Source organism: Haemorhous mexicanus, chromosome 6 (assembly GCF_027477595.1).
Source record: "Haemorhous mexicanus isolate bHaeMex1 chromosome 6, bHaeMex1.pri, whole genome shotgun sequence".
Lineage (NCBI taxonomy): Eukaryota > Metazoa > Chordata > Aves > Passeriformes > Fringillidae > Haemorhous > Haemorhous mexicanus.
In genome coordinates this window covers 6413662-6702019 of record NC_082346.1, presented here as the reverse complement: position 1 = coordinate 6702019, position 288358 = coordinate 6413662, and the positions used below count along the sequence as shown (strand labels likewise).

General features: G+C 40.1%; 4 protein-coding genes across 6 annotated transcripts; 1 reads left to right on the top strand and 3 right to left on the bottom strand.

Annotated features, from left to right (window-relative positions):
• Positions 1–45760: 45760 nt before the first annotated feature.
• BBOX1 (gamma-butyrobetaine hydroxylase 1) lies at positions 45761–64910 on the bottom strand (the record flags this gene model as incomplete). Its single annotated transcript, XM_059848394.1, has 7 exons — positions 45761–47915; positions 49688–49854; positions 50486–50682; positions 51571–51676; positions 55072–55270; positions 62810–62924; positions 64590–64910. Coding segments are annotated over 7 exons (1266 nt in total), but the record flags the coding sequence as incomplete, so codon positions are not given.
• An 18062-nt stretch (positions 64911–82972) lies between these two features.
• FIBIN (fin bud initiation factor homolog) lies at positions 82973–87846 on the bottom strand. The gene has a single exon (XM_059848392.1). It carries the CDS (start codon positions 87704–87706, stop codon positions 87083–87085), a length of 624 nt encoding a protein of 207 aa, XP_059704375.1. The 5' UTR covers positions 87707–87846; the 3' UTR covers positions 82973–87082.
• A 52241-nt stretch (positions 87847–140087) lies between these two features.
• Positions 140088–154711, top strand: SLC5A12 (solute carrier family 5 member 12). Its single transcript, XM_059848126.1, has 15 exons — positions 140088–140444; positions 142396–142461; positions 143501–143552; positions 144820–144887; positions 145868–146022; positions 147239–147379; positions 148756–148885; positions 149221–149309; positions 150215–150327; positions 151387–151454; positions 151805–151891; positions 152494–152672; positions 152888–152991; positions 153239–153360; positions 154553–154711. Exons 1-15 carry the CDS (start codon positions 140088–140090, stop codon positions 154709–154711), a joined length of 1890 nt encoding a protein of 629 aa, XP_059704109.1.
• A 2845-nt stretch (positions 154712–157556) lies between these two features.
• Positions 157557–278414, bottom strand: ANO3 (anoctamin 3). Of its 3 annotated transcripts, none has more exons than XM_059848391.1 (27): positions 278147–278414; positions 240288–240500; positions 239330–239401; positions 231916–232052; positions 220326–220478; positions 218547–218647; positions 214776–214820; positions 209372–209503; positions 207968–208074; positions 206506–206561; positions 202973–203094; positions 201684–201818; positions 197422–197518; positions 196219–196279; positions 178185–178267; positions 177152–177292; positions 176632–176796; positions 175582–175618; positions 173449–173560; positions 172212–172269; positions 170602–170699; positions 168985–169130; positions 168726–168878; positions 167934–168081; positions 166661–166741; positions 165727–165832; positions 157557–164953 (listed from the first exon to the last, which is right to left on the bottom strand). In XM_059848391.1, exons 1-27 carry the CDS (start codon positions 278322–278324, stop codon positions 164771–164773), a joined length of 3120 nt encoding a protein of 1039 aa, XP_059704374.1. In that variant the 5' UTR covers positions 278325–278414; the 3' UTR covers positions 157557–164770. The 3 variants fall into 3 exon arrangements, with proteins under 3 accessions (XP_059704374.1, XP_059704372.1, XP_059704373.1); XM_059848389.1 differs by lacking the exon at positions 278147–278414 and adding an exon at positions 257670–257794; XM_059848390.1 differs by lacking the exons at positions 214776–214820; positions 278147–278414 and adding an exon at positions 257670–257794.
• Positions 278415–288358: the final 9944 nt, after the last annotated feature.

The following is a 288358-nucleotide window of genomic DNA, read 5'->3' as shown; positions in this document are numbered from 1 at the left end:
CTCTCCGTCTCCCGGAGGCCAACAAGCGGCTTCTTCGCGCAAAGAGCCTTGTGCTGGTCGAGGTTCTCTCCGGAGAGCGGCTTCTGCTGAAAGGCGCCCGGGACCGGGGCCTACCTTCAGGGAGCTTTGGATGCCGGTCTCCTTCGTCTCCTTTCGCCTTCAGCTTAGCTTTTTTTCTGAAAAGCTTTTCTCCTGAAAACCATTTTTACTGAAAAGTTTTGCAGTATTTGTCTCAGGGAGAAACGGTGCCAGCACAGCAAGCCTCCCTCCGGGTTTTCCGAGCATTTAATCGAGTTCTTACCAGCTCGGAGAAGAAAAGAAATCGCAAAAAAGTCCACAGAGTGCTGCATACGCTTTAGAAGGATGCACAGGAAAGTGGTCAAAGAAACTCTTTTCCTAGCGATGTTAACGTCAGTTTAAACTGCTGGCGAGTGAATAGATCTTGACCTCTCTCAGTTTGAGAGGTGTGCACAGAATCCCGGTGCTGTGTGTCTTTGCTCTTGGCGTCTCAGCATCTGCCGAGCTCTCCGTCTCCCGGAGGCCAACAAGCGGCTTCTTCGCGCAAAGAGCATGGTGCCGGTCGAAGTTCTCTCCGGAGAGCGGCTTCTGCCGAAAGGCGCTCGGAACCGGCGCCTGCCTTCGGGGAGCTTCGGATGCCGGTCTCCTTCGTCTCCTTTCGCCTACAGCTTAGCTTTTTTTCTGAAAAGCTTTTCTCCTGAAAACCATTTTGTCTGAAAAGTTTTGCAGTATTTGTCTCAGGGAGAAACGGTGTCAGCACAGCAAGCCTCCCTCCGGGTTATCCGAGCATTTAATCGAGTTCTTACCAGCTCGGAGAAGAAAAGAAATCGCAAAAAAGTCCACAGAGTGCTGCATAAGCTTTTGAAGGATGCACAGGAAAGTGGTCAAAGAAACTCTTTCACTAGCGATGTTAACGTCAGTTTAAACTGCTGGCGAGTGAATAGATCTTGACCTCTCTCAATTTGAGAGGTGTGCACAGAATCCCGGTGCTGTGTGTCTTTGCTCTTGGCGTCCCAGCATCTGCCGGGGCTCTCCGTCTCCTGGAGGCCCACAAGCGGCTTCTTCGCGCAAAGAGCCTGGTGCCGGTCGAGGTTCTCTCCGGAGAGCGGCTTCTGCCGAAAGGCGCTCGGAACCGGCGCCTGCCTTCGGGGAGCTTCGGATGCCGGTCTCCTTCGTCTCCTTTCGCCTACAGCTTAGCTTTTTTTCTGAAAAGCTTTTCTCCTGAAAACCATTTTTACTGAAAAGTTTTGCAGTATTTGTCTCAGGGAGAAACGGTGTCAGCACAGCAAGCCTCCCTCCGGGTTATCCGAGCATTTAATCGAGTTCTTACCAGCTCGGAGAAGAAAAGAAATCGCAAAAAAGTCCACAGAGTGCTGCATAAGCTTTAGAAGGATGCACAGGAAACTGGTCAAAGAAACTCTTTCCCTAGCGATGTTAACGTCAGTTTAAACTGCTGGCGAGTGAATAGATCTTGACCTCTCTCAGTTTGAGAGGTGTGCACAGAATCCCGGTGCTGTGTGTCTTTGCTCTTGGCGTCCCAGCATCTGCCGGGGCTCTCCGTCTCCCGGAGGCCAACAAGCGGCTTCTTCGCGCAAAGAGCCTGGTGCCGGTCGAGGTGCCCTCCGGAGAGTGGCTTCTGCCGAAAGGCGCTCGGAACCGGCGCCTGCCTTCGGGGAGCTTCGGATGCCGGTCTCCTTCGTCTCCTTTCGCCTACAGCTTAGCTTTTTTTCTGAAAAGCTTTTCTCCTGAAAACCATTTTGTCTGAAAAGTTTTGCAGTATTTGTCTCAGGGAGAAACGGTGTCAGCACAGCAAGCCTCCCTCCGGGTTATCCGAGCATTTAATCGAGTTCTTACCAGCTCGGAGAAGAAAAGAAATCGCAAAAAAGTCCACAGAGTGCTGCATAAGCTTTTGAAGGATGCACAGGAAAGTGGTCAAAGAAACTCTTTCACTAGCGATGTTAACGTCAGTTTAAACTGCTGGCGAGTGAATAGATCTTGACCTCTCTCAATTTGAGAGGTGTGCACAGAATCCCGGTGCTGTGTGTCTTTGCTCTTGGCGTCTCAGCATCTGCCGAGCACTCCGTCTCCCGGAGGCCAACAAGCGGCTTCTTCGCGCAAAGAGCCTGATGCCGGTCGAGGTTCTCTCCGGAGAGCGGCTTCTGCCGAAAGGCGCTCGGAACCGGCGCCTACCTTCGGGGAGCTTCGGATGCTGGTCCCTTTCGTCTCCTTTCGCCTACAGCTTAGCTTTTTTTCTGAGAAGCTTTTTTCCTGAAAACCTTTTTTACTGGAAAGGTTTTTACTGAATAGCTTTTTAGTATTGTCTAAAGGAGAAACTGTGTCAGCACAGCAAAGACTCCCTCGAGGTTTTCCATGCAGTTCATAAAGTTCTTACCATCTCGGAGGAGAAAAGAAATCGTCAAATTGTCCACGGAGTGCTGCATAAGCTTTAGAGGGACGCACAGGAAAGTGCTCGAAGAAACTCTTTCCCTAGCGATCTTTCTGTATGTTTAAACTGCTGCAGAGTGAATCGTTCTTGACCTCTCTCAATTTGAGAGCTACCCACTGAATGCCGGTGCTGTGCGGCTTTGCTCTTCGAGTCTCAGCATCTGCCGAGCTCTCCGTCTCCCGGAGGCCAACAAGCGGCTTCTTCGCGCAAAGAGCCTGGTGCAGGTCGCGGTTCTCTCCGGAGAGCGGCTTCTGCCGAAAGGCGCCCGGGACCGGCGCCTACCTTCGGGGAGCTTCGGATGCCGGTCTCCTTCGTCTCCTTTCGCCTACAGCTTAGCTTTTTTTCTGAAAAGCTTTTCTCCTGAAAACCATTTTTACTGAAAAGTTTTGCAGTATTTGTCTCAGGGAGAAACTGTGTCAGCACAGCAAGCCTCCCTCCGGGTTTTCCGAGCATTTAATCGAGTTCTTACCAGCTCGGAGAAAAGAAATCGCAAAAAAGTCCACAGAGTGCTGCATAAGCTTTTGAAGGATGCACAGGAAAGTGGTCAAAGAAACTCTTTCACTAGCGATGTTAACGTCAGTTTAAACTGCTGGCGAGTGAATAGATCTTGACCTCTCTCAGTTTGAGAGGTGTGCACAGAATCCCGGTGCTGTGTGTCTTTGCTCTTGGGCATCCCAGCATCTGCCGGGACATTCCGTCTCCTGGAGGCCCACAAGCGGCTTCTTCGCGCAAAGAGCCTGGTGCCGGTCGAGGTTCTCTCCGGAGAGCGGCTTCTGCCGAAAGGCGCTCGGAACCGGCGCCTGCCTTCGGGGAGCTTCGGATGCCGGTCTCCTTCGTCTCCTTTCGCCTACAGCTTAGCTTTTTTTCTGAAAAGCTTTTTTCCTGAAAACCTTTTTTATTGGAAAGGTTTTTACTGAAGAGCTTTTTAATATTGTCTAAAGGATAAACTGTGTCAGCACAGCAAGCCTCCCTCCTGGTTTTCCGAGCATTTAATCGAGTTCTTACCAGCTCGGAGAAGAAAAGAAATCGCAAAAAAGTCCACGGAGTGCTGCATACGCTTTAGAAGGATGCACAGGAAACTGGTCAAAGAAACTCTTTCCCTAGCGATGTTAACGTCAGTTTAAACTGCTGGCGAGTGAATAGATCTTGACCTCTCTTAGTTTGAGAGGTGTGCACAGAATCCCGGTGCTGTGTGTCTTTGCTCTTGGCGTCCCAGCATCTGCCGGGGCTCTCCGTCTCCTGGAGGCCCACAAGCGGCTTCTTCGCGCAAAGAGCCTGGTGCCGGTCGAGGTGAGCTCCGGAGAGCGGAGACGGCCGAAAGGCGCTCGGAACCGGCGCCTGCCTTCGGGGAGCTTCGGATGCCGGTCTCCTTCGTCTCCTTTCGCCTACAGCTTAGCTTTTTTTCTGAAAAGCTTTTCTCCTGAAAACCTTTTGTACTGAAAAGTTTTGCAGTATTTGTCTCAGGGAGAAACGGTGTCAGCACAGCAAGCCTCCCTCCGGGTTTTCCGAGCATTTAATCGAGTTCTTACCAGCTCGGAGAAGAAAAGAAATCGCAAAAAAGTCCACAGAGTGCTGCATAAGCTTTTGAAGGATGCACAGGAAAGTGGTCAAAGAAACTCTTTCACTAGCGATGTTAACGTCAGTTTAAACTGCTGGCGAGTGAATAGATCTTGACCTCTCTCAGTTTGAGAGGTGTGCACAGAATCCCGGTGCTGTGTGTCTTTGCTCTTGGCGTCCCAGCATCTGCCGGGGCTCTCCGTCTCCCGGAGGCCAACAAGCGGCTTCTTCGCGCAAAGAGCCTGGTGCCGGTCGAGGTTCTCTCCGGAGAGCGGCTTCTGCCGAAAGGCGCTCGGAACCGGCGCCTGCCTTCGGGGAGCTTCGGATGCCGGTCTCCTTCGTCTCCTTTCGCCTACAGCTTAGCTTTTTTTCTGAGAAGCTTTTTTCCTGAAAACCTTTTTTACTGGAAAGGTTTTTACTGAATAGCTTTTTAGTATTGTCTAAAGGAGAAACTGTGTCAGCACAGCAAAGACTCCCTCGAGGTTTTCCATGCAGTTCATAAAGTTCTTACCATCTCGGAGGAGAAAAGAAATCGTCAAATTGTCCACGGAGTGCTGCATAAGCTTTAGAGGGACGCACAGGAAAGTGCTCGAAGAAACTCTTTCCCTAGCGATGCTTATGTATGTTTAAACTGCTGCAGAGTGAATCGTTCTTGACCTCTCTCAATTTGAGAGCTACCCACTGAATGCCGGTGCTGTGCGGCTTTGCTCTTCGAGTCTCAGCATCTGCCGAGCTCTCCGTCTCCCGGAGGCCAACAAGCGGCTTCTTCGCGCAAAGAGCCTGGTGCCGGTCGAGGTGAGCTCCGGAGAGCGGCTTCTGCCGAAAGGCGCCCGGGACCGGCGCCTACCTTCAGGGAGCTTCGGATGCCGGTCTCCTTCGTCTCCTTTCGCCTACAGCTTAGCTTTTTTTCTGAAAAGCTTTTCTCCTGAAAACCATTTTTACTGAAAAGTTTTGCAGTATTTGTCTCAGGGAGAAACGGTGTCAGCACAGCAAGCCTCCCTCCGGGTTATCCGAGCATTTAATCGAGTTCTTACCAGCTCGGAGAAGAAAAGAAATCGCAAAAAAGTCCACAGAGTGCTGCATCCGCTTTAGAAGGATGCACAGGAAAGTGGTCAAAGAAACTCTTTCACTAGCGATGTTACCGTCAGTTTAAACTGCTGGCGAGTGAATAGATCTTGACCTCTCTCAATTTGAGAGGTGTGCACAGAATCCCGGTGCTGTGTGTCTTTGCTCTTGGCGTCTCAGCATCTGCCGAGCTCTCCGTCTCCCGGAGGCCAACAAGCGGCTTCTTCGCGCAAAGAGCCTGTTGCCGGTCGAGGTTCTCTCCGGAGAGCGGCTTCTGCCGAAAGGCGCTCGGAACCGGCGCCTGCCTTCGGGGAGCTTCGGATGCCGGTCTCCTTCGTCTCCTTTCGCCTACAGCTTAGCTTTTTTTCTGAAAAGCTTTTTTCCTGAAAACCTTTTTTACTGGAAAGGCTTTTACTGAATAGCTTTTTAGTATTGTCTAAAGGAGAAACTGTGTCAGCACAGCAAAGACTCCCTCGAGGTTTTCCATGCAGTTCATAGAGTTCTTACCATCTCGGAGGAGAAAAGAAATCGTCAAATTGTCCACGGAGTGCTGCATAAGCTTTAGAGGGACGCACAGGAAAGTGGTCGAAGAAACTCTTTCCCTAGCGATCTTTATGTATGTTTAAACTGCTGCAGAGTGAATCGTTCTTGACCTCTCTCAATTTGAGAGCTACCCACTGAATGCCGGTGCTGTGCGGCTTTGCTCTTCGAGTCTCAGCATCTGCCGAGCTCTCCGTCTCCCGGAGGCCAACAAGCGGCTTCTTCGCGCAAAGAGCCTGGTGCCGGTCGAGGTGAGCTCCGGAGAGCGGCTTCTGCCGAAAGGCGCCCGGGACCGGCGCCTACCTTCGGAGAGCTTCGGATGCCGGTCTCCTTCGTCTCCTTTCGCCTACAGCTTAGCTTTTTTTCTGAAAAGCTTTTCTCCTGAAAACCATTTTTACTGAAAAGTTTTGCAGTATTTGTCTCAGGGAGAAACGGTGTCAGCACAGCAAGCCTCCCTCCGGGTTATCCGAGCATTTAATCGAGTTCTTACCAGCTCGGAGAAGAAAAGAAATCGCAAAAAAGTCCACAGAGTGCTGCATAAGCTTTAGAAGGATGCACAGGAAACTGGTCAAAGAAACTCTTTCCCTAGCGATGTTAACGTCAGTTTAAACTGCTGGCGAGTGAATAGATCTTGACCTCTCTCAATTTGAGAGGTGTGCACAGAATCCCGGTGCTGTGTGTCTTTGCTCTTGGCGTCTCAGCATCTGCCGAGCACTCCGTCTCCCGGAGGCCAACAAGCGGCTTCTTCGCGCAAAGAGCCTGATGCCGGTCGAGGTTCTCTCCGGAGAGCGGCTTCTGCCGAAAGGCGCTCGGAACCGGCGCCTACCTTCGGGGAGCTTCGGATGCTGGTCCCTTTCGTCTCCTTTCGCCTACAGCTTAGCTTTTTTTCTGAAAAGCTTTTTTCCTGAAAACCTTTTTTACTGGAAAGGTTTTTACTGAATAGCTTTTTAGTATTGTCTAAAGGAGAAACTGTGTCAGCACAGCAAAGACTCCCTCGAGGTTTTCCATGCAGTTCATAGAGTTCTTACCATCTCGGAGGAGAAAAGAAATCGTCAAATTGTCCACGGAGTGCTGCATAAGCTTTAGAGGGACGCACAGGAAAGTGGTCGAAGAAACTCTTTCCCTAGCGATCTTTATGTATGTTTAAACTGCTGCAGAGTGAATCGTTCTTGACCTCTCTCAATTTGAGAGCTACCCACTGAATGCCGGTGCTGTGCGGCTTTGCTCTTCGAGTCTCAGCATCTGCCGAGCTCTCCGTCTCCCGGAGGCCAACAAGCGGCTTCTTCGCGCAAAGAGCCTGGTGCCGGTCGAGGTGAGCTCCGGAGAGCGGCTTCTGCCGAAAGGCGCCCGGGACCGGCGCCTACCTTCGGAGAGCTTCGGATGCCGGTCTCCTTCGTCTCCTTTCGCCTACAGCTTAGCTTTTTTTCTGAAAAGCTTTTCTCCTGAAAACCATTTTTACTGAAAAGTTTTGCAGTATTTGTCTCAGGGAGAAACGGTGTCAGCACAGCAAGCCTCCCTCCGGGTTATCCGAGCATTTAATCGAGTTCTTACCAGCTCGGAGAAGAAAAGAAATCGCAAAAAAGTCCACAGAGTGCTGCATAAGCTTTAGAAGGATGCACAGGAAACTGGTCAAAGAAACTCTTTCCCTAGCGATGTTAACGTCAGTTTAAACTGCTGGCGAGTGAATAGATCTTGACCTCTCTCAATTTGAGAGGTGTGCACAGAATCCCGGTGCTGTGTGTCTTTGCTCTTGGCGTCTCAGCATCTGCCGAGCACTCCGTCTCCCGGAGGCCAACAAGCGGCTTCTTCGCGCAAAGAGCCTGATGCCGGTCGAGGTTCTCTCCGGAGAGCGGCTTCTGCCGAAAGGCGCTCGGAACCGGCGCCTACCTTCGGGGAGCTTCGGATGCTGGTCCCTTTCGTCTCCTTTCGCCTACAGCTTAGCTTTTTTTCTGAAAAGCTTTTTTCCTGAAAACCTTTTTTACTGGAAAGGTTTTTACTGAATAGCTTTTTAGTATTGTCTAAAGGAGAAACTGTGTCAGCACAGCAAAGACTCCCTCCAGGTTTTCCATGCAGTTCATAGAGTTCTTACCATCTCGGAGGAGAAAAGAAATCGTCAAATTGTCCACGGAGTGCTGCATAAGCTTTAGAGGGACGCACAGGAAAGTGCTCGAAGAAACTCTTTCCCTAGCGATCTTTCTGTATGTTTAAACTGCTGCAGAGTGAATCGTTCTTGACCTCTCTCAATTTGAGAGCTACCCACTGAATGCCGATGCTGTGCGGCTTTGCTCTTCGCGACTCAGCATCTGCCGAGCTCTCCGTCTCCCGGAGGCCAACAAGCGGCTTCTTCGCGCAAAGAGCCTTGTGCTGGTCGAGGTTCTCTCCGGAGAGCGGCTTCTGCCGAAAGGCGCCCGGGACCGGCGCCTACCTTCAGGGAGCTTTGGATGCCGGTCTCCTTCGTCTCCTTTCGCCTACAGCTTAGCTTTTTTTCTGAAAAGCTTTTCTCCTGAAAACCATTTTTACTGAAAAGTTTTGCAGTATTTGTCTCAGGGAGAAACGGTGCCAGCACAGCAAGCCTCCCTCCGGGTTTTCCGAGCATTTAATCGAGTTCTTACCAGCTCGGAGAAGAAAAGAAATCGCAAAAAAGTCCACAGAGTGCTGCATAAGCTTTTGAAGGATGCACAGGAAAGTGGTCAAAGAAACTCTTTCACTAGCGATGTTAACGTCAGTTTAAACTGCTGGCGAGTGAATAGATCTTGACCTCTCTCAGTTTGAGAGGTGTGCACAGAATCCCGGTGCTGTGTGTCTTTGCTCTTGGCGTCCCAGCATCTGCCGGGGCTCTCCGTCTCCCGGAGGCCAACAAGCGGCTTCTTCGCGCAAAGAGCCTGGTGCCGGTCGAGGTTCTCTCCGGAGAGCGGCTTCTGCCGAAAGGCGCTCGGAACCGGCGCCTGCCTTCGGGGAGCTTCGGATGCCGGTCTCCTTCGTCTCCTTTCGCCTACAGCTTAGCTTTTTTTCTGAAAAGCTTTTTTCCTGAAAACCTTTTTTACTGGAAAGGTTTTTACTGAATAGCTTTTTAGTATTGTCTAAAGGAGAAACTGTGTCAGCACAGCAAAGACTCCCTCGAGGTTTTCCATGCAGTTCATAGAGTTCTTACCATCTCGGAGGAGAAAAGAAATCGTCAAATTGTCCACGGAGTGCTGCATAAGCTTTAGAGGGACGCACAGGAAAGTGCTCGAAGAAACTCTTTCCCTAGCGATCTTTCTGTATGTTTAAACTGCTGCAGAGTGAATCGTTCTTGACCTCTCTCAATTTGAGAGCTACCCACTGAATGCCGATGCTGTGCGGCTTTGCTCTTCGAGACTCAGCATCTGCCGAGCTCTCCGTCTCCCGGAGGCCAACAAGCGGCTTCTTCGCGCAAAGAGCCTTGTGCTGGTCGAGGTTCTCTCCGGAGAGCGGCTTCTGCTGAAAGGCGCCCGGGACCGGCGCCTACCTTCAGGGAGCTTTGGATGCCGGTCTCCTTCGTCTCCTTTCGCCTTCAGCTTAGCTTTTTTTCTGAAAAGCTTTTCTCCTGAAAACCATTTTTACTGAAAAGTTTTGCAGTATTTGTCTCAGGGAGAAACGGTGCCAGCACAGCAAGCCTCCCTCCGGGTTTTCCGAGCATTTAATCGAGTTCTTACCAGCTCGGAGAAGAAAAGAAATCGCAAAAAAGTCCACAGAGTGCTGCATACGCTTTAGAAGGATGCACAGGAAAGTGGTCAAAGAAACTCTTTTCCTAGCGATGTTAACGTCAGTTTAAACTGCTGGCGAGTGAATAGATCTTGACCTCTCTCAGTTTGAGAGGTGTGCACAGAATCCCGGTGCTGTGTGTCTTTGCTCTTGGCGTCTCAGCATCTGCCGAGCTCTCCGTCTCCCGGAGGCCAACAAGCGGCTTCTTCGCGCAAAGAGCCTGGTGCCGGTCGAAGTTCTCTCCGGAGAGCGGCTTCTGCCGAAAGGCGCTCGGAACCGGCGCCTGCCTTCGGGGAGCTTCGGATGCCGGTCTCCTTCGTCTCCTTTCGCCTACAGCTTAGCTTTTTTTCTGAAAAGCTTTTCTCCTGAAAACCATTTTGTCTGAAAAGTTTTGCAGTATTTGTCTCAGGGAGAAACGGTGTCAGCACAGCAAGCCTCCCTCCGGGTTATCCCAGCATTTAATCGAGTTCTTACCAGCTCGGAGAAGAAAAGAAATCGCAAAAAAGTCCACAGAGTGCTGCATAAGCTTTTGAAGGATGCACAGGAAAGTGGTCAAAGAAACTCTTTCACTAGCGATGTTAACGTCAGTTTAAACTGCTGGCGAGTGAATAGATCTTGACCTCTCTCAATTTGAGAGGTGTGCACAGAATCCCGGTGCTGTGTGTCTTTGCTCTTGGCGTCCCAGCATCTGCCGGGGCTCTCCGTCTCCTGGAGGCCCACAAGCGGCTTCTTCGCGCAAAGAGCCTGGTGCCGGTCGAGGTTCTCTCCGGAGAGCGGCTTCTGCCGAAAGGCGCTCGGAACCGGCGCCTGCCTTCGGGGAGCTTCGGATGCCGGTCTCCTTCGTCTCCTTTCGCCTACAGCTTAGCTTTTTTTCTGAAAAGCTTTTCTCCTGAAAACCATTTTTACTGAAAAGTTTTGCAGTATTTGTCTCAGGGAGAAACGGTGTCAGCACAGCAAGCCTCCCTCCGGGTTATCCGAGCATTTAATCGAGTTCTTACCAGCTCGGAGAAGAAAAGAAATCGCAAAAAAGTCCACAGAGTGCTGCATAAGCTTTAGAAGGATGCACAGGAAACTGGTCAAAGAAACTCTTTCCCTAGCGATGTTAACGTCAGTTTAAACTGCTGGCGAGTGAATAGATCTTGACCTCTCTCAGTTTGAGAGGTGTGCACAGAATCCCGGTGCTGTGTGTCTTTGCTCTTGGCGTCCCAGCATCTGCCGGGGCTCTCCGTCTCCCGGAGGCCAACAAGCGGCTTCTTCGCGCAAAGAGCCTGGTGCCGGTCGTGGTGCCCTCCGGAGAGTGGCTTCTGCCGAAAGGCGCTCGGAACCGGCGCCTGCCTTCGGGGAGCTTCGGATGCCGGTCTCCTTCGTCTCCTTTCGCCTACAGCTTAGCTTTTTTTCTGAAAAGCTTTTCTCCTGAAAACCATTTTGTCTGAAAAGTTTTGCAGTATTTGTCTCAGGGAGAAACGGTGTCAGCACAGCAAGCCTCCCTCCGGGTTATCCGAGCATTTAATCGAGTTCTTACCAGCTCGGAGAAGAAAAGAAATCGCAAAAAAGTCCACAGAGTGCTGCATAAGCTTTTGAAGGATGCACAGGAAAGTGGTCAAAGAAACTCTTTCACTAGCGATGTTAACGTCAGTTTAAACTGCTGGCGAGTGAATAGATCTTGACCTCTCTCAATTTGAGAGGTGTGCACAGAATCCCGGTGCTGTGTGTCTTTGCTCTTGGCGTCTCAGCATCTGCCGAGCACTCCGTCTCCCGGAGGCCAACAAGCGGCTTCTTCGCGCAAAGAGCCTGATGCCGGTCGAGGTTCTCTCCGGAGAGCGGCTTCTGCCGAAAGGCGCTCGGAACCGGCGCCTACCTTCGGGGAGCTTCGGATGCTGGTCCCTTTCGTCTCCTTTCGCCTACAGCTTAGCTTTTTTTCTGAAAAGCTTTTTTCCTGAAAACCTTTTTTACTGGAAAGGTTTTTACTGAATAGCTTTTTAGTATTGTCTAAAGGAGAAACTGTGTCAGCACAGCAAAGACTCCCTCGAGGTTTTCCATGCAGTTCATAAAGTTCTTACCATCTCGGAGGAGAAAAGAAATCGTCAAATTGTCCACGGAGTGCTGCATAAGCTTTAGAGGGACGCACAGGAAAGTGCTCGAAGAAACTCTTTCCCTAGCGATCTTTCTGTATGTTTAAACTGCTGCAGAGTGAATCGTTCTTGACCTCTCTCAATTTGAGAGCTACCCACTGAATGCCGGTGCTGTGCGGCTTTGCTCTTCGAGTCTCAGCATCTGCCGAGCTCTCCGTCTCCCGGAGGCCAACAAGCGGCTTCTTCGCGCAAAGAGCCTGGTGCAGGTCGCGGTTCTCTCCGGAGAGCGGCTTCTGCCGAAAGGCGCCCGGGACCGGCGCCTACCTTCGGGGAGCTTCGGATGCCGGTCTCCTTCGTCTCCTTTCGCCTACAGCTTAGCTTTTTTTCTGAAAAGCTTTTCTCCTGAAAACCATTTTTACTGAAAAGTTTTGCAGTATTTGTCTCAGGGAGAAACTGTGTCAGCACAGCAAGCCTCCCTCCGGGTTTTCCGAGCATTTAATCGAGTTCTTACCAGCTCGGAGAAGAAAAGAAATCGCAAAAAAGTCCACAGAGTGCTGCATAAGCTTTTGAAGGATGCACAGGAAAGTGGTCAAAGAAACTCTTTCACTAGCGATGTTAACGTCAGTTTAAACTGCTGGCGAGTGAATAGATCTTGACCTCTCTCAGTTTGAGAGGTGTGCACAGAATCCCGGTGCTGTGTGTCTTTGCTCTTGGGCATCCCAGCATCTGCCGGGACATTCCGTCTCCTGGAGGCCCACAAGCGGCTTCTTCGCGCAAAGAGCCTGGTGCCGGTCGAGGTTCTCTCCGGAGAGCGGCTTCTGCCGAAAGGCGCTCGGAACCGGCGCCTGCCTTCGGGGAGCTTCGGATGCCGGTCTCCTTCGTCTCCTTTCGCCTACAGCTTAGCTTTTTTTCTGAAAAGCTTTTTTCCTGAAAACCTTTTTTATTGGAAAGGTTTTTACTGAAGAGCTTTTTAATATTGTCTAAAGGATAAACTGTGTCAGCACAGCAAGCCTCCCTCCTGGTTTTCCGAGCATTTAATCGAGTTCTTACCAGCTCGGAGAAGAAAAGAAATCGCAAAAAAGTCCACGGAGTGCTGCATACGCTTTAGAAGGATGCACAGGAAACTGGTCAAAGAAACTCTTTCCCTAGCGATGTTAACGTCAGTTTAAACTGCTGGCGAGTGAATAGATCTTGACCTCTCTTAGTTTGAGAGGTGTGCACAGAATCCCGGTGCTGTGTGTCTTTGCTCTTGGCGTCCCAGCATCTGCCGGGGCTCTCCGTCTCCTGGAGGCCCACAAGCGGCTTCTTCGCGCAAAGAGCCTGGTGCCGGTCGAGGTTCTCTCCGGAGAGCGGAGACGGCCGAAAGGCGCTCGGAACCGGCGCCTGCCTTCGGGGAGCTTCGGATGCCGGTCTCCTTCGTCTCCTTTCGCCTACAGCTTAGCTTTTTTTCTGAAAAGCTTTTCTCCTGAAAACCTTTTGTACTGAAAAGTTTTGCAGTATTTGTCTCAGGGAGAAACGGTGTCAGCACAGCAAGCCTCCCTCCGGGTTTTCCGAGCATTTAATCGAGTTCTTACCAGCTCGGAGAAGAAAAGAAATCGCAAAAAAGTCCACAGAGTGCTGCATAAGCTTTTGAAGGATGCACAGGAAAGTGGTCAAAGAAACTCTTTCACTAGCGATGTTAACGTCAGTTTAAACTGCTGGCGAGTGAATAGATCTTGACCTCTCTCAGTTTGAGAGGTGTGCACAGAATCCCGGTGCTGTGTGTCTTTGCTCTTGGCGTCCCAGCATCTGCCGGGGCTCTCCGTCTCCCGGAGGCCAACAAGCGGCTTCTTCGCGCAAAGAGCCTGGTGCCGGTCGAGGTTCTCTCCGGAGAGCGGCTTCTGCCGAAAGGCGCTCGGAACCGGCGCCTGCCTTCGGGGAGCTTCGGATGCCGGTCTCCTTCGTCTCCTTTCGCCTACAGCTTAGCTTTTTTTCTGAGAAGCTTTTTTCCTGAAAACCTTTTTTACTGGAAAGGTTTTTACTGAATAGCTTTTTAGTATTGTCTAAAGGAGAAACTGTGTCAGCACAGCAAAGACTCCCTCCAGGTTTTCCATGCAGTTCATAGAGTTCTTACCATCTCGGAGGAGAAAAGAAATCGTCAAAAAAGTCCACGGAGTGCTGCATAAGCTTTAGAGGGACGCACAGGAAAGTGCTCGAAGAAACTCTTTCCCTAGCGATGTTTATGTATGTTTAAACTGCTGCAGAGTGAATCGTTCTTGACCTCTCTCAATTTGAGAGCTACCCACTGAATGCCGATGCTGTGCGGCTTTGCTCTTCGAGTCTCAGCATCTGCCGAGCTCTCCGTCTCCCGGAGGCCAAAAAGCGGCTTCTTCGCGCAAAGAGCCTTGTGCTGGTCGAGGTTCTCTCCGGAGAGCGGCTTCTGCCGAAAGGCGCCCGGGACCGGCGCCTACCTTCAGGGAGCTTCGGATGCCAGTCCCTTTCGTCTCCTTTCGCCTACACCTTAGCTTTTTTTCTGAAAAGCTTTTCTCCTGAAAACCTTTTGTACTGAAAAGTTTTGCAGTATTTGTCTCAGGGAGAAACGGTGTCAGAACAGCAAGCCTCCCTCCTGGTTTTCCGAGCATTTAATCGAGTTCTTACCAGCTCGGAGAAGAAAAGAAATCGCAAAAAAGTCCACAGAGTGCTGCATAAGCTTTTGAAGGATGCACAGGAAAGTGGTCAAAGAAACTCTTTCACTAGCGATGTTAACGTCAGTTTAAACTGCTGGCGAGTGAATAGATCTTGACCTCTCTCAGTTTGAGAGGTGTGCACAGAATCCCGGTGCTGTGTGTCTTTGCTCTTGGCGTCCCAGCATCTGCCGGGGCTCTCCGTCTCCCGGAGGCCAACAAGCGGCTTCTTCGCGCAAAGAGCCTGGTGCCGGTCGAGGTGAGCTCCCGAGGGCGGCTTCTGCCGAAAGGCGCTCGGAACCGGCGCCTGCCTTCGGGGAGCTTCGGATGCCGGTCTCCTTCGTCTCCTTTCGCCTACAGCTTAGCTTTTTTTCTGAAAAGCTTTTTTCCTGAAAACCTTTTTTACTGGAAAGGCTTTTACTGAATAGCTATTTAGTATTGTCTAAAGGAGAAACTGTGTCAGCACAGCAAAGACTCCCTCGAGGTTTTCCATGCAGTTCATAGAGTTCTTACCATCTCGGAGGAGAAAAGAAATCGTCAAATTGTCCACGGAGTGCTGCATAAGCTTTAGAGGGACGCACAGGAAAGTGCTCGAAGAAACTCTTTCCCTAGCGATGCTTATGTATGTTTAAACTGCTGCAGAGTGAATCGTTCTTGACCTCTCTCAATTTGAGAGCTACCCACTGAATGCCGGTGCTGTGCGGCTTTGCTCTTCGAGTCTCAGCATCTGCCGAGCTCTCCGTCTCCCGGAGGCCAACAAGCGGCTTCTTCGCGCAAAGAGCCTGGTGCCGGTCGAGGTGAGCTCCGGAGAGCGGCTTCTGCCGAAAGGCGCCCGGGACCGGCGCCTACCTTCAGGGAGCTTCGGATGCCGGTCTCCTTCGTCTCCTTTCGCCTACAGCTTAGCTTTTTTTCTGAAAAGCTTTTCTCCTGAAAACCATTTTTACTGAAAAGTTTTGCAGTATTTGTCTCAGGGAGAAACGGTGTCAGCACAGCAAGCCTCCCTCCGGGTTATCCGAGCATTTAATCGAGTTCTTACCAGCTCGGAGAAGAAAAGAAATCGCAAAAAAGTCCACAGAGTGCTGCATCCGCTTTAGAAGGATGCACAGGAAAGTGGTCAAAGAAACTCTTTCACTAGCGATGTTACCGTCAGTTTAAACTGCTGGCGAGTGAATAGATCTTGACCTCTCTCAGTTTGAGAGGTGTGCACAGAATCCCGGTGCTGTGTGTCTTTGCTCTTGGCGTCTCAGCATCTGCCGAGCTCTCCGTCTCCCGGAGGCCAACAAGCGGCTTCTTCGCGCAAAGAGCCTGTTGCCGGTCGAGGTTCTCTCCGGAGAGCGGCTTCTGCCGAAAGGCGCTCGGAACCGGCGCCTGCCTTCGGGGAGCTTCGGATGCCGGTCTCCTTCGTCTCCTTTCGCCTACAGCTTAGCTTTTTTTCTGAAAAGCTTTTTTCCTGAAAACCTTTTTTACTGGAAAGGCTTTTACTGAATAGCTTTTTAGTATTGTCTAAAGGAGAAACTGTGTCAGCACAGCAAAGACTCCCTCGAGGTTTTCCATGCAGTTCATAGAGTTCTTACCATCTCGGAGGAGAAAAGAAATCGTCAAATTGTCCACGGAGTGCTGCATAAGCTTTAGAGGGACGCACAGGAAAGTGGTCGAAGAAACTCTTTCCCTAGCGATCTTTATGTATGTTTAAACTGCTGCAGAGTGAATCGTTCTTGACCTCTCTCAATTTGAGAGCTACCCACTGAATGCCGGTGCTGTGCGGCTTTGCTCTTCGAGTCTCAGCATCTGCCGAGCTCTCCGTCTCCCGGAGGCCAACAAGCGGCTTCTTCGCGCAAAGAGCCTGGTGCCGGTCGAGGTGAGCTCCGGAGAGCGGCTTCTGCCGAAAGGCGCCCGGGACCGGCGCCTACCTTCGGAGAGCTTCGGATGCCGGTCTCCTTCGTCTCCTTTCGCCTACAGCTTAGCTTTTTTTCTGAAAAGCTTTTCTCCTGAAAACCATTTTTACTGAAAAGTTTTGCAGTATTTGTCTCAGGGAGAAACGGTGTCAGCACAGCAAGCCTCCCTCCGGGTTATCCGAGCATTTAATCGAGTTCTTACCAGCTCGGAGAAGAAAAGAAATCGCAAAAAAGTCCACAGAGTGCTGCATAAGCTTTAGAAGGATGCACAGGAAAGTGGTCAAAGAAACTCTTTCCCTAGCGATGTTAACGTCAGTTTAAACTGCTGGCGAGTGAATAGATCTTGACCTCTCTCAATTTGAGAGGTGTGCACAGAATCCCGGTGCTGTGTGTCTTTGCTCTTGGCGTCTCAGCATCTGCCGAGCACTCCGTCTCCCGGAGGCCAACAAGCGGCTTCTTCGCGCAAAGAGCCTGATGCCGGTCGAGGTTCTCTCCGGAGAGCGGCTTCTGCCGAAAGGCGCTCGGAACCGGCGCCTACCTTCGGGGAGCTTCGGATGCTGGTCCCTTTCGTCTCCTTTCGCCTACACCTTAGCTTTTTTTCTGAAAAGCTTTTTTCCTGAAAACCTTTTTTACTGGAAAGGTTTTTACTGAATAGCTTTTTAGTATTGTCTAAAGGAGAAAGTGTGTCAGCACAGCAAAGACTCCCTCCAGGTTTTCCATGCAGTTCATAGAGTTCTTACCATCTCGGAGGAGAAAAGAAATCGTCAAATTGTCCACGGAGTGCTGCATAAGCTTTAGAGGGACGCACAGGAAAGTGCTCGAAGAAACTCTTTCCCTAGCGATCTTTCTGTATGTTTAAACTGCTGCAGAGTGAATCGTTCTTGACCTCTCTCAATTTGAGAGCTACCCACTGAATGCCGATGCTGTGCGGCTTTGCTCTTCGCGACTCAGCATCTGCCGAGCTCTCCGTCTCCCGGAGGCCAACAAGCGGCTTCTTCGCGCAAAGAGCCTTGTGCTGGTCGAGGTTCTCTCCGGAGAGCGGCTTCTGCCGAAAGGCGCCCGGGACCGGCGCCTACCTTCAGGGAGCTTTGGATGCCGGTCTCCTTCGTCTCCTTTCGCCTACAGCTTAGCTTTTTTTCTGAAAAGCTTTTCTCCTGAAAACCATTTTTACTGAAAAGTTTTGCAGTATTTGTCTCAGGGAGAAACGGTGCCAGCACAGCAAGCCTCCCTCCGGGTTTTCCGAGCATTTAATCGAGTTCTTACCAGCTCGGAGAAGAAAAGAAATCGCAAAAAAGTCCACAGAGTGCTGCATAAGCTTTTGAAGGATGCACAGGAAAGTGGTCAAAGAAACTCTTTCACTAGCGATGTTAACGTCAGTTTAAACTGCTGGCGAGTGAATAGATCTTGACCTCTCTCAGTTTGAGAGGTGTGCACAGAATCCCGGTGCTGTGTGTCTTTGCTCTTGGCGTCCCAGCATCTGCCGGGGCTCTCCGTCTCCCGGAGGCCAACAAGCGGCTTCTTCGCGCAAAGAGCCTGGTGCCGGTCGAGGTTCTCTCCGGAGAGCGGCTTCTGCCGAAAGGCGCTCGGAACCGGCGCCTGCCTTCGGGGAGCTTCGGATGCCGGTCTCCTTCGTCTCCTTTCGCCTACAGCTTAGCTTTTTTTCTGAAAAGCTTTTTTCCTGAAAACCTTTTTTACTGGAAAGGTTTTTACTGAATAGCTTTTTAGTATTGTCTAAAGGAGAAACTGTGTCAGCACAGCAAAGACTCCCTCCAGGTTTTCCATGCAGTTCATAGAGTTCTTACCATCTCGGAGGAGAAAAGAAATCGTCAAATTGTCCACGGAGTGCTGCATAAGCTTTAGAGGGACGCACAGGAAAGTGGTCGATGAAACTCTTTCCCTAGCGATGTTTATGTATGTTTAAACTGCTGCAGAGTGAATCGTTCTTGACCTCTCTCAATTTGAGAGCTACCCACTGAATGCCGGTGCTGTGCGGCTTTGCTCTTCGAGTCTCAGCATCTGCCGAGCTCTCCGTCTCCCGGAGGCCAACAAGCGGCTTCTTCGCGCAAAGAGCCTGGTGCCGGTCGAGGTGAGCTCCCGAGGGCGGCTTCTGCCGAACGGCGCCCGGGACCGGCGCCTACCTTCGGAGAGCTTCGGATGCCAGTCCCTTTCGTCTCCTTTCGCCTACACCTTAGCTTTTTTTCTGAAAAGCTTTTTTCCTGAAAACCTTTTTTACTGGAAAGGTTTTTACTGAATAGCTTTTTAGTATTGTCTATAGGAGAAACTGTGTCAGCACAGCAAAGACTCCCTCCAGGTTTTCCATGCAGTTCATAGAGTTCTTACCATCTCAGAGGAGAAAAGAAATCGTCAAATTGTCCACGGAGTGCTGCATAAGCTTTAGAGGGACGCACAGGAAAGTGCTCGAAGAAACTCTTTCCCTAGCGATGCTTATGTATGCTTAAACTGCTGCAGAGTGAATCGTTCTTGACCTCTCTCAATTTGAGAGCTACCCACTGAATGCCGGTGCTGTGCGGCTTTGCTCTTCGAGTCTCAGCATCTGCCGAGCTCTCCGTCTCCCGGAGGCCAACAAGCGGCTTCTTCGCGCAAAGAGCCTTGTGCTGGTCGAGGTTCTCTCTGGAGAGCGGCTTCTTCCGAAAGGCGCCCGGGACCGGCGCCTACCTTCAGGGAGCTTCGGATGCCGGTCTCCTTCGTCTCCTTTCGCCTACAGCTTAGCTTTTTTTCTGAAAAGCTTTTTTCCTAAAAACCTTTTGTACTGAAAAGTTTTGCAGTATTTGTCTCAAGGAGAAACGGTGTCAGAACAGCAAGCCTCCCTCCTGGTTTTCCGAGCATTTAATCGAGTTCTTACCAGCTCGGAGAAGAAAAGAAATCGCAAAAAAGTCCACAGAGTGCTGCATAAGCTTTTGAAGGATGCACAGGAAAGTGGTCAAAGAAACTCTTTCACTAGCGATGTTAACGTCAGTTTAAACTGCTGGCGAGTGAATAGATCTTGACCTCTCTCAGTTTGAGAGGTGTGCACAGAATCCCGGTGCTGTGTGTCTTTGCTCTTGGCGTCCCAGCATCTGCCGGGGCTCTCCGTCTCCCGGAGGCCAACAAGCGGCTTCTTCGCGCAAAGAGCCTGGTGCCGGTCGAGGTTCTCTCCGGAGAGCGGCTTCTGCCGAAAGGCGCTCGGAACCGGCGCCTACCTTCGGGGAGCTTCGGATGCCGGTCTCCTTCGTCTCCTTTCGCCTACAGCTTAGCTTTTTTTCTGAAAAGCTTTTCTCCTGAAAACCATTTTTACTGAAAAGTTTTGCAGTATTTGTCTCAGGGAGAAACGGTGCCAGCACAGCAAGCCTCCCTCCGGGTTATCCGAGCATTTAATCGAGTTCTTACCAGCTCGGAGAAGAAAAGAAATCGCAAAAAAGTCCACAGAGTGCTGCATCCGCTTTAGAAGGATGCACAGGAAACTGGTCAAAGAAACTCTTTCCCTAGCGATGTTAACGTCAGTTTAAACTGCTGCAGAGTGAATAGATCTTGACCTCTCTCAATTTGAGAGGTGTGCACAGAATCCCGGTGCTGTGTGTCTTTGCTCTTGGCGTCCCAGCATCTGCCGGAGTTTTTCGTCTCCCGGAGGCCCACAAGCGGCTTCTTCGCGCAAATACCCTGATGCCGGTCGAGGTGCGCTCCCGAGGGCGGCTTCTTCCGAAAGGCGCTCGGAACCGGCGCCTACCTTCGGGGAGCTTCGGATGCTATTCCCTTTCGTCTCCTTTCGCCTACAGCTTAGCTTTTTTTCTGAAAAGCTTTTCTCCTGAAAACCATTTTTACTGAAAAGTTTTGCAGTATTTGTCTCAAGGAGAAACGGTGTCAGAACAGCAAGCCTCCCTCCTGGTTTTCCGAGCATTTAATCGAGTTCTTACCAGCTCGGAGAAGAAAAGAAATCAAAAAAAAGTCCACAGAGTGCTGCATAAACTTTTGAAGGATGCACAGGAAAGTGGTCAAAGAAACTCTTTCACTAGCGATGTTAACGTCAGTTTAAACTGCTGGCGAGTGAATAGATCTTGACCTCTCAGTTTGAGAGGTGTGCACAGAATCCCGGTGCTGTGTGTCTTTGCTCTTGGCGTCCCAGCATCTGCCGGGGCTCTCCGTCTCCTGGAGGCCCACAAGCGGCTTCTTCGCGGAAAGAGCCTGGTGCCGGTCGAGGTTCTCTCCGGAGAGCGGCGTCTGCCGAAAGGCGCTCGGAACCGGCGCCTGCCTTCGGGGAGCTTCGGATGCCGGTCTCCTTCGTCTTTTTTCGCCTACAGCTTAGCTTTTTTTCTGAGAAGCTTTTTTCCTGAAAACCTTTTTTACTGGAAAGGTTTTTACTGAATAGCTTTTTAGTATTGTCTAAAGGAGAAACTGTGTCAGCACAGCAAAGACTCCCTCCAGGTTTTCCATGCAGTTCATAGAGTTCTTACCATCTCGGAGGAGAAAAGAAATCGTCAAATTGTCCACGGAGTGCTGCATAAGCTTTAGAGGGACGCACAGGAAAGTGGTCGATGAAACTCTTTCCCTAGCGATGTTTATGTATGTTTAAACTGCTGCAGAGTGAATCGTTCTTGACCTCTCTCAATTTGAGAGCTACCCACTGAATGCCGGTGCTGTGCGGCTTTGCTCTTCGAGTCTCAGCATCTGCCGAGCTCTCCGTCTCCCGGAGGCCAACAAGCGGCTTCTTCGCGCAAAGAGCCTGGTGCCAGTCGAGGTGAGCTCCCGAGGGCGGCTTCTGCCGAAAGGCGCTCGGGACCGGCGCCTACCTTCGGAGAGCTTCGGATGCCAGTCCCTTTCGTCTCCTTTCGCCTACACCTTAGCTTTTTTTCTGAAAAGCTTTTTTCCTGAAAACCTTTTTTACTGGAAAGGTTTTTACTGAATAGCTTTTTAGTATTGTCTATAGGAGAAACTGTGTCAGCACAGCAAAGACTCCCTCCAGGTTTTCCATGCAGTTCATAGAGTTCTTACCATCTCAGAGGAGAAAAGAAATCGTCAAATTGTCCACGGAGTGCTGCATAAGCTTTAGAGGGACGCACAGGAAAGTGCTCGAAGAAACTCTTTCCCTAGCGATGCTTATGTATGTTTAAACTGCTGCAGAGTGAATCGTTCTTGACCTCTCTCAATTTGAGAGCTACCCACTGAATGCCGGTGCTGTGCGGCTTTGCTCTTCGAGTCTCAGCATCTGCCGAGCTCTCCGTCTCCCGGAGGCCAACAAGCGGCTTCTTCGCGCAAAGAGCCTGGTGCAGGTCGCGGTTCTCTCCGGAGAGCGGCTTCTGCCGAAAGGCGCCCGGGACCGGCGCCTACCTTCGGGGAGCTTCGGATGCCGGTCTCCTTCGTCTCCTTTCGCCTACAGCTTAGCTTTTTTTCTGAAAAGCTTTTCTCCTGAAAACCATTTTTACTGAAAAGTTTTGCAGTATTTGTCTCAGGGAGAAACTGTGTCAGCACAGCAAGCCTCCCTCCGGGTTTTCCGAGCATTTAATCGAGTTCTTACCAGCTCGGAGAAGAAAAGAAATCGCAAAAAAGTCCACAGAGTGCTGCATAAGCTTTTGAAGGATGCACAGGAAAGTGGTCAAAGAAACTCTTTCACTAGCGATGTTAACGTCAGTTTAAACTGCTGACGAGTGAATAGATCTTGACCTCTCTCAGTTTGAGAGGTGTGCACAGAATCCCGGTGCTGTGTGTCTTTGCTCTTGGCGTCCCAGCATCTGCCGGGGCTCTCCGTCTCCCAGAGGCCAACAAGCGGCTTCTTCGCGCAAAGAGCCTGGTGCTGGTCGAGGTGCTGTCCTGATCACGGCTTCTGCCGAAAGACGCCCGTGCCCGGCGCCTACCTTCGGGGAGCTTCGGATGCTGGTCCCTTTCGTCTCCTTTCGCCTGCAGCTTAGCTTTTTATCTGAAAAGTTTTTTTCCTGAAAACCTTTTTTACTGGACAGGTTTTTACTGAATAGCTTTTTAGTATTGTCTAAAGGAGAAACTGTGTCAGCACAGCAAAGACTCCCTCGAGGTTTTCCATGCAGTTCATAGATTTCTTACCATCTCGGAGGAGAAAAGAAATCGTCAAATTGTCCACGGAGTGCTGCATAAGCTTTATAGGGACGCACAGGAAAGAGGTCGATGAAACTCTTTCCCTAGCGATGCTTATGTATGTTTAAACTGCTGGCGAGTGAATAGATCTTGACCTCTCTCAATTTGAGAGCTACCCACTGAATGCTGATGCTGTGCGGCTTTGCTCTTCGAGTCTCAGCATCTGCCGAGCTCTCCGTCTCCCGGAGGCCAACAAGCGGCTTCTTCGCGCAAAGAGCCTTGTGCTGGTCGAGGTTCTCTCCGGAGAGCGGCTTCTGCCGAAAGGCGCCCGGGACCGCCGCCGACCTTCGGTGAGATGCTGATGCCTGTCTTCTGCGTCTCCTTTCACCGACTGCTTACCTATTTTTCTGAATAGTTTTTTACTCTATAGCTTTTATGCTGAAAAGCCTTTTTACTGAAAAACAGTTTACTGAATAGCTTTTTAGTATTTGTCTCAAGGTTGAAATTGTGTTAGCACAGTAAGCATCCCTCGACGTCTTCCGTGCAGTTCATCGAGTTCTTACCAGCTCAGACAAGAAAAGAAATCGTCAATTTGTCCACGGAGTGCTCATATGCTTTAGAAGGATGCACAGGAAAGTGGTCGAAGAAACTCTTTCCCTAGCGATGTTTATGTATGTTTAAACTGCTGGCGAGAGAATCGTTCTTGTCCTCTCTCAGTTTGAGAGCTGCACACTGAATGCCGGTGCTGTGTGTCTTTGCTCTTGGCGTCCCAGCATCTGCCGAGCTCTCCGTCTCCCGGAGCCTAACTAGGGGCTTCTTCGCTGAAAAAGCATTGTGCTGGTCAAGGTGCCCACCGGGAGCGCGTCTTCTGCTGAAGTGCGCTAGGGTGCGGAGCCTACCCTTGGGGAGGTTCGGATGCCCGTCTTCTGCCCGTCTCCTTTTGCCTACATCTTAGCTTTTTTTCTGAAAAGATTTTTTACTGAAAACCTTTTTTACTGAAAAGTTTTGTAGTATTTGTCTCAAGGAGAAACTGTGTCAGCACAGCAAGCCTCCCTCCAGGTTTTCCGAGCATTTAATCGAGTTCTTACCAGCTAGGACCAAAAAAGAAATCGTCAAATTGTCCACGGAGTGCTGAAAACATTTAATATTTCTCTGAAGGAGAAACTGTGGTAGTGCAGGAAGCATCCCTTCAGGTTTTCCATGCAATTCATCGAGTTCTTACCAGCTCAGACAAGAAAAGAAATCGCAAAAAAGTCCACAGAGTGCTGCATAAGGTTTAGAAGGATGCACAGGAAAGTGTTCGAAGAAACTCTTTCCCTAGCTATGTTAATGTAAGTTTAATCTGCTGGCGAGAGAATCGTTCTTGTCCTCTCAGTTTGAGAGCTGCGCACTGAATCCCGGTGCTGTGCGGCTTTTCTCTTGGCGTATCAGCGTCTGCCGAGCTCCCCGTCTCCCGGAGGCCAACAAGCGGCTTCTTCACGCAAAGAGCGTTTGGCCGGTCGAGGGGCGCTCCGGAGCGCGGCTTCTGCCGAAATGCGCCCGGGACCGTCATCTGTGTCTTCTTTTCCCTACATCTTAACGAAACGCTTTTCCACGATATCTCTTCAGAAGAAGGTGTGCCAGTGCAGCAAACTGCCCTGATTATGGCCTCATATTTTGACTTTCCTGTAGAGTCTAGAGGTACTTCTCTTTCGTAGTTAAGCTGCTAGTTGTTTTTTAATCACCACGCTCCCTGTCCTCTCCTACCCTGTGCGAATAGACACAGGCACATTACCTTGTAGTTAATAATTCCAGGCAATAGAAGAATCCAAGAAGAATACGCCTTGACTTTGAGAAGAATAGAAAAAATTTAATCTTTCTTTGAGGCCTAATATCACACATTTTTGTGTGTGGGCGGAGGTGTATCTGTGTGTGTTAATGGGAAGTGTACTCACCCACAAACTATTGGCAATATTTAATAACCAACATATCGTAAGGGTGGATGCATATAATTTCCTGCTCTTTATTGATCTTTCTTTTCAAAGGGAAGGGAAGGGAGGAAGGGAAGGGAAGGGAAGGGAGGGAGGGAGGGAGGGAGGAAGTGGCGGTAGGAAGTAAGTGGCGGAAGGAAAGAAGGAAGGGAGGAAGGAAGTGGCAGAAGGAAGGAAGGAAGTGGCGGAAGGAAGTGGCAGAAGGAAGTGGCGGAAGGAAGTGGCAGAAGGAAGGAAGTGGCGGAAGGAAGTGGCGGAAGGAAGTGGCGGAAGGAAGTGGCGGAAGGAAGTGGCAGAAGGAAGGAAGTGTCGGAAGGAAGTGGCGGAAGGAAGTTGCGGAAGGAAGTGGCGGAATGAAGTGGCGGAAGGAAGGAAGGATTGAAGGAAGGAAGGAAGTGGCAGAAGGAAGGAAGTGGTGGAAGGAAGTGGCGGAAGTGACGGAAGTGGCGGAAGTGGCGGAAGTGGCGGAAGGAAGGAAGGAAGGAAGGAAGTGGCGGAAGGAAGTGGCGGAAGGAAGGAAGTGGCGGAAGGAAGTGGCGGAAGGAAGGAAGGAAGGAAGGAAGGAAGGAAGGAAGGAAGGAAGGAAGGAAGGAAGGAAGGAAGGAAGGAAGGAAGGAAGGAAGGAAGGAAGGAAGGAAGGAAGTGGCGGAAGGAAGGAAGGAAGGAAGTGGCGGAAGGAAGTGGCGGAAGGAAGGAAGGAAGGAAGGAAGGAAGGAAGGAAGGAAGGAAGGAAGGAAGGAAGGAAGGAAGGAAGGAAGGAAGGAAGGAAGGAAGGAAGGAAGGAAGGAAGGAAGGAAGGAAGGAAGGAAGGAAGGAAGGAAGGAAATTCCCAAATGTCAGAAACCTTAAAAATTATAAAATATTTGTGTGGATGATATTTAAGTGCCAAGACTGTTCCTACATATAATAATGCTATTAGGAACTTCTATGCAAGACCAAAACAGTTAAAATAGATGGCAGTTTCTCAGAATCAAAAGTCTGTTTTTTCTGTCTTCAGCTAGTTACTGCTACTGCACAGAATGAATATTACCATAGAATAATAAAATGGTTTTGGATTGGAAGTGGCCTTAAAGTTCACCTAAATTCACCCCCCATGACATTGGCAGGCACACCTTCCACTAGACCCCCTTAAGCTCAAAGACCCATTCAAGCTGGTCTTGAACACTTCCAGGAATGGGTCACCCACAGTGTCTCCCAACCCTCCTGGCAAGGAATTTCTTCCCAATACTCAAAGGAAACATATACTCTTCAGGTTTTAAAGCCATCAACACTTTTCCTGTTGCTCCATGCCCTTGTGTAGCTCATCTGCCTCCTTCTGGTAGGCTGCTTTCAGATACTGGAGGACTGCTCTAACATTTGCTCAGAGTCTGCTCTTCTCCAGGCTAAGATGCCTGGAGCACTCTGGCTTGATGACAGACTCCCTGAGCTACACTGCAGGCTCAGACCATTCTTCTTCTTGGAATTGTTGAAGGATGCACAACCACTGCTGATTGTGCTTCATTGTGGTACAGGTAATAAATAGTTCATTTTTTAAATAAAGACACACTTGAAATGACAAGAGCCAAATTTTAAAGCAAAATTAATTGGAGAAAGATTCCTAAACTTGTGTCCTGTTACCCCAACCCATCTATTGATTGTAAATGACCTTCCTTGCTGATGTTATGATGCATGAACCAAAGCCAAGTGATATATACTACTTAAGACAGATGTTCTACCTGCTTACTAGAATATGTTCTTACAGTTTTAAAACAATCTCCTGAACATTAAGAACAAGAGATTACATCATGACGTAATGAAGTGCTTTGGTTGAAAGTAAAATGCATTTGAAGGAAATGGGTTTGGGGGCGAGCACAGCAAGATCTCAGAAATAGAGTGCCAGCTTAGTTCTCTGCTTCAGAGATAAGTGAAGCAATTCAGGAACGTCCTTCCGTGAAAATAGTTTACAGATCTTTCTGCACAACGGTTAACAACCAGCTACAGAAATGTGTGCAAATAAAATACTAATCGCTACAAGGTTGTCATCCATGAGTGGTAGGGAAACTCAGACTCATAGCAGTGGTTTTGCTGTTGTGCCTCTTAGAATAGACAGAAAAGAATGAGGAAAACTCATTTTTCCATCGGGTTTGTTTCAGTATTGGTTCAAAGACTATTTTCCTGCCCTCAGGAGACAGCACAAACTGTCAACAACTGAAATGCTTCAGAAATGGAAATTATCTGAATCACAAATATTTCTTTTCAAATAAAATGTAAAACATAAGTCATAACTGTAAAACAGAGCTATTTAAAGATGAAGGTATTATACATACTAAAATAGTCCCAGAGATAGCTATTGTGTCCTAAGTTTTTTTAAAAGTTTAGAGTTCCTGGTAAAAAACTTACATGCAGCTGAGGTAGCTACATGATATTTTCTTTCCAGCTTAATTATACTCCTCACTCTCACCACCTCTACCAATTGATTTCCATAAGTCCTTAGAAAACACTAATTTAACTTTTTTAGTTCTATGAAAAAAATGACAGTGACAAGAGTTATTTGCACTCCCTGTTTTCTGAAAAGCCTAACCATAAAGCCTTAAGAACTTTATCATGAGTTTTATTTCATATCAAACTAAATTTTAAGCGAGTGGCAGAGAGAATGGGAGCCTCAAGCAAAACAATTTAGGCTTCTAATTCTTGTATTGTCCTACTTACCTATGACAAGAACTGCAAAGAGGATAGATTAGAGTTAGCAGCTGTTTGACATTTGCACATACTCTTCCGCTAAAGAAGAGGTCAAGGATGGTTTTCTGGCCCTTCCTCTACAAGCTGCAGCTTCCTTCAAGGCACTTTCACCTGCTGTGGCATGGAGCCCTCCACCAGCTGCACTGTAGGTATGTGTTCTTCCATGGTTCTCTAGGGACTGCTGGGAGACAACCTGCTTCACTAGGATGTCCTCCAGAGACTGCAGGGGATTCTCTGCTCTGTCAACTGGAGCACCTCCTCCTCCTTCTTGTCTCACTTTAGCATCATGGAGCTGCTTCCCATACTCTTTTTTCCCCTCACTTGCCACTGCTTATTCATGTGTTTTGTGCTTTTGACAATATATTCTCACAGAGGCTGATGGGCTCAGTTGCAAAAATGTGTCTTGCTAGAAAATTACATGCTATACAAAGCCATGATTTTGTAGAAAAGAATAGTGGAAGTACAAATATACTGCTAAAGAACCAGAAAATTGACAAGGCTTCATTGTAATACATCCCCTCATTTTGCCTTCTTTCTCCTTAAGGTCTGGAAAGAATACTGGGCAGGAGACAGTGTTATTTCAAGGAAAAGACTTTTTTAGGATTCTAGGGTGCATGTTCAACTTTCTTGAGAAAACTGAGAAAAGGCACTTTGTCTTTTGTGGTAAATATCATTAGGCAGAAGTGACAAATTCTTACCAACAAGAGCAGGTCAAAATCTGGTGAGATCAAGCAATACACCTTGAGTGGCCAGGACAGAACCACAGAGTCATAGAATCAGTTGAATTGGAAGGGGCCCATCAGGAGCATCAAGTCCAACTTCTGGCCCTGCATGGGACCTTCCTTGAGAATCACACCATATGCCTGAGAGCAATGTCCCAAAGGTTCTTGAACTCAAGATAGGCGTGATGCTGTGACCACCCCTGGAGAGACTCTTCCAGTGCCCAGCAATCCTCTAGTTAAAAAACTTTTTCCTGATACCCGACCTAACCCTCCCCTGACTCAGCTGCATGCCATTTCCTCGAGGTCTGTCCTTGTAAACCTCATTTGAGAACTTTCTAATATCTTCAAGTCTTTTTTCATTGTGGCACCCAAAACTGCTCCCAAGCACTCAAGGTGAGGCCACCTCATGGCAGAGCAGAGCAGAGCAGAGCAGAGCAGAGCAGAGCAGAGCAGAGCAGAGAAGAGCAGGACAATGCCCTCCCTTGCCCAGCTGGTGATGCTGTGCCTGATGCACCCCAGGACAGGCTTGGCCCTCCTGGCTGCTAGGGCACTGCTGATGCACATTCAGCTTGCCAGTGGTCAGGAGCCTGGGTTCCTTTCTGCAGTGCTTCTCTCCAGACTCTGGCTTCCTAGTATACACACACACACACACACACACACACACACACACCAGAATTGCCCTGTCCCAGGTGCTGAATCCAGCACATGCCCTTGTACAACTCCATATGGTTGGGATTGCCTGTGGGAATTGTTGAAAACAGAGGATTTTGAGAAAGCTGCAAAAGGCAGGCCTCAGAGACAGCAGAACTGTGGTTGGAGCTAAGCAGTAGTCATAAGGTTTGTCAGCAGAAAAATGATAGAAGAAGTAGAGAAGTAAGGACAAATAGGACAATGGCCTGTGTATTACCCCTTGTCTAGAATAACTCCCTAAGCTACAGCAAAGTATATCTAGCCAGATGTTAGGAAGTTCTAAGCCTAATAATGGAGCTCTGTGCATTGTATCTTAAGGCTTATAAGCAGGTCTTTTATTCAAAATAAGCAAGCATTCTTTTAACCAAAGGTATGTGTGTTTATAGTGATTGGATAGAACTACTGTCACTGTCCTAGGTTGACTATATGATGCTTTTATCCCCAATCGTCTCATTCCGTTTATGCTGAATAGTAAGTTTTGCCCCTTTAAGACTTGCTTCAAAGATTGAGGGGGGGAGAGGAGGCGCGCAGTTTGTTTTCAGACACTGAACTCACTCCTACACATTCCTGCTTCTGGACTGCGTGGTTCTGCTGATGAACAGACGGCGGGACCGGGCTCTCTTTTTTTTTTCTTGCTTTTTAGTTAGTTTAGCTAGCTGAGGCAAAGAAATTCCCTGGACTGTGCTTTTTTTTCCCTTTTTCCCCTTTCTCTGGACCTGTTCACACCTGCTCTGGACTGAACAACCATAAGAGCACCAGCAGCTCGCATCGGTGGGCCAAGCTGGGCCTGGGCCACAGCATTTCCAGCGCCAGAGAGACTGATAAGAGACTGAGTGAGCTGAACTGGAATCTGGGGAGGGGACTTTCTGGGTTTGTCATCTCCTTTGGAGCAGCAAGGGGTTTTATTGTTTAATATTGTTTTCTTGTTTAATAAGCAGTTTTTTTCCACTTTTCTCCAAGGAAGTATTTTCTCCTAGACAGGTTAGGGGAGGGGTAGAATCCGATGGGGGTTCTCTCCCAAATTTGCCCTGAACCAGGACAGTCACTATGCTTTTGTTTTGTGGGATTGGTAAAAAACTTTTCAAGTAAGTTGTAACATTAAGTTCTTTGTCTGCTGCTGGGGACGTGAGCTGCTGGCATCTTCCCATTGTTATAACCATGTCATGAGACTGATGCTGGAAAATACAAGAGCTTGAGACGCCTTCCCCAGCAGTCCCGCCCCTTTCGTGATTTGTGCATAGACTCCCGGCCAGCCATAATTGCCCATCTCTCTTATTTGTCAAGATCTCTCTGCAGGGTCTCTCTGCCCTCAAGGGAGTTAGTTCACAGCTCCTCCCAATTCAGTGTCTTTGGCAAACTTGCTTAATATTCCTTCAAGTGCTATGTCCAGGTTGTTCAAAAGATGTTGAAGAGAACTGGCCCAAGGATGATACTGTCTTAGCCACTGAAATTAGCGCTTCATGCTTCTTCTTGCTCCTTAGTGCAGAAATCACAACAAATGTCTTCTTTGTTTCTTTTCTATCCATGCAGATATCTTTGCTTATGCTCATGCCTTTTACCCCAAGAGCAAGTGACACGACATTTACAAACACAGCAACAGCCCACTTTTCCTGCTGTTACTACACTTAACAATTTTGCAATCTGTCAATCAGTGACCTTTGCAACAAAAGTCAGACCTTCAGCATTTCTCATAAAAAGAGTAGAATGTCCTCAGAAGAAGAGAAAACTTTGCTGCATACTCTGTAAGCCTGCAGAATATATGACAATGAGTTAGCATCACAATCATTTAAGCACAGACCCTATACTTGAGCAGGGAAAAAATTAAAAGAAGAGCTATTTTATGCAGCAACATATCTGAGAAACAAAACAACTAGGATCTTCCAAACTGGTCCCTGCAGTAGAAATCTACTTGTAAGAATACGGAAGATAAAAGATGTGGTTTGGAAAGGTTATATCCTTGCTAAGCTAAATTGGATCTCATCCTGTAGATGAAAGATCAAGGAGTTCAAAGTGGAGCTAGAGAGACATATCCAGATATTGAGATGTTGCAAAGCATTTTTCAAGATAATTAGGCATTCTTGTGGACTGGGCAGTTAGGCTAAATCTGCCACACCCATTCAGTTTCGGGGACTGAATTGTGGAGTGCTAAACCATATCTGCTGCTGTCTAAAGTAAAAGAGATCCATCCAAATTGTATGGTTAGTGTGAACACTCACTCTCTATTGTAAAACACTTAATAAGCTATAAACCAGTCTTAGGAACAAAATGAAATAAAACTGTTATACCATCTTGGAATGGGAAAATATGTTCAAAATATTTTTTCTTTATGTTTTCTTCTTTCTTACGGGGTTTTTTTTTTTTAATCCCACAATATGTGATTCCTGAATTCAACCACTCTGGAATGTTTTCAACAGATGAACCCAGCATAGTATTTTTATTACAGGCTCTTGCTCCTTACAATTTTGGAATATACTCCACAGTCATTTTATCTCAGTCAGTTTTTTATCTCTTTTCCCAGAGACAACTTTTAAAGGACTACTTAACCCCTAAAAATCATAATTTCTCTGGTTTCTCAAAGCTTTTGGGGAGAGTTGTTTTGTTTTTGTTTTGTTTCAGTTTTTTTTATTGCATCATCCCTAACGTCTTCAGACCTACTAGAAGTGGAAGTTATAAATCAATCTTATCTTAAAGAGATTGTGTCATGGTTTGACCCTGGCACAATTCCAGTGCCTCCGTGAAAATACTTTCTCCTTGGTGTCTGCTGTGAGATATGATCAGAAATAGAGCAAAGCGGGCTCCAGCTTAGGAATAAAAGCAAAAAAAAAAAAAAACAACCAAACTTTATTAACCTACAAATATATATGAAGAGAAACACACACAGAACTCGGAATGAAAACCTTCCAAAAACATTCCTCCTTCCCCCCCACCAAATTTCCAATACATCTACTCCTCATATCATCAACTCTCAGTCTATCACCACCCTTTAGATAATCAATTCTCAGTTTCTCAAGGAGAGAGGAGTCCCTCTTGTATCATGGGCTTCCCCTGGAATCACAGTTGGAACCTCTTGAGTTTCCATGTCACACGTGGCACCGCCCAGTGATCATCTGCCATTGTGACATCTTCCTTCCATGCCCAGTGCTCTCACCACTGCACATCGGCCAGAGCTGCTTCTAGGGTTCCTCTTTTAAGTATACTTTGTCCAGTTCTAAAAAAAGCACAGTCTCTCTTTTTCGGGACACCTGTCCCCGCCAAATTCACCCCCTGGGGCTGAGGGGTCTCGAGAACAGAGATCTTCTTCTTCCCTGAAGATGGAGGGCACCACCACCGCCCTCCTCACCTGCCGTCTCTGTTCATGCCACTCCTTCACATAACATCACTGCACTCTCTTGGTTCCAAGCCTTTGCCTTTCCCCTAAATGCAGTCTCTGTGTCACAGGAAAAATGGTTCTCCCCATGGCTATGCAAGAAAGGCCAGCCAAAGGCCACTCTATCACCTCCTCTCACCTAAGATTCTCTACAACTTCTCTCGTGGCTTATTTCCTCTTACCTCAGCTCTATCTCTCTTCTCATTCAACTTCAGGAGGATTAGCATTTCTAAAGTTTCTATCATCCAAACAAGGGTTAAAAAATCTCAGGCTCTGCCTTGCCTGGCACCTTCTCCCTGCACCACCCCCCCCCCCCCCCCAAGCCTTCTCTTTCTCAGCTGGCCGTGTTGTCAAATTTCAAGGTGGCACAGGCACCGACACCAGCTCTCTGTCTCTCCGGGGGAAGGGGGGGTGGGTCACTGCTCGATGTCTCTCAGGGTTCTTCCACCCTTCCATCCTGCAGGGGCCTTCACTTCTCTTCTCTGTCCAAGGCCCGGCTTACCTCACCCAGCCACATGGCTTCCCCTCCCCCACCCAGCCCGGAGCCAGGCAGGGGAGGTCTGACCTCTTTCACGGATGGAACGCAAGAGAGCTTCCCCCTGGGAGTTCTCAGCTTTTAACCCCCCTGTGTTCTCAGAGGTGTACCCGTATCCTCAGTGGCCACACCAGGTGCCAATATCCAAATCAGAGCACCCATTGGCTTGACCACAGCATCCCAAAAACTCACTTCCTCTCAAACCAGGACAGATTGTTAAAGCTAATGAACTGCCAGTCTCCATATTTGTATGGTTCTAAATCCTTTGAATTTCAAGGTTGCCTTCCTGAATGCTCAGTTTAATTAGAAAACACTGTGTTTCTAAAGGAGACCCAGTTCAATTGCTTCTGCAAATTCACCTTCATTTTATAGGATTGTACTTCAAGAAATCTTGTTTCATTCAAACATGAAAAGTATAGATTTGACATCATATGTGACCCTTTCATCTGCCTGAACTGTATTTCATTGTGTGAGTTCCTCAGTTGCTTCAAAGAAGGACAGATTTTTTTCGATTTGCATAGCATGTTATCTGGAGATCTCCTGCCTGCTTTCTTCACTTGCTTTAATGGGAAGGCAAGGGAAATACATTTGGAATGTTATCTTTGATAGTCTACTTTTACCTACCAGTATGCTTCTATGGACTAGAACCAATTTCAGCTTGAAAGAACGTATTGTTATGATCCACTCATACCAACGGGGCTGGTGATAGTTCCTTAACTCGGAGTGCAAAAGACAACACGGAAAGGGGATTGAAGTATCAATCAAAACAAATGCACCACAGCGTCATGCTAGGTGTCGCTGCTTTTCCAAGCTTTGGCCAACTCTCAATTATTTGGGATGCTGGACGGTCAAACAACTCAATGTAACATCTTTTATTTTAAGTCAGGTTCTTACTGACATAGATACTATTAAACTACTATGATGGCATACATAGAACTATAGATTTCTTTTAGCACATGAGCACGAGTGTAAGGAATTTGAAGGAATGTGTTGTTTGAACCTTTTTGACCATTCTGCAGCCATTCACATGAAACTCAAATGACAACAAGATAACATGAAGAAATTGACTGGGAACGAGTGGGGTTTGCATGAATTGTTTGAGGAATGAGAAAGAACTGGATGGTTGAATGATCTCGTAAATGGAGCTTTGTTGTTACTAGTAGTCAATATTTCATTGCTTTGTGTTATTCCATGCATCATGAAACTGGGTGAGCCTCTTGGTAGAAAATACGGTGGAAAGGGTCTGGCTGGTGCAAGAAGAAGAAGGGGGAATTGTGGCAATGTATCTCAACCACTTAGACTACAGGTGCACCAGCCACCCAGCTTGAAACTGTTCTTATCAGAATTTTCTCAGGGCCCTCTGGAATTCATCAAGCTTACTAAGACATAAGCCGTGCTAAAACAAGAGAGAAGAAGCTGAGAAATCAAATTCCAAGACCACAAGAACTCAATAACGGAGGCCAGCAAAGCGCCTGGACTGTAAGCAAACACATCTTCTGAGAGGTGCATGCAGAATGCATGGACGAGACAAAGGCATCAATAAGAAATGCGTGACTAGCGTGTGCAGAGAGTTAGAATGTGTAAGTGCATCATGTAAACAAATAAATGGCTTCTGCTTAATCCTCTTGGTCCATTGCCCAGGAGTCCTGAATTTCCCACAAGTGATACTTACTAAAAGGGCTCCAATTTTAATGATAGAGTTACTGTCTATACCATGATTAATGGGAATAGTTCCTTAAAATCCTTCCCTTGCTGACATCAGTCAGTTTCCTCTTTTCCTGGTTGTACTGGTGGCTATACATTAGTTATGAATATAAGAGAATGAGTTTTAGGGATACGTTGCAAGGAAATAAATTGGTAGCCCCGCTTCCATTTCCATTGTCTAAGAAGAACTCCAATTATTTTTGGCCCTTTCATAGACCTCTGACTAGATTAGCATTTGTCTTTGATTGACCCCATAAATTTTAGGCTACTAGGCTTGACCAATGAATGGAAAGGGGAAAGTCACAGAGCTTCGGTGGTTCCCTTGTCAGCAGCTTCTCAGTAGCAGGGAGATTTCTGTCCTCGAGTTTGTTACTTCAGCTAGCAGATTATGCTCCCTTCAAAAGAAGGTGAGAAGGTTGCTTCCCTAAATGGTCAAATAATTCTTCCAGCTGTTTGTGACGCTTTTGTATTACTAGAGTTTGTTACAGAAAGTTGGATTAAACTGCATGCATCCGCTCTTGGGGGAAAGAGAGTATTTAGCCAATAGCATGTAGGCTTTTATCAACCTGAGATTGTCTTAACGGACCGGAGGCTTAAAACACAGTTATTCCTGCTAGCTCCAATTCCACTTTTAGGCTCGACAAACCGAGTGGTAAACCTGCATCAGTAGGGAGGGACATTTAATCGGACTTTCTCCTTTTTAGAGAGACGCTAATGAAAAAGATTCACAAAAATCAGAGCAGGCTATAAAAGATTGTTTTACAATTCATGAAAAGTGGCCCATCCCATCCTTTTAGTATTGCTAGTTGTGGTTGGACTTAAATGAAATGTGTCAACTCTGTGTTCCTGGGTATCCCATCAGTAATAGGTACTTCAGCTGCTGTACTTCTCTCCTAAAGCTAAGAACAGAATCCAAATAATTGTGATTCCATGGTCACAATTCACCCTGTGATGCTGACAGGTGAAAAAGGTGTGGAAGGTGCCCCGGTAATTTAACTTGAATGGCCTATCTAAATCAGCCGCCACAGATTTCCTGAAGGCTCAAACAGGTCAGTTGCCCATATTTTTCTTGGGATTCTTTTAATCTTTCCCCATTAGTTCAGCCTGTGCTCTCAAATCCTTTGCTGACATTTAAAGTATCTCAATAGCCTAGAAATGTGTTGTCTTTATTTATCACATCATTATTCCCTTCAAAAGGCTGCTTGCCTCAAGTCTCATTTTTGCTGATTTTCTGCTAGTTCATTGTCAGATGGCAGCAGGTGTTTTGTAAGAGCAAGTACACAATCCTATAGCTTGGTTTTCTTTTTATTTGGCCTGTCTAGAAAACGGAATGACTGAACATCGATAGGATTTTCTTTCCCTGTTATGTTTCACTGGAAGGGCAGATACAAATCATCTACCTAAACTCTTGGCACAGAGGAAACTAGTGGATTGCCGTTGCAAATGGGTAGATCCTTACAAAAGGAAGGCCTTGCAAAACCATGGCTGAGGCCCATTACTTTGGCTAAGTAGAAAAGGACTATGGGAAAGTGAGGCAGCTGAATTATAGGTAGATCAACAAGTTCTAGAACCATCGCGTGTTCACAGCGTGGTGTATGGTGGTTGGTTGAGTTATGTTTTTTGTGGCTTAAAGCTATGCAACTGATAAAGGCCTGACTGCTTCAAAAGCCTGGCTTTTGCAATAAAGAGGCTCTCCTTTGCACCTGCCTGGGTGTGGGAGCTCAGCACATCACTCCTGATGTCCAGAGCTACCGAGAGAACCCTTGGGGGGCTCGGGAGTCCTGGAATGTTGCCAAAAGCACTTGGTGGCTTGATTTTGATCCATCTAGAGATGTGCCACCGATGTATGAGGAAATGGAACCTGCGAGAACCACTCGGGTGTAAATGGTGAAGGGAAGATATTATTATAGGGTGAATCACAAATTTTGGGGTTTCGGTACAGGGGGGTGGTAGAGACAAGATGGAGGAATCAGGGTGTGCCACCAGGCTTTTCCTTCTTCTTCCTGTCTTCCATCTTCTGGGGTGGTGTTGGCACTTGTGGATTGGTCTGGGATGGGGGTGTACTTAGTGACGAAGATGATAGGTATTGGGGACAAAAATGTAAATATGATATACGTAGTTTTTGTTATAAAAGATGCGGCCACCTTAGGGGTGGGCAGAGTGCCTTTGGCTGCCGTGCTGGTCAGATCCTTCAGGCAGGGAAAAGGACTTTTTAGATAAGAGATAATAAACAAAACTGAAGACCGAAAAAACCTAGCGTCCAGTCTCATCCTTTGAAGCCCAGCGTGCAAGAACCATCCTAAGCGTATCTGGGGGCAGAGACAGACAGCTGACCCCAGACCTGGGGACTCTGTGTCACTACGGACCAGTTTGCCAAGGAGATGATGAGTAGGAATGTTGCAGAGCTGCTGTGTGCATATTAAAGGAATGGCAGAGAGTGAAGTGGTGGACATTTCTGGGGTTTAGTACAATGCTGCTGCATTGGTGCCAGTTTAGTCAGTTTTCCATCAGTGGCATTTCTGTCTAGAAGTACACTGCCCAGAGTCTTTCTAGCACTTGATGCCATTTCCTTACTTACTTCGTTTTAATACCTTCCTTCAGTTTAAAGGATGATACAATCCTTACATTTTGAAGATCCCTGTTAGGAAACACTATGCCAGAGGAATCATCGCTCCCTTTTCTTTTGCCTCCTTTGTAATTTTTATAGACTCATTTCAAATTTCTGCTAATGTCAATAACCATACTGAGACAACTTAGCAGGGTTGATGCTCCCAGCTGCTTTCCTCTTTCATACTGCTTCATACCATATATGACTTAATGGCCTCATTTTGTCATCAGCATTTTGCTGTGGTTTGCTATAAACCTGCATGCACTGCCAACTCACAACTTGTGTGTTGGCATTTCAAGGGCTTTGATGGGTTCTTTTCTGAGATTGCCATGCACTGGACTTTCACATTCACAAAGACTTCACCTACCATCGGTCGAATTTCCATATTTAATACTCTTTCCTGGAATGTAGGCAATATAGCAGCAAGTACCAAATTCCTTGCAAGCCCTGTCTTCCCAAAGGACCATTTAAAAAGATTGCTTTTCCCCTCTGACTAACCTGCCAGTATTTCAATGGAGAATTTGGTACCTTAAATGAACCTCTTAGAAGGGATCTCATCACAGGCGATATCTCAGGCTTTCTTAAAATACTGGCTCCTTTGGATCCCAATTCCATTCAGAGGGCATTTAAGATTTTTTTCACTGAAGCCATTCAACAGTGCCTCTTCTCTTATAAAATGTGATGTGCGTGACAAAGACGGATCCCCATGAATGGTTATACAGATATCAAAGTTCATCGTAAGAATGGTGGCTCCCTCCTGCAGTTCCATTTGTAACTGAGTTGATATTCCAAAGCTAAATACTCCAGGCCTCTGAACACCAAAGGAAGTCTTTGTCTTTTGCAAGAATTACCCCTAGGAGGACTTGTATTAATTTTGATTTCTACGGTGTTAGTCCTGTTGCAGAAAAAGTGTAGGTTGTACTCTCTTCTTTTGTACTCTCTTCTTGTGCTCTCATTCCCCCCTCTCTGCTTTGCATGCCCTAGTTGATCTACTGGTGTGACTCATTTGGCATCATCTCACAGTGCAAATTCTGCATTGTTTCATGTACTTACAAATGCTAGTTGCCAGGGAGCTTGTATAACCATTCAAGGGGTAAAGAATTGTAGGGCTGGGCAACTTCAGGTGGGGAAACTGTAAGTGGTTATGTCATGTCATATTAAAGTGACAGAGCAAATCAGTTGATACAGGACTTTCAGCTGGACACTTCTGAGAATAGCAGCATGTATGCAATGACAAGGCGATCTTCCAAGCTGTATTCCTGGAAAAGAAAAGGGACACCCTCAATGGTTAAGATGTTTGGCCTGAGAAAACAGCAAGAAATGTACCACAAAATACTTGAGCCAGTTGGCCATGGTGCCTACTTGGTCTGGGTGGCGTCCTGAGCAATGTAGAATTTCAGAAGCTAGCTGGACACTGTGGACCACAGGTCCCCGAACACCAATGCCAGCCCTTTTAACTGAATAAAAAACTCACTCAGCCGGGTTCCTGATTGCAGATTGCAGAAGCCACTGTGCACTGTCGAACTAGCCCAAGTTGCAAGTGGCGCTAGCTTGGGTCTGGGAGGCATCCTGTGCAATGCGGAATTTCAGGAGCTAGCCAGCCAATCCGGGCCAAAGCCACCAAACACAAACACCGGCCCTTTTCCCTGGCAAACAAAACTAACCTGCCCAGGTTTCTGATGGCAGATTGCAGAAGCCAGTTGGCACTGTCAGACCAGCTGAAGCTGGCACTTGTACCCCCTTGGGTCTGCGAGGCATCCTGCGCAATGCGGAATTTTAGGAGCCAGCTGGCCACTCCGGGCCACAGATCCCCGAAGAAACATGCAAGCCCTTTTCCCTGGAAAAAAACCTCACCTGTCCGGGTTCCTGATGGAAGATTGCAGGAGCCAGTTGGCACTGTCAAACCAGCCCGAGTTGCAATTGGTGCCTGCTTGGGTCTGTGAGGCATCCTGCACAATGTGGAATTTCAGGAGCCAGCCGGCCACTCAGCACCACAGGCCCTCAAAAAAAAACTCCAGTTCTTTTTCCATTGCAAACAAAACTCACCTACCTGGATGTCAGACTGCCGATCACCAGAGGCACTATCAAACAAGCACAAGTTGGCCCTGTTGCCACCTTAGGTCTCCGAGGCATCCTGGGCAATGCAGAATTTCAGGAGCCTAACGGCCACTCTGGGCCACTGGCCCCCGAACAATAATGCCGCCCCTTTTCCCTCTGAAACAAAAATCCCCAGCCCGTGTTCTTTATGGCAGATTGCAGGAGCCATTTGTAATAGTCAAACCAGCTCAACTTGGCACTGGTGCCACCTTGGGACTAGGAGGCATCCTGCTCAATGGAGAATTTTAGGAGCCAGCCAGCCATTCTGGGCCACAGGGCCCCAAAAAGAAACGCCGGCCCTTTTCCCTGGCAAACAAAACTCACCTGCCCAGGTTCCTGATGAAAGATTGCAGGAGCCAGTTGGCGCTGTCAAACAAGCCCAAGTTGCAAGTGTTGCCAGCTTGGGTCTGGGAGGCATCCTGCCCAATGCGGAATTTCAGGAGACAGCCACCCACTCTGGGTCACAGGCCTCAAATATAACGCTCGGCCCTTTTCCCTGGGAAACAAAACTCACCCACCCGGGTTCCTGATGGCAGATTGCAGGAGCTACTTGTCACTGTCAAACCAGCCCAAGTTGGTACTAGTGCCAGCTTGGGTCTGGTAGGTGTCCTGCACAATTAGGAATTTTAGGAGCCAGCTGGTCACTTCGGGCCACAGGCCACAGCCCCCCAACAAAAACGCTGGCCCTCTTCCTTGGGAAACAAAACTAGGCATTGGTGTTCGGGAGCCTGTGGCCCAGAGTGGCCATCTGCGTGGGGTAATTTCTCATCGCTCAGGATTCCTCCCAGACCCCACCTTGCACCCGTGCCTTCTCACAATGGTGTGGCATTGCCAAGTGGGTCCTGCACTCTGCCATCAGGAACCTGTGCTGCTGAGTTTTGTTTTCCTCTGAAAAGTTCCAGTGTTCATGTTCAGGGGCCCTTGGCCCAGACTGGCCAGGTGGCTCCTGAAATGCCGCATTGCCCAGGATGCCTCGCAGACCCAAGCTGGCACTAGTGCCAACACTGGCTGGTTTTGCAGTGTCTTCTGGCTCCTGCAATCTGCCATCAGGAACCTGGGTGGGTGAGTTTTGTTTGCCAGGGAAAAGGGCCGGAGTTGGTGTTCAGGGGCCTGTGGCCCAGAGTGGCCAGCTGGCTCCTGAAATTCTGCATTGCGGAGGATGCCTCCCAGACCTAAGCTGGCACCAGTGCCGACTTTGGCTTTTCTGATAGTCCCAAGTGGCTCCTGCTATCTGCCATCTGGAACATGGGCTTGTGAGTTTTTTTTCCCTAGGGAAAGAGTCGGCCTTGGTGTTCAGGGGCCTGTGGCCCAGTGTGGCTGGCAGCCTGCTGAAATTCTGCTTTGGCAAGGATGCCTCCCATAGCCAAGCAGGCACCAGGGCCAACTTTGGCTTCTCGGACTGTGCTAAGTGGCTCCTGCAATCTGCCATTAGGAACCTGGGCGGGTGAGTTTTGTTTGCCAGGGAAAAGGGCCAGTGTTTGTGTTCTGGTGCCTATGGCCTGGAGTGTCTGGCTGGCTCTTGAAATTCTGCATTGCGCAGAATGCCTCCCAGACCCAAGCTAGCACCAGGGTCTACTTTGGCTTCTCGGACTGTGCTAAGTTGCTCCTGCAATCTGCCATCAGGAATCTGGGCTTGGGATTTTTGCTTGCAATGGAAAAGGGTGGTATTTGTGTTCAGGTGCCTGTGGCCTAGAGTGACCGGCTGGCTCCTGAAATTCCACACTGCCCAGGATATTTCTCAGACCCCAGCTGGCATACAAGGACACGGTGGTTGGTTTTGCAGTGCCAAGTGGCTCCTGCAATCTGCCATCAGGATCCTGGATGCATGAGTTTTGTTTGCAAAGGCAAAGGGCCGGCGTTGGTGTTCAGGGGCCTGTGGCCCGGAGTGGCCGGCTGGCTCCTGAATGTCCACATTGTGCAGGATTCCTCCAAGGCCCAAGCTGGCAAACCTGGGAACTCAGGTTGGTTTGGCAGTGCCAAGTGGCTCCTGCAATCTGTCATCAGGAACCTGGGCTGGTGACTATTGTTTCCCAGGGAAAAGCTCAGGCATTGGTGTTCAGGGGCCTGTGGTCTGTAGTGGCTGGCTGGCTCCTAAAATTCTGCATTGTGCAGGATGCTCCCAGACCCAAGCTTGCATGACTTGCAACTCAGGTTAGTTTGACATTGTCAAGTGGCTCCTGCAATCTGCCATCAGGAATCTGGGCTGGGGAGTTTTGCTAGTCATGGAAAAGGGCCAGCATTTGTGTTCAGGTGCCTGTGGCCTAGAGTGACTGGCTAGCTCCTGAAATTCTGCATTGTGCAGGATTCCTCCTGTTGGGGAAGATGAAACAGGAAAGCCTTACAAATATGATTGCCTGGCAAAAGATTTTGAGAATATAGAAACTATAAGCGAGATTGAAATGAAAGCAAGCTTTGAGATCCCTTAGTTACTGAACAACAGGAAAACAATGGTGTGGCTGGCTGAAGGTAATCCCCTTTTGATGATACAAGACCCTCTGCAAGCAGGCAGGTCCAAGGGTCCAAGCAGACCCTGCCAACTTGGCAGAAGGGGTCCGAAGAATAGTTTTTAGGGTTTAAAATGTAGCACAGTATGGTAATGTAGTGATTCTTATAGGCTGCATGTAAATGTTATAGGATTTGTGTGCTGTACTAGAGTGGTTAGTAAGAATCAGAATATTCAACACAGAAGATGATTTATTGTATTGTAATGGGAACTTCGCTCTCTTGCTTTTACTCTTGCGCTCTTGCTTTTACTCTTGCGCTCTTGCTTTTACTCTTGCGCTCTTATTCTTACTCTTGGTCTCTTACTCTTACTTACTTTTCTATGCTCTCAGCTCTTGCCTTTTACATTATTACCCTCTCATCCTGTCTCTTCTCTCGGGCCTGCTCCAAGCTGCAGCTGGCAGCTCCCAGCAGGGCCCTGTACCCACGCCTTTTGCAATAAACCGCAAGTTCCACGACCTGGCTTCAGAGATCTCTCATCTCTGTCCATCCTGACCGTGCTATCCCCGTCTCGCCTACACCTCCAAGGCCCAAGATGGCAAACCCGGTGTGATAAATAGGTATGATTCGTGCTGACAAAATTGAAATAGTAATCAACATTGATACAGTAATTAATATTTGGGAATAATAAAATAGTTTAAAATGTAAGGACAAGAGAGAGAAAGGGAGAGGAGGGGTTCCAACCCCCCCCTTTCCTGCAGATGTTTAGGCAGGAAGGAGCAAGAGATAACACTTACTAAAAATTACCAATGTAGTATATGATAGAGATAATTCATGCTTTGTAAACTGTATAAAAATTATAAAGATCCAACCATGCATCTGACCCCCATGGCCAGAAGCAGGGCTTTCCTTTCAAAAGACTTCCCAGACTTGCCCAGATAAAATCATGACTATTAACAAATGAATGAGTCCTTCCTGGGCGATCATCAGACCGTCTCATAGGAATGTCCAGAACATTCACTGAACAGCACCTGAAAGAGATTACATCGAGGAATTGTGACGTCCTGGCTACAATTGAAAAGAGGACTATCTTGAGGAGCCCAGACAGCCATCCAAACCTATGGACTGACTTTTTGTACAGGACTGAATCTGTATAGTTCCCATTATACATATGTAGGAACTTACAGAAATCTTAGGTCATTTCTGCTCCAGACAGAATAAACTGTATGTAAGCTGGCTACCTGAAACAGTTGGTGTGAAACTCTGGGGAGACGCTGACACTACGTCAGTTCGACCCAAGTTCACTCAGCGTCAAAGTCCGGGGTTGATGCTGTCTTGGCTGTGGTGGTTTTAAAATACTCTATTTTTTGGTTGTCGAGCTAATAAATTTATAAAATTCTTTTTAGAAATTTGGCTGCTGATTTGATCATTTACAACACCAAGAAAGAAGGAAAAAACTGGTTACGTTTCAAGGATATGTTAATCATATGAGATTTATTGCTTTGATGCTTGGAACATGGTACTATGTTAGTTTTGGCCTACATCATACTAGCTTGGCTCACATTTTATTAGCTTAATGCGCAAGTGTCAACAAAAGGTGAATCAAAGGACAATGATGAAGAAGAGGGGCCTTCATCCAGATGACCACCGAAGAGGGGCGCGACCACCCAAAAGAGTTGCTGAGCATGCGCAGTTAAAGGTGGTGATAGGGTGGAGATAGAGGTGTGATGAATCGAAAATGGGAGGAGATGGCTCCGACAGATAAGATAAAAGGGGGAATTTTCGTTTGACACATTTGTACGTGAAGTCCTGAAGGGTCCAGGGACCTTCAGACTTCGTACCCCGCAGTAAAATATTTTGCTTATGCGCTATTATTGGAACCAAATTATTCCTTATTTTAACCAAATTGTATCCAATTTTATATATCCTAAGTTACTCAACTAAAATTGCTGCTACTTTAAATTTTGTTTGGCTTTTCCTTGATGGGATAATTTGGGCAAACATAACACTGGAATCTTGGGCTGGTTTGGCAGCGCCAAGTGGCTCCTGCAATCTGCCATCAGGAACTTGGGTGCATGAATATTGTTTTCCAGGGAAAAGCGCTGGCATTGCTGTTCAGGGGCCTGTAGCCCAGAGTAGTGGGCTGGCTCCTGATATCCCGCTTTGTGCAGGATTCCTCCAAGGCCCAAGATGGCAAACCTGGAAACTCAGGTTTATTTGGCAGTGCCAAGCGGCTCCTTCAATCTGCCATCAGAAACCCAGGTGGGTGAGTTTTGTTTGCCAGAAAAAAAGCCAGCGTTAATGTTCAGGGGCCTGTGCCCTGGAGTGGCTGGCGGGTTTCTGAAATTCTGCATTGTGCTGGAGGCCTCCCAGACCCAAGCTGGAAAACCTGGGAAGTGGGGTTGGTTTGGCTGTGCCTCGTGGATCCTGCAGTCTGCCATCAGGAACCTGGGTGGGTGAGTTTTGCTTGCCAGGGAAGAAGACCGGTGTTAGTCTTCAGGGGCCTGTGGCCTGAAATTGCGGTCTGGCTCCTGAAATCTTGCTTGGTGCAGGATTCCTCCAAGGCCCAAGCTGGCAAACCTGGCAACTCGGGCTGGCTTGGTAGTGCCAAGAGGCTCCTGCAGTCAGCAATCAGGAACCCGAGCAGGTGAGTTTTGTTTGCCAGGGCAAAGGACTGGCGTCGGTGTTCAGGGACCTGTGGCCTGGAGTGGCCGGCTGGCTCCTAAAATTCTGCATTGTGCAGGATGCCTCCCAGACCCAAACTAGCAACAGTACTAACTCACCCTGGTTTGGCAGTGCTAAAATGCTCCTGCAGTCTGCCATCAGGAATTTGGCATGCTGACTTTTGTTTGCCAGAAAATAGGGCTGGCAGTTGTGTTCAGGGTGCTAGTGCCCGGAGTGGCCGGCTGGCTACTGAAATTCCACATTGCGCAGGATGCCTCCCAGACCGATGCTGGCACTAGTGCCAACTTAGGCTGCTTTAGGCAGTGCCAGGTGGCTCCTGCAATCTGCTATCAGGAACCTGGATTGGTGAGTTTTGTTTGGCAGAAAAAAAGGCAGCGTTGTTGTTCAGGGGCCTGTGGCCCAGAGTGTCTGGCTGGCTCCTGATATTCCACATTACGCAGGATGTTTCCCAGACCCCAGCTGGCACACTAGGCAACTTGGGCTTCTTTGGCAGTGCCCAGTGACTCCAGCAATCTGCCATCAGGGACCTGGGCGGGTGAGTTTTGTTTCCCAGGGAAAAGGGCCAGTGTTAGCATTCAGGCGGCCTGCGGCCCAGAGTGGACAGCTGGCTGCTGAAATTCCGCAGCAGGCAGGATGCTTCCCAAACCCAAGCTGGTGCCAGTCCCAACTGCGGCTTGTCTGACCGTGCCAAGTGGCTCCTGCAAGCTGCCATCAGGAACCTGGACGCATGAGTTTTGTTTGCAAGGGGAAAGGGCCGGCGTTGGTGTTCAGGGGCCTGTGGTCTGGAGTGGCCAGCTGGCTCCTGAATTTCCACATTGCGCAGGATGCCTCCCAGACCTAAGCAGACCCCACTTGCAACTCAGGTTGCTTTGACAGTGCCAAGTGGCTCCTGCGATCTGCGATAAGGAACCTGGGCTGGTGAGTTTTCTTTCCAGTTTTGCTGGATCTATTACAGTTTTTCTCGCCAGCAGGCACCTGGAAATTTCTCTGGACTCTGGTTTACCGTTCAAATTTAGTTGGCCCATGCTGCAGGTGGCTCAACATCAGCTGCGTTGAGCCTGTGCTGAAGTGCTCCACAGAAATGTGAATTTACAGATCTGCCGAAATTGTACTTACTTTCAGTAAACTTTTAAAAATATCTGGAAATCTGCTATATAAAAGAAGATTTTAAAACTTATACATGAAAACAGTGCCTTGGGTTTGGTTGAAATATCCATTGCTACAAAATGTAGTAGGAAGAGAAGAAAGCTAGGATGAAAGAGAGAAAGCATTTTCAAATAGTAAAATGGGTATGTAATTTTTTCTGTTTCTTCACCTGTGCTGGTTGTAGCCAGCTGCTGACCACAGCCTGCTTAGCTGATGTATCATGAACAGCATGATACAAAGCTAACACAGACAGCATTAGAACTTCTGGATTACAACAGCTGAGTGAAATCCTGTCCTGTACCACCCTCTTGATACAGCCTAAAAGCTTCTTCAGTGTTGTCTTGCTAACACTTATTGCCAGCTGATTCTTTTCTTGCTGCTATAAGATGGCAAAGACCTTTTAGTCTGTGAAGGCTGAGGTACCCATGCTAGGTGACCACCATGTATCTGTGCTGCAGCTACCTCAGAAGCCAGAACTATCTTCACCCTTTACAATGTCATCTGCTGTGTCCTTTTGGAAAAGAAGGGGATAAAAAACCCAACATTTGGGCTTCCACTATTGATACCTAACGAGTCATCAGGAGATCTAATTTGCAGATAGTTACAGAAATACTCTCTTTTTCCAGTGTGACTAAACTATTAGGCAAAGGAATTCAGAATTAAAATCTCTGCTATAGACAGTAGCTGTATTCTAGAAGTTGAGAAGAGGGTTTTCAGGCACAAGCATAAGTTTTGATTTGCATTCAGTTTGTATGGGTAGTCTGACCCTTTTCCAGTTTAACTGGATATTGTGTTTATGGAGGCATTACAGGAATTATTTTTTTTTCTTGTGCAGGACTTCATGTTTCCACTGATGACCAGTCTTTACCATTATTTGTACTCCATTCTGCTTAAAGAGATGGGTTTAGTTATATTTAAACTGTATGTTATGTATACAGGACAAATGTAAATGGATTCAGGTCTAATAATATTTGCGAATATTTGTAACTAACAATAATGACTTCATATCCTTGTGCAAGATGTTATGTATGAGATTAGATACAAGTCCAAACCAGCAATCAGTTCCATAAAAGCTTTTAATAAAAAGAAATTTTAATTAAAATGTGCAGAAAAGTAAAGAATACAAGTGGAAAATAATCTCTTCCCTATTAACGACTAGTATAAATCAAAAGATGTCTTAACTGTTATAAATTGCAACATTCTCTCCAGTTTTATATGAAAAATATCACAGTTAATGCAGAGCATTATGAATGTAGGTATTAATCTTTCCTCAGCTTTTCCTTCTTGCAAAGACAAAAAAAAAAAAATTTCCTCATGTTTCCAGATTTATTACAGAAGGCACTGAGACATTTAATTACCCCTAAACCCCAATTTTGTTAGACTATTTAATGAGGTCATAACTTTGTCAATAACATTACACTATTTAATAAAGAGGACTACATTCAAACTGCCCTACGACAAATAGGCCTAATTGAGTTTTGTCTGATTATTCAGCTGATATCTGTTGTTAAATGATGAGCAGGAGCTATGGAAGTGTTTGCAAACTGATTTTAGGTCATAGAATCATAGAGTGGACTGAGAAGGGACCTTAAAGACCATCCAGTTCCAGTCCCCCTCAATCAGGTCCACTAAATCAGGTTGCTCAAAGCTCCACCTAACCTGGCTTATTTTAATTCCATGGTTATTTAATTCTGTAGTTGTAGTTCTGTGTTACCCTTCCAAGAAGAGACTGGGATTTATTTGACTTGGAAGGGACAGTTTGAAAACACAGAGGTAAACAGAAGGATTTGAGGGTGGAAGAGTGGCTATTTTGTCCAGCTCGCAGCATGGTGAGGAGCATCCTGTTAACTCTGCAGCTATAAGAACAGTGAAAAATAAACTCAGTGGACATGTTGTTGAGTATGAAAACAAGTACTTTAAAATTCTTTCTTTTTTCATTTGGCATCTGAATGTAGGGAAAGAACTCCACTACTTTGGCTGCAGTCATTTCTAGATAATGTGATTTTTATTCAGAATCCAGAGTAGAGGAAAACATCCTAAAGACCTGTTGGAGGTGGGTGTAACAAAAATGGATTTGGGTTCAGTTGCCACATTTCTGTCACATGCAAAGTCAATAGCCACTTCTGCTTTGTAGTTTCTAGCCACCAAGCATCATCAGGAATCCTCCTTTTGACTTTACTCAAAAATCTGCTGTACAGACCTTAGGTCCTTACATGGCCTCTACATTAGGATTTTTGATAGGATTTTTGATCCTTTCTGTGACCTCTACACTGAGAGTGATTTATTCTTCCTATTGCAGAGGAACATTAATATGATGCATTCTTTGGTAGGTTTATGATTTCTGAGCTTATGGACTTGGGCATGTAAAGAAAATTATTTGTGGCTGTGATAATCAAAACATGTACAGTGGGATATAGAAAATACAGCCTCTGTTCAATGACATCATGTATTACAGCAGAGTCCTACCTAGAAAGGTGTGTTTTTAAAAATAACATCATGGCAGTGGTTTTTTTTTTTTTTTTGATAGTACGAAAGTAAAATAAAGAAAGGTGTTGTTCATAACAAAATTTACTTAATGATACTTTTTTCCTTTTATCTTTCAAGCCTTCTTGGGAGGGCAGGTAGATATGTAGAGGCAAAGGAAGGCATTGTGATCTGCAGTGAAGTGATAATCTTTCAAGCCACTTTGCATACTGCTTTTATAAAAGCACAGAAACTTACAGACATAGCAATGTATTTCCTAGATTCAAAGATCAGGGCACAGATAAATCTTAAATTGTTATGAACAAAATGTTTCTTAGCTTATAGAAACCAAAAATATATTTATGACAGACTCATAGAATGGTTTGGGTTGAAAAGGACCTTAAAGACCATCTCATTCCAGCCCCTCTGCAAAACTTACCCTCTGTCAGTTCAAAGCCTCTACCTTAGTTCTATGACAAGCCCTTGTCAAACTCATGTAGTTTCTGAAAAGAAGACTCATTTTTTTTAATATTGCTGTTGTGTTTGAGGTTAGAGAATCTATGTTTGCTCATTCTAATTAGAAGGAAGCTCAATCCCTCTTCAGGACCCTTTTCCTAAGGAGCTGGAGCCTTGACATGACTACATCCCAGTCTGCATAGGCACCTTCCAGGTGACGTGTCACTTCTGAACAGGATGGGTAGCCTTGGCGACCATGGAGCACACGCCAGTTATCAAATGTCAGTATGTCTCCTATAAAGAGATTGCACAAAGGTCAGTAGTTGGAATGTTAGAGTTGATTCCTTCAAAAATACACAGAGGTCATATCAAGAGTTAGTGAGCAATAATTTTAAGTAGCCCAGCTGGAGATACACAGCAACAACACAGTAATTTTCTCAATTTTAACTTTCTCAAAAAGAGAGGGCAGTTCCTTTTTGAAACCTCTTTCATCTCTTGTATAATGAGGAGTTAAAAAGCAGGCTGGTAGAGGAGTCCATACAGAGAAAATCAAGCCTTGAGGAGAATGCAAATCCATAGAGGTGAAATAAATAAAATGTATGAAAACCACTAGGATACATTTTATTTGACCAGTCGAGTACTAGTTGTACTATACACATATTTACAATCCCTGTTAAGAGAATTTCATGAGAACAAAGTCAAAACACTGAAAGTTGCATAATTAATGCTAGAATACCAATTTAATTTTTCTCCCTTGTGTGTCACCATTATGCTAAATCTTGAATTAAATAAACTCACAGTCTTTCTTATCTTCTCCTCATTCCCCCTACCACCAATTGCGTTAATCAACAAAATGGATGCCACTAATGTAATGTAAGGTGCTTTGTTTTTCCATTAATATGATTTTACATTACACATTATTTTATTGTGTGTTTCCAATGGAGAGAGATTAACTTCCTCACAGACATTTCAGACACAAGGACCATAGTATATGAGTATCTTAGGTTAACTAAATGACACTTTTATCCCCAATTGTCTTGTTTTCTTTATACCTGAATAATAAGTTTTGCACCTTTAAGACTTGTTCCAGAGAGTGAAAAAGAGAAAAAAGAAGCGCACACTTTGTTTTCAGACACTGCACTCACTCCTCCACATTCCTGCTCCTGGACTGTGTTGTCTGTGGATAGACAGCAGGACAGAGCTCTCCTTTACTTTTAGTTAGTTTAACTAGCTGAGGCAAAGAAGTTCCCTAGACTGTAGATTTTTTTTCCTTTCCTTTTTCTTAGACCTGTTTTAACCCGCTCTAGACTGAACACACAGAGAAGCACTGGCAGCTCTGCCTAGGCCGCGGCATTTCCAGCACCAGAGAGACTGATAAAAGACTGAGTGAGCTGAACTGAAACCTGGGGAGGGGACTTTCTGAGTTTGTCATCTCTTTTAGAACAGCAAAGAATTTTATTGTTTAATACTGTTTAAGTTTTATTGTTTAATAAACAGTTTTTTTCCACTTTTCTCCAAAGAAGTATTTTCTCCCAGACCGGTTGGGGGGAGGGGCCGATTAAATCTGCTTTCCTAGAAAAGCCCCTAAGGGAGTTCTCTCCCAAATTTGCCCTGAACTAGGACAAATACAAGGAGGCAGTCAGATACAAAGATGAATGTACTTTTGTAATATCTCTTGAGAGATTCATATATTTATTTTAATGCTGAGGAATGAAAGAACAGAGACTAAGGCCACACATGATATCCCACATAGGATTGCCAATCTATGGTGCTATTGATACACCAGTTTCCAATATGCTATGTAGCATAAAATGCTGTTTTGTATTTAGTTTAGAGATACATTTGACTAATCTATAGGTAGACTATTCCCCCTGCCACTTTTTTCTTCTTTATAGTGTAACAATGGCAAGAGAAATCTATGAGATGAATGCAAGAAAGCAGTACGAAATAAAATAGATGATTGAAAGAGTTTAAGTTCCTCTCAGTACTAGTGCTAGCAGTGTTCAAGTATTTTGACTATCAAGAAAAACGTGGAAAATTGTTGTGAGGAGAAGCAACTTACTGACCTGGTTTCATCTTGAAAGTAAACTTGTGTTCTGTGCTGTTCAATAAATCATTAAATTCCTTTAGAGCTGCATAAAATGGCCTCACTTTTTCAGCTGGTACATCAAACACCGTGTCTCTTGTTGCATTATTATAATTGATGCGAATTGCTTGGCCTCTGGAATCCGTGCTATAAAACAAAGAAAGGGGAATAAAAGGAAATTAAAAAAGAAAAAGGAATGTATTCTGTTGTTACTAAAACAGTTCAAGATGATTAAACAATAACTGAATTCTCCTACTGGAATATCCGCATGTTTCTATACTAAAATTCAGATTGATATGGGATTGGATTTTGCTTACACTCTTTAATTGTAAACTTTTTTAAATAAATAATAAACTTTTTTTTAAATAAGAAAAGAATATGAACATTTGCATTTCATCTTCTGATAGTATATAATTCTTAATCTAAATGTTTCAAATCATGACTCCTCTTGGCAAGATATGTACATGTACATTGGCTGGCATTTGGCTGTTTGCTAACCCATGCCTTTGCCTAGGAGTTGCTCTAATTACCACCACTTCTTGTTTGTGTGTGGAAAAACCTAGTAAGTAGCACAATGCACAGAACAAATCATGCATTTCCCCCCAAAAAAAAGACTAAAGTAAACCAACCAAGCAAAAATCTCCACCCAAACCTAGAACTACAGACCAAGTTAAACCAGTGTTTTCCCACAAGGTGGCAGGAGCTGACCTTCTCCTACCAACACAACATCCACCAGATGACAGGGATTTTCTTTTTCGGTGTTGTTGAAACTACTCACTCTATAATCCTTTGTTTACAGTGCACAGCAAAATCACAGTAATCCACCCCAACATCAGCATAGTCTACTGCAGTAGAGGACAGGATCTGATATGCCTCAGGATTTTGTTTCTTCAGCTTGTTGGATACATGAAATCCATCTACAACTTCACTTTCACCTCCTGCAGCTGTTTGTTTTATACAATGAAGAAACTGAACCTGGAATGAATTAACAGCTCTTTAAAAAAATAATTGGCTTGCATATTTAACAGCTTATTAGTATCAGTTCTCTCACATCTGTGGTTCTTTTATTCTGGTTGTTTGGTTTTTTTCCCAGTGACAGACTGAGCTCTCATTTACTGCAGCTTCACAACACTCTGCCACCAGTATCACAAAGGCAGAAAATTAAAATAGCGTGTTCATAAATCCATCCCATTGGGATATCTTCTAATGCTTGCAACCTGTGAGTCAGTGGCAAAAAGGTCTTGCTTCTCTCCTTTGAGTCCCTCCTTCTCTTCCTACTACTTTCCAGTTCTCTGGAATGATGTGAGTTATGTGGATTATACTTTGATATGACAGGAACCAGGTGAAATAATCTTTTCCCTGGTTTTTCATTTTTACAGAAGGGCCCTGATTTTTTGTCTGTTGTGAAAGGGCAAACAAGTATTTATCTTGTACCAATTCACAAAAAACAGAATATACCATCTTAATTTCTTTCTCTGTTCCCCTCCTGAGCTGAAGAAATGAATCCTAAAATGTCCCAACCTGACTATGGCATTTAGACACCTAACTTTCGTGAAATAATGAGAACAGTACTCACAGCATATAAAGGACCTGAAAGTTTTCTCATATGGCAATATTTTCAATACTTTGTGAATTTATTTTAAAAATTATGGGATATGTGGGAGACATGCTTAATTTATATCATACTGTATAAACTGCATGCCATGTGTATATAGATCAGCATATGCAGATTAATATATCAATATTTTTACATTGTTCTTTTAAGACAAAATTCAGAGCCACTGATCACTAACCATACTTCACACTACAGGAACATTTCCCTTTCCCCTTTTGTGGAGTGAAAAGTCAGTAGATTCAACTTACCCCGGGTGGATGCTGCAGAACAGGGTAATCAGTGTGAAAGCAGAGTCTCTCAGTTGTGTATGCTACATTGTTAGCATCTGCTTTGTCTTGCACTTGCCAAGTCGGTCTTTATAATGAAAGGGAAAAGAGAAAACATGTAAGAACATCCAGCATGCCAGACAGTACACACTGAAACTGTGAAATCACAGTACAACAGTCACTTCATCTTTGGACATGAAAATATTGTAACATTATAAGGAAATAAGGATTTAGCAGTGTCCTTCCACCCCAACAGAGGCTTATTTCACCAGTCCTAGATAAAACTTCAGTGTCTCAAGGGACATCTGGCATCAGGGCAGTACCTAGAAGAAGGATGGCTTTCCAGTGATGGCAAAGGCCAGCTGAAGACACTAACCAAGAGGCTTCTGCCAGCAGAAATCATCCTAGTAATGATGCTTCAGAAATAAGTGAGTAGAAGCTGGCCCATTTCTTTTTATCAACCTTTCACTTTCCCTCTGCCACATGGAGCACATTATCAGTGAAATTCAGAACTTGTAGAGGCCATGTAATTTTCCCCAGAAGTTATTTTTAAGGCTCCATAAAATTAGAAAATATAGAGTATTCTTTACAGGGGGATCTTCCCTGTAAGCTGAAAATTTGCTTCTGGAGAAAAATGTCTTGATGAAAGACTTTGAAACTTCTTCCCTTTGTATGACATCTTTTTGAGAACTTGCTCTGTTTACTTTATTACATAGTTTCTCTCTTGGAATTTGGCACAATTCAGTAAAAAGTTTTCTGATGACTGCAATGAAAAAAGTAAGTCACAGCTATATGGCAATGACATGAATGCCTCATGTTGCTGCACACACAAAATGGGTTTTGAGTGACACACCATGCAGGAGAATCTGAGACCCAGGACCACAGGTTTTGTATACACAAAGTTCACATAATTGAAGACAATCCTCAGCAGATGCATGTTATAGATCCAGATGTTTGTCTGGAAAAGTGTAATTTACCATACAGAGATGATAAAATTGCATGCACATAAATGACCAAAAAGAAATTGTGAAACTCATTTTCCCTTGTGGAATACTATAGACAAAATATGTTCCACATGGTGTATGCCTAGTTTTGCTTCTTAATAACAGTTTAAAAAGAAAATAGGCTAAAGAATATGGAGATAAAATTATTTATATATAGTATATAAATACTTTTGTTCTAGGAGTGGCATTTAGTATAGAAATTATGCAAAATGCTAAAATTAGATTTCTGCAATTTCCAGAGGGAAAACCCTCTTGAGTATCTGCAAATGTGTTTAACTGCCTAGGAGAAATAGTTTTTATTATTTGGTATGGCACATATTCATCAGTACATTACTTAAGCAACAGCACATACTCATCATCACATAACCTCAGTACTCAAGTATAACAATTTCAACCACACTTCAGCTGTCTGACAGCCAAAAAATAGCCCCTTTTTATAATTCCTGTAATTAGTGCTGAAGGCAGCTCGATTTGCTCCATCTTATTTTATAGGCTGCAGTGTCACTTGATGGTTCTAAAACAATTTAACACATTTTAATTGTCTTTTTTATATGAAATATATAAAATTGCTGGAGTGATAACACTTTATAGACGCATCAGAAACTTTTGTAAAAGCAGTCATTGCTTTTGTATTGTCAGGATTTGCAAGGGAAGCTTTCCTTCCACACAGTGAGCTTTGGTCAAAGCCCAAGCTACTGACTTGAAGTCAAAGAGGTGAATGGGGAGCACAGCATTGAATATGGGAAAAAATCAACCTCACTTTGTCCAAGTCTCAACTGAACTGAAGCATCAACTTGGCCATGTTGGGGGTACAGGTAGTAAGGGTACGTCAGAGGACTCCGGGACCTTAAGGAGATCAAAGTGGGTTGGAATGGTTTGTGGTTTAATAATTAGGATCAGATTTCAAAGCCCATTGTTCAGACTGTTTGATAGAAGGAGGAAGATTGGCACCAAGCAGGTGTAGCAAAGTTTTTGCATTAGATAGCAACATGTGTTCAGTCTTCATCAGTAGAAAACCAGGCTGTCCTTCATCTCCTTAGTCCTGCCAAAGTGCAGCACTAGGAACTGAAGCCATATTTGAATCATTTGGTCTTACACTTCATTAAAAGTCTATGTCTTATACATATGAGATTTGGGACACGTGTCCTTCTCTTGCTGCTGAAGACCTCCAGGTGACACTGATGGATTGGCTGTTTCCATGGCAGTGCTGGAGCCCTGAAGGAAGGCCTTCACACCACAGCAAGCACTGGAAAAGGCTTCAGAAAAGGAGGAGGAACACAAGGTCTAGGGTGTGAGAAGTTGGAGAAATGAATTGCAGTATGACTGGAGACTTCATTAATGCAGTTGGGTCTCCATAATGGAAAGAAAAAGGTTAATTTAAAAATGGGGAAACTCTTAATGTTGTTATATGGCTGATACAGAGAATGTTTCCTCTTTTTACAGTAATGACATTTTAGGGAGGTCACACCAAGCAGACATCTAGACAAGAAGAAAGGCTTTTCCTTTCATGTGTTAGAATTGTATTCATTGGTGTTACATTTCAGTTTAAAATTCAGAGTTCTGTTGAGGTAATGTTTAATTTGGCAAGTTTGCCAACTCCAAGTTTATCCTTTTATTTATCATATTTTGTAGGCCATGTATTTGGCTCCCAGTAAAACACCAGGGAAATAATAACCCAGAGTTATTATTTTACTACAGTTGTAAAAGCCACCTCAGAACTGGATGACAGTAAGAACTGAACTTCTGTTTCAGAGATGAAAATTATGGTAAGTACCAGCTACAAACATTTCTTCTTAGTTAGATGGAGGTCACTGATTCAACTTAGCAAGACATGAGTTGCCACCATGGTTTGTCTGCTCGTTTAGTAGGTGCTTGCAGAGGTAGAACTTCAATTTGCCAGTTCTTGGCATCAAAAGGATAATTTACAAGTGCCTGCTTGTGCTCCTTCAAGATGAACTCTGCTTGTTGGGATTGGCTATGGCTTTCCAGAGCATACTCTGCTGAAAGCAGGAAAATGGGTACTCAGCCCATCGTCTTGGTGATGTGGGCTACGATACCATCACCTAAGTCTTACCTATAGCCATGATTCAAAATCAGACTAAGGAAAAGTTTCAGAACAGATAACTTCCTCTGTTCAGAATGGGACAGGATTAGGGATTTCTGGTTTTGTTTCATGGCATAGATAAGTAAGTCTACCTTACTGTTACCCTATATTCAACAACATTTGTTTTCAGGCACTCTTCCTTCTCTCAGCAGTTAATGTTATTTCTGCTCTTCTCTACATACCCTACCTGTAACAGCAAAGCAATTCTCTTTTACAGTATATGAACTTGATGCCAAATTTTCTAATATATAGAGAAAAAAACATACACCTTACTTTAACATATAAATCCTCAAAAGAGATATAACAAGCTTAGACGAAGAACATTAGAGGTGATTACAACACTGGGAAAACAAAGATTTTATAAAACAAACTCACCCATAAAATGTGAGACGCAGGAACCCAATCCTGCGGCCAAGTCTAATCAATTCTCCCTGCCTTGTAGCAGCTCCTGTCAGTAGAACAATTCCTACCTTCTTTAGCGTGCACAACCACCTGTATGCACTTTCATCATTGTACATGATCTCTTCAAAAGGTGTTTTGGGAAGCTGAAGGTCTGAGCCCCAGTACTTATGTTCTGAAAGGGAAGAAATAAAGAAACAAGTTTTTAGCTCTTTTAGCATCAAAGCTCTTCAGTTTACTGGCTTGTATGCACAAACATACACACATGTTCAAAGATAGGGCACAGTAATGGGTAAAAAGGACAAAAGTGCTAATTCTTACTTTTTTTTTTGTTTTGCATAAAGTTAGCATTGATTCTAGTTTTTTGCAAAACTTGAAACATTACTGGTTTAAGTCAAGCATTCTCTTAAATATTGAATCAGGGCTTTTATTCTTACAGTAAAGACATATTTGTTTTTCCTTGCTATTATATATTTAATCTGAAGCTGCTATTCTTAGAAGAGTGTACTATGAAGCATGAAAAGATTTTATCTAGTATAATTGTTTTGTTTAAATCACAATTACCTTACTTGGTGTTTTAGCTAGTATTCAGATAACTTGCCCAACCATCAGTCACAGAGATCACACATTAGAAATGAGACCACATAAACATTTGTAAAATTATGCAGGCATAATTTTATAGGTGGCATCACTTATAAAACACCTGCATCTGTATTTATTCCCACATCTCTTCGATGGACTGGACAAATAAAACCTACAAATTCCAAGGAGCTTTCAGAATTAAAATCTCAATTCTGTAAAGGGCAATTTTACCTGGTGACTGAAGGACATACTATAGTTCAAACAACTGTGAAGGCCGGGTTTGGGCTTCTTTTTTACCTCTTTCTAGATATAGGTAGGAAGCACAAAATACAATGTGCTCTTAAAAAAAAGTTGAACTTAGACACTACAGAGGTAAATATTTTTCAACAACTAGTGCTCTTCTTTCATCTGGCTAAGGCTACTTAGAGATGGTCCAAGAATCAGCACACACATGCCCATATATGAGCTATTCGCAAAGATGATCTTTTATGGTCTACGCATGTTTGAAAGAAGTAGCAGTATGATTCAACAAGCTGTTGAATTTTGTAACATGTTCACAAAATAAAAAAGTGCAAATCTTGAGGAGACATATAATTTCACATCATTAAATTCCTTTTTGATACCACTCCATGGTCAGTTACTCACTGCTCCACTGTGTTTAGCTTAATATACATCTTTTCACATGTTTGAAAGATGGTGAAAAAATAAAATATGAATGTTTTCCCTTTACTCTATTATAAGTTAAGAAATTAAATAGACTTATGTATAAGTCTATTTGTCTTATGTATAAGTCTTATGTTGTATAAGTATGCTAAGAATGCCCTTTGAAAGACAGAGCAGGTGAATAATCATGTGAAAACTAACAGAAGATTTTAAGTTTAATCTTTTCCATCCTAGTTTTCTTACTGAATTGCTAATAAATATTTTCCTAATTTTCCAGAAACAAAAAGTAGAATTTCAAGGATTATATCAACAGATTTTTCTTCACTTTGGGAAATAAATACATGCACCTAGAATTGAACTGCAGTTCCAGGAGTCCCAGGCTTCCAAGGGCACATGGACTGTAGTGTGCTCTTGTTCAAGCTCCCAATTGCTCTTGCTAGAAGTTTCACCTGATATGGGATGACCCGTTTGCAGCAGGGCATGGCCTGTGGTGTTGGGTCTTGTGATGGGTTTGGCTTTTGTTACAGACCTGGGCTTTGTCACAGCACTGCAGAACAGCACATGCTCAGCACAGCAGGCTGGGACTGTCTTGGATTTTGGCATGACAAATCTGTCAACTCCTGTAGCTGCCCTGTGGAACTACCACCCTCCATCCTCCACCCAAGCAGACCTGCAGCACTGGCTACTGTCCTCTGGCCTCACATCAAAACAGCTGTGGAGCCAAAGGGAGGCGAAAGCTAAATTCAAATGTTTCTCATATCACTTGACTTGAAGAGAAATATTTTTTCTGGGAATTTAGCCTTTGCCAGACTCTGAAATGTATTTGGGAAAAATACCATAACAGTGTCTGCTGACTGAAGAGATATTTAACTTCTACGGTACTGCTACAAGGTGGAAATTGCAAAGTGTCAAGGAAACTGAACTCTACACTGATACTCCCAAAACAGTTTACTAAAACTGAAGAGTTTTTTTTCCTTTAATGTTTCACCACTTGCATTTTAAAAGCACCAACAAACAAAAATAGTTGCCAAACACCAACAAAACAAAAATCTAGAGATTAAATACGATTCAGTCCTGCTGAGCAAGGCCATAAACACTTTTCCTCAAAGTTTCACTTTTCTCATATAAATTCCTTTCCAGTGACAAGTATAGCCAGCATCCTTAATGGTTTAGGTTTGTCTCTCTTTTTTAAGGTGCAAGCTGATACACAAATGCATATAAATCCTCCCTCAAATTTCAGAGAAGACAGGCTCCAAGTTTCCAGCCCTTCAGTGCCATGCTGATGCAGTCAAGAGCTTGGCCTTTGAGTTACTGCAGGAGCAGCCTTTTCTCCTTCACATCTGCCAGTGTACTCCGTAATGACACCATGGTAAATACACCAGAAGTTGAAACCTTGCATATAGCTCCAAGTGGTAATATAAATGTCACGACACCATTCAATACTAAATATCCCAAAGAAAATGATTAATTTTAGCACAGAATTTCCTGCAGACTTTTTAATTTTTATGCTTTACATATTAGTAATTGTGGGGTTTTTTCAGAGAGCTCTTAGAGTTTAATTTAAATACACTAGTGACAATTTTGACCCTTCTAGTAGCTGCAATAGTTCTGAGGTCTAATTTCTAACACTTATGTCTGATATAAACATGAACTGCTTTTAAACAATTCATATTTATATGAAAAACAGTGAAGGAATTCTCCTGACTGGTCAAAGAGAGCATCACAGCCTGGTGAGCACAACAGCAATAGGTGAGAGACAAGTCATAGGTCTGTGCTAAAAGAAGCAGCATTTATACCTCGGCTCCAGATGAAAATGTTCTATGTTGTCCAATATTTACAATTTGACAGATTGCTAGGTCCACAATCAATTGGAAAAGGGACAGAACAGCAAAACTCAGAGAATGGAAAAAAAGATCTTGTGGTATGCAGATAGTTACATTCTTACATTTAAAAGTGTTTTTTAAAAAGATTGCCTGAAAGTCTTAGAAAACTGTATGCTCCCCATGGCATGTTATTCTTCCACATACCAAACAACAGGAACTTTGGAACTTTCTACCCATCTTTATGCACAAAATCTCTTCAGCCTGAAAATCTATCAAGGAGCTGCACTGCACTGCACAGGGACTGTACTCTTTGGCAGTATTTCCTGGGGGTAACTGATCCCACTCAAGAGCTTCATTGTTTTATCGTGTCATCATAGAACGATTTCTTCCCACTGCTAAGGCAGTAAATACAGTTTCCATTGTACTATAGTAGAAGTATTAGAACATATGCTCTAAAAGCTGAAGGGGTAGGAAAAATAGGAATGAGTCATTATTGTCTGGACAGCCTTAGGTCTCACTTGCACAGCACAGCTGCAGTTGCCAAATTAAAAACCTTTATGTTTGCAAATCTCAGAATCAGCTAGGTTGGGAAAGACCTTTGTGATCATCAAATCCACCCCATGACCGAGCACCACCTTGTCAACTAAACCATGGCACTGAGTACCACATCCAGCCCTTCTTAAACATCTCCAGCACGGTGACTCCACCACGTCCCTGGACCCCCCCTCCCAATGCCCTATAACCCTTTCTGGGAAGAAATTCTTCCTGATGTCCAACCTGAACCTTCCTGGTGCATCTTTAGTCTGTGTCCTCTTGTTCTGTCACTGGTTGTCTGGGAGCAGAGCCCCACCCTTATCGGGCTACAAGCTCCTTCCAGGGAGCTGTGGAGAGTGATGAGGTCACCCTGAGCCCCCTTTCCTCCAGGCTACACAGCTGAGCTGCTCTTCAGAGGACTTATGTTCCAAGCCCTTCACCAGCCTTGCTGCCCTTCTCCGGACATGCTCCAACATCTCAATGTCCTTCCTAAAGTGAGGGCCCAGAACTGGTCACAGCACTCAAGGTGCTGCCCAGCCAGTGTTGAGCACAGGGGAACCATGATCTCCCTGCTCCTGCTGGCCACGCTATTCCTGATCCAGGCCAGGAGCCATTGGCCTTCTCGGTCACCTGGCTACACTGCTGGCTCACAGTCAGTCTGCCACCAGTCAGCACCCCCAGGTCCCTTTCTGCCTGGCTGCTGTCCTGTCCCTCTGTCCCCAGCCTGTAGTGCTGTAGGGGTTGTGGTTTTGATGAACCTCTCCTTGCTGGATTCAGCCCATCTATCCAACCTGTCCAGGTCCCTGTGCAAATGTAACTGAACAACTCATACGGGATAAAAACAAGCCTTACAGAATTACTTTGTATCTTTATGGATAATTTATATTATGACTACTAAAATCCCAGATCTACGTGCTTTTCAAAATGGAAAGTATTAAACTCTTTTGAAAGAATTAACGCCTCTTTCAATAATTTCAGAACAATAATTTGGGGGGGGGGGGAAGGAAAAACAAAAATCCCATTTCTTGATCATAACAGGTTAGTCCTAACTACATTAGAGTTTGCATAAAATGAGAAGATGCCCTTTGTTCAGTACCTGCAGATGGTGTGCATGCATCAACACTTGGAATTATCCAGCATTTACTACACAACTTGGGACAATACTGGTCAAATCTTCTCGAGTAATATAAGAAAATCTAGACACCAATGGAGTAAATTACTTAATCTAAAATTATTTTGCCTACAGCATCTATCTTAATGTTTGTTGAAAGCCAAGTGTTTTTTTGCTGTATTGTGAGTTATGTATATGGCAGCCTAACTCATCATTAAGCCATTATTAGTTATTACTGCAGGATAAATTCAAATGACCAGACTTCTAAAGTAAAACACTACTTTTAACTTCATCCTCCTAAAATTATTATCTCTCAGGACCTAGCAGGGAAACTGAAAACAGCATTGATGCTGTTTGCATCCTGATTCAAACTTTTACAGAGCTGGATATAAACATTCAGTACCATATTATCACGTTTTAAAGAATTATCATCATTTGAAACCTTTAAACTGCTGTTTAAACCTTAACCCAATCTAAGGTTAAAAATATTAGGTACCACTACAGACTAGCTCTGCAGAATCTCCTCTTTCACCCAACAGGAAAAAATTATTGTGATGTTATCTAATTTCCACCCCCACCCCCCCAAACCCCCCAGCCCCATCCTATTGTTGGAATGCCAGCACGTTGGAAAATGAGCCTCCACAAACACAATGGAACTAGATACTGGATACTGGCTTACTCAGTGTCTCTCACAAGCACCCTTTACTCCCCCCAGCATCTGAATTACAGACATGGTAAATTATTCCTGTGACATCTGCTGCTTAGAACTCCAGTAAACAGAAAGAAAAAAGAGCATCTTTGAGACACCACAGCTGTAGAAGTAGAATATGGCTCTTTGGCTGTTCTTTTGGGAGTATATTGTAAGCTGGGCTGAAATGAGCCTTGACATACACAAATAGCAGATTTTGATTTTGCACATTGCATGGATAGGATCTGGCAATGCTTTAAAAGAGAAATCTTGACATACTGCCATAGAGCTATTTATAGTCGCTTCATCATGTACTGAAAATCTGACCTACTCTTCTTTTTGGGCTTGACACAATGTCTGACATCTGCGTTTTTTGAATCAGAAGCCATGATGGAAAAACATTTTTTAAAAAAGCAGCACTAAAAGCAAATAACCACTTGCAAAAGAAAAAAAAAAAACCAGCCACAGCTGCGAATGTCAGCAGTGAAGGTTAACCTTTAGCTACAGCAATCTGGCAAGCTTCTATTTCTCTTTGTTGAATCAGCATGCAGGGCTGGCATTTCATAGCATTGTCTGTAACATTATACTGCTGGGCTATGGTTAGCTACTCAAGGGCATGCAATTTGCAGTGTGCACTCACCACAAGGAAGTGTGTTCTAAACTTACCAAAATACACAACGAAAAACAGATCCTAAACGGCCAGCAAGCAAACTCACAGCCTTTTTTGCAACTGAAACCTGGGAAAAACTGCAAGAAGGTGTCAATCATAATGAGCCAGGGAGCTCATTATTATCATTGTCTCAGAGCATGAGGAAGAGATGAATGGCACCACTAAAAGAAAAAAAGCCAGTTAATTGGTGTAATGTTTATACACAATTTCTTCAGACTGACCATGTGAAACAGAATTTGAAAAAGCATTGCCCAAAGAATGAAACAGATCTTTGGTGTATATTTTTACCTGGATGGCTCCAATGGAGAAGGGCAGTGGCAAAGCAGAGAACTGGCTTCTAAAACATGCACTGTATTTAGATGCCAAAGGTAAGCACTGTGCAAATGCATGCATGTGAAGGCAAATCACAGCCAGTTAAGACTTCATAATAGGTGAGAAAGGTAGCACTACATCTGAAGTATTGAAATCTCAGTAATTAATACCTTTGCCAATGAACACAACCTGAGAGCTAGATTATTTTGCCTGGGTATTAATTAAGGCAATTTACGTTGATCCCTTTGAAGTCTACAAAACATCCTGCTAGCTTTCATAGCATATTCATTTTCACAAATAAAAGTTCTTGCCATCTGAAAAATCAAGTCTAGTTTCCCTGAATGAGGTCTGTATCTTCACCATATTCACTCTAGAAGCGTGCCAAACTCTTCAAAATAGTAAACATGACTGTTTATTTTTGCCAAAAGTAAAGTAGATAGAAAATTTTATATTACCAGGGGAAAAGAGATCCATTCTGAACTACAAAGAGTGTATTACAGCATCCACTGAAATGAATGGAGATATTTCTTATCTTTTAAACCAGTAATGTCCTATTTTAACAGATACTGTCTTAACACTGAACACAGATGCACAGCTTTCTGCAAGAGCAGATCTCACAGGAACACTGTCAAGAGCAATTGCAGGCATCCTGCAAGCTTTCACACCTCCATGCTCAGTCTGAAATGCTGTCAAAGTAATGATGAAATGCATCATGCCAAACCTCGTGGGTTTATAATTATCCACTCTAAAGGGTAAGTGATTTGTACAGGGTAAATATTACAAAGACAGTTGTACAAAATACTTTCTTATCAAAAGACAGTCTACTACTAAAATATGCATGGGAAGCAAAGCAAACACAACCTGAACTTCAGCACTACACACTGCTAGGCTACAGTTACTTTTTAACAAGAAGGCCATGAAAAAGGGGAAAAAATATTTCAATTGCAACTCCCTTGCAATTCCAAATAATCTTTCTTTTTAGAAAAATTTAAATAGTTTAAACAGCACTCATACACTTCCATAGTCACAGACCACTGGTGGTCCATGGCTCATTTATGAGACCAACTAACATTTTCTGGAAAGAGAAGGCTTTTAGGAAAGTAAGTGCTGCCCAATTAGTTGTATTTCTCTCAGGTATAGAAGGTGGAAGAGGGAAATGATAACCACGGGTCCCTGTCACACATGCACAGCCTGGCACTGGGCGTCAAGGGCTGTTGCTACGGCTTCAGCTGGGTAGACCAAGTCCTCACACAGGCACCTCCAGCCAGCACAGTCAATGTCAAACCACTTGCATTTGTCACAAGCATGGCAGAGATGGATTTAATTCCTACCTGGCAAAAATAAATCTGCTCGCATTACAGCTCTGGCTTCTTCAGAGAAGCATCTTTTTTTCAACCACTCAGCTTCATATTCACTTGTGTGCTCATCAGGCCATGTAATAGAGATCTTTCAACACAAAGGAAAAGGTGAGTTTAAAAAAAATGTTTGAAAAACATCATCTAGAACAACAAAATCCCTTAGAAACGGCAGAAATTGTAATACTTAGATCAATACTATCAGAGTTAAACTTTCCCTGAAACATGATAGCAAACAAGTAATGAAAACCCAACTGAAACACCATTCAATTCTGACACTTTTTATAAATGTTCATTTTCATTTCAACCCATGACCTAATTTGCTGGTTTGTGTGGACTGCTTCCACTGTGGGAGCTGCACTTAACAGAAAGAAGGGAATTGTAAAAACTGGCACGTATCACTGGGGAGAGCACTTCACCCCAGCTCAGAAGAGTGAAAATTTCTTGCAAAACTCTGACAGGTTGTGAGAAAAGAAAAAGAACAAGACAGACAAGGACCTTTTGCTAGGAGAGAAATCCAGCACCTACTTTTGAAGTCAGCCCTCTATCAAATGAATTTTTAAAAAAGTGTTTAAAAATTTTAAAAAGTCCGGAAAAAAACATGGATAGAAAGCATATGGCTTTGCTTGTCATGAACTGAAAGAGCTCAATCCAGCACAGACCCTCAGCTGAATTTTTAAGGTGGATGAATAGGTATCAATTCCCAATTCACATGACTCTGCTCATTCACATGATGGTAAAACACTATTAGTATCATTTTAGTATTAGTGCTGTGCTTTTATCAGTTTCTGAATATAAGTGGAAGCAGACAATTCCTAATTTGCCTGATCAAATAATGAATTTACATTGCATTAATTTTGTCCACAATCAACTTGGGAGCCCAGAATTCCTCACCAGAGACCCTTATCCTGTGGCTGAGGTACTCACACATGAGTCAGCTTCTGCACACTGCCTCTGCAGCAAGGCTGCCCCATCTGACCCAGGGCTGACTGCTACATATTCAATATGTTTAAAACATCTTTAAGTATAAAACCAAGGAAATTAGTTTGCCAAAGGAGCCACGTACTGCTTTTAATAAAACATTTTTAAAAATCTAAATAATTTAATAGGATTTTATATATCAGGAAAGATTGACATTCATGAGGAGGGCAGCTCCTATCCTCTCTTGCTTGAAAACCTTTCATTTTGCAGGAAGAAATGTTAATGTAGATAAGTAGACAGGGATACAGACATTAGTCCAATTCTGATAATTGGATTTAATTTGGTTTGAGTGTTCACTCAAGATAAAGGTTATTTTGCAATGAAAGTTTGCTAATAAAGCTGATAATTTTGTTATAGATTAAAGTCATCATTGTCTTGCCATTCGTTTTTCATATTTTCAAGCCATTTACTTAAAAAATAAAGAGAGGAAAAAGTGCAAGTATGATTAAATGTGCAAGAAATGTCTGTATTTTCAACAACTAGTGATGAAGAAGAATATGGCAGAATTTCGAAAAGCATTATTATATTATAAAAGCTGAAGCTTGGGTTTATGCAGTCTCTGCCTAACATCCATACAGTGAAGTTTCACATGAAGGTGGAACAATACGAATTCCGCAAACTGCGATTCTTCCTGAAAGCTTTGCAAATACCTGGTAAGGTTTGCAAAAAAGCAAACTGTCATTACGACTGCGACTTGGAATTGTCTCGAATTTAGATTAATAAGCATCGTTAGACAACTTTCACGAGAGGGTGAACGATGGTTTGCTTCAAATACCTTTTTGCTATCTGCTAGAGCAACCTGCTTCACCACGATGTCGACATCCAGATCCTCGAGGAGCAGCCTGCGCGCCCCGGCGGAGGGCAGGAAGCAGAGTGGGCACTGGCAGCTGTCCCGCAGCCACACGCAGGGGTAGCTGCTCTCGCTCCCGTCCTCCCACTGCACGCACACGAAGTGGCCCTCGCCCGCAGCCCGCACCTTCCGCACGGCCGGGCTCATGCTGAGCCAGCTCCGCCGCTCTCCGGGACACCGGGACTCGGGACACCGAGTCTGCGCTCCGCAGGGCCGCGGGGCCGCCTCCTCCGCCTTCTGGGCTCTGAAATCAAAACGTCACAGGGAGACGTCAGAGGGAACTCCGTCATGGAGCTCCTGAAACCATTTGCCGTTTGTTTTTCAGATTTTCAAGCCATTTACTTAAAGAATAAAGAGAGGAAAAAGTGTAAGCCATTAAATGTGCGAGAAATGTCTGTATTTTCAACAACTGGTGATGAAGAAGCATATGGCAGAGTTTTAAAAAGCATTATTATATTATATATTGGGTTGTACCTTTTTGCGTTCTATAGCAAAAACATCAGAGGGAACTCCATCACAGAGCTTCTAAAACACCACCAAGAGCAGCTTATTTACTGAAGAAGCAAGTACAGCACAAGGACAGTCCTACAATGATTCTCCCTTCCAACTACCTAGACTTCAGGAATATTCATTATATTGTGAGAAACACCAATCACTTGGTTTTTTAAAATTTTAAAAGTTAAATAACAATAAAATGGTTATAAAAATAGCAATATAATTAGAGTAATAAAATTTGGACAATTTGGATTAGGACAATATGAGACAATAAAAACAAAGAGTCACAGACAGTCTGGGTACCTTTTCTGGGCAAAATAAGCCCAAAAAGGACACACGTTAACAGAGGAGTAACCCTTAAAAGCAATAACCTGTTGCATATTCATACACCTCATACATGATGCATAAATTCCATTCAAACACACGATTCTGTCTGGTCATCGCCAACTTCTTTCTCTTAATCCTGACGGCGCCTTCAGGACTGAGCGAGGCAAGAAGTTAGTTTCTTCTGATAATGGAGCAATAAATTATTTTTCTCTGAAAGATTTAGGTGTCCTTTGGCTGCTATCTCGCTGCGAGTCCTCTCTTGAAAAAAGATCTATGCTATCTTACATAGCATAGTTTCTATTTTAACACGATGTTATAACCTAAAACTATATTTAACACCCTACTTAAGAAAATTAATACAGCATAACTTTCTAACATAACACATATAATATTCGTTTTAATATTTGAAAAGCCAATCATAAAATACACATTTTTCACAATATGTTGCTGACAGAGGATATACTCAGACACATCTATTAAAAAATCCCTTCAATTTGATCTGTCATCTTGGCTGTCTTTTGTTGCTACGCCCTCTGACTAGAGATGATGCAACAGCCCTGAAACCTGCTGTCCCTGTGGCTGGGGTAAGGGCAAACCTGGCCCCAGCAGGTGAGTCTGTGGGCCCCAGCCTCCCCCACCTGGCACACAGCCAGAGTACATTTTAAGGACAAACGCTGGGTCTGGCTTTCTTGTGGATACCTTCTTCTTCCCCAGCCTTGTTTACTTCTCCCCAGCCCTGAGGTAACTGGACAATACTGTCACTGTTATCTCATGCTCCCTTAGGCAGCTGAACTCCCAGTCCAAAGTTCCAGTCCGGAGGCAAATTCAGGAAGGGGTGGGCTTGGGTGGTCACAGTTTCATTGTGCAGTTTTGCCACAAAGGGCAACAATTCCTTCATAACAAGGTTTGAGCCCTTAGCCATAATGTTTCGGTCTCTCATAGAAAGACACCTCAAAACCAATTCCACAAACCAAAAGCCAGAGCTACAACTAACCATGTCCAAAACCTAAAGTATGAAAGTACATACACCATAACCCCTGCTGTGTATACTATGGAAGAGAAAACATACAATCCACCCCCCTGCAAGGAAAAGCTTTGTAAATGTGACTTTAGCAACAGAGTTCTGTGAGAGTTCCTCCCTCCTTTCACAGACAGAACACTTTCTATGGATATACTCTTTTATTTAAAGCCAGCTCCACACTCTACTGCAGAACAATGGTGCACAGATCCTAGAATTAGAAAAGTTCTGGTCTAATGTTTTTTCTTATTCATAAAAATTCAGGGAATGCTCCCTGAATCAATAAGTCATTACATACATAATTTATTGACTTTATCAATGTCAAATATTGCATATTTATTAAGTATCTTCTCTTTTTGTTCTTAAGCTCACTGGGCAACATATTGATGCTACCAGGATCAAAGTCTTGCCAGCTGTCTGTGCACAAAAAAATGTCTTGGGCTTCAGTATTTTGACTCACAAAGGCCTACTGGAGTTATCAGATGATTTTTCAATATTTTTCCTTTGCTGCAGTTTAGAACTAGGCTACAAAGGACCCTTGGGTCACCATTTGTTTTTATTTCACTTGATTGACTATAGCAAAGCAGAATACTGTGTTTTTTCCTTTCTTGTGTTTATGGATAGCAATCCCATTAGAACCCAGTAATTACTAATCCTCACCAGCAATGCAGACAGCTAGTTTTGTGCATAGAGACTTAAACACCTTTTATCCAAAACTGCTTATATCCAGATTGAATAGATTTTCTTTTATACAAATGTGTATATATATATATATGTGCATATTTGTATTTTTATTGCAAGACTGGCTGCAGTGTCCTTCTGAGATATTTTGGCCAAAGTTCTATTATGTATGGCTGAAAAGTTGTGTTATGCTTTAGGGTTAAAAAAAAAAAAGATTATTTCAACATGCCATAAACTTTTGCTACATCATTTCTGGATAATTCTCTGTTCAAGGTTAGCAGTTTACCTGATGGCAATGAGTCCCCTTGCTTGACCCCTGGACAATGCTGGATTGTCCAGCACAAGGTACCCACATCCACATGAACTGAGGCACCTGAGCAACAGAAATGGTTGGATCAAATTATTCCACTTATCTTTCAATGTATAAGGAATTCTTGAACAAAGCACTCTACCCAAAACCAACTACCCAGTTCCTTTGGGATAAGATGCTTTTCTCTGTGTACTAAATCTAGTAAGCACTCCTGCAGCTATCTGCTTAAAAAAAGACCATGATAACCAGAATTTGCTTTAGATGTTTAAGGCCACCAGGAAGCTCCTCCAACTTACTAAATGGGGGAAGCAGGAAAAATCCAAAGGTCTGGACATACATATTAAATCCCTAAGTATTTAATTTCAATGTTTCTCCATAATGGATTTCATACATTCATTACATTTATCTATCCAGTAGTCCACACACTGGTTTTGTGCACAAATTTCTCATCTTATGTAAGTGGATTGCCAAATAATTTTAGTATTATCTAACACATGCTTAGTGTTTAACCTAAGCAAAGGCTCTTCTTTAACTTTAGCAAGGCAGTTTTAACTACCTGGATTTTGTATACAGATATTCTATAAGTATTTTTCTTTGACATGTCAAAACAAGGGACTGGAAAGTATATTAAACCTTTACTTTCTGAATGTCTCAAAGGGAAGATTCATCACTGAAGGCCTATGTGAAGCTTGCCACATTTAAAGGGCTTCTAGACATTTCCTATTTTACCATTCAATTAAGAGAGCTAAACTTGCTTCTAAGAGACTCCACATACATTAGTGGTAATAGAAAATCACCTTTTTTTATGGCAGGACACTGAGGTGTGTTTATTGCCTTGCTATCACAAATGTCACCTAACTGGTATTTGTTCATCTGGTCATAGGTAACTTGGTCATGCAAAATGCATGTGGAGGAAGGGTTGCACATGTCCCACTTGCAGGAGGCCACTAAGATAAGATGGGAGAAAGCAAGTTTGTCACCTACATGTTTTATGGAAAAAACCTTTCCTTAGGAATTTTCCTCCTGAGAAGCAAGAGGCCTCAAGAACAAAATGCAAACAATTCTCATCTACTACTGTGGAATGCAACAGGTGGATCTGTGATTGGGTTCATCTGGTTGTTTCTAATTAATAGCCAATCGCAATCCAGCTGTCCAGACTGTCTCAGTCAGAGACAAGCCTTTGTTATTCATTCCTTTTCTATTCTTAGAAGCCTTCTGATGAAATCCTTTCTTCTGTTCTTTTAGTATATTTTTAATATAATATATAACATAAAATAATAAACCAAGCCTTCTGAACATGGAGTCAACTTTCTCATCTCTTTCCTCATCCTGGGACCCCTGCAAACAATGTCACACAAGTCTAGTTTTTCTTGCCTACACTTAGCACCAAACCAGAAGCTTCTCCTTTCAGGAGGATTTTTTTCTGGTTTGTATAAGTGGAATGGTAAGAGTACTCTGGGTTAAGTTCTGCACAGAGGCCACCCAGCATGTCTTCACTGGTCTATTTCAATAAAGCATTTCACAACAACTAAATTTGTCACTACTTGTACTACAGCACTCAAGTTTCCTAGGTGGGACCTGTGTGCCAGGTAATGGTCAGGAACACAGTCCTCTCTTTCTCAGCTGCACCATGCAAGATACAACATCTAGTATCTCTGACTGCCCCAGCCTAATGGCAGTGAGGACACAAATGAATCAGGTATAGAAGCCCTAACAACATCAGTAGCGCAGTAGTGGAAAATAGGAAATCAGATGTTTAGTACTGGGAGTGGCACCTACTGTCTATGCAGAAACAATGCCTATAAATGGCTTCTTAAAGGATGGTTTGGTTCCTGTTTCCAAGCAATAATAACTCCTCCCCTTAGGGTACTTCAGCAAAATCCGCAATGTGAGTTAGGGCCAAGAGAACATTTTCCATCCAGGGACTGCAGGATGATCTACAATAAACCCCTTTGATTTCAGAAAGCAAAAGATTGTGGTTCATGCTGTGCTCCATGTGCACTACCTTGTCTTGTGAGTTTATATAAACAAGCTAAATAGATTATTAGAAGTGGCAAATGATACTATTTAAGTATTAAATAGCACATCCTTTGAGCTCCAACAAACACGAATGGTGGCTCTACAGAACTGCATGGCCAGATTATCTGCTTGCCAGCCAAGGAGGAGCATGTATCATTATAGGACGGGAGTGTTGCACTTACATCAATGATGGGTTTAAAGTCCAACAGTCAGGAATCACCTCAACAGATAGAGCAGTAGAAGAGTGGCATAAAGAGGAAAATTCTTCTTGGTGAGATTGGCTTACTTCATGGTTACCAAGTTGGAGACTGTTATAAAATGCGTTTATGGCAGTCCTTGCAATCTGTGTGTATACCTGCCTGTATTATGATTCAATGTTATAACTGTTGTAACACGTTGTGCTGGAAAATGAAGCATTGAGACTTGCCTAAAAGAGACATAGTCTCAAGAAAAGGGGGGACTTGACAGCTTGACAGACAATAGGCATTTTCAGTTCCCCTTGAAGTCGTTCAATAGAGCTTAAAGACTAACTAACAGAATAGATGCAAGAAAGTAAAAGTAGACACAAAGGATGCTAAACACAGCTGGAACTAATAGATAAGCAGATAATGAGGAACATAGTGGCTTTTGTGGCAAAGCCATATAACAAGAAGCAACAGGGTATGCCCTAAGAGAAGTTCAAGGCGAGGTCACCTGCAACACTGGGGACACCCAGTGAGTATGACCACCAGAGACCCCTTAGACAACCCTGTAAGACCACAAAAGGACTCCCAGTAAGAGGCAGATGCATGCAAATTAGTTCTAGGAAAAGTGGTGTTTGTGTGTTAGCTGGGAAGTTCATTGTAACAAAGATGTATGATCGTGATGGAATAAATAACTTCTTGTAAAGTTTCATGACACACCTAATTAGGGAGCTATCCTCTGAGTGTGTTAAGCATGCTGAGAATAAAGAATGCCTGCTTTCTAATGCTTCAAATTGTGTTAGAAAGTTTGTTTTCTGGCTGAAATCACCCTTGCCTAAATACAACACGTCTTGTGCCTTTGGTTGCAAGGCTAGACTACATCACTTTGTATTCCGGTGTTGCAGCAAATGTCACAGCACAGTCCAGATGGCCATGATACACAAAGTATCACCATACAGTATCAGAAGGCTTTATCCACCCATACAGAGTAACACCATACCATATCAGAAAGCTTTAGGCATCCCCCAAACACAGGAGTGGCTGTGCCCCACCTCTGCCGTGGCAGTCGGGATCGAGGTTCGGCCATTGGCCGGGGTCCCGGACCGCCAGGAACAGATGATAAACGTGGACCCATGCCGAAGGATTCGGGGTAAAGGAAAAGGAAGGACTCTTTGCTGACGAGGTCTCTGGTGTCGAGATGACCCCAAGGTACTAAAAAGTCTCTTTTTCCCAGCCCTGACACCAAAAAAGAAGTCGGGATTCCTCGGCTCTCGTTCTCAAGGTTGTCTATTTTCTCTTATCTATAACATTCTTTCTCTGACCTGCTGAGGTATGTCCAGCAGTTTGGGTTGTGGCACGCTGACTGCCCTCAGGGTGGTGTTATCTTTTTAAACTAAAACTACGTGTACTTTATTTTCAATAATTTTCCAATACTTATCACCTATGTTAGTCTGTCTCTACTCTAAACCAATCCAAAATGCCACCATCACAGCAGAAGATGGAGGAAAAGAAGAAGAAGAAAGACAGGACATGCGCAGATTCCTCCATCTTGCCTCTTGAACCCCCATTCTAAAAACCCCAAAATTCTACTTTTTCACCCTGTGACAAATTCACTGTCATTCTATACAAACCCTTGTGGCTTGTAACTCCTTGGGCAAAGTTGGTAATTGTTTCCATGGGCTAAAATCAAAGGCAGAGGTGTTTTTGACTCCGTGACAAAGTCTCTGAGCCTCCTGCCAGGGTCTCGAGTCCCCCAGGACAGCCAGAAGATTGTCCTGGGTTCCAACACTTTGCTTGCTTCTTCGAGTTGCTTTGTTTCTTTCCCGCGCAGGAGCAGTGCTGGGGCAGCACCACGTGGGATTGGCAGTGCCGCGCGGGTGTTATAACATGGGCATTATTCTTTCTTACGGTGAGAGCAGCACCAAAGTGAGGCAGGTGACACAATACCTCATGGGCAGTGGCAGCACCAAGTGGACAGAACCGCATGGACAGAGCCATGTGGACAGAGCCACGCAGACAGAGCCACACGGAGAGAGCCGTGCGGGTGGCAGCAGTGGCAGCACAGGTGATCTTCCCCACAGCAGAAGTGGGGCAGCTGATGCCACACGGTGTTCTTGCTGTAGTATATGATATAGATAATTCATGCTTTGAAAACTGTATAAAAATTATAAAGATCCAACCATGCATCTGACCCCCATGGCCAGAAGCAGGGCTTTTCCTTTCAAAAGATTTCCCGGATGCCCAGATAAAATAATGACTATTAACAAATGAATGAGTCCTTCCTGGGCAATCATCGACCATCTCCCAGGAATGTCCAGAATATTCACAGAACACCTGAAAGAGATTACTGGCTACAACTGAAAAGAAGACTCTTTCGAGGAGCCCAGACAGCCATCCAAAACAATGGACTGACTTTTGTACGGGACTGAATCTGTATAGTTCCCATTATACATATGTAGGAACTTACAGAAATCTTAGGTCATTTCTGCTCCAGACAGAATAAACTGTATATAAGCTGGCTACCTGAAACAGTTGGTGTGAAACTCTGGGGAGACGCTGACACTACGTCAGTTCGACCCAAGTTCACTCAGCGTCAAAGTCCGGGGTTGATGCTGTCTTGGCTGTGGTGGTTTTATAATATTCTATTTTTGGTTGTCGATCTAATAAATTTATAAAATTTTTTTTATAAATTTGGCTGCTGATCTGATCATTTACAACAAATTGGTGACGGCCCGACGTGATCTGATATTGGGGTCCAGGAACCCCTTTTCCTGCCCGGGGGGTGCCCCGCTGGTTTTTAGCAGCCTGGACGGGAATCGGATTTCGGAACCAATCAGATCCACAAAAAACCGCAGACCAGAGGATGATGATTTGAGCCGTGTACTAACAGAGCCACAGCCAAGGGAGATAAGGGCCCATTCTCGACTCGGAAAGTTCTAGAGAGATCTCCGAGATCTGAGGTTTTTTTCATCCGTAAAAATCAACGTGCATGAAGAATTCCATGCAGGAAAAGGACTGTAAGTATTGCGTGGCTGGGTGGAGCGTGATTGGACGCATGTGTGAGACGTGACATTGTCACGGAGCGGGTGCGGACCCCATGATTGCGGTTCCGGTATCCCGCGAGGGAAGCGGCCAGTCAAGGGGAAAGCGAGAGTTTCCGGTCCAAAACACACGAGACCTGGGGCTCGGGAAGAGTCTAGGGGGAAAACCGGTCATGTTTGGGATTGGAAGGGGAAAAGTGAGCCTGGAAAGGTCCAGGAACTTGTACGCCTTCTGAAACTGGAGGAAGCAGGTAAGAAAGACTACCTACAAGTCGACAGGGTGGTCAACTGTCCGACTTGGTTAGGCTGGTGACTTTTCGCGAGCCGGAAAACCCGACATTGGAAAAAGGATTGGGACTCAAGACGAAAAGTCCCGGGAAAACAACAGAAGGAAAGGAAATTCGTAACCTTCTTTGAGAAAATGGGGTTGGGAAAAAGCAAGGGACAAAAGAAAACCCAGGAGAAAATCCCTCAGGTCCCTGGGAGAGTGTTACCAGAAATACCCCGAGACAGTCCTCTGGGGTGGATGCTGGAACACTGGGATGAGAATCCACGAAGGTGGGGGAAATCCAAGGAAAAGATGATTCATTTTAGTATGGAGAAATGGGGAGGGAGAGAGATCGGACAGTACGTGGTTTGGCCGATATTCAGCACGTTTGAAAGTTGGATCTGTGAGTCTTTGTTTGACCACGTGAACGACTGTAGTCCATGGGATCCTGAGGAAATTGAGTATGCAGACATGTGGAGGTATGCTCGCCCAAGTCTGTACCCAGTGAGAGCCTGCCAGCGTGCAGCGAAAGCAGGGAGGGAGTGGGAACCATTGGAAAATCTTCCTCCACCTTACCTTTTGGCTCCACAGCAGCCAGGTCCTGCGCTGGCACAAGCGGCGCCAGGGATGCCTCCCGAGGTGGGGGTGCCGCAAGTTCAGGTGATTGCATCACCACCGCCACCAGAACAAGTGGCGGCATCCGCTCCCCCACATGGCCACGTGGTTGCAGAGCAGCCACAGCCACAAGTATCCCCGAAGGTCAAGGAGAAGGGGGCGGGTGTCCCCAGGGATGACTCTCCCCCGGCACGCCGAACTAGGAGAAGAACAAGGAGGCTGACCGTGGGGGAAAGTGGGGATGAGGAGGAAAAACTTGGTATCCATCCCTTACGGGAAGTACCAATGGCTCCGGGGGTGATTGGATATGTCCACACCCCGATTGATACCAGTGATGTAGGGGCGTTCAAAAAGGAGATGGGAAAGCTGGTGGATGACCCGCTCGGAGTAGCGGAGAGGTTGGATGAATTTTTGGGAACAAGCATTTACACTTATGAGGATCTCCAAGCAATCCTCAGGTCGTTATTTAATAATGAGGAGAGAGACATGATCTGGTCAGCTGCGATCAGGGACTGGGAAAAACAGGGGGTCCAGGGAGGAGCGGTGGCCGAACCAAAAGCTGTCTTGGGAAGCCCAGACGGAAGAGGGGAGGCAGAGGATGATAAATCTGAGAAATATGGTGATTCAAGGTATCAGGGAGGCGGTACCAAAGGGGCAGAACATGAGCAAAGTGCTCAAGGAATGCCAAGGGAAGGATGAAACACCTACGGAGTGGTTGGAGAGACTCCGAAAGGGTTTGAGGATGTATTCAGGGACGGACCCTGATTCCCCGGTGGGGATGGTGTTGTTGAAAACTCAGTTTGTGGTGAAATCTTGGGAAGATATTCGAAAGAAGGTGGAGAAAATAGATGGCTGGCAGGAACAGGGATTGCAGGAATTGTTGCGTGAAGCTCAAAAAGTTTACGTGCGCCGGGTTGAGGAAAGGCAGAAAATACAAGCTAACGTCCTGGTGGCAGTGATGAGGGAGGCTCAGAAACAGGAATGGGGAAAGGATGCGGCAAAAAAGGCGTCGACAAAGAGAACAGGTCCGTCTCAGGCTCAGGACAAAGGTTCAGGGGAGCAAAAGCGGGAGTTTGAATGCTATTACTGCAAACAAAAGGGGCACATTAAACGAAATTGCCCAAACAGAGCCAAGGATCAGGCAACGATTCAGGAAGATTAGAGATGTCAGGGGCTTTTTAATTTGGGTCCCAGAACATCTAGGGAGCCCTTGATAAAATTAAAAGTGGGACCCTACAAAGAAGAACTACAGTTTATCGTGAATTCAGGAGCAGAGTGGACGACAGTGTTACAAATACCGAAGGGATGCTCTTTGAGCAATGATTCCATGGTGGTGACAGGAGCAAAAGGGGATCCTTTTCCTTTTGAGGTCCTGATCATAAAAAACGTTGAAATAAGCACGGGAAACAGAAGGCACATTGGTAATATTTTATTAGCCAAAGGCGCAGACTTTAACTTGTTGGGGTGGGACATGATGGTTGCTCTAGGGGTTGGGCTATCAGTGGAGCAAGCTCAGCTCAAAGTGAGGCTTTACAGCCTCACTGCCCCTGATGAGGAGAAAATAGACCCGAGGGGGTTGTATGTCCCGGCAGAAGCTGGGAGGTTGGACATAGAACCGATTTGGGTGGAAATTGAAAGACCAGAAGACCCTCTACGGGTCAAACAATATCCCCTCTCCATGGAGGGGAGGAGGGGCATGAAACCAGTGATTGACGAATTAATAAAGGAAGGAACACTAGAACCTTGCATGTTACGACATAATACCCCAATTTTGGCAGTGAGAAAACCGGAAGGCAGCTTTAGGCTGGTGCAAGATTTACGGGTTGTTAATCAAAGAACTAAGACTCTGTTTCCCACTGTGTCGAATCCTTACACTTTGTTAAACAATCTCTCCCCTGAAGATACGTGGTACGGCATGATTGATTTAAAGGATGCTTTCTGGACGTGCCCTCTGGATGAGGGCAGTTGCGATTATTTCGCATTTCAATGGGAAGATCCAGAGACGAATAGGAAGCAGCAGCTCAGGTGGACTTCATTGCCTCAGTGCTTTGTGGATTCTCCAAATTTATTTGGGCAGGCACTTGAGCAGGTTTTGAGTGAGTTTGTACCCACAGAAGGAACAAAGCTTCTACAATACGTAGATGACTTGTTGGTTGCAGGAAAAGGGGAGGAGGAGGTAAGGACAAACACAATTGGGCTTTTGAATTTTTTGGGAGAAAAGGTATTGAAAGTTTCAAAATCGAAATTGCAGTTCATAGAACCAGAGGTCAGATATCTGGGACATTGGTTAACAAAGGGGAAAAAGAAATTGGATCCAGAGAGGGTGGCAGGGATTATTGCCTTACCAGCCCTGCAGACAAAAAGGGAGGTCCGGCAGCTTTTGGGGTTGTTGGGGTATTGTCGGCAGTGAATTGAAAGTTATAGTGACAAGGCGAAGTTTCTCTATGAGAAACTCACCACAGATAGGATCAAATGGACGCAAAAGGACGAAGAAGAGTTTAAGGGAGTCAAGGAGGCGCTCATGGCAGCACCAGTGTTGAGCCTCCCTGATGTCAGGAAACCTTTTCAGTTGTTTGTGGATGCTAGCAACCACACAGCACATGGGGTGCTGACGCAAGACTGGGCAGGGATCAGGAAGCCTGTGGGATACTTGTGCGGCTTTTGGACCCGGTCAGCAGGGGCTGGCCCACGTGTTTGCAGGCAATTGTGGCTGTGGCTTTGCTAGTGGAAGAAGTGAAGAAGGTAACCTTTGTGGCACCTCTGGTAGTATTTGCTTCGCACAACGTACGGGGCATACTACAACAGAAAGCGGACAAGTGGCTCACAGATGCAAGGTTGCTGAAGTATGAGGCCATTTAGATTCATTCACAGGATTTGGAATTAAGAACAACTGTGCAGAACCCTGCACAGTTTCTGTTTGGAGAGGCGGCAGAGAAATTCATGACTGCGTGGAAACAGTTGAGCTACAAACCAAGATCAGGGAGGATTTAGAAGAAGAATTAGATGAAGGGGAAAAGTGGTTTGTAGACGGGTCAAACAGAGTGACTGAAGGGAAAAGAAAATCAGGATACGTGGTTGTGGATGGGATGACAGGGAAAGTGATAGAGGCAGGTCCCTTGAATGCAAGCTGGTCTGCACAAGCATGTGAATTGTATGCGGTTTTGAGGGCATTGAAAAGACTGAAAGGGAGAAAGGGAACAATTTTCACTGATTCAAGGTATGCCTTCTGGGTGGTTCATAAATTTGGAAAGATTTGGGAAGAGAGGGGGCTGATCAATAGGAGGGGAAAAGAACTAATGCATGGGGAATTGATTCGGCAAATTCCAGAAGCACTGAGAGGGCCAGAAGAAATTGCGGTGGTCCATGTGAAAGGGCGTCAGACAGGAATTCAGTTTCAAACCAGAGGGAACAATTTGGTGGATCAGGAGGCTAAAACTGCGGCACTTATGGTGGTAAGTACCCCAGAGCTTGAAAGGGAAGAAACCCCTGAGGAGTCCCCCCAGCTCTCCCCAAAGGAAATTGAATGCTATGAAAAGATCGGAGGTGAATTAAAAGAAGATAAGTGGAGTTTACCTGATGGGAGGGAATTAGTTTCCAGAGGATTTACTAGAAGAATTTTGCAAAGGTGGCACCAGAAAACACATTGGGGGGCACTGACAGAGCAATTTCTAAAATTTTTCGGGTGCAAGGGAATTTATGAATTGGCAAGACAGGAGGTACAAAGGTATTTGATTTGTCAAAAGATAAACAAATCAAGAGCCAGGAAGGCTGCCCTGGGGAGTCGCCCCATTGCGTACCTTTGAAAGAATTCTAGTTGATTTTACTGAATTGCCAAGAGTGGGAAGGTTCAAACTTATATTGGTGATTGTGGATACATTGACTCATTGGGTAGAAGCCTTCCCCAGCTCTCGAGCAATGGCCCGGACGGTGTCCAGAAAATTGTTGGAAGAGACTGTACCCCGATATGGGGTAGTGAATTACATTGATTCGGATCAGGGAACACATTTTACATCAAAGGTTATTAAGCAACTGGCTGATGCTTTGGGCATTCGATGGGAGTACCACACTCTGTGGCACCCCCAGAGTTCAGGACAAGTGGAAAGAATGAATCAAACTTTGAAGGCACAGTTATCAAAATTGATTTTGGAGACAAAGATGTCCTGGTTGAAGTGTCTGCCCTTGGCTTTGCTTAATATCCGAACCATGCCTCATTCAGAGACGGGGCTCTCACTGTTCGAAATGCTGTATGGAATGCCATACAAGCATGGAATGCCGGTGGGACACCCCAGATTTGAGGATGTTCAGATTCAACCATACTTGGTTGCGATCAACAGAAACTTACAGGAATTTCGAAAACAGGGAATAGTGACACAGAGTGCTCCTTTGGGGTTCACTATTCACAAAATTCAACCTGGGGACAAGGTGTTTGTAATAGTGTGGAAAGAGGCACCGCTCTCTCCTCACTGGGAAGGTCCTTTTCTTGTGATCCTGACAACAGACACGGCCACTCGGACAGTGGAGAAGGGCTGGACACATGCATCTAGGGTGAAGAAAGCCGAACAGCAGGAGGAAGCACCTGACTGGAGGGTCACTTCTTCCCCTGGTGAGTTGAAAATCTGACTCCAACGTCCCCATAAATGACCAACAACGAGCGGATAAGTTGTATACTGTCAGATTGTGTATGCTATCCATTTGTACACTTTAAGTGTGAATATTTTCAAGGGGTTTTTGTGATTCATTGCAGAAGGGGACAGAGGCCGAAAGGACTGTGCACCCAGTGTTTGGAGGAAGAACTCGAGTTGACTGACCGTATCCTGACCTTAGCCACAAGTCTGGGTATCATTGAATTAGATTCTCAGGAGTGGTTTCGTATTTTTCAAAACAGGGTGCATGGGAAGCTTAGGTCCCGAGCAGAAATTCTGGATGTGTAGTGCCGGAAATCCATCAGGGTCACTTGCAGTTCTGATGCAATCAGGGTATCTCGGTGGGGCGCCTTTAAGAGGAGGTATTAGGTCCGAGGGCGTCTTCCCTGAAGAGTACTCCTGCTGCTGCGAAGATGATCTTCCTTGCTGCTGGTGGCACCCCAGGGGGCCGAGGCAAAGGCAGAGGAGTACACCTAGTGGGAATCCTGATTGGCCTGAGCCTAGTCATGTGTGGGACGCAGAGTCTGAGCACTGAGATCCCCAGGAACAATGGAAGCTCCATGGATGAGTGTGGAAAATGCACTCAGGTGGTCCCAGTCGCCGGGGATGGGGGATTCTCGACATACCAAGCCCCAGGGGAATGCCTGAACGGAACTAGCAGGTACTGTTGGAAAAATGGCACTCAGGTGAAATTGTGTAAATTGGAAATCGGGACTTGGTGTATCAATCCCAAGGCAGGGTTAAGGAACAGGCAGTCAAACGATCACGGGTTCCAGAGGAAAAAACGCGATACAGAACAGATGTCAATCCCCATTTGTGACCAGCGTAACTGAACTATGAGGGTCGGGGGAAAGACAGAATCAATCTTCATTGCATATCACCAGGTGAACCCTTTGTGCTATGATAGTGCAAGGTTGGGGATATGCACAAAGAATGGGAAAATGTATTGGGTAACAAGGAATATGAAATTTGATAATAAAAATACTGGGAAAAAGGACCCACTCATATTGGATCTGGCACGAGCAAATGATGACAGGGTGTGCCTGCAATATGATAGGGTGGTTTGTTTTGCAAACAACAAAGATGATGAGGATCCTGAAGGGAAAATGAAAGAAATAATTCAAGAAATGAAAAGAAGGGAGTCAGAATTGAGGAAACAGAGGATCGAGCAGGAGAGGTTAAAAACACTGAGTGAACAGTATGAGGCATTGGAAAAACAATATGCTGATGGGAAATTACCTTCCCCAGACAGGAACTTATTCATTGATTTGATTCAAGAAATAGCAACAGAATTGGGTTTATTGAACTATTGGATTTGTGGGGGGCTGAAATCTGTGGAGAAATGGCCCTGGAAAGGGGTGTTTGGCTCCTGAGCAACTTCTGAAATGGGATAACCTGAGGGTCTCAAAATTGGTACAGAGGCCTGAGGGGTGGGTTTTGGACCAAAGAGTGATTAGCTGGATTTGTGTCGCTTGGGAAGGGAGAGAATACACTGAGATGGTAGGATACACTCCCTGTATGTCTACTCTGACGGTGAACTCTGATTCTAAAAGCATGGTATGGCTCCCTGCCCCTCCTTTGGGGTATTGGAGCCTGAAAAATGATACAAATTGTGAGTGGGACGAGAGAATAGGGTTATGCTGGGTCCAAAGTTCAGGAGCCAACCCTTTCCAATCCTTGGAAAGTGTGAGAGGATTCTGGGGAGACACAGGGAAAATAAACATTAAATGGAAAGTGTAGTATATGATATAGATAATTCATGCTTTGGAAATTGTATAAAAATTATAAAGATCTAACCATGCATCTGACCCCCATGGCCAGAAGCAGGGCTTTTCATTTCCAAAAGATTTCCCGGATGCCCAGATAAAATCATGACCATTAACGAGTGAATGAGTCTTTCCTGGGTGATCATCGACCATTTCCCAAGAATGTCCAGAACATTCACCGAACAACACCTGGGAGAGATTACATTGGAAAACGGCGACGTCCTGGCTACAGCTGAAAGGAAGAAAATTTCGAGGAGCCCAGACAGCCATCCAAACCTATGGACTGACTTTTGTACGGGACTGAATCTGTATAGTTCCCGTTATACATATGTAGGAACTTACAGAAATCTTAGGTCATTTCTGCTCCTATATATAAGCTGGCTACCTGAAACAGTTGGTGTGAAACTCTGGGGAGACGCTGACCCAAGTTCATTCAGCGTCGGAGTCCGGGGTTGATGCTGTCTTGGCTGTGGCGGTTTTATAATATCCTATTTTTGGTTGTTGATCCAATAAATTTATAAAATTTTTTTTTTATAAATTTGGCTGCCGATCTGATAATTTACAACATTGCCAAGGCTGCAAACCGCTGTGCTGCGCCGCATAGGTGCCGGCGGGGCGGGAATCGGTGACTCGAAGAGGTGGCAGTGGCAAAGAGTAAAAACCAGAGAAAAACAGCGGCTTTTATGGACCGGGGGGAGGCGGGGGGGGGGGGGGGTGGAATCCCGGGAGGAGCCCGTCTAATGAATCAATGGATGGATAGGAGGGGTCTGGAGGACAAACTTAAACATAACATGGAGCAGGAAATTCACATACCAATGGCAGAAAGGAAAATCATAACTGACTGCAAAATTTCTGGATAAAGGGGTGTAACAAACTATGACAGACAGGCTACAGGGGCAGGATTTTTGAGGATAGACAGGGAAAAGTCTGGAATCATCATAACTGCTATGGGGAGACAGGTGGTAAACAACTTTAGGCAGAGACTAAACATATTATCTTCAGATCTCCACTGCTATAGGCATGGAGAGACTAAATATCTTCAAACCTCCATTGCCACACCATACCTCTTCAGAAAGCTGCAGACATCTGCCCATCTTGTTTTTTAATCCAGCCTTTTATACTCTTCATGCACTGCACCAGTGTGCCCTCTGTTCTCTGTGTGGCTGGTCAGCACCCTGGGCACTCCATGTCTCATTGCTGTCAGTGCTGCTCACCTGTCCTGCACAGCTGCACCCATCAGGGATGAGGCTCAGCCACAGTCCCACTCCCAGTCACCACAAACTGTGTGCCCACATCTGCCAGCGTCTGCAGAAAAACAGACTGTCTGATACTGTTACCTCACAAACCAACAGCAAATATGCCCCGTAAAGCCACCGAGAGCCCCGTGTACCCCCCTTCCTTCATGGCTGCACAGCTGTGCACTGGATACATCGCCTGAAAACCACTTCAGGCTCCTGGGAAGGAAAGGGAGTGGTGGTGGTGTGTGGAAAGAAAAAAAGAACCTGGGCTTTTAAATACCAGATGTAATCTGCATCTGGTGGATTAGATGAAGAATGGCCTCTTGTTCATTCACTCTTTTTTTCTGTGGTTACTGTTCTGAAATTAGTGAGTATGTGAGATATTATCTGAAGTCACAAATTTAATAGCATCCTAATTTATGATGCTATGATCCAGTTATGAATTATGAATTAGCTTGCATTTTGTTGTATTTCTGTTTGAATCCTTAGTAAAAAGCGCACTACTTTAAAACAAATCTCAGATAAATTACACTAAATTAGAAAAAAAATATATTAATTAAGAAAGGACAAAGCCTGCTACTAAGAAAAATTAACTGCTCTTCATTAACCAAAAAGCTGTCCACACAGAAAGTATAAAGGAAATAATTCTTAATCATTATCCCCAAAAAGGCATAACAAGGTCTTAGATAAATCCATCTGAGAAACTAAAACTATAGGTCCACTGAATTGATTTTCATGGATTAAAATTAAAAATCATAGTCATAGTATCTTTGAGAAGAGATAACAAGTAGACAGAAAAAAACCATCTTGCAGTTTGGAGTATGTCCAAATTTTTAGTGTAAATAATAGTAAATTTCTATTATAACACTAAAACTACTCTATGTTTTTCCTGTCACAGGGAAAAATTTTCAGAGTGGAAAAATGTATTGAAAATATGATGCAACTAATATATCTTTTTATGTCATCATGCTCTTCACAATATTTACATTATCCACTTCACTGGATAATGAATCTCTTCCCTAAGCCTACCTTCCCCAATGACTTTCCTCCCTGACCCTCCAAGAGACTTCAGACACGAACAATGACTACTAAACAGCTTCTAAGCACCTACAAGGAGTGCACACAGTCAAAGGAACATTGTCATCTGAGAAAACACGATACTTCTTGGCATTGTCTTTTCTTATGAAAGAATGTTAATGGCATGCTGGAGACTGCCAGCAGTACCTCCCCAAGGTAAGGCAGTTTTCAAGGAGGAATGGCTCTGTCCAAGCCACATCATTAAAAATGTAATGGTTATGGAGACCATATGTTTTCCTTGTTACAGACACAGTCATTAAATTCTGCCTTTTCCAGTGATAAATTGATCTTGTAGGCAGGATGACAACTCAATGAAGAAAATAAAACAGGCAGTTTTAGTCTTTTTTTTTTCACATATGTTCTAATAACAACTTGTTAAAGAAGCATGTTGCATAGTCAGTTTTTTTTGCCAGTTTCACATATTATAGGAATGAAACGCAGACTCACAAATGGAACAATGTTTTGCTAATGGCTCACAAAAAAAATCTAGGAAATAAAAAACCAATTCCCCCAATGAACTGCAAGTAAAAATACATTTTAAAAGACAGAAAAATTACAGATTTTGAATCCACAGGCTTACTTCAGGAATAGTGGCTGTTAAATGCACTTCACTCACAACACTTCAGTGTTAGCTGAAAATTTCTTTAATAGTCACAAAATTGATATTCAAGAAGCATAAGGAAGAAGTAAAGCTGGTAAAGCAACATGAAGACCATCTAAACAAACAGCCACACCAACAGTAATAGACACATCCAACAGAATTTCTCCACAAAATACACGTTTCCTAGACAAGATTATAACCAGAGCTCTGTAGCTCACAAGGTTGTTTCTAGCGATTAAGCCAGGTATATTTCTTGATTATGAGGTTTACGTCATGCCAATCTACATCTGAGTACATGACAACCTATAGGAGCAACAATTTAGCTTCAGACAATTCTCACCCCCCAGGCTGGCACACATAAGGTTTTTTAAAGGCTCACCAAGGTATAGAAAGCTTTCCTTGACTTCTCTTTGTGATGATGGTCCTGGGTAAGTCAATCTGTGAAACTGAACACTGCAGTTTTGAAATCCAGTTTGCACACTCCCCTCTGAATCCCTACCCATTCACTTGGCACAAGGCAAGCACACTTTTCTTTCTCGAGCTTTTGTTAATGGTTTTGTGCATGCTCTGAGCTTCTTCTGTTCTGTGTGTATCAGTGGATGTGAGAATGTCCACATCAGAGCACTGCCTTCAAAACTGAGCTACCTGGAGAGAAGTGCAGGTGAGTCCCTTAGTGCCTTGCTCTGACTCTGATCATAGAATGCTTTGGGTTGGAAGGGACCTTAAAGATCGTCTCATTCCAGTCCATCTGCCACGGGCAGAGATGCCCTCCACCAGACCAGGCTGCTCAGAGCTCCATCTAGCCTGGCCTTGAAAACTTCCAAGGATGGAGCATCCACACCTTCTCTGGGCAGCCTGTTCCCCTTCATGAAAAACTTAAGTATTAAGTGAGCTCTCTATGACTGTTCCAGCTGCAGCACTTTTTTTTTTTCCAGAAAACAGTATTTTGCTCTTCAGCACCATCAACTCTTTAATAAATTCAGAAAAAATACATGTTTTGAAAATCATCAGAAAACTACAAAAAAGCCCCACTGTCAGCTCAATTTTAGCTCAAACTTCTGCATTCTGAAAAAGAAAAAAGAAGGTAGTATCAATATAATATTTTAACACACAAGAAGAACATAATGGGGATTACTGCTGCTACAATCATCCTTTTAAAGCTCTCTGCTTAAAATTACCAAATTTTCAATGATAAAAGGGCCTTTACTATTTAAAATAGGCTGTATAAAGATCCAGATCCAGGGGATTTTCATACCTCCTAAACAAATAAGTTTTATCAGATAAAAAGCAAAAGGAAGACATTTATAAGATTGCAAAGACTATTGCAATACAGTTTTCATAATTTTTAAAGAAAAAAATTGAATTTAAAACTTTAAACTGATGAATATCACTAAGCACTCAGTTCTTGCAGGCAGCTCTATAAAAACCATTTAATGTATCAGCTCTGACTCAAAAAAATTATATATTTAACATATACATTTGCTTAGGCCAGCCAAAATTATATAAATCAAACACTAGTAGATTTAAATTTCCTAAAAGATTTTTGTATTGGCTTCATCAAATCCACATAAGATTGACCATTTGTATTAAATGTGTGAACTTATACATAGACCAGACTCAGATATCTTCATTTTCTCCTAAAAATGACCATTTAAAGCCTTCCAAAATCAATGCCACTGAAACAAAATCAGAATTCTGCCATATTTAAAATAGAAAAATGTTTATATTTTACTGAAACACAAAAAATGTCAAAAATTCATATATGGTATGAAACATTAGTGTGGACTGTAAAGTACCACAGTCTTGTTTCATTAGATGATAATTTACAGGGCATTGAGAGGAATAAGTTATACTGTAAATACCCATAGATCTCCTGCTTTGAAATTAAGCATTCTGCAAACATTTACTCTTTTGGTATGCTGCATACATTGGAAGAGTTTCAGCTTGACCAAATATTTGCTACTGCAAACAGAATAGTCAAGCTGATTAAAGGATATTCAAGAAGCTGTGTTTTATTGTACTACTGCTTCTTATTAGGATTTGAATACTGCTCTCATATGCCTAAAAAATAGCACTGTCATGCCATTTTTGTTTATTTACTGATGTTATAACAAACAGTTTGATGTTATAACAAACACTGATGTTTATTTACTTCAGGTTATAAAAAATGACTCAAAGTGGGTAAAACACAGACTTAAACTTCCTTTAAGAAGCCTCTGGCCACAAATGGAACTGCATGACATCTTTGGGGAAGACAGGTCTCAGCCACTTCTAGAGCTTGGTCCAGCCCAGAAATGCTATTGTTTTCCTAAGATAATGAGTGACTTGGCTCACTCTTCTGTTGTGCCATCCGTCTCTAGTGGCAAGGAAAGTATCACAAATAAATAAATTTTTAAGAGCTAGAACTTGTCCTATAGTTTCTAACTTGAGAACAGAAAAATAACACTGAGTGGTTCCACCAGAGTCAACCAATAAAATGTTTCCTTTTTTTTTTTTCCCCCAGCAAATCTTTCAAAGATACTGAGGACTTAAAAATGTAAAATGACATGTAAAGTATCTTGCCAGTAGGCTACATTTCACAGCCTTCAGCAAAATAAGCTGTCTGGTTCTGTAAGCACCTACTTTCATGAGACATTCCTGGTGTCTTCAGCACTCTAGTCCAAGCTGACTTATGTTGACCCACTGCACTGCTGAGTGATTTACTCACTGAATGCTTTTGCAGACTGAATAACTAAATGGGAGCAGAGTTAACAGGAAGAGACCTCAGAAGTACATCAGCTTCTCTTCCATGGGTGCTTAAAAAGGCATATTAAAAACTCAGAGAAGTCTGCCCCACAAGCCCTTTTGTATTGTTGCTTTTAATGAAACTTGATTACCTCATGAGTCTGTCAATTTTAATTTGTTTTTACTAAAAAGCAAGCTATTTCACTTGGCAGGGGCTACAAACTTTCAATGTTTTGCTGAAAAGACAGATTTCAACAGAATGTTTTAAAATCAAGAGCAAAAAAATGTACTTTAACATTGTTTTCAAATATTTATTACAAGAACCTATAAACTCTTTTCATCCCAACAGGTATGCCGCCTGCAGTATCTGTAACCTAACAGCCACATTACCCAAATTGTCAGTTGAACAGCAACGAGTCTAAAAACCCCGCCCTCCTTCCCACCAGGCACTTTTGCAATTGTCTAGGACCACAAAGTTATATTAATAACTTAGCTAGCAAAAGTACAAAGGCACCAACAAGAAAAGTCAGTGTGCTTGCACAGACAAAACCTTTTTGTCTGCTTTAGAAAGACGCTCCTGGCTCTCAAATCTGGGATCCAAAACTGTAATCAGTGCTAGGGCTCATTCTTTTTGCTATAAAAATCTTTACCAGCATTCTCAGGATATGACATAAGCCTTTTTGGCTGCTTCTTAGGGTTACGATAGCTAAGAGTCACAGATAAGTAAGCCTGGAAGTACAAATTCTGCCAGAATAGTTCCCATCTTTCCAAACAGAAATGAAAATCACAGCTTTATGTAGTGGAACAACATTTAAGGAGTATATAATACATACCATTATAAAAGAAGTTAATAGAGGGCCAGAGGTGTCACCCTGAAGTACTAACAACAAAAGCAATCTAAGTATTTGCTACACAGGAGTCTGTAAGGAGCTGGCCAGCACCTTACTTCAGCTACACTTAGGGCAGGTGAACAACAGCAGAACAGGTGATACAAAAAACAAACAGGGAATCAGACAAGAGAAAGCTTACTTCACTTTGCAACCAAAGATGAATGATATAACAGAGGGTAGCTTTTTTGAGTATGGGATATTAACTTAAACATACCTCAAACCTCCTGGTTTATACAATTGTGCTATTTGTTTAGCAGGTAAAATAAATAAGGGTTTTTTTTTCCATGAAGAAGAATGTATTTTTGCTTGAGTTACTATCCCTGGAAGCGTTCAAAAACGAGCAAATGTGGCACTTCTCAATATGGTTTAGTGGACGTGGTGGACTTGACGATCTCGGAGGTCTTTCCCGAGCTTCATAACTCTAGGGTTTGTCCGAGGAGGTGCTTCTTCCAGGCGGGCGCCAGGGCCGTGCCTTGCGGGGGCCGGGCGATCAGGCTGGCGGTGTCCCCAGCAGCCGGCGGGCTCAGGCGCGGAGATAGTCGTTCTTGAGGCGGCTGAGGCGGGCGCCGTGGCTGCGCACCGTCAGCGCCAGCAGGTCGTACTTGTCGCGCAGCCCGCTGGAGACGTGGCGGGTCTCGCGGAGCAAGGCGCGGGCGTGCAGCAGCAGCCCCAGGAAGCTGTCGCCCAGGCGGGACTCCTCCCGGCCGCCCTGCTCCTGGCCCTGTCGGAATTTGCCCTCCAGCTCGCTGAGCGAGCGGTCCGAGCTGGAGTAGGCGTCGCTGATCTGGGCGGACTCGCGGCGCAGGTAGGCGCCGTAGCTCTCCTCCCCGTCCAGGTCGTAGGAGATGCTCCTGCCGATGCCCTCCAGCACCCGGCCCGCGTCCTCCACCTGCCGGCCCAGCACCGTCAGCTCCTCGCGCAGGCTGAGCCCGCCGCCCGCCGCCGCCGCGCCGCATCGCCGCTGCTCGCTCACCCGGAAGAGCAGCTGACACCGCTCGGGGTCGTCGTTCTCCTCGTAGTCCCCATCGGGGACGAAGTAGTGGTGCAGGCTCCCGTTGGACATCTCGGGGTACAGCGGCCCCTCGAAGTACCCGCGGCAGAGGCTGCAGAGCCCCAGCAGCCACGCCAGGCGCAGAGGGAGCGGCATGCTGCGGCTGGCGCGCAGCCTAGGGCCGCCCGTGCCGCATGGGGCTCCCCGCTCCGCGGCTGCCGGCCTCGGCTGCAATGCGGGCCGCCCGCGCCGAGCACTGCAGCGCGGCTGGAGGGCTGGCGGCGCTCTGGGGCCGGCCCCGCCGCGCCGCCCTTAAGAGCCGTGGCCCCGCCGAGGGGGAAGCGGCCCCGCGCCGCGGCAGGCAGGGCCGGGCTGGGCCGGGCCGGGCCGCCCCCGCCCCGGGCAGCGGCCGCAGGGCCCGCGAGCACCGCCCCGGGGACTGTCACACGGACAGGGAGGGAGCGAGACACGTACACCGCTCTCCTCTCAATAGAAAACCCCCCAAACCTGAGCTACTCAGCTCCGCTCTTCCCGTTAGAAATGACTGCTTTGCTAACAGCCTGATCTGTGCAGCGCCTCAAACACACGGCTTGGGACAGAAGAACTTCTCCAAGTTGCTCAGGCCACATAGTTGGTCATTGATAAAAAAAACTTGGATGGGAAAAAGATGCAGGATCAAGTATAAACTGTAAAAAATAAACCTTGATAGGGTAAGATGGGGAAATGAAACACAAAATTTGCTCTTAAACAAGATGTCTGATGTGTCCAAGGAAAACCCCATTACAGTGCATCCTATGGGGCTGACTTCGTAAGAAGTGTTTATTGTTGTGAACAAGTTTAAAAGCTAATACTGCTAGAGTCGTTAAGGTCAATTTGAAATTGTAACAAGTAGTGTTATTTAAATTGTGGTTCCTTAAGTTACCCCTTTCCCTCTTACCCTGTATTTGTATCCCTTTTCTATTGTGAACAAGTTCACAAGTTAATACTGTTAGAGTTGTTAATCTGAAACTGTAACCAGTTGTGTTATTTAAATTGTTGTTAAATCTTTAAGTTACCCCTTTTAGTCTTACCCTGTATTTGTATCCTTTTTCCATCATACTCTGTATTTGTACCCCTTTCCGTCTTGCCCCGGAGTTGTATCCTTTTCCGTGGGGAACCACTTCCCATGCTCCCAGAAGGACTCGCACCCAGGCTGAATTTTAATGAGAGGCTGATGGTACTGTATCAACCCTCTCAAAAACAACAAAGCAACACATAAACTGACTTTAACCGAGCAGAATCACACGAGATCACCCACCAGTGACCAGAGCTGGATTCCGTTCTGTCACCATAATTTCAACGGCACTCAGCTTAGATGACACTCTTAGACTACGAGCTACCAGGGTCTCCCTAAGGACTCTCGGGAGGACGGAAGTCCCAGCTCTGCCGAGAGACAAAGCTGCACTCCTCCTCCTCAGCGTCGTCCTGTGGGAGCAGCGGCGGTGTGCGCAAACCCTCAGGTTCCCCACCCAGAGCTGTTTTTAATAAAGGCCTTCTAAAGGAGCTGGTCTCCTGGCCCTGTTTACTACATTTATTTTTCATGAAACAGTATTTTGGGTGAATCTAGTAGCAGAATTGTGGCACAGCTGAACCGTGCACGTAACTTTTAGAAATCTGTCTTTACCATTTTTGAGTTGTTAAATCAAGGTAGGATCACAAAAAGAAAAGGTCTGTAAAATTACCAACTCCTTTTACATAATTTTTCCTTTTTCATGGAAAAAATCACCACCTAGCAAAGATTATACCAAATCCTGCAGTCAGGATTGTGGGAGATTTGCATGCAACAATATTTATGTTGCCTCTATAAAGTAAGTAAGTACTTCAACTATCATCTTGACACTTTCTGCATTTGTAAATAACTGTGGTGCTTACAGTTAATTTAGGTGGGGAAAAAAAGCCAGACCAGCTTTTTTTCACTATTATTCTGGGTATTGTAGATTAAAGGTTTATGGGGCTTAGGGGCCTTTGGGTCTACAATTTCTTATGCTGCCATTATTTTAGACATCTATAATTCAAATGCAGTCTTGAACCCCTTCCCTCACACCAGCTTCTTCTGTAATCACAAGCTATCCTGTCTCTCGGCACATGTGAAGCAAATAACTGCTGTAGAGACCAGCTCCTCATCTCAATTTCAAGTGTACTGAGCTCCACATGCTGCTCCCTTCTTTGGTGACTGTTCCTTGAGGAAAGGCACCTATTCCCATGTGTCTGGTAGGTTCCTGGGAGCTCAGGGATGGACTTAACAACAAGGCCAGGCACTGGGATGTAAGACGCATAGTTACTGAGAGCAAGATGTCACTTCCGTGCAGCCTTTAATACTCCATGGTAACCTGTGATACCAGTGTGCCTGGGTATTGACTTCAAAGCCTACTGCAGAAATTCACATAAGCTCAGATGGTCATGAGACTAACCAAGAGACAAAAGGAAAAAATAAACCAACCAGTCAGACAACCAACAAAAAACTAACCAGAGACAGCAAGAGCAATAACTGAAGCCTTCACTTATTGAATTGATTGAAGGTAGTCTCTGCAAGTTCTGGAGTCCTCAGAGATCACAAACAAGATCACAGACAAGTATTTTCAGTGTCTAGGCAACTGGTGAGAATCCCAGCTAGACAAGCTATTGTAACAGAAGCACTCCACTCATTTGGAAACATTTTATTTTTTTAATTAAGCTTACAAAACAGCCTAATCCAACTTATTTATTATGAGTAAGTGCTTCAGCTTTCTATAAAATGTTTAAAGCTTATTCAACTGAGGCTGTTTGGTATTTGTCCTTGGTCTCTGTTAGCCAACAGGGGCTCCTTGAAACTATTCTATTCCCAGGGTGCTCTTGTTTCACCTAATGTTTTGTTTGGATTCCTGTTCTTTGCCGATCATAGCATACTGTCTCCAACCATTTCCACTCAGGCTGGTGACAACTGATTTGGCTGGTACTTGGGTTCTAGTGGACTCCCCTTTTGATGTCTCCTCATGGAAGTATTACACTACAAATCACCCAGCTTTGTCAGTATGGTTATGCTTTCAACAGTGCCACAGAGAGTAAAAAACCCCTAGCCTTAGTGAATATGTTGTCTCTTTGTACATTTAGAGACTAAGAGTATAATGCTGCTCCCTACTACAGCTGCTGCCTGCCGCTGCTGTTTTCAATCGGGCACACATTATCCAGGTTTAATTTAAATTTTATATCCAAATAGTCTCACCCCAATGGAAAGCAGACTAAGGAAGTCTGCAATTTAGGATCTGCAGTCTTAGTGACTCAGTGGGCATAGGTTTGGTAAAAACTGGAACTTGATGAAAGGTACACAACAGCCTGATACAAGGCAATACCTATTACAGGTCAGGACTACAAAGCAACAGAATTCTAAGTTTTGAATGAAAAGCATCAAATGGTGGAAAGGATGAAGGTTCACAGTGACAGAACAAGACTGTGAATGAGTAGCTACTATTCATTCTAAAACCACACCTAAAAGACAAAAGTCTCAAGACTGCAATGAGATAATCTATTATGAATACCCTAAACTGTCCATGAAACCATGAAATGGTACAAATGAAAATCAGGGTATTTTTTTTTTCTGGAAGACATGCTCTGAAAGTAACAATTACCTTTCTCTATGAAGACTTGAGTTGAAGGGTCTGAAATCTTGATCACAGTTAACAGCAACAGGCACACCACAGCAAAGGCTGAAGGAAAAACATAAAAATCAGTCAGTGTAGAACTTTGTAAAGTAGTTTCTGGCAATAGCTGGAAGTTCAGAGGACAATAAAACTGAAGGAAGACAGAAGGGAATTGATGAGGAATACCAGAAACCCGGGGTGCAGAGAACCAGGGAAATGAGCAAGCCGCTTTCCTGCTGAATGTTTCATTTTCTGCTGGGAATCCATAGGAATTGCTGCATGACATCAGATATCTGGGGAGCTTTTGGGATGCATCCAAGAAACAGATCTTCCTTGTGGCACGCTCCCATGAAGGCCCTCATTTAAATCCTGGCATTGTCAAAAGATTGCTTGATTTCAGTATTTTATCCTCCATGCCTGCTCAAGCATTTAACAATTCCTTGTGTATAAATGAGGAAAAAGTACAGGAAGCAAAAAATAAAGCAGCATACTGGTACTGTTGTCTTACAAATACTTGGCATTATATACTCTGCTGTGGTAAAGCCACTGTTTTACCACTGAACAACATTTTAAGCAAAGTTGAGAGTAACATAAAAAACTGTAGAATTTTCTCTGCTTAACCTGCTTATGCAGCACCAAAATCAGCCTGCAGCCCAGAAATTGCCTATAAACTGATGGCAAATGCACAGCTCAACACTGGACTTCAGGTGATTTCAGTAGTATACATTTTCTTTTGCAAGCTATGCTTCATCTTTGGTTTTGGCTCACATGTAGTTGCTATTTCTGTTGTAGATCATGGTAAACTTTGCAACATCAGAATATTTCAGATGTAAATGGCTGTTTATTCAGAGAACAGAAATATGTTATATGGTCCTAAAGGCCCCACAGGCTTCAGAGTAGAAATGTTTTCTGACTACTGGCTTCTGTTTTCCTGCTATGAACAGTACTACGCCTTTACTTAAAGAAACCTTGTTTTAAGACTAAAAAGTATGTGTATGTAATTTCTAATTGTAGGGTGCAGTACTAAATGCTCAAATGGCATCAAGTGAGGGGGAGGCATGAAACAGTCCATGAAGGAGTAATGCCAGGAGTTTTTGTAGGAAAATTGCCATAAGAACATACCAGAAATTCTGTAAAGTGAAAAAAGGTTTGGGAAATAAAGCTTTTATAATGCATTTAGTATTCATTCAGTATAACTTTGCAATACAGCGGAAATTCAGAATCAGTATGCTGAAGCACAAAGCTTACTGGGTATTCCAGGACCAGAAGAATGTCTGAGGTTTCACTGAAATTTGAATTTGAAAACATTTTAAATCTCTCAAAAAGGCATATTTAATTCAGAATTGGAACAGATGACCAATAGATATCTCAAAAACAAAATTGTAGAGAAAACAACTTTAAGGTTAGCTTATTTAAACTAACTGATTATGATAACCCTTTTCTCCTTCACAAACTTCAGGCTGAAACCACATCTGTATCTGGGCACAAAATCCTCTGAGTCCATTAGCACTGGCCTGTCTTGGATAAGCATTACAGAAAACCAAATTAAAAAAACACAAGTAGCTATAGAAAGATTGGTATGAGGCTGAATGTGAATACAACTAATGGAAAAGATCTGTCAGGCTGTTTGTCTCAGAAGAGTCTGCAATTAATATTGAACCTACTTCAGTTTTAGCCAACACCAAAATGACCTTGGCCTTGGCAAAAGAATATGGAAAAAGATTTTACCCCAGCCCATGTCTGCAGTGGGTGCTGGTTTACTTTATGGAAATATAATTTCCTTAAAGCAGAAAACTGAGGCTATGCTCAGTTTGCTTTTATAAGGTGAAGTGATGCATCTGGATGCTTCCTAAGAAGGGAAAAGGTTAAAAGAGAGTTGAAGCAGGATAAATATGTACTGGTATTTTAACAGTGCAGTTTCTGCCTGTTGATGAAAAACCCTGAAACCCAAAAGGGATATTGCTAGCATCTCTTCAGCAAGGTTCCTGGAGTGGAAATAATAACATTTCCTCATTGGAAATGAAAACACTTAAAAACATCATTGCTGGCTAGCACATGGAGAAATTTTCCAATTACTGAAAATGTGGTTTGTTACAGAGACAGCATATCGTGCTTTTAACATGATGATTTGATTTTCAATCATTTCTGTGTTATTTTTAATGTACTCTGTAAGCATGAAAATGCTGCATGTGGAAACACATACTTTGCAGTAGTTACAGGAACATAGTTCACTAATTATTCATAAAAAATGCTTTCTCCTTCAATCAAACCTGTTAGGATAAAATAAGATTTTAAAACCCCCAAAGTTTCTTTTTCCTTCTCTACTTGTCTCACAAAGTAGAGAAAGCTTACAATCTGACATGTCCTTCTCAGGCAGAGGTAGCAAAGAATTTAAATAAAAGCCTTGGAAGAAATCTAGAAGAGTCTGGTGAGGAAATGCTGATGTCATCTCCAATGGGATTAATCCATTTATACAGTTTCTCAGGTTTTGTAGACCTGTGATCTAATGTATTCATTTGAGGAAGGATCTTGAGAACATAAATTTTCTGAAAGCTGGATTTCACCAGGTCTGTTCTTAAGGTCAATTCCCCAACAATTTAAACACACTACAGAATTTCTAGTCTTACCACCTTTGTAAGGATAGTATTTTCTGATTTATACATAATCTTATATATTAAGATGAGGCATGAATTCCTGAATAAAAGCTAGATCCTGACATGTCTATACTGGTTATTCATCAAAATTTCCTCTCCTCACTAATCTTTTAAAATCTTTGCTCGTGAATTGAAAGGGGGAGCCTACCTGTTTAGGTTAACCAAATGCATGTAGTTTTATTAAACATGTCTCCACAGAGGATTGCCTTTCTGCCATAGGTAAAACTCAAATATATGTAATAGTATCCTCTGTGCAGATAAAAGTAAGAAGAGATGGAAAATGAAAAAAAAATCATATGATTTAACTAGTTTAATCTCCTCTCAGCCATATATTTCCAATTGTAGCGTAAAAAGAATAACCCCCACCTCACGCTTCTATAGAAAAATTCACTTGTATTCACAGATCTATTTTTTAGGCGTTGAAAAATGTCCTTTTTGTATCCTAACACATTCACTCAGATTTTTATTTAGTTGTTTTTAACTGTGTATTAAAATTAAAACTAGTCAGACATTGTATGTGAACAGCATAAACCCAGACATATGGTTTCAATTCAAATATACCAAAATCCCTGCGTTAAAAAAAAAAAAAAAACAACACCAAAAAAAAAGAACATTCCCTTTAACAAACATTTTTATAAAATTCTACTTGAAAAAGCAAGTGAAGGAATTATTTACAGTCAGCTGTATATTTATTTTTGTGCAGCCATGGTTGACAATTCCACAGGTTTTTAATGACTTAGTGCACACAGAGCGCTCATTCAGCAGCCTGAACTGTGTGTTATTCTCTGAAACAGTGTGTTATTCTCCCATGCTTGAGGCTGGAGCAGAATGTCAATATGGAATTTATACCTCCTACTACAATTTATGACTTTTATTTGTAATGGCATGGCTTAGGAATTGGCATTCAATGTTATTTCTTTGTGGCTTTGCAGATCCTTCAATGGGTGCTGGTGAAATTAGCCTCTGCAGCTCGACCTGGAGCCCCAGCATGGTTGTTTGCCCTGACTCTGAACCACAGCGTATGGGATGCCTCTCAAAGCTGCAGGAATGTGACCTGCTTGCTTCCACATTTATGGTCAAGAAGCAAAGACCTATGGTTGGCTTTAAAGTTTCGAGGCTAGTTTAGGCTTAAGAAATATTACAGCTCCTCCAGCTTGGTTGCCTTGGATGAGAAAGCCCCACTGGGTGTCACTCACAGCCTCTGAACGTCATGTTTGGTCTCACATATAAGTTTGTTCAGGTTCTTTAAACCCACTGTGGTTTATGCTCCCAGAGATTGTGCCAGCTGTGCAAGCTTTCCCTAGGCAGTGTCTTTTCTGGATGCTGAAAAGTCTGAGGCAGCAGTGCTGTAGTACCTTGACAAATTTGGAAGGGTTTCCCACAAGGTTAGATAGGTGATCCCTGAATGTCAATATGCAAAAGGGTCTCCCAAACCCACAGAAGCACACAGGAAAGTAGATTCCCTTAGTAACAGAATGCTTCTGTTTCACAGTAAGCAGCTTTGGAGGATTTAAACAATTCCCTATTCAGAGCCCTAAGAAGGTTCAGCAAAATCAAAGCGATGCTGTGACAACTGTTTGAAATTAAAATTGAGAGGGTATATTCAAAAAGAAGAAGTATCTGGAAGGAAGGACAGGACAGCCCATCATCTCCACAAGAGTAGCCCAGAGTAAACCTCTGTGGTTAAATGCTGTCTATCACACTGTAGTTTGGGTTGGAAGGGACCTTGAAAGGTCATTTAGCCCAGCCTCCTTGCATGGAATGCAAAACTTCTCCACATTGCAGCAGTTTGTGGAGAACTGTTGCCTGTGGCATGGATTCACATTGGAGAAGTTTGTGGATGACTGTTTCCTGTGGGAGACAACACCATAAAGCATTTTCTACTGTCCACAGGTCAGCGCAGAGGTAAAGTGCTGGCCATTTCTTTTGTTCAGCAATATCCAAAACCAGCTGTAAAGCTTTCAGATCTGCAACCTGACTTGATCCACCTTGTTCCTCAAAAGCTTCTGGCACTTGCTGTGTAGGCCTCCATATAGAAGTTTTCTACTTCTAATGTATTCCTACAGAATGCACGCAACCACCTGAAGAGAGCACATTGCTATTTGTATTCTGGCAGCTGATTATGTGGTGGGGCCTACCCAGCAAATGTCACCTTTTCTTCTTCCTCTGATGACAACAGTCCAAAATTTTCACCTTCAGGTCAGTTTGTGATGAATTCCAAGATCCCTGGGCAATTGGAGTTTCCAATTCAAACTTGCTGTGTGGCAGCACAACTCACTTACTCCAGGTAGCATCAGTGGCACGATGTGTGGAAGGGACTTTCTTGGATTTTTTCCTGTACACTTGGGTTTGATTATTTTGTTTTGTTGGCTTGCTTTGGAGTTGTTTTTTTTCCAGGAAATTACTACTTACTCTGTCTTGTTTAAACTTTAGTTTAAACCATTGTATATTTCCTCAAATGATTCTTTCTTACATTTCTTACATCCAATCAATGTTTTGAATTACTGTGCCACAGCTTTAGGCTCATGTGACCAGATGTGGAGGATCAGGCATAAGCATGTAAGAACATTTTTTCTCAAACATTCTGACTGACAGTTCTGACTGGAAAGTTGTGATTGGATAAGAGGTCCCTTCCAGAGTAGGGGCAGCACAGTGTTGATCTAATTTCTTTTCTGCCTTCAGGCTTATGCTCATTGCGTCTGCATCAACTCTCCCCATGCCAACTGAGTTCCTAGAGGGCTTGAGATGGCTGGTGTGGGCCAAATGGCATGAACAATCCAGTTTGCATGAGAAGCATGTCGCAGGTTAACTATAAAAGGAAGTAGATCAGTCCCTCTCTGTTTTTCCTCCCTTTCTCTTTGTCTCACTATTCCAGATATGGACCACCCATGCAGCAGGACCAACACAGGATCTAAGACCTAGTGATCTTTTTTCTTCTCTTTCTCTCTCTTCTGCATTTATTTATCTCCTGTCTTGCTTTGTCTTGGAAAAGTGTGGCTATCATATTATACCCATTATTTTATTCAGAAGTTTGTTTGTGGGAGTTAGAATCTTGTTGAAATGTGTTGTAAAAATTAAGGGCTTGTGAGCCAAGGCTTTTAAGACCAAGTAGTGGGCTATCGGTCAGAGTTAAAACAATTCTACAGTAAAGCAGAAGATTCCCTGAAACATGGACTGGTGTGTTTATTCAACCAGACAAGAATTTATAATGAACACCATGCTCCCTATCAAGCAGGTCGTGACACCAGGAAATAAAGCTGTAGTGCTCTAGCTGCATAATAAAATTCCCTATAGACATACAAGGTTGTGGTAACACTAGTATTTCACTAGAATTTCCTTCCTTTTTTTTTTTTTTTTTTTTTTTTTTTTCAGTTATTGTCATACCTCTATTTGACCAGCTCTAGTAGACACTGGCAGTTTCACTGTGCCAGTGCTGCTGGGATATGAAGCAGGGATAAATGGAAGAGGTAAAGAGTGGACTACTTGCCATACTTTTCAGATCAGGGAAAAAAAACCCTCTAGGCAAAGGGTTTAAATCCTCAACTACAAAGGACAGAGCTTCAGTAAACATTTAGCATAAACCAAATGAACAAAAAGTATCAAAAAGGTTGAGGTCATATCATTCTCCTAAAAGCACCGAGGAATGCTCATGTTCAGTTTTCCCAGCCTGTCTCTCACTGGTGGCAGCTTCCACAAGCCAGGGATTGCAGAGCATTTCTGCTTCTAAGGTCAGCTGTTTCAGGGACATAAAATCAATTTTGCCCCAAGATTTGGTATGCAGTGTTTGGAATGCTGAGGATAGTGTGAGTCTGCCAAATATCATAAGGCTCAGAGAGCCTTCAAATATATAAACCCCCTAACTCTTATTTATTCTTAAGCTTAACAAATTCTAGCAATTTTGGTGTGTGCAGATCCCTTGATCTTATCCAGGCCACCAAAGAGCATCCCCGTGTCCTACAGGGCTTTGGCTCTCTGGGCAGGGCAGTGCAGGTCAGCATCACAGCCACTAATATTCACAAAAGAGGTATGTAGCTGTGAGTCTCAGTGCAAAAAAAATGGCATTATGTGGTCTAGCTGGGAAGACAGGAGTCAAAAAAACCTTCTACTTCAGCAGCTTGCACCTGAATACCTTTCATCTTTATACAGAACAACTCAAAATTGGCTCCAGACAAACACCCTGACACAAAACTTCTCATCTCAGTGATATTTTGTGCTTTGACAGTGCAGACATACAAAAAATTATGTATTTTTATCAGCAAGATAACCCTACTAGTGCTGCTTTGTGCTCACTGCCATATTTTACAGGAAATGTTTAGTCTGTTTGTGTCTGTTTATGGAAAGAACAGGAATTTGCACAGAAAGAGCAAAAAGAACAGCAAACTAGGAAAAGGCTTTCTTTGTCAGCATTACGATATCAATAGCGCTTGCCATTTCACTCAGCAATAAATAACAACCCATTTGTTTCTTAAAAACAAAAGGCAGCAAGAACACACCCTTAGCCAAAACCATCCCAGGCAGAAAGGCCAAATTTCCTTAAGTGCAAGACTATATTAATTCTACATCTAAACAGTCCTCAGCATTTGCAGAAAGCAACAGATCTTTTTCAGAGCATTACTTTTATATAAATGACAGTCACTATACCACAAAAGTTAGGGCAGGTAAAATTTTCTCATGATTTTTACCATCAAAATGCCCAAGCACTGGCAAAACAATTTGATTTAACTTTGCCACAAGCATGGGATGTACTGAATAGTAGCTCACAATGTCAGCAGACTCCTTCTTTGTCAGAAATATTAGGTACAAACCCACAACGGTTGAAACCTAATGACATTTGGCAAACAGATGTAACACACATATCAGGCTTTGGGACTTATAAATATGTCCATGTTTCTATTGATACCTTTTCAGGATTCATAGTAGCAACAGCACACAAGGGTGAGAAATCAAGAGATGCCACCCGACATTGGCTCCATGCTTTCAACACGATGGGTGTCCTTCAACAGATAAAAACAGACGATGGGCCCACATATATATCTCTTAAAACACAAGAATTCTTCCATGCTTGGGGTATCAAATACGTCACAGGTATTGCCCATTCCCCAACAGGGCAAGCAATAGTCCAAAGGACACATTTCACATGAAGAAACATGCTACAAAAACAAAAGAAGGGGAATCTGATAGGCATGCTCCCTCAAGAGCAGCCGGACAAAGCAACCTATGTTTTAAATTTTTAAATCTCTCCAATAAAGATGACTTAATGGCACATAAAAGGCTTCTGGGTCAGACTGATGGAGAAGGAGTTCACCCAGAAGTTACATACAAGGATATCGTAGTAATCAGTGGAAAGGTACAGTTCCACTGTGAGCTTGGGGAAGAGGCTATGGGTGTGCTTCTGTACCTTCAGGACCATACTGGCTTCCAGCAAGATACATCAAACCCAGTCAAGGACGACAACAGTGAACCTCTTTGTTTTTCTACTGCTGCGCTGCCATCAAATGGCAGAAGGGACAATCTGCTGGGCCCACATCATTTACCCTCCGCTGTTTCAGCCTCTGACCTGGTGGGATCCAGAGCCTCTCATCAGCACCAATGGAACAGAATGGGCAGGAGGAACTTTGCTTCCTCCCCTGGGTCAGGATATTGTAGATACATAGAGTATTAACACTACTTTTGTTACTGATTTACCGCCTATCTGCTTAACATGGAATCAGACAAATGCCTCTTGACCTTTACCTTGGGCTAACTTTTCAGTGCGATTGCATTTAATATATGCACACTCAGACAATACAAGAAAATTGACTCCTACTACATTGCCAGCCATTCTGTCTGCCTCCAGCTAACCTGTGGATGCCCTCCACCTTATTTCCCCAAATGTCATTTTACACCCATCTCCAATATAAGGCATTTAGAATGGACATCACGTACAGGACGGTGGCCAGAACAGCAGTTCTTATAGTATGGGAGGGTAATTGATTGGGGACCATACGGTATCTTGAAAGAAAGTGGGACCAATACAACCATTTCCCCATCCCAAAAGAAAAACCATAGTATTGTTTGGCATGGTGGTGGGATGGTGAGATCAGTAATTCAATATCATTGAGGTAATAATCAGTCCCGTGTGCACAAGCAGTTGTGGAAAATGTTGTTACCTGCTTTTGGCAATAGGATATACCAAGTAAAATTAGATAAGAATGCTACAATTGCTACTTCAACACTGCAGGAGGAACAATTACTAATGACTTGTACTGCACACCTGTATGTTTTTGCTTTAGCTAATGATTTCTTGATAGAATATAGAAATGGTTTGGTTTTTTTTATCTGCTGATTCTTTTGTTTTCAACTCATGCATAATCTATGGAGATATGTGTAACTATTCTGTCCTTCTTCCATTTAAAAAAAGATCTGAAATTTGGGTACCTGTAAATCTGACTAGGTCTTGGAAAGGACAGGATGGTCTCTCGCAATTGGCTCGACTAGTCCAAGAGGAAATCCAAATGAGTTTGCAAATTTCTGGGTTGGTTAATCTTCGCTGTTGTTTCTGCTGCAATAATATTAACCACAGCCTCTGTGGCTTGTCACTGCCTTAACTCATTCCCTTCAAACTGCTCATACTGTGGGACAAATTAACTAATATCACAAACAGTTATAAAGACAAGTAAACATTGATAAAGAAATAACGGCCAGATCAGACGCCTTGGAAAGTGCTCTTATATGGGTAGGCAAGAGAGCTGAGGCATCTATCCCTGCACTGTGATTTGGAACATATCCATAATTCCTTATGTGTCACTCCCCTTCCATGGATTGACACGGAACACAATTGGGAGACAGTTAAAAACCACCTCCAAGGGGCCTTTGATAAGGCCTTACAACAGAATATACAGTCACTTCACACTCAATTAAAAGATCAACTCAGAACTTTACAAACTCTGCAGGAACAAAAAGTGTTGACGAATCTGAAAAATGATCTCTCTTGGCTAAATCCAAAAAATCGGTTTTCTGGGATAAATTTGAGTTTTGATTTTCAATGGACTGAGTTGTCTAGCAATAATATTCTTTTTAATCTTCTGTCTTGTCCTTTTTAACATAGTCAGAGCTGTTAAAAGCATGCAAAACCAAGTAATGGTTACCTTAGCTTTAACTATGACTCTTTTAAAAAGAAAAAGGGGAGGTGAAAGGAAAACAGCAAAGCCTGGCACTGCAGAAAATTCCTGGGAAGCACAAGAAAAAAGTAGATTACACCCTATCTGCTGAGAAAGGGATCCTCTTTCTTTGAAGCCTGAAAACCTTGAGGAAAGTAACAAACTGTCAAGCCAATGGAGTCGTTACAGGCCTGCAGCCAGTTGTGTGTGAAGGACTGAATAAAGATTCTCACACTGTGTGTAAGTGTTGTCTTAACTCTGCAATAAACTGGTTCATTTTGCTCTCAGCTTGTGAGTCTCGTTTTCATACGCTGCAACCTATAAATGTTCTTTCCAACCTAAGCCATTCTGTGATGTAACTGGAATTCAAGTGAAGAATAACATTGCACTTTACTAGATTCAGAATTTAAACACAAATGTAACACAGGAACAGAATCAGACAAAAATATAGAAAAGAAATTGGACCTGAAATGCTTCACTGGAGTGCCTCATCTTCAACATGTTTTCACTGAACCCAAGACAGGGATTTGTGGCTCCCCAGAAGAGCAGTTTCCCAATGCTATGGCAATTATTCCCAGGTGAGGTCCAGACACTACAAACAAACTTGACTCATTAGCAGCAGGTTTAAGAACGACTACTCCACTGAGTATCTGAAAGAGCCACTTTGCTAAAAAAGAGAGTTGAATTTAGTTTGATTTCACTCAAGGTAGACTTAGAGGAAAATATAATTTCCTGGAAGCTTGAAACCTGGCTTCTCAGGGACCTTCAGAAGGGAATTTTGGATCCCTGAGAATAGTCCTTGGCTGCTGTGGTGGCTGATGTGTGTAATCTTTTCCATTACCTGACTGGATGCCTGTTTTTGCAGAATAAAGCTGTCAAAGAATGACACCTCAAAATGCTTTATGAAGAATTTCACAGGAAATAATATTTTATTAAATCCTCAATCATAGTAAGAAACTGTCTAAATTTACTAATAGATCACCCTTCAAAGGTAAACTGGTTTTTACTCAGTTCCCAGAATTAATGGAACATTCTAATCTCTAGTTTAGGTCTACTGTGATATTCCGTAAAATACCTGGAACATTCTGATTATGAATTTCTGATATTTCCAATTTCTGATAGGGCCATTTTTCCTTTGTTAATTTTCTTAATGCAACCAGTGGAGGATAAAAAAAGAGCGTCCTTTATCTTAAAACATGTAAAAACTGAAGTGTCACCTTAAACTAATGAGTACAGCAGCCAGATCAATTCACTTAACTATCAAGTATTTTTGCATCTCTACAATAAGACTGCTACACTGTATTTCATTCTTTGATTAATGCTGTTCTAATAACATTTGGAACACTACAAATCTTAGAACCACAGGATAGTTTGGTGTGGAAGGGACCATATAGATCATCTAGTTCCAACTGCCCTGCCATGGGCAAGACACCTTCCACTAGACCAGAGCCCCATTCAACCTGGCCTTGAACACTTCCAGGGATGTGGCAGCCACAGCTTCTCTGGGCAACTCGTTCCAGTGGGTCACCATGCTCACAGTAAAAAGTTTCCTACTAATATCTAACAAGTTAGAGAAAATGTAATACAGAGATGTGGATTACAAAGATATCTTTTGGTGCCAGTAATGACTATTTGATAATCCCAATTATGTTACAGTAGTGTTTTTAGTTGCCATCAAAGCAATCTACAGAGCAAGGGTAAAATTAAATAAAAAACGTTACAAAAATTGCAGTCAGCATTGGTGAGGGAGGATAAAAATGGAGGATAGAGCAGGGTGGAAAGTTACAGACATAGTTATAACAATATTTAAAATTCCAGGGAGAAATTGCTGTTACTACTCCCAGGATGGAATGTGGTCAGCAGGCCCACACACAGTACATGCTGAGGGGTTTAAATGGAGGGTGGAGTGAAGTGGAAACACCAAGGTCAGGCTCTGCCAAAATTCTTGCAGAAGGGGATATTAGGTGATAGCTGGTACCTGATTAGCCACATAGCACCTGTCAAATAAGGGAGGAAAAAGATTTCTTGCCGTTGAACCAGCAGCCATGGTGAGATCACAGACACCCATCCCCATTCCCAAAGGTTACCTCAGATGCAATGCAGATGTTCCCCACCTCCAAGGCACGACCACTCTGCATGGAACATGATATACAACCAGTAACTCAAGCTGTATCGAAGCACAAAAATTAGTATCAAAGTAAGTTTAAAATGTGGAGAAGACAGGGAAGTGTAGCCATGATATTTTCTGAAAAATCCTTTCCTTAGGATTTTTTCTCCTGAGAAGCTGAGAGGCCTCAGGAACAAAATGTAAACAATAATTATCTGCTGCTGTGGAATGCAACAGGTGGATCTGTGATTGGTCTCATGTGGTTGTTTCTAATTAATGGCCAATCACAGTCCAGCTGTCTGGACTGTCTCGGTCAGACACAAGTCTTTGTTATCATTCTTTTCTTTTCTTAGCTAGCCTTCTGATGAAATCCTTTCTTCTATTCTTTTAGTATAGTTTTATTATAATACATATCATAATAAATCAAGCCTTCTGAAACATGGAGTCAACATTCTCACCTCTTCCGTTGTCGGGTAAGAACTGCAGTCTGTGCGCAGATCACTTAGCTCAGGCTAGGTTTTTTAGTGATTAGAGCTTGTTAGTATATTGCTTTGAATAGATTTTTTTTCAGCTAGATACTATCACCTTCAATCTTCAAATCTTAACCTTAACAGTTTTCTGTTACATTAATAAGGAGCGTTCCATAAATTGTTACGTGTAAGTCCTTCAAGGGGGCAACCAGTTGCCAACAGTAGATAACATACTTGACTGTGGAGACCTGGGAGGGGGTGTCTCTTATCCCGAATCTTCCCTCAGGCACCACAAACCAATTAAAGGTGTGGAGGCTTGGGAGAAGGTCCTTCTGTCTCCGTGTGACCCTGAACTGCCCTCCAACCCACCAAACTTTTTAGTGAAGGGCCCCCAAAACTGGACTCTAACAGACTTGGTTGTGCACTAGAGTCTCAGCTGACCCAAGGCACTGACAGACTAATCAAACACAAACGGTTTGAGAAAAATCTCCTCTTTCACATGACAAGATCTTATAATTTACATGACACAGTTCATGCAAATGTTATAGTAACTTCCCAGAAAACAAAATAATAGCCAAGATTTAAATAATGAATTGGAACAAAAAAGATTGCTAAGAAGAGCTCATCCTTTAGAAATAGCCAAAATATGTAGCTCACATATTACTGTTTTCTTCAAAGGTAGGCATAATGATTCAGTTTTGAGCTAGGTCTTTATTGACTGACTTAGCCAGACTGATATATGTCTTTAATACTTTAAAGTACATCGATGATTTTCTGATATAAACTAAAGAACCCCTTATTTTCTTGTGGTTTATTAATTGTCTATGAAGACAAAGTATACATCACTGATGTGCATCATCCACTCCCCCTCTCTTGTAAGATGATGCAGTTCAGTTATTGCAAAATCTATTTATGTGACACCTAATAAGTTAGGTGACTAAAAACTTAAAACTGTGTGAAGAAAGGCATGTTAAAACTGTTTCCTTTTACCGTGCATTTTAGTTCAGTATGAAAAGGGGAGAAAGAACACTCTCTGGACAATTTAATTGTCCAGAAAGCAGATTAAATTCTCATTAATTCCTCCTCCTGATATTTTAAGCTAAGTTAAACATTTCAACTGACCTAAATCCTGAAATTCAAACCAAATGAACTTATCAAGAGTGAATTTTTAATGATTGTGACAAGCCCTTTGCATGCACTAAACAGAGCTGGGAAAATGCAAGATCTAAACTAACTTACAAGGATGGCAGATTTCCACTACAAATAACATTTTCTTAATGACTGATGTCAATCTTGCTTTATGATTCTAACAGAGTCAAATTGCTCAAACCCCCCATATTGTGATTTGTAATTTGTTATTGTAAGAAAATACTTATTAATGATTTTAAGGGAAAAGTCTTACCTCTAAAGTAATCAGCAAGCATTATATAATCCAAGACAAGTCCTCTCCTTCCAGAAATACTTAAGTGTTGCTAAGGTGGAACACCGGGTGCTTCTACTGTAATAAAATACAAATATCCACCTTCAAGAAGATAGCTTATTGAGTTCTTACAGAGCTGTTCTTGGAACCAACATCATTTAACATTTTCATTAGTGATTTTGCCACAGAGAGCCAGAGGATATTAACTAAATATGATGGTGCCCTAAACGAAGAAGACATAATTAATATAAGGAGGATAAAGAAGAATTTACAGCTTGCAAATAGAATCAGGATAAAATTGGCAAAAATATGTGCTCTGGAACTAAGAGCATGAATTTCTGTCTTGAGCTTGGAACTTACAAATTAAAGGCAGAAAAGGAGAAAAATCTTGGGATATTAACTGATCACAGGATAACTAAATGTGGAAGAATCTGAAAAGAGTCCATTCTATTTCAACCAAGATATTTGGGACAGAAGTAAATAAGTATGTGTGATTGTATTAGTTGGACTAATGTACTTTGCAGTGTGTTAGCAGAAATTTTATGTTAGAGCAAGATAATTTCAAATTAAAAAAAAAAGCCACCATAAAACCAGAAATATGTGTCTTATGACACAGACTGGAAGACATTGCATTAAGGCTACTAAAATAAAGCCTGAGAAGCAATATAGTTATTTTCTATAAATACACTATGAGGTCATAGGAACATATGAGAACTGTTAAAGCTAAATGGCTATATATGTGCACATACATACAGCAAATAGACATAAACTGGAGGGAAAGAGGGAAATGAGCCATCAAAGAAAAAGAGTTCTTGAATATCCTCCCAGTAAGTCACTGCAGGCCAAGGACTGATAGAACTCAGAAATTAGGTTTGAGCAAATTGTGGAAGTAATTATGTGCAGTGGCTGACCCTCAGAACACTGTGCTGCTCTCTGTGAGCAAAAGGGCTCACACATGGACACCCAGGACAGGTGTTTGCTGAGCTCATTTTGATGAGTAGAGAAAAACCCAGGAACTAACCAGAACAATTCAACAACTCTGGAAGACTCATGGTGGGTGCTCATCAGAGAAGCAGATGTCCCAGGGCACATGGAAAAACCAGTGCCGAGCAGGGGATGAATGGCAGTGGTTAAAATTGCAGAATGCTGTGATACTGCTGGGCAGATTAGTGCCACACAGACTGGCACACACAGTGGGGCAGGAGGAGACTGGAAAGGGAGGTGAGTTACAGCTGGCTGGAAAACCAATCAGAAAAGGGTATATGCCAATTGTGCCCTTGTTATTTTCCAGCGGCTTGACTTGGAGACCTGGACTTAATCTTGAAAATTCATGCACTTAAAAACCAACTCTAAGATTTCTTGCACTGAGCACTTCAAAATATTGTGTAAGTTAGGTTCTCAGACCTCAACAGGCTTCAGTCTTCAACTGAAAACAGTCAGCATCTTCTATAATAAACCTTCACATAAATGTTTCATTTTCAGTTGAACAAACATTTCATTTAAAGATGCTACACTAAAGACTAAAGATGCACACTATTTTAGGCATTTCCCTAGTAAAACACCATCTGTATTCCTTAAGTGTACTTTGTTTCTTGGCCAACTTCTTAAGAAAACCTCAGCCTCAGTATACATTATCACAACTGAAGTATCTATACCACATATGTACAATGTCTAATTTAACTGATGCCAGTTCTTACTTTCAGTATCAGTGCAGGGAGATAAGTCACTTCTTTTCAGAAAAATCCTATTGTAGGTGGGGTTTTTTGGTTTTTAAATATAGAGAAATACTGAAGGAATCTGTTTCTCTGCTGCCTTCTGAAAGACCACGACATGCCATACATACCTACTTCCATATTTTTTTCCCCTTGCATATTCATTGTCCAGTCAAAACAGGCATTACTGTAGTTCTTTCCAAACTTTAGGTCAAAATTTATTTGGTACACCCATTATGGTGGTTAGTAAAACCTCTCAATAAAAATGTCATGTAGACAAGTAAAAAGTTATATTTCTATTTGTGGAGGGCAGCTTAGCTGGAAAATGGCCAAAAAGAAAACACCTGCTCTGTGGGGGGAAAAGTGCAGGATGCAGAGGTTCAGGGACATCACACCATAACCAATATGATCCAGTGAAGCCAAATTTATTAACCCCAAAAAGACTATATTTATAATAATTCTCTACTGTCCGCACGTCTCTAGCTAATACATGATTGGTTAACCCTAGCTGTTCACCCATTTAAGATAGGATGCTGATTGGATCATCTAATTTTTCATACGTCTGGCTGTAGTTTTCTGTCCCACCCATGAACTGTCTTTTTTCTTACTTTCCCAAGCTCACTGACAAACTTGCTGAGTCTAGATGACTCTTCTTCTTGTATCTTTTTCAAGGATATACCGACCCCATTTTCTGAATATGTCCATTATTGTTTGTGAACATGCCCATTGTCCATTATCCCAAGCAGGCTGGATTGTGCATCGGCTGAATATGGCTGTTGTCCTGCAAAAACTCCTCAATCTGAAAAAAATCCTTGACACTGCTCCACTGTATTTTACAGTGAAAGAAGTAATTTTTCAGAGAGCATGTTGTTTTTTTGAAAGGTGGATGCACACCTGTGAAAGGCTTTGTGTTTGCAGTGCAGTTGAAGTGGAGTCCAAGGCACATCCAGAGCCACAGATTTGGTGTGCTCAGTGACATCTGCCAGCACTGGGGGAAAGCTTTTGAAAGGCCTGAAGAGTGTGATTACAAAGCTATTACAGAAGATGTTTTATGTATTTAGAAGATGCTGCAGCTGAGCAGTTGGCTGTGAATCCCTTGCTGTGTGCCAGGTCGCAGAGGAGAAAGGGCTTGCAAGGGCAGCTTGTGGGGCTCAGCTGGGGAGGGCACACAATGGCTGTCAAAATAATTGAACTGACACACAAAAAGTGTTGCCTGGGAAAGAAGGAAGTGACAAGGGAAGCTTCGAGAAGAGGAGATGCAGCAGTGAGCACCATCACCACTGGTGGCAAGAGGTGAGACACTGAAGGAACGTCTGAGTGTCACACACGTATTCTTTGTCGTCCCTACATGCTGAGGGCAGGGGGAGATGGCTTAACCTAGAAGGAGACACACAGATGGGACCTGGGAAAGTTGTAAACTTCCTAAATAGCTATCTTGTAATGCAGCTGAAGCTGGCACAACTCCCATCTACAGCAGTTGCACACTGGCAGCTGACCAAGCCGTTTAAGCCTCACTGTCCATAAAAAGTTCTCTGAGAATATTCAAACACAAGCCAGCTTCTGACTGCCCAGGTAAGTGTTTTTCTGGGTGAACACAGACCATGGAAAGACCTTGAAGGAGTTTTGAAAAGATTTAGTAGTGCTCACTCTGTTGTCCACGTCGTCACCTGAGCAGTTTTTTCCTTGGCAATATCTTTAGACCTTTGAAATCTGTACTCTGCTTGGGACTGAGCATGTAGGTCCAAAAAGCACTTGTGCCCTGACTATCTGTAGTGGCCAGACTGTCCACAATCACCACAGTCAACAAAAGGGATACAGCTAGGGAAGTTAAATCCAAATCTCAGAAATATAGTGATAATATATTATGAATTTATACGTAATATTGCATTATATGGTATTATATATTACATAAACCCATCTCAATACCAGTTTCCCAATTTCTCATGCCTTCCAAAAATAACAGTAGCTCTAGACAGAGTTCCTTATCTTTCCCAAGAATTACTGAACAATCCTGCATTGCTCCTTTTTCTAATCTGACTTTTTCTCCTCAGGAAAAAAAACCCTGTCCTTGGTTAAAATTATCAAATAAATTACATTGCTTTGATTTGGCCTTGTGTGCCAATAACTAGGAATTTGGATTCTCTTTTGATAAAGTTTATTTGCAGCAATGAAAATGTAGGACTGCAACAATTAACCCTTGGCTGCAAGTTACTTTCTGTAATAAAATGTGGACTGATTTTGCCTCTCTGGTAGGCTTACTTAATTGGTTGTTTAAATAACTATGTAACTATAACTAAAATTGTATGTAAGCTTTACCAATGAATCCAACTGGCTGAATTTCTTTGGCTGTTCTGCTTGAACATCTAGTTAACACAGCTGGTTAGAAACTTCTCTATGTGTACTTGTTCAGATGTGGTTTTAGCTAATTTCTAGTTTGCATGACTTTAGTTGAAGCAAGGTATTCTATGGTGTCTAGACCTTCTTGCCCACATGACTCCAGTATGAATGGTTTTGACTAGCACTATCCCAGCCTGTGTAATATATACATCTGTAGTGTATTTTCTCTGCATGCAGGCCAAGTTCCTGTGCAGATGGATCTCTGCCAAAGAATTTTTCCAGTCCTTTTTTGATCACTCAAGCTATGATTCTAATACCAGTTCACTTCTTACTACAAACTGACAGGAACCAATCACAAATTTGTTAAAAACTATCCACTGAAACTAAAACAAAATCATCTTTCTTTTTATTGTTCTGGTTTTATGCTTTTGTTTGTATTTTAAATTTGCAATGAAATGTAATTTGTCAAGCTATTTCTCAGTGCTAGAAGAAGAAATATTTTCCATTTCTTAGCTTCCTTTTGATTTCTTGCAATCAAGAAAAATTTAATTGAAAGGTGGCTGTTGAAACAATTTAATTGAACCTGAATATATGGAATGTGAGATGGCTATTTGTTTCAGGCAATTCTGCACAGAGAGTTTAAATGTATTGCCCAAAACAAACAGATTTAAAAGATTCTTTAAAAATTGATTTTAAAATAAAATACGAATGATAATGCAAGTCTAAACTCTAATGTCATCTCACCTTTTGCCCATTTTGGAGAAAAAGTATTAAACTGATTGACTTTTTGAAAAGCAACAGAACTATTACTACTGGATTTGCTTTAGCCTGAGATTTTGTGTGCCTTGATTTCACATTGGGCCCACTTAAACAGTGTGGAGACAATGTTTGATGACCAAAATACACAAAGAATTTTATCCAAAATATGGTTGAAAAGGGCATCAAATTACTTCAGCCTTAGGGCTTGGCCTTAACATGTTTTTTAGAAGTTCATTCAGAGGGACATATTGCATTTAATTGGCTGAGTTGTGACCCTTGGAAACAGGATTTAAGTCCTGTTGGCGCCTACCTTTTTAGGATCCTCCTGTAACTCCCGTAGTACCGGAATCAGTAACTCACATTGAAGCTCATTTTCATGGGCTGCAACACTTGCTGTTAATAGAACAATAGAGCCACTTACAACTTGATGTTTCACCCACAAAAAAAGGAGAAAGGCAACTTACATGATGCTGAAATCATGTTCCACTTCCAGGGTAGTGGCTACTTGAATCATTAGACAAAGAGAGAAAGGCCATGTGTGCCTGAAGATAGGTATTTACTGTGACTCCCTTCCCCATCCCCAGAGCCAAGCACTGCATTCCAATCCTAATGTGCCCTGCTGCATTTTATCAACCCTTTTGCCAAATCTCTGAAGCTCCTCTGCGGTTTCTTGAGTGGATCAGGATGCTGTGAGATTTCTGCTGTCTTTTGACAGGTTCAGGAGCTCTGAGCCCTATTAACCCTTTTTTGCTCACCGTGTCCTACCATCCTTTCAGCCTCTGTGAAGGACCAGACACAAACATGCCTTGTCTGAAACGTTCTGTTAGGACAGGAAAGGTGTGATTGGAAAAGAGGGTCCAAGGGAGGGGGGGGCAGACCTGCTTGAATCAACATCCTGCTCCACCTTGGGACTCCTGCTCAGTTCACCTGTCCCTCTACTTGCTTCCTGGAGAAAGGTTCAAAGGGACTGTCTGCACACAGGCAAACAAAACAGCAGGAAAAACCTAGTTTTCATCAGAGGTATGCAGCAAGGCAACTGTAAAAGGAAGTGGATCAGGCCCCCTTGTGCTCTTTTTCTTCCCTTTCTCTTTGACTCTTACCCCAGCTCTGGACCATCCATGTGGTCAGTACCAATGCAGTATCTAAGTACTGCTGATATTCTTTGTTCTCCTCTCTCTTCTGTCTTTATTTCTGTCCTTCCTTGCTTTGCCTGTGGAAAGAACAGCTATCATATTCTACCCCAGACTCCATCCTGAAGTTTGTTGCTAGAGTGAGGAGCTTGTGGAAGTGTGTTGGGTTTGTTCTAGTACCTTTGAAAAGTATTGTTGTGGCTTAAGCCAGCACCTTTGAGAAGTGCTGTAGTGTGGCCTCTTAGCCAGCAACTTTGAATTGTGGGATTTGAGAGCTTACTGAAGTGTACTGTAAAAAGTAAGGACCACTGCTTTTAAGGAGTGTTAAAATTTAAGGGCTTGTTAACCAATGTCTTATCTGTCTAGAGTAGTGTTCTGGCTGCTGAATCTAAGGCAGCTATATAATAGAAGCATCAGAGTTCTTTGACACATAATATCTGTTCAGCAAGAGGCGGACCTAGAACGAACATGCCCCATTTGAGTGGGTTGTGACAGCCTCCAAAGCAGCCCTTCTACAGCATTTGAGACTTCATTAGGCTCTCAAACAGCTATTTCCTATTTCATGATCTTCCTGACATTAGTATCAGCAGCATAGAGTGGTGCTGGAACAGGCTTTTCCAGGAAAACAGGATTAGTTTCATTAGCCATCCTCATTCGAGATTCAGGGTGGCATGTGGAAAATCCATGTTACTAAGAAGGCTACCATGCTGCCATGGTTTAAAGAACTTGTTCCTTATGGGTATTTCTTTTCCAACCTATTGTACTGCTGGTGCAGTATTCCAGCCTTACAAAGCCTAGGTACCAATCACCTCCTCCTCAAATCTGCTTTTCAAGACACACATTCTGCTCTTGGGATTCAGAAAGAGAGATCTGCATCTTGATGTCTCAGAATGCTATGTATTTATATATAGGTACATGTACACATACAAAGTTATACATATATATGCATATATATATATAATGCAAAACATAATTCTGCAGCCAACCCTAAATGAAAGATATTCTGATAGCTCACAATTACTTTATTAAAACCCATAAATTATATAATTTGTATTTATAGTCACAAACATATTGCTTCAGAGCAGAATTACAAGCCATATTTTTCATGATATGACACATGAAGGATGAGCCATATGTCTGCAAAACAAGGCATGTAAGTTGCTATGTAGAGGCAGAATCTTTGATTTTAAATATAACTCACAGGAACTCTTGTGTACTTAGTCATTCCTAGCCTTTCCTACTTGGAAGCAAAACACACTGGGGTCAGATTCAGTCATAACTCAAGATAACATAACTCAGATTCGTTCACTGTGGTTACATTAGTGTGGGCACTTTTTGAAATCTCAAGACAAAAGCTTGTAGTACAGATTATTTCAAGTGATAAACCCCACCGTACTGCTGTGTGCCATGCAGGAACAGAGCTCTGCCTCTGCTGCAGCCACCCACCCTCCAGCAACTTCTCCCTTCATGCAATTTCCCCATTCAGGTGAAAGTTTATCCCTCTTGGCAAACCATAAAACCTTCCTCCTCTGGGGCAGTGAAGGTAGTTTGAAACCAGAGGATCCTTTCTTTCCTTTGTTTCAATGATAATATATTCCTTTGGCACAAGAGGAAGGCGGTCTCCCTGTGGCCCCACAGCTTGTCCCACTGGCTGCACTCAGAGACAGAAGGAGATTTCTTCCCTCTTGGTGCAGCACCAGCTAAACACAAGGCTGCACTATTAGCAAATTTCTCTTTTCCACAGATCCTCTTTTACTGTTAAGTCCTCCCTGGTGTATTACCAAGGTACCATTCTGGACTTAGCAGTTTTTTGATAGAAAAGATAAAAATTGCATTTACAACAAACAACAGATATTCATATAAACACAGACTTCCAGATATCTTTGGATGTCACAGAAAATGGAATTCCTTCCTTTCTTGACCTGCCTCCAAACTTGAAAACAGTTTCCAGAAATAAGGAAATTTTTGGTTACTCTACAAACTTGTAAGATACAACCACCAAAGTAAAATGAACAAAGACTCTACTTCAGAAAATGTGAGATCATATTTTTGTGTGTGGCCCAGAGAGCCTTGAATTTGTTTTAGGCTTTAGAAAGGATTTATCACTCATGCCAATGGAACAGCCTCAGAGCCTGGATGCACAGAAATCTCAATGCCCATTGCAAATGTACTTTCTGTTAAAATTAGTTTCACTTGGGAATTCTTGTTCTCAAACAAGTTAATTGTACACAAACTGTGAAAACTTGCAGCTCAAGATAAAACTGAGTCTCAAGCACCAAAGTGGTTAAATTGCACTGAGTGTGCCAGTGATCCAATCAGCCAGAAGCAAAGGAATGAGGTTTTAATCATGGTCTCAATCTGTTGTCCTTCAGTGCCAGAAGAGGCAGGAGCATCTGTAAGAAAACAGTGACCACCTCAGAGCTGTCACACAAGTGAGGTCAGCCCTGGCCTCGGGGACAAGACTGTCCCCTCTTCAGCTCTTTCCAAGGGAGGGGAGAACCACGCCTCCTCAACAGCCCACCTCCTCAAATCTGCCCCTCCTTTCTCTCAAGATAGAAGGAGACCAAATCGAGAACCACTGGGGTACTTCTGTTGTATTCCATACAATAATGTAGGGGGGATGCCACCTGATGTTAGAAAAAGTTGTATCATATTAAGCCTTATTGCAAGCTACTAGCTATCCATCAGGATGGTACAGCTTCACAGCAGATCAAAGCATACTAGTGGCTTTGTAATTTAAGCCTCAGATTTATAATAGCCTTATCACAGGCTGAAATCCCAAGAGTGTCAACTCTTCCTCCTGGAAAGAGATTAGTATTTTGCAGGTGGTTTTCATGCTCATTTCAAACAGGATATAGCTTTAAAAATAAAAGGTGTCTTTATATGTGTCATTCTTAAGTACTTTCTTTAAAAGGGAAGGAGACTGGTTTTATTTTCACCTTCTACTTGCTTTTAAAGCTGAGATGAAAAAATAATTGGGAAACCTAAAGCAATCCCCCAAATTCCATATGCATGTACATGTTTATACACATATATGTGCATGCATGATATTGTATTAACACTCCTTAAGAATAAGTTATTGTTCCTTATATTGAGTAGAATAGGCAAGACTTCAATACAATACTTCCAGGCTTCAAAACAACACTTGAAGGCTTCAATACTGTTGCAAAGTAGACAGCAATTAATTTGAGAACAACTCCCCAAGAGTACAGAAGGCCTTGCAGATACTGCATGAACCATGAACCTGCAATCCTGTGCAGGAGTCAAAGTGGACATTCAGACTCTGCATGTTTCTCCCTGAATACCAGTTACACTCTCCATGTTCCTTTCCCCATTAATGGATCCCCTGCCAAGGTCCCAGCCACAGCTGTTGGATATGTGAAAGCAGAAAGTCTGAGTTTAGTTTGTAGGGGCTTATCCATCTGGCAGGCAGCCTCACCATAATGGTAAATCGTCTCACATTTGGCCAGCAACCTCGGGGGCAAGATGCCAAAGCACAGAGAATATTTCCCCAGCAGCAGATAAGCTGATGACTATTCATAGTCCTTCCACTGCCAGCTCTTCAGTTGTTTCATGTCTTATGTGAAGAGCTCCCACAGCTGCCTTGCCCTCCTATTAGCTAGGGGGCTGACTGACACTCCATTATGTTGCAGAAGAATTTATTACAGTTTCCTGCCACAGAAGCTTTTGTCACTGAAAAGTGGACTGTGCTTAAGTGTCCTCCTTTCTTTTTATCTTCAAATTTCAAGGCAAAGTTGTACTGCCTGGTCAGTGCTACAAATCCCCTTTTTTTTTAATCTACCTTTTTTCATACTCATCTTGCACAAACAGCACTTTGAACACTGTTGTTGAATTGTTGCTCAAATAAAGGAGTTAGGGAACAGAGTTCTAGTTCCCCACAAACATACAAAACATTACTGCAACATGTAAGTGAAGGAATTTCCAGTCTCTCATTTCTTCTTACATATAAACTTCACTTCTTTAAGTTGCAAGTCAGAATTTAAAGGGCTGAAACTAAAATCAAATCACTGTTTTCCCTTGACACTGAAATGATATGTTATCTGTAATACATTGAACATGTCACGACATGAAATTTTACACCGCTACAGTGCTGCCATACATTATTCATTAAGGGCTGAAGTTTCTAATAACATGAGTATCTGCACTGCTATTATCTTTTCTAATGACACTAATTGTCTGAAGGCAGTAGGGCAACTTAACTGGGTAAAATTTCATATATCTTTGCAGTTTAAAGGCCTAATTAATTATACAAATTTCTAAGTCCATAAATACAAAGAATTCGAACTTCCATTGACTTTTTACAGCAATCGCAGAGCATGATCAAGATCTGCTGGTGTTACTTGACTAGATTCATCCCATCTCCCCTGTGCTGAGAGATCCCTGAGTACATCTCTGATGAAGGTCTCTGTGACCTTGTACAGGATGGGACACACAGATGCTGGAAGAGTTTGTATTCTACAAGAATGAAACTCCGTGGGTCAAACTGAACCTCTCATCAAATACCAACAACTTCCCACCACCCTCTGTCCAAATTGCTATGACTGCGTGGGTTAAAGTTGCTCTCTATAGGGTTTGGGTAAGTTTGTTGTACACAAATATATCCTAAAGAGTAAAGATGGTGATAGTAATAAATTTCCCATTGCCTAATATACTCTTTGGGGATCAAAACATAATAAAAACACATAAAAATATTCCAAATCATTTAAAATATTAATATTGACTTTCTATAAAAACATTCTGTCTCTCAGTCTTGGTTATTAACCGTTTTTGTGACTTTGTGCATTGTTTCATAAAAGGTTATGTCCCAAACTATCTCTCACTTGTCAGGAAACTCCTATTAATTAAAATAGGAAAGCAGTGAAAATTTCACAGAAAATAGCTATCTCACTACTTATGCAGGACTGCTTTAGATTACATTAGATTACAAGTTGCAAATAATTGATAAACTGTACCAGCATCACTAAATCAGTTCACCAAGACTAATCAAACAAAAATCTCATACATAAGCATGTACAGTTGATAAGTGTAATTCCTGGAATAGATTCAGAAAAAAATTATTAATGTGTCAGGTATCTACAAATAGCTCCATTCAACAGCAGAGAAGAGTGTTTCTTGCTCTGGAACCTGATTCCAGGTTCCAGAGCAAGAAACAAAAAAGTTCTGGTTTCAGTTAAAAATATAGAGACTTCATTACATTCCACTACCTCAGTACATTTATAATTATTTTAGCAATTATAGATAGCATTCCCAGAATAATTCAAATTTCCATAAAAATTTGCATTCAAGGATTTTGAGCATGACAGACCTCAACAACAGTTACCACAGTGTAGTCAGTTTCACATGTTGTTTACTAATCTTTTGATTTATGATTGCTATTGCAGGGGTCAGCCAGACCATACGAGTGATATCCAAGAGCAGACCAAAAAAAGTCTTCTGCCCAGAAGGCCATGCTACCAGCAGATCTGTCCAAAAAAGACAACAGAGGCAGGAGATCAGCCACCATCCTAAGAGGGAAAAGCAATTTGTTCAAAGCTCAGAGCACACTATGGATCTTCTCCCTCTGCCTTGAGCTATAGGATTACATTTTCTGTGGTGACAGAATGAACTCTGACAGCCTAAATCTGAATAACCCTGGCCCCAAGAATCACTTACGTAATTGAGAACAATTGAGAGTACAGCATCATGGCATTTTTTTGGGGTTTTTTCATGAGCTATTTTGTGGTTAAGAAAAATTTTTGCCCTGCTCCAGCAGTAAAGAGCACACATGAGTTGCTGCAATGACATCTTGTCTAGGCAGCTCAGATGCTTTGGGAAAACACCTGTGATGCAAGTACAATGTTGTGCTTGTGAGCTTTGCCAAAGTAAACCTTTAATCCATGTGAACACTGCACTGCTCAGTCCTTTCTTCCTTCCCATCTTTTATTACCAGATGCCTTTTCTGCAAATTATACAATAAAAAAAAAAACCAAAAAAAACCCCCAAAAAACACACAAAAAAAACCATCCTGTTATTCTTTTGCTGGTTAGCATAAATGGAAACAGCTTGAGCACCGGCTGGTGGCAATGAGCCAGGACTGTGATATTCTGCAACTGGAAACACTCACTTCTGATGTTCTGAACTTTAATAACTCTCATTACTGCTGTGTGGTGGCAGCTTCCTGGGCAACTGCTGGGCTTTACAGAGAACATTCCTCCTCTTGTCTGAGGCTGTCATGGGAAAAATGTGCTTTTAAGTGAAGGCTTCAAAAGAAGACAAAGAACTGTCTTTTCCCCATCATGGAAGACTCTTAAGGATGGTAAACTAAAACTAATAAAAATAGAGCATGCTCTGTTTTCAGGGACTACAGCATCACTCTGTATAACACTGATATGAGGAGGTGATGATGCCAAATTTGCCAACCCTTTGGAACTAATCTGCTATAAAACTCTCCTGCATGCCAAACAAACACATCCAAAGCTAACTTCTACAGACCCAAAAAAATGGAACTCAAGAGCTGTCTTGCATATTTATATTATACTTAAGGTAATGACAAAACCTAGAAATGTACAGAAGTTCTTGAGGTCAGAATCCAGTCATATTAAGCTGGCAGGAAAATAATAAGTTTAAATTTACATATTAGTAAAGGAGCAGTTGGCACATGTAGGGAGCCGAGCAAGAAGGGAGATGTAATCTGTGGTAATTTTTAACAGACTGAAACAAAGAAGGAAAAAATTATCAGTGAGGAGGCAAATAAAAGTATCAGTATCAGATATTTTTAAGAAGAAATGTGAATGTGAGAGTAAGCATGAAGAAGTGGAGAGTAATAGAGGTTTTCAGTTAGTCTTCAAAAAATCCTGGTTTGCTTTTTCTGTTGCCTTTATCCAAGTAAAAGGGGGCTGGGAGCAAATTGATACATGACATTTCCTCTCTCATTACCAATACTTTTTGTTATAAGGATAGTTTCATGTAAAGCTCAAGACTGGAAACTTTCATCCTAAAAGAAATTTGGTTCCAGCTTCAAGATTCTCAGGTTTTTTTGCAAATAATAAAACATTAATATAAATTTACTTGGCACCTTTTATTTGTGAAGAGTGCTCTACCAAATAAAAAAAGGGACAATGTAAAGGCTTCTGAAATAAATAAATAAATGAATAAACACTTTTTCATTTGTTTGTAAAGGGGATCGATAAGATTCTGTCGTGGTTGTACCCATCGCATCTTAGGTTGCATTTTAGTGATGATGTATGTCTAGAGGTTTTTGCTCTGTCCACCTCAGTCTGCTCATCTGTTGCACTGTATTACTTGCTAATGTAGACACAGCAAATTTTATATAAACCTCAGACTTTTAGAAAAAAACCCAACATAAAGATCTGAAAAATGATCAAATTATCCCAACCAAGTTTTAGACTAAACTGGAGTCTGCAACTTTTTTATCAAACAGTGAATGTCTCAAAAGATGTGCTGCTATTTGCATTCTGATTACCATAGGACATAATTCAAAGCTCATTGAATCATTAAAGGAATTCATTAATTCATTCACTGGTCTGCCGTGTCCTTCCTTCAGCTCATAATTATTTTTATGCTTGGGTAGGAAGGACCCAACCAACCAACCAACCCTTTTTTTTTTTTTTTTTGTTTAGGAGAAAATAATCTATTTTTTATGTTTGTGAACAAATGAGCATCTACTCTGACACCATTAGGTATCTTTCAAATGATACAAGAATTCACCAAAAAAGCAAGTTTTTGTTCCACATACACCCACAGCTGTAAAGCTCTGATCACCCTCAATGCCTGATACAAGCTGGAAAACACTTATCATGGTACATGTGATGAAGTCCTACATTTGTCATTCCATTAAAAATACCTTTTGTATGTACATGACCTCATGAAAAAGTAATAGAAGATAATTTACCAAAGGAAAATGAAATAGATTTTTATTTATTTTACTTATTATTCACAAACTTTGCATCACTACATCAAAAACCTCAGCCTGTAAAGCCATTTCAGTATGAAGGAACAAGTGGAGTTTTGTGCCTGAGGAATGGTTGTAATTATGAACAAGGACCAATCTTCAAATTTATAAGCTAATTTACATGTGCTATTATCCTTCTGTTATGCAATTGTATTTTTTCTAATGACACAAACAGCCTCAGTCTTGGCAAAACATGATCCCAGATCTTTGCATGAATAGTCCAAGACATTACCCTTGCTTTCAGTATAGTTGGTGCTGAAAATTTTACCACCACTGAAAAATTTCTTTATTTATTACATTAAAAATAACTTTAAAAAAAAAGCTATTTCAAGATAACACAAGACGTTTAGCCAGCATGCCTTTCTTCCTGCCATGGAAGATCCTGCAGGTTTGTGTTAAAGCCACAGTCACTGATGTGCTTCAAAGGCTACCAACATTAATTTGGCAGCAACAGCCAGCCATCATACCAAAGCTGACTACAAATCCTTACATTTCTGCTGCAGTGTTTAAAGAAATATTTCTGAAGGGTGAAAAAGAGAAATTTTAAATTGGAGCCACATATCCACAGCTATTGCCAAATAACTTTCAGGCAGGCCCTCCCCTGGGGGCACAGAACGTTTATCATTACCCTTGCAAAAAAAGCCTGAGCATGCAAAATGCCAACAAAAACCTAAACAAAGGAAGAATGAAAACTTAGCATGAAATGCAGTAGGTTTAAGTTGTGGAAATGTAAATAAATTTTTTTTTATTATGATGATGATAAAATGTATGTTTAAGAGGCTGCTCTTACAAATAATAACAATGAGCAAATTAAGCACCAAGCATAAGTGCCAAAGAAAGAAAACATTGATATTCAACAGAGGCAAATGGTTCAGGAGGAAAAGAACTCTGCTCAAAAGAAGATGAGATGTAATGGCTTCAATTGCATATGGGCAAACAAAGTCTTTCTGCCTAACTTTTCAGGTATACCCTTCTGTGAAAACTTTAAACACATCACAAAGACAGATGCAGGTTTAGTTTCACAAAGGAGAGCACTCCCTCTGACACTGAGATGCCCCCATGCTGCTAGAAATGTTTTCCTTGCTCCTCCTTCATGCTGTGGATGTAAAAATTAGCAGTCAGGTCAATGTTGTCTTAAGTGGGGAACAATCCCTTTTGGTGAGGGATAGTCAGGAGAAAATGGGTCAAAAATATGTATGACTCCATGGTGCTCAAGTACAGTAATTGCATGAAGAATATATGGGGCCCAAGTGAAACACTGGTTAAAATGGTATTAAAAATAGACATGGGCATGTGTTAAAACAGTTAGCTGAATTTGCAATTATACATAGCATTTGGAGGAAGTTTAGCAAAATTCCAAAAGAAACACTGCTGTCTTTAATTAAAAAAAAACACCAAAAGCTAATATTTCAAATAAGTTCTAGAAACAGCCTGGAGAGGTTAATTAAAAATATCTCCTCCTGATGTCCTATTCAAGACATTTCCATATATAGAGTTTTTCTTATAAATTGTTAAAATCGCCTACAGCAACATACCACTGTCTACCACAACTCGGGTTTTTTAGTAATTGTACATATATACACACATATTTAACACCAGAGTCTGGAGGTGAGATCAGAAGTGCAGTAGTTTATATCCACCACTCCAGCACTGTGTGGCTGACAACCTGAAAGAACAGGAAGCTGTCCAGAGGGACCTGGACAAGCTTCAGAAATGGTGCCATGAGAATCTTAACAAATGCATCAAAAAAAATCAAAAGCCAGTACATATCCAAAGCTGAGGATCTGAGCCATTTTCACCCCACTATGAGGACAGATAGAGATATTTTGCAGATATTGGCTTGTACAAATGAACAATATCTAAACCAGAGACTAAGCTGCTTGTATCAAATTTAAATGATCGCGTCCTTCATTGCTGTACAGACAAGAAAGAGTGTGAATAAAAAAAGCCTCAGAAAGAAGATGTAGTATATAAGGGAAAAATGCCAAAGTTCAGATTAAAAATATAGTAGGCAATCCTCTTGCAAACCCCACCTGAGGAAGCATTTGTGGCTACAAAACCATGTTTCTTTTGAACAACATATGTGTGGAAGGAGCTAATGGTTCCACTTTGGGACTGCATTTTCAGAGAAACACAAGGTGACTGTCCTGGTTTAGGGCAAATTTGGGAGAGAATCCCCAAAAGGGGGGCCTCTCCAGAAAGCAAACCCACACGGCCCCTCCCCCCAACCAGTTCGGGAAGAATTCCTCAGAGAGGAAAGAACCTGTTTATTTAACAGGCACTGCAACCCCAGCACACAAAATGAACAATACCAGATGACACCATTCTTTCACCGCTCTGAAAAAGATGACAAATTCAGAAAGTCTCTCCTGGGGTGGTCACTCTGTTATCAGTCCCTCCAGCACTGGGGCAGCTGCTGCAGGCCACAGGGTGCAAACTCTCGGTGTTTCCCAGGTCCCTATCGGGAGCAGGTTAGAGTAGATACAAACAGGAAAGGAGAAACATTCCAGGAAGGAATTTGGACTGTTTAGCTAAATTAACTAAGGAGAAGAGGCAAAAAGCAAGAGCAAGCAGAAGGAAAGCAGAAGCAGAGCAGAAGCAAGAGCAGAGCGGAAAGCAGGGCAAAAAGCAAAAGCAGCACTATGTACTGTCCCGTCTGTATGTCCTGCCGACTGTGGGGAGTGGCTGATAAGAGGCCCAAAACAAAACTTTCCCTCTTCAGAGCCAGTCTTGAAGGCACAGAACATAATATCCAGCATATACAGCACACACGAATGGGGATACAAGCATCCTAACATCACCCTAGGACAGTGACAAAGCTCAGACTCATGCTCTGACCTCACTTCACACTGAGAACTTTTTGATATAAAGCATGGGGATAGCTGCCCCCTCTGGTCCTCTCTCAAAAGTATTTATAAACAAGGGATGCAGCAGCTCCTTCTAGATCATGGCTGCTACTGCTGTGCTTTTAGTGCCTGCACAGTCCCAATCTGCTAACTTCATATTAATTTAAAAAGACCTGGCAGCCATCAAGATTTGAATCATACCAGTCCATAATAAATAAAAACTTGGGAGGTTTCAGAAAAAAAACCCCAGACAACAAAAACAACCAACCAAAAAGAACCAAACCAAAACCAACAAAAAAAACTCCACCCTGAAATTTCATATTCTTTCAAGCGGATTTTTCTTTTTCCCCCAGACTGGAGCTATTTTTAAATCCTATTTCCTTAGTGTTCTTTCCAAAGCAGAGCACACTCTCTTCATACCTACAAGTTAAAGTTGCTTTCTCTTTATTTGCAGAGGCCACTAAACCATTCCTATGTCCTTGTGCTTCAAAAATTTCAGCTTGCAGAAGAAATTATTATATCTTGGTTATATCAAGTAATGTTCACTTTGGTTCACAGACAGCAATTTCCTTGCCAAGTTTTACATTATTAATCCCTTGGTAAGCAGAAGGGAAAAATATCTGGTTCTAAAATCCTCATAAAGGGAAGAAGGGAAATCTACCCTTGTGTGAGCAGGGAGGGGAGAATAAAAATCTAGCCTGCAGAATTTTAACCATATTTATGAACAGTGCTGTTAAAAGTAAAAGAATAAGAAAGGTTGAAATAAATTTCAGCTCCTAATAAATACAATTAATTAAAATATTTACAACAGGATGGATGTTTTTATTTTAACTGCTAGGTCATTTTTAATAAGAAAACACTAAGGTAACTCCAGACTCATGTCTCTTAAAACATTAATCTTTTCCAGATATGATAGGTGTTACCTTTCCCCTACATATTGTAAAATTTATTAACTAAACTTCTCTGGCTGAAGCAGCATAAAGCTGAAGTAGATATATGTGGAAACAATTTGCCTTAGGTGAAGACATTCCAATACAGGCGTGGAAAAATGCTTTAATATGCACCCTTGCACTTTATGACAGGAGGTAACTCTTGCCATGTCAGCCCCCTCACTGCTGATCTCTGCATGCAGCATCCTCACAGGCAAAAGGACACTTTCTGCCTGGATTACTCAAAATGAGATTACTGAGTAGAGCTTATATATAATATTTTACCTTCTTTATATGTTGCTTAAATCCCTCTAAAAATGTTTTTAAGAGTAACCCACAGGGCAAACATGTTCTCAAACAGTGACTTTATGAGCATTTTTATGTAGAAATTAGCAAACAGCTAACACTTCAATAAAATGATGTTTCATTGTTGCTTACTGCCATCAGAATACAAGTAATCCATGCTGGTGGGGGGAATTGCTGCAGTAGCAAACTGCACCCACCATCCCAGCGTGCTGCTGAGTGTAAGTACAGCAAAGCACAGCCCAAGGCAAAACCTGTTCCACTTGGCACCAACCAGCAGGGCAGGCTGGATGCTTGAGCTGCACGCAAGCCAAGACAAACCACCTATTCAGCTGCCTGGCTAGTTAGCTCCAGTGGGCTGTGAAAATTCAGGTTTACATACTGGAATACAGCACTCCAGTGTATTTCAAGAAGAGTTCATTTTTCCTGGCATTTACTTTTCTTCCATGTTATTTCACTCCCTCAAGAAATCTCTCAAATATCCTTTGGTGAGAGCAATCTGCCTACCAAAGCATCAGCAAGAAAACATCTTGGCATGAAATGATATGCCAGAATGTTTTGGACAATCCCTTCAGGGTTATCTTGCATGATACTTCACAAAAACAGTTAGACCAGCTATATTGAAAAAATGTCCAGATGCACAAGATTGCATTTCACACATGTTCCAATTGTTATGATGCCCCTCCAAGCCCCCTGTGTAAATACACTACCTTATCTCTTTGAAAAATCAGTAAACTGTTTTAACATGTTGAGTTCTTTGAAAGAAAACATCATCAAATTTTTAATAGAAAAGTAAAATAAGCTCAGACAGTACTCAGGTAGCCAAATCCCTAAGACTGAACCATAATTTGAAACCATATTCCACATTCTCTGCACACACACAATTTTCATTGTCACAACAGACTGCTAAAGCATACATTTAAATAAAAGATTAATTTTCCAGGTTTCAAAACTCTCTGCAAACCACTAAAGAGACATAGGCATATGGCAGCATCCCTGGGGGGTAGACAATTAAACCTTTACATTGAGGAGAAAGCTATGAAAATTCAAAATATCAGGGAGGTGTGGTGTAAGTTGAGAAGGTCCTCAAGTGCTCTGAATTCCACATCTTAACTCCTAATCATAAACAAAATGTAATAAAGTACTATGAGGATATTAGCCACATGTTCCCCTTCAGGCAGTCCTTCCACTGAGTATGTCTTTTCCTTCATTCAAATAGTCTGAGCAGAATATGTCCTGAGTGAATATGTGAGCAAATTTTAAGGTTTTATCAGATTCTTATAAGAGAAAAGCTCCTTCATAAGCCTGAAGCATATAGTGAACAAAAAAATAAGGTGCAACAATGAGAGAAATAAAAGCATAAAAGGGGGAAAATATAAGATAGTTGTTATACAGTTACCTTGAGCTGATGATAGTTTTTTATTAAAGTAGCTTTACTAAGATACATGAATCAAGCCTATTTAACCTTGTTATGGGTAGTAAGTTTTGCATAATACAATATTTTGTGTTTGGATACTCGTGTATCTTCTGCTATCTTTTACATATTGCTATCTTTGCTATCTATTGCAATCTGCTATCTTTTACATGTTAATCATTGAGATGATTCATTCCAAAATACCTTTTTTCTTCCCCTGACAGGATCTAAAGCAGAGATATTCTTGTAGATTTTGTTTTATACCACATTTACATGGAATTATCTTTATGTATGAACTCAAATGAAATAGTCTAACATAGTTCATTCACATTTGCAGAGCAAATTTGTAGGTTTGTTACAGAAAAGAAGCCAACAGCAACCCCATACACAGTGCTACACAGCAAAGGTGAAAGGTTCTCATGTCTGGTGTGCTTCAGAAATCACTGGATTTCTACATGAAAAAAAAAAATTCAAAACAGAACCAAAAAACCCCTTCTCCAGCTCTGACACAGCACTTGCACCACCTGACAACCATTTAACTTTCCTGGAGTTGGAATAGGCTTCACTTTGCTCACAGTGCATGCCATGGCACAAGATTAGGAAATAAAGCTCTTTGCTTCCACTGGGAGTCTCCCAATAACCAGGACAGTCATTGTTTAGTTTGCCTCACACGCGATGGTTCCTTAGTGAGAAGAAAACATAGAAAAGAAGATAATGCTGTATGGAGTGACAGAGACTGGAAAGGTTAACTGGAAAGACATTTTGGGATCATGTGAGGGGGGTAGGGGGCAGGTCAGGTGCTGCCACCACTGTGCCTGTGATTGGCAGCACTGCCAGGCAGGGACAGAGGCTCCAGAGCTGGGGGCAATGCTCCACTCTGCCCTAACCCAGCTCCCCAGTGGCCAAACGACCTCAAGTCCCACGTGGGGGAAAGGCCCAGGAAGGCCAACCGGTATTCAAGGCCCAACACGACGCAAAGAATTTGTCTTGACCCTACCTTCATCTTGGAGTTTCTATCTGAGTACCACTATATGCATGCGTTTCTGTATCTTTTCTGTCTTCCCCTCTTGTGGGAAGCACATATCACAACATAAGTCAAAGAGAAGACAGCATCAGAAAGCTTCAACCCATGAAAATGACACCTTACCTCTTCAGAAGGGTTCAGGCACCTGCCCATATAGACAAAAACCACACCTCTTCAGAAGGCTTCTAGCATCTGTCAATGCAGAGTAACATCATGTCACTTCAGAAGGCTACAAGCATCTGCTCATCTTTGTCCCTCAGCCCAGCCTTTTATGCCCTCCCATTTATGCCCTGCACCTGTGTGCCCTCTGCTCCCTGTGTGATTGCTAAGCACCCCTGGGCACTCCATGGCCCCTTACCTTCCATAGCATTCACCTGTCCTGCACAGCTGGAGCCACTGAGGATCAGCCACAGCTCCACTCCCAGCCACCACAAACTGTGTGCCTACACCTTCTTTCTCTTTCTTCTAATTCCCTCTTCTTGGAACTCTTTGAGTAAAATAAACTGAGTGAGTTTGATATTTGCTAAGTCAAATAGGCCAAGTTAATGCTCTGAGAAGTGTTTTATGTTGACTGGATGTTGTACTAAATCTTTCACTAAAGCTTCCTGACTTTCTAAAGTTTGCCAGTGAAGTTGTTTTGACCTCTTGAGAATATCTGGCTGGTATTTCTCCCATGTGTCCTACTCAGAGTTACAAGAACTATTGTAACCCCTTTCAAAAGTCTCCTTGAGGAAGTTGTTTGAGGCCTTACAATGGATATTATTATTTGTTCATTTCAGCACCATCCATTTAACAGCAAACTCACCCTTTTCTTTCCAGTCTCTATCTTCCACGTGCTAAGCCCTACCCTGGCAAATCCAAAAATTAGCTGCTTAGGGTACAAAATTTGAAGTCATATAAAATCTAACTTTCTCAGTTAGGAGTTTAAAAATGCCTATCTGATTAAGTTGCGGTCTTAAAACAGTTGTTAATATACCAAAAAAGAAAACCCAAACAAAACAAAGCAAAACTAAGCCAAGCAAAGCAAAACAAAACCCAACAACAACAGAAACCCCAAACAAATTCCAAAACTATTAAATACAAATACATGAACAGGTCTGTGCTGAGAGAGGAGAGATGCATCTTATACATAATATGTACATCCATATTTTTCAAACATGAAAACTCACAGGATGGGTCTGAAAGAAGAGTTCTGCAGGGGATGCAGAGATCCATGGGGGATGCAGAGATCCACCCCCAGCCTGTGGCAGAGGTGCCCACACCAGAGCAGGTGGATACTGGAGGAGGCTTTGATCCAGTGGGAGACCCAGTAGAGAAGGGGCCCTGCTGCCAGGCTGGAGCAGCCTCTCCTTGGAGGAATGCACCCCATGGAGCAGTGATCCACACCACAGCAGTTTTGGGAGGGCTGTGTGCCCGTGTGGGGAATTTCTATCACAGCAGTTTTGGGAGGACTGCTGCTGGTGAGATTGAAACCATGTCAGTGCGGTTTGTGGAGAACTGTTTCTCCTGGGAGAGACCCCATGGTCTCACAGGAAAACAACTTCTCTCTCTGAGCCAAGCAGAAGAAAACCTTGGGTGATGAACTGAACCCCTGTCTCACCCCTTGTCTCCCTGTGCTGTTGGTGGGAAGGAGAGAAAGGTTGGGGAAAATTGTTTTGAAGGGCTTATTTTACTTCTCATTATCCCACTATGATTTTGTAAGTAATAAATTCACTTTGTACCTCTAAGAGGAGCCTGTTTTGCCCCTGGATTGTTTTCTTTGGGTCCTTATCTCAAGTCATGGACCCTTTGTTCAATTTTCCCTCCTCTGCCCTGCTGTAGCAGGGGCGGGTGAGCAAGCAGCTTCTGCGGTGCCTGGTGTTCGGCCAGTGTCAAACCATGACAGCTTCTAATCTGCAATACTAATTTCGATTTAATCTGAGCTGCGAAGACCCAGATGACATTTCCAATCCCTTTTGAGAGAACAGAGCAGTTTGCTTCATCTTCTCCTCTAAAAGAAAACAGAGGCTTCTCCCAGGCTTTGTTAATGTGACAGCCGTAAAGAGGGGCTGTTCAACCACCTTTTGAACAAAGAAGAATTGAAGTTTACTACTAAAAAGAAATTTACATCTGTACATAAGGAAAATAAAATAATCAAATAATCTCTTTAGTCATCCTTGCCTATGAAGTCTGATCTTCAACCCTTATTTAAGCCCTTGTAACAAGCAGAAACACAAATCTCTCCCCACAAAAAGACATCAATAAATCTCCATCAATCTAATTGGGATTTGTTTATCTACTACAGCAGGAGAATCAAACCCCCAGTGTGCAGAAGGAAACTCCAGCTCCTATCTATGAGACTCAGGCAGATTGAAAATAGTAACACAAGTAGCTAGAGTACTGAAAAAGTCATCTGCTTCTAAACCTAAGGAAAATACTCATTCCTACATCAACACACACACTCAAAGGTTCCATGTAATTGAAAAACCAGGTTATGTGATCCCCACACTAAGATCACTCAGCTCTGCGTCAGTATTTTTTCCTGTTTCTTTTGATTTTTTGTTTTCCAGATGAGGAGGGGGGTGATGGGAGTTAAAAAAAAAAAAAACAAAAACTCATTCTCATTCTGAAGTCGCCTCTAACTAAGTTAACATTAACTTCATTTTTGTAAGTCCCCACTGCTCCTGATTTACTGTTTTTCTTTCTACCTGATTTATTTTCCAGATGGAGAACTGTAGAAGGCAGACAATTTTTCAGCACGGTGTCTTATTTCCTGCTGCGTTATTTTGTCTGTCCAAGGAGCTCTAAGAGAAGAGAACAGAAAAATGGATTTATGTTGTTGTACCTGATAAAGACACATATAGCCACACATAAACATTTTTTTCAAAAGCTTTCACTGAAGATTTCACAGGCAACTACATTAATAACAGGCATTGCCTATAGCAAAGTATAACAAACTACCTCTACTTTCTCCTTCTGTCCTCCACTCCTCCACTCCCTCACTCCCAATTTTGCAACCTGCCTGGCAGGGCATCTTACACACACATACACACACTTCACACCTTTATTTATTTATGATGACTCCGACAACACCATGTAATACCAATTTTAAAGCAGCAGCAATAATATAAAATAAGCTCAGTGAAAGGTATAGAAAATAGTTTAATAAAGTGTAGGTCATATCCATTCATTTTTTAGCAAAACTACTCTAAAACTTAGTAACCTTCAAAAATTAAAAAACAAAACCACATAGATCAAGACCCAGAAACATCTAAACTCCTTAAGCACCTGGTCAGCCTATTTTTCACCATACCGTACCTTGTATTTATTGTACCTCTTGGATACCTGCTCTTATCTTGCTCCACCTTCTTTTTTCCTTACAAATGGCTTCACACAGAGTATTTATATGGACAAAAATTCACACTCTCACATGGAAATACTTTAGCCCAGAGAAGTTGTGGGTTCCCTGTCCCTGGAAGTGTCCAAGGCCAGGCTGGCTGGGGCTGTGAGAAACCTCCTGTAATGGGAGGTGTCCCTGCCCACAGCAGGCGATCTTTGAGGTCCCTTCCAATCCAAACCATTGTATGATTCTCAGATTGCACTTGAATGTGACTGTACAATTATAGCCAGGAGCGAAGCCTTTCTTCTGTGAGAAATAGCACTCCTCTTTCGCAGAGCATTTACAACTTTTACAAAGGCAAAGAAAAGAGCGGGGACAAGCAGGATGGAAGGAGCAGGGGAATAAAGACTATGTTGTAAGATGCAGAACCTTCTTCATTTGCCCCAAGGACTTCCATCAGGGTTTGATTTTCTTCACTAATACAAGATTTAGTACCAGGAGTTTTCATCCACTAAAAAATTAGACATACAACATTAGTCTATGAAAAATACCAAGAATTAATATATAGCAGATGTGCTATATTGAGCATGAGAAAAGTATGCATTTGTGTGAATGTATTTCAGTATAATCTTCTTCAAAGCATGGTGATACCACTGTCAACTTGCTCTTGTGGGTAATGCCATGGGCTTTTTGGCTATTCACTTGGCAAAAAGTGACATAAATTCTCAATTTTTAAGTTACTTATATAGAGAAGACCATGTAATTAATTAAAATACCATTGTTTATGAATCAAAACAAGGTAATCAGGACTGAGTAGAATTACACACCAGTCCACGCAATTACAAAGCAATTGTTTCCCAAATGTTCCCTACTGACGTACTCAGGATTTCAATTAAAACAGAATTTGAACTACAGCTGTGAGGAATTTATGAGATTGGGTGACATTTCATGTAAAGAGGTTTATGAGATTAGACAGCAGTATCTAATTTTTGAGTTATCTTGAGGAAAACATGTTCCCTGTTTTTTTCAAACTGTGATGCTATAGAAAATTAATATATGCAGGTTTTTATTTCCTCTGAACATTATCTAAGGTTGTCTTTGGAAATAATTTTTCTTTTATTTCACATCATTACATGGTAAATCTAGACAGCTGATTCCCTGGAAGGAAAACAATCTATTGGCATATTCTGATTTCTGTCCAACAGAGTGCATGAAGTGGTGGGAGCACCACCTGCCCTCTTCCAGGAAACTTTATACAGAACAGCAACAAGCACATCAAATCTTTCACTAAGCATCAAAGGCATGTTTTACTTTACATTATCTTAGGATTTACTTTAATATTTAAATATTAATTACTATTATGTATTTAATTATAATAATTATTATTAATTTAATATTAGGACAGCTTTGTTCCTGGAAAAAATCCAAGCCCCATCTTTTTCAGCTTTCGTTGTGCAGAACTGTCCTACTGAGATAGTTGCCATACCTGTTATAAGCAAGATTAGGGAGTTAAAAACATAGAGGGCAAGAATTCTATTGGACTTCTGGCATGGAAATAAGTATAATTATACTAAGTCTTATATAATACAAATATAGTATAATTTAATATATTATTATATATAATGTCAAAAGTTAATATAGAATAATATATAATACGTAATACCATATAAATAAAAATATAACATAAAAATAAATTTATAATATCCACCCAGAATTATACTATGTGTCAAGTAGTTTGTGAACCTTTAAAAAATAACAAAGAGGTATTTTCTTAACGCTGATTCATTCTCCTTAACAATCTTGGAAGTTGCTAAATTTGCCATTCAACTTATGCCTACCTTGAATTATTCCAAAAAATAGAGGAACCAATATCAAAGCTTGATGTGGTTTTGAGTTCAGTATTCTCTATTTAACTATTATTTTCACACCTTCTAAACCCACACAAAGCCCAGAAATAATATTCACTTGATCACAAACTAAATTGTGTTGGTCTGGGAATTTTATCCCAGTTATAAAGGTGTTTACTCAATAAACTATGTACAGTCCTTATGTTCTTTTTTCTAAATTAGTCAACTCCTAAAAAAGTAAAGTGTAAGAGTGCTACTCTTCCTGTGATTTTAATTACTACTCATTTGTAAGCAAGATGTTTAATCACTTTGCCTATGCCTTCATCAATATAAAAACAGATCAAACCCTGTACTACAAGTTTCACTCATAGTTCCAAAGAGAAAAAACTGCCTCCTTTCAAACCACTTGTTTTCAAAACAGTATTAGTCCAAGCCCTATATACAGTTGTGTTCCAAATTCTTTATTACTATTTCCAGTTTATTTCTATCTCATTTCTTCTCCAGACTTGTCAGTTCTCAGCTGTTTCTGTGCCATGGAGTTGTGCCTAGTCATCATGTCTTAGGAAGAAAAATTATAAAGAACTATGCATATTGCAAAACGAATTCACAAATATTTAATGTACATGTCAGTAGTCAGAAGTAGTCCAGTTGAGGGGTCCTTTGTGTTACCATAATTAAATTACCAGGTTAGATAACAAAGTGTCCTACAACTTGCCCTAGTTATAAATAAAAGATTACAGCCTGTAAAGAGCATTTAGGTCAGAACTACAAACATCTGTCAAATTATACTGGTGGAGATTAGGAAAGGCAACTCGAGTATTTCTGCATTTGTGAGGGGGATCCCAAAGGGTTTCCCCCTGCAGCAACCTTCGGCTACCTCTTAAAAATCTGATTAGCCATGTCATTTCCAACAGCTCCAGTTCAGCATCTGATCTTTTTTATTTTTCTTTCCTACGGAAAAAGAAAATGAGAACTTGAATGACTAACCCAGAGCTGTGCAGCCAGCTGGCAGGAGCTAGGCATCCCATAAGAGGTCCCACTTCCAAGTCTTCACCCACAGACAAAACCTGCTCAAAAATTACATCTAAAAAAAGGCTGCTGCCTTTCAGTTTTCCATTCTCTCCTCTAACCAGAAAGCAAAAGTTAATGTTCCACAGATGTTACAGGGCAAAACAACACCAAAGATAAAACAAATATGCTAATTTAAAAACATCCAACAAAAAGCCAAAGCAGAAAATCCCCTAGGCAGAAACACCCCAGATTTAATGCAAATGGGGGAAACCCCACACAGTAGTAAAAATATTATCCAAAAATTCAGCAAGCTACTACTCTGCACTGGGTGCATTACATACAAGAAGGAAAAGTGAGAAGATCAGCTGCAAAAGCCAAAAGCTGAAAAACAAATCCTTTCATTTTCATGTCAAAAATTCTTTCACTCTGATACTGATTATCAACAGCAAGCGATTTAGCCTGAATTTCTCAGTTGCCCTCTCATAGATTTAAAAGGAATCTAAAGCAGAAGCAAAATAATTGATCTGTTCTCAAGCCTGCAGGGGACAGGCAAGATTTGTTTCACTTCTGAGTTTTTATTTGACCAAGGCAGCATTGAATAAACATGAAAGAGAGAGATGGCCTGTTTACATGTACATTTACATATAAAATAAAAGAAATAAAATAAAATAAAATATTAAATAAAATAAAATCTTTTCATCTTAGAGAGATGTGTTTAAAGAGCTTCATGTGTCCTGTGAGGACAAAATCCTCATCTCTCCTCAACAATATATATTACATCAAAAGTGCAGTTTTCCACCGTAGGCTTTCACCTACAGCAAAAATCTTGGTTTAGAATTTATTGCTGAATGGATGCTCATTTGCAATATCCCTAATTTTGATGTGTTAATTACTGCCATTCCTAGATAGCATTTTACTATCATAATATTTTTCTTTTACATGCATCATTTCAGGGATCAGCTTTCCAAAACAGTTCAACATGTGTACTCAAAGTCAATATTCCAAATGGATGAATGACTCACACTGCATAAAAAGAACACTAAATTCCCTGCAGCTTAAACAGAGAACCACCCCTAAGTATTATGTTATACAAGCAAAAAAGTGAAATCCCAGACAAAAACCAACAGGACTAACAGAAGCTCTTCCACTTGATTCTTTCAAGCCAAATATATTGCGCAGTTGCAAGCAAAATCCTATTTATTCACTTATTTTGATGGATTATTTTAACTATGGTTAGCTCTTTATTTTTTATTAATTTTATTTATTTTAAGCTAGGGGAAAGAAAATAAGAGATCATAATTGAGGGAATTTAATGATAACAAGCAATATAACAAACAGTTCAAGAGAAGCTATTCTCTGCAGAAAAATGCATAAAAACTTTTTGCTGTGTAATAATGTTGTACCCTAATCTATACAAAGATAAGGATGTAAGTACATAAGGAAACTGAAATTATGTATGCAAAACAGGATAAAGAGATCCTTTTGAAGCTAAGAATGAAAAGTGAATGTGACAAAATAAGCCAATAGTGATTAAAGATAATTAATCTCCAAGTCCTACTAAAGAAGGTGTCCCTTTAATTTGGATTTTCTGTGATGTGGGAAAATGTACTTTTTATAACACAAGTACACTGGAGTGTGTAAACCATCTTTTCTGGGGGAAGATGTCACTCCTCTTTAGTGTTAAACATCTTCATTCCTCAGGGAGTGCCTGAGTTTCTCCTTTATGTTTAGCAGGGTATCACAGCAGCAAGGGGCCATTTGTGATCCTCAGCTCTGCTGTAACCAGGGATGCTCATTAAAGCTGTTCATGAACAGCACAGACCTTCTGCACGGACCCTCAGCCACAATCCTGTGAAGTACATATTATCTGTCTGTCCCTAGGATTGCTGCCTGACTGTTCCCAAATACTTCTGCAGGGTTAAGGTGGAATGTCTATAACTTATTAACAACTGAAGACCAAATCAGATGACTTTGGTTTCTGAAGCTTTTAACAGCACAGAAACAGTGAAGCGCACTTTACTTTTTCATTCTCCTAAAGTATGTTCTGCTTCTTTATTCTTAAATCACCTGCAGCGAGATCTCAACCCCTTCTTTCCTTCCCAGTTGCTACTACTTTCTCCCCAAAGTGCTTTTCAATTCATGTATAAAGTGCCTTACTTTTGCTGTGCCTTGTCCTCATTTTAAAACAAAGCAGAACTGTAATGCTGCTATTTTGTTCAGTCCTTGACTGCCTTCTTTTGCTGAGGTACACTGGAATGCACAGCTAGTCCTTCTGTCAGTCCACAAGTTTTACAACCTCTTGGCTTGTACAGCAACTAAAAAGACAAACCAAATTTAACAGCCTTAGTCTACAAAGCTGTAAGCCAAACAGAAAATAAGTCATGTTTTCTCAGAAATAAGTTATGTTTATTCATTAGTTATTAGTAAAGAGTAGTATTCTACTCTTCCCTGTAAGGATCTCAGATGGCCACTGCGGTGAGTTTCCCCAGTGCAGACTAGCCCTGCTTTCCCTCAGGCAGCCTCCTTCCCTCCTCTCTGCCATGCTCAGCCTCATGCATACTCCCTCTCACAGAGTCTTCCATTGGCAAAGTCAACAAAAAAAACAGAGATGACCAAAGGACATCAAGAGCACAGCAGCCTTCCCAGCCTGCTCTGTTTCATCAGCAGATCTGCACCAGCTCTTTCCACACCTTCACCCCGCTCTGGTCTGTTATGAGCTCTGTCACTTGGGCTATCCAGCTTGTGATCCAACTGCAAGAGCCAAACACTGATTTTGGGTGATATTTGGATAGAAACATCTTTCCACATCATACCTGTGCCATTTCTGGAAAATTATTCATTTGGTTGTTTCTGTTTTCCACTTAGACACTGTGGCAAATACTCCCTGAAAGGTGGGACTGGGAAATGTCCCATCCTGTTTTGGAGCACTCCCCAGACACTGTGTCAGAATGTGATGTGTCTTATCCTTGCTCAGCACTAATGTCTGCACACTGGTGCAAGTTTATAGGCTTCAGAGGAAGATACTCCCTGGGCAGATGAGCAGTAAACTACTTTCCTACATCCAACTTTCCTTCCTACTGCTGGGAAGAGGCAGCTGGAAAGATGTGAGGATGGCTCAGGGCCTTGGGAAACTGTAGTCACAGAGAGACCCCCCACCACTGTCACTGTCATATTTTCTGGAAAAATCCCCTTGCCCAGGATTCTTCTCCTGGGAAGCTGAGAAGCCTCAGAGAAAAAGGAAAACAATATTATCTCATTTGCTTCTCCTGTGTTTTGCTGCTTTGGAATGTGTTTGGATATTGTTTACCAACAGGTTATTGTTTCATATGAATTGTTTTAACTTAATGACCAGTCAGTGCCAAGCTGTGTCAGGGCTCTGGAAAGAGTCACAAGTTTTCATTATTATCTTTTGAGCCTTCTGTAACTATCCTTTCTGTATTCTTTAGTATAGTTTAATATAGGCTAATATAATATCATATCATATCATAAAGTAATAAAATAGCCTTCTAAGAACATGGAGTCATATGCATCATTCCTTCATCTGTCTGGGGAACCCCACAAACACAAGACACCACTGAAGTAGTGGAGGAGTAAATGATAACTGACATATGATTTTAAGCTGGTTTGGTTTTTTTCCTTGATAATATGACTTTTGAAAAATCCAGTGTTTCAGATTGTTTCTTCCCATGCAACTTTCTAGCTGTCTTTGTAGAAGAAAATCCAATTCTCAGTGTAAACCATGCATTTTTCTCCTGAAAAATGCTCACAAAGGGAACAGTCGTGTTTGCAAGCAGCTCCACAAACTTAGCATCCTACAATGAAAATAGAGGGAAGCAGAACTAGATGGGTCCTGACCACTGGCCACAGAGGCCACCGGGTGTCCTGATGTGACCTGGCACTGCCAGGGAAGAACAATCTGTGTCCCCAGAGAATGATCTATTTTGAAACTCTAAGCAATACCTCCAGTTCCTCATACTACTGGACTATTACCATCTTTTTAGAGATAAATGAGCAAACTTTCTGAGGAAAGAGTAATCATTAAAGAAGAGCCTATTAAGAAAAACCAAAGTCCACTCTCAAGGAAAGATAATAAACCCTAAGTTTAACAGGATTTCTGGAAGACACAGTTTTCAGTGAATTTCTTTTGCTCCAGAAATTTACTTTTTCTCAATAAACTAGTTATCACTTCTTTTTTGCATATCCAATCAAATGTGACTTGAATTCTCCAGTGCCTATTTGTATGAATTTTTCACAGCTTGATATTGAAAAATACTGAAAAGGAATAAGAAAATAATTTAGTCGTGTAGTAGGATAAAGCAAAATAGTTGGTTTTTTTTAGCAAAATATATTATTCACATAATTTATTCTATTATCTGTATTTTTAGAAGGAAAAAAATCCTTCAGTACTGCACAGGTATTTATTTACCTGACAGTTGCACTTCAAATGATTTCTATTGGAAAGCAATATACTAAACAGAGAAACTTTCTGGCCTAGATGTTAGAAATCCTTTCCTTACAGAAATACATGTAATGTTTATTTTTTTGTAATAATATTTAGAGGCTGTTTATGGATACTATGCAAAGTATACAACCTGTGAGGAGATCCTAATTTTTTAAGTTAAGTCTATTTTACATGTATAGATCTAAGCATTTAGAGTAGCACCAACAAATGGATATCAACTAAGGGGTATCAAATTTACATGTGACTTGATATTATGTTACAGAATGACACAGTGGACACATCTCAGACTCAAGTACTGGACTTCAACATCAAAATAAGTGCAGAAGATGAAAAAATTTTAAGTAATTTAGGAATTCAAAACTCATTTTTCTTCTTCTCAGTACTAGTGACCAGTCAGTCTTGGATCAGGGGTCAGGTTCTGGAACTGTTACACATGACAAGTCTAGCAGATTAACTCAGCTGAAGCCAGAAAAAACATTCAAGATCTGATCACGGAGCATCAGACTACATGATTCTAGTCTGGCCTTAGACAGGGATGACTTCTATCCTCGCAAACTGAAAGCTCTCATAGCAAGGAAAAAAAGAAGAAAAAAGGACAACAAGAGTGGACAACGTAGCTGTGGTGGTGAGAGCATTAGGCAGAGGTATCTTCAGCTTCCTCCTAGGGAAGTGCTTGTAAATATGAACAGTGTGCACATAGAGCATCACTTTTCTGCATTTTAGGATAAGGCAGGTGCATCTCACAAGTGCTACAAGAGAGGCTCAACTCTCAAGCCAACAGAATGCTGAATAAAGGTTTGTCTTTTCCCTGATCGCAAACTGAAAGATGTAATGTTATACATTGATTATCCATTCACCCAGCTGTGTCTCCTGTCCCCCCCAAAAGGCTTATGCTCCCCACAGTCAGGGGCAAAAAGGGACAGCAGCTCATGGAAAAGAGCATTCCTTGCAAGTTTTCCTGCCTGACTGCATTAGTCACACCCTTAATTTTGCTATCCTGGAGTGGTTTTTTCACATGTTGAAATGAGGCCTTACATAGAACCTCAGATGCATAGAGCCCAGAGTGGAAAAGTGAAACACTCAGCTTGGAATTTCTTGTCAGATTCTTGGTCAGATATTGAAAGAGGTATTGAACCTTCAAAAAATGAAGGTTCTTCCTTGGGTTACCCTGGCTAAAAATTAGTTTCACAAGAGTTTGCATAAATTCAAAATAATCTTATTATTTCAGGGAAATAAAAATACCAATTATTTCCACATTAAGAATAACAACATGACAGAATAACAAGTGTTTCCACACTAATTAATTTTTTTTTCCTCCAGAAATTGTATATCTAAGTTATACTGTTTTTTTCTGTGTGAGATTTAGCCAAAATGGTTATTCTGAACAACCCCATGACATGATGCTGGAAATGTGTCAAGACAACTATGGCATGATAAATACACAAATTTACATTTCTAGCTTGATTTTCAGTTTTGTTATTCCACTAGTTTTTTCCTACTTTGTGTAAAACACTATCATTCAAAAAATCTCCACTTTTCTCCTGGAAAAAAACATTTGCAATTTAAAAAAAAATTCTGCAGGCTTGTATTTATGCCAAGAGGAATTTTTACACTACACTTATTTTCCTAGAATGGCTATAACAGGGATCTTAAACTTACAGTTTCTTTGGTAACAGGACTAGGAGAGAAACCTTGACTCAGATGATTATTTTTTCATTTGCTTTATATTTTCATTTTTTATCCCAGGCTTTAGAAACAGTTTCCCCAGTGCAGAACTCAATGTTGAGTTCTCTGCCCTCTCAACATTGTAAGACTGATGAACATGCATTCAGGTAATGCATGTTCAGCAGCTCAAATTTAAGAAGAAATACCCTCAAGTTTGAAGGTTTTGCAACTTTTCGTGAATTCACTTGATGTCCCTGTGATCAGGCTAGATCAATCTATGATTTTCCTGGTCGGCCCTACAAGCTGCATACAAACACTATTAAATTAGCCTCCTGCCAGATTGGGTTGATGGTTGTTCTCAGAAACTCCATGTTGTAATGACATAGCTCTTACTATTGCTAGAGACATTTATTAATAAGACCTGTGGGTATTAAATAAAGCATGCAGAAAATATTCATATCCATATCCACACTTATAAGGAGAGAAGAACAAAAAGGGGGGGGGGAAATACAAAAAAACCCCACCCTCTCAAAAACAGGGGAATGCTTGGCTGCTTTTTTGAGAGTGCAACACTCTAAGGCATTTGGTGTGTACAAAAGAGAAATATTAACCAGTGATGGTTGCATACTGGCAAACACAGTTGTGTGAAAACTCTCAGTTTGTCACCTGTACTGACTCTGATCCACACCATGGAACATGGTTCACTGCTGTCTCCTCTAGCCCCTCCATCTCATCACCCATGAGTCACAGGTTACATAGTGGTGTGCCATGGCAATTGCTACATCTATACTCTGGCTTTCACACATTTGGGGTCATAGGTTCCAAACCTGCACTTCGTATTTTTAACTTACGTGGACTAAAAGTATTTTCTCTGCATGCAGCAGTACCTTTAAAGAAGTACCTTTGGTTTGGGTTTTTTGTTTGTCTTTTTCAGCTCACATTTGGCAATAAAAGGGGAATTTCAACTCCCCCCTTCACACCCAGTCTCACCAAAATCAACTATAAAATTGCACAATCTCTACTGCCCACATGAGCAGAAGAAGTCCTTCTCCTGAGGAACGGATGGGAACAGGCAAGACTTTGGTCTGGACACACACTTAGTTGCTACTGACACAGCAAAACCGCCTCTATTTACCAACGACTTCAGAGATGTGGGGATCCATCCCTCACCAAGACAATGCTGAAGAAAACGACTTCTGCTATTTAAAGCTCTCCCAAGGTTACGTAATTTCTTTTTAAAATTTTCCTCACAATACACTCTCCACCCTTCCTTCAGGGTTGTCATTACACACACTACCTCTCTGTACAAGTTAATCCTTCAGGATGACAAGTACTTTCCTACCTCTTTGGAAAATGTATTGTCATGGCATTTATGAGGATAAAATGAATGTTCAATTATTTAAAACAAAAACACAAAAGGAAAACCTAATAATTGAATTTAAAAAATTATGCCAAAGACATAGTTAAGATAAATTTTGCAGTTCAGTCTGGTTTTCTATGATTCTGTAGTCCTGTAAGTCCAACAAAATTTTATATGGATAAATAAAAGAAGTAATTTCTCACATGAACCCACAGAAGCTATATTGTCTTTGGTAGAAGTCACTTAAAAATTAGATTCTAACAGAAACTCACCCTCAGACAGTGCAGCACAAACCACACATCTGGAGGTCTACTGGGTTTCCAAACACACCAAGGCTCAACTACAGCAGGTGGGGGAGGAGCACCATAATTAGTTTTAACCATTAAACACTTTAGTTTCTTATGGCCACTTTAAGTTCCAGAGATTCTACCCAGGAGCACATTTAGCATCTCAAAGGACAGCTGCAAAGCCTATTGCTGGCATTCAAGATCAGTTTTTAACCATATGAGGAAACTGTTTCTCTGAAAATGAACTCAGAGAGATGACAGCTTTGTACAGTGAGCTTCCCTTCCTTTTTCTCCTCTTTATTTTTTTCTCTATTGCTCATTTCATTATCAAAAAATGCTGAGACATTAGAAAAGAGTTGGATCATGTCAATGTGCCTAGGCTAACGTTTAACCTTAAACTTACACATTACAGATAAAAAGGGATTGTAGCACAGATTTCACAGCTAACTCCCTCATTTCAGCTTGCCTGGCAGAAGCACCCACAGTACTTGGGTCTAAGTGTATTCTTCCTTAATTCATCCTTAGCTACCTTTTTTTTTGTTAACTCCTTAGAACAGAACGGGATTAGAAAAAGTGTTCTGGCTGAACACTCTTCCAGTTTATTTTTTGTCATTGCTGATAAGATTCAGCTTTTCAGTCAACAGAGTCAATCTGGTCATAGCAGCAGATAGAGTAAACCAGAATCTTCCTTCAGAGAATTATACAACTCGTGCAATGCCAAACTTTGTAGCTCCAGAAGTCAAAAAATTTGTGACTTGGGACTATATTGTTTTTGCAGCACTATTTTTAGTCTCTGCCAGCATTGGAGTCTTTTTTGCAGTTAAAGAGAGGAAAAAGAAAACTTCAAAGGAATTTTTGGTGGGTGGTAGGCAGATGACATGTGGACCCATAGCTTTTTCTCTTACATCAAGCTTCATGTCAGCAGTGACAGTCTTGGGGACACCCTCCGAAGTGTATCGTTATGGGGCATCCTTTGTGCTCTTCTTTCTTTCATATACACTTGTCATAATTTTTACTTCTGAACTTTTTCTACCTGTTTTTTATAGATCTGGCATCACAAGCACTTATGAGGTAAGTAAAAATCATAAAATAAAGGCACTATTCTAGCATAACTAATTGTATATTTTTTAGAGAAAAATCTTTGACAAAAAGCTTTCTGCAGTGTTTCACAGAACAAATATATTGATATACTAATTATTTTTAGAAATAATTTACATTATATAAACTACTTATTTATATTGCATAAGCTGAAATCCCAATCTAAGGGTCAGAGCTCCTTTTATGCACGTATAGCACAGACAGGATATGGGTTTACACACACCACCAAATTAAGTTACAGCTGGAAAATATTTAAGCATATCCAAATGCTTCTGGTCTTTGAGTATTCTGCTCTGGTTTAGAGAGACAGACTTTAGGAACAACATTCAATACTATCCAATTCAAACTTAGTCCAGATATGGTAATTTTGGCCAAGTTACTATATCTAAGTGGCTGTGGTGGGAAGAAGGGAAAGAAGGCGGAAGGCTTGTTCAAAAAAATTAAAAAAAGAAAAAAAAAAAAAAAAAAGGGCTGAAGAATGAATTCAAGCATTCTCCAGGAAAATAAATTAATGACCTCTGAATTTTGTAGTGTTTTTTGCCTGGCCTTTTCTCTGGAACACATTTTTTCCTTCATAACACAGTTCAGTAGCAGCCCTTATAAAGTGCACATCCACAGGACAGCTACTGACCATTTGGGATGGCCTCTTACTCACTTCAGTCAGCTCCTGCAAGTTTGGTTGCTCCTCTGTGGGCAGTTTCAACTACACATGAATTGGATGATGAAGCTGGGTTTGTTCACAAGGAACCTTCTGGTAACAGAAAAGCTGCTCATGCTCACTGAGCCCAAACCCAAGGAAGGAAATTTGGTCAAACAGATCTGCCTGGGTATTTGGAAATACTTTCAGGTCAGTGAAGAGTAAAACTGTCAAATGCGGAAAGTAGTTGCATTTTTTAGTTGGTTTTGATCCAATGTCAGAGAGTTAATTATTTTTGTCACGTGAACCAGGAAAAGGGTCATTGTAGGTGGAGAAGACCCTTCAAGCATGCTGGAAAGATGACTGTTGGTTCACGAATTATTTTTAGAAATAGATCAAGTTACATAAATTAGCCATGTATTTATATGGCAGACTGTGGGGTTTATTATGCAAGAAACACAAGATCAGCATGAGAAAAAAAAAAAAAAAGATGCTTTGGCAGTATAAACTGCACAGCCTAGAGACTTGTAAAAGAGAGAAAACTTGTACAGGCCATGCCTGGTGTCTGCTGCGGGGCACATGGGACTGTGGCCCAAGAAGACCCTCCCTGCATGGGGGCTGCCATGGGGCAGAGAGACTCTGCAGAGACCCCAGGTAGTGATTCCGCCTTAAAATCTGGGCTTTTGGGTCTAGAGATCCATTTACCTCTGCAGTTCTTTTGAAGGTGGCAACACCTCTCCACATCCTTGAGCCTGGAAGTCCCCAAGATCCCCCTTTGTGCCTCTTCATATTGGTGATGTGCAGATTTGGCTTTAGGCTGAGACAGAACAAGGGGGAAAGCCAGCTCAGCTCCCACCCCAGGAAACTCCATGCTGCTGCTTCACCATCTGCTCCACCTCCACTTTAGGCATTACTGGAGTTGATGCTATTTCTGCTAGAGATGAGCTCAAGTTTCCTTGTTGTAGAGCTGCAATGTATCTTCATTTGAAGTTAAAATTTCTTTGTAGTTTTTGAGATCTTCCAGTTATTCCTGGTGCAAAGGAGGTATTGATTACTGCAACCCAATATAGAACTTCACCTGGTTCAGATGAGGAAATTGATTTCTTAAATGTAATTATCCTTCTGTCGAATGACAATCCTGCTCTCCTCATTAGCTGCTCACAGCAGCAGTGCCAGCTGCCAGGAAGTTTACTTGCACAGTAAGGTGTCACTTGGGGCAAACAGAAGGGTAACAGCTGCGTCACAGATGCTACATGTGCACTTTACTGAGATTACTCTTTTTCCCAGTATTTGGAGTTAAGATTTAACAAGATTGTCCGCCTTGCTGCAACATTGATTTACATCCTCCAGACGGTAAGACAACATTGACTCTTTTTTTTATGCTAATTTCACTCAACATTGATTTTTACAGACTAGTCTCATACACTACATTTTTTATGAGATGTTATAATGAGTACTCTTTTTTTTTTTTCACTTGAACTATGAACGCTAAAAAGAAAGTATGATTATATTTTTAACTAACTGCCCTAACTTTTCCTGTTTAGTATTAAGAATGCCATTTTAGTTGTCTTTAACACATGTTGGACTGTACTCTCTCAGCACATTCTTGGTCACATTATGTTCACCGGAAGCCTCTCTCTTCCCAAACAAGTGGATTCTGTCTTTCTTGAGAAGCTGGTCAAGCTTCACTGAGTATGTTCAGTTACCCATTCATGACACTGAGGTGAAGTATCCTATTTGAAAACTGCTGTACAAGGTATCATTGTAGGGCAGATGCCCTGCTAGCTGCGGCCTCACGATGGTCACTGCTGTGACCATCTTGAAAGGTTATATTATTTGTGTATTTAATGGAAAGGTAGGAATTGATGGGAAATTAGGAGACATTTTCTTCTGCATTAATTCCTTTTTAATTATTCCCAAACCTTTGGCAATAGATCTGAATGCTTAGTGACTTTGATGCTCTGTTTCTCCATCAGTTCTCTCAGATCTTACACATAAAAGGTATTGAGTCAGTTACTTCAAAAGGGATTGAATGGGAAAGTGAAAATTTAATATCTAAGATCAATGCAACTTTATTTCTGTATCACTATTAGTGTTTTCTGGAGATACCCTTTTTCTATTTCATGAGGATATTTTGTCCTGTACTTGTCTTAGCAGTAGAGAAATTGGTAATACAAAGGTAGGTAACAGAAATAATAGGTAACACAGATAATGGTCCTCCCCTCAGAAAGGAACTAAACACAACATTTTAATTTTTAAGGGCTGAAACAGAAAGCCATAGTACAATACAAGCTGATCTGAAGAAACCCTAGATCTGGTATTTTGCTCAGAGCCCTACTCTAAATACAAGTTCTATCACTGAGCATTCAAACACATAATTTTTCTCCTTCAGATCCTTTACACAGGAATAGTGGTCTATGCTCCATCATTGGCACTCAACCAAGGTGAGTTCTTATGCTGCACTACACTGCTACCCCAAATAACCACACCAGAGGGATTGCTTGAGTAAAAGGAGTAAAAAAATAGATAAAAACCCAACTCTGCTCAAAGGTTCTATAAGAAAGGTTCTTTCCCTTCACCGCATTTCTGACCCCCAAGGTTCCTCTCATACCCAAACATCAGCAGGAGCCCTGTGGTTGCTCTTCTGCTCTTCTTCCCACTCAGTACCGCCTGAAGAGACCTGAAGCTAACAATTTCCCAACATTCTGACAAAGTCCACAGTACAAGCTGATGATCCAAGACCATACTATGTACTTTGATTGCCCCTGTTCCTGTCTCTTGTATTCAGGTTTCCATGGGAATGGCTCTTTTCCCTGCAGCCAGAGATGAATGCTGTTCTGCTGTCTGCCCCCAGACTTCTTCAATTAATATTCACAAACTGGGCATAAGGCATCCATCACCATAGGTGGGATTGTAATTTTGCTGTCATAGGGCACAAGGAATCATCATGGCCCAAATTCTGATTTTACCAAAACTGACTGGGAAGAGATTGTGAGGCTCTTTTCTTTATTCATTATCTGAGTTGCAATTCAGACTGATTCCACCACTCACACAGTGCCAAACTTTCTTCCTCTGTCATGCAGCTGAATTCCATGTGCAAGTTCTCATTCATAATTACATCATACTAACTTGGCTAATAAGAGAACCTTTACAAATAGCTTTTGCCCTCACAGACTATGGCTGGTGGGTAAGATTCCTATATCAGCCAAAACAAAATTTGTGCATTTTGTGTAAAGAAACTTTATGAAGCAAAATGAATACAAAAATTTGTTTTAATGAAGCTCATTTTAGCATTAAATCATTCTTAGATGCAGGTAATGGAATTACGTAGGGGTTGGGGATTTTTTTCATCTTAGGATTTTTGGGAATCTCTGAAGAACTTGGTTTCTCAAGACAAAGTTCTGGACTAAGAACAGAAGTGAAGCATTGCTTATAAAGCTCTGTCCCATCAGAATGACATTTTTGCTTTATGCAAGTATTCTTACTTTTGCTTGAAAGTTAGTTAATTTTAATTCAAAAGAAAACAATGAAAAACAGTATCCAGAAGTTCTACAAAACCTGAACAATCAAGCAAAGCTCCTAATAGACACAAAAGATTAAAATTACTAATTACTCCTATCCTTCTAAAGCTAAAGAATTACAGCTCCTCTGCTGCCTTCCAGATGACTCACACCCATTTCACTAACAATTTTGTTTTCATTGGTTTCACAGTCACTGGATTTGAACTCTGGGGCTCTGTAGCTGCAACAGGAGTTGTCTGCACTTTCTATTGCACTCTGGTATGTAACAGATAAAACTGAGTACTTGGAACACAGGCGGTTAATTCAACCATCCTTTAAATATGACACACAATCAGAGAAGGATGGCTCCTGTGAAGAACACAGAAATTTCTTCTACATTCTGTGTTATAAGGAAGTCTATTTGGAGGAAAAAAAAATCCTCTCTAATTCTCTGCTGTATGTATCCATGTTTAAAACAGACCTCTTGAGACAGAGTCCAGATAAGGAGGCAATAAGCATCTCCTGTCTTCTTTTGAGATGCTTCTTATCTGTTACAAGTTATAGCCTAAAAAACACTGCAATGAAAATTGTGCTCAAGAACAAAGCACTAAAACCTAGGAAGGATAATCAACAGGTCAGAGAGCTTTACTTTTGCATGGAAGGAGCATTAGACTCCAAACTCCAAACCAGATATATTGCATAGATATTTGCAGTGAAGCAGCAGAGCCCTGTGGCTCAGGACACAAACTAAGTGCCATTCTCATTGCCACTAATGATTTTTTTTTCAATATAGCACTCCACTCCTTTTGAAAACACTTATTATGTGCTCTAGTACTGATCTGGTCAAATATGAAAGCTATGGAAGAAGCTGAACAGCAAATTTTCTGGAGCTGTTTTTCTGTGTTGGGCTAATTGTGGGCTCTGGGAACATATGGAGTCCTATGGGATGTAGGTACAGGCCAAAATTCCCTAAGCTTTTGTTCCACACCATGATACGTTCTTTAAATGCATGTAAAGGGGGCAGGAAAAAAGCTTTTAACTGAAAGTCAAATATTCTTCTGTGCCCTTGGACAAACTATTTAGGCTGTAAAATTTTCCAACTTGCAAAAATACACACTTTCTGGGAGAATACAGAGCCCTGATTTGCTGGGTGCTGCACATACAGCTCAGGTGCTGTCAAATAAGGAGTCTTGGTACATTTTTCAGTACTTGAGCAACAGGAAAGAAGATTGGGGGTGTACAGTTTCTCTTTGTTCTAGGGAGGATTAAAAGCTGTTGTCTGGACAGATGCATTTCAAATGGTTGTTATGGTGGCTGGCTTCATGGTGGTTCTGATTCGAGGAACTAGTCTGAATGGTGGAGCAACCAAAGTCTGGGAAGATGCCCATGAAGGATCTCGGCTAAACATATTTGAGTAAGAAACAAATGATGCAAACCATTCCTGTCTGTATATTTAGTGTTTAGAAACCATACCCTCAGTAAGCCAAAAATACACAGACTTGCTATTAAACAACCCTGGTGACTCAGAGAAGTCCATTCCTCCTCTCTTCAGCTACTGGCAATGCATTTGACCTTTAGGAAAGCTTAACTCTTTAAAGAAATCAAAGGTCTGCTGAACTGAAGGGGAGATTTGCCATTTTTCCTTGTGTAGCTACAAATGCAGCCCAATTATTCCTACCAATTTCATACACAGAATATTCTGAGTTGGAAGGGATCCACAAGGATCAACAAGTACAGCTCTTAAATAAATGGCCCATAAAGGGATCAAACATGAAACCTTGATGCCATTAGCACCATGTTCTAATCAATTGAGCTAATCTCAGTGGCTAATTGTATATATCTTTCATTTTCTATTCATAAAACAGACACTGTTTTACTTGCACTCACCACAGCAGCAGGCAATAGTGCACCAGTGCACTGGGACAGAAATCTGATCTTCCTTTGGCTGTTGAGGGCCTTTTTTGGTTAATCAAGGCAAGTCAGTGACAGAATCCAGCAGCAAGGTCAAATGTTATCTGCTGTCCCAGCCAAGATAAGGAGAACTGCAAAGATTACACATTTGAAACAGAAAAATATACTTGTACAAGTTAGATTTGCAGACTAGCAGAATTTTGTTGTACAAAAGATAACACAGCAGCTGAAGCAATTTCTTGTAAAGGAATTGATATTATAATTATTATTATTAATTATAAACAAAACTATGAATAATTATTAATAATAATTACTAAAAGTCTGCTGGATTTTTTTAGAGTTTGGTAAGCGACTTTGTGCCTTACAGAAGATGGGGTCCCAGGCAGGATGGCTTGTAGGTGCGCTACAATATGACACACGTTGGATGTCTGAGCATAAGCACCCTTATAAATTTGATTAATCTGAATTAAGTGATCCTCTGACTAGGTCTGAATGATATTTGTTTATCCTGTCTTGAAAACAATGCATTCCAATATAAAAGTAAAAAACTTCCAAAACTGAGCACATCGGATGTTGTCTGTTCTAGGAAACAGTATTACCAATGCAGAATTTTTGATTCAGATGGTAGGACATGCCAGATAGTTCAAAAAAATCACCTACTACTTGCTGAAAAAAATATGCTTAAATAAAAAAATTGTTTCTTTCTTTCTTTCTTCTAGCTTTGATCTTGATCCTTTGAGACGACATACCTTCTGGACAATAGTTATTGGGGGAACATTTACCTGGCTAGGGCTCTATGGAGTCAATCAGTCCACAATACAGAGATGCATTTCCTGCAAATCAGAAAGGCATGCTAAACTGTAAGCTACCTGTCATTAACCTATTCCTGCAATCAATCAAGCATTACACTAAGTTTGTCAGCTATACTGACAAACAACATATATTTATATGATAAATAAATATTGGGATGCCATTAGGTGGTAGTAAGCTAATTTTGCTCTGACAGTCTTACTACCTCTGCCTTGAAATTACTTAAGTATATGCAGAACAAAAAGAGAAATCTATCTCTTGCAGCTTATCAATTTATGATCAGGCTGACAAACTAATCCTCAGAAGGAGAGTATGGCAAAGATGCCAACGCAGAAATTGTGCTATCTACGACCTCATTGTAAAAATGTATCTATTGAAACTGTGTTTATGTTTTACAGGATTAAAAGCTGTTATTGATTTAGTAGAGCACTACAGTACAAAGTATTACCTAAATAAAATTAAATCTTAATAATTTCTTAAAATTCTGCAGTGTCAGAATAATCAGAATCAATGAAGAACAAAGTGAATCTTCACAATATAGATACCAAGTTCTCCAGCTTGCTACCCACCTCAACTTCAGCAATAATATATTCATTGCTAGACATATTTTACCAAACAATCAGATTTTTTTCACACACCTAGGGCCAACTGCTTGCACATGAGGCTAAAGAATAAAGGTGATAATTTTTTCCTTTTTCAAACAGTTAGCTTTTTTGCTGACTGTAAACCCATTAATTTCTCTGAAGGTCATGACTGTCTATACGAATTCATCCTGTAGAAAATGCAGTGTCTGAAAAGCATTTAGAAGTCACACCAGTGAGAACATCACTAGTAACAAGTTGGGTTAACCTTTGTTTCCTGGTAGCACACTCTGAACTGGCCTTAGCAATAGATCTTGTGCAAGGTGTGTCCAAACAGGTTGTGAGCTCTGTAAATCCTAGCAGCTGTCAGAACCTGCAGGATTGCTGAACCACAGCCACACAACCTTCCCAGCAGAGGCTGTCACCCACATCCATTCACGGAACAGTGAAAAACCACCAGGACTGCTACTTTGTATGGTAACACTGGAAACAATATTCTGTGCGCTCTAAAGGGAGAGCAGCATCAGCATCTCCCAACAGGCAAAAAACTGTTCTTACAACGGACAGGCATTACAGACCCAGCCCTCAGTGCAGCCCATTCTGGGCTGAGGTTACTTGACTCTCCCACCTCTATGGAGTGGCTTGGAAACTTTATCCTTGCCCTATAGCATAGGGATGGTGTACTTTTCCTTTTTTTTTAATTTTTCATCTTGTTTTGAATTATACAGCCAGTTTAAATTATATAACAAATTGGGATTAAGATCTCCTAAAAAAGTTCAGAATAAGTACTTTTAACAACTTTTAAATTTATCTTCCATTAAACAGTTTTCCCTCTTCCGCTCTAGGGCACTTTACCTGAATTTATTGGGACTTTGGACAGTCCTAGTGTGCGCAGTATTTTGTGGACTGGTGATGTACTCTCATTACAAGAGCTGTGACCCTTGGACTGCTGCTTTCATTTCAGCTCCTGATCAGGTACAGATGTCCTTTACAACAATTAGGAGTTGCTTTGGCCTCAGATATAGCACATATCAAAACAGTTTAATTTTGTGCAATGCTCTATGTCCTTTCAGCACTCAGGGACTAAGGTGGGTGCCAGATCAGGACTGCAATAATATCTATTCTGGCACTCCTGCAGTATTAATTCAACTGAATATTTTTGCCAAAAGACACTCCCTTTGCTGAAAATCTGAAACTGTGTTTATTTGGGACAACACCAGAATTTAGTAACATGCTAATAAACATAAAATATTTTGCTTCTGTTACTTTAATTCATTTCTTGTGTTGCTCTTGTGCTCTTTCTATCCCAGCTCATGCCATACTTTGTTATGGACATTTTTTCTTCGATGCCAGGAGTCCCAGGACTGTTTGTTGCCTGTGCATTCAGTGGAACACTAAGGTTTGTGAATGTGAACTGACATTTTAGCTGTTTATGATAATTTTTTGAGGATCCAGAATGAGGTCAAAATATGAAACCCTAAGAAAAGCCCAGCTGTTTCTCTTAGAACATTCTAGGAAGTAGCAGTAGTTCTTTGTTGAATTATGCTATATCCCTGGAGATATTTGAAAGACATGTGCATGTGGCACTTAGGGACTTGCTTTAGTGGTGGACTTGACTGTGCTGGGTAAACAGTTGAACTCCGTGACCTTAGGGGTCTTGTCCAACCTAAATTTTTCTATGATTATGTTTATCATAAAGTCTAACTCCACATTTCCAGTATCTTTTTATCCCAAATACGTTTTAGAATAACGTTACCAATACAAAGAAAGTGTAGAAAAACTAAGTTCAACTTCCCAAAATACTCCTGGGAGCTGCTCATGGTGAAACTGTCTTTACTTAAGGTAACTGCCACAATACCATAGTGAGGGGTATAAACATTTTCAGTAAGTCTATCTGAACTGTATTCACCAAAAACAGGCTCACTCATCCAGCTAAAAGAGTTGGGCCATTCATTGAGGACCAGGGTGGCACTAGTGCTGACTGCACATCCTTCAGTTTGTGAGGGAGTAAGGTTTTAATTCTGGAACATGTCTATACTTAAAGCCTTTGCAAACTTGTAAAAAGAAGGGTAAGTTAGGATGTGTTTTTATCTTGTTCTATGCCAGCACGAAGCAGAGCCCCCAGCAATTGCAGAAGCAGCAGAAACCTCCCCAGTTAAAGTAGCAGATATTAAAAATACTATGAATCATACAGTTCTTGGAGAGCATTAGTGCTGAAAAAGAGGAAGCATTTCTATATAAATACAACTTGATTCCAGATTATATTGCTTCCTATTTACTTACCATTCTTCTCCTTTTCTACAGCACGGTAGCTGCCAGCATCAATGCTTTAGCAACTGTTACATTTGAAGACTTGGTCAAGAAAGGTTTCCCAAACATCTCTGAGAAGATGAGCACGTGGATCAGCAAAGGCTTGTGTGGGTACTCCAGATGAGACCCCTTTCTTTAGCAGCAAAGAGCACTGCAAAGAGAGACTCTCTCAGAAACAGGAATGTAACACTCTATAAACCCTCCAGGTGAACATCAGCCTGAGGCCTCAGTAGCATCATCAGCACCATATGGCAGTGAAACAGAGACTAGCATGAACAACCTCCACTCAAAATCCTTGGAAAAATTTGGTCTACTGAAAGTATTGGAAAACACTCTTCATAACACAGAAAGAATGTTAATGTAGTTATTACCATATTACTCTATAGTAGTATTTATTTAGCGTAACACAGTAGATAATTTATATTCAAAGTTAGACTATTGCATAAGCAGGTTATTCAGCTCTTCCGAGAAAAAAGTATGAAAACAAAAAAATAAAACCCCCACAAAACTTCATCAGCATGTCAAACATTATTTTAATTTTTAGGATATTTGTTACAATTATTGCAGTAAGATCATAACCCTTCATACCATAATAAAACCATAAGAATTCTATTAAAATTCATAAATATAACGAAAGTGCCAAACCCATCTATTTTCTATCTCTGCAACTGCTTCTAGTCTTCTGGTTTTTCCACTTAGTTTTTTCACTCTGGACCTAGAAAGATAATTTTTATGTCTGAAACCAAGGTGTGCTAGCACAGAAGTTTTGGCTGGCTTTACTCAAGGCTGGTGCATATAGAGTTTCACCAACCATAAAGTTAAAACTGGTGTCAAGGGAAGAAAGCCATGCTGTTTTATCATTTCTCAACTAATTTGTTAGATTATTTTTAAAAAGTGATACTTAAAGGCAACAGAAACATGCCTATATGAGGCATAACTTCTAATTAATTTCATTGCTATTGTTCTACTTTGTAAGAAATATCAATCCACCAAAAACCCAATGAGACTTCATACAAGCCACTGCTGGGTGTGTAATGGTCTACTCTAAAGACCCAATAAGAAGTGCCAATTCCTCTCTGCTGGCTGTTCACCTCAGACACTACTGAGCTGGAAGCCATCCCCACCATTAACTAGCACTGAGAACCTCCCTACCTTACCTTTTCCAGGTGTACTGTATGGCGTCCTGTGCACTTCCATGGCCGCAGCAGCATCGCTGCTGGGAGGAGTCGTGCAGGTATTTTCTTGCTTCAGAAATGCAATTAATAGAATAGGAATGAACACAAAATGTAATGAACTGAGCAAATAATGCTGCCAGCTCTGATGGCTACTAGATTATCCAAACCATTTCTGTGGACATTTTGCTGAGAGGAATAAATAGGAAAAAAAAATCCCCTAACTCCTTCACTATTGACTCACTGCTAGGAAAAAATACTGAGCGGGATTGTCTCTAACTGTGTCCTGAAATCACTACCTATCCCTTCTCCCTCACCATTTTCCCAGAGAAAATTACAGATTAAAATCAGAACTGGGCATGCTTCCCCTCAGCTGCTGCCCTGAACTCCTCTTTCTTCTCTACACCCACAGGCTTCCCTCTCCATCCACGGGATGTGTGGGGGGCCCATGCTGGGATTATTTACTCTGGGAATTGTGTTTCCCTGTGCTAACTGGAAGGTAAGTAAATGAAAATCTTGATCTAAAAGATCAAGGTGTTTTTTGGTTAAAACTCAATTTTGAAAATTGTTTAGGTCCTTGAGCTGCTTTTCAGATCCATTGCCTGAGAATCTAAGATCTATTTATACGTGCCTTTTCCCTGCCTAAATTTATCCTGCTGAATTTAATTCTACCCATCTGTGGAATAACTGGTGATTAGATTCACATGAAGGCTGTCTTATATAATTTTTTTCCTGCGTTTCATTAAGAAGAAAAATTATTCAATACTTGCACCAGCCTTGGGATGCAGAGAGTGATTTCAAAAGCTTTGCCTTCATTCTTTCACTCAAAACACAACATGAGCTTATTCCATATTTCCCCATCAGGATTCCCATCAAGGTTAGCAGAAGTAAAACTAAAATCTGTATCACAGCTTTAAGCACACTTCTGCTTTAACTTTTACAAACAGTGAGCACTAAAACACCATGTTTTACACCTTAGTTGAGAGAGAACAGAATTTCTTTACACTGTAACCCATCATTACCTACTTCTGAGTAATTCACGTTCACAGAAAAGCACTTTGCATTTATCATCTTTAACAGTATCTTTCTATACTTTCCAAGGGTGCTCTTGGAGGCCTCTTAGCTGGGATCATCTTGGCTTTTTGGACTGGTACAGGCTCTTTCATTTACCCTGCACCACAAACAAAGTCCATCCCCCTGCAGCTGTCTACCCTCAACTGCACCCTGGCTAACAGCACCGAGGCACTGTTAACAGTAGCTCCCATGCTGGCTCCAGAGAGGTATTTTTCCTATTGTTACCACTTAAGCTTATGTTTTGCCAAGTGTGCCCCCCAGCCTGCAGCTGGGTTGCAGGAAGTACTGACAGGGCAGCCTGGGAGTGCAGACTGGTGCCAGATGTCACACCAGCTGCAGCTTGAGCTGCATTGTGCTCGTTCAGTCAGGCAACAACTTAAACTGATGCTCATCACTAGCTGCTTTTGTCACTTTTTCACAGGCCTCTGCTGGCAGACACCTGGTACTCCCTGTCCTACCTGTACTTCAGTGCCATCGGCTGCGTGGGCTGTGCCATCACAGGGCTGTTGATAAGCTTTATAACAGGTTGGTGTTCTAAACATACATAGACATATATATATATATATATATACACACATATATAAACAATCATACCTTTGCATAAGCTGACTTGGCTGTTAAAAAAGCTTTTAAAAAGTCCACAGAGACACAGACTGAGAAGAGGGCAGTGGGCTCTGATCCTGCTTCCCCACTTCATGGTCTATGGTCTGAGGCTCCCAAGGTTCATACCCAGCTATCTGTAGATTTACTTATTACTACTTTCTTTTTGCAGGACCTAGTAAAGGAGAAGACATCTCACCAGTGTTAATTAAGCCAGTCTGTGACCTGTTTTGCTTTTGGTCCAAAAGACTCAAAATATTTCTCTGGTGTGGTGTGCGGCATGACAACCTGGAGGTGAGTGCTGACCCCATCAGCTCAGCCCTGCTGTGGCCCAGGAGCCAGGGGAACATGGGCACGTGCCCACATGAATGAGGGCATAGGTTAAGCAGAGATATAACCAGCCTTCAACAGCTGCTCTTGAACTTCTGCAAGGGATGCTGCATAGCAGCACAGACTGGAAATGAAATCAGCCAAACTCTGGTCAGCAATAAGTTACCTATTGTTCCCATTTTCATCAAATATGGGGACTCAGGCCCTCAAAAAACAAAAAGCCCTCAGGAAAGCCAGGAGCCCATGGAACTGATGCCTTGGGAAGCTGATCTAGAACAGAGACTGGACAGAGCTAAAGAATAAAGCAGGGGTTTATTCAAAGGCCTCAAAGGCCACACCATGAGGGGTGGCCATTGAGTACAAGAGCTCAGCCAGGGCTGCACCCAAGATGAACCAAAATGGTCCGAAAATGCACAAGCGCTCACGGGATCTCTAACTTTTATCAGTTCTGCTCCATTTACATCTTGCAGTTCATTGTCCCATTCCAGCTTTAGCCCGTGCAGTCCCATCCTGCTTGCTTTACTCTCTTCAGCCCACGTTGTTTGTGCTCTTGGGCCGGAGATTTGGATCATTTGTCCTTGGTCCCAAGGTAGAAAAGGAATTGTTTTGTCTATCCACTCTGTGAAGAGAGCTTACCAATACTTAATACGAAACTCAGAATTACACACTAAAGCAGCACAGAATCTGGAAAATAATAAAGCTAAAACCTAAGGCATCAAAACAGGGTCTGACCTCCCTCTCCCAGCTGGGACAAAACTGCACTTTACACCCTAGACAGTTCCCCAAGCTATCATCTTCCACCAAGCTCAGAGAAAAGGACGTTAGAACTGACATTCTCATGAAGCTCTCTTGCTGCTGTCATCCCCATCACCACAGCCCCTGAGGCTTCTGCCCTCCAGAGCAGCACCAGAGAGCAACAAGCAGGCAGTGCTGCACTCACCAGCATCTGAGCTGCTCCTTCCCACCTCCTCCTCCTCCACAGCAACAGGGCCAGCTATTCTCCAGGTGTCCCAAGGCTTTGTAGCTCATTAAAAAGGCATACAAAATGAACACTTTTTTTTCTTCTTGCACTGTTTTCATAGTTTTTCTTTAATCAAAGGAAAAAAGCAGTGAACACAGGCTTCAAGCTACAAGGGTATTTTCTTTCTTTTTTCAGATGGACTTTGAGAAAAAACTGCCTGAAGCTGCTGCAAATAAAACCAGAACAGATAACACCTTCAAGAACAATACTAACAAAGAAAATAACCACCAGATCCGTGGTTACAATTCTGAGGAAAATTCATATACAAATATAAGCAGAGAATCTCGCTTCTAGAAGCTGAGGGACAAGTAACATTTAATCAAACTTTAGTTCTTCAGCTTTAGAAATTAATAACTTCTTTTACTGCACTTACCAGCTTGTAGGTGGAGCAAAAGGGAGCAGCTGCTCTCTATAGCAATAAAGGCCAGATTTTTACTCACCAATCTCTTGGCAGACCTGGGAAATGATGGGACAATTGGGTTTTGGAAGCACTGCTATTTCAAAAGAAATGTTTCATGAATTTTGTTGTGGAAGCTCCCACTCAGACACAGCTGCAATACATCTGCATCACATGCTCTATTCAGCAACTCATCATTGAAGGGAGGGTGCAAAGGTGAACTTGAGATAAATTAAGACTTTGGAGAAGTTTGTGAGATATCTCACTAAGGTGAGTCTGTGCGCTGCCCTCTGATGGAGGGAAAGAAGAGAGGTCAGGCTGAGCCTACATCCAAGTATCACAAAAAGTCTCCTCACAGGAACCCTGTACAGACCAGACTGGTCTTTCAGCCACCAAGACAACTGTGTTTGCTCCCTCTGGGGAATTCAAGTTTTCTTTATAGCTTCTCATTGTAAAAGCTATAGGGCAGAGTAACAAATTTTACTTTGAATTCAGGATAGTTCTTTATCTGTGTTAGTTTTCACCTCAAAAGGATCTACTTTTATGCAATAAAGAAAATAAACATTTAATGATGATCATGCCTCCTAATTGATAATTCATGCTGAAATTTGAAAAAAAGACACATAATTAGGCAAAATAATCTGTCTGGTAACTGTCTTGGAAGCAGAGCCCACTCAGTGCTCTGTTCCAGTTGAACACATTTCTTTGAAAACTTGCTGGTTGAAAATAAAAGCCAACAGATCACCTCTCACATTGACTAACTTCTGGATATAGTTTTTCAATAAATATATTTGTTTTAAAACAAAATCCACAACTGAGTGAAACAGACTGAAAATATCAAAGACAACTCACGGAAACATTTAGCTTGTATTTCTTTGAAGAGCTCCTCTGTTGCTTTTGTTTTAGCAGTGACCATCTTTATGATGAAGATGTATGTCAACCTGGTCCTTGAAGTTACTTCCCCTCTCTGGGTTCATGCTCTACCCCTGGAGGTAGTCCCAGGATTTTAATTAGGTAACAGCCTGTAAATGACACTCCCTTGCTTCCATGGAACAGTTTGTCAAGAACCGAGAAACAAGTCAATATATTGTGTTAATCCCTTTTACAGTGCTCTTATAATTGCTTTGAAGCTTACAGCTGAGCCTGGCTGTAAGGCAGCTGCTTGCTATCTCGTGTGGCATGCTCTCTCTTCCTGCTTCCACACCTGGGATTGCTAGCAAGGTGAAGTGGGAAATGCTCAGTAAATGCTACTGGACCATTTCTATTTCATGGGCACACACCTTACATTTTTAAACAAACAAAACTAAATCATACTTTTTTCCATCAAAACACACAAGCACTTATACAAATATTTTACATTTCCAAAAAGCAAACAAAAACCATTATTATGACTTACCTAAACTATCAACTTATACAACTTCCCGTTTCTACAAAAGCTGTTAACCCTCAAAACCTATAAAGTTTACAACTATAACAAACAAATATTACTAAATACCCATCTTTTATGAAATTCAAAAATACTCATATATCTATTAATACTTTTTCAAATACAATTTTTACTTCAACACAGAAAAAAACTCAACCACTCATACTTACCAACACTTTCTACAAACTTTTCGTTCATTAAATATACCCTAAAAAATCACCAAACAATAACCCCACATACACAACTCAAAAATTAACTACATTTTTAATAAATTAAAATATTCACCACACTTAAAATTCCCAAATCCCCCAGAAATCAATTATTAAAAAAACACACCACACTCTAAAACACATTTTCAAGCAACAACAAAAAAACCCAAAAACACCTCAAATAAAATTAAACAAAATTTTATGTATCTTTAATTTTTTAATAACTCATTTACAAAACTTAAACCTCCAATTTTAAAACACTTTTCAAATAACACCAAAATGTAATTTTTAAAACACATCCATTTTTAATCAAAAACCCTAAAACAAAAATTAAAACACCATTTCCACAAATAACTTAAAATAAAAATTATATTTCCACAAATACAAAACCCAAATAAATCCCTACAAAAAACATGAAACCATATCACACTCAATCACACCAATAATTCCACAAACAAAAAAACACACAAACAAAAACCAAACAAAAAACCACACAAACCAAAACCACACAAAAAACTACAATTCATACCAAATATTCCCTATTCAACCTACAAAACAACAAATCCTAAATTTTATATTAATATTTAGACTACATAAATTATTAATATAATTAAGCTCTTTTAACAAAAACATAATATCCATATTTTTAAAAATCCTAAAATGTATAAATTTATAAAAATTAAATATCTAAAAAAAAACTTAATACCTTATAATTAACCAATCCCTAAAGAAATCATAAAAAATTTACTCTCCACTTCCTGAACCATTGATCCTTCCAGAGGCAGATCTATCCTGTCCACTTTGGTTGAAAAACTGCAATTATGAAACTAAGCACAGATAAATCCTAGAAGAGATTAAATTTAAGAAATTGTTAGTCACTAGTAAAATCAGTGCAATATAAATGACTGAAAATTTGAAAACTCAGTCTAGCTGTGCCTTGATGCCAAAATAATTGAATATTTAATTGTTATAAATGCCTGAGCCAAGTATGACCCTGAAATTACTTTCTTACAAGACTATGGTTTGAATGCTCATGAGCACTCACTTTTGAAGTATACAATTGCTTTTAATGATCTTTGAATATTTGGAATAATAAAGCTCACAGCCTTTTTCAAAGATATCCAAGTTTATTACTGGAAAAAAAAAGTAATAATCAAATGCGCATGATACAGCAAGTAGTTGCATTTGTAAATGTAAACCTTGATAAAGTAAACAGCATCCCAAAGACAAATTTATGCCAAAAGTGTCTTACAATAGTTAATCAGATTTACAACTTTTTCCTCGGTGAATTCTTTTACTTCTGGGGTACACAGCTGCTTGTAAAGGCAATCTTAAAACACAATATAAACTGAAAGCTGACATGCTGGAGGAACTTACAGCTTTTGCACAGAAAAGTAGATTTCTCCAAAAACGCTCTCTGATACTGTAAACTTGTTTCAAATATTACTTACAAAGTATAGATTCATGAGTAGAAAAAATAGCTGAAATTTTGTTCTTGTTGCTTACTTAGAAATCAAGTTGTATTTAAACATTACATAAATTTCAAATATATACACATTTTAAGAAATCCATTATGATCATGATACTGCAAGTTAGCCAGGACTATCAGAGTAAAAAACATGACTGAACTATCTTAGTTAGATTTTACATGAGACTATTTCAAAGAACTGAAATTTCAGTGGTACTACTCTAGGTAAAAATTAGAGTCAACAATTGGGAAGATTTTTCAATACGAAACATCAAGTCAGTTAAACAGAACAAGAAAAGAAAATGTGATCTGTTTTTTTTTTTTTATTATTATTAACAGAGAAATCATTGTGTTCTCAGTGATTAAAATCTCACCAGCTTTAGACTCCATTTGGTTTAATCCTAATTTCTCACCCTGTTGCATCTGAACAAGTAGCTCATGTCAGTAAGAATGCAAACTCCAGAGAACAGCCAGCAATACAGAGCTTGTATCAAGAAGACAGAATGAGCCAACAGAACTCACACAACTCACACTGTCATTTCAAGTGCAGTGAAGAGGGAATACACCGTTACATTTCAAGACTACATCCCAGTCCTGAATTTAAAAAGCTCCTGTATACCATGGAGCAGTGCAGTGACTTCCCTACTGTCCTTTGTTGTGCCATTAGAACTTTGTGCTGTTGTGGTAACATTGTGCTATTATGGTTATGCCAAGCTTGTGACAATCCTAATTTCTAATTTCTAGTAAATGTGCTTGCAATGGCAATATCTGTTAAAAATTGTCAAAAGGAATCCATCAGAAACTTAAAAATTATACAACTATGTAGGGTATTAAGAATGTATGTGCATGCGGAGGAAGGGACATGATGAGAAAAGACTGTGGTGCTTCGGGAAGTGACTAAAAGCACAGGAACAGCACAGGTAGAGGTGCCCCATACTTCCCCACACTGCTGCATCCCACCAAGGCATACTGATCTGTAAAAAGCACCAAACAGACTGTGATTTGTGCACTTTCTACTCTGGCATCTAGTAGATACCAAAAAACATCCAAACACAGCCTGAAAAAAAACCTCTGCTGTTACAGAATTGCCCTGAAAATGGGACTGTCACCCAGAAGGCAGTGTGCAATAAAACACTGAGAATAAGTAAAGAATGAGCCGAAGGAGAAAAAAAAGAAAAGATCAGGAGGCCTGTCCCCATGTTTCATCCTCAAACCCTTATTTTTCAGAGCCTGTTGCAATTCTGGAGCAAAACTTGCTGGAGTGAACAGGAGCCCTTCACTGCCCGGTGTTCATTCTCACCCTCCACATGCTGGTTCTGAATTTGACCTCAGAATGTGTGTTTTGCAAATATGAGGTTGAGTATGAAAGGACTCCAGGAATTTTTTAAGCTACTACAGGAATATAGGTTAGAAATCATTTAAACACTTCCAAAACGTGTCACTGTACACATTTTAGTCAGACAAAGTATGCACGGGAAGCAAGTAACAGGTCAGTCTAGAAGTGGAATGCTACTTGAATTCTAGAATCAGTCTTAACATCAAGTAATTATTACAAAACGCTGCCCTTATATTTGTTTCAAACTTTGCCCCCAAACAAGCAACATCAGCACTTCATGAGGATTCCAAAAAAACATAATGATTCTGGAAGTACTACTGCATTTCAAGTGGTTACTGATACCACTGGTCTTTTCTCTGGTCATTTTCTTAATAGAAACTAAATAGAATATGTGAGGTTTTTTTTATTTTCCATCAACTTTATCACATTCATAAGTAGCTGTATAAAATAAGTTTTACTGATAAGGCTATTGCCCAGTATATATATAAAAATCTAGTTTACAATAGTTTTAATGAAAATTGGTGACATTTACAGGCTAACTATGCTAAATTTGCCTCCAAACAAACAGTGACATAATGCAAAAGTTTGCTAAGTCCCACAATGCCATGTAGGACTTGGCAGGTAACTCCAATGGACTCCATGGCTCCAGAAATTCTCTCTGGCAATATTCCCAGTTGGAGTCTGCAGTGGAGGAAGCCGCAGCAAGGATGTGCATTACATATACAATTAGACTGATCATCTTAATGGCACATTAAGAATAAAACATCACCAAAACTCTTGCCTTTCCCCATATTAATACTTGCCCTGAAGATGTTTCCCAAGGTATTTTTCCTTGTGTAGAACGTTTTATGAAGGAAACTTCTGGAAATTTATTAATTTTTCCATTAAGCTATTTATCTACTAACCTATATTTACCAGTTTGTATGGACATTTTCCTTTTGAGCTTTCCACAGGACACAATTGAACCTAACTGTGCCTCAGAACACAATTTATGACAAGCTGTTCTTGGAAAAGGGCACAGCTGATGTGTATTTCATACTAGTGAAGATATGTACTTCCAAAGAAGCATCTACCAAAAAAAAAAAGCAGCTCACTAAATCACTATTGAAATTTTAGCCCTGTCACCATTTTCTCTAAAAATCCTTGAACGAAAACAGTTAGGAAAAAACTGAATCATTAATGCTGGAGAATTATCAGGTCCAATCTTTGACCAAATATCACCATGACAAATAAATCACAACACTAAGTGCCATGTGCAGTCATTTCTTGAACACTTCCAAGGACGAAGACCCGACCACCTCCCAGGACAGCCCGTTCCAATGCCTTCAATGAAAAAATTCTTCTTGATGTCCAACCTGAACCTCACTGTCTGCAGCCTGAGGTTGTGTTCCTTTGTCTTGTCCCTAGCTGCCTGGTAGAAGAGGCTGACTCCCACCTTGCTACAATCTGTTTCCAGGTAGTTGTGGAGAGTGATACGACTCCTCTGAGCCTCCACAGCTAACTAAACAACTACAGCTCCTTCAACCAACCCTTCCCTATGACTTAATCTCTCCAGATGCCTCACCAGCTTCACTGCCCTTCTCTGGACATGCTCCAGCACCTCAGTGTCTGCCTGGAACTGAAGGGCCCAGAACTGGACACAGGTCTCAATGCATGGCCTCACCAGTGCCAGGTGCAGGGGGACAATCAGTGCCCTGCTCCTGCTGGCCACCCTGTTTCTGACACAGGCCAGGATGCCATTGGCCTTTGTGCCCACCTGGGCACAGCTGGCTCATGCTCAGCTGCTCTTGGCCCAGCTCCTTTTCCACTCTGCCCCCAGCCTGCAACACTGCAATGGGTACTTGTGATCCAGGGACAAGACTTGGCACTTGGCCACACTGAGCACTCCGCTGACCTGGGCCCACGGACCCAGCCTGTCCAGGTCCCTCTGCAGAGCCTTCCTGCCCTCCAGCAAAACAACAGTCCCACCCAGCTTGGGACTGGCTGCAAACTGACTGAGGATGCCCTTAATCCCCTTGTCCAGATCATTGATAAGGACACAAAACAGAACTGGCCCCAACAGAAGTGGTTCCCTTGGGGAGCCACACTCCTGACCAGCTGCCAGCTGGATAAACAGCTTTCACTGCCACCTTCTGGGCATGGTCATCCAGCTTTAACCCAGCTAAGAGTGCACCTGCTGCCACCTTCTCCAGGAGAATGCCATGGGTGACAGTTTCCAAGGCTTTACTGAACTCATCATGAGGTTTGCCTTGTTTCCAAATACCCAAAGAAGGAAGGAGGCACAATCAGTGTGCTGTGGGAGCCTGAGCTCAACATTCAGGCAAGCCTTAGCACTCAGTTGTGAATACTCTTAATGCCTCCCACTTTATAGAGACAAACTTAGGGGAACCTCTCATTAGGATGGCCAATAAAACAGAATTCTTATATTCCTTTTTTTATTCACCAAAATTCCGATCTCACACATTAGGCACAAATTTAGAATAAAAAGTTGTAAGAAAGGGGGTGCATCTCATGTATATGGACTTCGGGCCATTCCTGAAATGGAAATTTCTTTCGTCTGAATCAAGATGCAGAATTTGGTTAAGAATAATTAACACATTTTGAACAAATACTTCATAGATTAAAAATCTAGTTGCTCATGCAGTCTCTCTAAGGGCGCATGCATAGAGCAAACTTTTCATAGATTAGATCTGCAATGATCTAAAGCATTTATGAACAAACTGAGGTTCTAAAGCTTTGTCAAATTTCACAAATGCAGCCCGCATGCACAGTCTAGTCATACTAGTAATTTGTTTGAAAAGACAATATTTAAAATATTAAAAGATCATTCACCATTCAAAAAATACATTATTCCTGAGGATAGTGTGTGCCTTATTCTTTAGGAAAATAACGTGCAGTCAATGAAAACAGCATACTGAGCGAAGCCTAGCAAAAAGGTTTCTCAGCTTAAGCAAATGGCTAGACAGTGGCAAGACCTTTACACACTGCTGATGTCCTCCAAAAGTGAAGGACACACAGAGTGTTTCTCCAAACTTCTTGTCCTTTCCCAGTGCATAAAATGCACCATGTCAGATCTACATACTTGCCTTTCATACGCTCCTATATCCCAGTGTTGAAAAAAATTCATAATTTGTATATATATGTAAATCTCAAATACAAAAAGATTGTTTAATGTGGTTTTTCAAGTCCAATTGGAATTTGCCTAGGTATGTATTGACACATGCAATGTCAATAGCAGAAACAAGAAAGTATAAAATAATGTTTCTGATTTTTGCCTGATTTTACCCTGAATCTTTATAACTTGGGCCAGCCAAGACATTTTGTCTTTAGAGAAAATATTACAGAGAGCTCATTTGTGACCTTCTGAAGCATTCAAATATTATCACAAGGTGGCATACAGTAAAAGCTGTGACACACGGTTACTGCTGTCAAACGGTGCTTGACAGCTCACAGAATGAGACAGAGAGACAATAAATTAAATCAAACCTTGTGATTCTATTAGCACTGAAGAAAGTGCAGTAATTTTTTTTTTATAATGACTCCTGAGGAACTTAATGCACAACCCAGAAGAGGAAGGAACAAAACAGCCTTTCTAAAATATGGCAAGCTGTGTTCCATCTGCCCCTTATCACAGAGTGAATGGGTAATGTACCTGATTGGGCCAGATCTTCAAATTTCTTTCCTCCTTTCATGCAGTACTATAGATACTCCTACAAGTGCCTTGCCTGGTAAAAGAGCTGAAATTAACCAAGAAAGCTCATAAATGTGGTGAAACAACTGAAGAACTTAAAAGTCTGATGTTAGGCTCCCTGGATACAACAGATTCCTATTTACCTACTTTCATCAGCTCTTGACTCTTGAATTAATTTCAGTGAAATAAAATTATTCTGCTAATAAATGCAAGTGAATACTTGAATCACACTTTTAAATTACACAGTATAATGTAAATATTAAAAGACCTGAATTTTTGCTATCTGTCAGCAGTGATTTTGCTGCAGCTTTATTCCTAAAAATAATGTCAAAATTTGTAGACTTTGTAGCTACTGTGCTTTGCTGACTCTTTGTTTTTAAATTTTTCTCATCCAATACAGAGAAGCATTATTTAAAACTGTATGAGAGAAACAGAACAACTGTAACTGTTTATCCATTCCCTTCCCTGCAAGGTACCCCTTCAATTTGTTTAAACATTAAGTGCTTTTCCTGTATTTTAAAATGTTAGTAACAGACAATTTCATCACCAAAATGTGACTATTAACCACAAGCAACACTGCTGTATGCTGTTTGCACATAAAAATTGAAATTTGATTCTTCAATGAACACCTACTTTTTTAGTGATTTTATCAAAAATGTCCACCCCAAGTATAAGAAGGCATACTAATAATAATAATAGTAAATACTGTGTGTATGTACTTATATACAATCTGTATGCATATCTGCCTGTATCCAGCTCCAATGTTATGACATATTTAGGCCAATAAAAGAAGTGTATATTACTGTAATATTTACTATTACAATAAGAAGAACCTTGTTATGAATTGCTCTTCTTCTCCTTCCCTGAACAAGCAAGCCACAATGCTATACTGCATGTCTCATATATATTGGCAGAAGCTTGCACACTATAAAGATATAATTGTATTTTGAAGATAAAGTCATTTGCACTGCACGGGAGTATTTCAAGTTAGCATTTTGTGAAGTCATGAAATCATTGCCCAGGCAGATCAAGAGGAACAGTAACATAGCATGAAAATGACAGTTCTTTCATGCTGGAAGCATGTGGAGATGGCCTTTCACACACTAAAGTGCAAGGACAACTCAACAGCTGTGTAATTTTCAAACAAAAAATTACCTTCTCCTGGTGCTGCTCTTTTCTTTCTAAATTTGGACGTTTTGGTTTTCAACTAGATGTATAAATTAATGACACTAATGTGCAAATCTTAAACTGCATAGTATATATTTAGCAGCCACAGACCCCTTTTTTAGGGCAGGACCACATTCACAATCTCAACAAGAGACTAGGACAAACCTGACAAAACAGTAAGCCTGAAAGATCAAGTCATGGCCACAAAGGCAACAACTGCTCTTTTCTTTAGACGCATTACAGATGGAGCTGAGCAATCAGAAGCTGTAGAAGCAGTGGATATCACGTAAGTTGGTTTTAGTCATGCCCTTACTCTATAGGTTCACAGGTAATTTTCTGTTTTCATCATGCTGATAGTACCTTCATAAACAGCATGAAAACCCATTGCCTTTTTTTAAAACAGTGTCCAGATTTTTTACTCTGTCTGCACATTTCTGAATGCCAGCTGTCATTGGAGCTCATCACAGACCAGTTACAGGTAAGGCTTTTCATTGACATCACTGGAAACATGAATTTCTCAGTGCCCACCAAAGTATGCAACTGTACTGCCTAGCAAGAACATAAATACACCACCACCAAATCTCACATGGAGGCCAGACTGACATAATTTTGTAACTTCTCTCCAATTTCAAAGTATTTTTGTTGTAGCATGGTAGTGACTATGGCCATTCATGGTGATACTGCTTCCCATTCTTTTTCCTTTCTCTTTGCAAATGTTCCAGTTCAGCCTCATACATCATTTCCTGGACTAAGTATTTCTCTCTTCTCATTCTGTCACACAGGTCTTTGGGTATGTCTGGAATTAGGTAGGCAATGAAAGACTTTATTCCAAAAACAAGGTGCTGAAAAGAAAAACAAAAATAATTGCTTAACACATCAATAAGTATTTCTTTGTAGGGCTACACATTAGAGCCTAAAAGTCTGTGGCAAAACTGGAACTGAGATTCAATTTGTGACTGAAAGACAACTCCTTTGGTTGTTTTTTAAATAAAAACACTCTATAGGAGTAAATGAGTGATCTAAAAGAAATGGGCAAATGCTGAAGTTTTCTAAGAATGAAAAACAAAGGGTAGAGTTAGTGACTTAAATGAAGATGTGACTACAGCGCATGCTAGTTGGATCAACAAATGCCAACGCGACCTACAAGCAGTCTTTGTTCAGGGCTTATCATGGAAAGAGGTAATCAGAGTCCTGGGGAGTATGCAATACGAACTTCAAACTTAGTACATGTTTCAACTTTTATATCAATCTAGAATCATGTATCATTTTCCTGACACACATTCTATCTTGTAATAACTGTGCCTAAAATACACAAAACTTGTACTACTTCTTTTTCAATAAAATAGGAACAATTGGGCAGGGAACCAACATGATGTGTAAGACGACTGTTAAAGAAATATGATTTTAGAGGAGTTCTGCAGCAAGTGCATGCTCTGTCAATTCTGTTTGAAGTAGCTGATAGTTGACAGTTTGGGTAAGACAATTTTTTTTTCCTCCGTCTTGACAGTAATTAACAAACAATTGATTAAAATGACAATTTACTTATAGGACTACTATAAAGAATCAACTCAGACCTATAAAAGGTAGAAAGGGATTGCTCCCTTCCACAACTAACCTCAAATACAATTATGAAGGCCAGCCGTGCTGCCAGGACATGCCAAAACTGCAAAGTGAATTCATACGGAGTCGAACTCCAGGGTGGGGCTCTGTAGTCTCTGTACCTGCAGAGCAAAGAGAAACCCAGTGAGTTACCCTGTGCTCTCTTGAGCAATTAAAACGTGTGACACGGTCAAGAGCTCTCTGGTTCATCCCAGATCTGGCTAAAAGGGAAGAAACTGAAGTGAAAGCAGACTTTGAGAGGAGTTAAACTGAAAGGGAGAGCTGTCCAGAACACAGGCTATTAAATAAAGCTGTTTATCAGACAGTACTTTTTGCTTCCAAAAATCCAGAGCAAATGGTTTCTTTTATTGTTACAAAGCTGGAGTGTTAAGTGTGTTGATTCTAAATTGTCTTTGCTTATAAGCATTTGAGAGTCTCCAGACAAAGTTTGCATAAATGAAATATGATTCTAACTTAGAATGCAAAACCAAGTCAGAAAACAGGAGTGTCCTCATGTCCTATTTCATTTTTATGCTGTATTTCTTATATTCATCTTGCATAATTGTTTGCAATCTCAATCTGGGTTAGAGAGGTAACAAAAATTTTAATTGTGTATTTTAATTTATTGACTTCAGAATACTTAACAAAATTGAAATCAGGATTTTTACCCTTCTTGGCAGCTGGTAAAATTTTTAAATTAAATAATTCATAGCGATGTGAAATATAATGGCTTGCAAGAGTCCTACAAAAATTTGAAACACAAATTTTCAGCATGTTATCAGTGAATCCTACCACACACTCTTCGCACCCGAGGCCTCCATGTTGAACAAACATGAACTCCAATGCTTTTATGGGCAAAAAAGAAATGCCAGTAATTTCAACACTTTTAATTTACTGTCTGCATTAATGTCCATGCCTGTATTGCAGTAACTGGGAGCAAGGAAACATACCGACAGTATCCTGAGTATCCCATCCCAAGTTCACTCAAATCAAATACTGACAAACTGCTGTTGACATATCCTTTTAAGCATCTGAAAGAAAAAGCCATATGGGCAGCACTTTCTTCATAAAGTGGTTATACAATAAACATCATGTATGTAAACATATTCTGCTATCAGATACTGTGAGCATAATACTTTATTTGCTTATCAGGACAAAAGCAATTCTGAAATTCATGCAGAGAAGCAAAGTTTACTGGAAAAAAAGACTAACATCTGTTTCAGCTATAGCACTGTTTAAAAGTCTATTTTCAGCACTTCTTATGGTTTTGCTTCTTACCTGCTGGGAGATATAAACCAAAAATTGTTGCTACAATGTTTTTAACTGTTTTCTAAAATTAGTGAACTTTGAAAGATGAATAGAAAGGCAGAGAGAGGAATAATTAAACTCCCTTGCAGAACTGGCCACGAATAATGCAGCATATACAAAATAATAACAGGTTTTATGAAGTTTTCATCAACACTAACATGAACAGTGTATATTAAAGGCAAAAATGTATTACTATTAATTACAGAAATTATATAAATATATTGATTTATGACTGTAGGAGTGAATATTTGCAGTTGCTTGAAAAGCACACAGACATGAAAGATATCCTATCTTTTTTAAATCTGTCTTGTAACTTAACTAATGCACATTTGAAAGTCAAAGAAGATATAAGAGATACATGAGGAATCCTTTTATAATTCTGGATCTTCAGGTTTGCTGCAATACCTCAAACCACTACTGACAAAAGAAGAAATAGAATTACATAGTTCTCTCTTAAACGCGTAGGGTGCATCAAGCACTAACATTTTCCTGATACTGTCTCTTTTCATCCCATCCCACCTCATTATTTTTGCCCTTAAACTCTCTTTTCCTGTGACAGCTCAGGAAGAGCAAATCACTATCTGTGGGAGCATATATGTGTGTTTGGGAATGCACTGGGAGAAGACAGCATAGACCTACTGCAGAGAAGAGGAAAAGCTTATCTAGAAAAGGTCTGAAAACTGATGCAATGTACAGATTTTTTTGTTTGCATTCAGGAGGGAAGAGATGATTTTCCACTTCTATAAAAAGCTACTCTGCAAACTCTTTGGAATGGCTGACTTACTCGCTCTTCACATCTGGGAAGGTTTGCACAGGTGTAAATAAATGTATCTGATATATGTTATCATAGAAATACAGCAATAAATTGTGCTCCCACTCAAAAATACATGTATATATAAAGAATATCCTAATTACTTTTCTTGTCTGTACCCTTGATCTGTACAGGGACCATATTTGTATGCATAGACAAAACGTGGAATGTAATCAGAAGTAATGGCAATAACAAAGGCATTGGTGATGACAGCCAGAACTCCAATTCCTTCCAGAATTCCATACCAAATACCTAGAAACAAGAGAAATTTCAACAAAGTAGTCAGTTTCTTATAGTCATATTAAGTCATAGCCGATAATAAAGTCATTATTAGTTATACAGTTTTCCTTTCTTGTTGAGAATGAGGTATGAGACAGAAAAACTAGTCAAGATGAAGCCATGTTCCCACATTGCAGCCACCATCCATGCCATCCAAAAGAAATCTTACAACCGGGCACACCCTGCTGAGAAGATCCAGCCAAGCAACAAAGACATAATGGTAATTTGTTGCTATGAATGCCAAATCAGAGGCTCTGGAAAGAGATTTCTTATTTAATTAAATTTTAAATTAAAAGATAATTCAGTCCTTTTATTTAACATCTACATTCAATTTATTTTAGACCTAGAGTTCCTCAAATCAGAAGCCTGAAATACTTTTAGCCTGTTTTCAATATTCAAATTATAATGACTCCTTATTGTAAATGGGAAACAAACTTGAGGAATCCTCTTTGAAAATCAACTAACTATCCTTTTGTTGCCGAAAAGGAAAGCTGTGACTGAAATCTGTTGGTTACATTACCATCCTGACACATGAAATACTTTGGGGGTGGAGCTGTTCTCAAGAGGAAAACCCAAAGAGATGGTAGCTGGCATTGGCAGCCACTGGCTTCTCTCACCTATATCTGTTGCTCTTGCAGGCATGGGTCTTCGCCACTGAGTGACAAACTTGTATGCATCTAACCTGATTTCTATGATGTTGTTGAGGAGAGCCAGGAGAGGTGCCAGGGGGAAGGCAGCCACAAAGATGGTGGTAAAGCCAAACTGTAAAACTAGACAGGCATTTCTTTGGTTAGAAATTGGAAATTCAAAGAATCTTTTAACAAGCAAAATAGTTCTACCTTCTGAAGAAAACCAACACCTCCCAAATTTGCTCACCCATCTCTAAATATTCGTCCATTAAACCATGGAGATTCATAGGTTGCAGATTCCAATCTTTTTCCCATTGAGGTAGAGAAATTTTATTCTCCATTGATTGCCCTCTTCTTTTCATTTTGCGTCGTGACCACCAATTCTGTAATAAACTTTATTAGATAAAGAGAGTATTAATGACTGTATCTGCTCACAGATTTAAAATATGTTCTGGAACTATTCTGAAATAAGCAGGCCTGTTTTGAACAGCATCTGAATGATTACTTAAATATTTAATGGAAAGTTTTACAATATCCTCTTAGACACAATGCAAAGAACTTATAAAATATCTCATAATTCTGCATTATTATTTTAATTGTCTTTAATGTAGCATGTTTGGCATTGTATAAATAAGCTTTTCAGAATATGGAAAATGTTTGCATGGACTTTTCTTATTTTGGTAGGATTTACCTCAATGACTAAATAAAAAAAAATTTTCAAAAATATCATGCATAGCAAGAGCACTAAAAAATTAATAATGCTTTATTTCTATCCTGTAAAAGACAAACCAGGTCAGTGGAACTAGTAACAACGTCACAGTAAAACACACTGAATAGCAGAATACATATATTTTTGAACAAACCTAAAGGTCTAGATGTTCTATAGAATACTTATTTTCTTAAAGCAGGAAAAAGCATTTTAAAAGGCGTTGCTGTATGTGGAAATATTTAAGACTATTCTTCATAAAGTGCAAAAATATTTTCCCAAAGTAGTCATAAATATTAAGGAGATAGTATGCTCATGAATTAAACTGTTATTTTAATGAAAAATATTATCTAATACTGACACATGGACCAACTAAAGACTACTATTTGATTCTAGATAATATGGAAAAGAGACTAAAGATGGGAAATAACTTTCTTGTGAGTATTTTTATAAAAAGGCTGCTCTTTTTTCTCACAAGCTATTTTAGTGTTTGGCTCCTGATCTCGTTACTGAAAGAGAAGCTTTTGTTTGTTTGAAAGATAAACTGTTGCCTACATTACAAACAATGGTTTTGTCAAAACAAATATTTGTTTCCATAAGAGAATATAAGCATGTTCTAAAATAAATTTTAGATAAAGTTAACATCCTGCTTGGCTGAGAAGTCAGGAAGCCTGGTAGTTAAAGTAGGTTTCTCAATTTCAAAAATCCTTATTCCATAACATACAGTACACTGTCGCTCATGTGCAGAACAATTGCAATTGCATGTTGTGAGCAAAATTCTTTCTAACATATTTTCAAGGTTGAGAATTCAATTTGATCAATATTTGATGATCAATATTTGATGATCAACATTTTACAGGAAACATATTCTTACAGTTTCAAGAGAAGTGTAAGACACTTCGCTCATTAGTCATTTCAGAGGCTGAACACCTCTGTATTATGGAAAATGAAATCCCAATAAACAACTGAGATGCTTAACATTACCTGAGCATCTTTATCTCAGAGTGGAAGACAATGCTTTCTTTGGGAATAAAGTGACAATATCTGAGGTGCAATGAGTGAAAACATTCTCCAAACATAAAACCACTCCTCCCTAGCACTGAATCATGCTAACACATATTTACTGTTTTTAAAATGAACTTTAACATCTGAACTTACGGATAGCCTAGCTCCATGAAGTTGTTCCACATTTGTTTTAAAACCATAATAACTCCCATTTGTAAGCACAGATCTATCAAGCAGCCACTAGGATGACACTGAAATGAAGTGGAAGAGATCAACAGCTAAAATGAGAGAATTCATTTATCTTTTATTTGTTCAGAGTGTAAATAAAAATATTATGTGTGTTGAAAAACACTAGTTTCCATCTGCAGAAATATTAAAAGAAATGTTAATAAAATAAATATTACCAGACTTTAGCTGAACAACCTTTAGACATACTGTTAGATATTAGATCACATTGCCCATTTTACAGGTATGTGTGCTAGATATATGATAAAAGATACAGACCATTTCACTTAGACCAACTTACTCCTTTCAAAAAAATGGAGCAATATTTCCTTTACAATAATCTAAGTCTAAAGAAAGATTTATTAGCAGAATTTCTGGTACTGGTATGTTATCTATATGTATATCTATATCTCTGTGTGTGTGCGTATCTATATACATATATATGTGTGTACTGCCATACATATATATATGTACTGCCATATTAAAATGTTAAGTAATTACGAACTAATTTTCAATCAATTGACTACAAAGTTATAATATTTTACTTATTTATTTGGTGGTTTCAGTAGAAGAAATCTGATGTTCAGAGAAAAGAAGAAACTTCAGCATGCTGGTAAGTTGCAATTCTAACATTCTAGTAAAGTTTTGAAAATATTATTTTCCTTCTTTTAGAACTCTATAAAATTATAGATTATTTTGGGTTGGTATGGATCCCTTAAGGTGATCTAGTCCAAACTTCTTCAATAAGTATGGCCATTTTCAACTAGAGGAGTCCCATCCAACCTGACTTTGAATGTTTTCAGGGATAAGACATCCAGCACCTCTCTAGATAACCTGTCCCAGTGTTTCATCATATTACTACTAATAATAATAAATTTAAAAAATATTATTAAAAAAAATCTTTTCCATACACCTAGTCTAAATCTAGCCTCTCTTAGTTTAAAATCATTAATCCTTGCCCTGTCAACAGGCCCTATTAAAGTCTGTCCTCCTTCTTTCTTTCAAGCACCTTTAAGTACTGAAAGGCAGTAATAATGTCTCCTTAGAGCCTTCTCTGCTCCAAGCTGAGTATCTCCAACTCAGCCTGCCTTCATAGGAGAGCTGTTCCAGCCCACTGATTCATTTTGTGGCCCTCCTCTAGGCCCATTCCAACAGATCAATTTTTTTTTTTCTGTGCTGACAGAAATTAATCAAGTTGATTAAAAAGCTGATGGGTTAATATTTATGTCCTCTATCCAAAAATTCCAAGTACCAGGAGATTCCAATCTCACAGGAGTCACAGTGCATGGGAGGTAAGGGACTATTACTGATGGCTTTTCCCTAAGACAGAGGCAGAAAGAACTCGCGTGCCTTGGGCAGAGTCACTCAGCACACTGGAGAACACAGAAGGAAAAACCCATCTCCTGGATCCTCTCCTTTGCTATAAATAAGAGTTTAATATTTGCTGCACTTGGAATATTAAAATCTTTAAACTGGGCTTCAGCCACTTCCTTTTTACACATGGAAATATCACAGGAACACAAAACAGGATTGTTTACCTCTTCCAGCCTCCATCTGTTAAAAAGCTTGTTGTACTTTCCTGGGCGGCCTGCAAATCTGGAAAATAAAATTTCTGTTTTGCAGTGGACATTCCAGAAACACCCTGTATCATAGTTGTTTCATAGCATCCACTTAATTCAGGAAATATCAACAGAATAAATCACACACACTAAAATCTGGTATCCATAGGATATGGAAGTTTCAGAATGCAAAGAAAGACCATCATTTTGTAAGTGATCCTAAACGTTTTTTAGGTCCTGAATAAAAATCCTAGCTTCAGAGATTTTAGATGTTATTCAATCTCTAATCTACTTCTAAGAAGACAAGCAAGCCATTACAACTAATAGAAATTAACTGCAGCACAGGGATCTGCTTGCCCACGTGAAGTGTACACTTGATTTGTAAAACAAATCCCAGCTCTTGCTGACCTCAATGAAAGTTATAAAAGAGATAAAGAAACCCATGCCTGGTCCTATTAGATGCAGGAGAGAGCAATACACACAGAAATTTTGATATTGCATGGTGAATACACCACTGAATGCAACAGATTCTCACCAACAGTCTTTACTAGGCTTTTTCTCTTTCTTTGCTTGTTTTTGTTAGTTTTTTTCCAAACAATCCCGAACTGAAATTATACTGTAAAACTTTATAGAAGATACCCTGAAATGTTCTGTAGGCTCTGCAGGAATGGTAAGTGTGACCATTACCAAATTCAACTGAGTATGAAGCAAGGTTAGATCTGTGCTGTATTTCATGCTCTAACCTAAAGATACACACAAAAATTGGAGCCAGAATTTCTGCTTCCTGCTCTTGTATAAGTTTTTCCAGACAATATTTATTATTTACAAAAATGCATTATTGGAAATGTAACTCAAGGGGAATAAACAAGAAAAGATTAATAAATCCTATTAACACAGGGCTAAATACAGACCCACGTCTAAGAAGTGGCTGGCTTCATTTTCAAAAGTTCTGCTTTTCTATTTAGTAAGAAAGTAATGTACATTCCCATAAAAAAGTAGAATTTTTACTCTCTAGTTTCATGAGTAAACATTTCAAGGGTCCAACCCTTCCATACATTTAGAAATATTTAGTGTTTTAATTATGCCCAGAAACCAACTCGTACCTAAACCTTACAGTTCAAGCTGTCCCTGTATTTTCTTCAAATCTATAAAATTAGTGAAGACTCTGACTTCTGTGCAAGTTTTCTTTTAAGTGCAATTGGCAAACATAACTTACCTGCCAAGAAAAAAGGCAATGTAGAAGATGGAGCTGTTCAAGTTGACAAACTGGAAGAGGAACATTTTCAAGGCAAAGCTGTTTTCCCACTCAGATTCTGTTCTAGGGTGCTCTTCAGAAAGACACAATACACATTATATAAACAAAAATGAAACTGTGTCAGGCATAGGTTTGCTCACAAATCTGTCAATATTAACAAAACAAGCGATGGTTTTAAGTCATCGTGCCCCATCATGTTGCCACTGATTTCCTTTCATTGTCCCAGCTTAGACTACGTTGTTTCTATGTGGAAGAAGAAGATAGGAACCCCTTGGTTCAGAATAAATCATAACACTATGGGAAGATACCTGTTTCACTTCTAGGAAAAAATTTGGAAACCAGTGTGAATTCTTTATCTTAAGATTAAAGGATCTTCATTCAAAGACAAAACTCACCACAAAAAAACAAACAAACAAACAAACAAACAAACAAAAAACCACCAAAACCCAACCAAGCAACAACAAAACCCCAAAACAAACAAAACCCAAACCAACCCAATCCCCCAAAAAACCTGAAAGCACTTGGAATCAGTAGAGCCAAGAGAAGCAGAGGTCAAAGAGTCACCTAAAAGCTAGTTGATTTCTCATCCAAGCTTCTCACTCTCTAAATACTTCTATAAAACCTTAATTCATCCTCAAGAATTCCCTTTCATAAAGCTTGAGGGGTGCCAAACCGTTTATAATTCAGTGAGGAAAGGACAGAGCCTCTTGGCTTCTTTTGTCAAGAAATGTAGAATGTGTAGTAGGGCTACAAGTGTTCTGTGTGGCTCTGCACTGCCTTAAGATTATTTATGTCTGAATTAGAATTTGGTGATAATGTTTACAAATTAATTTTTACAAAATCCATCTTTGATGGACATATCAAACTTGGAATGTAGTACATTGGTAAAAGTTTTAAAGCACATGAGTTGTAAAAGCATATGAGTTGTAAGTCTAAACTGCCTGGATTTGTCAGTCAAAATTTGTACTACTTAACTGCTCTGGTCTACTGATGACTAAATTTGGATAGAAAGATACAGGATACTACTAGCTTTACATAAGGACAGTTGCTCCCAAAAGGGTGTCCTTTCCTGATGTAAAACACCTTAGCAAGAAGAATGAGATACCTATCTGAAACACCTAATGCTCCATAATGTTTAATTCAAGAAATCTTTTTTGAAAAAAAAATTTTTATGTATTTTGGGAAAAAACTACTTAAACATTTAAACAATTATTTTCTTTCCCATTCTATGACCCATAACAATACAAAATACTTTAAAGGGAATAGAAATATTTTTATATGAAAGAATACGTTAAAATATTTCAAGAATTTGAGTAAGTTAGCTATAAATTCTGAATTTTTATAGCCTGTTCTGCTGCCTGTTAGGTGAAGCGCTATAAAGATTTGTGCACCTCATTTAATACTTTAACCAAACGAGGGAGCTGTGGAATTTAAGCAGCCAGCTGGTATTTAAACAAGACAAGATCACTTGCATATTTTGACATGGGCTAAAAGTGAGCATGTAAAATGAAACACTAAACAATTACACATTGACACAGCCAGAGATCTTAAATTCTGTCTTTGCTTTCTTGTTTTCTATAAGCTAGAAAGCTTTATGTCTGTAATTGAATAATGACTAGAGGCTTCAGTATAAAATTCTAATGTTACAGAATTGGAGCTACTATAAAATTCATGACTTAACATTTTTATCTGGGACAACTTAATTTTACCTTAACCCATTTTTTCCATCTGAAAGATCAACCTAAAAATTAATAAAAAATAAAACAAGCATTTGGGGAAAATAGAAAAAACCCTTTAGCATGCTAAGAAATAATAAGTTTTGACTTTCATTCCAAAATAAGATTACTATTTTTCAATGTATACCACAAAATATTAAAATTACAATAATAATTTCCTTAGTTTTATTTTATTTCCTTACTGAAATAATAATGTATTTTCTTTCTGTGATATTTCTCACTTGCTTAGGGAAATGCCAGAAATGTACTTCACAGATCAAGTTTTCAAAACACTTCTTTGAAGGTAAATAATGAAGTATACTATAAAAGCATATGCCACAGCCAGCACGAAACATATCATTAGTAAAGACCTACATACCTAAATCTGTCAGAAGATAGGCAACTTTTTCATACACCTAAAAAAGAAATGAAATGGTGTACGTATAGGATATCCTGGCTGTAGAGATGACAAATCCACATTGACAAGTATCAAAGCATGGTATTGTCTTGCTCTATAGCATCAAGGTATCACAGTACAGTTTTCCTTTGCTGAGGATATCAGCCCTGTACTGAAAGCTTTTCTCTCTATATATTGACCATCTCTAGTCTTTATTTTAAATGTCATTTAGCCCCAGGCAACTCTGAAATCTATTTTCTTCAGTATACTAAAAATAGCAAGTTATTTTTGATAGCTTTGCTTGTTCACTTGCATATACATTTTATGATGTGGAGTGATCATACATAATAACAGAAATAACTAGAGGACTCTGATTGGAAGAATTATTTCTTATTGCAGCGAGTCCAATTCCTTAAGAGAACTAAAAGCCAGTGTTTGCTGGGTTATTATTCCTTTTTATCTGTTTGTGCTTGCATGGGAACAGAAAGATGATAAATAATAATGCAGCTGAAATAATAGAGTTTCTGTCCATGTAATGCTATAAGAGCAAATGATTGTGCTGTTACGTAACAGAAAAAACTTAACACCAAAATCATATAACACAGTGATTCTAGAACTGTGCAACACTGATATCACAGCTGTGTTTTAATAAGAAGTCATTAATCAAAAACAATCTAGAAACCAAATTCTTAGCCAAGAAAATAATGAAGTTCAAATTAGAATTACATCTCCAATTAGAGATCTACTGCAAAAGGTAATATCAAAAAAATACAACTATAAAAAGCAGCAATCTACACCGCTGTGACTTGGTGACATAAGCGAAGATGTGCAGTGACAAATTAAGGAGGAATTAGAGAAAAACATCAACAAACACTGCAACAGAGGAGAAAAATCCACTGCAATACCAGCTTCAGACACTGCTACATGAAAAAGCATGAACATGTATATTTCTAATACATATTTCTAATACAGTAAGCTTTTTAAAATAACCCTCTTAAATTAATTGCTTCTTTAAAAGAACAGAAGACTTACGACATTGAGTGACATGATGATCATAAAATTGATACAGACTCCAGTGCCAGATGTTGCAAACTGCCAATACTTCTTGATGAAATACCACTTGAAAGAAGCAAACTGCTCCATGGCTACCAGTCGATACACCACAACTGCAAACACTGCAGTAAGGACCAGTGAAATCTATAGGTATGTATTTATGAGCAGAGGTATTAGAACAAAAGGAATCACATCTGAAATTATATCTGCTGAAATAATAAAACAAGTGTTTTCAAGACTGATATTTGTTTTGGAGAGCAGAATTTGAGAGAACAAAAAACCAAGATGAGTTACAACATTTCTTTACTGCTATTTTCCAATATAACTATATTCCATCTTGGGAAACAAAGAAATCCCTGAACAAGCAGTAAGGCAGACAGTAAGTTTTGCCTATGTTACGTAAATCCACTAATCTTAATGAATGCACTCATGCTGAGTTACTATTTATATCAGAGTAAGATGATTACAATACAACAGTTCTAATATTATTAAACATCACCATGAAGAATATTCCTGAGACAGACACCATCAGTCGACTGAGCTTATCAGGGAAAGGCTGAAAAGGTTCAGGTTTTCCTGTGATGGGATTTACTCTTTCCACTTGGGAATATTTAGCTTCAAACTGGGGACGCAGCTCTTCCTGGAATGACAGGGTGGATTCCATTTGTTGTATTACTTATTTCTCTCAAGGATCAGACATACATGTAGAACATTATACTGATACAGGTCATTTTTCATAATGCTGCAACTCAAATACCTAAATAATTTGTTCTTTTGAAAATCCAAAGAACAAAAACCACAGGAGCCTTCCCCACTACGTGAGGATGTTATCAAGAATCATGGGTCATATTGCTGACTTAGACACTAGATTGCAAAAATTGGTAACAAAACTATAAATTAGGGTCAATTATAATGGTGCTGTTTGTGTTATGAGAGCATTTAATCAAAATAGCCACCAGCTTTTATCTACCGATCCACAGAAAGCTGTAAAACAAGTGAAGTCTACTGACTTAAACTGCAATTAAATCACCAATACAGATAAACTACAGCTATGCTGACTAGTAATTTATGGAATAAAAAAAATTTGTTATTGCTGAAGCTGATAGCAGAATGTTCAAGGATAAGATATACCTCTCCAAGGATACAAAATCTAGTTTCTGTCTTGTTGCTTGTCTTGGTCCTATTTTTTTGCATGATCAAGAATTTCCAGAACAAGAAACCATGGAACTGAAAGGCATCTATGCTGACATCAGAAGCAGATCCTGTCCCCTGTACAAGAAGTATTTGCACTCAGGTTTTCCAAGGCTACTTTTAATAAATGTAGAATTATATTTGGAATTATAATGTTAGTTGAAAAAGGCGAAGTATCCTTGTACAATCTCAAGCACACCTTTGTATTCTGCAACTAGTGCTATAAATACAAATATGATCTGAAGGACAAACTCAGATGTTTAACATACAATATGGATTGATACTCAGACTTTAACCATGCTGATAACATGGTTTACATGTAAACTTCTGTTTCTTCTTACCTCTTCATCTTCCCAGTCTATGAGGTCCCAATCATAAGTCAATACAGCTCTCCGTCTTTTCCAAAACTCTAGAAAGACTGTTGCTGTGGAAAACAACTGTACTTTAACTACAGGGGGGGAAAGGGGCCATGCAGATCTCAAGAAAATCAGCAATGTAACATTATCATTAGCCACTTTCTGACAGTTTTCCTTGTAGAATCTGAAAACTCTAAGTAGCTTCAGGATAATCCCTGTTTTTAAAACAGTACTGAACAATGTTTATTTAAGAAACATATTTTTGTTGTCTGCAGTAGCTGAACAGAGATAGGTACCTGTCAACATAAGACATTGCCATCCCTTTAAATTCATCATTTCGCTTTTCATTTTATTCAAAACATAGAATCTTCTCTTGAAGAAACAAGGAAACACATACACAATGATATCTATTAATAAAGAGACAAGAGCTATCTCCTTTTATTCAGCTCAAATGGTACAGCTGGGAACTTCTTTCCCAGATATACCAGTTTTATACTGTAGCAGTCTTGCTACTAGAATAATTCTTTAGACAATTATTTCTAATCTAGGTGTGAGACCATAATCAGATTTTCCATGCACTTAGGGGTTTGGATAAGATAATTACACCTAATAAATAACTCCGAAGTTCCAAAACACTGTAGTCTGCCACTGAGGATAAGACATCTTGTTTAGGTGTGACTCCTGACAAAACATAGAATTGTCCAATTATTCCTCGAAAAACAATGAATTCAAAGAGGAAGTAAGAAAATTTGCTTCCTTCTAGAAAGCCGACTGCTCAGAAGAAGGATTTGTAACTCAAAATAAACAGGATGGTTTATCTATATTTCTGTACTATGTTTAATATCTTTTTGGGTTTCTATACATACTTGATACATAATTAGTTATCATAATTAGGTATATATATTATACCTATATCTAAATAATTATACATTACTTATTTATATAGTATATGCTCTTCACATTGCTCTTAACAATGTTACATACAACGAAGCTAAGCTGGGGATAATACACAACTCGATTAAAAAACCCAAATGAACAAATTAATAAAACCAGCCCTTATTCTCTCTGCCCCCCGCCCAAAACAAAACAAATACAAACAAAAAAACACACTAAAAAAAAAACAAAAAAAGAAAAACAACAAAACACAAACCTTCTAAAGAATCACTCATAGGAAAAAGCATAGGAAAGTAGGAAAGGCTTGATAACAAAAGAAAGAAGTTACTTTTGTCAGCCTTCAGATGTATAAATCTCCTTCATTCAGGTGGTAAAGTACCCATGTACATGGACATCCAAATAATTAATGATGCTGAAGAATAACTAATTATAGAATTTACTTTGCTGTCATATCAGAGCTCATGTGTGGGAGTTAAAAACTGGATGATCCCAACCTGTTTCATATATAGAAAAAATACCCCTCACCAAAACCTTACTGAACAGCATATGCTGAACAGCAGACCTACTACCATCATGTGACTTCAAGGTGAGGTTTTCTCATTCTTCTCAATCTAACATTTGAAAAATTAATGCCTAATACACAGTTTCCAGTCTTGTACTGCAAAAGAAGTTTACACACAAATTCAGCCTCATTCATAACCTCTAGACTGATTTAGCTTTCAATTTGCTCCTGGCAACATTCATATGACACTCACAGCTCAAGGCCACAAAACATTATCCATCAACTTTCCAGGTTAATTGTAAAAATTCTAATTCTTCAGAAGGCAGCATAAATCTTTAGCATGCTCTTAGAATTGCTGTCTGCCCAGAAAACATTGCCTTGAAAATACCATCCATGTATGTTTGATGACCTCACTCCATAGCAATGTGGATTTGAGTTATCAACGTGGTTTTGAATTATTCCCTTCTAAGTATGAGGTCTGTTTATAGAACCATGGAATTTTCTTACAAAATGAAGCTTTTGTTCCAGAATCATGAAATGGATAAGACTGGAAGGGAGTGGATCATCTGGTCTAACCTCCCTGTTCAAGGATGGTCATCCAAGAGCATATGGTACACAACTGCATCCAGGCAGTTCTTGAATATCTCCAATGAGGGACACTCCCCAACCTCTCTGAGCAACCTCTTCCAAAGCAAGCAGGAGAGAAGTCCTTCCTCAGATTCAGGTGAAAATTACTGTGCATTAGTTTCTGCTCATTGCATCTTGTCCTATTGTTTGGCACTAAGCAGATTCTAGCTCCATCCTCTTAACACCTTTCTTTCAGATACCCAAATACATTGATGAGATTACCTCGCAGTCATCTCTCAAGGATGAACAGGCCCAGCTCCCTTAGCCTTTCAACAACTCTAGGAGCTCCTTGTCTTTCTTGACATGAGGAGCCCAAAGCAGGACACAGTTCTCCAGATGTGCCTCACCAGGGCTGGGCACAGGGGCAGGATCACCCCCCTTGACCTGCTGGCAGCATTCTCCCTAATGCACCCCAGGACCCCACTGGCCTCATTGCCCACAGGGCACACTGCTGGCCCATGGAGAATTTGTCATCCACCAGGACCCCCTGCTCCTTTTCCACAGAGCTGCTTCCCAGCAGGTCAGCCTGTGCAGGTGCATGGACTTGTTCCTCCCCAGGTGCAGGACCCTGCATTTCCCTCTGTTGAATTTGACACAGTTCCTCTCTGTCCATCTCTCCAGCCTGTCGAGGTCCCTCTGAAGGGATGCACAGCACTCTGGGGCCATTTCTCCCATCTTTGTGTCATCAGCAATCATGCTGAGGGGGGGCATCTGCCCCTTGGTCCAAATCACTGACGAGTAAGTTACAAAATACCGGGACCAGTATTGAACCTTGGGGGACACCACCAGTGACAGGCCTCCAGCCAGACCCTGTACCAATGATTACAGCTCTCTGGGATTGAAGTGAGTCTGATTGTTAAGCAGTTTCCAGGGTCCTCCTTCTTTCACTTGGAAATTGGGATGAGATTTGCTTCCTTTCAGTATTTGGGCACCTCTTCTGATAACTAAGACCTTTCAAAGGTGTTTGTGAACAGCCTAGCTATGGTGTCTGACAACTCTTTCAGCACTCATGGATACATCCTGTCAAGGCCCATGTACTTGTGGATGTCAAGTTTGTCTAAGTGTTCTCTAACCCAATCGTGCTTGAGCAAGGAAACTGAGCTTCTTTTACCCTGGGCAGCTGGGACAGAGATTCCCGGGGCTGATCATGACAGCGATAGACCAATGCAAAGAAGATGCTCAGTAGCTCTGCCTCTTCTGTGTCTTCAGCTACAAGGGCCTCCCTACACTTAGTAATGGGCCATGTGATTCTTAGTTTTCCTTTTGTTATGGATAAGCCTTTCTTGTCCTTTACATCCTTGCCCAGATTTAATTTCAGATGGGCCTTGGCCTTCCTTGTTTCACTTCTACTTACTCTGATCACCTCTCTGTGGAGAGTTTTGTGGAGACGTGGCTTGAAGAGAAGGGACATGATAAAATACAGCTGGTAAAGCAATGGGCATTTGGTGGGGGGCCTTTGGCAGGGCCAGAGTGTCCTTGAGCAGGAAGTTATACGATAACAGGATGCAGAAGCAGAGACCAGCTAATGAGGGGAGAAAACATAGGCATTCTGAGTATCTGATAGCAAAGGTTGAGCTGACCTTTTATAGCGAACCAATAGTGAGCTTTAGTTTTGCAATATGTATGAGCCTTATTATCACTGTCATAAGAGCACGCATGTTAAATCAATAAATTGAGACTTGTTGATCATCATCGGATGTGCTTGTCTCCCGTCGACTCCGTCAAATGGTGACCCCTACGACGTGATCCTTGCCAGACACCATGGACGAGCAACGACCGGGTCGGGTCCCGAAGCAGCCGGGACGGCAAAAATGCGCGAAAAAGAAGAGTTAAGACACGCCGTGCCCTGGGTGTCCCTATATACAAGCCTGGTCGATACGTGCTGCCGAGACCTTGAGGGGCTGCAACAGCGCTGACGAATTAGGTATGGAAAGGCAAGCAGCATATGATTTATTTACCACTTTTTTACAAAAGTGGCAGGTTAAGGAGATAGATTTGCAAAAGGAGTTACCGGGGCTTTTAGCATATAGGTATGCCAAGGGAGTTTTTGCAAATCCTCATACTGTACATGAGTTGAGAGAGTGGCGCAAATTCGGGGATTTATTATGGGAGGCTACATTAGAGGACGATAAGACGGCTAGAAAGTTGGGAAAGCTTTGGAGGGTGGTACACAATGAGCTTCTGCAGCATCAGGCAGAAAAGAAAGCAGCTGAGCAGGCATCTGCCGCTCACACCAAGAATAGGAGTTATGGGAGTGATCAGGATCAGACCACTCCTTTACCCCCTGTGTTCACAAAGGTGGTCCTGCCGCCTCCACCATCGCCTTCTACCAGAGCCGGTCCTGAGGTTGCTTGTGAGCCTTCTGCACCTCCCGAAGAGCAGGGGCCATGGCCAAGGCCACTCACTGCTGAATTCCCGCAGGGTAATGAGCCAATCCCTGGGGCGGAAAGCGACCTAGCGGAGGCCATTGCCAGGGAGCGAAGGGAGGCTTGGGCTGCGCTGGCGAAAGATGGCTTGGAGAGAGGGGATGACAGTGCAGTTAGTGCAGCAACCCAGCTAGCATGCCCGGTGACCTTCCAGGCACAGGCTGGTGGAGGATTACTAGCAACAATCACTGTTAGTCAGTTTGGGGTAACTAGTGAACCAGCGAGACAGATGTTGGATTATGTTTGGAATACTCAGGTACTTTTGCCTGCTGATTGCAGAGGGATAGTGAAGTTGATTTTCACTCAGCATCAACAACTTTTATTTAATGCACATTGGCAGGCGCTTGTTAATGAGTGTGTAGCAATACAGCGGCAGCCAGGAGACCCTCTCCATGGGGTGACTGTGGATGAGCTTATGGGTTTAGGAGCATTTCTTCGCACTGAAGCACAGGCTCTGATTGGACCGGACAAGTGCCGAGAGGCAATGAGGTTGGTTAGATTAGCAATAGATAGAGTGAAGGAACCGGGAGGAGTACCCGTGTATATGGGAATTAAGCAGGGCCGGGAGGAATCGTTCGGTTCATTTATAGATAAAGCTGCTGCTGTGATTGAGAAGGCAGGGGTACCCGAGTATATGAGAGGGGCTTTGTTGAAACAATGTGCTCTTCAGAATTGTAATTCAGCTACAAGGAGTGTAATTAATACACTAGGTGCAAACTGGACCATAGAAGAAGCACTAGAAAGAATGGCACAGATGCCGGTAGGATCACAAGTCCATTTGGTAGATGCTATCAAGAACAAGCAAAGGCTTCTCAGAATCAGGTGTTAGCTGCCCTTGCACCCCTTCAAGCGTCAGCTGCACTTACCCCAGCTCCGACAGGAAATCGGATGAGATGTTACCAATGCGGAGGCATGGGTCACATGCTTTGGGAATGCCGAGCAACAGGGATCTGGTGCCAGAAATGCCGCTCGAATACACACAATACAGGGGCTTGTCAGCGGAAGTCGGGAAACTCCTCCAGGAGCGCGAATTGCAGTGGCCGCGCTCCGACACAAGGCGTCGCTGCAGCACTACCAACCTCCCCTGTCTCCAACCCGCCACCACAGGAAGCCTCGGCCTGGACGTGGCAGTGGCAGTAGAGGTTACGCTGATGACTCCACACCCACAAAAAATCCCGACGGGGATTCAGGGACCTGTTGTTATACAGGGTCGAACGGTGGGTGCTTTGCTCTTAGGGAGGTCATCTGCGTCTATGCTTGGATTATTTGTTTTACCTGGTGTCATTGATGCGGGTTATACAGGAAAAATTGTGGTTATGGTGCATACACCTTTCCCACCACTCCAAATTAATAAAGGACAGAGAATTGCTCAATTGGTGCCACTGGAGCAAATGACTAAGGGATTACAAACAATAAAAGGACAAGAGAGGGTTGAAAAGAGTTTTGGGTCCACTGGAGATCTCACCTTGCTGACTCTGAATCTTTCTGAGAGACCCAGGAAAGGAGTGGAAGTGGAATTTCAAGGACAGAAAAGGTCATTCTCAGGCTTGTTAGACACTGGAGCGGACTCTAGCATTATCAGCACTAGTTGTTGGCCTCAACACTGGCCCTTGCAACCAGCAGCCACCACAGTGATCGGGATTGGAGGTTTAACCCTGGCGAGTTGTTCTCCTCTCCGGGTTCACATAGATGGAAAACAGCTAACAGCTATTTTTTCAATGTGCAATTGCCGCCTACCGTGCAAGTGCCTCATAGGGCGGGACATCCTGGCTCAGTTGGGAGTGGTCTTAACTAATGAACACCCTTTGGGGTAATAGCCATTGCTTGGACTTTCCCGATTCCCATTACCTGGACAATTAACACCCCGGTATGGGTTAAGCAATGGCCTTTAAAAGAGGGAAGTCTTCAACATGCTCATCAATTGGTAACGGAACAATTTGAGCAGGGACACCTGCGGCTATCTACTAGTCCCTGGAATACTCCAATTTTTGTGATAAAGAAGAAATCTGGGAAGTATAGACTGTTCCACGATTTGCGGGCTGTTAATGATCAAATGGAACCTATGGGTGCATTACAGCCAGAATTACCTAACCCTGCAATGATTCCAAAGGATTGGCCACTACTAATTATTGACCTAAAGGATTGTTTTTTCACTATTGCACTTCACCCACAGGACATGAGGCGATTTGCATTTACGCTACCTGCCATTAATAGGGAAGGGCCTGATCAAAGGTTTGAGTGGACAGTACTGCCACAGGGAATGCGCAATAGCCCTAGCTTATGTCAAATCTATGTTGACTCTGCATTACAACCTTTAAGGAAACAGTGGCTAAGCACAGTAATTTATCACTATATGGATGATATACTGTTTGCCCAACCTACACCTTTCACAGAACAGCAAATTCGGGAAATACGGGCAACACTAGCACAGTACTCTCTTGTTATAGCCCCTGAGAAAATTCAGACAACGGCTCCATGGAAATACTTGGGATGGTCCATGTCCAAACAGATAGTTAAACCCCAAAAGTTGCAGCTGCAGACAAAGCCTACAACTTTGAATGAGGCTCAGAAACTATTGGGTGATCTTCAGTGGTTAAAGCCAATTGTTGGGATACCGAACGAATTATTGGATGAAATACGTCCGCTTCTTAAGGGTACAGACCCGACGCGTCCAATCCGTGCTACTCCAGAACAGGAAAATGCCCTTCAGCAAATAATGGACTGTGTTACCCAAGGACAGGTCCATCGGCATGATCCAGAGTTGGCAATAGACTTAACCATTTGGAACGGTCCAAAATACCTTCTCAGTGCACTATCTCAGTTGCAAAAGAAAACAGGGGAGATAAGGGTATTGGAATGGATTTCCCCTGCGTTACAACAGAGTAAAACTCTTTTTCAAAAAATCGAAATGTTAGCAGACTTAATAAAGAAAGGCAGGGAGAGAATGTTACAAGTAGCGGGAACTGAACCAGCAGTAATCAGGATACCAATGAAAAAAGATACCTTAGACTGGTACCTGAACAATTCGGAAGAACTACAGGAGGCACTTTTAGGTGCATGCTGTCCTATTGAAACAGGAAAGCTTCGACCGGCTCCGGTTCAGTGGATAGGGGAATGGGACTGGATTACTCGCCCGAAGCAAGAAAGTTCCCCTATTGCAGGTGCTATTACTGCATTTACAGATGCTGGCAGGAAGTCAAGAACTGCCACAATAACTTGGCAGGAGAAAGGATCATGGAAATATCAGATCTTACAGGCAGAGGCAGTGGACAGTTTACAGACTATGGAACTTTTGGCAGTAGTATGGGCAATATCACAACTTAAAGGACCACTGAATATTGTTACAGACTCTTTGTATGTTGCTGGGGTTGTAGCTAGAATTGAAGATTCCTCCATAAAGGGGGTACAAAATCAGAGACTGTACGAATTGCTAGTACAGCTAAAAAAGGCCACAAGATCAAGGGAGCATGCTTATGCTGTGATTCATGTTAGAAGCCACAAGTGGAATGTTGGTCTAGGGGAAGGGAATGATAGAGCAGATAGATTGGTTGCTGTGGTGCAGAGCACACCCATGTCAAGTCAACAGCTAGCAAGGGAAGCTCACTCCATGTTTCATCAAAATGCAAAAGGCCTAACTCGAGAATTCAAGGTGACACTGGCAGAAGCAAAAGCTATTGTTAGGGCCTGTCCAATTTGCAGCCACCACAATGGGGGTGGTGGTCTAGGCATGGGAGTAAACCCGCGAGGCTTGCAATCAAATGAGTTATGGCAAATGGATGTTACATATGTCTCCAGTTTTGGTAGGCTAAAATATGTGCATGTGTCTATTGATACCTACAGCAAATATATTTGGGCAACAGCACAGACAGGAGAAAAAGCAATACACGTGGAAAGACATTTGTACAGTTGTTTTGCAGTAATGGGGACGCCAAAAAGAATTAAGACGGATAATGGTCCTGCTTATATCAGTCAGAGGATAGAGAAATTTTTAAAGAATTGGGGGATTGAACATATTACAGGCATCCCAAATTCCCCGACAGGACAAGCTACTATTGAAAGGGCTAATGGTACCCTGAAAAGGTATCTAGCCAAACATGAACGGGTGACCGACCCCCAGGCAAGGTTGTTAAAAAGTTTGTTTGTGATCAATCATTTGTGTGTATTTGGGGATGCAGGACAACCCCGAGCAGAACTGCATTGTAAGTCAAGTGAGGTTACTGAGCAGGAAAAAGAAGTATGGGTAAGATACAGGGACCCCAAGACAGGGTTGTGGAAGGATCCTGCTAAGGTCCTGTTTTGGGGAAGGGGATATCTCTGTGTTTCTACCCCTGCAGGAGCTGTGTGGGTACCCGCAAAGCGGACTAAACCTGTTCTCAATGCAGCAGTTGGTGGGCAATCTGACAGAAGTGGACAAGAAGCGACTAGAGGAGAAGCTGCCAGTGATCCTACGGCCACTACTGATACAGCTGAAGGGACACTCGAAGGCAATCGACAGGGCCGTGACACACTGCCAAACTACTAAGGAGCTGACTGAAACTATTGAATCGCTGTCATCTTTTTACATAAGGGGCCCAGCAGGCCAGAACTGTCTTGTTTGTAATTGTTCATGTTGTGCTGCTTGGGTGGCATTGTATTGTGGGGGCTGCTGTAAGACCTTTTGGATAGAGCAGTCCTTGATCCGGCAATTGTGGTGTGGTACGTGTTGGTATGACCATTGTTTTGATAGCTGGCAAAGGGAGCTGAGGGAACAAACAAGACTGGACATAGGTTCGGCTTTAAATCTTTTTGAAGTGCGTGAACAAAAGATTTTGGCTTACTATCGGTGGGAATTAAATCATATTGTAAAAAGGGTTAAAGCTCAAAGTAGGTCCTATATTGCATCTGCAAGGTGTAGAAAGTTGGTGCCCTTAACACAGCATTCTGTAGTAGGGCCCATTAAGGGGGGTCCCGATGAAGAATTGGATCAATGCTTAAGAAAATTACAGGATCTAAAATTACAACAGTTAGGGACGCTGAAGATTAAAAGGAAAAAGAAGAAAAATAAGAGGGAAAAATGAAGCTTATTTTTGTTGTGTTGCTTAGTGCTGTGATAGCTGGGGTAGTAGGAGTAACGAGCTTTAATCAGCCAAGAGACAATATACGGATAACGCTTGCTAATCAAACTAATCAATCATCGCTTTGTCTTAGCTTAGGAGGAGTCACTAACCCCTTTCGAACGTGTTTAGTGGGCCTGCCTGTGTGGTCTCCCAAGGAGTTTTGTGGTCTCATAGATAATCAAACCTTGCGCAAAAACCTTTCGACGATTACAGACCCTACAAACCCTACACAAAATGATGGCTACCATCAATGTCAAATAATTCTGTCACTTAATACCACCTTGCACTCTCCTCCTGAGGAGTTGGATCTCTTTGGAAGTGCAAACGCCAGTATGACTAACACCTTAAAGGGCAATTGGATCAGTTTTGAGCCCTTAGACTCCCAGGATCTTAATCAGAATAGAGGGAAATGGGATACCCTAGATTCATCCCTGGAATCAGGAATAGTGCATAAGCAGCTTTATAGCCGATGCAACGGCAGTAATATCACTGCCCCGAAGAAATTACCCACAGGGATATTTTTAATTTGTGGAGACAGAGCTTGGAATGGTATACTGGCCAAACCACAGGGAGGACCTTGCTATTTAGGAAAATTGTCATTGTTTCACCCCAATGTGTCTCTATTGATGCAATTGAGCCGAAATTCAAGCAGGCAGAGACGCAGCTTGCACGACCTAGACTGCAATCAGATAGGAATCCCACAGTTTTGGAGTGAGTTAAAACAAGTGATAGTTTCAACTATCTTGCCAGGAGGAGCTGCAAATAAAGCTATGAACTTAGCAAAGCAATTGGGGTGTTGGGCCAAGGATGAATTGAGTAAGATGTCAGAAATTCTAGATATGCTAACTGCAGATGTGCAAAGTGTTAATCATGCTGTTTTACAAAATAGGGCCGCTATAGATTTTTTGCTTTAGCTCATGGGCATGGATGTGAAGAATTTGAAGGTATGTGTTGCGTGAATTTGTCCGACCACTCTGTATCAATTCATGCTAAAATAAAAGAATTACAACAGGGACTTCAGAGTCTCAAAGAAGAGGAAGGACTAGGAATTGACAAATGGCTTAAAAGCTTGGGACTTGGACCATGGCTAAGGAACCTTGTAATATATGCTATAGGGATACTGGGCGTAGTTTTGATGCTTTTGCTTATTTTGCCTTGTATTTGTAATTGCATTCAGAATATGGTCAGTTGAATGATAGAAAAAACCTGGCAGACAAAACTTTCTTGCTCAAAAAGAAAACGGGGGAAGTGTGGAGAGTTTTGTGGAGACGTGGCTTGAAGAGAAGGGACATGATAAAATACAGCTGGTAAAGCAATGGGCCTTTGGTGGGGGGCCTTTGGCAGGGCCAGAGTGTCCTTGAGCAGGAAGTTATACGATAACAGGATGCAGAAGCAGAGACCAGCTAATGAGGGGAGAAAACATAGGCATTCTGAGTATCTGATAGCAAAGGTTGAGCTGACCTTTTATAGCGAACCAATAGTGAGCTTTAGTTTTGCAATATGTATGAGCCTTATTATCACTGTCATAAGAGCACGCATGTTAAATCAATAAATTGAGACTTGTTGATCATCATCGGATGTGCTTGTCTCCCGTCGACTCCGTTACCTCTCTATATGTATGCCAAGTGACCTGGCCCTGCTTCCATCTCTTGTTTATTTCCTGCTCATGCTTGACAGAAATTCTGTACTCATTCACATACGTCTTTTGACTGCTTTGCCTGATTCCTTTCTCAATGGGATTGATCATTCTTGAGCCTTGAGAAAGTGGTCCTTGAATATCAACCAGCTCTCTTAGACCCCTGTTCCCTGCAGGGCCAATTCCCATGGGATTTTTCCAAGAGATCCCTAAAAAGGCTAATGTGAGCTCACCTGAATACCATGGCTGTAATTTTACTTGCTGCCTTGCTCCCTCTTTATCCAGTACTGACCTCCACAATCACATGATCACTGCAGCCAAGGTGGCTCCCAACCTTCACATTTCCAACAAGACTTCCCTGTTTGTTAGTATGACATGGTCAAGCAACATGCAACTCCTTGGGGAATCCTCTACTACCTGTCTCACAAAGTTGTAATCAATGCTTTCCAGGAACCTCCTGGACTGTTTGTGTTTTGCTGTGTTGCTTCTCCAGCAGATGTCAAGGTAGATAAAGTCCCTCACAAGAACCAGCCCTGTGACTTTGAGGCTGCTTCAAGCTGCCTACAGAAGACCTCATCCATTTTTTATTCCTGATCAGCTGGCCTGTAGCAAACACCCACAACAGTGTCACCCTTACGAGTAATCCCCTTTACCCGGACCCGTAAGTTCTCAACTTAGTCCTACCCCAAGTCAGAGCTGAATTCTAAGTCTTGCCTCACACAGGACAATTCTGTCACCATGTCCTCCCTGGTCTGCCTATCCTAACAGTGTGCAGCCCTTAATGACAACATTCCAGCCATGTGAGCTATCCTACAACATCTCCATCAGCACACTGAGATCAACATTGCAACTGATATTGATCAAGATGAGATCAATTCTGTTGATCATCAATATTATTTTAGGTGAGTCTTATGTCATTAACACTTAGGGACATAATGTTTCCAGCATCAACATGTGATCAATCAGTGAGGTTTCTATTGCATAACACTAACTTATTTTACCAACTTATTTTGGACTTCACTGAGTAACTTGGTTTGGTTAAATAAAACCATTTAAAAAAGTGAATTTCTTGCAGATTCTGTACACAATAAACTTTGAACTCAACACCATGCAACCGTCCTGTGGAATGACTCTCATTTTTCTGCTTGTAAGACTGCAATGGAACAGAAGCAATACTGAGGCTGGAGTAGTTAAAGAAACAAGTAAAGGAAATAGTACAATTACAAAAAACCATCAGTCTCCAGTGCAACTAACTTCACAGAGATTTTTTCTGCATATGACTACCACAGTAAGTCCTTCTACCACAAGTCATGCTCCACCAGCAGCAGGCCAATGTCAAAGAGAATGTAGTGAAAAGAACAGAAAATATCAGTGGGGCAAAGAGCATATCCCTGAGGTCCTCTGATGGCACAAGTTTCTCTTAAAATGTGTAAAATAAATGGAATAACTCAGCCACAAATATCCACTGAATGTCTTTAGCAACATTTAGAACAACAGGTGACTTTTCTGAAGTGACCAAAAGTGCTGCAGCTACATCTCCTTCCACAGTGACACCAAGTCATTCCATAGTCATCTAGACCACCCTTGGAGCTTTAGTACTCCCAGTGATAACTGTTCAGTCAAACCCACCACGTTGTTCCCCATCAGTGTCATTCTCACATCACCCCTGATAAAGCAGGACAATCCTACCCCAAATTTCAACCCCATTCAGCAAACAACAAAGCTAAATCATAATTCCAGCAACCCTCCTACTGCATCACCAAGATGCCAAGCAAGGTAAGGTAAAATCCAAATGGTTTACAAGTAACCTAGTACAGACTAAAACTAAAGCTCACCCAAAATAAAACATGTACTTTCCAAATTATTTACACTTTAATTAATTATTTAACACTTCCCAGAGTGAGAGAACCTAGTGACAGGGATTGCCTATTTTTACTGGAATGGACCTTCAAAGCAGATGTGTAGAAATTAGATTTAAAATATACAGCACATCAAATTATTAAAGTTCAGATATTTTTGCGACCAAAGATGACTTCTTATAAACAGTTCCAAAGGAATTACTCATTGTGCATTTAATTACCAAGTTAAGTATGCGTGGGAAAACAAGGGAACATAAAACTGTCATTGCACGTTTCTATCCTGCTATTCTGAATCAGGTCTTCAGGAAAAGAAAAGATTAGAAGGCACAGTAATTTTTTGCATTAATTAGCTTTCAAGCTTTTAACACAGGACTCAAAGTACAGTTTGTACTAAGAACTGAAGGATCATCCGACTTTCATGTTTCCCATCATAGTTAATACATAGCTAATAATTACAAAGCACCTGATTTTTAGCTAACATTGATTGAAAAGGAATGAAGAGTTGGAGAGCACATTTACTTCCAAGAAAAACTGAGTATCTTGAAGTTTTATGAAATTTGAGGGAAAATCTTGAAGAAATGCATTTATTCTGCTAATTGAACCAGTGCATGAAGCATTACTGAATTTTTAACTTTGCACACACAGAAGTTGAAATTCAGAAGCTGCAATTTTAACTGCTGTCTTAAATGCTTACAAATAATTGCATTCAAAGAATCATTGCTGTTTTTTTATTTAATTAAAAAATAGTTGTGGATGCAAACCACAACTGAAACCTTTTTACTTGATTAAAAACTCATTTAGCTGCCTTTTTATTTTTCCTAAATCCCCGTTACTTCCCCAAACTTCAAGGATGGAGATGTCTGTTTTCATTTACAAAAGCAGAAAGTTTCTGCAGAAAGGCTGGTTTACTTATAGCTTGCAAAGTGTTTCAGACCCTTGCTGAAAAGTCCCACTCACTGGTTTAATAGATTTATTATTCCCAATCAACTGTTTCAGCTTTGTTTCTTTTTCTCACAGACAAAAACAACAAAGAAGAAGGAATAGCTGGCATCTCTGCAGAAGCCATTTTGGGATCTGTATTAATTGGCAGGGTTGGATATTTTATCTGTGCTACCAAGAGGCCTGAGTCATTTTCCCTCAGAAAATTCCTATTTCCCACAGAAAATTTCCTAGGCTGACACAAGGAGTGACCCAGGTAAAGAACAGCACAAGTGTTTTCTATAAGAACATTTCTTATTTCTGCACAGGGCTGCTTAAATAGTCTCATCTTACTGAATTATTAGGATACCATTGACTCCAGCCAAACTAGCTTTCAACTGACATAATTCGTTATTTAAAATTTTTAGCTTAACCAATATTCCTCTTAACTCTGTATCTCCTCCTTACAAGTTATTCTTTTAAGCTCTGAAATATCAGGAAAATAGTATCTAATATCAGTGAACCTGTTCAAAGAATTGTGGGCAAGTTTAAAACTATAGCTTGAATGCTCTCCCAAACCTTGATTAACTGAAAAAAAACTAGACTCTTTAGTCATCCAATGTCAGTTACGAAATTAGGGATGAAGCTACATCTGTTTTCAGAAGTAAAAATATTTTTAAGAGGTTTAAAATGATGACTGCTTTTGTCTTCTCCATGAGTATGTAAAAACTTGTACTGAAGTGCAATCACAGTCCAAACATCTATATCATGTTCCCGGTCCTTATTTTTAAATATTTAAACAGTTACTGTGAGGCCAAACACATCTTTTTTCTCATAGAAAATAAAATCAAAATAAATTTTGGCAATATGCCCTTTCCAGCTTAAAAGCAAGAGCTGAAAGCTGCCAGAACATCAGATTAGGAAGCAGCGTTGAAAGCTGACCACCCATGTGAGTACTGAATGGGTGTTGCTAGAAGGACATGAGTTATCTTCAGAAATAATTAATCAGGGCCCTCATCTCTTCCTCTCCCCTATGTCAGAAAGCAGTTAACTGGACTTACATGTAATACATATGAGGGACTGCTGAATTAAACCATGAGGAACCCAGCAGATAGCGATTTAAATCTTCCAAGCCATACATTAAAAAAAAAATGTTATTCCTTCAGTTCTTCAATAAGACAATTCTCTTGAACCATATGATAAGAGTCAGAGGTGCCTCACAGCAGACAAGGCAGAGGAAGACAATGCAGGGTGCCCATCAGATGGCATTCCAATGGCTGACATCACACCATCTCACCCTTCATTGCAATGCTTGCTTCAGATTATGTTCTTGCCCGTTATCTACACCCCTTTCATTTTTCCCAAAACAACCTTGCCATTGTTACCTTACAGCCATTACTGTACAAACAATGTATTGAAAAGTAAGGAAAAATCACAAGACACACCAATATACAACAGGCAGGGTCCAGCAGCAGAGCGTCACTCCTCTACTTTGTAATTAAATTATCAACCTCTGCTTTTCCTGGAAGGATATTATACTTGCTTTCTTAGAAATAACAAAGAAAAATAGCACCCAGGTAAGATTTGCTTTGTGTAACTTTGGTGAATAATGTAACAGAGAAACATTTGACTAGGATTACAATGATATTTTAGTATCAATACATAAAAACATCCTCAACTTCACTACTTAGGATGGAATAGTTTCCCTTCAAATATAATTTCTATCTGCAAAACGAATCAGGTCATTATTTTCCCAAATTTACATCTGTACATTCACCGGTGAATATGCCAAGATTTATTAGGTTTACTTGGATTATTTAATTTGGAGTACTTGAAGTTTGCTGGCGAGAATGGAATTACTGAGTAAAATGAGCTACATCTAACCTTTGACTAGATGACACTGATTTAGTATCACTATCCATGGGGAAAAAAAAGATGACAAGCTTCTATTCCTCTGTCAAACAGATCTGTTGTTTGAATTGCATGCTAGATCTGTAGAAATTATTTCAAACGTGCCAGTACAGATTAGATAAAAGAAATACTTAACAAGAGAGGAAAGGAATTCTCTGATACATACATAGGTATCCTAAAAAGCATGGTCCAGTTCTGCCCAGCAAAAGAGTAAAATTATGGCAATATAAAGCAAATAATTGCATAGCTTATCTACTTGCAATTACCAGATGTGTCTAAATAGAAAGAACATGTAAAAGAAACAATTGTAAAGGCACAGAATAAACAAAATTAAGTGCAGAGAAAAGTACCCATGAGGGATATGTCCTAGTTATTTTGCTCTGCTAAAACACTTTAATTAGTGTGGAGATTGTGGATCACACTGATGTAATGGAATTATCTCACTAACTGTCTGCAAATGTTCCCATGAGGTTTTATTCAATTTGTAAGTAAATTACATGCACATACACCCCAGAGAGAAACTATGTCAGTCATACTGAATATGAGCAAAACAGGTATTTACTTTAAATATTAAAGATTTCAGCCCATATATGCAATTCTTCCCTTTTGAGCTCAGTCATAAAAACAGCATATGTACCATCAATACCAGGACCCGATTTCTAACATAGCATATAGCATGTTTGGCAGCAGACTGAAAATCTGAGACAGATTCACCTATATTACATGAGAATATCACTCCGATGCTTGAAATGAAGAAAAATGTAATGCTCAGCTTTCACCTTCCTTAGCCAATATAATACCATCTTTCCCGTGGTAAAGCAGTGTCATACAAGCAAATTCCTCCTTACACTTAAATCTTGGCCTCAGATGATAATGGAAATAGCTCTCTTGAAGGAGAGCTTAGAGATGAAGAAATGCTAAGAAGTTACCTCTGTTGTCCGCACTGGTAACTATATAATTAAATGCACTGTATTGTAGGAATTTTTGAAAGTAGTAATTAATAATTGGAAGACAGTAATAGCAAGATTAGTAATAAATGAAGACGTACGAATGAGGAAAGTAATCAAAGTGTGAAGTTATCAAAGTGTGCCCTTTAGTTACAGCACGTTAATTTTTAACAACCCAATCATAATTTTTGCATATATGGGGATGTGCTTCTGTTCTCCATGTAACTATTTGATGTTTTACTGTTGTATATTGTTACTTGTTTTTACCACGCCAACCTCCAAAATTTGTGACATTTGTTGTTACTTTCAGTTACAGTCATTAATATGTATTCATGCACATTACATAAATAAAGCTATTGTGTACCATTTCATTCAAAACGGTGAAACTCCGGCTTGAATGCAGACAGCTTGATGTATGCGAACTAGTTTCTCAGTGTTTACACAGACAAACATGTTCATTGGTAGAACCAATTATCTCTGGTTCTGTTCTTCTTCCCTATTTCCCAGCAGCAAAATCCTATTAGCTGCAGTGAAAGCTAATTCTACTGAGGATTTAATGTTGGGCCATTAAACCTGTCTTTTATGGCACTATTACACTGATCTTCTACAAGAGGCAGAACTGTTTTTGGTAACTCCTGCTCAGCAGTGTCCTCTGTGGATGTGCCCCTCCTTGGCTTTGAGCTGCACAATACGATGTGTGCAACAGCAGTGGGAACATAACAAGAGATTCAGACTGAGAATTTCAATGGAAATACCTGAACTGCAGTAAGCACTTAACTTCAAACCTTTCCTATACTTTCCTCTAATTAGGTCCCATAAAACCATTCTCATTTTTTTCTATAAGAATCCTCTACAAGATGCGATTTTGATATTGGCTCAAGATCAGTAACACAACCCACATGTTCTCCTCTAAAAGGACTTTGGCCTAAATAATATGAAATTCAGGCTTAAAGACATATAGGACCCTAAAGAAAATCATTACATTAGATGTTTATATACATACATTTACATAAATGCTGTTACCCATTACTAGAACAGAAATTTAAGGTAATGAAAATCAAAAAAAATTAGTTTGTGTGGCAAAATCATAATCCTTCTTAAACTTTTATCCAGAGCTATAATCTCCTTTGTCAAGTAATCATATAAAAGGGTCAGGTGAACTAAAAAAAAAAAAAAAAGAAAAAAGAAAAAAAATGTACTTACCCCAAATTGCCATAAAAATTGCAAAGAAGACAGTCCCTCCGTTATCAAACAAATGTGTAACCTGAGTAAAAAAATGAACACCTCAGGAAAAAATAATACTGCCACCTCATCTTTTGCCTCAAATAGTCCCAGGGTACATAACTGGTGTCAGAAACCAATAGCTAAGCTTTCTCATAAGTAGTAGTTCTACTAGCATGTTTCTTTTACCAAGGTTTGTCAATGTCACACTCTGACTTTCAGTATAATTTGAAATCTGCTGTTCCAGACTATTACTTCATGCATAACCAGTCATCTTGTTTCACAGACACTGAGCTGTTTTGTCCATGTCCACACAGACTAAAATTTCCATCCAGAATTTTTGTCATATAGTAGGTCAAACTTAACTTCAACCATTTCTATTTTATGGTTTTTGTTGTCATCTTATTGCAAAAGTTCTTGGTGATTTCTCATAGGCAGCTCCTCAGAGCACTGACTCCTTCTTCTTCACAGCACAGCCAGCAAACTCCATCTCTCTCCTCAACCAGCTAACCCACTCTTTTGTAGCACTTTTTATTGGACACAGGTGTGGCCTATTAAGGGCAGGCCTGTTCCTAATCTTTGGTAATTAGTACAGCTGCAACTCCTTAGGGGTGAGATTACCTTCTGCACTATTTTCTTAAATTCTATCCCCCGACAGGTTTTTATGAGCTAAAAAAACCGCTTTGCTTTTCTCCATCTACATACTTACTGTCTCTTGATTCCATTTTGTTCTTCTACCTAGGTATTTTTGCAGTTTCTGGTGTTATTATTTAAGTTTGAAGAATAGTTTCTTGTAGCAAAAGATTTAATTCTATAAATTCTTTGCATTAGTTTGACAGAGCAAAGCAGGAACAAAAATTCAAATAGAAAGTTAGCAAAGGAAACAGAGCAGTAAGATAGTTACAGAGGAAAGTAGGAAAAACCTTACAAAAAGTTTAATTATGAAGTCCTCACAGAGGAGTTAATAAGTTGATGAAAATAATACAAATTTTTTAATAAGGAAATGCTCAAAGAAAGGAATTTTAGAAAAACCACAGATTCATTACAGAGCACTCCCTTATTAGAAAGATGTATTACAAAGGCTGAAAACATCTGTAGAGAACACGTTTTTTAGGAAACTTGGTAGAAACAAGGGCAGCCATTATACAACCACAATTATCTTGATAGCAATAACACAGTAATTACCTTGGCATATATGCAGCTTTCATTGAGTTTTTGTAGTGTGCAATTGCGTTCGCACATAGGGCACATAATGGTTTCATTTGCCTCGCAGATCTCTTTGCTTTAGTAGGAGATAGGAAAATAAAGGTAATAAAAACACTTCTAGCATTCACAAGGTTTTCTGAGTTACGCCATTTATATTCTCTGTTTGTCAACAGTGCGTGCACCACAAAACTGAGCAAATAAAATAAATTAAAAGTGAATATTTGGCTTGGAAAGCCTAATCCCAAATCAGGAACCTGAACACTATGGGCCATAGAGTAGCATACAATATTTCTGGGCATCATGCTACACTTCTCACACTAGCAAATTCTCTCCCAAATATCTTAAACAGAAAATTGCTCTCTACCCTTTAAATGCATTTACAGCCTACTTTTGTAAATTATTAATAATAAGATACCAAACATTCAGAGGATAGACAACACTGGTACATCTACACTGATCTCAATCAAATGACATCACTTTTATGTAATTGAGCAAAGAAGAGAAACACTATGACAAGAGGCAAAAGTCAGTATGAGAGGGGGATATTTGCTCCCTTTTGGTGGTACCCTTCCTTCTTCTCCATTTCCAACTTGCCCATGGCAGCCAGTGAGATGAACTACAGAGAGAATCTTCTTATACACAGATGGCAGAGATTCATGGCCCTGTGCTGAGCTCCTGTCATAGGCTGATACATACATATGTATCTCACATGAAGTACATATTTATATAATGTTTATACATATATATATATATAGAGAGAGAGAGACAGAGCGCGAGCACAGGCCAACTGCGAGCAGACCCTGAGCATGGAGCAAGCAGAGGCAGGCACTTGGACAAGTCATAAACAAGACAAACTAATTCTTAGATATGACATCATTCTGCATCACCCTCAAATTACTGCAGCAGAAAACCTATGGCTGGCATGGTAAGCAGTGTTTGGTTCCATGGCAGTACATACTCCATATTTGCTTATTACTTCTCTACTCAAATTGTGCTGGATATCTGGAAAAAAAAAGAAAATTATCGTTTCCTGCCTGCAGCCACTAGAGGTGGGCTGATGGCAGCTTCTTGCACCTGGGAGGTGAACGCACATCACTGAGGAAAGTATCCTTCTGCAAAACTGATTTGATCATCTGTTAAATTCAGATTTTGTAGTACACAAGACAGAGAAAAAATAAGAATTTGTCATGGAATTTATCATACTTAAATCAACACCTCCTAACAGCTATGGATTCCTCATAACAGGCTGTTTCATATGAAACAGTGTTCAGAAGAAAATATTAAATCTGGGGAAACATGCCAGTTCTGACATTGCCATAATGCCCTAACATTGTGTTTCCATTTCTAATTTCCACTGGGTTTCCTATGTTTCGATTTTTTTAAGGTAACATATCCAATTCTGTTTCCTCCAGATTGCCATTGAACGCTGCATTTGTGTATGGTGGTAGCTGAAGTGCTTAAAATCAAATGATAGATTTTAATACTCTTACAGATGCTTATCTAGAATTTTCTTTAAAAGAATGCAGAAACACCAGATAAACAATCTCTCAATCCCAGACTACAGCAAGAGTAAGAACAGATGTGCAGTCCATCTACCTGCTAATGGATGACTCCTGTCTGCTCTAGGTACAAAATTTCTGTCTAATCCTTACTAATACCTTCCAGACTAAGTAAAAAAAAATATGGCAAGGATATGGCAACAATATCTGTTATCAGTGGCATTTAGAATTGCCTAAGTACTCATTGTGGTACAGAAAACATCTACATATATTTTACCAGACCAGGCATAATCAGCTTGAGTCACACATTTCATGGCTGCTCTAACATAGTTGTAGCGATGCACTGACAGGACAGTGCTGAGCCATGACTGACCAGAGGGACTGCACACACATTCACAGAACCAAAGGCAGGAAGAACCTTCTCCACAGAATTAACACATCCAGATTACAGATGTGGGGCTGCCACAGAGCACGTGGTTACGACTTCTGCCATAACCAATCCTCTGACAGCATTGTGAAATGAACACTGGCTAATGATAGCTACAATAAATATATGAATATTCACCTTCCCTTGCAGGCATATAGAGCTTATACGAGGGTTTACCTAACTTTCAGTCTCTTGTTTCTCACACAGCTCACAGAGGTCTGGGGCACTCTGGCACTCTGTGTAGCACAGTACGACAGTGAGGTGTCTCAGGATGAGACTAAATAGAACCAGGAACACACTCAAATGTGCTTTGTCTGTGTTTTCTCTGCAGCTACTAAGCAGCAGCAGCCAAGGGAAAAAACTGAGGACAGAAACCCTCAAAAGCTAGCCTACCTCTGTGCTCATTTACAACACCCTGCAACCTTCAGCAAGGAAGATAACTGCATTTTTCTGTTAAAAAGGAGTCATCCCTGCAAGTCTTCCTGGGAGAAGCACATGACACACAGGAGGCGACTGTCCTGTTCTATTCTGTGCTGGTGCAGCCTCACCTCGAATATGGTGTGCAGTTTTGGGAGCCACAATATAAGAAAGATATAAAGCTATTAAGAGAGTCTCCAAGAGGGCCACAAAGATGGTGAAGGGCCTAGAGGGGAAACCATATGAAGAGCAGCTGAAATCACTCCGCTTGCTCAGCCTGGCAAATAGGAGACTGAGGAGAGATCTCACAGTAATCTAACAGCTGGAATCTAGGCTTCCTCTCCTTCTGGTGACCAGAGGGAACACATGAAGCCGTGTCAGAGGAGCTTTAGGTTACATGGTAGAAAAATGTTTTTCAATCACAGGGCAGCTGGGAACTGGAATAGATTCCCCAGTAAAGTGGTCACAGTACCAAGATTGACAGAGTCCAAAAAGAATTTGAACAATGATCTCAGGCACATGGTGGGATTCTTGGGGCCGTCCTATGCAGCCCCAGGAGCTGAACTTCAATAATCCTTGTGAATCCCTTCAAACCCAGGATATTCTATGATATAAAAACACATAATAGCTTACAGTTTGAAAGAATGAAATTATGTTCTTTCTCTCGGGGAGTTGTCAATGACACACCTTTCTCTTCCACAAGGAAGAAATACTAAACTATACCTTGATAATAGTAGATTATGGCCCCTTGTTGCCCCTTTGTTGGAACTGTGCCATTGTACATGTGACAAACACAAGATTGACAGTTCAACATCTGTGGTCCCTGTGCTCTAAGAACAGGCTGACCTTCAACTTTAGATCCACTGCATTTTGAAGATATTTATGATGAAAAACAATCCTAGTACAGTATCTTAAAGATAGCATTATTTCCTTGCTGTTAAGTTTACTGCATTTAACTGTATTTAATCTGGTTTGAATTAGTACAGTTTCTCAGGAGTTTGCTGTACAAAGCAAGATTAAAAAAAAAGTGTTCATTACAGCAGTGTAGAATATAATAACTCACTATGAAATAGAAGTTAAAGAAAACTCCTCGCATAATACTTGAATATGGTCTTGCTAAAAGCCAGAGAAAAAGCATTTTCTATGAAATCTGACTCGAAGTATACAGCCTAAGCACCCAAACAGCTTGGAGCAACAGCTGCAATTGTAAGAACAGATACTGATACTGTCTGATAACAGCTAAGGGAACACTTTGCAGTATAGTGGATCCTCAGAAAGTTCCCAGAAGAACAGTCAGCACCTGAACACCCTCATCGCAACATCTAAATTGACATAGAACCCTTCCCAGAACAAAATCATTAAAGTGGGAAACTTGAAAACTTGGTTCATTTTATGTGGTTGCAATCTCCCTGAAGCTGAGTCTCCTGGCTGCAAGTTACATTTACACAGATAAGAATTCTGTTAAAGTCCAAGTTTGCCTCTATTAATGAAGAAGGAAAAAATGACATAGGCAAAAGTTGAAGTTTAGTAACTGTACTACACTATGGAAGTTATAGGAAGATGGAGGTAATGAAGAAATATGGCTGTTTTTCACCCATTAGCCTTAATTAGATCAACAACTACTGCAGTATCTGCAACATGAGCACTGGTCCGTTTTTCCTTAGTGGTAATCACTGCAATGCAGTGATAAAAATGGCCACTGCCAGCAGTACACATTTGGCTTGATGCAAAACAAATGACAAAGTGTAAATTCTTGATTCAAAGACCGAATATTCTATTTTGTTTTCTCTTACATTATTACCATATCTGCAAAACATTTAAAAGTACAGCAATCTAAGTTGTGCCAGACTGTTCTTAATTAGCAACAGGCTATTATGTATTATTGAATAGAATTTTACCTTACTTGGCTGGAATCCATTGTAAATAATCCATAGAGGAAAACGAAGAGCCCAACCAGGGCAGCAGGAATAAGCATTCCAGTATACCATCCCAGCCAGGCAAAATACAGTCCAATTTTTTCACCAAAGTATCGCCTACATGAAAAGGAAACATATATTGTTTAAAACTAAATTTTATGGTGACCTCTATCTACTTCTGCTGTCACAGTAGTAGAATAATTCTAACAAGGAATTATCATTACAAGTTTCTGGCAAAATTGTCACTTTACCAAACAGGTTTTTTTCAAGCTAGTGTAATATTTTACTGACACTAACTGCCAGTATGAGAACAAGGATATAAATGTAGTGCCTCTGTAATTGTCATGTTCTTGCAATGACTAAGTAGATGGACATTATTAAACATAGCATAGATAGATAGATGGATGGATGTACACAGACACAAAAAATCTGGAAAGGGATAAAGTAAATTAGTATGACCTAAGTATTCAATTTAAAAAAACATTTATGATAGATAATCATACATAGATAATATGACATATTTCCAACTATTATAAATGAAAACAATGATCTGAAAACGCAAGCTGAAGACTGAACTTTAATTCTTCAAAACTTGGGTATCAATTGCCAGAACAGATGAAATAGCAGTGATCAGAAAGACAATCAAGGATGATACAGCATAAAATTGTCCCATGGCACATGCTTAGCTCCACCAATAACTGGTTATGACTCAGATCAGGAATAAACACCTACAGCAAGGAAAATGAATTACTGGTATTCAGTGTCAGAGGAGAAAACTGTGAAACCCAAACATCAACATTATTTAACTTAAATTATATGTATTTCTCTATTTTCATTTGGTAATCTATGACACTAAGTCTAAGACATATAAATAACATGTCTTAGACTGTTAATGGAAAGATTAAAATTGGGTTGCATTTTAAGTCCTCTGCATCTGTTAACTCTGACTGTCCATGTGGGTAAGAGTCTGCTTTCAAAGGTGCTCTCAAAAGGGGCAAGTGTCTCTGATGAGCAGACCGCATTATGGGTTTGTATTTTCAGTTTCACACTGCAAATTCTTGAGCACTTGGAACTACATGTTCTTTAAGCAGACCCATTTGAAATTAACCTACAAAAGACCCCCCAAAAAATAAGAAACTTCGAGAACTCCAGCCTTACCCAATAATAGGGAATATCTAAATATTAAAGGAAAGCATAAGAAATTTATGAATATTATTAGCACACGGTTGCCAGGCTTCTTGTACTAGAGAACATCTTCAAAGTACTAATACCTGATTAAATCAAGAGGTTGGTATTTGTACCACATTCCCCACCGTGCCCAGCGCTCATACAGGAGGTGTCTGTGATTCTGTGCTCCATGTGTTTTGATGGGATGCCTGCTTTTGTGGCTTCCCTGAAAAAAAACATGAAGAAATGTAAGTACATTACCAGACACTATGGAAAATGCATACGTTTCTTCGGTATTTTTGATTATAATTTTAATAGAAATGTTCTTTATATTTAATAAATAGGTCTCTTATTCTGGGCACATCTGGAACATGTCATCAGGAGCTAAGGTAAGCCTGATGTAAGAGGTAGGGTTACATACACTCCTGAAATGCCCAGTTTCTCTAATAACTAATGACTGAAACATATTAATACAAGACTTAAAAGAAGTACTCAGCTCTGGTATTATTTCACTAATAGATGCCTACTTGTATGCTTTCGCCTATTTAAATTTTTCAAGAAATGCTTGGGGTATATTTTTATTTCTTCTATAAAATTTTAGAAATTTCTAGTACGTCGGCTCTCTTCTTCTAGACATTTTCTATCACTTTCTTCCACTACTGCTGAAGGTATAAAGGAATGTATTTTGTGGTACATACTTTCTAAGATGAAGGAAATGGAATTGGCATTATTTTGAAGCTACATAGGACTCTCAAGGCATCAAAACCAAAACAGAGTCAGTCTGATCCAGAAGAAGTCTTTCCAGGCCATGTATGACATTTACAAACCACCTAGCAGAATAAAAGAATAGCCTCTTGCTTGGCAGTCAAAAAGTATCACACACATTTACTAGAATAATCTTGAGCAGAATCTCTTGCATTTGTAATTTTGCTCCAATTCTGAAGCAGGACATATCCCTTAGTTGAACTTTTTCCCCAAAAAACTTCCATCACTCAGCAATGGTAAAGAAAATATTTCATCAATTGTTGATGGCAAGTGAGCCAAGTAATTCTCTTGTGAGGAGAGCAGAGTTCTCCAGTGCCCACCTCAGTTAGTGATCAGACAGATTCTTGACCCTGGCAGATACAGGTAACTAAGCCATTTAGATTTTTATCAGGTATTTGAAATCTTGAGCACTCCTCAAAGCTCAAAGAATACCATCAACTTGTTGCAATCTGCTAATTAAGAATGAGTTAAAACCAAAGCTGAACATAGCAAAAAGTCCAATTCCACTCCTTTCTCCTTACAGTCAGCACAGCACCATACCAAAGATGTCAACACTGAGTGTGAGTGACCTTTGCAGCATCTAGGAACACCTAGGAAGAGCACATCAATTTATTCTCACAGCAGGCTGGATAAATGACTGCAAAGAGTTACCCAGTATTACATGTTTTCATTTTTTTTCCCTGCTTCTTTCTGCACTGTTATCCATAAAAGAGTTCAAGTCTCAGCATTCACACTGGGATTGAATTTTAACTCTTATTTGTTAATGTGGGAAAGAAAAAAAAAAAATAAATTGAGTGTTCCACCACAAGTCCTTAGCACCAGTCAAGGAGCAATTAAGGTAAGAGTGGCTTAAAACTACGATTTCACTAATTTTAACTGAGATATGGAAACAGTAGCTTATGCCATAACAAAGGAACATATAAAACAGATATGACAGCATGGCTTTGATGCCAGAGAAGGCTTCAACGGCTTTTATGGTAGTAGAGCCAGCTTCTCCCTGAAGTCAGTAATGCACAGCTGAAGCATTAAAAATTATGTTACATTATTTATGTAAAATACTCCTTCTCTGTATTCCTAGTAATTTATTATTGAAACTAAAGTATTTATTAATTAAAAAATTACTCTCAGGCATTTGGAAAACCTTTGAAACACGAAACCAAGTCACAATATTCAGCCGAAACACCCAGAGTTCAGAGCTGCAACCACCATGTTTCTGGGTGTGGAATTTGCAGACAGCCCTGACAAGGGAAGAGATGAGAATCTTGATTCCATGTTTCAGAAGGTTGATTTATTATTTTATGATACCTATTATATTAAAAGAAAATTATAAACTAAAACTATGCTAAAGAAAGAGAGAGGAGACCTCAGAAGGTTAAGCAAAGGAAGGGATGAATAATAAAATCTTGTGACTGCTCACAGCCTTGACACAGCTGGCTGTCATTGGTTATCAAGTAAAAACAATTCACATGCTGGGTAAACAATTCTCCAAATCACATTACAAAGCAGCAAAACATGGAGAAGCTGAAGCTTCGCAGCTTCTCAGGAGAAAAGATCCTAGTAAAAGGATTTTTCAGAAAATATATCTGTGACACCTGACAGCCTGTCAAAGACTGAAGATGTGTGGCTTGCTTCTTCTTTTCAACATAAGAGGGTTTTCTCAAAACCGTCTTAAGTCAAACACAGGTTTTTAGTTCGTTTTGTGGGTTTCCAGTCTTCAGTAGAGTTTTAAACTACTGGAAAAAGCATTGTCAAGTGTAGCAGTGTGGGGTTTGTATGGTGGTTGCTGCTACCTCTATCTCATTTCCCACTGAGCATCTCCTGTGGAAAAGACACTTGGGTGAGCATTCAGGCAAGGCAGCCAGGTCCACACACCACACTCACCACAGCTGGCTCAGCCAAGAGAGGCAGAAGAGCCTTCTGTAGGGTCAGTTCCAGCAAGGTTTATTTCAGCACGCCAAAGGGGAACCAGGGACAAAAGACCATCCATGTGCTCTGCACAAGGCTTTTATGGGGGGAGCCTATGGGGGTGGTACCAAGGGAAGAAGCTGCTGGCCACAGGGGTACCACAACCAGTGAGGAAACAGGGAAAGGAGGGACAAATGGGGAAAGGAAGTGGGATGGATCAGTGTTGTGCAAGACTATGGGGAAGTCCTTTCTATCCACCCATGTGCAGAGAGACACTATGCTAAGTCTCTCCAGGGGAGGGCCCTGGGTATTTCCCTGAGGGGGAAATATCCTGAGGATTCCACAATTCCCCTGTTTTTTCTTACTATGAAGATTTCTCCAATGGACATCTGGAGACACTTAACTAAACAGGGAAACATAAGTAAAACAATAAAAACCAAATCCAGCTCCTTCAACAGCCTGAATAATCTTTTTGAGAACCATATCTAAATAACAGTCAGTCTCAGTGCATATTAGAAATTATCCAGAACTATTCTGAAAATACTAAACAGGAAATAATTAAGCAGTCTCCCTAGCTGTGATCAAGTGGCCAAGCTATTAGAAAAACAATCCTTTTGTAGGTGGCAAGCAAAAATTATTTAATACAACTAACTGGAACAATTTGGAACAACTGATACTCTCTTTAAGAGCTCAACAGGCAATGTGCAGTTCATAAAAATCAGAAAATAATTATAATATCCTAGTCAAACCAGAAAACGTTTCAGGACGTCATTATAATATCCAAATACGGAAAATCTTAAATGCCAATATCAAAGTAAAAGCTATAAATAAAAGAAGCATTGACAAAAGAAGCATCAACAAATTACAATATGAAATTAAAAGTTTGCAGGACAGAATTAAAGATCCCAAACCAATAGTGGTAGCTTTAATCTAAATATGAAACTAAAAATCAAATTAACCAGGTTACCTCATGTGGTGGAAATGCTGCTTCATATGTTCCATTATTTAGTAACCTATTAATACCTAAAAAAACCAAAAAAGCATTAGTTCTGATATAAACTTTTCATACGCATTTCTCAAGTCACATTTGGAGACTGTAACTTAGTGTTAAATTATAAGAATGCTGCTGAAGATGACAATCAATAACCCCACCAACTACTTCAGCAGGCAGTGCTGATCCTTTCAGATTTCTGGTTCTGTCAAACTAGAGAACAACCTGCCAAAGCACCAAAGCCTGAAAACTTTCTCTCAGGGTTGAGTGCTTGTACTGGACTAATTGCGAGAAAATAGTTATATTCACACTGTATTCCTCAGAGCATATAATTCAGATTTTATGGGTAACCATATGATCTGATATACAGAATGGTATGGATACTCTATCCTTGAGGCAGTGAAATCCCTGCAGGGTTAAAAGCTATTAGGTAGCTATTTAGCTACCAGCTAAAACCTGGTATTTTTAAATATAAGCCAGCTGACAATTTCATATCAGAGCAGTGCTCTGTGCCAGACTGACGACTGCATTTTGGATCAGTTCCTAGAGTCTTCCTAAAACCAGATTTGTTGTACTAGCACAGCACATTATAAAAATTGAAAAAAATAAATAACCATTGATAGGTACAACAAAAAGATTCAACAGCCTTTAAGAGCAAATCTCTAGCCAAAAGCTTCCCCAAGAAACAGGCACAAATGATGGAATACAGATTTGTCTCTTCAAATATACAAATTATACTAATCTTATAATGAAATTTCCCATCATCAGCCGCAAAGGTGTTAGATATGAAAACTTATTCTTCCCGTTTTTCTTACTACTGCTTTTGTTCAGAAACTCAAGCAACAGTTTTCTGTAACTGGAATCATCCAAGCCTCTGCATATTAAATCTTTAATTTAATTCCTGCAGAAAGTATAGAAAATCACACATACATTCCTTGGTCATTGAAAATTAAAATGGGTAGTTTGACCTTCTAAAAACTAACAGTGTATTATGAGTGTTGATATAAAGCTAATTCAGTCGCAGATCAGCTGTCTCTGAGCTACACAGACACCTCAAATAAATTAAGTGTGGCACACATTGATTCTACTGAACTGAAACTGATGGATAGTAGCTGAAATACTAGGATCAGTCCTTGAAAACATTGTCAGCTTTCTGAGGTATATGTAACCATTACTATGGTTCTCAATAATATAAAGTTACAATAATATCTCAATTTTATTTTATTTTTGAGTAATTAAGTGAAAAATATTGCAAATTTTCACGGAGATATTTAGGTAGAAAATGATGGGACACGGTTTCAACTCTGTTACTGTGTGAATGAAAAGATTTCAAGAACAAGAAAAAATTAATTGAGTTTATTCAAATGCTATTTTTCCAGGCAATTAAAGATGAACAATTTTATAGCTTTGGCTCAGGTAAAAAATACAGCATTCTCACCCATTTTGGATTTTCCGTCTTCATACTTAGTTCTCTGTAGCACATGATGCACAATTCTACTTCTTGTGGAATTGCTGAAGAAGCTGTCTTTGTTGTTTATCGTAAAACTATTAAAATAACGAATGTCTTAATATTCATAACAATGCACACACGTTGAAACATAGCTGTTCAAGTGTTTTCTATTTACAATGATTTAGTGGATGTTTACATTCCTTAGACATAAGGTTATGCACCGTTACAGCAGGTCCAATTAAGTTATCCTTATCACAGATTACACCAAAAATATCCTACTATCTAGTTAATTTCTGTTCTGGATATAATTAATTAAATAAAGATCTTCAGTAACAGTGGGGGCCTTAAATTCAAATTACTTATGAGTTGACAGTTGTTTGTGCAGTGGAACCACCAAAATTACTATTAAAAAAATAAAAAAAATCCACGCACTGGAGACTTGGGAAGCAACTCCACAACCATTTAGAGGATTCCAGGATAGAGCCAAGTAAGGCAACCTTGGCCAGATGGCTCCATTCTGAACACAAGAAATCTGATATGCAGGAGCTTCTTCCTGCTCAGCTGTGCCAAAAGTGATGGTACTACAATTCATTACATCAGCTGAGCTGATTGAGAAGAAAACACCAAAAAAAGGGGATTGATAAAGTGCAGTATGGCAAATTACCGGGGAAAAAAAAAGTTTGAGACTATAATGCAATTACTCTGTTTTTCTGGGGTAAAGTCAGTTCACTGCCATTTAGGTTCACTACTGAGTGGAAAAATCCTGTTTATCCTAATTCATATTTCTACTTTAAATTAACTTTTCTCTCCTAAAACAGTTATCACAAAATAACTTTAAAATTAACAAACAGAATATTAAAACCTAACTTTATAGGTACCGAAAAAAATTTATGTCATATTTAAATATAACATTGTTAACACGCTGATTTGAACACATATAGTTTCACTGCATATATATTTGTATTTTCAGAGGCAATAGACCTTTTTAAATGCTGATCTGGTAAAATAGAAAAAAAAAATCATCACTGGTCTCAGCTCGCTTTTGGTGCTCCAAATCTCAACAGGCTTTTGCTTAAGTAAAATAAGTAATAAACACAGAAAACTTGAGCAAGTATTTGCATTGTGTAATGCAAGGGAAGAAAAAACCAAAAAACTTCTAAACTAAAATCTTTCTATCTTCATCTTTCTATCAAATTTCAGATTATGTTACTGAGTGACCACCAAGTAGCAAGTAACAAAGAGCAGATTTTCACTTGAAGACAATAAAATCAAATCTGATACTTGGTATTGCCAGCGACCATCTGTCGGCAGCTCCCTCTCTGGCCCTTGCTCAGAAGTGAGGAACAGAAACCCTTGTGGTCCATGGCACTGCCCTCCCACCACAGCACTCACTGGTGGATGCGAGCACGGCTGAAGGGGGCTGTGTAGCAATCTGTCTCCTCCAGATCAGGCAGGGCCTCCTTATCCAGCTTCATGGGATTTCTGGGCAACCAGCTTTTCAGCTCTCTAATATTCCTCTGCAAACTGAGACAAGAAGAAGTCAGATTTACACACTCTCAATTACTTGTAATTTCTATCACCAGCACTGCATATTTATTGACATTGTACTAGAAACGAAATTAAATGAAAGCAGGAAAATTCCACATTAGGTAAACAAAAGAAAATAAGGAGTCAAAAAGCAAAATGAACAATATTATTTGCAATCCATCTTGAACACTTTACTTGAGTAAAACTCATCCTAAAATTAGTGGGATTTACAGCTCAAAATGGGACTGTGGTATTGAATCTGCAGAAATCAATTTTCTAAGGTTCATCTGGCAGAACTGTAGATGCTTATGCTTTAGCCAAGAACACCCCTACCTGCACTGAACAAAGCAAGTGAAACTCCTCCCCACTCTCTTGCCTAGCAATGTGTACACTAAAATTAATACAATTTTTAAGTATATTTGAAAGTGCTAAGGATCAGATTATGGTTTTCTAATTGCAACAAAGTTTTCCCCTCCAAAATTTTCTTAAAAATCCAAGAGCTGATATTGCCTTATGAAACGGTATACCTAAATATCAAATAAAATAAAGGATATGTTACTCCAAAATGGTTATGCAGTGTTTAGGCAAAAACCCCCCTAGATATGGCTTCCTCCAGATTCTTAAAAATTGATACTACAAAAAACAAACAGAACATCAAATGCTGTATCTTCAATTAAATTACATACTGGCAACATAAACGGTTTTTTTCTCTACTGGCATGTTGCCTAAACGATGTCTCAGGACATCATCTATACACGGGTAAATCTAGTCAAGTGCAGTTAATTTTTTAAGTGAGCAAATGCTCAATTCAATTTTGCTCTCCTTGCTCACCTATACCTTTTCATATTCAAGTGCAATGCAACATGGTTATTTAAGGAGTAGATCTCAAATTAAATGCGCTATATCATGACACAATAAGCACAACAGAGATTCAGAAAAAGTCTAAAATTTGAGCAAAACATTCCCCAAATAGTACTTTTTCATTCGGGTTCAACTCAATGAATATGTATGCATGATATATAAAGCATATATATTTTACATCCACAAGAAGTGCAAAACTAAGCAACAAATTCTTTTCTCTGAGGTGAATACTTCATTGCCTGTGCTAAGCAGAAGCACAACTACACATTTCATAATGCCCATAATAAAGTTACATTTCATAAGGTTAAAAATATTTCATAATGTGAATACACCTATTTTCATAATGTTCATAGTAAAGACTAATTTGTGATGATGTGGTAAATTGCTCTCATGCAACAAAGTAACCCTTATGAAAATGTACTTCTTATTATCAACATCAGCAAAACCGGAAAACCCCTATTTCGCACAGTATCAGACAGAAATTTCAGCCAAATGTGGGAGAAGAATTTTACAGTTACACTTATAATTCTCAAAATTTTCTTCCTGCTATATATTGCAAGATATTGGTGCACATTCTGATGTAACTGATACTGCACTTGAGGGACAAGTTGTGTCACTTGTGTTGAACACCAACCATTGTAAGCCAAAGAACATAAGAGGTTCATGAAATTAGAACACAGTTCACAGGCAGGTGGATTCTTTAAGTGTCTCCTTAATAATACCTTAGTGAGTTGATTATCTTTATAAGTTCCAGCAGAAGCTCTCTCAGTATAGTTTATATAAGTGCAGTATCCCCTTTACTCTCTTGAGCCCTTTTTTCTGTTGAATGCTTGCTGACTTTTTAGTCAAAATCCAGAATTCTTTTTTAATGAGGTAAGTATGCATATGCATCAGGAAGAAGAGAGAAACAATGCATCTAATTTCAGATTTTTTCATTATGAAAGTATTTTAAAATTGGTTATGGGCAAAGTCTTGATCATTTCTCCCATGCAAAAATGTAAAAAAAAGAGTTGATAAATATTGTATTAAAAAAGACACCTCTTGTTTAAAATTCATGGCTGCTGCTTTTAACATGAAAAGCAGCACTGGAATAAATTAATGCTTGTGTCCCCATTACATTTTCAGTTTCTCTTCTGAGAAAAAATGCAATACCTTTGGTGCTAGGTAGCATAGAATATTGCAACTGAGAAATTTACAAAAATGATCCAAGAGAGACATTCTTCTTATGTTATTTTACTGTCAAAGAAAAAAATGAATTTTCATGGAGCTTGCCTCCTTTAAATACAAATTTTGCCTAAAGCATAGGACTAAATATTAGCATTTTTACTCAGAGTGGCTTTCTAGGTTAAAAGTAGCAGTTTAAAGAGATTCCTGACTTAATTTGTTCAATGTAGCCTATTTAGCCACAATAAAAGCAGAGAGAGCTGCTCTGGGGAAGTCAGTAATTCAGGCAAGGAGATAAAAAATGTCTCAGTGGAATGGGGCTGCAAAGTTATGGGATACTGCTTCAGGTATGTTTTTACTGAAACCACTCCAGCTGGTGCTACAGGAACACCTCAGACCAAGGGACAGCACTCTGAAATGCATGTGCATTTCACTCTTAGCTATACAATTTAATATTTTATGAAGACTCGTAATTTCAGCTTTGCTCAACTCCCATTCTCAGCTCTACCCTTCTGATTTATTTGGTTGGTTAGCCTTTTTTTTCAGAACAAGTTCACCCAAAAACCCTTGCAGATTATGTTTACTCAACAGACTGCAATGCAAAGGAACACAATATATAGATGATTTTAGCACTATGTGATCAATGATTTTAGCATTATGCTTAATTCTGGTATCTCATGGAATGACATACCAGAATTAAGCAGCTTCAGCAGTCATGTTAGGCAGCTTTGACAGCAATCATCACCCAGCAGTTTGCTTGGTGTTTGTGTTCCCGAGACTGGCCACAAGTGTCACCTGTATGACACCAAATTACCTGGGCACGGTGTGTTTCCATGTGATGGCAAAACACTTTAGGGTTGACAGATCCAACACATAGACACAATCATCACTAAAAATAGAAAATTATCATACCTTTGTTTACTAGAATGATATCAACAATTTCACTTCAGTGCATAGAGTGAAATCCCAAAGATTTTAAGTCCTTTTACAAAGTAAACTTACTGCGGATCAGGTGCTGAACAAAGTCATTTTTGGTTCTCAATCTTTAGAAGTATCAAGTGATTTTAACATTTCAGTGGGCAGAGTGCAGCTGCATACTAATATAAGTATATTTTCATTTTCTTTTCCTTGATGCCATCCTTTACCAGCATGAAATCAGCAGATCCAATGTGGCAATTACAAGACAGTTTTACTAGATTATTCAGTCTTCAATATGAGAGTTCAGACAATATTTGATACCTACCCTATCTGCATGTATATTTCTTTCCTTTGAGAAGAACAAGGCTTTCCAAATATTGCTCATAATATGATAGAATTATTTCTATAGTGTGATTCTATGGATAGAAATCAAGCTTCATAGAATTAAATACTATGTTAAGGGCTTTTTTAAGGTGTGTAAATAAATAGAGAGACCACATAAACACCACATAAAAGAAATCGAGTTTCGGATTTTTCTTGTCCTTTCATTAATGCACCTAATAATCTTTTGCAGACCTTTTAAAGAAAATTTATAGATACATATCTATCTATCATATAACTGTGTCAATAAAGTTAGAGATGTGTACATGTCACAGCAGGTCTAATATGCTAGAATTACACTAGAATACTTTGTACTCTTAAATCATAGAAACTTTATAAACTTAATATTTTGAGATACACGAATTTTAATATAGTTCTTCACTGTAGTTCATATAAACTCTAACTTAAAAATTTTAACAAGAGATTAAATAAATTACAGAGAAGCAGTAAAGTTTGAAAAGTTGCAAGATGTAAGGTAACAATGACAGCTGCAGAAGTAAAAGTTTGCATGCAATGTGTATGTCAGCAATTTTAAAGTTAGCTTTCAACTTCAAATATAGCTTCTTTCTATATTTCTTTTTTTTTACACAATTCCTCTGTGCACTGAATTATATAAAGTGCCAGAAAACAGATGCATAAAAATATTCATACCCAAATTCTCACAAAGTAAATCAGAAGTAAAAGCATTTATCTCAAACATAAAATCAATCTGTCATGGAAATTACTTATTACTCGATTCACAGGTACTGTGCAATTTCAGTTGCATCTTTCAGACATCTGTCCTTCTAAATAAGGAAAACAAAGTTTATGTATTATCCAGGACCCACCAGATGGATTATAGATGAAAAAAGACAATTTTGAAATAAAGCTTGTTGATTCTGCCTTTTATCGCAAGCACTTCACTTAGACTTTTCATAATGCATGCTAAAATGGAGCAAGCATGGGAACTGGGAAGAGGACAAAACGCAGTTGTAAATCTATGTTATAAATCGGTTTACTTCAACGCATGTTATCAGCTCATATGTTTAAAGTTTTCTTACTTTACCTTCAACATTCTGCTGTTGTTAGCTAATCATCTTGGAAATTGTTATCATAAGACTCCCTAAATTTCTAGAGAGAAATGAGAGCTTTTTACCATCTAAAGTGACAATAAGAGAACCTAAATCAAAAGCAATCTCATCTCAAGATGAACCTCAAGACAACCTGTGATGGGGAACTCTTTCAGGAAATTTCCCTCATGTGAAATATTTTCAGGTATCTTTTCTGCTGGGGATTAGATTTTACAAGACATAATTATGTCTGACTAAAGCGATGGGGAGTAACTACACCTCAGTGTGCCCCATTCTCACTCCCTAGCACTCCCAGGCTCCTTTCCCCTGCCCCTACAGCCTCTTGAACCCTTCTTCTGGCTGACAAAAACACCAACAGCAGCAGCAGCAGCTAGCTACCAGTGAGTTTTGCAATTTACTCAGCTAGCAAACAAAAATTCAAAGCAGCCTTCAGCATGTGGCATTAATTTGTTCCTGATCATGAGGACACAAAGGAGAAAAAGTATGTTTGCATACCTAAGGAAGTAGCTGACTGTCAGAATCTGAGACACACACTCAAAAGCATCCTTCATGCTAAAGAGGTATGCCGTGGTGTCAGCAGATATAAGGGCAGAGATAGATTCAGTATTAAATCCTTGCTGCAAAGATAAGGTCTCTTTTTTGTTTGTTTCCCTGGCATAAACATTTTTACATTTCTAAAATGAGAACTGGCCAAGCTTTAAAGAACTGCACCTTGTTGCAGATGAATACTTTAGCACTTTAAGCTGACATATTTTGAGTTTTTAGAAAAATAATCGAATTTTCTAAGTTTCACGGATAAATTTACAACTGCGAATGGGTTTTCTTTAGCAGGGTGACTATCCGACAAAATTAGAAGCTACACATCACCCACCAACCTGCCCATGGTTTTGCTCCTCCAGTCAGTGTAATAACATTTTTTCCTGAAAGAACACCAAAAATCAGCTGAGATTAATCAAGTCGGAGACAGTTGAAAAGGACATATACATTACAAAAGAATACTAGGCATTTTAAAACATGCATTTTCAAAGACAAAAACATTAAAAAAACTTTAAAAAGGTAAGTGAAATAGATTAAGTCATTACAATAACATAGTTTCTTATTTTTCAAGTTTGTTCTAAAATAACATTTTAGATTTGTAGCTACTGACAATAATGGTAATAAGTCACTTAATGATCAATAAGTCACTTAACAGTTCTTTTCTCTCCACCCTTCACCAGTTAGAGAAACAAGACCAGAAATTCCCAGGAAAGTCTTCTGAGAATAGTTATTTTGAAACCAAATGGAGATGTATTTGCTACATGGTTATATTTCCCACATCTAGTTTCAGGCCTTTTTTCTGCCCTCCTCCTATAATTTCACATCACATTTCAACCACACAAATGCCTTGATATTACAGATTCCTCAGGAGTTAGTAAGATCTGCAACTGCACACCTGGGCAGTACATGAGATTTATTAAATTACATTACTTACATTGAAGATCCACTGACATTAATACCTTAAAAAGAGGGTGAAAGACTCCTTGCCTGGAAAATATGTGGCCACTGGAAAATTACATATCTACCAATCTGCAGTCTGTTGGCAGCCTGACACATGGTACTGCTAGGCAGGATTGCAAATGAAGCAATAAAGGGTTTTAAAGGCTTTTCAGACTTTTTTATAAACAAACCCCTTATTTAATTCCCTTTAATTACCCTTAGCTGTTTTGCACAGAAGGAGTTCAGCTGTTACAGATACAAATAACTTATTAACTACAAACAATAATAATTATGTGTTGCAAGATACTTGTAGACATAATTAAAGCTTTGCCTCAGTTCTAGAAACATAGTAGTTGTATTTCTACTGACAGACCATATACTTAACCAAAATACCCATAAAAGTTAAAAAATTGTAATTTAGTCATGACCTAGCTTTGATGCTTATGCAAACCCTGTTTGAAACCATGTACATATGCTTCCAAACAAAGCAGCATTGCAAAGTCAGCCATGTATACAAGACAGTAATGATTACTACACACTGTCTATTGAAATTTTAGAAAAAATTCATTCTGCAATTGAAACACTGAGATTCTATCTATATGACATTTATGATACATGTTATATATCTGCCAACATATTTTGGTATAATGCCATGCTAAAACAGTTCTGGGGTGTGGGTGAATCTCAAAAGTATTTTGACTTTTCAGAAACAGAGAGACGTAAACCTGTGTGATAATAATTCTGTTGATTTTGTTTAGATTCCTGGATTGAGTAAAATGAAACTAAAAAGTTTGAATTAAATTCTTCATGTGTTATTCATACATGATATTGACATATGGTATATTTTAGTGACCATAACTAAAAGTCAAATTTTTGCAAGACTGTGCAAGAGCAAACAGGCATATTGCAATAAAGTACTGCAGGGAAGGTTATCTGTCATCTTTATCATTGTACTAGAACCAGTCAGAAACCACTGATGAAACAGATAAAGCCTACAAGAAATAATTTGCTTTTTAGAAATACAGATTATCTTAAGTAAGAAGGGATGCACAAAGATCATCTAGTCCAACTCTCTTCTCCCCTTAGGCCTAATTAAATCTACCTAAGGATAACCTAAAACTTTTTGGGAAGCAGATGCTTTGGATCACTGAGTAATCGCTAATTGTGGGAGAACTGCAGCATTTGAGGTTCCTTTGTCCATTGAATGGTTACCTCAGGAAAACAATATACACCATCCAGGTAGGAAAGGTTTGATTAAAAAAAGCAAGTTCAACACTTCAAACACAAGTGCTCTTAACAGAGTATGTAATTAAATTATACAATGTGGGACCACAGGATGTTTTTACAGGAGTGTAGGTTTATATTTTTGCATCCGTGAAAAAACCATCTGGGCAAATATGAACAAAGATGAAGATCTGAACTCTGTCTCACCAAGTTTCTAAAGCACAGCCTTCTATAAAGAGAGAAGGAAGGTATCATGAAAAACTGCTCATCTCCTGTAGGGGACACATTAGAAAGGCTACTGGCAAAGTAGGGCAGACCATTCTTAAATTCTGCTACATCCAGGTTTTGCTTGTAATAGAATTGTGTTGAGTTTTCTGTTTTAAAAGGTACAGAAATTCAAGAAACATACTGAAATATTCACACAAGTTCTAGACTGCAATTCCATTTAAATTCCTATTAAAATCTTTTTAAAGATAACAGAAATGTTGACCAATTTACTATTTCTCACAGTTCTATTATGGAGGTAGAGGTGGGAAAATTTCTCCCAAATATATGCATTTCATTGTACAGCAAAACTACCAAAAAGGTGAAATTGCAAAATTTAGTATTTCATCTACTTTTGGTTTACTGAAATGAATTGGATAAAAAGAAGCCAAAGCAACAGTCCAGGAATAAAGACACTTTGGGGAAACACTAAGAGAAGGCATTTAATAATATAACAAACAAACAAGAGTTAGAATGCCTTCCAAATAAATCAGGATTGCAAAAGCCAGCCTTTTTCATCCTGAGAGTTCTATAGATCTATGAAGTAGCTAAAATTATGAAGAATTCAAACCATTGCTAAAACACAATTTTGTGAATTAATGTATCAAAAGGAGGAAAAATAATTTTTAGTTACAATTTTGATTATTTATGTGCGCATACCCATAGATAAACACTTCTATATTTAATATACTGGCAAGTATTTTTTGAACTAGATAAACTCAAATATCACTATAATAATATTTTTAAACATACGGAAAAGTACTATTACAGAAAACATTTTTTTATGGAAAGGCCTTTGAAGGCCTAATGGGATGATGTGAAAACTCACTACAGAACTGGGTATGTGGAGCAAGATTTGAGCAATGATGATTCACAATCACTGTTTCTGTCTTAGGACCAATGCAGGAGAGCCACAGTGCCATAGCATAAAAGACTGAGCACTTCGCAGCTGGAGTGGGAAAGGAGTGCAGCAAGGGCATTTTCCATGGGTCACACAACTTTGGCACCTAGTTACCACTTGAATTCATGCACACTATATGCTCTTCTCTCTCTCTCTCTCTAACAACATAATTAATCAATTTGAAAAGGCACATTTTCTCCTTTAAAGACTTAGGTATTTTGTAGAAAGAATTAACCTGTCACACAAATGAACAACAAATATTAATTTCTTAATACGATAGAACTTGTTTCACATTCAGACAAGGAAGTCCGTTCAGGCCATTATTCTGCTTAAAGAAAGCTACCGGACCTCAGTTACCTGAAATTGTGACAATATGTGTTATATTGGAGACATGGAAGACACTTTCTGTCGTTTCACCTGCCTTTCAATAAGACTCCAGAAAAACCCTAAAATCATGGAGGATACTCAAGCTCAGATGGAGAATATCTGAAACTCTGCCAAGAATATCTAAAACAATGTGTGAATTACTGTTTTTGAAAAGTCATATGCCTAATCTGATGTAGAAGGCAAGTTCGAAAACAAGTAACACAGTACTATGTAAAGATGAGGAAAGAACAGGACTTATCATTTGTTTCTCTTCTCTCCTTATCACATCACTAAAATAAACATGAGCATACCTGGCTACAGAGCAGTAAAGACTGCATTTTTAGACTTGAGTAAGTGACGAACTTTCAATATTAAGCACTAAATCATAGGTTTCTAAAAATAGTTTCCACAATACCTGAAAGGCATCCTGATGTTCATTCTTTCTGCATATTTGCACAATGTCTCCCACGGACAGTGAATTTTAACAAACATGATATCACTGTTGGTAACAGCTGGCTGTAAAGAGCAGTAACATGCAAATACATATTAATAATTTAAACCTACAGCAACCACCCTTCCAGAAGCATTCTTCAGGGTCAAATTCTGATTTTAGGCTGAACTGGGCATGCAACTCTGAAAATAAGTGCTCTTCTAGACAAAAGAAAATCTTTGTCTAGACCTTTTTCCCTTACAAACTCTTTAGTATGTGTAGACAAGTGGGACAAAACAAATCTGTAAGGAAAGATCTGGGGTCGAGAACATAGGTAAAGACTTTATGCAGCACCTTTTTCCATGGAAGAAATTTTACATAGAATTAATTTTAAATCTCAAAAAAATCACCTTAGATAACCAGATTGAAGGCCATTCTGTGTGTCTCCCATTAAAGGAGAAGCATGGTCAGCTGCTAGAGACATGAGAACAGATGACAGAAGGCTCCAGGGTTGCCAAAATGGTAATTCAAAGGAATGGTTCAGTAATTTAGTTATCTGCTGGGAATTTTTAAATGAGTATGAACTGGGATAGTTTTTTGTTCAAATTACAATGTGTACTCTACACAAATGTTTTTCATCACTAATTTATTTATTAAACAAGAGCTTCAGCCTTACAGATTCCTATATTCATCTTCTCTTGTGAACACTTAAGTTCTCCACTCTCTTCCCAGATGTATTTGCTTGAGATTTTATAACTAGATATTTTGATATTTGATTTGAGTCTGATTAAAGCCTCCAAAAACCTGACTTTGCAAGGTTTGGTAAGTAAAGGTAAAAGAAAATGTAGTTGAACTTAAAATGTTTATAATTTTAACTACCCGTTCCATAAATCATATCACAGTTGCATACTACTACCTCAAATATTTTACTTTCTTGAAAGATGTGGATAAAACACAATAATTGTGGAAAACAAAATATTTCACATCTTATAAAACCATTTGTTTCTGTACATCAGTAATTCTGAACTGACAAAAACTAAGATATTACTATTTATTTAGATTGGAACAAAACCAGGTATTTTTACTACCATACTGTAACAATTCTTAAAAGCCTTAAATCCAAACTTTAGTCAGGTTAGCTATTTATGAATATTCAACATGCTATATTGTGAGCTATATCTTGCAAGCTCATTGCTTAAACACATATTACAATTCTACTGAGATGAAAAATCAAGATGAAAGACACATGAACAATAGGAACTTACATCAGAAGAGACTAAATATATACCTGTTCTGCAGGTCAGTCATGAGACAGCAAAAATCCAAGGCAATGTTTCCCTGGCTCCATTTTCTTTCATTTTTTATTAATACTACTATTACTAGCCACAGATTAACCAGAATAGTGACAACCTTAACCCCTTGATAAACAGTGAGACATTTAACATCAGGTATCCTGCTGAAAGACATAGAGGTTATATATTAAAGCAACAACATGGGTTACTGAAGCTGCTTCTGTTCTGCAAGCATGAGAAACTGGAACTTCACTCTCTGTACTGCACTATACTTCTGTGTACAAGCATGTATCTCCAAATCATTTTAAACACACACTATCAAACTATTCTTCTTATTAGTTTAATACAGTTTAGCAGATGATGAGAACAGCGCGATTTGAAAGGCTTGTAATTTTGTCTGGAATCTTTTGTCATTTAAGTAGGATAGTATTTTAAAGGGGTTTTTTTATGCCACATAAGCTACAGGACTCACCTCCCGTTCTAACATTAGCCCTTCTGCTCTCAAATTCTTCTCAAACGTGCTTCTTTTTTCTACCTGTGGACTTGATTTCTTGTAGACCAAGATGTAGTCAATGCGCTTTTTGCCATCTTTGAAGAAGAGTCCTGATGATGCCATGGCATCACTCTAGCAAACATAAAATAAAAACACTCTAAATACGGCATCTATAAAGATGAAGAGCCCCATTGTAAATTGTATATAACACAGCACTTCCTAAACCATGGAAACAACCACATATCCAAAGGACGATGAATATGCAAAAATTTATGAAGAATAGAAAGGTTATGTACATCAGTTGCTCAGGATTTCAAAATAACTAGAACAAAACAAAATGGCTTTGCAGAGCCCATATTTAGGTTATTTCAGCTGTGCAAAAACCTTAAAATTCTTGAGTGGTGTGTACTGATATGAACTTTTGTTTATCACTACTTTTAATTGGGAATGAAAAAGAAAAAATAAAGAAGTCAATTAAGGCAATCTTCTCAGCTTTGTAAATGTGCAAATTTTATAAAACAAACATACCTGTACTTTCTCCAAGACAGAAATAAAACTAAAAAATTAAAAAAGAATTCTATTGATCGGAATATTTGCATGGATAGTCTAGCTGAAGTGCTTTTTCAATGCCATGTTAGCAATGTTTCAATCTTGACTAGTTCCTTCCCACCATGCTTGCAAGTTTTATAAAACAAACATACCTGTACTTTCTCCAAGACAGAAATAAAACTAAAAAATTAAAAAAGAATCCTATTGATCAGAATATTTGCATGGATAGTCTAGCTGAAGTGCTTTTTCAATGCCATGTTAGCAATGTTTCAATCTTGACTAGTTCCTTCCCATCATGCTTGCAAACACAAGGACTTACATGACCTCTATATGGAAAATCCTGCTTTACATGATGTGGCTGCTGAAGAGCTATTTTTGCATTCTGTGCTTTGCATGCTTCAGAACAGAGAACAAACCAACTGGTGACAGACTACAGAATGATAGAATCATCAGATTAGGATGGATCTCCAAGATCATTGAGTCCAACCAAACACTACCTTGTGACAACTAAATCATAGAACTAAGTGCCTCATCCAGTCATGTCTTGAACACTTCCACAGATGGTGCCTCTGCCACCTCCAAGGGCAGCTTCTTCCAATGCTTAACCATCCTTGCAGTGAAAAAATTGTTCCTGATGTCCAATCTGAGTGTCTCCTGGCACAATTTGAGGCCATTTCCTCTTGTCCTGTTGACTGGTAGAAGAGGCTGATCCCCATCTTGCTACAATTTCATTTCAGGCAGCTTTAGAGAAGAGGACTCCTCCAAAGCTCCTCTTCTGACTGAACAACTCCAGTACCCTCACCCACTCCTCGTAAGATTTAATCTCTCTAGACCCCTCAGCAGCTCCACTGCCCTTCTCTGGACACACTTCAGCACCTCAATGTCTCTCTTGCAATGAGGGGCCCAGAACTGGATGGAATGCTCAATGTGTGCCCTCACCCGTGCAGAGCACAGAGGGACAATCACAGCCTTGCTCTATTTCTGATACAGGCCAGGTGCCATTGGCCTTCTTGGCCAACTGGGCACACATATTCAGTCAGCTGCTGATCAGCACCCCCAGGTCCTGAAAACTTTAAAATCTGAAAAGGTAAACTGAGAAACTATCATCATCTTCTGGAGAATGCAGCACTCATTTAAACATGAACCATGCAGAAGAATGTTAGTTTCAAGAAGTATACATTACACACATCATAAATGGGTCCAAGTATTTATGAATGCTGCATCTTCTGAACAAATGGGATGATGCTGGTCTTAGCAATTAATCCTATTTGGATTATTTAGATAGGAAATTTACAATACTCAGTTATACCAAACAGGAACAGGGACCCAACATGTTCAAAACTAGAACCATGTATCAGTGCATGATATCAGCATTATAAATACTGGATACCAGCTCTTTTGTTTCTATGTAAAATGTTTTTCTTACACCCACATCTCTCGCTGCCAGCTTTCTACACATTTAGTGCTTCTGAGAACTTCTCAGTCTGCAAAACCTAAAGCATTCTAACAAGATTCTTTGTCTGTCTTTGCTTTTTTAACTCCCAAAATAAAAAACAACAGTCTGCCTCAGACCATCTACCCTTACAAAGGAGTGCATCATCTTACACCTGGGAGCATTAAGTACACTAAACTTCAATTTAGAATTGTAGGCCTCCAAGAACATTGAGTCCAACCATTAACCCAGCACTACACCATGTCTCCAAGGGTCACATCACACATCTTTTAAATATCTACAGGGATGGTGATTCCACTTCCTTGTGCAGCCTGGTCCAACGCTTGACCACCCTTCCAGTGAAGAAATTTGCCCTAACAGCAGATCTAAACACATCCTGATTTAAATTGAGAATGTTTTATCTTGTCCTGTCACTTGTTATTGGAAGAGGCTGAGCCCCATGTGGCTAAACCTCCTTTCAGGTACTTGTAGAGAGCAATAACACCCTGCCTGAGCTTCCTTTTCTCCAGACTAATGCCTCCAGCAGACTCAACCACTCCATGTAAGAGCTACGCCCTGGATCCCTCTTAGAACACTCTCCAGCACCTCAATATCTTTTTTCATATTCGGATAAATAATATCTAAAGTCCAAATTAAGGTAGTAAAGAGTGTCAACCGAGACTGTTACTGCACTGAATATAGGGCCTGTCACCCTTTCTAAGAATTCTGAATGGTAGTAAAACCATAATTATTTTTGTTATTTTTTGTAATGTTATAGATTTAATGATCTAAATCTATAAGAACCAGAGGTTTGAGGGTGAGGTAGTAGACTGAAGGTTCAAAAGTGCATGTTTGAATATACAAGTTTTCAAAACACAAACTTTCAGATTCAAGACATGAACAATGAATCTGCTCTTGAACAATGAAGGATTCCTGCACTATTACAAAACCAGACCAGGGCTGCTTTTATGGTTCATGAAGCGGGCACAGTAAGATATAAAAAGCCTGGCCAAAACTCCCTCAAAGGGGAGATCTGGAACTTCTCTAAAACATTTTCTGCTCATGCAATTTCTGCACAGGCATGCTGAAAATTACACCCACCTTTTGTAATACACTTCAACTGCCTTTCTTTGGATTATTATTTCTAGTCTTTCTTTCCCCATTTCTGAAACATCTGATTTTCTTCAGTCTTAGAAAAACATGCTTTGTTTCTCAGATTAATGACAGTATCCAAATATGACCTCGTATTTATAAACACCAAACAGAATTATTTGGGGTCGATGTTAAAGACATGAGCAGTGAAGCCAGTAGAAAGAAATCTTCTATCCCAGTTTATCCCAGCCCACTTTCAGAGAACAATCCCCACAGGTTTAGGAGTGAGATAGTGAAGCCACTTACCACATTCATGAGGTGAACCTGGCCTATATTACGCTGATTCCATGACTGATTCACTTTAATGCTACTGGCACCAATTAGCTTCACTTTTGTGCTATTCACAAGCAATGCTGACTACCTATATTAGCAGTAATATAATAATTACTTAAGTAATTAAGTACCAGTAAAAGAATTTATATGGTTGATTTGTATGGATGATTTAGCTGGGCTTTTTCAGTTATCTGAAGGAGTTCCATAACATGAAAGGGCAACAGGGAGCAGTAATTTCAATTAAACATATAAGTCAGGGTATATTATCTATACCTAGCACAAAGAATCAGCTATTAGTACAGTGGGCATCCAAGCACAGATGATTTATTATTTATCTGCTGGTTTAGACCAATACATTAATTTGTTCTTTCACCTTTTTCAAGAGAGAAAAGGATAGAAAAGGAGAAAAGCATCAGAATATTTTGTACAAAAACCTTACTCTCCTCTATTCTGTTTAAGATTTCCAGTTTCACCTGAAAAATTCTGAATGGTAGTAAAACCATAATTATTTTTGTTATTTTTTTGTAATGTTATAGATTTAATGATCTAAATCTATAAGACTAATATAAAAGGACTAATCAAAATTCTCTCATCCTCTCCATCACCTTACTCCTCCAGATTTTCTGAGACACTATCCATCTGTTAAGCTTTCTTACATTTACATACATATGAAAACTCGCTTGTTTTGAAAAACTCCTCTTAGAGTATTGCTATATAGTTCAGATAGTAAACTCAACAATTTAACTTAACCTTGTTCTTACAAAATCTTTAAATAGAAGAACTTCAGCTGTGAGGCAGCACTTCACTCAAGCTTGTCCATTATGCAGAATTATAACACACTGGCTTGCATCAGAGTAAACTATTACCTGAGGCTTTGATACCACAGATCTGCTGCAGTTTCTTGGTTTTATTATGTATCACCAGTTTTGGTTGCTTTATAGTTTGTGGTTAGTATAACAAATCACATGACACACTGCTTTGAAGTCTGAAAGTGAAAAATTGAAAATACTGCCACTATCAATCAGCTGAAGTTTACACAAGGCAAAACACATTGACCAATTTAGCCTAGAAAAAAGAGTTTTGGCTCAATCAAAAAAAAAAAAAGTGGAAGTACAATGCAAGTATTTAACAAATCTATAAAATAAAAAGCTTTTATTTTCATTCAAATGTATAAAAAGAACTTTCTTGCATTTAACCAACATGGAGGGATATTTCAATAAACTATTTTTCAGATTCTAATTAACTAGAAATGCCTTTTTTACAAAGTGGGAACATCTGGTTTACTGAATCATTTTCTCCCCAGTTAATTAAAGTAGCAAAATTCACAGTAATTTTAACTATTTCAACTTCATTTATGTCTCACTACTGTTCTGATCTGTAAATTAAACTTTTATTATTTTTTCACCCCATACACAGAAACAAATATTTCTAAAGAGTGAATTGAAACCATTCTCAAAACAGGAGCAAATTTTAGATTCATATTGTCACTGTATCCTAATTTAGTAGTATATTTTCTTCCTTTTCCACCATATACTGGTAAAAAGTTTAATAATATACTCTACCTGGTGAATCTAGAGGTTAATGAGAACCACACATAGGTACAACATATATGCTGTAACCATTTATTTCACCTTCAGTCCACCACTGACAACTCTCCCCAAAACTAGCCTAACAGCAAGGCTTAAAGCCCGACAAAAATCTCTAAAGGTGTTTACATTTCAATGGATTTTAAGAAAATTCCCATTCGCTTGTTCAAATATTTGCAGCTTAAACTGTGCAACAGCTAAATACAAGTACATTCAAAACACTATGAAAGGCTCTAATTTGTTTATACACTAAAGGTCTGCCTAGGAGAGAGCATGTAACTAAGACATGTAATTAATTACTTCCCTCTACCACCTGCTCAGGGTTCAGCCAGTGTCAGCTCAGATTTCTATGTATTCAGTAACTTTCTATAACATTGTCCAGCAGCTCTCAAACCCATATAATCTTAAAAAATCCAGAAGACCTCTGATAAGGATGTCCACAGCTCATTTCTGGGAGAACTGCTCGCTATTCCTTGTTCTCAATTCAGGACAAATAGGGTTTTTTGCAAAAATCACAAAAAAATGATGCTTTATACGTTCATATCGTATCTTAGAGCCCAAAAATGCCAGTATGGATTGTCATATATATACACATATATTTATGTGTGTGTGTATATATATATATATATATATATATATATATATATACATATCAAACATACAGATATGTATACATGCATTTGCAATACCACTCTCTACACTCATAAGAAAAATCAGCTAGGAACAGAGTAAGAAGAGCAGAAAGACACTTAAAATGCAAAAAAACACTGGTTGCCAGAGGTGTGTCAAGGAAAACCAGTTTTCTGTACCTCTTCATGCTTTTAAGACAACTTTCAAGAGTTAATAATGGATTAATTCAGGGCTATTAAATCATGATGTAACAAAAGTAGCCATGGAAACAATTTGAAGAACTAGGGCTGGAATTTTGACAGAGGTCAAGTCTGATCTGTTAACTTTTTCAGCATGGCAACTACCTGAAACTGAAAAATCTACATGAACAGCTTTTCTGTTCTGTCTCTGAGAAGAATGGCTCTTTCTAATAAAAGAAAACTTTCTTCCAATATAATTTATTGATGATCTTGATTGATTGATAATCTTCATACGATGCTAATAGGTTGAAAAATTACTGGCTGATTGATGAAAACCACCTCATTTGTTTAGATTACTGATTCTCCCAAACACTGTTACCGTGAACTTGGCATTAACATCTTCAGCAATACTCACACCAAAGGATGCCACCATTTAAGTGGTGAGTGTCCACATCCACAGCTTATGGTTCATCTTACACCTTAAGTATTTCCTGGAAATAAATACATCTCTGATGCTAACTACAGTGGATTTATTCACATGAACAAAAGTAGGACACTTAAATAATGCTTGTTTTGTTTCAGGATGTTTAAATATCAAAGCTGGGACTTCAATAAGTTTATAGACTTCTTAAGTTGCTTGCAATTAGCTGTGAAGTGTTTTTAAATAGTACTAGACCCATTTTTTACATTCTAAAAACATACTCTGATTAAGAATTATCTAAGGTGTGCTTTATATGAAATTTTCAAAACACACGTCTAAGTTAGACTTCATTTTGTGTTTGTAGGAATGGATAAACCATAAACAGATTTACTAGAATCATCATTTCAATTGCTTAATTTCAAAAACAGATTGATGATTTTAAATGTATATTGGCTTAGCATTCTTCTTGTGCAAATAACCTAGGAAAGAAAATTTGGGACATATTTGCATATGCAAAGATATCTCCAAACTACCCTGGGCATCAAAGACAACACGACAGGCTGCCATAATTAACCACACTATCGCACTTCTGAGACACTACACTGCTGGGAAGAACAAAGCTTTTTTCTGTGGAGACAAAGACTTCCAGAAATATCTGACCTTCCTAATTAAACTGCAGTTTAACCTTTTAGGATTTACTAATTTAGCAATTACTTTAGCTTCTTCACAGAGGATTTTTTTTTCCATTTATAGTCTACTCAGACTTCTAGAGTAAGCATGAAAAATGCATTTGTATATATTATGAAAAACATATCTGACTTCAGGAAAGGAGTGGGTTAGGTGATATGCAAAATTTTTAAAGAAAATCTGTTCAATATTACCATATGGGGGAGCAGCAATGGAGGATGTTTAGAGACAGGAGGAGGCTTTTTAATATTTAACCTCTTCTAATTTGCTCTTGAGGTCTAATAGGGATGTCTTAAGAGGCATACTAACACAACCACTGAAAATTTTTCTTTACCTGTTTCTTTTAAAACATTTTCATCTTTAAGTTGAAATTACTTGCTGCTTACCCTGATCTTCCTGAAATATTTTCTAAGCTTTTTTTTGGCTTTTTTTTTTTAAATAAAACCTCGCAGGACATGAGACCAAGCACTAAAAGCACAAGCATGAAATCAACTTTTGTTGCACTTTACCACATCCTTCCATTCTGGGATAATGATTTGATATGTTATCATTGCTTTTAGGCTTTATTCACTTCTGTGTTATTAGACTGCATTTTTGGACTACCAGAAAAAGGCAGTAAATTAGGCGATTGTATAGATAGCATTTCTTCATAGTTCCTGAATCCACAGTGATAATAATGCAAACCTTGTTACAAAAATGATTTCTTTACCTTCCCAGACAGCAAAATGCAATACCTAGATAAAAAATTTACAGGATCAAAGAGAGTAACAGTGATGTAGTGAATGAAAGGAAATGGAAGAGCAATTTCTCAAATATGCCTATCTTGCTACAATGCATGCAATAGCAATAGGTAATGAATTGGCTGCTACTGATTTTGCCACTTCTCTGGGAAAACGGTGCCTTCCACTCAAGATAAAGTCTGCTTAAGCTTGCTTCCTTTTCCTAAGGAAACTAGAGCATTTCAAGTATCAGCCTTCCACTCAGGGACCTTCTCATTTTCTACATTTCCCTTGCAAAGCAGATACTACTCATTTTTGCTCAACAGACACTTGTTGGCCTCATTTTTCCTTGTGAGACCCCTTGGTAGAACGACATACATGAAGTGGTACTTTCTGTGCAATTTCCAGAGCAGCTGATGATGAGAAGCTGGCAGAGATGGATAATGATGACAGCTTTTCCATGGGTCTGAGCGACTCACAATTTTTCAGTATGAAATCTGTGGATTCTGAAATATACCAACCTACACTAGAGGAAACTATCAGTTATAAATCATAATCATGCAAACAAGAACAGTAGATGAATACACTGGCATGTGGTTGCTATAAGAAACTTCTCTGATTTTTCAAAGCTTTAAAATGTAACAAGAAGAATCAGATTTATGGAGGCATCATGCATGTAAGCTGAAAAACTACACAATTTCTGGGCGGGGGGGGAAGCGTATTGGCTTTCATCATGTCAGTAAGACATGTTCACTACTGCTGAAGTATCCAAGCATCTTAAGGCAGAGAAAGATAGTGGCACCAAGAAGTAATTGCAAATACATTTTTTTGCAATTTTCCCCATAATCTCTCAAGAATACAACAACCCTTCCAAAACAAGCAAAATTTAGAAACATCAAAAAGAAGAGAAGAAGAATATGCTTTTATCCTTGTACTCCTGGTCAATGCAATGTTTCTCATTATCTGGTCAGACTGAGGAGACTTTTTATGATGACAGATCAGTTAACACTTACCAGCTGTAAAGCTGCACTGCACTATTCTGTGTTTTCAGCAGTCTCAGAAAGAATTAGCCTTCTTATGCTAGTTTTATATCAATCTAGGGAAGAAATTTCCCTAAGGCTTTTTAAACTAATTGCCACAAAGACTTCTATAATAATCCAAAGGCAAAACCTTTCTAAGACTAAATTACTTTCTAAGACTAATCTAAATTCCCCTTGCATTTTTCCTGTGGAAGCAGGCAAAGATAAAGGGAAGGAGAATCCTGCTTGGTTGCTTCAGGTGCTGGCTTTGGCTGGGATAGAGTTAATTTTCTTCACAATAACTGGTACGGGGCTGTGTTTTGAATTTTGGGTTTAACCCAGCTGGGGTTAAACCAAGACACCTCATTTAAAAAAACAGTCCTCCTAAATGCAGATGGAAGTTTCCAGAGTAGTTGCTGTGATAAAAGGAATTGTCAAAGTTAAAAGCCAGAGGCACCATGAGAAGACTGTTTTTAAACTCTGAACCAATTTGTTCAGTAGGTTGGTACATACAAAGACTGTGACATAAAAAGTATATTTTTGTTTAAACTTAATACAAGTAAAACTCCTTCTTAAACTTTGAAAGAAAGTTAGCTTGCAGGCTGACTAGGAACTTCATAACCATCCCAATGCAGGGCTTGGAAAAAATACAACTAGTGGTTATTTTATATTTCACATGGAAATAAAAATATTTTGCTTTAGTGCAGTCTGTTACTAACAGACAGTACAACATCTGCTACTAGATTGTTTGGGCAGCAGCACTACCTGTTATTAAAACTATTTAGTGCTCAGTAACATGATCTAAATTCTACAGACTCCACATTGCTTTTCTGCCTTTTCAGCCACAATTAACATAAAAGGCTTTGTCTACTTAATCAACAAAATCAAACAAGAACATCCATTATTATTTGTCTTTGTTCAGCTAGTCTTGCAGAAACAGACAAACAAATCTTTGAATACAAGTTCTCACTGCAACAGTTTAGACTAAAATGTAGCCAGTAAAGGTTATATATATATATATATATATATATATATATATATATATATATATATAAAAATATATATATAATCCCTGAAGTTTCATTTTCATGTCACAGATTTCCAGTCTGTAAATACAATTTCCTGCAAGTCTATTTAAAAATTATTACATAGCTACTACTATAAAAGATTTTTCTAAAAGCTTTCTATGAAATGAAGTCTTAGAGGACACATCTACCTGTGCTCCAGCATACTGCAGTAATGAGGATGATTGTGACAAGCATTAGAGCTGTTGCAGGACTCCTGAAGGATGCATTCCATGACAAAATCACAAAGTGCCACAGGTACCATCCCTAAAAACAACTCTGGAATGGTCTCCTGAAGAGAATAGCACATGTGCTGTGAGTGCAGCAGAGAAGCTTACAGTAATTCAAGCATTACTAGAGATTTGTAATACAGGATTATTGATGCCTTCAGTAAAAAAAAAACCCTGTGCTGCAGAATTCACTATTTCCACAGTGTGAAGAAGAAAATTATTCAGAACTTCTTGAGGTTAAGTCACTTGTCATAGGTATGCAAGCAGTGAGGCTTAATGGAAAGGAGAATTATGGGCCTCCTAGTTGAAAGCATGACTAAAAAAAATATACATTTTGTGAACAAAAAAATCCATCATAATTCTTTGACATTATAGTAGATTAACTGCTGGAGAAAATACATGGTATGGTATAATTATGCAATTTCTAAGCAAGATAGCATGCCAGATTTATCTGGTGAAATGAGATGGCTTTTCCAGTGCTTTAGTTGAGGTTCCGGACAATGCTCCTACACTCACCTATACAAAAGTGAGTTTCATCTTTCATTCATTGCGTCTGGGGATCATTTTGTACTGCTCAGAAGAAGGACCTTATACTCTATCTAGATCACTCTTGACTGACCATCTGCTGCATGAACATACTTCTTCTACACTCTGAGAATTTCTGAGGACTCCCAGACATGAATTCCACTCCATGTTCAGAATCCTATATCCTAAATTCTGTGCAATATTAATTTATTGAAAGAAGGCTACTACCGCTTAGATGAGTCAATAAAACACATAAGAATCCTTGATTTTATATAATTTTGCTTGGTTTTAGTACAGAGAATTCCATTCACTGATTCTGTCACTCAAACTGTAATATTGTTACTAACACCCTCCAAAATCATCAGGATGAATAAAATCCTCTAACACTGTCTTCTTAATGTTAGCAAGCAAGGCAAAATTACAGCCTCCAAATAAAAATTTATACACAACTTTTTAACCTATTTATACATTTTTAGCAAACAAATTTGTGTTCATTAGTTCTAAATTACATCATTCTCTTTCATTAACTAATATTCTAGCCTGTATTGCTTATTTAGTTCTCTTAGAACATCCTAATTAGTCAGTATTTTTAACATCTCTTTCCTCCAGCACACATACTTAGTCTCTCCTTTATGTTCTGGTTTCTGCAAAATGACCTTGTGATCCAAAAATCCTGCACTCCTTGTATCCAATTTCAACAATACATCTCTCTTCTCCCAGGCTTTCTTCATTGAAGCATATCAAGTTCAGTTTAACAAAAGTAATTTCAGTTTAACAAAACTAATTTCAGTAATTTTATGCAGTTCTTTTCCCATAATAGCAGCTCATGATAATTTTGCTAAATGCTACCTAAAAGTGATTTAAGACTTAACACACCGCTTATGATTAATTAAAACAATTAATTAAAAATTATTTAAAACTATTAACTAAAATTATTTTAGAAGTTTTATCATTTCCAACAATTTGGGAGCCACCTAAATTTCCTACCATGAGATGCCTGTTTACTTAGGCTGCAACATACCCTGCTTTAAAAATTGCATTTCAAAAATATTTAAGCACATTCTGACAGTTGATACAATTTAATAGAATTTTGTGTCCATTACCTTTAAAGAAGATTTAGTTCGAGGTTCTGTTTTCTGCCTGGTGAGCTTATTTTGAATAAGCAATGACTGATCTGTACGAGCATCATAATTCCCATGTTCTGAATCATCTGTGTATGTATCTTTGTCCTTGCCTACATCTGAAGGAAAACCAGAATACAATGGGCTCATTTTAGATTATAATGGATAGAAACAAACAGCATTATTACAGCACAGTTGAATATTCATTTTATGTATACACTTTTTAATAACGCACTTATTTTCCTGTTAAAGCTTTATATTTGAAATGTTACAATGTTCACCTTAAATTAGAAGTGACTGCTATTCTTAGTAGAAGGTCAAGAGAAATGGTTTTCTTATTAGCCTTCAAATAAACAAGTCCATAGCCTCCTTTACAGTAATTCTAAAAAATAAACAAAGTAATATGAATATTCAACTGCTTGACTCACAGTTGTTGAGGCCCAGGATGTTTCACCAAACAGGCAGCACAGCCTGCAGACCAGAGTAAAATCTCATGTTTTAAATCTAAACAAGGAACTGAAATGCCCAGGTCCCCTACACACATACAGATATACCATTGGAAAATTTGCACAGTAAGATATTGCAGTAAGTGCCTCAGAACACATTTTAAATAGGTGTACCTGATGGTGGTAGGAGGTCTTCATGGAGGAAACATTCACTTTTTCACTGGATTAGGTTTTAATTGCTCAGCTGAAGTTTTAATGAAATCTTAGGTAAGTACCATAAGAGAGCTGCAGGAAACTGAGGACCTCCCTCAGAGATCACCCATACTGTCCATTAAAGAATCATGACAATTCTTGCCCTACACAACCATCAGGAGTAAAATGAAGTGCAATGCATGTGCAGTGCTGGACTGTAAAGTTTTAATCAATATTGGAAAATGACTAGTCTTGAAAAAATATATTAAAGATTAAAAAGATAGAATAATCATTGCCACACAATTTTATCTTGGACAAATCGGAAAAAGAAACATATTCAGACAAAAAATTTACCCACAAATCCTGACTCAAGTTCCCATCTCAGCTTTCACATCAACATGGGAAAAGTCAGGTGGACAAGGAACAGCGTTTAGCTCAGGGTAATCTGAAACCCTAAATAGAAGCCAAGAAAAAAGTTGTGGTTGCTGTGGAAACCACAATCTTGAATTTCATGGATTTTAAATACATAAATGTTCATCTGCAACATTTAAGTATTTTTCATTAAGTTGTTCTGTTAAATTCTCTAAACTAAGTACTACAGAAATTTAAAAAAAAACCAAATAACTACAATTATCTCACGCACCCTAAATATTTTGCATATTAAAATATTAAAAACCAGAACATTTACTGAGCGCTATTTTTTCCTCAATTTAGTACTATGCTAAGGATTATACAAAATGTACCTTTGATAATTTCTAACACTGATATTAACCATGGTAAATCTGTGATGGGACTTCTTAATGTACAAAACAGCTCATTTTAATTGTCAAAGTGCCTAATTCAGGGGTTTTATTTATTTTAAACAATGATGTAACTTGATATACAACTTACTCTCTGCTCAACAAAAATGAATGTAGTTAAAAAAAGGCTTCAGGTAGATATATAAAGTAGGAAATGGTACTTAGCAACTCTACAGATTTGACTTATGCCTAGGTTTGAGCTCTTAGCTTTAGGATCCAGTAGAATGAAGAGACAGGCCTATGAAACCTAAACTAGGTCATTTAAGCTGAAAGAAAGACTATACTTACATTAAGTCTATTTCTATGAGGGAAGTTTTAGAGGATTAGATATTATGAGTACACCTAGCACTAAAAAACAAACTTTTGCAACTTTTTAAATTTAAGTAATTTAAAGTTATGAAAAAGTTTTCCCACTGTGCTCAACACACTTCACCTGCTAAACATTTTTATGCTTTCAGGGACACATAGTTCAAATTGCAGCATCTCCCTTCTGTAAAAAAATCTTTCACCTAGAGACATCTGCTATTTTGCCTGAAATGTAGTCAAAATTTGTTTTAAGCAAAACAAAAACCCAAAACAACCCTTAAGACTAAAGAAATTTATAAAGAACCATTTTCTAAAATTCAAAGATACTTCCTATTCTTTCAGCAGTTGATTTATTTTATACATAAAAGCACTCTCCCACTATGTAATGATAGTAATACAGTAAAAAGGGGAATATTATTTATCACTTGAACAAGCCCCTTGAGGCTGTAATCTGCTGGTCCCTGCTCCACCATGGACCTCCACAGGCTCCAGGGGCACAGCTTGCCTCACCAGGGTCTTCACCACAGGCTGCAAGAGAATCTGTTCCAGCTGAACACTTGTGTATTTTTTTCTCCCTTCTCAAATCTGTTACTCCAGAGGCACTTCCACGGCCACTGATAAGTTCAGCCTTGCCAAGCAGCAGGTTTACCTTGGAGCTGCTGCCATTGGCTCCACCAGACACAGGGGAAACTTCCAGCAGCTTCTCAGAGAAGCCAGCCCTGCAGCTCCACCAGTCACCTAACACTGACCACACAGACCCAACACAGCTGCTCAGGTACAAGAGTCTCACGGACACAAACACAACATGCATGACCTGTTACAAGACCTCTCTGTGCGAGTTTCCAGAGTACCTATTAACAGCAGAAAGATTTAAACATTCATCTTTTTACAAAGACTTACATCTCAAAGATCATGTTCAGGGGCTGCTCTCACAAGCAGAGGCTAACCCCAGGGCAGCAGAAGCAGCTCTGGGCTGGGCTCCAGAGCAGCCAATTCCCTCCCCAGCAGCCACCCCAGCTCCATCCTTTACCTGCCCAACTCCTGCGCTATCTCCCCCTCAGAGAGAAACTCTGGGACAAGACAAATGCAACAAGGTGCCCTCCTCCCCTGAGGCTTGGCCACTTTGGTTTTCCTAAGTACTTAGTTGTTAATGTGTCCTAGCAACTTATGGGAAAAAAATTCTACAAGTAAAAAGAAACAAAAGGAAAGAAACCTAGCCCCCAACAATCACAAAAGCTAATCAACGCTTCCTGATATATAATTTGGCGACACTTAACACATGACAGTAAGATTTGCCCTATAAGGTCACTTACATGATAAAACATTGAAGACAATTTCATTTCTAGAAATCCTTTCCAAAATAATGCAGAAGCATTTAGTTTAGGAATAGATAGCTAAGTCCACATTTTGAATCATTCTTTTTGGGTCTTCTTAACTACTTGGCCATCTTTCTTATCTGCTTGGCTATCTTTCTTATTATCATACTTTTCTGAAGGGCCAAAATTTCAATTTTATGACAGGGGATAAAAAGCACTTGTTCTGATTTCTCTGTATCCTGAAATCCAGCAATATATTTTCTATTTACACAGTAGTGTATGGTAGCAAATGTTTTTCAATTGAAATGTGGCATAGTTATGAAAAGAAAAATTAATATAAAGATTCCTACATAGTTTCTGTTTTACAAACTTTGATATGACAACTCTACTCAATCCTTTGAGCCTTTACACATTTAAGGATAGGCTTTGCAAAGATTTAGTAAGAAAGAGGTTATTGGTCAAGTAAATAATCCCCCTTTGTCCTAATTTAAATCCTTCCTAAGAAAATCATGGAGAAGAACATCATTAGACACATAGATAAATGACACTGTGATGGATTTAGGTCTTATTTTATTTTGCCGTGCACCTGGAACACTGTATTATACATATAACATAGAAAATTTTTAACCTATCTGTGTATGTATATTTAGATATGAACAGCCATCATGACTACCAGAACAATGTTGGAGCCACAACCTACACTAAAGGAAGCCTCAAGCATCTGCTGCATATTTCTCTTCAGCCCAACCTTTTATGCCTTCCTCTTGATGCCCTGCACTTGCGTGCCCTCTTCTCCCTGTGTGATTGCTCCGCACCCTTGAGCACTCTATGGCTCCTTAGCTTCAATAGCATTCACCTGTCCTGCCCAGCTGGAGCCAATTAGGGATGAGGTTCAACCCCACTCCCAATCACCACAAACTCTGCGCCTACACATACCAGACAAAGACTTTTCTCAATGTACAATTTCTTATGAAGTTTCAGACAGTGGTAACTGTTACGCAGAATATTTCTAATTTTTTTAAAAGGGAGCCAGTCATATATTATTGCTCTTTAGAGGAGTTAAAATGGCGTACAAAACTGCTAGAAGCAGATTAAATGCCTATAGCCCATCAATATTTTGAACTGCATATTAAGTACAAAGACTAATCCTTATTATGTTCCCACAAGCACTGAACAGATTACATAACTTCTTCATTCATACTGCCAGCTCTCCAGGTATGAACCAGCTCCAACATGGGAGCTGGACAGCTCTGAGTATAGGACAAATTGTTCTCATGCATCTTTTCAGCCACCTCACCACACAACCAGAACAGATATGACAGCCCTTATTTATGTAGGCACTGACCACAAACTTAGGATAAAATTATTCTAGAAGGCATAATGTTCTGTTGAAGCAGAAACTGAACCTGGTTTCCCTGAATCATATCTTCTGTGATCTTTCAGTCCCTCTTTTTATATAAACATTGTATGTACTGCACAGGTTATACATATATATATATATATATATGCCCATTTCAATTTATCATAACATCACAAAATTGACTTGCAAACACTTCAATAATTTAGCATTGAAAATAACTGCATGATGAAAGCTACTTATGATTCTTTGTTGGATTGTTAGTTTTGGTTCAGCTCTTCATTTGTCGCTTCACTGTATTGCAGCATAGCATATAAACATGTTGGTTTTTATATATAAACTCTATAGTAATAGGATTCAGGATACATTCAAAATACAGGGTATCTGTCCCAGCAAAATTGTTAATTATCTAGGAAGGCTTTCATGTTCTGCTAAAAAAGATGAGTTATTATGCACAAATCCTCATAATTAATCTAAGTTAGGGGAAAAAAAAAACAGAACTAAAAAAGAATAAATTAGTTAGTGATGTTTTACTTGCTACTGAGTGTTACTTTTGTTCTTACTTTAACCCAGTAATCTCCACCTTCTGTGTCTCCCACCAGAGGTGGGAGGGGAGTGAGTGAGTCAAAAAGAGGGGAATTCCATTATGCCTGAAACCTCAAAGTTCACGTTGTATGTTACAGAAGCTCAATATACATCACTTGGATTCAATGTACTACTTCCCAAAACTAAAAACACTACTTACCACCTAAAACTGGCAGAGGAAAAATAACACAAATCCATAATGTCTTGATCCCATTTATCCATGTGTAATTAACAAAGGTGTAATACATTGTCTTTTTACTTCATGAATCCATTGACATCATTAACTAAGCTTGTCTGACAGCCTCAGCTATAGCCAACTGAAATAAAAGAGAAGATTTCCACTGAAGGCCTTTATTTGATGCCTGGTAATCTCCTTTGCTCAAGATCATTTTGTCTACAAACAACTCAGGAAGAGGAGAAAGCCATTTGGCCTACATTTCTACAACATTGCCTAATTAAAAATTCACCACATTCACTTAATTCCGCTTTCTTTCATGTTCTCAGGAGAGCAGTTTGAAAATATTCACTAAGATGATGAAACCCATTAAACAGCCTTCTTTTCAAACTCCATGAAACTGCCAGTGTACCTACAAAAGCATTGTTTTAACCTATCTGGTGATCAAAGCTGAAGCTGCAATATTCCTTTTTCAGGTTTATTTTTTACTTCCCCTCCCCATCTACATCCAGACTCAGGATAAAATTGAAAATTTTAGACTTGGAGACAAATTCTTACGCACATAAACACAATACTTAAAGACCAACAAACTGTATTTTGAAGGTATACAGGCCATTTTGTTACATGCACCTTTTAACTGTCCCTTATTTCTCTTCATGAATCTAACAGATAATGCTGATATAAAAATAAGGCAAATCTTATTACTGACCTCGGGCAGTACTGTTTTAAATACTTTTTTTTTTCTTGCTTGTAACTGACTAACCTAATCAGTTACATTTCTATAATTTCTATAACTGTGAATAACTTCACAGATTTCATTTATCTATTTGGGATTGACTCAACATGGGCAAATTCATTAATCAAGTTAGTAAAGAGCAACTATTTAAATACTTTTTCTTCCATGAGCATAGCTGTAAGCCAGAAGAGAAGAAACACCCACACCAAAATTTAACACAATTTTGAACTGAAAAGAATCAATCTATCTTCTCCTGAGTTGCTGAGCCCTCCATGTATCTTTTCAGGTTAAAACTAAGTAATGGGACTGAAAACCAGCATTATTTATTATGAGAAAGAATTACTGCTGACATATATAAATACATAACAATATTAGCATGAGTATGTGTAAGCAATTCACATACATAATAAAAGAGCAGGATATTAAAAAAAAAAAAAAAAGAAGGAAATTATAACAGTAAAATCTCCTAGTAACCATGCTTGCCAACCAATTACACTAGGAAAGGGCAGCAGCTTTAGCTGGAACCTTACCATGACTTGATTTTCTTATATAATCTTCATGCCAAATTTGTGGTCTGTGCATGATTTTGGAATATCTGGTTTTGAAGAAATATCAATTTCACTATTTCCAGTAGTTACCTACTCAGGAAACCTTGAGAAGCCCTCTTATCTATCATATACTTTAGGCATCAAGAAAAGTCAATGCTAAATTATGTGAGAGGTGAGCAGACCTAGCTTTCTGAAAGCAGGTATCTTTCATTCAGCATGAAGATATCGTTTCTAGTTTGATGTTCATCAAGTGAGCAAAAATAGCTTTCATAGTAGTTGTGCAAGGCGCCGAAATATCTTTGTGTGCGTGTAGGGGTATAATAGATGGCAACTACCTCATCCTGGAACTTGTAAATTACTACTCCTGTGTGTATTTACAGATTCAATTTGCAGTTACAAGGATAAGGTTATTCTGAGGATAACTTTTTTCCTACTTACACTGACTTAATTACAATATCAAAATGGTAGCAAAGCAGTACAAAATGGCTATTTTCTCCATTACTTTTTTTTGCTTCCCAAACTGTAACACTTTTTGTACATAAACGTCTAAAATATCTAAAAAAAACCCCAACAATGGAACTGCAGCCATGATAATAGTGAATGACATGACTATGTAGGAAAAATAAGAGAATAATAACAACTTTAAAGGAATTTCAAGTACATTGTTCAAAATTATTGTTTTATGAAGAATTGTTATGGGAAAAGGATACACTTAATATATGACACTTCTCTGTCTTCAGTCCCTACTTTTAGTCTAAAAGGTGAGACAGTATCAGGAAATTTATGACAGCACACATTTCCTTAGTCACACTTAGTCTCCTCTTTCAAAAAAAAAAGGAAGTTCAGGGCAAGTATGGCCTTTCCACACTTAAATACTGTGAGTGTAATCAAAGAATCAGTAATTTGCCATTATTTCAGTTCAGACAACAACTTACCTAAAAATGGATCACCGTATTCTGTATTAGACAGCTTAAGCAAGTTGCTTTCCAAAGTCTCCATCACTTTAGCTGAAAGAAATGCAATATCTGTATCAGCATTCACAAGTATTTTCTAAGTAAAAAAATCTTTACTAAGTGTAAAATACACTTTTCAGAGCTGTCAGTAACTCAAAAAAACTTTGGACTGAAATTTTGAAGAGCACTTTCTATAAAGAGAAAAAAGAGCAAGATCACTTTAATGAAAACTTTCCGTCTATTCCTAAGAGAAGTTTAAGTCAATAAAATAACTCACTAGAACAATAATTAGTGCCTAGTGTCTATCAACACTAAGGAAAGACTTATCAAAATCTACTACTAGATGAGTTAATTTATTCCACAATGCTTCACACACATCTGGGAACAGAGGATGGCAAGAGCTGGCAACAGGTGACACACAGTGACTGGGATTCCAACTATCTAGTTTCCCTGATAAGGCATGTGTATCTGTTAAATTAGAAATCCTAAAATAAAAGTAGTTCCTTATTCCACACGAGCTAAAATTTGGAGGGATTTTCTCTGCTCCTTTTCATTCTTTCCATACCACTCTTCCCTGATTCTACTGCTCGTGAATGAATGCATCTCCTCCTACAAGTTCATATATAAAGATTTTTTTTGCCTAAAGCCTAATATTTATTCTTTTTCCTCTAGAACAGACTACAGAAATCTTCATACTTTTCACCAGCATAAATGAGCAAGTCTTTCTTGTCTTATTACCAGTGAGAAGGAAATAATGTCATCGAGAAAAATAAAAATTAGTTTAAAACTCTCTTCATTATAAAGATTCACTCAAGAACCTGTTAATATAGTATGTGTAGGTGTTTTCTGCAAAAACATTTCTTCAACAAACCACGGATATCTAAATAAATGAGAGTTTATCAGAGCTGGAGCAAACTCCTGAAAGAGAAAAACCTCCTACCTCGTTCTGACACTACATCCACTGCAGCTGCCGATGTCCCTGCACTCAAAGGCTGGGGCTGGAGCTGCGGCTGCACACGGTTTGGCTGGAGAAATGATGAATGCTTGCTCAGGCTCTGGGGATGAGTTTGGCTCTGGGCAAGGCATGGCATAGATCTTCTAGAAGGTTTTAATGGGTGCTCTTTCACCGTCTCGCTCTTGCTTGTATTCATACCTGAAGTAGCCAAAAGAAAAGTAACATAATAAGCTCTAGCATAGCGGGTCATGACAAAGAAAGATAACTAATTACAAATCCACTTAATAAGCCACTCCTCAACTAAACAAAAATGCTGTGCTAAAAGGTTTGAAGTTATTAAAAAAACAATGTAATGAACTAAAATACAGATGCTAATAGTATTCCATTCTGTAAATTATTTACATTTTCCTTTCAAAGCTACAAAAATTTCCCCTTCACCATAAATTAATGTTCTTAACCCTTTGACCTGTTGGGCAACCTTTGTGAAAAAACACTGTAGAACTGTGGTGGTGTTTGAGGGCCCCCAGGACAAGGGAAGAGATAAGAATCTTGACTCCATGTTTCAGAAGGCTGATTTTTTATTTTATTATATGATATTATATTATATTCAAAGAAAATTATATACTAAAACTATACTAAAGAAAGAGAAAGCATACATCAGAAGCTAGAAAGCAATGAATAATAAAATCTTGTGACTGCTCACAGCCTCGACACAGCTGGCTGTCATTGGTCATCAAGTAAAAACAGTTGACATATTGGGTAAACAATTCTCCAAATCACATTCCAAAGTAGCAAAACACAGAGAAGCTGAAGCTTCCCAGCTTCTCAGGAGAAAAAAGAACCTAGTAAAAGGATTTTTCAGAAAATATATCTGTGACATAGAACAACAAACAAATGCGGCAAAAAAGAACCCAAACATTCCAGGGTCAGTTAGAAGAAAGGAGCTGTGACAATGATTTGTCTTTTAAGAGTTGTTTCTGAGAGACCCAGAAATTAAGTAGTTTTCCTAAGTTTACATGGAAGAAAAACTCATACACCTCCTGATTCAATACAGAGCAATGACACACACAGTCCTTGTAAAAGTTAATTCAACACTGAGCAAAATCAAAGTCCAGTAGTGTAGTTAGTCTCTTTTACTGTACTGTTTCTCTGCTTGACAGAACAATTTACTTTATAGACAGGTAAGCTTCTGTTGCCTCAGAAGATACCAGAGGTCTTTAAGTAAGTATGTGCAGAAAGAACTCTGCTTCTTAATAAAAAGGCTGCTCTGTGCCAGCAGAGAACACAGCAGGCACTAGCCCTTGAAAACGTTTTGTTGAGAGCAGAACAATGCCACACATGTCTGTTGTGCTACCTGGAAGGTTTCTAGGGAGTCTCCTTTACAGTTCCTAAATGGACATTTATTGGAGAAAAATCTGCAGCAGTTAGACACAGCAATGGTTATATAGAATAATATACAAAGACATATACTTTGTAATTGTTCTGGATAGTTTCAGTGATCGATTTCTTAAGCAGGGAAAGGCTGCCAGTAACTATGGACCGCACTGCATAATTATTAGAGTTGCCAAAGAGAATTGTTTCCTTCATCTACACTGGAGTCAGTATGTGTGGTAAGATGAATCACTATTATCAAAGAAATTTATGATAATGCAAATAACACATACTGACACTCAATTTTAACCCAAATTTAAGTGATACATATAAAAAAACAGAATGTAATTATTTTATGACATAATGCCTCAATTCAAAAGAAAATTATTTCCTTTTATTCTCTATTACTATACATTCCCCTGTGTCATTTCAAACAGCTTGCTTAATATCATGCTGCTTCTGCTTGAAGAAAGTGAATCATAGCAAAGTCATCTCATAGCAGATTTGCTCTTATGTTATTGGTATGAACCACCTTAAAATTTGGAAAAGTTAATTCATACTCTGCTACTGTGTCAGAGTCCAGTTCTGTGATATGGTAATTTTGATGGCACTTGCTGCTGCATGCAAATGCTTACCCAGCACAAATAGCATGTGGCTAACATCATCAACTGGATCACTAAATTGATTTACTGAAATTATTTCCATTCCTTCCTCTCTTTTCCATAAAGTAGTTTTCTAGACTATATATTTCCAGCTAGAACTTTGTTACACAGTCCTTGCTTGTTCAGGGATCTTTTCTCATCAGCAATAGTAGACATGTATACACCTAGCATAAAAAGCCCAATACACTTGTTTTTCTATAACAATTTCACTTATTCTTCTTTCCTTACATAATATTCCTCTGGCAGCTAGCATGAGCATGGGAACAATTATAGCATGAGTGTAGAAATTCTTCATGTCAGCAAAAAAGGTAAATAATGTTTATGGTTTAATTAGATGCCGCTTTTTTTATTTTAGCACTTCTGCCTTGGAAAGTCTTCTTTCCAAGGGGATGCTGGGGATTTCCTGTTACAGAGGCAAATCTCTACATGGCTCAAAGCCAGAAAAGAGAGCTGTACTACAGCTGTAGAGCCAGAGAGCTGTACTAGAGCTGTAGAGCCAGAACAGAGAGCTGTACTAGTCACAGCTTTCTGATAGGTCAGGCAGGAAAGACAGAGCTAGAATAGGATAAGCTTTTCTGGGTTTTAAGTTAGTATGCACAATTTAATTGCATGCTTAATATTATGCCAATCTAGAACGACTCTAAATAAAGCAACCTCTCAGAGGCCTTCAGGTTTTGGCCATTAGAAACATAAAAGAAAAATTTTACTATGCCTCATTCCGTGAAATACAAATTCAGATGATCATTTTAGTACTGCTAAGAAAAAAATTTGTCTTTCATTTGCTCCTTATTTTAGATGAGGAAAGTTTGGCAGGAAGTCCCTAATTATTGTTAACTCAATGCTGGAAGCAAGGCTGGATCAGTGCTAATGTCATAAAGAGCAGCCCAGTAACTATTTCCCATTTAATCCAGCATAAGTCTTAGCATCAAAAAGGAGTAGCTTCTATAGAAGCGAAATCATAACATCAGCTTTTGGCCAGTTAACAAGGTACACATCATGGGTGCCATGCTGTTTGAGGTCTTGCCCTGAACAACGCTTAGGCACTGATCTGCTGACAAAAACAGAAGTCACTTGTTTTGGTCACTGCATTTTCAGTCATAACCAATACTGATCTATATATTCCCAGTTAGATCTGAAAAAACACCCCTAACTCTCCTCCCTCCCCTCCAACCCTATCACCAAATTTCATTTACAGAGACAAACCTACTTGGGGTTTAGAACAAATGCCAAGCTCTTGGTCCTATTATTCAATTCCAGTAAGGGTGATTATATTCAGCTGAAAACCTGATGCTAGCAAAACTTCAGTGGAGAATTGCAGGTAGGCAGAAGGTACTCAGGACAATGACCCTGGCTAAGGCTTACAGTATTTCCATGGGAAAAGGGCTGCAGTGAAACAGAATAAAAAACTGAATTTGTGCCAGAAGATATTTTCGGGGGGGGGGGGGGGGGGGGGGGGGAAGGGGGAATACTCTTTTCCCTGTCACAGGGTTATTTGAAATGCTTAAGTTATATTTTTAAGTCTTGAAAAACTTCTGCAGAAAAGGTGCATGCATTTTACTACTACTTGCAAAACACTGCCTTTAGGGTTTCAAGCATCCGAAGCCTGAAAGGGATCATAATCTCTGGCATTACTAATTGCTACACCAATCAAGCACCTCATTAAAATATTTATTTCTCCTAATTATTAATTTCACTAATTTAAAAGTTTCTACTTTTTTCACAGTCATCTCATTACTGAAAAATACAGCACACCAGATGGTTAAAAATGTTTACTGAACAAACAAGCTATCCTAAGGAGCCTCAGTCATATAAGACTTCAGTTTTTCTCAACCAGAGCCTCTATTCAGTATAGGCAAGACTACTTTTGTTGTGTGGGAATGGCTTTGAACAAAACAAGGAACAGCAATTTCTTCAAACACTGCAAAACACACAGTGTTTATGTTCCATCAGATAGATTGTAGCTCCATCCGGACCAAGATAAAAACCTAGACTATTCTAAATCTTCACATGATGAAGCAAGCTCAGAATCCTAAGACCAGTATCTTGAAATTTCCTTATTTAACAGGTCTACTTTTCACTGTGAAACTCCAGTGTAACTCCCAAGCTTTTTAAAATGGAAGCTTTAAAATTGATCCCTTTGTCACATAAAGTCAACTCGTACCAAAATCAAAGTAACACTATCTAGAAGAGGAGCTATTATACATTTCTCTCCTAAACGCCTTTGGGTGAGACACAGATCTTCACACCTGAGGTTACAGACAAGGGTAAGGAAGAGGCACATGGTATGCTGATGTGAGACCCAGAAGAACTGGTGAGTTGGGATATCTAGAGGAACAGAGAATGCTCCTTAACCCCAGCTGCCAGTTTGCCATGGGACAGCCAGGTTTTGTTCTCGCCCATTTGTTTGCTCACACTGAAACAGAGATGTGATTTTGTTGCCCATACCCATGTAGGAGAGTCACATTGATTTTGGCAGTTTGCAGCTGTACAACTATTGCTCACCTGAGAACTCCTCTGCACATACTTAGAGCTCTCAATCCTGAAGAGCTGAGCATTTTTTTCATGTCTGAACTGCAGTGCAGTTTCCTGGTAGCTTTTAGTGACTGCTCAGAATCAGTATGTGACAAAGGCTGCTTGGAGGAAGAAGCAGGATAAAATGAAAAGGCTGTTAAAAAGACAGCTTTTTTTTCACCTCCTTCAGCAACCTTTGTACCAAACTCAAGTCAGCTACTTGAACATTAAGCCCACGTAGGCAGCTCAATGCTGTTGAGGTGTACAGAGCTATTTTAAAAATCTGTGATTTTACAGTTTTCCTAAATTACAGGGGAGAAAGTTGAGATTATTACTAAAGTACTTAAAAACTCTAAAGGTTAAATACCTGAAAAAAAAAGTTACCCATGCTCTTTCAAAGCTTATTATTTAAAGAGAAAATTATATCCTTTCAACAAACACAATTAAGCAAAATGTACAGAACTATGTAACTCTTCTATGTTCATCTTTGCACCTGATTAAGATCTCAATATTACTGGAAGATATTTTTTCTTTGCATGCATAATGCATAATGCATTAATGTTCTATAACTTAATGAAGTTACAAAATTGCTCATACAGAACATAATTCTTATCTCTCTGATTCAAAACTAGATGCAAATGCATTTCAACCATTATCTTGTCAATTTTTAAAATATACACTGCATCTCCTTCCATAAAAACATGAAACATCCTTCCACCCATCCCTGACTTTTGGTGGAAAAAGATTTAATTTGCAAAAGGTTCATCAGAGGCTGCAGAACAATGCATCCTGCAGGATACATATCTTAATACACACATATACACACAAGAAATTAGGAGTGACAAAAGGTCTTTCCTGACAATGCCCTTCGCTGAACACACAACCCCATCATAAATGCATTCAGATTGATCTTCTACAAATGAAGCATCCTACTGAACCTATCAAGCATATTAAAACACTTTAGTAAGAGCTATGAAATACCAAGGTGACCCTGATTAATTAAAATTCAGTTAAATCAATTAGATCATCTGAAAGAAAAGACAGGGAATCATGTTATTAAACTCACACCAACTTATTAATTTGCATTTAAAATTTGCAGCTTTCATTTTAGATTTGCAAATAGGTCTTACAGGCTAAGGAGCTTACCTGACTTTTCTAGTTATGGCAGCAATTAAAAAATACTTTTTCTAGCACTGCAAAACTCTCCTCACTTTTTTTCTTAGAGCACTGTCCAGAAAATTATTAACATTATAATAAATTCTGTGGAATTAAATACAAAGAAAGCATATCCAACACAAAATCAGCGCCTAAGTTAAATCCACAAAAAGTTTTTCTGGAAGTGATTACTGACCTTTTCAAAATTATTTCTTCCATTTCAGGATTTGAAAACCATGTCTATATATGTTAATGCATAAAAGGGGGAAAAGTAAATACTTTCATTTTTTAAGGATGTAAAACAAAAGTGAATATAATATTAAGAATTGCTGGCACTAAAGAGACTGCAAAAATTGCAATTTGCAATTAACTTATTTCATTTAACATGAAGACTCATATACCTATTAATTTTTTTCAAAGTTTCCTGAAGCACAACTTAGAACAGTAAAACCTGACTAAAAAGCCCACTCTAAACACCAAGCAGAGTGTGTGGGCCTAGTGACCAACCTTCGAAAGGTTGCTATAGGAAGGGTAAGGATTTATTCTCTTTGTTTTACTACTAGTAGGACACATGACTTGATTACAGTGCTTTTATTGCTGGCAGCTTTTTAGGCTCAATTAATTCAGTGTGTTGGGTTAAAAATAAATTAAAATAGCACAGCTCATCTACAGCTGGTGATCCACCCTTCTTTGAGTAGTCTACGCCTATAAGATCTTCTAATAACAGCCAGAATTCCAAATTAGCAGACATTCAGTATTTGGAGCCTTGAGACCAACGTTTCATAGATGACCTGTTACCTATTCAGAACTTTACAAGCTTTTGCTTGTCAGGACAAACATAAACTGCTCCAGCATCATTCACACCAACTGACAAAGCCATGCATACTTCTTTTGAACAGTTGCCTCCTCACTTTGCTGAGGAGGAAACTGACAAAACAATTTAATTTAGAAATTCGTGGCACTGGCTATTTGCTGTAATAACTGGCACTGCACTTCTCAACAGGTTGACTCCCAGTGGTGTCAGCAGTGAAACAGAAACAAATGCTGATTCCTTCTTGAGCTACTTTGACAAGTGTGAAACTAGGAGGTTAAAGGAAGGGATAACTCCTCTCTAGTTGACTCTCCTGCAGCCACATCTCAAACAGCATCCAGCTTTGGGGTGCTCCTGGTAAATAACTTGGAGACTATAAATTTTCAGTCCCCCTGAAGTTGCTGAATAGAGCTTCAAAACGTAGGCACAAAAATGATAAAAGGATGCAAAGGTATGCGCACAGGATGATAAATATAGCTAGAACCAGTGGAGAAAAGATAAGGAGAACTACAGTGGGGTTTTTGGCAAGTTATGTAACAAGGAGCAACTGCACATGCCCAAAGAAAAAGTTCAAGGAAAGGTTGCCTGTAATATTGAAGCATTCAGTGAATACAACCACCTTGAGAGGACCCTCCAGGGCCATATAAAAGGACCTCCAGTAGGAGGAAGATGCATGCAAATCAGTTCTAGTGAAGTGATGTTTACGTATTAGGTAGGAAGTACAATGTAATGAATGTGCATGATTATGATGAATAAATACCTAGTCGTGAAGCCTTGTCACACACACTAGATTGAAGAAGACAGCCTTGTAACATGTCCAGCACTAATAAAGAATGCCTATTTCATAATGCTTCCAATCATAGTAGAAAGTTTATTTTCCAGCCCCTTTGCTCTGTACAGGACGCCTCAAAATACTGAAGACAGGGCAATGGAGGGTTACAAAGATGGTTCAGAAGCTAGATGGCATGAAACAAGAAGAGCAGCTGGTGAAACAGCACTTTACCAGCACAGTCTAAGAAACAACTTACCAGCATCTCCAGGCCACTCTGAACATAACTCCACCACCTTAAAAAGGAAATTACAGAGAGAAAGGAGAGCACCACAGATGCTTCTCCCTTTATTCAAGAAACTCCTCTGTCTCCATTTTGGACATAAACCTCTGACATCATGGATTAGTTTTCCTGATAAAAGCAAAACAACATAGGAAAGACACATAGCCAAAACCACATTAATACGCATTTCTAGTGGAAACTGTATTTAATAATCACCTAACAATCAGTGAATATAATGACAATAGTAGCAACAAAATGGTGTTGTCCCTCTCCCCTCCAGCCCTTCACCTCTGGCAAAGTGTAATTCCAATGGAGAGAGAAAAGAAAAAGAGGAGATTACCCTAATGAAGATAAAAGAGGCCAAAGTAAACTAGAAGTCCAACTAAATGTACTTTTCATGAAGGTATATGCTTTGAGGATGTTCTTGAAGAAATCTATGAAATGTTCTGGACAAAGCTTCTGATTTGAATTCAGCTGTTATCATTTCCTTTTTAATATTAATGCTCACATAATTAGTTTTCTAAACAAAATAATGGAAAATTAAAAAGGAAATTTGAAAGCCTCAGATAGAGTTTAGCATTGGTATAAATGCTTTTCAAAATTAAAGGGGTAGTTGTTTTGAAAGCACTTCTCTATTTTTTTTCCCTTGATAAAGGGAAAAAATACTGAAAAACCAATTTAATCCATTACTTGATGCCTTGCTTTGCCCTCTTTCCATTCCAGGCTGCAAGAAATATGGATTTCTTCTGTTTGGGCAAAAAAGACTGACAGCAAATACCTATGATGGACACAGGTATAAAATTAATAATGTCTAATAGACTATGCATGACCTGGATGATGGCACTAGTAGGCCCCTACTCTGGGGTTGGTTGTCTGTCTCTGCCCCTAGACACGCTCAGGATGGTTTTTGCACGCTGGGCTTCAAAGGATGAGATTGGACGCTAGGTTTTTTCGGTCTTCAGAGTTGTTTATTATCTCTTATCTATAAAGTCCTTTCTCTGCTTGAAGGATCTGACTAGCATGGCAGCTAAAGGCACTCTGCCCACCCCCAAGGCGGCCGCATCTTTTATAACAAAAACTACGTATATCATATTTACTTTTTGTCCCCAATACCTATCATCTTCGTCACCAAGTACACTCTCACTCCAGACCAATCTACAAGTGCCAACACTACCCCAGAAGATGGAAGACAGGAAAAAGAAGGAAGAGCTTGGTGGCACACCCTGATTCCTCCATCTTGTCTCTACAACTCCCTTGTACCAAAACCCCAAAATTTGTGATTCACCCTATAATGATATCTTCCTTTTACTATTTACACCCGAGTGATTCTCGCAGGTTCCATTTCCTCATACATAGGTGGCACATCTCTAGATGGATCAAAATCAAGCCACCAAGTGCTTTTGGCAACATTCCAGGACTCTCGAGCCCCCCAAGGGTTCTCTCGGTAGCTCTGGACATCAGGAGTGATGTGCTGAGCTCCCACACCTACGATAACACTCCAGAACTGACATGCCAAAACTGAACAAACAGCTACAAGTGGCAAAAAGAGGGAAAACAGCCCAGTCAGACTGACGAACAGATCACAGCCACCATGACATGAAAAAATCATTTTTCTCTCTAAAGAAACTCTTTCTATTACAGCATAAGCATTTATGAATGCATATTACAAAATACTGGTTTTTTATGCCTCAGCTCAAGTGCAAGTCAATCTCAGGTTTATTTTGAGAATTCCTACAATATAAAAAGTAAAAAGTCGTAGATGCTCCCTTCCAACACCACAAAAAAATAGAAAGTTTTGATCAGGCCCTACCAACACATTATATTTAATTCAAAGTAATATCCTAAAAGTTGTTCGCCTGTGGTTCTGGTTGGTGTTGCCGCCAGGGTTATTTTTCTTGTTACACATAAATATACAATAAAGAACTGTTACTCCTTTCTCCACACCTTTGTCTGAAAACCCTGTAATTTCAAAGCTGTAATAGTTCGGAGGGCAGGGTTTCCATTCCAAAGGAGGTTCTCACCTTCCTTAGCAGACCTGTCCTTTAAACCAGACAACAAAATAGCCCACAGCTAAAAACAGACTTCCTTCTCCTACAGAAACCCCGCCCCCCCCCCCCCCCCCCCCAAAAAAAAGAAAAAAACCCAAAACAAAACTACCCACTAATGCTTCAGGAAAATTAATTAATTAAAAGCACTAACTCAATTTGTTTAATGAACCAGAAAGATAAGAGAATACAAATGAACCAGAAAGATAAGAGAATACAAGTATTATATACATTAGACCTTCTTGATTATAAAGACATACTATTGATAAAGCTACCAAACAAACAGTAAGGAGTACGGAAATTTGTGAGCAAGAGCAATTCTACTGAAGCAGACAGGCAGAGAATAGAATATGACATCTCAAATATATTTTAACTCCAGAGCTAGCCATCACCACAGGAGCTTTCTGGAGCACATGCGACTAGCTACAATTCTTATGTAACTCTGATGTACTTAAATATTTTTCAACACAGATTTGAGCGAGCTCTGAATTCCTTCGTTTGCACATCCTTCTTGTGCTAGGGTGCTGTGGAATTTGCAGGCAACCCCGACAAGGGAAGTGATGAGAATCTTGACTCCATGTTTCAGAAGGCTGATTTTTTGTTTTATTATATGATATGATATATTACAACTATACTGAAGAAAGAGAAAGGAGACATCAGGAGGCTAGAAAAGAATGAATAATAAAATCTTGTGACTGCCCACAGCCTCAACACAGCTGGCTGTCATTGGTCATCAAGTAAAAACAATTCACATGCTGGGTAAACAGTTCTCCAAATCACATTCCAAAGTAGCAAAATATAGAGAAGATAAAGCTTCCCAGCTTCTCAGGAGAAAAAAATTTTCAGAAAATATGTCTGTGACAGGGTGCCACACAGGAACCCAGTAAGAGCAACAGACAAGGTGCAACAAAACACGTGTGGCTTCATCCTATATTGTTACTAATGAAATTAATGAAAACACTATGAACAGTGGCAATTTGTTGTTCAAAAGGGATTTCTGCAGATACTCTTCAAAGCACACTTCCTTCTCCTGAGTTACTGATGAAATCTAAGTCAGCAGGCTTTCACGGTATCTTATTTCCCCACTCACAAGATCTTACCTTTAAGCAGAGCACTTACATAATAGTAAGGCTATTTGCCTGATGTATGAAAATTGGACATGACCCAAAGGGAAAACCTCATGTACCAGTTTCTTCAAAACCTCACTTAAATACTCAGATATACTGGGAATTAAACTGTGACATCACCAGTCAGAAAAATGAACAATTTCCCCTTTAAGTAACTGTACTGGCTAAAAGCCCTCACAAAACAGATGATAATCCAAATTAAGGCAGACTCAGACTCTCTTTCTGAGAATACAGTGATGAATTTGCATTCACTGTAGCTCAGAGCTGTTAAAACATATTGCTGTACACTGCAGTTTGGTTTTGAGTTCACCTGTCTCTAATAAATAATTTACTGTAACATAGGCTCTAGAATATATAGAACTGACCTAACTCCAGAACAAGTCTGGTAAAGATCTGTAATCTGAGTAATATATATACATATATATATATAATATATACAATACTTTCTGCAAATATCATTGCATGTTTGACTCAAGACAACACAGACACTCTTCAGTTTAGACAGGCCAAAGCAGAAAACAAGTAATCTTCATGTTGCTCAGCAAACTTGTGAATTTATCACATCCATTTTCTGCTATCATGCTATGTCTAAAATATGGATGGCTGGGTTTTTTTTTTTTTTTAATTACTTTCCCAGTTACTCCTTAGCAATCTGCATTAACTGTAATGCAAGGCTCTTGTTATTGTTAGGTAAGGCAGCGTTTCAATTTCTCACAGTTACTGAAACTTTCATAAAATATGCTGACTAGTCCTGATTTTGCAACAAAAACTGATATATTCAAAATACTACTACAACAGAATACAAACTAAAAGGGCTGTTTCATTTATACTCATTTAGCAGATTTCAAAAATGACAAAAAGCAGAATAAATAAAGCAAAATAGGGAGGCAGATCAGGAACTTGCAACGTTGTGGTATGCCCAATGAAATATAACTGACAAGGGTTCTAAAGAAAATGAGTGGTGGCAAGGGTTGCCTATTTTCACAGGTCCTTATTCAGGAAATTTTGAAAAGCTGTGGAATAGGTACAAGGTTTGTCCACAGATACAACTATACCAAGCTATAGTTAAAACAGAATGTAGGAAGTTAATGCCCAGACATATAACCACAGCAGCAGCATCATCTTTAGCTAGAGAGAGTTATGCAACATCCCAAAATTTTCTGATATCCTTAACTTTCTCATTTCAAATATTCATTCAGTGAAAAAAAAAAGTTCCTTTTTTCTACAGCACCCATACATCTGCATAATATAAGGTTTAATATGTCATGTTTAGTGATTGTTTTCAAAGAGCTCTATATTCTTTCAAGTTACAACCCATAACAGTATAATCTGGAATAAAAAGACATACTATGGGCCCTTCAAAGGTGTCGGAGTGAAAAAGATGGAGTGCATCCTCGGTTGAGCAGTTGTATCAGGCAAAAGTAGCAAGAGCAAATATAGCCTTATTAAACATTGGACCTTGCCTTTCAGTGCCCTGAAAAAACATTTTAAGTAACACTGTTTAAGTACAGTATTGTTTTAAGGGATTCTACTAATAGCTGCACTGCTCTCAGAGTCAAGATGAGTATGGCACTGAAATTTTCTGTGTATGTTAGTGCTCCTTAGAATAAAAACTGAAGAGCTGAGGCCAAAAAAATTTCTTCATTCACACTGACATGAAAACTTGGCCTTTCTGCTCTGGAGAACAGTGGCAAAGGGTCACAGTCTGTCATAAATTTTTGTGTGACAGAATTCCATCTTCTAATAATTTCAGCAGTCTCTTCAGATTATTAAATTCACTAGGTTTACTCACACCACAGAAGCACCAAACATCCTTGGGTAAGTCTCCATGAGATTCTTAATCACAAGTCCAAATTCCAGAATACTGAAAACTCTGGAGCAATATAAAATGTGATGTTTACAAATTCTCATTGAAATTCATATGAAATGAAAGTCAGTTTCACATGCTGTTATATAAAGTATGCAGGTCACTAAGAGCTTACAATCTGAGTAAAGGAACCATAAGGGAAAGTTTTACTCCACAACAACAGTGCTTCTCAGCTCCAAGTGATTTAACAAAAAAGTTAATGAAGCAACAAGCTTCCAAGTGAAGGCAGAGCTATTCGAGATTCTCAAGCCAATCCTCAATCCCTCTAAGTCACACTACAACTTCAAGTGGCAATATATAAAATGAAACTAAATATTTGGTAGAGATGAGAATTGGAATGCATCTCGAAACACATCTTTTATGAAGATCCCTGATTTCTTCAGAAGTCTCAATTCAAGCTATTCCAAGATAAATCCCTTGAGAGGCTAAATCAATACTCTCAAAGACTTAATGAGTATTGAAGTTGATGAACTTCTTCCTGCCTCACTGAACCAGGAAACATCGAACTCCTTGACCAGACACAAGAGAAGCACCCAAGTTAGCCACAGATTTCAATCTGCAGTCCACGTTCTTAAATCTCATACACCAGGATGAAAGCAACTCCATTTTAAAGCACAAAACATCTTTTCTTTTTCCCAGCATTGACCTCCTTCATTAAAAAGCTTTGATAGAGGTATTAAAAAAACAACACTAGTCAGTAAAAGCACCCAGCAAAGTATGCAGGAAAGTGTAGTCTGTGTATTGGGATAAAAGTCCTAGACATTTAAAATTTTAAGCATACCAATTGCCTTGACCTACACCTTAAACACAGATTTATTCAAACACACTCACCAAGTATCCGTTACAAGAGCCCATTGCAAATCATGTTGCCTTTCCTTCTGAAGAACACAAATTTTCAGTAGAGTCCCCTAATAAAACAAGCAATTGCTTGCCACCTGTCCCACACCTATTATGGAAACCACTAAACCTACTCTAAGGCTGCAGCATATTTTTATGTCCTATTTGGCAACTGAGTTTGAATATTACGTTACCTACATGTAAAAGATTATGATTCCTAACTAGCTATCTTTCCCTGGAATTATGAAACTACAAATTACTGTAGAGATTATCTTTGCTGTTATCAACATTATCTTATTTCCCCTTTATGAATAACTATTAATTACTTACTAGTTTTAAACAAACCTGTATATTAAAGAAGTATATACAGTAATGGACAGTAAATATTACCTGTATATTAATCTGTAAGGAAGAACACTATTCTTTTGTAAAGGATGGTTGGGAAAAAACAGTAAATAATAAAAATTTCTTTCCCTTTCCTCTGACATAATTCCTCAGAGGCCCTAGGTTGCATTACCTTTTGACAAAGTAGTAAAAACGTCTATATTCACTAATATAGTTTTTATCTGAGATTATTACTGAGGAAAATAATTTCAGAAAAACCAGTTTCTGCCAAAGCAGAGGTTAAAAATAGCCACAAAATACTATACAGATGGCTCAACAGATCTAACACACTGCCGTGCAGAGACACAGATTAGTCTACCTCTAGGACACTGCTCTTCTCCACAGAAATGATCTTTGGATACAAGCAGAAGAACAAGAATTGTGGGGGTGAAGAAGAATGAGATTAATTTTTTCAACCCTTTCAGTGTCTTTTTATAATGCTACACTGAGTTCTGCTGTGGGTTTTGAAACTGACGGTTTCACTCTGCATACACAATTTGAACAAAGAGCAAGACAAAAAGATGGCAGCAGCCTCCTACTCTGAACACCTCTTCACTTTGTCAAGAAGGGAAAGATAAATCAAAGAAAAACAGTACCTAAATTCTAAACAGTAACAAATCCACGGGATGTAATTTCATTCTTTCTTTTTTCCTTCATGTTGAAGGTTCCTAGATACCCAAGAGACAGGAGAACTTAATCTTCTTACTCCTCCAAACCTTGTAAAAACAGCTTTGGTATTGAAACCACAACTACTCAGCTAAAACAAAGTGCTCAGAGGAAGCAAGAGAATAAAAAAAAATGCTCTCTACCCCATTCTGTCTCCCATTATAAAAGTTACTCCCCTTTGGCAACTGAGTTTGAATATTACGTTACCTAGCAATAGGTAGGTTCTGTTTCTGAAGAGTTTAAAATTATCTTTTATTTGTTTTCAGGAACTATGAAATTTGCTGATATGTATTCTTCCTATATGATTGAGAGTCCACATAAAAATAATGCCCTTTCAATGCCCCCCCAAAAAATGAAGCTTGGTCTTAATGCAAGTGAAGCGTACAAGGCACAGCTGTGATGGGCATTTGGCCATTTCATGAAGATTACCACTGATTCTGTAAAGAAAGGGAATTTAGGGCACAATTTAGTGAGCAGCTGGAAAACAAACAATGCATTTAGTCAAAATCTCAGCAACAGTAAGCTAGAAATTACAGTAAGCAAAATATTAAATTTTAAATAAAGACTGATATGGAAATACTAAATTAAAAGGAAAAAAGACACAATATTTTTTGCTGCTGAGATCAGTGTCCACGAACTTCAGAGTACGAGATGCTCAGCTTCTTCTCAATACTTCATGGCAAGATGATGAATTCTTGATTACCATTTATGTTTGCTTAGTTTTGCTGTAGCCTTTTGCTCAAGATTTCATGCTATCCTTCCCCATTCCTAAAAGCTTTAGGCTGAGAAAAACAGACTGAACTAGGCACATTTTGTACAAAGCACACTGCATTTGAGAACTTAGGGAAAGCCATGGTCATGTTAGTCAATGCTGTACAGATTACCCAGCTCCATAAAAGCATCATCTCTTCTCCAAAGCCTGATGACTGGCAAGGTACCTCAATTAAGATATTTTTGGCAATAAGGAGATGAGAACAACAATCTTCTCAAAAAGTAACTGGAAAAATTCACTTAGTTTTTACAAAGTTTTATGACTTGTGCAAACACAGAGTTTCATAAATCACAAGTCAAAGAATCTGAACATAGTTAAAGTTGACAGACATTGTTGAGAGAGAAATTGAACACAAAACAAGTTTCAAAGGATGGCCTTGCCAAATAAGACTGGATACTTTGGAGAAACGGAACTATGAAAGATGCACTGTAGTAGGACACACAAGGGGCCGTTTTAGATGATTGGCTTTAAGGCGTTTACAGCATGGTGTGGCTAAAGCTGACAGGCCAAGAAAAACTTATAATGTCTTGTAATTAGGAAATAATTGGCTTCTGATTTTGATGGTGTGAAATATAACAGCTGCATTCTTACCCTTCACATGAGACTGAAAATGGAATAAATGTTTTTAAAACGCCTCTCAATTTCCCCATCTCTGGGTCAGAAAAGGGTATAACCTGACAAATGGAAGTTAGTTTTAGGGTTTTCTAAAGATTACTACAGAACAGCTGTATTTTTTCTGAAGAGCCTTGACAACAATTCTGGAGCTTGCTAATCATTGCTCTAATGTATGAAATGTTGCCTCATGAAAAAGTAAGGACTAACACTGTGGCTTCAAGGTTTCTAATGCTTTTATGAATGTAGACTTGACAGTTGAAAAAGTACACTTTTTAACTGATTAATTACCTTTAAGCCTGACTAAACTAGACATTTTACAGTCTGAGACAGCACCACTCATTACTGCACACAAGACGGGCATTAAATGCAAAACCTCTAAAGCAAAGAAGTAAATTTATTATAGGATTACCAGAATGGAAAAAGCGCTTTGAATTATTTATTTTCAAATAACCAGTCAAAGAGAAGAACTTGAATGAGGCAAAATATAGTAAGCGACCTCGTGATTTATGTATAAAGAATACCATTTCCTATCATAATTTACACCATACTGCACTATAAGAATAATTTAAAAAAAAAGTTCATCAATGACTGAAGGAGAACAAAGTGAGAGAAATCTTGGTTTATCTGATCCATTGAAGTAGAATTAGAGAGAAAAAATATAGAAAAATACTGGTTCCATGATCAAGAAATAAATAAAAAAAGTTCATTGAGAACTTTTTTCTAACATGAACACAATACAGGTTTTATGGTGATGGTAATCACAATTGGAAATTCACCTTTATATTTGCTGACCAGCAAAGAGCTTCTGTTTGGCAACTAAAATCCCAGACAGAAAAACAATAGATAGACTGAACCTAAGTTGTATCTGCACCTACAACACCAGAGCCCTGCTCACAATTACAGCTAATATTCTTCCTCTACTTTTGTACTTGGGTTACAGGCTGACACGAAGACTAAAACCTAAAAACAAACCTACTAACAACCGCAGTGAACTCTAGAGGCTGAACGACCTGTCTGTATCACGCATAGAGCCATCTTTAGACTCACCTGTACAGTGAGAACCAAAGCAGCACCGCCCTTCGGGAAGAAAAACTTGGGCGGGGCCGGGCCGACGCCGGGCTGGGCCCTTCGGCCCCCAGCCCCGGGGCGCGGACGATTCAGGGCTCGGCCCCGCCGCAGCCGCATTGACGCCCAGCAAAGCATCCGCCAGCCCCGGTGCGGCTCCAGAGCAGGAGCGGGCACAGCCGCATGCCAGCAACCCGGGGAGAGTGCAGGCACAGCCGCAGGCCAGCACCCCGGGCAGAGTGCAAGCACGCACACAAAACGCGCCGGCACCCGCGGGCAATCCCGCACGGACACCGCGGCCAGACCGGGGTGCCCCCTCTGAGGCCGCCCACCCACAGGCTGCCCCCCCCCCGAGGCTGCCCGCTCCCGCAGGGCGGGCAGGTGCGGTGGCCTCCCGATGGGTGGGCACGGCGGGGCTCGTACTGACCTTTCTGCTGGCGAAAGGACTGGATGGAGCCCGAGTGATGAACCATCCTGGCGGAGCACAGGCTCCCAGCTGCCAGCCCGCCGGCTGCGGCGGCGGGGGGCGGGCACCCAGCGGCGCGGCCCGGCCCGGCCCGGCCCGTCGCGCAGCGGAAGCCGGGGGAACGAACGGGGGAACGAACGGGGGAACGAACGGGGGAACGAACGGCCCGGGGAATGGCGCCGGCAGCGCCTGCGGGGGAGGCGGTCACACCGGGCGCGAGGGGCGAGGGGCGGGCGCGGAGCCGAGGCTGTGCCTCCGCCCGTAGCCCGGGAATGCTGCCAGCGGGAATCGGTGGGAAAGGCTGTGCGCACCCCGGTGAGGAGGAGCGCTGGCCGCAGCCCCGTTATCACTATTACCTTGCTGTACCCTCGTCTCCCTTTTTAGAAAACATCAGGTGTTCCTTATTGAGGTGAAGGACAGCAAAGTAAAAATTGCATCTCCTTTACGCGGTAACGGCTGCGTTTAAATCTCAACGTTGTGAGTTTTGGTGCTACATCGATTCCATCCCCCTCCTCACACCGCGTCCCCAAGTTGCATCACAGCTTTTTTTATTTCTATGTATTTTATAAAACTTTAGAGTCTCAACCTTCCTGCAGGTAATTTTTTACAAGATACTAAATTACAAATTCAATCCTGATGTGGCCCATTTCTATGCTATTTATATCATAATTTCCCTTTTCTCTATGGAGTATGCCAGTAGCTCATTCTAGACAACAGAAGATTCAAACTAGAAAAGGGGTTTATTTCTTTTCCTGTTGCTCTCTGCTCACATTATTCTCTCTGGATTCTGAATAAGTTTTATGATAGTATCCTTCAATTCCTGTAGAATGTTTTGGGTTTCTTTTTAATTTATTTTTCTACCACAATAATCTGGGGGGGGGGGGGGGGCGGGGGGGGTTCGTCCTCCTAAAGTAATTCAGTCAAATATTCTAGCCTGCATCTGGGAGTATCTGTATCCTCTTCTCCATTTGGGGATACAAACATTATTTACTCATCAAAAGTTAATTCAATCACCTAACTAGCACAGGTTACTACAGTATTCCTTCAAAGTCTGTGGTTCCATTTGTGTCCTGTCAGATTTCCTCTGACAGTAAAGGCAGAACTTCCCCATAGCTGGGTTTGTCATGTACAGTCTGCTAAAAAATTACATAAATGCCACTCCATACTACAGTCTGTACTATAAATTGTACTTTGTCTATATCGGTGTAGTTAAGCAAAAAAGATGGATACACACATTTTTTTGTGTAAGAATGTTTTTCCACTATGAAAACATATTGAATAACTGTATATAAACCAATACATCCATGCACGTAGAAAGGCAGGCAAAATAAAAATTGCATCCTAACTGGTGAGGTATTCCCCAGCACTTTGTTTAGAGTACAACAGATATTGCTCTTACAATACACGCAGCTGACACATCCAATTGACACCATAAGGGGAAAAAATAAACTTACCTCCTCAGGATAGCTGACCACATTTCGGGTTGCTCTGCAACATTTGCAAAAGGTTTGCGGTGAGTTTAAGAAAAGATGCAGAAACTATAGTGCTATAGTATGTATCTTACTCATTTTTTGGTCTCCAGTGGCAGTTTGCACAGTGAAGGTAACAGATGAGGCATTCCTCTGCACTCCTGCAATTTTAGAAAAGCTCCTGAGAACAGCTTTTTCCTGCTGAGGTACAGCACTATAAATGTTGCATGGCAGAATAAGTCAGCCGGCTGACTTGCTGATCAACAAGTTCTGGCAAACTAAAAGCAAGCTAAAAAAAAGAGGTAGAATAAAATCTTTGTTGTTTACATTCAAGCTTTAATGTAGACATCAGAGTGGATTCATAAAGATTAAAACCAAATCTATATCCTGAAAGTCAGCCAGAAAAAACAAAAAGAGAGTATAATAAAAACTACAAATTTAATAGTTAATAAACATATGCAATCTGCAACAAGCAAATGCCGTTCTTCCACTGCAAGGGTCTAAACCTTTGTCAGGTTCTAGGGCAGATCTATTCTTTGGGAAACCTTGGCTGACCTTTTGACTTGCCTATGAAGTAGAAGAGCAGTGTGCATTGTGCTCCTTCTCTTAGCAGCACGAAACAAAAGAGGGCCATTGCTGGCTCTGCAATGATAGTAATTACAAAATGCAGAGGGGAAGGAGAGGGGCTCACAAGTAAAATTACAGGTGAAAGAGATTATCACGCTCAGTCTTGGAAAAGAGGCTGTCAACTGCCTGGTACTCAGGGCCATCCTTCTAATTTCTGGTCCACAATCCTCCACAAGGACTTAGAGAGTTCATGAATTCAAGAAAGAATTTAAAGTTGACAGACATTGTTGAGAAAGAAATTGAACACAAAACAAGTTTCAAAGGATGGCCTTGCCAAATAAGACTGGATACTTTGGAAAAATCTACTACTGACACTAGTAGATTTCAAGTAGATTTCACAAACATAATACAGAAAATGATGGGAAGAGGAAGCCAGGGTAAGGCAGTGCTCAGAAACCCTGTACTGGATTAAATGCTGAGACTAGAAAATTATAAATTATATACATTATAATTATAAAACTTTATTTCTAACAGTAGGTGGTATGTATGCATGAAACTACAGATAAGACAGCTGAGGCTAAGGTCTGCAAAAGAAAACTACCTCTACAAAGGTAATTAATTTTTTAATTAAATCCTTCACACTGTCAACTGACTAAACTTAATAATTGTAAAATATTATCAATATGAGGATCTTGAAATATAGTTCTTTGGTAGGTAAGGAGGGTTTGAAGATGTTTTTAGAGTGCAGATAACAGAACAATTAAGGCTTGATGGCTAAGATATGTAAGAAATGCATACATTCTCAGGCTTCATATGCATTGGCTACATTGGCTTTGAAGGCCATTGAAATAAAAATCTACCTTCATAAGCACTGTCTAATGGAATATTTAGTTATATAAGAGCATTAAATATTTACAGCAGCACCCAAATTTACTTATGTTATCAATTTTTATCTAATACATTTAAATAGCATGAAAAAATCAGCGTTTACAGAATTGTTGAGTCCACCTCTCAAGAAGAGCAGTTCTGCACTACTTAAAGTTCTGCATCTTGTTCTAACATTTGCAGTAATGTTGTTCCCAAATTTTTTGATCTTACTGAAAACAGTGAGAATTTTGCCATTGAGAGTAACACAATGATTCTCTCATGAATCTGTCAGTCACTATGGAGAAGGTCTAAAAAGCACATTTTCTACAGTATGTAGTAGATGAATTAAAAAACTGAACAACATACTGATGAAGATTTTACCTTGTGTTGCTAAGACACAAACTCTTGAAATCTCACTGATTTCCATATTTTAATATTGCATTTCTATGGTAATTTAAGAGACATTTTCTCCTGGTATAGATAGAATTTTGTTATATCCATGGAACTACGTTTTCTGACTGATATAAAGTGTTTGGGATTCAATTCTATAGCTCACTGCAATTGCATGCTTACTTAAAAGCTTATGATTTACTTTTATACATTTATGTTTGCATCCTCCTTGAATGGAGTAACTTTTGCAGTATGAGATTAATTTATCAAGCTAACATGAAAGAGAACCAAAGAAACTTTACAGTCCGTATTTTTAGTAAAATTTCATTTTCCTCAGCAAAGAAACTCAATTTTATTGTTAAATATTTGGGTCAAACACTAAACTAGAATTTTAAAGAGTTCCTCATTCTTGTGCCTTGTATACACTGGAATCCTTGGAACATACCTATATAGAAGTGAAAACATGAGTGAATTGTCCATTGCTAAAAACCCTTTTATCATAATGCAAAAAGATTATAAAGAAAATACTAATGTTAAGAAACATTAAAAGGTGTAGAGGAAAAACTCAATTTTAATAGCAGCATCCAATTTACGTACCTATACACATTTTTCAGGTAGGAAAACTTGTATATTGTGAAATTTTTCTCATCTATTATGCATCTCAGTTTTCTATTTCACATTTTATCTGAAGCAAACAGCAAGAAAGATTATTCTCCTCTAACTCTGCAGTACCAGCTATCAAACTGCTGCAATGTATTTCTGAATCACAGCCTCATTTTTCAAATAAGAAGGAAAATAATCAGCTAGACTAATAAAAATCACTGTCGGTGATGAAACTATCCCTCACCTAATTTGTTTTCACAGCGTAGACCTATTCTGCAAATGTGCCCATTGTTTCTTGAGTATCATGTTCTTAGTACAAGGAGCTGCAAGAATTACAGTGCTAGATACTTTTAAAAACAAGACATTGACATAGTCCTTAGCTGCATAATCTAAATTTACAGTTAAAAAAAAAACGCTGCCATTTAGGCATTTCTTCCTAGATTTAGGAAAAATTTCTTGTCTCTAAGAAGATCTGGTCTCCTGGGTAGTCAGCTCTTTGGTTTGGAGATTAACCCTCTATTGCTGCTTAGTGCAGTTTTGACAGCCAAGTCTTTCATCACCTTCAAGCTAGGTCCATGTAGAGAAGCTCTTAGTTCTTATTACTTATAATGGATTTAAATCCATTTCCTATTTGCTGATGGCTCATGGAAAAATTCAATGCAAAAGGAGAAAAGAAAAAAGAAAACTTAGTTATAAAACCATACAAAGTATATTGATGTTCAGAGCAAAATGTTGCAAAAGCTGAATAACCCTAAGAGAACTAATCTAGCTTGACAATTACACAGAGTTAAAGTTTTTCGCTGCTCCTTTAAAAGTTGTATAGCTCTGCCATCACTTTTTTTTTTCCTCCACATCTTGAAAGAAAAATCCCATCATACTCTCTGTAAACTGACTGTCCTGTTAGGAATGTACACAAAGACATACAAAAAAAGACAATAATCCCTATTGCTACAAGCATTATGTACCCAGACCTCTTCCCTGGTGCTGTCTGGCAGGAAAAATGGTAATAACACATGAGTTCATCTTGACCCTGGGGAACTGTTCTGCAGGAAAGGAGACACGATGGGGAAAGCATTTTTGCTGCAAAAAGGAGTCTGTGATGGCAGAACAGAGCAGCAGATGAGGACCTGAGGTAAACAAGGAATGTGGTCTTGGATGGTTGAACCTTTTTCTGTCTTTTATTTCTGTCATTCTGTCAGTACTGGAGAAATAAAATGCGTGAAACAGTGCTCAAGTATGGTGGGAGGGAAATGCTCGCTGATACCTCTGTGCAGTAACTGTTTGAATATGAGGCACTTGTCAGTTTGAGGTTGATGCTTTGAGAAACAGATTTTGGGAGAGGCATCAGGAAAAGGAAGCATGCTGCGACTGCCTGCAGAGCTTTGTATTTATTTCAGATAAATCACTTAATTATTTATCTGAGTTATTTATGCCATGGGGTATTTTTTTCAGTGTAAGAATACTCAAGGATGACTAATAAAAATAAAAAATTTGAATGCTCACAGAACAGCTCATGGGTACTGTTCTTCCTCCTTTCCAGGGGATTGCTCACACTAACTCTGTGCTTGTGGAGCTGTATCAGCCTGGCACCTAGAACCTCTTATGCACAGAGATAGATTTATTCTCAGAAGAGGTAAGAGACTTGAAGTACCCATGAAGTGCATTGATGTAGCCTCCCTTACAGGCCTGGATAGAGAGAACAACAGAGATGTCATAGAGGTAATGTAACAATAACATGGATGCAGATTTTACAATTGCTAGGAAGCAGACTATTGCTTGCAGAAGGCAGTGGCTGGCAGGAGCTACTCAAGCTTTTTTCCTTTTTTTTTTTAAACAGAAGCTGTTGAAACTAGAATGTAATCCAGTTACAAGTAATTGCAAAGAACACATTAAAAACTGCATACTGTTTTCATCCTCTAGGGATCAACAAGGCCATGTTCTAATAATCAGTGGAGTAAGAGAGAGATAAGGTATTATGGATATTAAAATTAAAAAAAACCCTCAAATGTTTCCTTTCTGAGCCTTCCTGGCCTTGGATTTATCTGTCTGTACCCAGCCACACCTGGGCATTCAGTCCTAGGTTTTCCTCCCCTTTTCCTTGGTTGTAAATGCAACTGCATCTACTAGTACCAAAGTATCCTGGTGAAGGTTCTGGAAAGTATAAGAAATAATTCAAATCTCTGTTCTCCCAAAGCCCATTGCACACCAATTGAATATTTATGTGACCACAGGGAAGGTATTTGATGTCATGTCATTCCAGCTGAGTGAAAATTGTTGCTGTGATAAACATTTAATAATTTATACAAAGCAGTGGCTCCCAGAATAACTTCTATAGGAGAGAAAAAAAAAAAAACAAAAACAAAACAAAACCATCTGGTAGATAGGAGACACCTGAAATTTGGGAGGTTTAATCTACTCTGTATGAGACATAGTGCTGCCAATATCACAGACAGCTATGACAGCTTCTACATCCTTCAATTCTTGGCCACGACCCACCCAGCTGCTTTGCTAAAGCAAAAGCATTGATGTGTACATGCAAAAGGCATGAAGGAACTTTCCTGAGGATTTGTGCTTGGTGTGAGTTACACTCAGCTGAGGGGTAGAGTAAGCATTCTGACAGGACCAGGCTCCAGCAGCCAAACAGACAAGAGGATTGCCCACTGGTAGGGCTGGGGTTGATCTGGGTAAGTCTTCTCACAGAAGAAATTTTGGCTGGATTGATACCATATGTGGTGCTGGAAGATCAGAAGGGAAGTTAACTTCCAATTTTGAAGTTTTCTGCAATATCTTGGCAAAAACGTCCCTTGCATCTCTCCAACGCCATTTTTCCTGTAAGTATCTACCAAAAGAAAGACACATTTGGAGAACAAAATACAATTAGGTACATGAATATCAATTGTAGTTACAAGCAAAAGTTAATTATGCACTCATGACATGCAAGCTTGTTACATCTTGTAAGGCTGAAGAATTGAGTAATATCCAAATACATAGTCTGTAGTTTACAAAGGGTAAGAAAAAAAAGTGGAAGCTATAGGACATTAAATATTAAGAAGCATGAAAAAGAAGCTAAATACTTAAGAAAATAGATTAGGAAACACTATGTATATATACATATACATACATACATATATATATATATTCATATATACATATATGTGTGTGTATATATATATACATATATGTATATATATATATATATATATGTATATATGTATATAAAAATATAAAAAAATAAAATGAAAGGTACATAAGGAGTTTTTCTCATTATCCTGCTCTGATTTTTTAGTAATAAATTCACTTTGTACCTCTAAGAGAAGCCTGTTTTACTCCTGGAGTGTTTTCTTCAGGTCCTTAACTCATGGACCCTTTGTTAATTTTCTCTCTCTGCCCAGCTGGGGCAGGGGTGGGTGAGCGAGCAGCTTCTGTGGTGCCTGGTGTTTGGCCAGTGTCAAACCACAACAAAGCTTTTCCCCCTCTCTGTCTCAAAGGAGCTGCAGTAGTAATCTTTCAGCTGCTTTGACGTGAACTGAAGCCCACTTGCTCATTCAAGACCAGAGACGTGGGACCCATGGCAGCAGCATCACCCCATGCAAGCCCCAAGCCTTGGGGAACACCTGTACACTGAGACAAATGGCCAGCAAGGTCATAAAACTGGAATTCTGAAATAGGTTTTCTATCTGAATCAGGCATCTTCCTGTTTATTTGTGATTAATTACTAAAATCATCATAATGGCTCACACAATCAAAACCAGAAGGTCTTCACCATGGACTATGAAACCCCATCACTCCATGGTGTAAACAGCTATGTTTGGTTTAGCCAGAGGCACTACAGACATTTTTATTAACTCAGAACAGCACTTGCTGAAAGTGTAATAACATAAACTGAAGTTCCTGTGATCTCATTTGCAAAGTAGTGTTAAGCAAGTACTGCAGACCAAGTATTGTCAGCAAAAAAACTGTCAAAGCTATAACTGTTAGGAGATAGCAGCTATAGTTTATTTTGTAGTAGATCTTGACTTTGGTGTTTTTTTTTTTCTCTGCACATAACTGACCTTGGTTGTACTCTTCCTCTCAAACATATTTACAGCTTTTAATGATAATTGCAGAGAGAAATATTTACACATCTTTTCAAAGGCAACATGTACAAGTTGCCTTTGAATCTGCAAGTCATCGTGCCACCAAACTATCAACAAATGCAGATGGCAGGGGATTTCTTTAATGCTTTCCATTCCACCACCAATCACTCCCTGCTGCATAACACATGTATGTTGACTGTCATCTAAAATCCACTGAAGGGTTTAAATACATTTGGGCATTGTTTGTAGCAAAACATCTTTTCACCCCAAGTATTCTTACGCCACCACAAGGTAGCAGAAGGGAAGTTCCAGCCCAGCAGAGGACTTTGTCCTTGGGACACAGTGCTGCTGGAGCACCAAGTGGCACTGGGACAAGGTCCCATGTATTTGCAGCCACAGCAAAAGTTGGTTTGTAAGCTCAGGCTTCAACAGGCAGGAAGAAAATAGTGTCCTCATAAAATTATCTGTGCATTCTAATGCTGTGAAAGAAAGAATGTAATTTTTCTGAGAAATTTTCTAGAAAGTTTGTAACCTCAGGTTTAAAAGGCTAACATGGGGTTTACATATTATATAAACTGTTAATTATATTCAATTCTTCCCTTCAAGAGCTAAACACAGAGGAGTTTCTGTTTATTTGAAAAGAAGACAGGATTTTGTCAAGTGTTGACATGCCTGCTCTTTGAAATATGACATCTATCAAGCCAAGTCAAGCTACACCCCAGCAAGAATAATTCTTATTTGTTCCATTCTGGCATCTGGGCCAGGAAGAACTTCAGGAAGACACTTTTTCAACTAGTTTCACCATTTGTTCCTTTAGGCTACTACCCCATTGACTCCAGAAGCCTGAAAATAACTGGTGTCATCTGTTCAAGGTCTCTCCTGGGATAAGGACTAGAGCAGTAGCTGGGGTGTCATTCAGCCAGCCTTTCTTATGCCACTTTCATGTTTCCAAAGCAAGAGAAGAGAGAAAGCCAAAAGAACAAGCTCAAGGTGGTCTATAAATAAAGTAACAGCCTTCAAACTAACTCCTCTTTCAAAAATTGAACTCTATTAAAAAAAAAAAAACACAAAAAAACCCCACCAAAACCACAGAGCAGCAAGCAGAAATACATCATAATTCACACTATATGAAACAAATATAGAACTTAAAGGCATAGGTGCAAAAGAATAAGCTTTAACTGCCTTGTGCCTTACTGGACAGGAAAAAAAATTTTGTATTAGTAAAAATAATGAAAAATGCTTTTCCGACACCCCAAATATTTCCAAAGATAATTTAGTTTTCAATCAAGAAAATCAATCATGCACCACCAGAAGTTCTCAAATGCTTTTAAAATTTTGAAAATACCTGCCTATTGCTTCATGAGACACACTTCTATGCAGTTCAATTTAGTTGCAAAGATATTTGTGGAATTATAGCTTTTATATAGGAAGACTGTTGCACAGAAAAGAACAGTGGAATTTGCTTTCATGTGACAAATGGAATATTAAAAGTTGCAGAACTGTACACTTAAGTGTAACCTAAAGGCCAAGTTTCAAAATTGAAACTTGTTCTGAACAATAGAACTGAGTCCTCTTGATGACTTTAAAATACCATTCTTGCCATTAAAACAACATTTAAAAGACAAAAGATAGCATAAAAGGTAAAAGATAACATTTTATCAATTGATTATTTAATCAAGTTACATGAACCAGGAAATCAATTCTTGCAATAAATCAGTTTCTTAATAAAGCATTTCTTTCTCCTTTTAGAAAACAAACTCCTCAATCCCAGAAAAATTTCAGTCAGCAAAGAATTGCAGAAAGATTCTGTCATTTGCCATGTCCTTATAAGCCACCATTGAGTTTAACACTGACTTAAATTACCATTTAGTCTAGGAATACCAGAGCTGTGGCCTGCACTTACCTTGCTAAGTCTACAACTTGTTTTTTAGCCCAAAAAAAACCACCTCTATTAGATCCTACTTGACTTGGATATCACATAGTCCAAACTTGAAACTCATTGTCCAAATATTTCAAGGAAGCACAGGCTGAGTTTTTGTTTCTTACAACATTCACACATAGAAGTGAATCAATGATTCTGTGAACATAGATGTAAAAAAAACCAAAGCACATTTTACTGATTGATGTGTATAGTCGCACATCCAGGCACAAATCCCCCATCATGGTAGTTAAGTAGAAAGGGAGTCCAAAAGGTTATTGATGGGAGAATACACAAGACAAATAAATTAGCCACAAAGCTATGCCTAACAATCAATTTTATATTCTACAGAAAGATTGCATGATAAGAACAGAGGCAAAGTTCTCAGGACAACCATGTTAACACTGTAATTTCTGGCAAAGTAAATCAAAAAGGGATTCCAACACCTAAAAAAGCAAAAAAAAATTACCTCAATATATTTCATTATCTAAGCAACACAATGCTAATCTATTTCCAGTGATTGATTCCAGAGTCCATCAGTGACATGCACATTCCAGGATCATATCTTTAAAGAAACTATTGGATCATGTTTTCCGTGTTGGAGGTGGGATTCCTCACCATCAACAGACAGCAGCTTTTCCACCACACTCCAGCTTTTGTCCTAAAAATTCCACATGGAGCTGCCAAGTTCAGCCTGGGCAAAATTCTGCATTCTTCCTGAGTAAATTCACTACAGTTTTCTAAGTGTGTTGCTTAATGTGGAACTGTGTTTTGGTTTTGCTCTGAAAAGAGGGTTGATAATGTGGAGATGTTTTCATTACTGCTGAGCAGTGCTCAAACAGTGTAAATTACTTTTCTGCTGCTCCCTCTGCCCCAGCAGAGTCGGCTGGGGGCACACAAGGAGCTGGGAGGGCACACAGCGAGGGCTGCTCACCCCAAATTACCCAGAGATATCCCTCACCACATGGTGTCATGCCTAGTGTATAAAGCAGGGGGAAGAAGAAATGGGGAACATTTGGAGTGATGATTACAGCCCTGGATTGATTTAATGCAGCCCTACAGACTGATTTGATGCAGCCCTGATTTCCAAAGGATGGCTGACCCCCTGTCCATGGGAATTGGGGAATGAATTCCTTTTTTTGCTTTTCTTGCATTCACTGTTTTTGCTTTGCCTATTAAATTGTCTTTATCTCAACCCTCGAATTTTCTCATTTTTATCCTCTGGATTTTCTCCCCCATCCCACTGGTAGGGGAGTGAGCGAATGGCTGCATGGTACTTAGTTGCCTGCAGAGGTTAAACCACAACAAAAAGAAAAAAGAAAATATTAAAAAGTTAGCTTTTGCTCCAAGTCTTACTTCTAAATAAAGCAGAGACAGAGATCACCTCTATGACTTCATCTGTAGTGCAACTGTAAGACTAGGATTTCTATGTTAAGAAAATACTGGAAACTCCAGTCTCAATACTGGTCACGTCTGATCTTTTGATTAGCAGAAATTTTACAATCAATCCTATGTTTGTGTATGTCACTGTCATATTTTCTGAAAAATCCCCTTGCCCAGGATTCTTCTCCTGGGAAGCTGAGAAGCCCCAGAGAAAAAGGAAAACAATTATCTCATTTGCTTCTTCTGTGTTTTGCTGGTTTGGGATGGGGTTTGGAGATGGTTTATCCAAGAGGTGGTTGTTTGATTGGTTTCATGTCAATTTTTTTAAGTTAATGACCAATCACTGTCAAGCTGTGTTGGACTCTGAGGAGAGAGTCACTAGTTTTTCATTATTATCCTTTAGCCTTCTGTCTGTATCCTTTCTCTATTGATTAGTATAGTTTTAGTATAGTATTCTTTTATATAATATCATAAAATAATAAATTAGCCTTCTAAGAACATGGAGTCAGATTCATCATTTTCCTCCCTTTGTCCCAGGGACCCTGAATATACCACATGTATACACTCCCAAGCACTGCCAATTACTCTGCCTCTGATTCTAGTACACAAAATCATGCCAAAGAATGTGCAGTGAAAAGGCATCTTGTAATTTATCAATACCTACTGCAAGAAGAACAAGAACTAAACCTTTAAGATATCAAGATGGTCTAAAAGGAATTGCAAAATGACAAATGTTGACAGATGATTGCAAACTGAATACAGTGCCTCCACAATTATGTTCTTCCTCTTTTAAATGTGAAAATAGTAACAAACATTGAGCTTATTGGTAGCCTTGAAACACCATGAAAGGGGCCAAATGGGAAAGGCTGAAGAGTAAACAAGGAAGTCAAAACTTAAGGTCCCGTTGTTTTCTAGCCCAAATTAGCACAAAGCCTTATAGTTTCTGTGGAAACTTGTCCATTTGGCACCACAAGAAAAAGTTACAGTCTCAAAATGAGAAATAAGTCAGAGTACTAAAAAAGTGATGAAATAAATGTTAAGGTACTGAAAGCAACCAAAAGGTAAACTACTGGTTTTAAGGAAGAAACCAAAGATGTGTATTTAAAATATATTATACTTACAAATAATTATCACTTTCAAAGTGGAAAGGAATGAGAAAACTGATTAAAAAAAAAAAAACCAAACCAAAAACAAACAAACAAACAAAAATAAACAAAAAGAAAAACACCTTGTAATGTGAAGTGAAATTCTCAAATGAGATGAAACCAAAAATGTTGATGGGCAGATGAGGCAAGTCACTTTTGTGCAAAGGCCAGGAAAAATTTAGGAATTTGAGCAAAGAAAAAGATTGTTTCAAGTGCTTTATAATGAGTAAAACAAAAGGAAGACAATAATATTTTCTTGTTGAGAAGAAAAATGAGAGCAACAGACCTTGTTAAACTTTGAAAAATATGAGATATACAGAAACAAAGGGATCAACACTGGCGACAAAATGGGAAAACAAGATTATGAGTCAAATTCCTAGTGTTAGTTATTAGTGTTTTCAGGGATAATCATAAGATGATCAGTTCTAGAGAGCCTTTTTTTTCCTCCCAGACTCATTTTGCACCCTTTACCTCAGGCTAGAACTAGGTGAAGGCAGTGGTGTGGGAGCATCTACCTCAAGTGACTGAAACTCTGCATTTTCCCCAAGCTCGTTGCCATAACTCTTGCAGTGCTTCAGTGCTGCTAGGTTGGAACAAGTGGTAGGATATCTTTGAAGATAGAAACCTGGAAACCTGACCAAGATGCTTTCCTGTTTTTCTTTCCTCTGAAATAGTGGATACTGATTGCTGCCACCACAGGATATCAAACAAGTGATTTTGACCTGAGTCTGTATAGGAATTCCTTTGGTTATGAAGAGCAGAAGAAGATAACAGTTCCCTCCCAGACCTCCCCATTATCTGTGCTTTGTTTTTTCCAGCACAGCAAAGGAGCTCAGAAGGAAAGCATATGGAAATCAAAATTAGAACAGCAGAAAACAAAATTTTATAAAAATAAAAGTAATAGGCATCAAATTTAATTCTACTGCAACAAATACTATTAACAGAAAGAGAAATGGAAAAAATGTGTTTATTAAACTCTGTGAATTTTGAAGATGACAAGATATCTATAAATAAATTAAGAAAAACTATTTGTACTTGTTTGAATGGCACTCACAATTTCCTTCCTGACGTAAGTGAAGAAGCCAGATATATTGTGTGTGAAAACTATATACAAACTGCATTCTTCCAGAAATGAAGAAAAAAGGTGAAACCCCTGAACATTTGTTACATCATTTTGTTAAATTAGCCAGAGGACAAGGCAAAAATCACTCTCAAGAAGAATTAGATGTCAACATTTGGAATAAACTTCATTTAACTTATTTTGATTACCTATGAATTGAGAAGATTTATGTTCTCCTTAGGTTTTTATTAAGAAAAATAAAAATAGTGAATAAGCATAGAGAGTTCGTTATTCCTAATTGGAGTATTGAATCACTCCAATTTCTGTCTAGTTTTGACAGAACTTTTTAGTCAATTGAAGTGAGCAGCAACAATTGGCAACTCATACTAAGTGTTCTAGAGTCCCAAAGAGCAGGAAATCCAACCATCCTAGCAAATTCATATTCTATTTAAATTGTTTTTTATTTTATGGGAGAAAACTTCCAGAGTTCTCTCGGATTTTTCAAGACAGATATTTCTAAAAAACACACAAGTCAATATAATTGCACTTTGATTGATACACTTCAGGAACTGCCTTTCTGAAAGACTGGCTTTATTAAATCCAGTCTTTATTCTGTCAAAGTGAGTTAAAAAAAAAAGCATTTTGGCTTGCCAAAGCTGCCAGGGCAAGAACCTCTATTCATTAGTATTTTTATCTTTAAAGCCACACTAGCAGAGCTTGCCCTAGCCAGAATCCTGGAAGAGAAAGCATACAGACCTTGTACATCTCATCCTTGGACAGAAGATAATAAGGCAGGAGGAACATAGAGTATGGCAACATGAGATTTTGATGGTGGTTCAGTTAAATAATTCATTAGTTCCTTTAGTCGGGTCCAGCACAACGTTTTTTGGGTGAAGGAAGGATTGAGTAGACTAATACTTCTACAAGGGTGTTTTCCTTGGATGTTTTTTGAGTGTCAAAACCTTTAGAATATAAAAGGCAAAGGTGCGCCAAAATAAGATGAGAAGAATCTTAAATGTGGACTGACTCAAGTTATTTTAGTGATTTCATGAATTTCTGATATTTAGTTCTTTCTCTCTGCTTTCCTAGGTAGGGAAAGCAAAAATCAGTTTTGACCTCCTACTCATGGTCCCAGTGCCATGCCCATTATCACTGGCCTGTTATTCCTTATTAGGTCTGGAAAAGAATGGGAGAAAAAAAAATTAAGGAAAAACAGTTTATGTACCTACCAGAAGAAAACTTTGCTAACAAGAGAATTTATTTTCTACAAGGAAGCACCAGAAAAAAGAAGTTTTTTCAAGATATTCAAGAAGGCACTGTAGAAATTAGCAGGTATTTCAGTACTCAGGTAGGACAAACAGCTCATCTTCAAAATACATCATTAAGTGCTTTTGAATGAAATTTGGTGAACAATTTACCACCTTTTTTGTTAACAACACCTTAAAATAATTAATATTGGCATCTGATTACAATCTGAGTTTACAGAAAGCCTGTTGCATTAAACCACAGAAGCATAGCAGCAGAATAAGGACTATTGCTTACTGAAAAGATTTATGATGCATCATGTAATGTGCTATTTTTAGGGTACTATTTTGAAGTGATATTTGTTTTCTTTTCATACACAAAAGAATATATGTATTTTAGAAATAATAATCCTGAATAGTCAAATCTTCAAAACAGAAGCCTGAGGCTATTTGATTCCAAAAACTATACAGCCAGATAGTTTTGACATAGTTGTCCTGCCACAAGAGGTGGATATATTTGGATCTAAGTGACTCCAACATGCCTTCCCCTCTCCCCCCTCAAAGGCAGGAACAAAAAAATGAGAGAGATCTAAATGATTACAAATACTTCTGCTTATATAGATATATAATTCCTCAAAATACCATTCCGAATTTCTTTTACCAGCAAAACAGCACACTTTAGGACTGAGGTTAACAGGCAGCCATATCCTTTCTCACTATATACTTTTGGAAAAAGACACTTGAGTCTTCCAGAACCACTCAGAACTTTCTATTTATAACATTCAGCTCCTGCACAGATAATTCCATATAATTCTCTCTCTCCCATGATGTCCTTTTTAAATTTTAATGAACTTGTGTTTTCAGGAATAAAACTAAAAATTGGGGTTTTTTTCTTTGCTTATTGTTTTGGTTTTGTAAATCAAATTAACATAGATAATATTACAATGCTGGTACAAATATCACAAGGGTTTCTAAAGTCTGCCAGAGTTTTTATACCTTTTTTGTAGTGTAATAATGAAACAACCCATATTTGGGGTCTCTAACACTGCAAGCAGTAACTTATATACAATATACTAAGTGATATAATTTCTTCCCTGACTGCATATTGTCTAGACCCAGCCATCAGAATTTACAGTTAATTCAGTGCTCAAACATGAAATACAACTGTATTCTGCATCTCCAGAGGAGCATCCTTTACTTACCAAAGTTCTTGATTCATGGCCATCAGTCCATTCTACTTATGATGCTCACAGGCTTCAGACTTGGTTTTTTAAAACCCGTTGTTACAATTGCATATAGTCACATAACTCAAGACTTAACTTGTAAGAAACCTGAAATTCCTCAGTGACCTTTCCATCTACACTGAGTCATTTGGCATCTTCTAACATACTGGAGACCTGCTTCTCAATTTATGCTCATCATTCAAGTAAAAAGGACTTAAGCACACAGATAAAATGCAAGTATTTCACTGTTGTATTCGGGCTTTGCAAGTGTAAGACACACTGTACTACAGGAAGAGTGCTCAGACTTCACTCTGGCTTCCATTTTTTCACTGTTGTTACCAAGCCTGCACTTATCTGTTTTGCAAGTATTGACCTCACATTTCAAACCAAAGCAAGTTTGATCTGTGAGGTCAGCATATTCTTTACACAGACAGACTTCTATTACTGCTGAGTTAGTCTGGGAAACAAAATCCACTATAACAAGTCATTAGTGTCTTTTCTTGGAGTCTGCTAAAAGCTCCATTCTCTATTGAAAGTAAATAGCCCATTAAATGAAGGAAGTGCATGTAAATGAAGTAAATGAAGAAGATAAATTATGCCTCTGGGAAAAGTTACATTTTTGTGTTCAGTTTAATTTCCATTTATCCACACCCTGTAAGGACAGAAGTCGTGACTCCTGGGGCAGAGGTGAATGCCTCAGTGTCTCAGGCCTCTCTGCTAACTCTAAATTATTCTTTAGATATAGGCTCATTTTGTAGATTATTAATGAAATTATAGTTCAGAGGGTAGTGCCAAAAAGTGACAGACCTTCCAGTTGGAGCTCATGGTACATCTTTACTCCATCCCTGTATGAGCTAATATTTTCTTCCTCCCTCCCCCTTTCTCTTCACATGCATTCACCATAGAAGATGCCCCAAAAAACTCATCAGTGAAAGAACCACATTAAAGGCAAAACCTTTAGGTAGGTGTTCTTCTAGCCTTGTACCATTCTAGTAAAAGTCACAGAGTCAAACCCATGTGGTTTCCTGCATTTCTAATCTCAGGACAGCTCGAGTGCTGCACTCTGACTTGGCCAGTGAAGATTGTAGGTCAAGTGTTTTCTGTCTCTTCCAGACTAACAAGAGATGAAGTGGAAAAGCAAATATCAGGGACAATAGGGTTTAAAACTGCACAAATATTTACATCTGCAATATTCAGATAAGCTTTGTTGAATGTGAGAAGTCTGAAGAGCAAATGGACCAGGTCTTGGAGGAAATTTTTCTCTCACCAGTACAACAGAGAAATGGTTCTGAATTTCTGTATTTGGAACAGCCTGTTTTCCATTACAGACAAAGAGCTGTGGCTGTGACACTTGCATTCATGCTATATATTGTATTAAAGGCTCTTCTTTGCAAAGTATCTCAAAAATCAAGATGGGCTTGATTTTTTAAAGATTGCTCGACATCTCTAAGATGTGAATCCCTACCAACCCCACATTATCTGCCATGTCTAAAGTGTCACTGCTCCATTCAAGCTCTCACCCAGAGTCCAGGTAATCTGAGCACCATGGAAGTCTCTGATCTGTTCCTGGGGCATTCATCAGCTGATCTTGGTTATGCATTTCATTCCTTAAACCAAGGTCTCAATATTTTTCTGCATGTGACAAACACCTAAAGATTTCAATAAGGCTCTACATGGAAAAAAAAAATTCTGTAGTCTGTGCTCAGAACTTATCAATACTTTAGTTCTTTTTCTTCTTTTGTTATTAATCTGCAGTGTATTTTGCTGTATGTGCAGATCACACACACAAAAAAACCACCCCAGGACTGCTACCTGCATCAGAATTGAAAATAAAACAAAGGTTAATATTTTTCTGTCCCAGCAACATTTCCTTTCTGTCCCAGCAACATTCCCTGAACATCAGAGTATATTTCAGGATACCACTTTACTTTGTCAGTGTTCACTTTTTGTAAGTCATATGTTTAAAAGTATCAACACATCAGTACAACGTGGAAAGCTTTTCTTAAGTGAAATCTCTCAATATTGAATCCTCTGCTCTATATACCAAAAGAATTATATGACAAGCACTGCATTATAAATTTTAAACTATAACCTCTCAAAAGAAACAATATTGTGAACAGCAAATTGAACAGAAGAACAAGGAGGCATTCTCTGTCACTGCTTTTCTGTAGGTTAACAATGAGTACTTCATGTTTTCATAGCTTACATACCTCTTCCTAGCACTTCCTGGTGATATGAACAATTTTATGTGAGTCCTTGAAAAATTCTTTTCAAAAAAAACCAGCTTAAAATCTAAAGTCCATTGACAGTAAACATAGAGATTCCCAAGGCTGCAGTTGTGGAACTGCAGCCCCGTGGGGCAGAGAAACCAAACCTCAGGGCAGCACCCAGATGTAGGATGTCCATTTCCCTGGAGGTTTTTATATTACCATTTGAAAAAAAAACTCAAACAAACCACACCAACCCAAACCTAAATTCTAAGTGAAAAATTTCTGTCAACTACCATAGCTTGAATTTTTTTTCTGCCTGACAAACAGCATTGTTGGTAAACATCTACTCAAAGAAATAGGGTCCAGCATTTCAGTATAAGCAAGAGCTCCTTGTTTGTATCAATAGCCATGGCTGAGCAAGCAGAAGTTTCTTTTAGAAAAAGACACGTGGAAGCCAAATAGGACTTGTTTATACTTCTCCATTCAGACTTCAACCAACACAGCACCACACTAGAAACTACACAGGGCTTGCCTAAAGACTGGTAAAAGAAATATATCAAGGAAAACTTTCAAGGCAAAAAAATGAGATGGCATTTCCTTTAAGTGATCATCTATAACACCCCAAAACACTAAGATAATGCATCAGCATTCATTTGATTCTGCTCATGATGCAAAAATATAAACCAAGAAAATCTCCATATTCAGACAAAACATTTGTCAGAGATGTTTGTTAGCACTCTGATTAGATGTTTGTTGTTCTGCTTCAGGAATATTAAACAGTGTTTCCAACAAATATTCACAAGACAAAATCCTTTTTAAAAGAAAATATTTTTTCCTGAATGGAAGAATCAAACAAGGAAGTGTCTTTTTTTATTACCTCCTTCGTGCAGAATTCTGAGCAACAGTATGTTGCTTGTACTGGAAGTTCATTTAATTCTTTGTCAACAAGACAGGCTAAAAAGGTTAGTTTGTAATTTAAGGAATATAGCTCAGCAAATCACCTAGCACACACACAAGTTCTTTACTGACACCTGTAGGGGTAGGAGAGGTATTTTGAAAATTATGTAATAGGACCCCAGAGGAGCAGACAGATACCTAATTCCTGACGTTACAAACCCTGCTGACATACAAGAGCAAATTTCAGAAGTGCATTGACTATGAAAATTCTGTTCTATAAGAGTTACTGAAGGCTTTAGAGAAAGAGAAATTAGAAAATTTCTCTTACGGAAAAAACAAGACATCTGCTTTTATTGCAAAGGAAAGATCCCAACCATTCAACCATTTTAATGTGTAAAAACTGAATTTATAACTAGAAAAAGTTCTAAACACGTGTTGCAAAGTTGAAAATATAATTTTGATTTATTTGATTCATATCTTCACCTACTTCAGCCAGTCTGAAAGATGCAGACTCGCACTGCACTTCAGTTGTCCTATTACAGGATATAGAGTGTCAATTACATTCAGATATTCTCTTCTTGTCAAGTCTGTGTTTTGTTCTGGGCAAGTGAAAACATGATGAAAATAAAATTACTCTTTAGGAGTTGTGAAAGCCATAATACAGACGTAGTCCAAGAGAAATCAGAGTAGCCACTCTCAGAATGGGTTTCCCTTGTGAAGAGCTATCCAATACTTAAGAAAACGTGTAGGGATTAACTGAGATTCTATTAATTAACTACAGATGTGTCCCCTTGGTTATATTAGATAGTCCAAGGCAGCTGCAGTCTGTGTTTTTCATTACTATGAATTTTTGGAAAAATTTAAGTTTCACGATGCTGACAAAAATTGACATTTTTATGAACCTATCCTACCTGCAGGTAGCACCTACCCAATACAAAAACAAGCAATATGCATTTCCCTCTTTACATACAATAAAAAAACCAGAAAAAAGCAGTCAAAGAGCCACAGTGATGAGCACTAGAGAGCACAGCTCACAGACACACTTGGCCAAGTCTCCTCTCAGAGCAGCAGCTCAGGCTGCTCTAACTTACACAAAAGCTGTACCATCTCCTATGGAAAGCTCATCTTTCTGTAATGCCAAGGTTACAGGCTCCTGGACCACCCCTGCCACGTTCTAGAGAGTTCAGGAGACACAGATTCTTTTTAAACAATCATTTATTTCCACCCTTTATCTGAAATAAAAACTAATTCCTATAATGCTTGCATGACAGCAGCAATTCCTATGTTTTCCTTGTTGGGTCTTACAACTGTAAGTTAAATTGCCACATGTTGCATGAGTAAATAGTCACAGGTTTGAGGAAATAAGTCATAGAAACACATGCTTACCAGCTGGTGCAGAACGTGAGCAGTGAAGTTGAAAACCATGATGATGATCAACACATGATTGACTGGATTTGCCTTGCTTCAAATCTTGCTTGGAAGCTCTTTTGCTCTTAGTCTCATCTGATGAAATCTTATCCAGTTCAATTGTAACAGCTGACATTTTGATAGCTTCAGTAGACATCAAATTTTAAAAAGAAAAACTGAATAAAAGGAGAAGTGAGTTTTAGTTCAGCTTGCCCAAACTTGCAGTCAAAAAATAACTTCCTATCATAAAGAAAAAAACCCACAAAAAACCAGACTGTAACACTGCAGAGAAAGATCAGGTTTGTTTTTGTGGGTTTTTTGTTGTTGTTGTTGTTGTTGTTGTTGTTGTTGTTGTTGTTGTTGTTGTTACATCAATGACAGAGAAACTCTAAACTCTATTTCCATGAAGCTGTTCTTCCATCTCTGGAGCATCTGATAAGCACTGCAGCTCATTTCTAAAATGGAAAGCTACTACTTTAAAAAGTTCTTCTATTCTTGCAGTGAGAACCACATTATGAATAGCTGCCAGAAAAACAGCAAGGATAAGCAGAGACAATTGTATGCCTGCTAAGTTGTGGACTTCCTAACTTTGAGAGTCCAACTCAGATTTTGTTCCTGGGAGGGGCCAACACCAATGGGAGCGAGTGCATCCCAGCCCAGCCCATGCTGGCCCCTGTGCCTTGTCCCTTGCGCCACAAGTCAACACCCAAGTCATTATATGGCACATGTGTAGGATGATAAATTACCAAAGGTTATGTAATTCCTTTAAAATTAGTAAGAAATGCATCACACTTTCTCTGCTTATTATTTTAGAGCCTTGACTATAAAAACATGTCTTTCTAAGCAAATATTAAGAAGGAGTAATATTGAGGAAAGTGGTTTCATCTTCCAACTTTTTAATTACTACTTTTGTTTTCTTAAATGCAACTAAATCTCAACACAACTCAAGGCATGAAAATGATCAAACTGTTTCTAACCTGTCCCAGCAGAGTCTGAGCACTCTGAAGTGTCAGTCAGTGCTGGGAACTGGCAGAGCAGCAGGCAGGGGCAGGGTGTTGCACCAAGGCACCTGGAAGCACACTGCCAACTCCTGAATCCCTCAAGAACAGCAGAGGACACAAAGCTTGAGTCAGTTATTAAAACTGGCCACATGAGAAACATTGCAAACCCTGAGCTCCAGGGACAGTATGCTACCCCTTTCTTATTTTCTCTTTGCACAGAGAGGAAGAGAAGAAAACGAAGCCCGGAAAAACAGAAGATCTATGCAGCTATGCAGCTTGTACTAAACATTCCCTTGTCCTGCAAAACCAGGACAAATCCAAAATCTTAAACTCAACTTGAAAAACATTGCAAAGTTAGGTTTAAACATAAGTCAATTTTTAAACTGTTCTGCTGGTGGTGCTATCATAAATAATCTCAATGCAAGCAGGGAGAAGGCGGAGGTTCCATGTTCTTGCAGTGGAAACATATCCTCAAACAGGACCCAGTTATATTTAAAAATAAATAAATAGATCTATTTACCAGTGGGATACATCTTTAAATATTTAGGTTAAGAGAATTTCTATGAGATAATGGGACATTATTGCAGCTAGACACCCAACTGAGGTAAAAAGGCCAATACTAATAAGTAGAAAAATATGGAAATGGGACTGTAAAAATCAGTCAGAGGGGAAGCTTTCCAAGGGGACCAGAAATATGTGACAGTTTTGCTTTCATTTCACTCCAATTAATGCACATCAGGGCCAGGAAAAGCTTGATGCAAGTGTCACAACACTAAACAAAACTTTAGAAAGGGTTATATAACAGGAAAAACAAGTGTGGCTTTTGAAGGCAAACCCAGCATGGCTTACACCAAGAAAGGGAGAAAGCAAAAAATATCAGACAAAAAACATTGCATCTTTTTTTAAAATAGCCCTCCATTCCAGTGCCTCTTAAATATGTAAAGTCTTCTTGTGTCATTCATGCTGGCTGAAGTAATCTTACTTTGTCTTCTGAAAGAAAGTTCCCCAAATGAAAATGTTGGCTGCTAAATTTTTCAGAAATTTTACAGGAGGCAACAGCCCTATCTATTTATTAAAAAAAATTTAAAAAATTAAAAATCCATAGCTTAAATTGCACTTTCCTGCTCATAAAAATTGAAAACATGTATTTTACATGGAGGTGCTACATAAATGAGTCCAGTGTAGTAAAATTAGTAAAGAAAGAAGCAGCTTAGTCCTCTAAAGACAGAACACCTCAAATGCCCAGAGGCTGGATAATTTCTTCAATATTCAGTGTCCCAAGAACTTTCTTAGTTTTGCTGGATTCTTGTAACTTTTCCTGGACATGTAAGCAATTTCACCTCCTGTACAAACCTTTCTCCAGTAACATTAATGTCAATGTGATTGAATTTTTTTTTTTCTCCCATTACCAGGCTGCTGTTAAGTTTCCCATGTAACTCTGAATATGTAAATCAGTCAAGAACAGTTTGTGATTGTGTCACACCCAGGTCACTCAGACCCAGGGCTAAACCAAGGGTGTTTTGCTCTGGGTAGGTCCAAAAGAGAAAATTCCACCCAAATATTCTCAAGAAGCTACACAAAAGTTTACTGGCAAAGTATAGAAAATTAAGGAACATTGGCAAAAAATAAATGCAACATAACATCACTTTCCACAGCACAGACTGCAGCCCCCAGAAGACAGAAAACCTTTAAACTCAGTTGATGACTCTCTTCTCAGTTCCTTGAGAAGAGAGTTAGAAGAAAAAAGGGAGAACACCAGAAAGGCAGGAAAATTTTTTTTGCAGCTAATTTTGACATACCTTTTCCATTAACCTGAGTAGGAAATGCAGGCAAATTAAATCCTCCCCTCGGGCTGCACAGGGAATGTTCCTGCCACTGGCTCAGCTCCACCCAACACAAAAGCTGGAGCAGGAGAGCTGGATAAAGAGTGTCAGGGAACTTGTGCACATGACAAGAACCTAAACCAGGGTGTTTAGCAAGGCTCTGCTGCTGCTCGGGGGGAGATGCTGTCATTCAGCACCTGATGCACCACTTGCACTTCCAGCATGGACACCTGGAGTTTGGCAAGCCTTGGAAACACAAGAGGTGTTATGGGGCAGCAGGAAAGGCACCAGGCAGTGCCCCCTGCGTCCCCTCACATCAGGGCAATGTCAGACTGCACAGTAACTCACACAGTCCTGTGCTACTCACCACTTGGAAACAAAAAACTGAGACTGTTCTGACTAGCCAGTCTGATTTTTCACCATTATTTAAGCAGTTTGCACACAGTAGCTGTTGAGTCAGTTGTTATTATGAGTCACAGGTTGATGTGCTCACCAGTACAGTGACACTGAAGGAAACAGTCTCCCTCATGTTGACAGCCAACATGAGAATGCAAAGGAAAGCTGCTCCTAAACCCTAACAAAAGTTAAAATAGAAGAAAATAAACCCATGATTTTTCACTAAGTATGAGACACTTTTCAACTATAACTGTTTCTCATAATAGTAATCAGGCAAGTGACTGGTTTAAAATGTTTATTAATACAAATAATCAAGAATTTCTTATAGTAACCCTAAGATTTTTTTACAGTGAGCTGTATTACTACTGAGCATAAAAAAAAAAATTACACTTTACCTTTTCACAGTTGCAGAACTACCATAAGAACTGAGAAATGCCTTTTTAAAGTATAAACTTCTGGAACTATTTGTTTCCAAGTTAGAAAAACCAGCTGAACAGCTGTAGATATAGGACATGATCTACCCTGGGGTAATCATAATCATAAAATCCTAGAATAGCCTGGGTTGGAAGGGAACCATAAAGATCACCCAGTTCCAACATCCCTGCCATGCACAGGGATCCTTTCACCAGACCAGGTTGCTCAGAGCTCCATTCCAAACCTGACCTTCATCATTTCCATGGATGGCACAGCCTCAGATTCTCTGGGCAACCTGACCTTGTGTCTCACCACCCTCTGAGTAAAGAATTCCTCCCATATATCTCACCTAAAGCTACTCTCTCTCACTGGAAGCCCTTCATCCTTGTTCTGTCACTTCATCCCCTTTAAAACATCCCACCTTTCCTGCAGGCTCGCTTCAGGTACTGGGAGGCTGCAATTAGGTCACCCCAGAGCCTTCTCTAATACAGACTGGAAAAAAACAATTCTCTCAGCCTTTCAATAAGGCCCTAAAACCAGAGATTTCACCTGAATAATAAGGGAGATTAGCTTTTGATGTCATGCCCCTTATGTTAACTTGTCACCCCATACTCTCTGCCAGCAAATAATTATCAGCCAGTCCTAGCAGGCTGACAGAAGGGCATTTGATGGCTAGCAAAGATAAATAAAGCATATTGTTTCCTGTTTACACTGGACATGAGCTTTATACAATTATTCCCCCAGTTAGTATGGAGTGGGCAATTATCCTGGCAAACAGTGGCACATTGAGGGCAGCCAGACAAAGGCAGCTCAGAGCCCCTCTGAATTCCTCAGTGCTGGCTGCCATTCCAGCACCAGCCACACTCCATCAAGGCTGCACAGTCATGGGGGAGCAGCAAGGGAAACAGTTTTCCTGACCTGGCAGCATTTAACAGCACAAATATTTTTCCTTACCACAAAAGGAGTTGAAATCTGGGGGGAAGAGTGTTCCCAGACTGAGTGTGTGTAGCAGAATAGAGTGGCTGGGGAGAGCAGTTTTGCTTTCCATCCTTCTGAAATGTTTCCATTAGATTTTCATCTCCTTCATCCAAGTGAAAGCAGCATTTAGCAGTGGAATGGAACAAAATATAAAAATTGGAATGTCAAAGGAGTTTTTTCTCTTAACCCCTAATCCATATAGCAGGAGCCTCAGCTAGCTGAATCTTTCTTGGCAACAATTCTATTTCAGTGGATTTACTCACTTTGTCAGGAGAATTGTGAGCAGACACAGCCTATAGTTCACCCAAAACAAAAGGATAACACAGCAGGGCCATTGCCATGACTGTTTTTCCAGCAGCCAGAACTGCTCAGGTCTGGCAGGGAGGGCACCAGGCTCTGCAGGGCCACTGCTGCATCTCTTGCCAGGCCAGACCCAAACCAAGGCTGAGCCACAGAAGGAGATCTCTGACAGCCAAGTGGAATCTGGGACAAATCCTGAGTGCTACCCAACCTGCACAGCCCTGCAGCACAACCACAGAAATGGAAGGACTTATTCCAAACACTGACACTGCCTGTTTCTGAGGCAGGTGAAGGCTACTCTGAGATGCACTGGTGCCTGCTGGTCCCCTGTTAACCCAGGATTTCCAAGACACCAGAAGTTGAGATTTAAGTCATAATCTAGTCAATTCTATTTAGCCTTAATGCTTTCTCTTTTGCACCAAGAAAAAATTATATTTCTCTTATTATCTGAACACAAATGATTTTGACTGCAGAACATACCAAATCTTCAAACAGCTACTACCTTATGTACTTAAAACCCCAAATCTTTAGACAGAGATTGAATATCTACAGCAAAATTGATCTTTAAAGTCCCCACTACTGAAATATTTCAAACATTGTCTCTATAGCAATACCTACAACCAGTGTCTGGAAGGAAATCAGAGCTGCAAATATCTATTGATTATTCCAATTCCACATTTCCTAAGGTAAGTGAGCTGCACTGTGAGAGCTGGTGTTGTGCAGCTGTGGACAATGCTTATTCCAGCCTGAATAAGTTCACTGCCTTACTGAGACATAAGTGAAAACTCCAGCAAAACAACCTCATGCCTCAACCAAATTAAAAAAGGGACAAATTCTCAGTTTAGTAGATCCAAGTGAAGAATGAAATCTAAAGCTCAGTGATTTCTGTGAATTTAAGTTGCTTTTATTCTGCCAGTTTTTTCTCCATTCTGACGCTTGTAGCCACAGACAGCTCTGTAATCCTCTTCTCATCCACTGCAAATATATACTAAGGAAATAAGAGTTCCCTTCACTTTAAGGAAACTCATTACATAGGCACATTTTCTTCCAGAAATTGAAGAAAGCTGTGAGAAGATAGGATGGTATTTATCTTCTCCCTTTGTCTTTTTGTGTTTGATTTTTGGTGGAATTTCTGAAGGTAAGGAAGTATAGCAAAAGATAAGAAAAAATAATTTTGAATCTGCTTGAGTTAGCAAAATACACTGGAGAAAAGAAGAGAAAGGATTTTCACACTTCCACAAACTTTTAAGCAGGAAACAAGCAGAGGGTGGATGCTTTTTAATGAGTGTGATGCTGCTTTTATCTCCCTGTTCTCTGGACACCTGTATTTTGGTTTTGACTAGTAATAGCAGTTTTCCTGCCACTAACAAGGAGGTTCCTGTCCCTTCCCAAGGTACTTGGCCATGCACACACCAGGGCTGGCTGGCTGCAGAGCCCTGCAGGAGGCATGCTCAAAAGTACACACCAAGATATTTCCTCTGTGCTTCTCCTGAACTTCTGAAACGTCAGTCACACACCAAAATATTTCCTCTGTGCTTCTCCTGAACTTCTTAAACTCCAGTCATTAGGTGACCCAGAGCAGAATGAAATCCATTTTAATGGGGCCTTGGTTAAATCAGTCAACTGAGTCCTTGCTGAGCGAGGTAACCCTATGAAGAAATACATCCAAAACCCAACCAAAACCAAAACCCCAACAACCCCAAAGAAAAATACATTCCTATTTCTGTTGGCAGACTTGGAAACCAAGGCTAGAGGATGTTTTCAGTTGTTATCCCTTGCTTCACTGTCAAGCTCATCAGCACTACCCAAACACTGGCCATGCCAGCATGGTGCATTATGGCTCATTTTGGCAGCACTGCTCAGTGCCTGCTCCTCCTCTGGACTGCTCCACACTGGGAATAGCTCAGGGAAAGCCAGTGCTGAAAATCAAGTCAGTGCTTCTGACTTCCACAAACTCAGTAGTGATGTCACCCTCTATTGATGACACATTCCAGCGAGGAACAGAACTGAGAATTGCAAAGGAACACATCCAAGATGGGTAAAAAGAAAGTAAGAATATGCCTGTATTCCACCAGAACATCAACATTTTTATCTCTTGTTTCAGTCTGGTACTGTAATGAGAGAAGCCAGAGCTGTAAATGGAGATGTATCACATTATCTCTGCTATGCTTTTCTCTGGAGCAGAAGTGTACTATGTTTAATTGTTCTCTAGAAATTTTAAGATTAGTGCACAGAAAAAATACCAAAGAAGTGAGATGTCTTTAAAAACTTATGTTATTTGTATTGTAAACATCAATCATCACACATCCAAACTCCTGCAAGTATGATAAATCCACCTCACCAAATTAATGCATTCTTTAATCAAATTTTAATTTGAATTAGAGTAACAGTGGCAAAAGAGGCAAGTTTTGTGAAAAAAGATGGCCAAATTTCAGCCCTTTGTATTTTCACGTGTATTTAAACAAAATCAGTTGCACCAAAAGTGTGACAAAGTGAGGAGCACACCTTTCCTACTGCATGAGGAAAAGCAGCCAAGGACATGCAGGAGACAGTGGAGAGAGACCCTCCCCAGAGTCTGATTCTGTACCTTTTCACTGAGTATTTCAGTCTTCCATCAATCTTGAAGTGCATCCCTGTGAGATCCAAACCCAAACCAGCCACAAGTGTTGGGACTGCAGTATCAAACTAGTGTTGAGCAGTTTATTTGCAGAGTCTGAAAAGTTTAATTAAATCCTGCCACATTCACCAGGGTTTCAGGCCTCCATACCCACAGCTCCTTGAGCAACTGCACGTTCTCTGCATCCATGTGCATTATGTAACACTATTCTCTGTGACTTCAGCACACATTGCCTCAGGTCTCCCTTGCCTCTAGTATTTCTACATCAGCAGCCTGAGTTTGTACCAATCCACAGTTACACAAAATGTACTTCTTTCATTCTGGCATTTCATCCTATTTTCTAAAACATTTTTAGGAATGGGTCCAAGATAAATAAATTTTCTCAAGTACAGAGAAGTTTCTGATTTTGAAAATCTTAGCACGTTATTTAGATGGCCACCTATGAGACCCTAGGCAAATTTTCAGTACTGTGAAACAAAGAAGACACACTCCTTTCAGCACCACCAGTATTTGATTGTTTAACAGCCTTATACATTTTGAAATTAAGTCCTTGAATTTTTTACTCTATCCCCAGGCACTCTTTAAACAAAGGGTGCCTACATTTATTGAGTGGAAAGATTATAGGAAAAACTTCTTACAGTGAAAACCACAGAAACGAGGAAAACACCAGTTTAAATTCTGAGCCACAGCTGGAAACCAGAGGGTCAGCACCTTCAGCAGAAAGGAATCCCTCTTCCACTCCTTATATTATTTATCCAAGTAATTCCTGGACTTCACTTTGCACCATTTCTCCACTTTTGGTTTTGTTTGCCTCTGAGTAGTTTAGCAACAGCTGGTCTAAGCAAGGCAGTTACTATGGGCTCCTATGACCCTAAATGCCTCTATTTTCTTTGTGGCTCTTTTACCCAACTACCAACACCAAGCTCTGCTCTTTCCATTACCCATAATTTAGACACACTATATTTAGATTAAACAATTCCAGTCCTTTCAATTACTCCAGTCTAAAAGCAATCACTGTCCTCAGCCTTTGAGAACTTTACAACTTGTTGGATTGTTCTTGAAATGTGTCTGTTCTCAAAAGCCAAAGCCACGGAAGAAGAACTGAAACCAAAATCCACGTGACCTAACAACAATAACACACGAGAGCCCAAAAACAATCGGAGAGGCTGTGGCCATGTCTGACCTTGGGAACCTGCACATGGACCGCAGCAAACAGCTCAGAATCTCATTTTACATGGTGCATACTGCTCCTTCATTTGCAGTTCAGAAGATCTCAATTTACAGAGCCAGGATTTTAAAACCTCATGGACTTGCTTCAGATGTCAGAAACTCCTTTACATTTGGAATAAGCTTTAAAAAGGTCACAGTTGAACTTCATTACATGATCAAAACCAATTAGGCAGCAGCTTCAATGGCTGCAGACATTCCCTCTATCTCCTACCACGCTTCCACATCAAAAAGGAAGGTGCATGAGTGGATTTTCTGTTCTAAACCTCTTTAAACATGGAGTTACTCAGGCTGACCAGAAAGTACCAAGTCACAAATTTTTATTTAAAATGTACTGGCAGCACAAATTCAACAAGAAGCTTCTTACAGAAGCTTCATCGGCCTGCTCAGATCTGCATCCAGCCCTTAACTCAAATAATAATAATAATGTCAATCTGATCATCCCTGTACAAACTGAGCACTTGTAGTCCTACAAATAGGACTACAAATAACTACTAAAACTACTAACCAAACACACAGATTATGTTGCTGCTGACAAAGATACCAGAGCCCTTCATTTAGATCCATACATGGAGGGCATTATTGGCACCAGTATCCTTACTGACAAGAAATAGTGATTTTCGTGAAAGTAAAGGCCCCATGAAATGTCAGTAAACTGCAACTTCAGGCAACAAAGCTTTGGCAGCTTTGCTGGGAAACAGCCCCCTGCATAATTATCCAAATTACATGTACAGGCACTCAGGATGTTCAGTAGCTGTTACTGCTATGAGCTGAGAGAAAACTTGGTGCAAACCATAAATGCTGTGCAAAAGTATAAATGCTACCCTCAATCCAGCCTAAACACTTGAGATACAGGACACAAAATCAAACTGCAGACATGCCACCTTCACTCCAGTGTAAGTATATTCAGGTTTTCCCAGGATTTAATAGAGATGCTTCCTGGGAAAGATTTTTAAGAGGCTGTGCATCTGTGACACCAGGAAAGGAAAAAAACAGGGGAGGAAAATCCTGATTCCCTTCTAGCTGAAAGTTCTTCTACAGCTAGCAGCAACCCAGACTAGATTTTCTTCATGAACAGACCTTTACTTAATTAAAGAGTTTAATTGGAGTAAAGAGAGGAGCCTTACAAGAACTATGCACAGTAGTTTCCTCTCTCACTTCTCCTAGGAGTACAAACATACTTGTATGCCCATCCTCACAGACCTCCTGAAGCAGAAGCTAGCAAAGATCTTGGCAGAAGTGGCCAAATCAAGAGGTAAAAAATACCAAAATTGTGCATTTGCCATTCTCTACTGGATAAGTAGCTACCTGAAATAAGCATTTTTGAAAAAAACAGTTTCGACAACAAAGTGAGATGTGGCAGCCAGACCACAGAGAAAAGAAAATGTCCAACATGAAAATAAAGGAAACTCCTGTACACAGATAGGATAGAATG

Bases quoted from the DNA above. Each gene is read 5' to 3' on its own strand.
- ANO3 (XM_059848391.1), bottom strand. From the start codon at position 278,324: ATGTCTACTGAAGCTATCAAAATGTCAGCTGTTACAATTGAACTGGAT. The intron at 178,268-196,218 runs GTAAGTACATTT...TGTTTTCCACAG, and splicing joins AATTTTTATGGCAATTTGGG to CAACAGTCTTTCTAGAGTTT. The intron at 168,082-168,725 runs GTGAGAGAAGCC...TCTTGTTTCTAG, and splicing joins TGCAAGAGCAACAGATATAG to GTATTTGGTATGGAATTCTG.
- SLC5A12 (XM_059848126.1), top strand. From the start codon at position 140,088: ATGCCAAACTTTGTAGCTCCAGAAGTCAAAAAATTTGTGACTTGGGAC. The intron at 148,886-149,220 runs GTACAGATGTCC...TTTCTATCCCAG, and splicing joins TCATTTCAGCTCCTGATCAG to CTCATGCCATACTTTGTTAT. The intron at 151,892-152,493 runs GTAAGTAAATGA...ATACTTTCCAAG, and splicing joins TTCCCTGTGCTAACTGGAAG to GGTGCTCTTGGAGGCCTCTT.
- FIBIN (XM_059848392.1), bottom strand. From the start codon at position 87,706: ATGCCGCTCCCTCTGCGCCTGGCGTGGCTGCTGGGGCTCTGCAGCCTC.